This window comes from Diceros bicornis, chromosome 11, assembly GCF_020826845.1.
Source record: "Diceros bicornis minor isolate mBicDic1 chromosome 11, mDicBic1.mat.cur, whole genome shotgun sequence".
NCBI classification, from domain to species: Eukaryota; Metazoa; Chordata; class Mammalia; order Perissodactyla; family Rhinocerotidae; genus Diceros; species Diceros bicornis.
The window spans coordinates 65,702,868-65,931,609 of record NC_080750.1 but is presented as its reverse complement, the minus strand read 5'-3'; the positions used below and the strand labels follow the sequence as shown (position 1 = coordinate 65,931,609).

General features: G+C 40.5%; 2 protein-coding genes across 7 annotated transcripts; one reads left to right on the top strand and one right to left on the bottom strand.

Annotated features, from left to right (window-relative positions):
- Nucleotides 1–29,948: 29,948 nt before the first annotated feature.
- On the bottom strand, nt 29,949–85,195 carry NUGGC (nuclear GTPase, germinal center associated). Of its 6 annotated transcripts, none has more exons than XM_058550441.1 (21): nt 83,318–85,195; nt 81,102–81,165; nt 79,715–79,780; nt 74,016–74,103; nt 71,084–71,188; nt 70,368–70,476; nt 69,352–69,574; nt 68,604–68,834; nt 65,553–65,762; nt 59,199–59,374; nt 57,744–57,762; nt 57,368–57,457; nt 51,788–51,893; nt 50,446–50,579; nt 46,420–46,584; nt 39,986–40,143; nt 38,336–38,474; nt 37,045–37,153; nt 36,269–36,405; nt 33,429–33,519; nt 29,949–30,193 (listed from the first exon to the last, which is right to left on the bottom strand). In XM_058550441.1, exons 4-21 carry the CDS (start codon nt 74,056–74,058, stop codon nt 30,054–30,056), a joined length of 2,385 nt encoding a protein of 794 aa, XP_058406424.1. In that variant the 5' UTR covers nt 74,059–74,103; nt 79,715–79,780; nt 81,102–81,165; nt 83,318–85,195; the 3' UTR covers nt 29,949–30,053. The 6 variants fall into 6 exon arrangements, with proteins under 6 accessions (XP_058406424.1, XP_058406420.1, XP_058406421.1 ...); XM_058550437.1 differs by lacking the exon at nt 79,715–79,780 and having other exon boundaries at nt 83,318–83,409; nt 84,784–85,195; XM_058550438.1 differs by lacking the exon at nt 79,715–79,780 and having other exon boundaries at nt 83,318–83,409; nt 85,109–85,188.
- Nucleotides 85,196–85,334: 139 nt separating this feature from the next.
- ELP3 (elongator acetyltransferase complex subunit 3) lies at nt 85,335–187,601 on the top strand. Its single transcript, XM_058550435.1, has 15 exons — nt 85,335–85,426; nt 88,559–88,658; nt 91,387–91,525; nt 98,492–98,562; nt 99,619–99,682; nt 101,695–101,763; nt 104,296–104,450; nt 120,200–120,361; nt 123,045–123,171; nt 135,041–135,234; nt 154,368–154,458; nt 156,938–157,003; nt 158,583–158,810; nt 159,747–159,828; nt 186,064–187,601. Exons 1-15 carry the CDS (start codon nt 85,408–85,410, stop codon nt 186,138–186,140), a joined length of 1,644 nt encoding a protein of 547 aa, XP_058406418.1. The 5' UTR covers nt 85,335–85,407; the 3' UTR covers nt 186,141–187,601.
- Nucleotides 187,602–228,742: the final 41,141 nt, after the last annotated feature.

Below are 228,742 nucleotides of genomic sequence, written 5' to 3'. Positions count from 1 at the left end.
CCTCAGTGATTGGGAAGGCCAAGGCCCTTTGGATCTTTCTGATCGTGGGACCCGTCCCCTTCCTTTCAACAGCTCTCCATGGAGCTGCAGCCCTTAGCTAGGGGGCGCCGAGGGCCGTGCTGGGTGGGGCCTGGAGGAGCCGACTCTCTTGACCCAAACAGAGCCATTTGTTTGGCTGGAGTCCTGGGCACGTCAGAGAGACTTGGGCTTCTGCTCTGTGTTAGAAATGAGGGAAACTAGATATAAAGCAGGGTATGGAGACCATCAGCCAACACAGCTAAGATCAGAACTGCTCCCAAACCCAACCAGGCTGGCATGGTCAGAAGGAGCTGAGTTCAGTGGGACCATAACAGGGATTCACCTCCCACAGGAGCCTGAGGAGCAGGTGGCCTCTGTGGTGTGCCCCAGACACTAAGACCTGGACAGCCTTAGACCAGGGGAGGGCCCTGGTGTCTGCATGGCCTCCTAAGGCTGGCTCACTGGGGCATTGGGCCTACCCCGTGGTGTTCCAGGAATATACCCATTGACTTGGGAAAATGCTACGCTATTTGAAGTGAACCAGCCCTGTCTACACTAGTATGTACAACATGATCCCATTTCGGAATATATACACATGTTCTGCGTATGTGATGGGAAAGACTATATTCGGAGATGTTCCGGGTTGCTGCGGGTGAGTCGTGTATTTGAGGACTCTGGTAGGGATTTTTGTGCTTCTTTTTATTTGCTGGATTTTCTATGATTCATTTGCATTCTTTGTGTAACAAGAAAAATCCATTTTTTGAGCCAAATGACAAAGAATTTATTGACATAAAATACTTGATATTCTTTTTCTCAGATATATGCTCAGTGATTTTACAAATTACTCTCTACTTTCAGCTCGGTTCCAGCCACTAGTTTAGCTTGACCTTCGGTTCTGATGCTCTTGGGCTATCTGGATAATGAACCAAAAAATCCACTTTCAAAAAGTGAATTCTTTGGAAGCTAAAAGCCCCTGGGAGGATGGATGGGTCTCAGGCCCAGAGCACTGAGCCAGGGGTCTACAACCTGGGAGGAGATGACAGGGGCCTGGTAGGTGGCAGTGCGGGAACAACGTCCACTGATTGCAGGGAGCTCCTTTTCAGAGGCAGGGTGGGAAAGAGGCATTGGCACTGTTTCAATAAATAGGGATAACAAAGGAGGAGGCTGGTCGCACGGCTCTGCCAGCAGAGCAAACATAAATCTCTATTTTCATGACTTGACTTTTGACCTCCAGAGACCTCTGACTTCAGGGCTGAGACAAGGCCAGCACAGACCAGTTGCCGTACAACTGTCCTTCCGATGGCCCCAGAGGGACAGATAGGGGCTTCTGCTCTTGTCTCTTCAAGTAATGAGATGCCACATCCCTGCACACGTGTGCCCACATGCACGCACACACACACGCATGCACGCACATTCAGGGTGCTCCCATCTCTGCAGGCCTTTCCTCCAGCCTGTGGGGGGTGGTGCAGCAGGAGCCCACAGCTCTGCCAGGATCTCTCCCCACAACCCAGGGGTCACTGGAGCCCTGAGACAGCTCCCCCCAGCTTCTCTGTGCTGCAGTCGTGTCCAGTTTGCTAGTCTCCCAATACCCACCCTCCATCCAAGCCCTCCACGCAGGAAGGGCCTCTAGGTGGGGCCCCGAGCAGATCCACTGCTGCTAAGCTGCAGGGGACCCTCCCCTGTTTCAGGAGCACTGTGTGCACCACCCCTCCCTCTGGCCTCCATCCTGGGGAGCTGCAAAGCAGGAGGCCAATGTCTCTTCTGCCTGTAATAACCCTTTCTCTGCCAAAGGCAACAGGCACTGCTGCCCAGAGGTCGTGTAGAGCCCAACAGGGTGCTGCCGGGCTGGGAGAGGAGGTGTGGAGACAGGCTTGGGCCAGGTTAGCCCCTTCATTTCCCCTTCCGCCTCTGCTGATGAGCTCCTGGACCAGAGCTGGAATGCACGGCTTGTTATCTAGAATGTGTCTGTAGGGCCATCTCTCCTCTGCCCCTCCCCACCCCTCAGCTGGTCATGCAGGAGCCTTGGGGAGCCTGTTGGGAAGAGGGGCTGGGGCCAAGCAGGAGGCCAGATGTGAGTGAGATGAGATTGGAAATGCTCAGCCAACTCCGCTGTTTGTTACTTGGGAATGAAACCTAAGAGTGTTCTGTCTGCCCCAGGTTTTATTTTGGGTTGTTTTTCTTTCCTGGGGAATGGGGACAGGAATTTGGACCCTTCCATCATTCGTCTCATAGCCTCTGGGGCCAAGTTTGTGCTCCCAGGCAGGGCACAACTAACTGCCCAGTGTGGTGACAGCAGAGCAAACCCCTTGCGTGTGCCCAGGAGTTACAGACCGTTTGCATCCGGGATGTCTCTGCCCTCCCAGGAGCACTGTGAGGGGGTCAGGCCAACCGAGGCCCAGTAAGGCCAGAATCAATGGATGTCAGAGAGGGGCGAGGCACCCAGAAAGCCTTCCTGCCCAGGCAATGGCTCAGCCATGAAGCTGCTCTGCCCAGGAAGCGTGTATCCACCCCTTTTGGTGGCCACCTTTAGGGTCTGAGGTTAGGCAGTGAAGAGGGCCAGGTGAAGTCCCTGGGGCCAAGGAGAGGCTCTGAGAGCTTGAAGGGAGGGGACCAGGGCCACAGAAACACAGGCAGGGCATGGATGCCAAAGTGACCTGTGGATGAAGCCCAAGGAGCAAGGACTTGGTTGTTTCACGTCAAAGAGTGAAGCCTTCTTCCCCCAGGGAGAGGACACTTTACTGGCCTTTTAGGAGTGTCTTAATGACGTCTTGTAGAGCTGAAGCCATCAGCCAGCCTTAGCCCCACCCCAGGTGGCTCCGTGCAGGCCTGTGGGGTGTGGAGGGCTCAGAGGACATGGGGTCCCGCCCTGCTCCACTGCATGTTACTCAGAAACTTGGCCCCATCAGCTGAGCTTGTTGAGCCTCAGGTCATGCTCTCTACGACGGGGAGAAGCACACCTGCTAGCCACTCGGTTACTGTGAGCCTCATGTGGGACAGTGCACGTGGAAGGGCTTTACCCACAAGGCCACACAGGGAGGGGGTGGCCGAGTCTGGTGAGAACCAGTCTCCCCTCCCTCCCTCGCAGCATCTTCTGATCCTGCCACGCAGCCAGGTAGGCGAGGTCTCCAGGTTCTGAGGCCTCCTTCTTGCCTAGCCAGTCCCAGAAGCAACGCTATTTGGAGCTCCCTTTGCAAAAGACATTCATGAATGCAGACCAGAGCTGACATCCGGACCCTGACTCTCGAAGTCCCCCTCCTGGCAGCAGAAGGACTTGATCGACCCCTCCTGCCTGGAGCGGCACGAGCCTCACTTGTTGCTGCAAAGCTGCTATCTCTGGGTTCCAGCATCTAACTCTGCAGGGCCCACAGCTTTTCTGCAGATTGCCTGGTTTTAAACTCATCAGAACCGGGCAAAAATCAGCACGCAGGAGGCCCTCTCCAGAGAGAGACTCACTCAGTAGGTTTTCAGCCCTTTCCTCCTCTGACTGGACTTAGTTAACTTAAATCATAACCCCAAGCTGGAGAGGTGCGGCTGTTTATAGATAAGCTCTCTCTTCATGTGGTCCACCACCAGGCACACATGTGCACACACACACATGCACACACAGACTCTGCACATGTAGAGGGACTGCCACCTGTACCATGTGCTCCCCAAACAGGCTCTTGAGCTGTGACACGGGCCAGGCAGAGTTGCCACTAAGGCAATGGCTTCCCCTGGCACCCCACACGCAGGCTCTCACTCACCGGCCCAGGCAGCGGACACCTGGGACCCTCCCACCTGCTCCACCTCCCGAGGATGCCCCAACGCAGTGCCCTGCTCCACCCGCCACATCTCGCTGTCCTCCAGCTGCCTTTGGGACACCATGCCCAGATGCTAGGACAAAGTTAGTGGCAAGACTCACCTCGTGCCCCGCTGAGGCTGCAGAGCCTGTCCTCTCAGTTTCTGGCATTCGCCATGGTGGCCGGAGAGCTGGCTGCTGCCACCACACTGAGACCCAGGCAGCCCCTCGGAGCTTGTCCCCACAGCCAGCCAAATCCAGACGGAGTCATAGAAAGAGGCTGCAGGGGTGCCAGAGACTTGTCTCAGGGGTCACTTCTCCAGGAGGACCAGGTCAGGAGGCAAGACTCAACCTTGTGCCTGAGAGAGGGCCTGTGGCCAGGGAGTCCCTGTCTTGGTGCCTCGCCGCGGTCAGCGGTCAGCCACAGGCCGTGCTCGGGAGATGTTCTGTGGAGGCCCCAGCAGCTCTGCTAGGTGCTGACTGAGACGTGCACTGCAGCTGCTCTGGCCGCCAGCCTTTATAAAGTTCTTGGAGCAACTGCCGCGGCACCCCTGGGGTCTGGAACACGTCCTCCCTCTGGTGGCCAATCTCAGCATTACAGCCCCACGCGGGAACGCCGGCTCGGTCCAGAGCAGCGAAGTCAACCTTGGTCTTGGGCCTCCACATGCCTATTCTGAAGGCCCTGCTCAAAATACTTTTTAGAAAGCTTCTAGGCAAATGGCAGCTAGACCTGGCTTTCGAGCCGTGCAAGAAGTCTCGTAAACTTATTTATAGGATAGAATTGGCATTGCTCAATTCATTCACCAAACTTGGCTTAGAATTACTTTACGTGTTTCCCTGAAGTCACATCCATCCCGCAAAGGACACAGATTGGCCACACTGGGATATTCAGAAGAGTGCTCTGTGAGTGCTGAAGGAACACCCCAAAGTCAGGCTCCACGCAGCTCAGCAACAAAGCCAGCGTTTACGGAGCACTGATCCTGCACAAGGGCAGGGGACAGGAGGGAGTGAGGTGAGCCCGCAGCCCTCGGGGGGCTGCCATCCAGGGGGAGAGGTGGGCTCGGGCACAAATAACTGTAACCTAAGCAGGACCGATTACATTTAAAAAAGGAGATCTAACCAAAACATCAAGGGAGTAATTACGTTCAGATTGGAGGTGGTGGGGGAAGGCATCAGGGAAATTCCAAAAATAGTTTGAGCCTTGATGGCACTGTCGCTTTACATGCACGGCACCCCAAGGACGGCGCTCTGAAAGTGGCATTCATGAATACGCTCCCGTTTGTTGATGAAAAATTCAGCCTCAGTCCTTGAGGGTCAGACCTCTTACATGAGAACAGGTTGCCAAGGCTCGGCTCTCCCCACAGTGCAGCCGCCAACCCACAGCCTGGTCAGAACTGTCTTAGTCATTTTCAGTGACGGTGCCTCCCTACCATTCCTGGGAGGCAGCTCGAATACTCCGCATTACAGAGGGGAAAACAGGAATTATACAATAATGATAGGAGGAGTGGAGGGGAAGGAGGAGAAGAAGGGGAGATGGGGAGGAGAGGGAGGAGGGGAAGGGGAGGTTGAGGAAGAGAGTCAAGAAGTGGAGGAGAAAACACTTTATAGGAGATGCTGTGTGCTCAGCAATTCCTAGTGCTTTTCACATATTAACTCATTTAACACTGACAACAACCCTGTGAGCTAGGTACTGTTATTAATCCCACTGTATAGAGACAGAGGAGCCGAGTAACTTGTCCTAGGTCTGTGAGAGGCAGAGCTCGAGTCCACCCTGGGCAGTTTGGCTGCAGAGTTTGTGCCCCTAGGCTGCCTCTCATGAAAAAGTGTTTCTTAGTCATCCGCCAATTCACCAACATCCTTAGGAATGTAATCTTGAAAACAGCCAGAAATGTGCTCAAGATGTTATGTCCGGGGACCTTCGTTGCAGAGATGTGTATATTGGCAAGAAATGTAGTGTTTTAGTGAGACCCTGGTGAGGTCCCACTTTCCCTAAAACAAAGAGCATTTTTCAACAGTCCGTCTCTGGTGTGGCCCTACCCACAGGGGAAGGGAGGGAGGGGACCCAAATGCAGCCCAGGCAACCACTGATAGCTAATGACACAGACACGGAAGGGTCTAGTTTTCTGCACCCGAGACCCATGAGTAGGCACAGAACCCTTAAACTGTAAAACTGTAGGGGAACGAAGCTTACCCTTTTAAAGCCAGCAGCTTCAGGCAAGGGGATTTTTTTTCTCCCTTTTGTTTCTGGTTTACTTTGCTTCTTCTAATGAGAAGATTTGTCCATATTGTTGCACGCAGCAGTAGTTCATTCCTTGTTTTTATCTTTTTGCCGAGTAGTAGTCCATTAAATTCATGGACCACGATTTGTTTATCCATTCTCCTATTGATGGGCACTTAGGCTGTTTCCAGTCTTTGTCTATTACGAATAAAGCTGCCCAAACAGGCAAGGGGACATTTGACAGTGAAGTACAGGAAAGACCTGGAGGCCAGGTGTTCAGATGATACCTTCTTGTCACCTAAAATCAGAATGGTTCAAAAAATGGTTTGCTTCCACTCAATCGCAGAAGGCATTTGTAATAGGCATTTTCCCCCGGACAGTGTATGAAGCTCTGACAGCACTGAAGGAGAGCTGAACAGACTTCTGAAGCAGCTGCACCTGCGGATACAGAAGGCAGTGAGGCACGTGAGAACATAATCGACGTGCTCCAGGGCTTCCTGCTTTCTTTGAATGATTTCATTTGATTGTCCCATCAGCTCTCTAGGGCAGAGGTGGGGAGGGAGTTATCATCTTCAGTTTCCATATGGAGAAACCGAGCAACACTGAAACTGAAGGTCACGATGCTGGGCTCTTAGACACAACATCCACAACTCTCTTCTACCTCCAGAGCGTCTACATCTGGGGGATTCCTTCCATACATTCAGTTATTCATTCAACAAACGTCTGTTGTGTACCCTCATGTAACATATTCCAAATGTTTGCAAACATGAAGTAGACCCAGCCTCCATCCTTCAGCATCTCGGTCTGGGGGAGAGAAGGCACGAGAGTGAGAATCACAGCCCAGCACCCCACAAGGGGCTCCTCACAGCTGCAGGCGCTGCTTCTGTTGGATAAATCTCAAACCTTCATCCTCAGGCCTGCCTTTATTTTTCTTTCCCCCAAAAGGAATCTAAAAAACTCTAAGAAGCTTAACATAGCTCAGGAAAATTGACAAATCATAATCGTCCAACTTGTACATTCTTCACAAACTGAATAGACTTGTGAAACCAGCACCTGGGTCAGGAGCAGAACATTCCAGCACCTCAGAAGCCCCCCTTGTGCCCCTTGCAGTCACTAATCCCCCCAACCCAGGGAACCATGATCCCATACTCCATCACAGAGATGGTTTTGCCTGTTCTTGAACTTCATATAAATGTGTGTCTGGCTTCAACACCATATTTGTGAGATTATTGGTGTATTTAGCAGTAGTCCGTTCATCCTCGTTGATGTGAGTATTCCATCGTGTGAATATATCACAACCAATTTGTCCTTTCTACTCTTGACAGCCAGTTTCCACTTTTGACTATTATAAATAGTACCGCTGTGAACATTCTCGCGCATGTCTCCTGGTGAACAGGGGTGCATTTCTCTTGGGTCTGTACCCTGGGGGGGACTTGCTGGGTCACAGGGGGCATGGTGTTCCACTTCAGCAGATATTGCCCAAGAATTTTCCAAAGTGGTTGCACCATTTGCCCTCCCTCCCACAGTGTGTGAGTTCCAGGCACTCCGCGTCCCCGCCTGTGCTAGTAATGTCTATCTTTTCCATTCTGTCCATTCTGGTGGGTATCTACAGTCATCATCCTGTGGTTTTAATTTTTATTTCCCTAGTGACGCATAAAGTCAAGCTCCTTTAACTATGCTTATTTGGTCTGATTTTTTTTCTTTTTAGGTGAACTCTGAGACTGTAATTCCAGCTGTCCACACATCTCCAATTACACCAGCAGGTCCCTGCCTGGGATTTGCACGGACTCTTCCGTCTGCCTGCAGTGGTTCCCCAGATATTTGCAAGGCTGGCCCTTCTGCCTCCTTCCAATCTTTTCTCAAATGTCACCTTCTCAGAGGAGCTGACCTTAACGATCCTGTTTAAAACCGCTATCTGCCCCCACCACTCCTGAGCCTCCTTCCCCTGCCCCACTTTTTCTTTCCTTTTGTTTCATTGCCCCAATTGACTTTAACTTACTACATAATTCACTATGCTTGCCAGTGACTATTAATGTATTGTTTATGCTTGTAGAACATTAGCTCCGTGAAGGCAGCTGACTCATGCATCCCAAACACCTAGAACAGTGCCTGGCACACAGTATGTGCTCAATTAATATTTGCTGCATGAAGATCTGGAGAAAGTGTGGTCTAGGCACAGGGAACAAGCAGGTTCGAAGACCCCAGTATGGAAACAAAGTGGATGTGCTGGAGGGACAGAAAGGAGGCAGTGAGGCTGGGGCACAGAGAACGCAGTGCACCAGGGGATGAGGCAGAGGAGGGGCAGACTGGATTCATTCTGAGCCCAGCGAGAAAGGTCGCTGCTCCACTCATGTATCTCCCTCTCTTCCCAGGGAGCACAAAGATCGCAAATTCTATCTTTAGAATTTTTTTTTTTTACATGTCTTCACTATATGCTATTTGCTGTATATAAACAACATATATATGAATTTTCTATTCCTTTTTAATTTAAAATAATCTTTAAATTAAAAAATTTTTAATTGTGCTTAAATACACATAACATAAAATATATCATCTTAACGATTTTTAAGTGTTCCGTAGTGTTAAGTTATATTCGCATTGCTGTGCAACCATCACCACCATCCATCTCCAGAACTCTTCTCATCTTGCAAAACTGAAACTCTGTCCTCATTAAAGACTAACTCCCCTTCCTCCCATGCCCCGTCCCTGGAAACCCTTGTTCTACTTTCTGTCTCTATGAATTTGACTAACTGGGTACCTTGCTGTTTCTTTCTTTGTAGCCTGCTCTACAAAAAATATATTTTTATTAATTTTTATCTTTAGCATTTCCTTTTTTGTTAGTTTTTAACCTGTTTCATGTGGAATACAAATATTTCAAAAACAATTCTTGTGCATGTTCATAGACCAGTGTTTATATTTTTCTGTTGATTTTCAGCTTTGTAGGAATACCCTGGAAAAAGTATGTAATCTCTCAAAACCAAGAATTTGGATTTACTGTTTTTAAAAAGTTAACTATTGTTTAATAATTTAATTTCATCAATTCAGGTCTTGTTCAGGAGATAGTTTTGGTAAAAAGTAATTATTGTACACATGAAAGGATAGAGGAATTTAGCTTTTGTGGTTTTATAAAATTTTGTTTGATCAATAATATAAATGCTTTATGCTTTGTCATCTTATTGTTTATTTCAAAGCACCCGACTGATCTTAACTGAAATCCCTCAACCCCTCATAGCCTGCTCCCCCTGCCCATAGGAGCTAAATGTGAGGGAAGGGGCACGGATCTGAGGACAGGGGCTTCCGAATGGGAAGGTCCAGGCGTCTGGGAGAGACTATGCCTGATCCGCTTCAAGTCATTCCCAGTGGTTTTTATTTCCTCCTTTATAACTGTCTGTATCCCACCCCCCCCAATAATTATGTATACTGTATTAGTTCAAAAAAATACAATAACCTTTTAAAAAGACACTGTAGGGCTGAGTTAGGGACAAAGCCACAGATTTATGGTGTCGAGTCCTGGACTTTAATCTGACCATTCGTAGGGGCATGTCCTTAGGCAAAATCATGAAACTTCTCGGTCTCAGTATTCTCCATAACCCCATATCACAGGGCAGTTTCCAGGATCGGATGCGATAAGGCAGTGACCGTGAGCCCACTAGTTTCATGAGATGTCCGTAGGAGTCTCTTGAAAAAGGAGTCTCTGGTCAGAGCAAAAGTGTCCCTTTATTGCAGGACTTATCAGAGCCTTATATGTGTGTGTGTGAGGAAGATCGGCCCTGAGCTAACATCTGCCAATCCTCCTCTTTTTTTGCTGAGGAAGACTGGCCCTCAGCTAACGTCCATGCCCATCTTCCTCCACTTTATATGGGACGCCGCCACAGCATGGCTTGACAAGCGGTACGTCAGTGCGCGCCGAGGATCCAAATCAGCAAACCCTGGGCCACTGCAGCGGAGCGTGCGCACTTAACCACTTGCGCCACCAGGCTGGCCCCCTCATCAGAGCCTTTAAGATGCTATTGAGTCGGGGGCTGGCGGGCTGGCCCTGTGGCGTAGCAGTTAAGTGCATGTGCTCCGCTGCTGGCGGCCCCGGTTCAGATCCCCGGTGCGCATCGATGCACTGTTTGGCAAGCGATGCTGTGGCAGCCTCCCACATAAAGTGGAGGAAGATGGGCACAAATGTTAGGCCAGGACTGGTCTTCCTCAGAAAAAAAAAGAGGAGGATTGGCGTGGATGTTAGCTCAGGGCTGATCTTCCTCACAAAAAATAAATAAATAAATAAGATGCTATTGAGCATGGTGACTTTCCAAGAGGAGGACATAGTATTAAGATTTCTCCATTCTTGATTAAACACAGAGAACAGGGCTAGTGTTCCATGGGACACACTGAAGGAAATTCTGAGCTAAGGTAGTAAAAAGATTTGTTTATAATTTAAACAAAAACAAATTTTAGAAAAATGTAAGGCTTGTTCCTCTGAGTGCCAAGTAACAGATGTCTTCTACTATTAGAGTGTGAGGAGAAGCCATTCATTCTGAGAGGACAGTAAGACAATCCTGCCTGTCACCTTCCTGAGGGAGGGACCACAGCCCCCTTGTCACTGTCTCCCCATCCTGCAGCACAGCCCCATAAATGCCAGTGAGCTGATGCCTAAAGCGCGGCGTCACTTCCACGCTCAAGGCCCATGGCTGCCCCCTGCCACCGGCTCACCCTCTCCGTCCTGTTTTCTTCCACCTTGACCCCCACACCCCTTTCTTTCTCAGCACTCAGCCAGTCCCTTCTTGCCCTTCCCCACCCACACCCTCCTACTGAGACTGTGCCCACTGCCCGCCCTCCTCCACAGCCTCCCAGACTTTCCAACGCAGCTCCCCATTGGAGACCAGCCCAAGCCTTGTCCTTGCCTGAAGCCCTCTCCACTGACTGCCCTCCTCTTCTCCTGATGGCCATTGTGCTCAGGGGCCACTCCACCTGTTTGGGTGCCCGAACAAGCTGCTTTCAGTTGCTCTGAGCTCACTGAGGTCGGGATTCATGTGCTACACTCTTGTGTGCCCCCTCCAGCATCTAGCCCAGTGATGGGCCCAGAGCAGGTGACAGATCAATATTACTAATTAGTGACCTGGACAGTAGGTTTCAGAGAGCCTTGTGGAGAGAAGACTGGACTCCAAGCCAGGACGCCCAACCTTTACTCCCAGCTGTGCCCTCCCAGGTGCTGTGGGCGTGGGCAAGGCACCAAACCTCTTCAAACCTTCGTTTCCTCATCTGTAAAACTGGGTTACTACTTCCTGGCCTTCCCATCTCAAAGGTTCTTACAAGGGAGAGATGTTGAAAACTCAAAGCACTCACAAATGTTAGCCATTGTTATTATTTTTCAGAGCTGACAGCCCCTGACAGATGGAGTACTAACAGTGATGTGGTTCTTTCTCTAGTGTCCAGCTGCTGACAGCTGGCACTGGGTCCAAGAAGTGGGAGCAAGAGCCTCTGCCTTGTGGAGTTCCCTGCTCCTCATCCATCATGGAATCCGCCCAGCCATCTGCTTCGTCTCCTTGTGCTCAGCTCATTTTCATTCGTTTCCCGGAAGGTGTGGGGATGATGGACTACATGAGGCAGCACAGGTTTTCTGACACGGGTCCAGGGCTGTAGGCAGTAAAGGCGATAAGCCCCCTCCCCACCAGGAGCACAGCCCAGAGACTCAAGATTAGGGCTTGCCCGGACCTCCTTCTATTGTCAAACTCAATGACCCAGGGTACCCGAAATGAGTCACATAGTGAGGGGCTCCACAGGAATCTTTCTCGGAGCTGAGATGATGTAAACTGTGTTTGGAAATTGGATGATGAAGTAATTTTAATTGAGCAATTTGTAATTGGTAGCCAAACATGTTTATTCAAGTGAATCATAAGAAACTTCTCAAAACAGGGTGAGATTTGGGCCAAAACTCAGAAGAAGAGATTTTGTGGGATAAATGTAAAACAGACAGCAATGTTGGAAAAAATTCATCTGCCCACGTGCAGGATATGGGCTACCAGGCTCTTCAGGGGCATGTAAGAAAAAAGCCTAAGATTTTAGATGACTTTGAGGTTGATGTAAGTCAGCAAGAGTTGAGAGAAACACCTATTTCAAAACTTAGGCTGCATTAATGGAGACATGGTGAGCAGGAAAATGGAGATGACAGAGCTCCTGCAGCCTGCATCAATGAGCTCACACCTGGTGAAGTACATCCAGTTCTAGGTGCTTCTGATTGACCTTAGAAGTGTGCCCCTGGGGTTGACCAGGGTGATGAAGGGTCCAGAAACCAACAGGAAAGAGCAGTGTTTAGCCCAGAGCAGAAACCACTCAGGGAGACGTGATTTCTGTTTGCAGATGTATTAATGGCTGTTGTGGGGAACAGTGTCAGGTTTTCATTAAACTCTCCTAGAGAGAGAGGCAGACTCCCACTTGACATGTAGAAGCTCTCATTCACAGTCGAGCTGTCCGGATCTGGGTGTCTCTGCTGAAGACTGAGAGTTCCCCGCACTTGCCTTGTTTCATCAGATCCCAGGCAATCTGTGCCGGACAGAAGTACCACAGAGGGTCTCCCACACCAGGTGACTGGGCGCACCCAGTGACCTCTGATAGCTCTCCAGTCTAAGAGGGCCTTACACGAAAATTTCCTCCACCTCCATAAAAAGTAACCTACGATTGATTTCGCTGCTTAGATTGCTTTGGTTGGGGGAGAGAAAGAACATTCCATGCATGCCTTTAATATTAAGAACTAAGAAAGGAAACATTATATTCAATAAATATAATAGGTAATAATAATAAAGCTATTTTGGCTACATATTATGCCAGAAAGAGAGAAAAGGAGAAAAAAGAAAAAAAGATGAAGAGAAATTGGGAAAGAATGATGGAGGAAAACAAGGCAAATAAATGAAAAAAGGGAGAGGGAGGAAAAGAGTGAAGGAATCAGAGAATAGAAAACGATAGAATATTTTTCTTTCTTTCTCTTCCTTCCTGAAGCACGGTACATATCATGGCTAGTGCAAAATGGAGGTGTTCTTTTTTTTATTTAGATTTTACATTTATCAAAGATTGCATGCATTTAATAATCTTTTAAAATAATCAAATAATTCTACAGGCTTATTACAAAAGCAACATCTCCCTAACCTCTCAGACCCATTTCCTAATTCCCGTAGGCACCCGCTTTCAACCCTGAAACTGTTACTTTTTATATTTATTTCCACATTTCTAAATAACACAGTTATACTATTTCTTGATTTGTTTGGTTTTTTGTTTCATGCATTGTCCATTCCCACTATGGGAAAAAGAGTTAGCTTTCTTTATTCTCTCTCCCACCCCAGGCACTCCTTCCTCTGTCCCCCTAATACAGCTATTTCGTACTTTTGTTCAGATCATTTTTCAGTTTACTTTATTATGACTATACAAATACTGTTCACAGCCAAGCCATGCAATATATTTTCTTCTACAACATTTTGTTTTCCCTGAAGTTAATAATTATCTTATTTTTCTGTTTGTGTAGTTTTCTATTTATCTATCTAATTCTTCTCCAATCTCCCCCACCCTCCACACTATTTGCATCCACCTCCTCTAGATATAGACAAATACATCAGCTAGTCTACTAATTTACATTTCTGTAGGTATCTCCCCTACACTTTCTGGTCTGCTTTGTGCTGGACCAATTGTTCTCTCCACCTATTTTCTGGCTATTACCCAGAGATTGTCCTCCGCCTCACTCCCGGAGCTTGTCCTTGATTCTATCTTGGGTTGGAGCCTCTGCTTTCTTACTATCCTGCCTTACTCTTTCTTAATTTACTTCCTTGTTTTGGTGGAGCACATTTATGGTGGAATACATTTATGGAGACCTTGCATGTCTGAAAATACCTTTATTTTCCCTCACCCTTGACCAATAGTTTGTCTGAGTATAAAATTCTAGGTCAAGATATTTTCTCCTCCAAATTTTGAAGGCATTCTACCGGCATCCTCTAGCTTCCAATATTATGAAGTCCAAAACCATTCTTATTCCTGACCTTCATATATGACCACCTTCTTTTCCTCTCCAGAAGTGTTTGAAATTTTCTCTGTCCCCAGTGTTTTGAAATTTTACAAAGACGAGTGTTGGTGTGAGTCAGGTCTTACCCATTGTCCTGGGCACCCATTGAGACCTTTCAATCTGGAATCTCAGGTTCTTTATTTCTGGGAAATTTTCTTGAATTCTTCCCTTCATAATTTCCTTCTCTTTCCCTCCTCTCTTTTCTTTTTCACAAACTCTTGTAATTCAGATGTTGGACTTCCTGGACAAGTTCTCTGGTTTTCCTAGCTTTTCTCTCCCAGCTTCCATCTTTTCGTTTTTTTGTCCTACTTTTGGGGACATTTCCTCGAATTTATCTTTCAAATTTTCTTTTCAATTTAAAAAAAAATTTTGCTGGTATATTTGTTAATTTCCAGAGGCTTCTGTGATAATTTTTTCATTGTAACACTTTCTTCATATATCTTCATACATTCTCCCTAAGATATTAGGGAGATATCTTCATATATCTCCCTAAAGATACTAATGATAGCCTTGTAAAAATATTTTCTTCTCCCTGCAATTGTCTCTTTTTCCTCTTGTTGCTGTTCGTGCCATCGAGTTGATTCCAACTCCTAGCAACCCTGTGTACAGCAGAGCAGAACCTTGCCCGGTCTTTTGGCGCCATCTTCTCACCTTCTGGCGCTCTATCAGACAATGCTCCATGGCTATTCATAGAGTTTTCATGGCCAAATTTTTCGGAAGTGGGTGGCCAGGTCCTTCTTCTTAGTTTATCTTAGTTTGGAAGCTCTGCTGAAACCTGTCCGCATGGGTGACCCTGCTGGTATTTGAAATACCAGTGGCATAGCCCTCAGCATCACAGCAACATGCAGCCGCCACAGCATGACAGCCAACAGATGGGTGGTGTGCTTCCTTGACTGGGAAATGAACCCAGGCCACAGTGATGAGAGTACTGAATCTTAAACACTAGACCACCAGGACTGCCTCTGTTTTCTCTAAGTTGCTTATATTCTATTTGTTTTGGTCTTCATCTTTTACATGAGAGACTTTCCTCTAAAGACTTTAGAGAAAAGTCTTATGCAGTTGACTTGTAAACTCCTCGTATTTAAGAGTGGAGGACTGAAAAAGCTATTTGAAAGCTCTGTGGATGTGGGTGGGCCAAGTCAGAGTTTCACTGTAGGGTGATCTGGATGGGCTGTTTTACTAGGGAACCCCCAATGTTTGTCTTTAAGATTTTTTTCTTGTTGTTTGATCATTTTCAGCCCTCCGCTTGGAGAGTCTCAGACTGGCAGCCAGTGTTCTGGCAGCTGAAGGGAAAAAGAGGGTTGGGAAGAAAGTCTCAGTGTCCTGTATGTGCACTTAACTTGTTTGCAATATGATTTCAGTTATGACATAACCAGGCTTGATGTCCCTCAGTCTAGAAACCCTCCAGAGGCCAGCCTACAGTTTTCTGTTGGGGTAGGGAAGGAACAGGAGTGTGGAGTCAGAGAGGCTAGCTGGGAGTTGAAATCCTTTAGTAAGTAGATTCTCAGCCAATCATCCATCTTCAACCCAGTTCAAGTGGTACCTGGTGCTGTCAGTTCCTGAGACTTTGGGGAGTTTTCTGGTGTGTACCAGTTACTGTTGCTGGGTAACAAACCATCTCAAAACTTCATGGCATGAAACAAAAACCATTTTAGTAGGTTCATGGAGTCCATGAATTAGGAATGTGGACAGGCTAGGCAAGGATGGCTTTTTTCTACTCTACAATGTTTGGGGCCTGAGTTCGGCAAATTCAAACGGCTAGAGGTAACTCAAATGGCTGAAGACTGAAACAGTTGGGGCTGGAGATCTACTTCCGAGATGGTTTCCTCATCACTTACCCGGTACTTGGGCTGCAATGACATGAATGCTGGACTCAACTGGAACTGTCTACTGGAGCAATTACACATGGTCTCTTCATGTGGTTTGGGTCTCTCACAGGATGATGGCTGGTATCTGAGAGGGAACATCCCGAGACCAAGTGTTCCAAGAGAACCAGGCGGAGGCTGCATGGCCTTTTATGAACTCTCTTCAGAAATCGTACATCACTTCAGCATCACTTCTGCTGTACTTTATTGATTGAGGAAGTCACAAGCCCTTCCAGATTAAAAGAGAGGATGTGTCTCTTATTGGGAAGAGTGTCAAAGAATTTGGGGGCTATGTTTTAAAACCACCACATTAGGTTTCAAACTAGATTGTTCCTCAGCCTCTCTGCTTTCCCCACTCCCAACTTAGGGTTCAATTTTCTTGAATCTTGCAAGTCAGTTATCACTAATTTTTCTGCTTTTCAGCTTCTAGAATTTTGTTGCTGTTCTCTTGTCTCCCATTCTCTTTGGCTTGGCTTGTGGCCAAAAACAACAGAAAACCCCCACAAAATCCTTTTAAAAATGTTTTAGTGGAGTTCTGAAGGCAGAGGAGATAAATGTTTGTATTCAATCTGCCATATTTAACCAAAGTCCAATTTATTTAATCATTAAAAATTATTTGCACATATAATTTTACACTAATTCATTAATGTGATTGTATTATCCATGATTGTTTTAGCCAATTTTTAAAATATTTGTCAGTCTACATACAGCTTTGTATCTAGACCCTTCGTCATCCTGGTCACCCTTCTCTGGACAGCCTATTCTTTCTCAAAGAGCCTGTTGAGAGGGACCACCTGACACTGAACCCAGGTCTGTGGGTATATAGCCGGTATATATATAGACTATAGACAAGTGCCTACTTACTCTGGACGCAATTCTTTCCTGTTGTAGCCTGAGACCAAATGACATTTCTTAACTGCCCTTCCACACTGTTGACCAAGTCACGCAGACCACCCTTACACATGGGCTGCTATTAAGCCAGGTTTTCTCCATCTCGTTCTTGTGCAGTTGATTTCTAGACTCTGAGTGGGAGTCTACTTTACATTTATTCCCAGTTATATTCGTCTTGTTTATTTCAGTTCATCACCCCAGCCAATTGAGATCTTTTGAATTTTTATTCTGTCTTCCATAGTATCACTTAATCCTAGTTTTGTGTCATTTACAAATCTGATGAGCTTGCCATCTGCCAGACCCAAGCCATTGATAATATATCGAAAAGCCCAGGACTGAAGCTCTGGGCAACTCCACCGGCTCTCTCTCCCTAAGATGACATTGATCCACTGGACAACTACGCTTAGCCCTTATCACTCAACATGTGTCTACTTGGCATTCAGCCCGTATCTCTCCACCATGACCACAGGAATGTCAGGAGTCTTTTGGCTTCTCTCTGTCTATGGAAATTATTTTAAAATATAATATACTAATAGAAGATTTGAGGTATGGTTAGGCTAACAGATTGAGCCTTGAACACTGAGCCATTGAAAAGATAGTTTGTTCCTCATAGTTCCCAAGAGGAAGGTGCATGCCACACCACGGGGAGGGCCACATGGAAGCAACAGAGGGTCAGGAGGCAGAGGAAGTGAGGGGAAACCGTGGGCAAGAGCCTTTATTGTTATTTCCTCAGGAAGGAACCAGGGAAATCGGGCAAGCAGGTTTAGAAGTGGCTAGTCTAAATAATTTCAGTGGGCTCTGGGGCATAGGGGCTGTCCTTAGCTGTCTGGCACCTGGCCCTGGGGTGATTAGAGCAGGTGGATAGTGGCCTGAAGTGTGAGAAAGATAAAGGAGGTGGCTGGGGTGTGGGCTCTGGATTGGTTTGTTTGCATATGAAAAGCACACTCACTGGAGGGCAAGTTATCTCTAGGAATTAGATAACCCTAGGGTGGGGGAGGGGGCGGAGAGGGGGTCAGTCCCTCCAGGGTCAGCAAGGCCCCAGATGTCAAAGCATCAGAATATAGAAAATAAAAGATGTGATTAATACACAAATATAGTGTGTCAATACACACACACAGTGGGCTAACGTGGATTCAAAGTGAGTCTGTGGGCAGTCGCAGAGAAGTCCTGCCTCGGGGCTCACGACACTACACGTCTGCTCTTTCTCTGCCCCAAATATTTTCTCTTTCACCTTCCTCATCCAAAAGAAGAAAAGTGTCAGAATAATCTGGCCACTATTTCCACAGACCATTCCTATGGTTCCTCTCTGCTGATAGCTTTGGAGGCTCCACTGGGAGGCAGCGGAGGTTCAGCGTACAGGGAGTGGCCAACACTGGATCCTTCCCGTGTCCCTCAGCATGCTCCTTGGAAAGTGTGTGCACATCTGTGTGTCCTTCTCAAGATAGATCCGTTCCTAGATCAGTAGTTTTCCCCTTCCCCAATTCCTAGTGAAATTTTATGCATGGAAATGTCAAATCCATGTTAAAGGTGGTGAGTCAGAATCAAGAATGGCTGGGATTAAACATCTGCTCCCTAAGATCCACTAGGATGAGCTCTCAGCAAGGGTGAGTGAGCATTCTTGCTGTAGGTCGCCTCTCCTCGTCTCTGGCTTGAGTACATCTGGTCTCTATCCAGCACGTACTGGCTGCCTGCCACGCACATGCCACTGTGCCCCTCGTAGAGCGGACCACCTCCACCAGGATTTTAGCACATGTGAGGAACAGGCTCGTGAATCTCACTGTCTTTCTCTGGAAACTCTTCCAGTCCTTTGAATGAGTAGAGGAAAGCTGCTGAGGACTCAGACTAAAGGCAGATGGCACAACTCTTCTGCTCTGGTGTCTCCACGTCCCTACGTGTCACCAGATGAAGCCAGCACACCAGCAGGCGCCATATCTGTGTGAGCATAGTTGACTCCCCATTTGGTCACATTCCTTGGGTCACTGTCCACTGCCACGGTAGACAGAAAGTGAAAGCCCCTCCAGCCTCAGCTCCCTCCCTGCCCCTCCTCAGAGCCTGCATTCCTAGCAGGCGTGTCTGGGATTGAAGATCCAACAAAAGGGATTCTGCGGTCCCTTCCAACCCTTATGCCCTCTGACTGTGGGTTTTGATTGAAAGATCCCTCCTTCAGAAGCCATCCTCCCTGGGAGCAAGGCCTATTTTCTTGTTTTCTCCTTCGAGGGGTCCTTTCCCCAGCCTTACCCCCTGAAGCTGCTCATACACTGAGCCTGTTCCACTGCATGACTGATCTTCAGGCTGGGCGGCAGTATCTCCAGAGGCCACAGGCACTTTGCCAAGGGGTTGAAGCCCAAGCATCCAGATGCTGACAAGCCAAGCCCCCATGCTTGGCCTTTCTGAGCACTGGTGGCTTCCCGGGCCCCTTTGGTGCTGAAATTCGGGTATTCTGTTCAGCACATTCAAGCATGCAGTCTCATATTACCAGCACAGCTTGGCACACGTTCAAAGCACTGTGCAGTTGCACCCAAGCTTCCCGTTCCAGGCACCAGGCCCTCTTATGCCTAACATTTTCTGATGGAGAGGGGAAAGCACTTCTCAGGGAGTCGGGGGACCTGCCGTTAGTTGGAGGAATAGTAATCCTTCAAGTACACAGCAATTCTCTTAAAGATTGCCAATGTATTCTACACGGGAAGAAACTCTTGAGGGAACTCAAGAGTTAAAGGAATAAACAGAGATAGAAGAGTTTGCCTCGTAACCCCCAGGCTGCTCCACTGCACAGGTCCGGGGGCACCACTCACATTGTATTCGCTGGGAGTTGCACCCCCTGCAGTTGTGCAGGGCTGCTGCCTGCTGTTTCCTTCCTATTTCTTCATCCATTCCCATTGTCATTTGGGACACAACTCCCTACCCTTTGGCAAACTTCAAGTTAGTCTTTTAGACTATGAGTGCCAGAAGGGACCTTTGTGTTCAGTGACACACTCTTCCCTCATTCTGGAGGTGAGGAGGCTGTGGCCCGAAGAGGCGGAATAACCTGTGTGGTCATCCCGGGCAGAAGAGGCAGGACCTGTAGCCAGGGCTCTTCACCTTCTCTTTACCTTTGCTCCCCAGAAAGTGGTCCGTAGACCAGCAGCACGAGCAGATGTGGGAGCCTGATGCAAGGGCAGCATCTCCAGCTCCAACCCCAGACCTGCTGAGTCAGAGCCTGCCTTGGAACAAGACTCCCTGCTGACTTGCGTAGACATGAGAGTTCAGAGCACTGACATTCCCACACCCAAGGAGAAATAATGGAGGCCTCTAAATGTGTTCTTGTTTTCAGAATAACCCAAATTTCCCCCACTCTGAAAGGGGAAATATTGATGAGGTTGTATGGGGAGGAGGAGGAGGGACTAAGATGTGTGCCTTTTCAGAATCGACTCATCTGGAGAAATTTACCCTTCCAGGTAGACAGCCTCGGAGGAGACATCCATTATCAAAATAATATACATTGAACAGTCTCAGTAAGATGTAAAGAAATACATGCCTAAACACAACCCTTAATTGTCATCAATTACTGCTACCTAATGTTGGCTCCGCCCAATCTGGGCTTGAGGGGGAATATTTAACTCACCCTGAACTCTTTCTAAGACACAGATAGTTTCAAAGTTTCAACAATTCTACTAGGTTTTTAAAGACTTCTTTCTACTACAGGTCTTGATTTCAGAGAGAGAGAGAGAGAGAATAAGAATCAATTGTCTTGGACTTTCTCTCCCAGGCAGCAGTCATCAGCTCTCTTCCCACCAGCTGTATCAAATCTGTCTTTTCCTCCACAGTGATATAAAAAAACAAAGATCATGGTCACATAACTTGTCCCCTTTCCAGCATCAAGAACCCACATATTTCTCCGGAGGAAAAAAATAAATGAAAGAATTTCTATGTAGACTATGCAGCCAGATTTTAAAACAGAGATTTAAAGTGGTTTTTCTCACAGAGGCTATCTAGAACACAGCCTTATCTAGATTTCATGGATCATCATCAATTTTCTCTTTGTCCCTAATCAGATTAAACTGTGTGGTTTGGAGAGGGGTTATATACTGAGTTATGACATGGTATTTAGATTGAAGAAAACCAGCATGAATTCATACTCTTCTGGGTAATTCAATTGGGATGGGGAGAAATGCAAAAGAAACAAAAGAACTGGAAGTCAATTGATAACACTGGTTGCACATGGTATAATGCTTTCAGAGAACGTGAGGGCACTCCTCTCAATTGTCTCCATCATATGGAAATGCTGATGTTGTTGTATTTTGATAATAACATCTTATTTATCCAGGATTGTCAGGTAATGAAGTGTTCCATGAACAACACATTCCCTTATGTCGTTTAGCACAGAAAAGCTTTTTTTATTTCTGCAATTTGGATTGTGCACATTCTAAGAAAATTATCATATCCCTGCTTTCTTAAACAGAGCTTATTGGCTATATTTTAATATTTTTAATGAGTCAGAGTCACTATTTATGACTCTTGTAATGTAACTGCGGCAGTGTACAGGTGGCATCTCCCAAAGAAGAGACCTGGGGATAAGAAAGAAGCTACTTGAAGTTGGCAGTGTCCGTCTGAGATGGGCTAACAGAGCCCGTCTCAGCGCAAGCGGTGGCTTTAGTGATATCTGCCCGGGACAGGACAGCATAGAGATGCCTTCGCACAATCATGCCGAGAATCAGAGTCCAAGAATAAGCTCTCCTCATATGAGACGAGATAGTGTGGCTTCTAACATAATAATAAGAATAATTGCTTTGGAGAAATGTGCTTGCTTGCAGCTAATTTGCAAGGCCACATTCTTGCTGGTGGAGAGGTAAAGTTGTGGAATTAGGATCCATTCCTCCCCACTTGAGAATTTCAGGTTTTGACAAACCTAGGCAGAGAAGCATCTCCATCGCTTTCTGGCCAAAGCCTGAGCTCTAGAGTTTTCCAATGAATGGTGAAAAAGGGCGGAGTTCCCAAAGTAGGGTGCGTGGGGCCTGGAGGGGGCTGTTGGAGAAGGGAGGTAAGGAGGAGAAAGGATGTGAGGAGCAGAAACAGAGGGAGGTCAGGAGAGAGGGAGCCTCTGGAGGTCTCAGCCTGGAAGTTTCCTCTCCTTAGTAGCAAAGGCCATGCCTCTCGTGCTCCCACTGCTGTGCTCCGAGATCCTCCTGGCCCTTCAGTAGTTCAGCTGATCTGGAGGGGCAGGGGAAGCTTGAGAAAGGAAAGTACCTCCCTCCTGATGCCCACAGGCTGAAATGGAGATAAGGGTCACCTGCCTTCTCTCCCCTCCTCCACCACATTGTAAAAGTCTGTTTGGCAGTACCACCTCTGGTCACCAGCAACCATGGGCAGTGCCACCCCTGGTCACCGGCAGCCCCGGGCAGGCAACATTCCAGGCCCAAGAGACTGGAGGCTTATTCCTGGTTCTCCTCAACCTCCCTGCCCTAGACACTCACCCCCATAGGCTAGTAAGAATCACTCTGCAGGACAGAAAATGAGGACATGCTTCTACAGGGTTAGACTTGTATCAGTTTTTAGTGTCTAGTGTCCTCCCTCATTGTCAAGCGGTCAGCAGTAAATTCCAACTTTTTTCATTAAAAAGGATGAGGCACTTATGTGGTTGTTTTTAGCCAAAGATGTATATTCTAAACCTAATCATGAAAAGATATCAGACAAGCCCAAATTTTATAAAACAGCTGGCCTGTATTCCTCAAAAATGTCTGAGGTTAAAGGAATCAAAGAGATGTGATGGCTAAATGGCATACATGCTCCCGGGCTGGATGCTGTACTGAAAAGGGTGCTCTACAGGCTAAAACTGGGCCACTGGGGAAATTTGCATGTAGACTGTGGATAAGATGACAGCATTGTATCGATGTTGAATTTCCTAAATTTGATCATTGTACTGGGGTAATGTGAGAGAATATACTTGTTTTTATGGAATACACTAAAATATTAAGGGGTAAAGGGATGAGACATATGCAACCTACTTTGAAATAGATAAGAAAAAGTATGCACAAGCGTGTACACATACACACACATGAAGAATGATACAGCAAATGAAGTAAAATAGTAGCAATTTGATACAGGTAACAGGAGTTCTTGTATTATTACCGCAACTTTTCTGTAAGTTGAAAATTCTTTCAAAGTAAAAAGAAAAATGTCGAAAAGAAAGTGATGGGGAACTCCAAAAGAAAAGATCATGAAAGGACAATTCAAATAGAAGAAACTCAAATAAACACAAAAAACGTTTCAACATTGGTAACAACCCAAGCAGTACAAGAGGGAAATGTTAAAAATCTGACCCTGTTAACCCACTGCAGTAAATGATAATATCCATTTTTGGTAAAAAAAATAAAAATCAATGTCACAGGAATTCTCATTTCTGCTAGTAAGTGGACAGTGTTCTTAGAAAAAAATTTAAATTTTAAAATGCTTTTATAATCAGATCCTGTAATAGAATTCTTAAAAGTTTATCCTAAAGAAAAAAATCAGAGATAGGGACAGAGATTTCTATATAAGAATATTCTCTATGATATTATTTACAATGAAGAAAAACAGCACTATCTAAATGTCCAACAACAGGATAATGATAAAATAAACGATAGTACATCTATACATTAGAATATTGTGCAGGCGTTGAAAGTTGTGTTTTCAAAAACTATTGTTTTCCCCGCCCACCTCACGGTCTGCTGAGCCACGTACCTTCTCCCCTGGTCTCCTCTAAAATCGAGGCCTGCCCTGAACCCCAGTCTTGCTGTCTCTGATGGTAGTATCCTGCCTAACTCTAGCCAGTCTCCTCTTTTCCTGAGCAGATAGATCTGCTGTGACTTATAACCCATGATAGAGCCTGTAGGCTACACTAAGGCACACAAGGAAAGTCTCTTGCTCCCGATATTAACTTCCTGAACCAGCTCTTGTTCCTGAATCTCCTGCATTCCTCTTGAGTCTACCCTTGGTATGTAAGCTTTTCCTTTCTTTCTGGCATCAGTTCTGACCTTTTCTTGTGGATTCATGTTAGTATCAGCCTGATGCCTCTTACCAAGACACAAAACTCTGTCCCAGCGTCCTCCCCATTTGTTACTCTGCCAAGGTGGGTGCCTTCCTGACAGACAGCTCTTCGTTACATTCTTCAGGCAGTTAACAAACAGCCCCACTGCCAGTGCCAGCTGTGATGAACCTTCTAAGATTCGGCTGGAGTTAACTCCATGGCTCCTGATAGCAATGAGGTAATTTCATTTGGGCAAAACTAAGATTTAGAGGCGAGAGATATAAATCCAACAAGATGTTGGTCCACAGCCCTCACTTGGCCTACAGGTTCTTTAGAAGTATGTTGTTTACTTTCCAAGTATTTGGAGATTTTCCATATTTCTTTCTGTTATTGATTTCTAATTTAATTCCACTTTGGTCAGAGAATAAAGTCTGTTTAATTTCACTACTTTTAAATTTATTGAGATTTGTTTTGTGGCTCGGGATATGGTCTATCTTGGTAAATGTTCCAAGTACAATGGAAATAAATGTGTACTCTGATGCTGTTGAGTAGGGAGTTCTACAAATATCAATTTGTAAAGTTGGTTGATATGTTGTTCACGTCTTCTACATCCTTTCTGAGTTTCTCTACTTGTTCTATCAATTATCGAGAGGGGGTGCTGAAACTTCCAACTATAGTTGTGGATTTGGCTGTTTCTCCTTTGAGCTCTATCAGCTTCTGCTTCATGTATTTTGAAACTTTGTTATTAGGTGCATAACTAGGATCGTTATGTCCTCTTGATGATTAACCACTTTATCACTATGCAACAACCCTCTTTATCCCTGGAAATATTCCTTACTCTGAAATTTACTTTGTATAATATTAATACAGCCAGTCTTCATTTAGGTTAGGATTTGTTAAGTATATATTTTCCATATACACTTTCTTTTACTTTTAACCTACTTGTGTCTTTATATTTAAAGTGGAGTTCTTATGGACAATATATAGTTGGGTCTTGCTTTATAAAACCTAATCTAATAATCTCTGCCTTTTAATTAGTGTTTTAGACTATTTACATTTAATGTGATTATTTATATGGTTGGGTTTAAATATACCATCTGGCTATTTTCTATTTTACCTTCTGTTATTTGTTCCTTTTTTCCTCTTTTCCTGCCTGTTTAGGATTGAGTATTTTTAATATTCCATTTTATCCCCTTTAGTGGCTAATTAGATATATCTCTCTTTTGTGTTTCTAGTGTTTGCTCTAGGGTTTATAGCATACATCTTTAACTTATCACACTCTACCTTCAAGTAATATAATTTCAAGTAATTTCACTTTATGAATATTTACAACAATATACTTCCATTTCTCCCCTCCTGGCCTTTGTGCTATTGTCATACATTTTACTTTTACATGTTATAATGCTTTGCTATTGTTTTTGTTTTAAACAATTTTTAAGTATTTTAAAGATATTAAAGAAAAATCAGAAAACGTTTTTTATATTTGCCCACATATTCACTATTTCCAGTGTTCTTCATTTCTTTATGAAGACCCAGATTTCCATCTGGTACAATTATACTTCTGATTGAAAGCCTTTAACATTTCTTGTGGTACTAGTCTTCTGGTAATTCATTCTGTCAGCTTTTGTATGTCCGGAAAAGTCTATATCACCTCACTTTTGAAAAATGTTTTTGCTGGGTATGGAATTCTAGGTTAACAGTTTTGTTTTGTTTTTTTCAGTTCTTTAAAGAAATCACTCCACTGTCTTCTGGATTGCATTGTTTCTGATGAGAAGACTGCTGTCATTTTATCTTTATTGCTCTGTGTGAACTATTCTCCTCTTCTGGCTGGTTTTAAGATTTTCTCTTTATCACTGGTTTTCAGCAGTTTGATTATGATGTGGCTTGGTGTGATTTTCCCATGTTTCTTGTGCTTGGGACTCACTGAGCATCTTGGATCTCTAGGTTTATAGTTTTTATCAAGTTTGAAAAATTCTTAGCCATTATGCTTTTAAATATTTTTTCTGTGTCTCCATCTCTCTCCTATACTTCTGTGATTTCTGTAACACACATTTTAGGCTGCTTTATGATGTCCCACAGTTCGCTGATACTCTATTCATTTTTTTTCCCCAGTATTTTCCCTCTCTGTGTTTTATTTTGGTTATATTCTATTGCTCTGTGTTCAGGTTCACTAGTCTTTTCTCTTTTTTTCATCTTTACTGAAGTATAACTGACAAATTATAAGATGTTTAAAGTGTACAATGTGATGATTTGATATATGTATACATTGTGAAAAGATTTCCCCCCATCAAGTTAACTAACTGATACATCCATCATCTCACATATTAACCTTTTCTTAAAAAAAAAAAACTAGGGGCCGGCCCCATGGCATAGTGGTTAAGTTCAGTGCGCTCCACTTCGGTGGCCCAGGTTCGTGGGTTTGGACCCTGGGTGTGGACCTACACCACTTGTCAGCCATGCTGTGGCTGCAACCCACATATAAAACAGAGGAAGATTGGCACAGATGTTAGCTCAGGGCTAATCTTCCTCAAGCAAAAAAGAGGAAGATTGGCAACAGATGTTAGCTCAGGGTGACTCTTCCTCAAAAAAAAAAAAATTAAAACAAACAAAAACTACTCTTTTCTTTTACAGCATCTATTCTGCTGTTAATCCTATCTGAATATTTAATTTTTTTAATCTCTGGAAGTTCTATTTGGGTCTTTTTTATTTTTTCCATTTCTCTCCTCATTGCGTTCTATGCTTTATCCTGTCTTCTTGAGCATTTGGAATAAATTTAAAATAGCCATTTTAATATCCTTGTCTACTAATTCTGTCAACTGTATCATTTCTGGGTCTGCTTCTCTTGATTTTTCTCATTATGGGTCATATTTCCCTGCTTTTTTGTATGCCTGGTAATTTTTGTTTTGATGCCATACATTGTGAATTTTCCATTGTTGGGTGCTGGGATCTTTTATTCCTTTCAATGTTTTTATGTTTTGTTCTGGAATGCAGTTAAGTTAGCTGGAAATAGTTTTATCCTTCTGAAGCCAGTTTTTAAATTTTAGTCTAGGACTATTCTGGCCCCACTACTAAGGTAATATACTTCTGTGGACTCTACTTCATGCCCTATGTGTAAGAAGGTCTTTCTATTCTGGCTACTCCTAGCTTGATGTGAGATTTGGGGATTTTTCTGCCTGCTCCTTTCCAGTGGTTCTTTCTTGGTAGCTGCATGTGCTAATCAGTACTCAGTTAAACATTCGAGAGGGACCTGCTTCATCTCTCTGGAGATTTCTCTCTGTATAGTATAGCTCTCTTCTCCACAGCACTCCATCCTGTTAATTCTGTCCACCCTGGACTCCCCAAACTCTGAACTCTGTCTCCTTAACTCAGGGAAACCACCAGGCTCTGTTGGGGTTCCTGCTCCCTGTATTCTGGCCTGGAAACTCTATCTAGGCAGCGGGATGGGGCAATTGTAGGGCTCACCTAGTTTGTCTCTCTTTTTTCAGGGACCATTGTCCTACACTGACAATTTTCCCATACCTGAAAACTGTCGTTTCATAAATTTTGTTTGGTTTTTTAGTGGCTTAAGGCCAGAGGGTTAATCTGGTCCATGTTACTCTGTCATGGCTGGAAATGGAAGTTTTCCCCATTCCTCACTTGAAATACAAAAAGTAAAACTATGCAAACTGCAATAGAATTGGGTAGGTTTAGAAGTTTAAAATGAAAAGGAAGCACTGAGACCCAGCTACAGGGATGAATCCTTTTTTATCTCACTTAGGCAAAAAACATTAAAACAAGAAGAGAAGGATTTAAAATCCTAGAATTTCAAAGCAGCAAAACACTTTTTAAATCATCCAGTTCACCTCCCACATTTGGTATATGAGGAAATGAAATCTTAGACATGTTAAGGAGTTGTCAAAGGTCACATTAATACTGGGAAGAGGTTGGATTAGAACCCAAGTTTCCCAATAAACAAGCCATTAAACCATGTTACTTCTATTCTGCCCCCAAGTAACAACCATTTATCAAGTATTGTGTGTCAATACTTTGTAAGCATTATTTTAAACTTCCTGATGGACCCTAGTAGTTTCAAGACAGGTTCTACTGTTATCAGCATTTTACAGATAGATAAGCTGAAGCGCAGGGAGCTTAAATGATTTCTCTAAACAGTGGTTCTCAAAGTGCGTTCCTTGAAACATTTCAGGGGTCTGCTAGGCCAAACTATTTTTATAATATTAAAATGCTGTTTGCTTTTTTCTTTTTACCGTGCTGATCCTTGCACTAAAGGTTTAAAAGCCAAGGTGGGTAAAACCACTTGTACCTTAGCGTGAATCAAGGTAGTGGCACCAAACTATTCTAGTAACTATTGTATTTCTCACTATCCTGCGCTTGCAGTTAAAAAAATAAGCCAGTTTAACTTAAGAATGTTAATGAAACAGTATAAGTTATTAAGTCTATTAATTATTGACCCTTAAGTAGATGCCATTTTATTATTTTGTGCGACAGAAAGGGAAGCACACTTAAAGCACTTCTACTGCCTTAAGAAAAAGCACTTGCATGATTCAATTTTGAGTTGAACTTGACAATGTTTTCATGCAATATCATTTTTACTTGAAATAACAATTGACAAACTACGGTTAATCATACTCGGTTATATGGTGGACATTTTCTCAAAAATGAACAAAATAAACCTACCACTTCAAAGAAAACAATAGTATTTGTTGCTAACGATGAGAGGAGCTTTGAGGAAAGAATTTGGAATTTTATAAAACTTGTATCCTCCACTGTGAGCTTGACAGCTTCCCAACAATGCAAGACTTCCCTGATGAAGTTGGTGGAGATATCAACAAATAAAATTTTTTGGTATTAAATAATGAAATATGTCAAAATTTAGAATATTTGCTTGACTCTGTGAACAAATATTTTCAAAATGACCAATACCTGATGCCACAAAATCATGCATTGGTAAAAGACACATTCAAAGTATGAGATAGAAACACATTGTAATGTAACAGACCACGAAAAAAGTTCCCCACTGTGGTTTCAGATTCCACACTGCAACTAACCTTTAAGAAACTACCACTTTCAAGATGGTAGTACCAAAGAAGAATATCCAGAAATTATTTGAAAAGGCTACTAAAATACTCTGCTGTTTCCAACTCTACATCTGTATGAGATTGTATTTTCTTCATGTATATCAACCAAAAAGACATATTATGACAGACTGAATGCAGAAACAGAGAAGAAAATCTAGCTGTCTTCTATTAAGCCAGAGAATAAAGAGATTTGTAAAAGTGTAAAATAAGGTCACTCTTCTTACTAAATTTTTTAAGTAGTTTTTCCATAAAAATATAATTTGTGTGTTAACATGTAATGGGGTTATTGTTGTTATTTTTAAATGACTTAGTAAATAATTACTTAAAAATTTTCTCAGTTTTAATTTTGAATACAGGAAATATCAAGAGATATAACCTATGTAAACAACAGCTCTTTAGGGTCCTCTATAATTTTTTTTTTTTTGTGAGGAAGATCAGCCCTGAGCTAACATCCATGCCAATCCTCCTCTTTTTGCTCAGGAAGACTGGCCCTGGGCTAACATCTGTGCCCATCTTCCTCCACTTTATATGGGACGCCGCCAGAGCACGGCCCAACAAGTGTTGTATCTGTGCGCACCCGGGATCCGAACCAGGGCTGCCAGCAGCAGAGCGCACGCACTTAATCGCTACACCAGGGGTCCGGCCCGCAGGGTCCTCTATAATTTTTAAGAGTGCAGGGTCCTGAGATCAAAATGTTAGAGAAGCATTGATCTTAAATAATCCTCCTGAGAAGTGGTAAAGCCACGTCTCTTGTCTGTCTGGCTCTCAAACTCATATTGTTTCCACGGCACAATGTTACCTCCTTACCCAAAAGTCTCACCAGTATTAAAAAGGGAAATAGAATTGGATCCCTAATGCTTTCTTTTGCAATGGTTTTTCTTTCCATAATATTTAAGTTTTTCAATGTTTACATATTTTTCTTTGGTGAAGCACGAGTGTCTTGTTCCTAAAGCTTTAGAAGTCTGTTAGGGATTCAAGATGACTATTTTTGGCTATAGAATAAAAATGAAATGATGTTGCTCAGCAATCAGCTTATGCCAGAAGTAATAATAATATATTGAATTTTATATTGTATATAAAGCCGAAACAGTTGGAAGATGTTCTTTATTAGATTTTTTTAAAAGAAGTAATTCTAATTATTTGGCTCCAGGCTTGTTTTTCATCCCTTTAGTGTTAAAGCCCCAAGAATTAAATCTATGTTTTAGGAGGGCCAACTTTGCTGGGGGACACCCTTAGGAGGAAATCTTGCATGCCCCTCCGCAGCACTGCGTTCTCAGCAACCTCCCTCAGGCTTCTGCGCAGCTGTCCCATCTCCTTGTATTCACTTTTGACATCTACAGAAGAGCAGAAAGCATGCATCAAGAGTTAGAGTCCGTTTCAGAAGGGTCCCCAGAAAACAAACCTCCTGAGAATCCTATTATGACCTGTGTCACCTGTCCCAGAATACGAGATCTAGAAGAGAGATCAGAGAGTCCAATCGATTTGTTTTATAAATAACCTGATAAAACTAGGCATTCTTTCTCTTACCTTAAGGCTCATCTCAGCATAGGAGCCACTCTCAAAATGAACACAAAACTACACATAAAAAAGGTTCTGGGAAATCACTGGGTCTTTACTAAGGCCTCACAAGCACTCAGTGGAGGGATACAAAGCACACCACACAATAAATCTCCCCTAAGTCTTCTCCAGGCATCTCTCTCCTTCCCCTGATCTTTCTCCTCCCAGCAGTCCCCATTCGAAGTGAATTTGCTCTGTTTTGGCATCTCAGGTTTTCATACCATGATCTGCAATCAAATTATATCATTGTGAGGGTTAATTGTATGTGTCAACTTGTATGGGCTGCAGTGCACAGATATTTGGTCAAACATTATTCTGGATGTTTCTGTGAGTGTATTTTTGGATGAGATTTACATTTAAATTGATGGACCTTGAGTAAAGCAGATTGCCTGACACAATGTGGGTGGGCCTCATCTAATCAGTTGAAGGGCTGACTAGACCAAAAGGTTGGTCTCCCCCAAGCAAGAGGGAATTCTCCAGCAGACTGCTTTCAGACTTCATCTGTAACATCCTCTCTTCCTGGTTTTACAGCAGATTACTTTTGGACTTGAACTGCAACTGTTTCCTGAGTCTCCAGCCTCCTGGCCTCCCCCTTCAGATTTTGGACTCACCAAGCCTCCATAATCACATGGGCCAATTCCTTAAAATAAACCTCTTTATACATATATACACATACACTCGATTTGTTCTGTTTCTCTGGAGAACCCTGACAAATGCAGTCCTCTTTAAAGGGACACCTCAGACCGACCTTGGGCTTGGCCCTGGCATTGCTCCTGAATGCCCCTCCAATCCCCCTGGGCTCTGCACACCCCATGTTATGGCTCAGACTCACCCACCCTGAGCCTGGTCAGCAATGGGACTCATGACCAAGAAGGGAGTTAGAACCTCGAGTCTACTTGTCTTGCTCCTGAGTCTGGAAGGTGTCCCTCTCCTCGCCGCCTCTTAAACCCTATCTATCCTTCCAGTCTCCACTCCAGGACCCAGCTTACATGAAGCTTCTCCAACGTCCCAGCCCTGAATAACCACTGTCTTCTGAACTGCTGGACTAACAGTCTGGTGCCCGAGTGCGTCCCCTCCCTCAGGTTTTTGTTTAAATGTCACATTCCCAGTGAGACCTTCTCTGACCACCTTGTCCCCTACTCCCAGCCCTCCCTCTCCCCTTTCTCTGCTTTATTTTTCTCCGTAACATTTATCACCGTTCGGCATGCCACACATTTTCTTTATTATTCTGCTCATTGTCTGCCTTCTGCCCGCTGGGCTGTAAGCTCCGTGAAGGCAGAGATTTTTGTCTGCATCAGTCACTGCTGTATCAACACCAAGAACACTGCCGGCACTAGGAGATGGTTATAACTACTTGTGGAATGAATGCATACTATCCGCCACTGTGATTTACATTCTTACCCGTCGTGTTGTACCAACTAGGTAAGACTTTGCAGGGGCTATTTTAGATCTCTTTGGCACCTGGCACAGTACTCCCCACATGGTGTATATTTGCTGCTGATGGTGAAGAAAAGGAAATGGTCTTAAATTATGGCAGGAGCAATTTACATCAGACTCAGGGGAACATTTTCTGTGTGCGAGACCTGGACACGGAAGACCTTTCGGGAGTAGGAGTTCTTGAAAGAAGACACAATTGGATAACTATAATCTTAAAACAGTTCCTCTGGAGGCCTAGACAGAAAGTCACGAGAGAGCCCAATAAATTACAGTCTGAGGGTGTCATCTCCTTCCTGAGAGACCATTAGGAACAGGTTAGACGTCTAGCTACCCAGCCAGAGATGGGGACGATGATGCTTTGCAGAGAGAGAGAAGTGCAGGACAGACATTCAGAAGCAGCAATCATGGCTTTTACTTTGGAAATAGCTCTGACCACATCCGCTTGGACATAATGACACACAGCAATGGCATCAGACCTATTTTTTTTCCAGCAGGCAACTGTGCACATAGTTTAAAATTTAAAGGCACAAAATATACAGAGTGCAAAGCAAGTCTCCCTGTCCTCCAGCTTCACAGCTCCCCTCCTTGGAGGCAACCAGGATGACCAGTTTCTCATGTATCCCATGGGGATTTTTATGCATATACATATGTATTTCCTTTTTTCCTCTCACAAATGGCAATATATTACACACAGTTCTTCACTTTACTTTTTTCCATTTTACAATATATTTCAGATTGTTCCATACCACTACTATATATAAAGTCATTTTATTCTTTTTAACAACTGCATGGTCCTCTACTCGTTGTGTACCTAAGTTAACATAACCAGTGCCCTTCCAATAGACATTTGAGTTGTTTCAGTCCTCCACTAGTTGTGCACGTAAGTTAACCTAACCAGTGCTCTATTGATAGATATTTGAGTTGTTCCAATGTTTGACATCATAAACAGTGCTGTCCTGAAGGACCTTGTCCACAGGCCATTCTGCTCCAAAAGATATGTGCATTTTTAATTTTGTTAGAAATTGCTCAATTGCTTTTTGCACCAGTTTACTCTCCAGTTTATACCAGAGGGCTCGGTGGAGCCCATGGCATGAAAGGGACAGGGCACACACAGCTGGTGTTGCATCCCCAGGCTCCTGGTGGATGAAGAGAAACTTCCTCCACCACCACCAGAAAATGAGGCTTTTCATGAGAAGGTATCAACTTTAAAAGAATAAGTTTATGGAGACAGCAGGGCAGAGTTATGGACTTGAGTTTGTCACTTTCCAGCTCTGGATCCTTGGGCACATCATCTAATCTGAGTCTCTGTTTCTGCATCTGCAAAACAGAGCAGTAACATCTGCCTCCGAGGGCTGAAGTGAGAATTCGATGAGATGCTGTGCACAAAGCCTGAGGACAATGCTTGGTCTCCACGGGGTGCTCAGCAAAGGGTGGGAAAGTCATAATCGTCATCATCATCTCCATTCCTTGCCCTGAAAATTCTTCCTAACCTAATTTCCTTAAATCCAGTAAAGAGCAACCACAGCTAGGGGTGTCTGCAAGATCACCCTTTATACACAGGTTTTATGTATTTACCTGCAAGCTCCTTGTAGAGACCATCCCCCTGGGATGAAGCAAGGGTCAGCATGGTGGCAATACTGCCCTTTACCTTCTCCGTGATTCCATTCTGCACAAAAAAGGATGGTCATTCTGTTAGGATGGCACAGCCCAAGGGAAAAGGAATCTTATGAAAGGGACCCCACACAATCCCCCAAGCAGAGAGTGTACAGACTGGGGTTGCCAAAATCAAAGCCAGGTCCAAGGGGGGACACTTTAGAGAACACCGAAGGGCGAGGAGTCATCAGGGCAATGTTTCTGTGGGATCCCACCTGCCTCAGCATCTCCTTTCCTGCCCATCAAGACTCACGGGGGATTGCACCTCTGGTGCTGACTGACTGAGTCAGGAACTAATGGAGGCCTGGGGAGAGAAGAGGAGCCACAGAGATGGAAGAAGAGGACAAGCCTGTCACTACACCACTATGCTATCACACAGTCAGTCACTGGATGAACGTTTACTGCGTGCCTGCTTTGTGCAACATGCCATACTTGACATACCTGATTCTTCCACCCAACGGCCTGAGAAATGTCTTCTTGCTACTCTCAGTCCTTCTATCAACAAAAACCACGTTCCCTCTTCTAACCACCTCTTGTCTCCCTTTGAAAATTACCTGACTCTTTCCTCTAAACTGACAGAACCCAGTCTTGAACCTGGATCTCCAGACTCCAGGTCTTACGCTTTTTTCTTCAATACAGCAGGCCAAGAACCCTAAGCTTTAGTCTCAGCTCTAGCTGTGAGGCTTGAGCTAGTACCTTAGGCACCCTGGCTCTCAGCTTCCTTGTCCGCAAGATCAGGGAAGGGAACGCTCTGACATCTTGCCCAGTTTCAACTTCCTACATTTCTGTCATTTAAGATACATTTGTACATTCTCAATGTACTAATCATTTTTTAGTGGAATTGTTTTCTTGGGTACCTTAAGGGCCGATTTTTATATACTCAATGGGGATTGGCTGCTGTAGAGTTTGGCCAATTTTCTGCATGTCTTTGTGGATTGTGATAACGTGTTAAATGACAGAAACTCAGCTGCTACTGGTAAATGAGATACATCTTAGCCTATTCCAAGAGAAATTACATCCTTCATATTGTGGAGAAAGGTATTTTCCAAAACTGCCATGGTGGGAGGAGGGGAGATTGAGTGGAAGCAGGCTGGAAATGCTTCAGGAAGTAGGTTGGTCCAGAGGTGGACTGAAATAGCAAATAGCCAGGTTCCTCAGGAGGTCAGGAGAGGGCCAGCTAAGCCTGGATTGAAGCAGAATAACTTGGAAACTCACATGGCCAGGGAGGGGCCAACAGTGGCTTGGATTAAAACAAAGAATTTATATTACTTGGAGAGGGTGCAAGCCAGAGACCCAGAGCTGAGACAAGATGGTCCAAGTGTACTTGACAGAAGCACTTTAGTCCAAGGAAACCATTAGAAACTTCCAAATACAGTCACACATCGCTTAACGACAGGGATACATTCCGAGAAATGTGTCATTAGGCAATTTTGTCATTGTGCAAACATCATAGAGCGTAGCACTTACACAAACCTAGATAGTATAGCCTACTATACACCTAGGCTATGCAGTACTAATCTCATGGGACCACTATCATATATGCAGTCTGTCATTGACAGAAACCTTGTTATGTGGTGCATAACTGCAGATAGAATAGAACCTAATCTATGCTAGGTATCATAACTGACAGACCTCTAACAGTTTATTGACATTTATTTATTGATATTTTATGTAGACTAGACATTTCTTTCATTAAAAAAACCTGTCCTGAGGGGCCAGCCTGGTGGCGCAGCAGTTAAGTGTGCGTGCTCTGCTTTGGCGGCCCGGGGTTCACAGGTTCAGATCCTGGGCGTGCACTGACGCACCACTCATCAAGCCACGCTGTGGCAGCATCCCATATAAAGTAGAGGAAGATGGGCACAGATGTTAGCTCAAGGCCAATCTTCCTCAGCAAAAAAGAGGAGGATTGGCATCGGATGTTAGCTCAGGGCTGATCTTCCTCACCAAAAAAAAAAAACCTGTCCTAAGATTATGCCGCTGTTGGAGATGCTGGAGCCAGGTTACCTGGTCCCAAATCCTAGCTCTGCAACTAACTAGCTCTGTGGCCTGTTGATACACCTCTCTCTTGCTTCAGTGCATGTGTGTGTGAGGGTGTGTGTGTGAGGAAGACTGGTCCTGAGGTAACATGCATTGCCAACCTTCCTCTCCATTTGTTGAGGAAGATTAGCCCTGAACTAACATCTGTGCCCATCTTCCTCTATTTTGTATGTGGGACGCTGCCACAGCATGGCTTGATAAGCGGTGTGTAGGTCCGTGCCCGGGGTCCGAACCTACGAACCCCAGGCTGCTGAAGTGGAGAGCACAAACTTAACCACTACGCCACCAGGCCAGCCCACTTGCTTCAGTTTTTTATCTGTAAAATGAGAATAATAATAGTACCTACCTCACAGACTTGCTGGGGATTAAATGAGCTGATGTATGTAAAGAGCTTAGGACCCCATCTAGATATTACAGTTGTTAGTCTATCAATTACTTATTAAAGAGAAAGATGCAGGAGAGAGCCAGAGGGGCTGCATTTTTGAAGTCATAGCCCCAGTGGGGAGCCCAGCACCAGCATGCATGGTGGCAGTGAAGGAAGAACGCTAAGTGCCAGCTGCCTCCTCTCCCGGCGTCGTGGGCAATGGTTGGGCCCACTTTGCAGAAGGCATCTGGCTCTATCTGGGCCCAAATGACTACTAGTTCTTTCCATCTTCTGTACCCGCTTCCTCTACTCCCCCAGGAGCCTCTTCAGGACTGGAATTCAGACTATGGATGTGGAATACCTTCAGCTGCTGAAATTGGTGCTGCATCCTTTCTTGAGCCCTTTCAAACATGCCCTCGGCCACCTGCTGGTCCACCCCTCTTCTGATGACATCTTTCATTCTCTCACACGCTTTTTTGCCGGTGATCTGAGCTGCCTCTGGCAAAAATGATAGCCACAGTCACACCACAGCAACGACTTGCTTAGAAATCTTTAGCATCAGAAGGACAAGCAAACAAACAAAATACATACATGCACACATATGTATATATGTACATACACACACACTTACATTATTCATATATGTAGCACCATTTTCCATACAGTGGAAATAGTTTTATAATAACATGATACAAAAAAATTAACACTCTCGATATTTAGATAACTATCACTCAGAAAATCTAATGAGTGAATTAAGCAGAAGCTTACAAAATTCCACTCCCCACCCCAAGAAAAAACAATGGGAGCTAGAAAGTGAGTTTACAAATACTTCAGGAAAATAAGAATGCAAATTGGATAATGGATGTTATAGTTTAATTAGCTGAGATGCAGCATGGAGAGGAGAAGCAAGGTGTCTAGATAAAGGGTGGACAGAAGGAACTGGAAACACACAGATAAAAGTGGCTCATGAATTACCTCTCCCCATAACTTTGCAATTATTTGGTTTTCAATGTAAGAGTGTCTTGGGGACTTAGGGTGCAGGAAGACAAATACTTTGAGGGGAGAGCAGCAGAAAAGGATGCTAGAGGAGCTAACAGAGAGACCCTAGAGGAAGGGAATGTTGCCCTCCAGACCCACCTTCATAACAGGGCTTCAGGTCGTTCTGAACAGAGGCAGTGAGAGACTCATAGATCCTCCTCTTCTTTCTGAGGATGTGTTCCTCCAGGCCTCCCAGGATGGCACTTATCTGAGAATCCACATTAACAAAAGGCCGTTTGTGACAATTCCTTCACAGAAGCAGGTCAGGTGTCCCAGTGTGGGGCCACCATTTCCCTCTGCCTTATAATTCTGGTTGGCTATTTACATGTTGTTTCCACAACTAGGCTGTGAGCTTCTCACAGGCAGGAACTATGCCTCAAGCATCTTTATATCCCAAAGTGCTTCGCACCATGCCTGGCACCTACAAACAACTTGGTAAGTATTTGCTGAGTTGAACTCAGGCACAGGCAAGGTGCTGGAACAGGCCCTCTTTGGGGGAGGGTGGAGGAGGCACAGGATATTTCTCTAGTGTTGCCATGTAATTTCAGCTGGGCCTGTGCTATGGACTGAATATCTGTGTCCCTTCAATATTCATATGTTAAAATCCTAACCCCTCAATGTGATGGCATTAGGAGGTGGGAAGTGATTAGCACCTGAGGAGGGAGCTCTCACGATTGGGATTACTCCCTATATAGAAGAGACCCCAGAGAGCTCCTTTGCCCCTTCCACCATGTGAGGTTACAGTGAAAAGATGGCCGTTCTCTGAACCAGGAAGTGGGCCCTCACCAGACATCAAATCTGCCCATGCTTTGATCTTGGACTTCCAGCCTCCAGAACTGCGAGAAATAAATTTCTGTTGTTTATAAGCCACACAGTTTATGGTATTTTGTTATAGCTGCCTGAACGGAATAACACAGCCTAGAAGAAAATGGGTCACAGACAAGAGTCTTGGGTACTCAAAACTAAAAAATCATCTGCAAAAAAATGACACTTCTTTAAGCTTCAATGCTTTGGATAATACTTCATAATATTGGCAAAAATGATAGAGAAGTTAGTTAAAATGTTACAAGTGGATTCAAATTTTTGTATATCCAAGGATTCCTTGAAGATTCTTCCTGGGAACTGAGTCTACCACCTCAGCATTCACTATCAGTTGCTTCACAGCGGAACAAAGCTTGCCTTGGTGTCCTGCACCTCAGTGGCAGTCTCAGGACCGCTCCTCTCTCCCCCACCCACTGTGTTTCGTATCTCACAGCGTCTGCTATGGGACACGCCCAGACCCTGCACACTCCAGGGGAACAAGAGGGGAGAGACAGGCAACCTCCAAAATCCTGTTGGGAAGAAAGCCACTCCCAACCTCCCTGCCCTCTTCACCTTATAAGGGTCTTACCTCTTGGATTAGGAAACTTTTTTTGCAGCTGTTGTATTTCCAGCCATTTTTTATCCCAATTTCTGTCATTTTCTCCTGTAGAGAGTGCTTAAAAGCATCTATGTGAGGCATCAAAGCTGAACCAGTGGGCTTTCCAGCTCTACAGGGGAAAGCAACGTAAAATGTTAAGAGACAACGTGGCTACTGTGGGGCTAAAAGAAAGAGGAAACTGGCTGGTATCCTTTTATTCATTTTTAAGAGAAAGGGGATGAGATCTAACAGTTATCAAATTCCTATAATGTGCCAGGCATTGTGCTGTGCCTGGCCCTTGAAATAAAAACCTATGAAATCAGTGCAATGATGCCCATTTTACAGAAAAGAAAACAGGTTCAGAGAAGATTGCTGACGTGTTCAAGGCCACACAGCTAGTAAGTTGCAGAGCCAGGCCTTGGACACTGATCTGTTTAACCTCAAAACTCAGTCTTTCCACTGCCAAGGTGTATCCACTTGGAAGAGTGGGACTTGAACTACATCTTAAAAGATGGGTGAGATTTAGGGAAGTGAAAAGAAGAAGGAGTTATTCCCCATGGGGACAACATAGGGAACATCCCAGGAGTAAGAAGCAGCAGGTTATAGAGAGGACATAGGCTTTAACTCCTAGCTCTCTGCTTATGAGCTGGGTGACACTGGGAAAGCTGTATGACGCCTCTGAAACTCAGTTGGTTCACTTGTAAAAAGACAGAAGCCACTTCAGAGGGTTATTGGGAGGATTCGATGAGATAATGCATGCAAAGAGCTTAGCACAGTTCCTGGTACATCTCAATTGCTCTTTGCAACCCTCCAGGCTGGCTAAAGCAGAGGGCTGACACTGGGCCACAGCGAGGGGCGAGATTGGAAAGGCCACTTGGAAGCAGGTGCAATGTCTTGAATTCCATTCTAAGAAATCTGGAGTTCACTCTACAGACTGTAACAAGGGTGGGGTGGGCGTGGGTGGAATGCCATGATCCTAAATGAGTTTAAAGGAAGATGGGGGTGGGAAGGGAGGCACTGAGTAAGAATCAAGCAAAGGTAGAATGGTTCAAGCAGCAGCAGGTGGTGGACCAGGTGAAATGCCAGAGGCAAAGGAGGGGGACTGGGGATGGGCTGCTGCACCAGGGATGAGGAGATTCTGTTTCTGTTAATGGAGAAAAGGATTGGAGGTCAAGGAAGGAGGGAAGGAGGGGGCACCCTGAAGGTCACACAGCTGGTAAGTGTATGAGCACGTGGTATGTCAAAAACAAACAGCCATCAGCCAGCCACTTCCCCTTCTTGAATTCAGGAAAATTTATGAAGGCTACATGTTTGCTTAACTCCACACTTTCCAACCAAAATACCCTGTCCTGGGCTCAGATCCATAAGAAAATTTATCCCCTACTGCATGTATGAGATATCTGAAAAATAATGGGAATCATAATATTAGTCTGAAAGCAACATTCAGGTCACCATGCGAAATTTTTAAGTAAACCAAACCAAGAAGGCTTTTGTGTTTTGCCAAAGACTAAGCTTTGCTCCTCAAGTTGCAAGCTACTCTTTACACTTCCAGATGCAAAGTACAGATTCTTAAAGATGAGACTCTGGCCCAACGTTCTTCAGATGTTTGTTCACAAAGGAGCAAGATGAAGGATCTTTTACCCAAAAATGCCTCCAAAAACAGGATCGATCTGGTCATAGATGGGCTGAGTGATGGCTTCATTCAGGTCTATTCTTGCGAGAGTCCTGGAGGCATAGATGCCATTTTTCAGGCAAACAGCTTTCAGAGTCTGGTGAAAACCCTGGTTTCCTCTACTCCTCTAGATAATTAAACAAAAAGTTAGTAAGAGTTAGCAGGCATTAACTAGGTCACAGGATCAGAAATGCATTGCCTTTGGCCAAAGGCTATTACTAAGAATCACGGGGAAGAGTAGAGACAACTTGATCTTTCAACATATTATTAAGCCGGACAGAGAGGACAGCAGTCACGACTCAAGTCAGCCGGGTACCCCTGCCCTGGGTTTCCAAAGCACCCGTGCTCACTTTGATCACAAGTCTTCTCATACAGTTTTGTATTTGTCTGTTTACTCATTAGGCTCCTATACTAGACCATCACCTTGTAGAGATCAGGCACAATGTCTTATTCATCTTGATGTCCTCACCATCTGGCAACAACATAAGTAGTGCTTGATAAATACTGTTAAATGAGCAATCATTAAATGAAAATGTGCTATGACCCTACTGTGAGTATATATTTCAGATTTTCCAAGTTGGTCCAAATTTTTATACTTTTTGTTAAATATCTAATGAAATATAATTGATTTGTATATCTTTGTAATATTTTTCCCACAGAAATAAATTAACAAATCAAAGGGAAAACATTATGAAGCTAGAGCTATAAGACACATTGATAAATTTCAGCCAGATAGTGAAACTTAGTAAAGAGAATAAAAGTACATTTGCACTGACCAAAACTTCAGTGGAGGTCTTTGTGATTATCAATCAATGATATATGTTTTAAGGGAATATGTTTCAAGTCAATGCCTGTGTAGCATGATACAAATGGCATCACACCATATATATATATTTTAATATTCTGTTCTTTTCAGTTAATATTATAACAATGAGCATTTCCTCAATTCATTGTAAATACTTTCAAAAAATTATTTCAATAACCACATAATATAATATCATATGGATGTATAATAATTCATTTTACTATTCTCTTATTATTAGACATTCAGGTTATTTTACTATGTTACATAATGATATGCTGTTAGTATATAAAGGTTAGCCCAATTCTGATCACAAAGGAAAGTTGCTTATCAAATAGGAACACCTTGGGTATGTCTGTAGTCACAGAGAAAGAAGCCATTAAAGAGGTGAGAGAGGGGACAATTCAGAGGATGAAGTCCTAGTGAAGGCCTGAAGGCCTCCTTCCTTTCACAAGCAAATGGTCTCACAGGAGTGGTCTCCACCTCATGCCTTCACATCTCAACACCCACTTATTCACATTTTGTGATCTGGGATCTTCCACCATCACATAGAAACAGTTCTCTCCAGGGTCACTTAGTTATCTATTGCTATGAAACAAATTACCCCACATTTAGTGGCTTCAAACAATAATAAACACTCATTATCTCTCACCAGTTCTACGGGTCAGGAAATCGAGTATGGCTTGTTGTTGTCTCACTGTTCACTGGATGGCCGGGCTGGCAGCCAAGGTTAAAAGGCAGATAAGTGCCACCCAGGGAAGAGACCAGTGAACGATTCAAGGTCGCTGAGAACAGACAACATGCACACCAGGCTCAAGCGGTACAGTGTTTACTTATAGGAAGAGGAGGAAAAAGTGTGCACAAGATCCAGCCCCTCGCCGTGCACGGGTCCCCGTGGCCAGCGGATCCACTCCACAGCTGACGCAGGTGACGTGGTGGCTCACATCCCACTTTGTGCTGCAGTAAGAAGGACCCGAGCCCTCCCCCACGGATCTGAAATACAGGAAACTCGGAGCTTGCCTGAGGCCTTTGACACCTGCACTAAGTAGAATAAAAAAGTATACACTGAGCATAAAACAGGGAAAGATACTCCCACACAAGACAATAAGCCCAGCACAGGCTGTGAGGGCTTTTATCTGTTGGTAAGACAGTGTTCCAGGCCCAAGGCCCATTCTTATGTGGCCAAGTAGGGGTCAAAACTGCATGCATGAGATGAACTTTCCCAGCAGCTAGCCAGATCTGGCTCAGGGCTTCTCTGTGAGGTTCCATCAGGTGTTGGTGGGGTTATGGTCACCTGAATGGAGCTGTAGGCTCTGTTTTCAAGGAGGCTCACTACAGGGCTGGCAAGGTGGTGCTGGCTATTGGTGACGGGCCTCGGCTCCTCTCCATGTGGCCTCTCCACACAGCTGCTCCACTTCACATGTGGAGGCTGGCCTCCCCCTGCGTGAGTGATCCAAGAGAGCAACGTGGAAGCTTCAGTGGCCCTTGATGACCTAGTCTCAGAAGCTACACACTGTTCCCTCTGCAGCACTCTACTGGCCCTCATTCAATGAGGGAGAGAATCCACAAGGACACGAATACCAGGAGGTGAAGCTCACTGAGGCCATCCTGGAGGCTGCCTACCACAGTCACCAATGAATACTCTCAATGGCCAAATAGCCTTTTCCTTACGCCAATTCTGCTTGACCTCTCAGGAGTATCTGATAACCTCCTTAACAAACTTTCCTGCCTTGGTTTTCTTATTGGAAAACAAGAAATTAAGCATTACACTAAAAATAAGCACAAGCAAATGAGCATTACACTATTTCCTCCTCCTACTACCTCCCAGACTACTCCTTCTCTGCCCCTCTCCCGGCTCCTCCTTGTTTTTCTTCTCCCTAAATGTGGCCTCTGTTTGAGGTAATGTCATTGTATTGCCCTTCTCTCTACTCCTTCTCAACACCATTCACTCCTATAGATCTGACTATCAATTTCTTGCAGGTGATGATCAAATCTAGACCTCCAGTGCCCCCTCTCTCTAGGGCTTGAGTCCCACATTTCCATCATGCTATTAGATATTCCACCTGGATTAAAAACTAAATACATACTCTCCGATACTGAACACATTACCCCCCCATTCCTTTTTTTAATTTATGAGGTCTCTCTTAGGTGCAGATCTTCCCAGAAGTCTTTGCCTCCTTGCTCTCCCACATCCCCCATACCAGAACTATTGACAATTCTGATTGAAACATCCTTCAAATTTGCTCTCCAAGCCATCTCTTCCTTTCCATTCCATCTGCTATGACCCTAGTTCAGAACCTCACTGTGTCTCACCTAATCTAAGAGACTCTCAATCAGACTCTCTGCCTCCACCTTTTCCCACTCTAGGAGCACATTAAGCTTCCCACAGCATAGCTCTGACGAAGCCATTCTCCTGCTCGAAACTTCACCAAATTCAAACCCTTTGACTTGGTCTAAAGTCCCCAATAAATTGACTGTCTCCAGCCTAATACCCCAGAACCCTGCTGTCTGTACTTTAACGTACAGGTAGACAGACTAACCCACATGCTGGCTCCCAAAAGTGTTTGTCCTTCCTCACCTGGAATGCCTACCCTTCCCCTCCATGCCTCTGCATGTGGAAATACTACTGATCTTTCAGGGCCAGACTCAAATATCACCCTCTGTAGAAGGGTTATTTGGTTGTCCTCTAATATACCCTGTGATTTCTTTCTCAACATCCACTCCTCACTTCTCCTGGCAATTACCAGCTGTCCCTTACCTAGTCCTGTTAGGCCTAAACTATTTGGGACAAGGCATTCTCTTGTTTCAGAGACTGGTTTAGAAATAGGCATGTGACTCATTGAGAGGCACAGAAATACCAAGGAAAGTTTGCTGGGGTTTCTAGGAGGAAGTTTCTTCACTCTTATGAGACACCTCCCAGAAATGACCATCCTCTTCCTCTAGGCCACTGGCTCTCAACCTGGAGCAATTTCGTCACTACTGAAGAGTAGAGGGTGCTACTGGCATCTAGTGGGTGGAGACCAGGGATGCTAAACATCCTACAATTCATAGGACAGCATCTCACAACAATTATCTGGCCCCAAATGTCAATAATGCTGAGGTTGACAAACCCTGCTCTAGAGTTTGCGCTGCAGAGATGTGAGTCCAAGGACAGCTACAGCCATTTTGTCACCACAAGGGAAGCAGCCTGAGAATGAAGCCCATACCTAGAGGAGAGCAAGGGGATTGCAGACACAGAGGGCCAGAGCCACTGCATTATGTTGATCCCCCCAGGCCCACTCTCCTCTGGATCTCAGTCACATGGGCCAATACATTTCCTCATGCTTCAGGCTGCCATGAGTTAGGGACTCTGATTTGCAGCCAAAAGATTCCAACCTGCCACAGCCCACGAGAATGCTCTCCCTCCTCTGAACACTTGGAGAATTTCTGGGCTCTCGTGTGGTCCTCACCACATGCGACCTTTTATTGTTCCATGCTATCTCGTCTCCTCTGCATGGAGACTGTACTTGGGTCTTCTTTCTATTCCCCTAAACCTAATAATAATAACAGTTGACCTTTATTACACTTTCTATGTGCTGAGTGCCTTGGTCAAGTTTGGGGCTATATCTTTACATGCAGTATTTCAACTAATCTTTACAACAACCCTATGACATAAGTACAATTGTCCTCATTTTACAGATGAGGAAACTGAGGCACAAAGGAGCTAAGTAACTTGTCCATGGTCACACAGCTGGTAGATGGGGAAACCGAGACTCAAACCAGAGCCCATGCCCTTCATCAGTGGGATATGCTGTTCCTAGCACCCACGCCTGTAGTCAATAGTCCTTGAAGAAACGAGTGAATGCACCAAACTTCACTACTCTTATGAGGATTTACAAATGTTAAACTATGTAACTGGTTGGTAATTACAAGTATCTACAATAGTTTTCAGAGCACAGTTTGGGAGATGCAACAGGCAAGTGTAGGGGTTGGACGTCCAGGCTCTGAAGCTGGACAGGCCTGGGGTAGATGTGGATCCCATGTGTGGCCATGGACAAGTTATTCAGCCTCTGGGAGGCTATAAAACTAAAATAACAATAAGAGCATTTACTACACAGAATTGTTGTGAGGATTCAATAAGTTAATGCACAGTATCTGGCACCAGAGTAAGCATTTCCTTCACGTTTGCTGAATGAATGAATGACTGAAATCATGCACACATGCTACATTCATGGATACTCAGCCACCGACCAGCTGTGCGGAAGGCACACTAGCTATCATTCTCCTATACCCAAACTCTAACAGTCCTCTCCAGTGACCCCGGATTCATTCCATTTCTTTACTCTCTTAGCTTTTAGTTCTTTTTGCATTTATTCTTTGTCCACACTAGAGGTATCTCCTACTCTCTTTCAGCCTAGTTGCAGCACATACTTACTAATCTAGATATCTAAACAAGCTCTTACAAAAACCACGCAGATAACAACACTCATAAGAGACCATACACTAGAAAGCTGGTATCATCTGTGTGTATGAAAAAGCCGACAAAAAGGTAGAGCTCCATTACACACCACCTTCTCACTGCTAACGTTCCAACTTTCCAACTCCTATTAAAAAGAAACACAACAACACACACTATGCACTACTCTCAGCGCTAGAGACTTCTGTATCGTCCTTGCCACACGAGCAGTGTTTTCCATCACCCCTTCTTCTCAACAGGTGTTATGGACTGAATTGTGTCTCTCCACATTCACAGGTTGAAGCACTGACCCGCAATGTGACTGTATTTGGAGACAGGACCTTTAAGGAGGTAATTAAGGTTAAATGGGGTCACAAGAGTGGGGCCCTAATCCAACAGGACTGGTGTCCCTATGAGAAAAGGAAGAGACACCAGGGATGCGCACACAGAGGAAAGGCCATGTGAAGACACAGTGGGAAGGTGGCCATCTACAAGCCAAGGAGAAACCAGCCTTGCAGCACCTTGATCTTGGACTTCCAGCCTCCAGAATTGTGAGAAATAAATGTCTGTTGTTTAAGCCCCCCAGTCTGTGGTATTTTGTTATAGCAGCCAGAGCAAACTAACACAACAGTCCTCCTTTTTTCACCCCTTAGCCTTAGACAAATACTGCCTTACACTTACATTTTCATCCCTCAGAAACCCGATATAACTAATTAAAATATAAAACAACAATTTGCATGCCAAGTAGAGGTTACAAGATGTTTTCTTATTGTGTAATCTAATTGATACTTACATCAACCCTATAAGATAGGTAGGGCAAGTATTTAGCACCCCCATTCTACAAAAGAAAAATCCACAGGCCTAAATGGGTGTAGGACCTTGCCCAGGGCTATACAATGGACGTTTGGTGGAGCTGCCACTCAAAATAAGACCCTCAGATCCTAAATCCCAGCTGTTTCTACTGAACCATGTACCCTTTCCTGGGTCCTCGCAATGCACAGTTCAACAATTTCCTCTATATGCTTTCCTACAGGCAATCTTCACTCTCTCCTATTCTTTTCTAGCTCTTTCTTTCCTTCAAAAGCAATGGGATCATGAAAAAAGAGCTTGGGGATTAGGTAGACTTCACCAAACATCATGGGTTTTCCCTGGAAAGGGTCACTCACCACCAAGCATGCCCCGAGGATCCGTCGATAGGAAGTCCTGGCATTTCTGACCCCTTCTTGCAGAGGCTGTGCTATGTGGGCAAAGCACTGGTCGATGGCCTTCTCCAGCAGCTGTATCCTCTCCTCCACAAATCTCCGCAGGCTACTCACATGCAAGTATTCATTCTAGGGACAAGGGCCAGAAGGAGCGTGAGGCCACCCCCTCCCTAAAGGCACTTTCTCCTCACTTGGCTTCCTTTAAGCTTGCCCACCAACACAAGATTTAGCTTGAGCTAAGCTCCCATGGTTGACTTCTCCTTAACATCCCAAAAAGGCACCCCTTGGTGCACAGACCTCCTTAAGTTTTATGGGATTGAAGAACAGAACAAATATATGCCTCCTGCAACTTATTTCAGGTGTATAATCCATAAGGCTATTTGGAGGAGTAACCATCCAAATAAAAACTCAGTTGTTATTAAAACAGATTTTTCCAACGACATCAGATTCGACAAACATTTAACAGCTTTGACTGTGCACAAGGCAGATTTCGAGGATAGTGTTTCCCAAACTTTAATGTCCATGCAAATCACTGGGAGAGTTTGTTCAAATCTGAGGGCCTGGGATTCTACATTTCTAGCCCCAGGTGATGCTGATCTTCTGGGCCCTGGATCACACTTTGAATAGCAAAGCTACAGGACCACAAAAAGAAAGATTTGGCCCCTTCTTCAAAGAATACAGGGAGGAAAATATCTATTTAAATAATATAAGGGGGTGACCACCAGTGGCAGCCTGGACCTCCAGGTTCCAAACTGGGAATTTGTGTCTGTTCCCTGTGTGAGAACCTTGGGGGACCACACAGTGCCTGTCTGAAGCAGATGGAAGCCACACACCTTAGCTCAGCACTTAAGGCCCTTGGTAGCCAGGACTCAACCAACTTCTCCAGCACCACAGCTCTGTTTGCCCGAAATGTCCTCCCACGCAGCTGCCCTGAACTTGCTACCATTCCTCAAATGTGTCATCCCTTTTGTGACTCCATGCAGCTGCACAAGCTGTTCCCAACTTCCCATCCTTCCAGACAAAGCTCAAAAGTCACTTCCCATGTGACGCTTTCCCAGACTCTCCAGGGCAGAGTTGGGCTCTCTTTCCTGCGTTCCTGTTGCATTTTGTACACCCCTGTGCACAGCATTCCTCCTGCTCTGCTATGTCTCTGTCATTCCACATCTCCTTCCCTGGACTAGGAACTTGCTGAAGGGACAGACTGTGTTATTCCTGTTTGTTTCTTCTGAGGCATGGCACAGAGAGTGCAGTCCATAAACATTTGTGGAGTGAATGAGTGGCATGGAGCAACTGCTAGATAATGTAGGTTTTTAAGTTCTAGTCCAAATTTGATGACAGAAATAGCTCTCAAATTGATGTGTGACCTTATATAGATGACAGCTTCTCTGGGTCTCAATTGCACCATCTTTGAAGTAAGTGAATGGGACTGAATGATCCTGAAAACAGCCTCAAACTCCCACACTCTGAATCTTAGAGTTGACGAGTTTTAGAGTTTGTGGAGACTATTCAGCCTTAGGAACACCCTTGGGATTTTCATAGTTTTCACTATTAAGAATTCCGGGGGCCAGCTCCATGGCGTAGTGGTTAAGTGCGCGCGTCCTGCTGCTGGCGGCCCAGGTTCAGATCCCAGGCGCACACCGACACACCGCTTGTCAGGCCATGCTGTGGTGGCGTCCCACATAAAGTGGAGGAAGATAGGCACGGATGTCAGCTCAGGGCCAGTCTTCCTTGGCAAAAAGAGGATGATTGGCATGGATGTTAGCTCAGGGCTGATCTTCCTCACAAAAAAGAAAAAAAAAATTAAGGACGAGATCCCTGTTCATTTAAAGTCACTAACTATCCAAACTCTAAATTTTTTGGTTTGAGTCACAATCTTAAAAAATGATCAATCACACACATTTTTAGGTTTGATTTTTCCAGAATGCAAAGGAACTGACAAAACTTTTGCCTTCCAACTTTCTATCAAAGAACTAAGACTGAGACCAATATCTAAGGCCAAGGAATTTTGAGGAAAGCTGCTGGCAACTCCCTCTAATAGGCTAGCACAGAAGTGCCAACCAGCCCCCTTCTCTGTGTTTTCTGTCGCCTGGAGTCTGGCTGCAAGGATGGGACTGAGCCCCCACACAGGCTGTACCTCCGCATCAGCAGAGGAGAGCATGTGGGGCAGGCATTCTAAGTTTGATTGCAAAATGCTTTGTCCTTGTGTTTGTAAAATAAACCAAATACACACAGCACCACGTCTGATTCATTTTCCATAAGCACTTCCAAAAGCAATCTTTTGCTGGGCAGAGAGGCAACTTTCAACCTTAAGAACTTTTTCGGCAAGTTAGAAGGTCAAACCCTTCCCCAGTATTTCAGAGGACAAAAGTCAAATTAGAAAATCTTAGATTTCAGGAGAGTTTTTTTTTTTTTTCTTACAGAACTAGACCAAAACAAGGCATAAGAAATATGATGAAAAGGACAGTGAATTTCACTCCATATGTCACTTTTACACAGAATTTCTTAAATGTGAACATTTGACCAAAACTGCATAGACCATCTACATTTGGCATTGCTTCCTTTTCACATGGAAGTCAGGTCCCACTGTCTGCCTCTCCTTGCCACTGGCTACCCCAGGTTCACTTTCCCACATTCTCAGGACCAGCCCGTTGAACTCTCATAGGGCCCTACTGGTGCACTTTCACTTTCTCTGCCCCTTCCCTGTTCTGCATAACAAGAAGTCAGACTTAGTTGTGCAAATCTGATGGGTGAAAGAAAGTGCGGAAATAAATAAACACCAACCAAATGAGAATACACAAAGCCTATTTATTCAGAGCTTGCTATAGCAAGGGAGTCAGCTACCATCACTTGCGTTTGGCAAAGACTCAAAGGCAGGCCGAGGGGTGGGTAGGCTTCACATATGCCCTGATGGGAGGCCACTGGCACAGGGAAGCCGCAGGAGAGCTAACTAAAAGTGGGGATCCTCTGTGATTCATTAGGATGCATATTTGGCTCTCTCTAGTTGGTCCTAAGTTGGAAGCAGGGATAAAGATTAGGGAAGCTGTCAGTCATTAACCAAGGTCTGGCCATTTGGGGCCAATCGTTACAGAGTTTAGCTTCTTGGATTGTTATTAGACTTAGCAGTCTGCCTTTCCATAAGTCTAACTGACAGCAGGCTGGCTTCCTGAGCTCTTATTGCACATAAGGGGCTGGTTTCCTAGGCAGGTTGCTGCAGGCTGTGGATCAGAGTTCTGTTTTTATATACGATTGTCCGTTATATATTCAGTCCCTCACAAGGAAGCAATGCAGTTGGTAATTGATTCCAGCAACAGAGTTTTCTCCAAAACTACCCCAAGCCTCTAATTTAGCAGCTTATACCTCTTATTTTAGGGTAAAAAAAAAAATCACCCATCAAAGGGATAAATTTGCCCACTACTATGAGAAAAGTAATTTTTAAGTGATCATTCAGAAGGCCTGCATTCTAGACTGTGAAGATAAATATCTAAACTCTTTGCTCAAAGTCCCTCCTAGTTTCTTTCCTCTTACGTTATTTCCCTATGCTGCTCTGAGTGTGAGATCCTGACAGCACCAGGGCATGAAGGAAATCCACAGAAAGACGAAACTTTTTTGGACTGTACACATAAACACGTCTCCGGAGGATAACCAAGAATCGTCTGTATTCCACTAGAAAGAAGTAAACAAACCACTCCTGCCATCACTTAAACACATTCCATCTTATTCAAGTCTCAGGAGAGGTGAAAGTAGCCACTATTTTTACATTTTCCCCTCAGCCTATCTATCCCAGGTAAAATATTCTTTTTTTTTTTTTTTAATCAAATGTCACAATTTTAAACCTCTAATTATCCTTTTGTCCTCTTTAGATTCTCTGAGGTTAGCATCTTTCTTTGATACGGAAAGAAAAAATACTGTAAGTTAATTTTCTGACTTGGTAAAAGGGAGTGTTCTGCCCAGGCTGGGAGGCAGAGCACATACAGACAGTGTCTTCCATACCGGCAGGTTTTCCGTGCAGCTGAAACTGTCTGTGAGGAGCAACAGGCCAAAGGCTTCAGTAACATACTTGGTCACCATCCTCCTCTTCTTGTCCAAGAGCCTTTTCCTGATATATTCTCTTAACTTGGGGATTTCTGGAATTCACAGGCAGCACAACCAATTTTAGAGTTCAAAATAAATAGAATTCATAAAAATTAGCAAATCAGGATGGCAGTCTGAATTAACTACAGTTGAGATGCTATGTGTGCCGGGTGCCCACTAAACCAACCTTTCCGGGGACATTTTTCCCAGCTCTAGGATCAACAGTAATGAACGGTAGATCAGCAATGATGAATATTAATTTTATTTAGCAGTATAAAACAAACTACATAGAAAAGTGCAGGCTGGTTAAAAAAATTGGCACTTCCCTTTGGATTGGTACTTACCTGAATAGTGGAACTGAAGGTGCTCACATTTCTAGAGTCTCAGCTCTTCAGTCTCCCTGGATTTTTCTATGTCAAATAACCCTTAATATCAAAATAGCTCATGCTTGATGTAGAAAGGGATAAGAACCTCTGACGAGTGGGATTCCAGATTAGAAACTTAAATTAGCCCTAACCCTTTGTTAGTCAGAAGAAACAGATGCCACCCTACTTATTTCCCATTATTGCTGTAAGTGGAAATTTTTCTATATTATTCCCTGCATATGCTATGCTGATTATTTCTTTTGTATCCTTGTTCAAGCAGTTCCTCCATTTCTGGAAACATTTCACACCTTCTGCTCCTTAATCTCCACTCACACTCATCCACGTCTAGTGAAATGCATGCACATTTTAAGCCATTTCAAGCTCAGATCCTGCCTCCTCACCAGTTTTCACCGAGTCCTCTAGTCACACAGATCTCTGCGCTCTCTGACCTTCTGTTGTACTTATGGCACCATTTAACTTAGCCTGTTTTTCACTTTGATTTTTGCACATTTAGCTACTCATGTAGGTTTTAAGTTCTATGAAGAAAGGGGCCACGTCTTCTACCTTTTCCTCCTCATGGACAAAGCACACAATAGATATACAGTAAGTACTTCTAATACCCATAGCTGGGTGAGTGAGGAATCTCAAGCCAAATACTAAAGAAATGAAAACCTGATCACTGACTTTCACCAACTCATGGTAAGATTTAGAGCAGAAAGGAATTGTGGTCTCAGGTACTACAACAACACAGAGAGAAAAACAAATATATTTGCTAATAGTTATAGAAACTGTGGTAAGCTAGAAGTATGGCACAGAACATTCTAGAGCAGAAAATTCAGAGCGCCAAGCTTAATCTTGAGAATTTTAGTCATTGAGATAAAAAAAATGTAAATTACCAGTTTCCTCCTCAGTGAGCAGAGCCTGCTGCCAGTACTCCTGGGCGCTGACCGTGTACACCAGATCTGAGGTATCCAGAACCTTGGAGTCGGCCGGCAGTTTTCTCTGCAGTGAAGGAGGCACACAGGGAACAGAACAACTCAAACATGGCAAAGGAAACAATGCAAGGCCCCACAAGAGCCTTCAGCAAACGTCAGCTCATTCACGTTCAGTTCTGCGAGAACTCCATAAGAACAGACAACATTCTGTATGTCAGATGTTCCCATCTGTTCCTGCCTCACAAGATCAGAAGTTGTGAGGAAACTGCCGCATAGATACCGTTCTCTTGGGAGTTAAAAATATCAGTTCTATGGGCCAGCCCGGTGGCGCAAGCAGTTAAATGCGTGCGCTCCGCTGTGGCGGCCCAGGGTTCGCTGGTTCGGATCCCAGGCGCACACTGACGCACCACTTGCCAAGCCATGGGCGACGTCCCATATAAAGTGGAGGAAGATGGGCATGGATGTTAGCCCAGGGCCAGTCTTCCTCAGCAAAAAGAGGAAGATTGGCAGATGTTAGCTCAGGGCCGATCCTCCTTAAAAAAATATATATATATATCAGTTCCAGAAGGAAATATGTAGAGAAAATAGTTCAAAAGTGTATTTAAATGTTCAGAGAGGGAAAAGTACCAGGACCGTTTTTGGAAAAAGAAGCACAACTCTGGCAAAGGCAGTGAAGGGCTGTAGCCAGCTCGTACAGCTCCTGTGAGTCGACTGCACGCAGCTCTTCCCAGCTCTGCCTGCGGTGACATCACATTGGTAGCTTGAAATTGGCAATGGTGGGAGTATTTATACCACGAGAATCTGCAAATGCTACAAATCAGGGCTTTTTCTTTTTTTTTTTAAACAGCTGATTGTTCAACATTTACCAGCACAACACAACAGACCACTGGGCAAAGGTCCCATGAAAGTTTCTCAGCTGGGTAGTTAATGAGCAATCATACACATTTAAAGGCAGAGTAATGTTTAAGCAAATGATAGTTTTAAATGTCAAAGAATTAAGAATCATGTGAGAAAACCTTTTTTTATGATTAGAAAAACATCACAGAGAAGTCACACTAGAACTATACATAAATATTGTTCCATAATCTTTCATTCTTTTCACTTAAAAGAGAAAAACCATAAAGCATGTGCATGTGTATGCACAGGTATTTTGGCGCGAAGAAAACAGTAAAGAGTTGTCAATTTCTTTCTGATGCAAAGGTATAAAAGCGCTGAGTGAGTAGTCCACTGGAAGAGGGGAGAGGCCACCCCTCCGACAAGTTGTAAACCCAGGTAGTTAAAGCTGGAATGGAGATGCCTGAGCAGCTTCCAGAAGCCCCACAAACTAGAGTCAAGGCTGAAACTGTATAAAGGATCTGCCAAGATTAACTTTTTTTTTCTTCTGATAGTGTTTTGACTCTAGGAAAAAAGTTTAGGGAAAGCTGAAACTATTTTCTACTAGGAGATAAACCTAACGCGGAATTAAATTTAAGTAGAGCTTTAAAACAGTTAAAAGAAAGGAGTATGCCTAGCTGTGTCTAGATGTTTGCATTATTTAAAATCTTGTTTTAAATTTTGTATATCTTTTCTAAAATTATTGAAAATTAGTTAACACATTGTTATTATAGTACAAAGAAATATTTTTATAGTGTCAATGAAGTGACTACAGTATGCTGGTTCCATATTAACATAAAAAAGAAATAGAAACAGTTATAGCTGGAAGGTAGGATCCAAAAGGTAAGCAGATACTCATTAAATTATCCCATAGAAAGATTAGTCACTGTTATAATTTGCACACATGGTTTGTTATGACAGTGTATAACACAATATGTTAAAGTTTGTAAGAAGTTATCGCATATGAGAGAGGAGAAAACCTGAAAGTTCACGATAGAAGGGATACTAGTTGGAAGCAGAATATAGTAAAGTTGGAGTTACACTGAAATCAGTAATACAAATCATGGCCTCATTTTTTTAAAAATCTGTCTTCTCTAGCGTTGTCATTAAAATGATTCTGCCGTGATATCATTCTGCCCACTTCTTTTACCTGGATGAAATAATTTGATATGTACCCCTAGCATCCTAAATTTTATTTCTAATATTATTCTCTGCTAAAAGAAACCCAAGTTTCTTTGAGAGTAGTAGGTCCATGTCGTGGGGCAGGGAAAAATGAAATGGCCCTGAGTATCTTGTTGTTGCCAGAGAGCAAAAATGTGTTTTAAAATGTCTGGGTACTGCTAAAAGAAACCAGCTTAAATTAAGGGCTCCTAGACTAAGATGAGAACTTGAACATCAAAAAGAACACAATAGGGGCCGGCCCGGTGGCGCAAGCGGTTAAGTGCGCGCGCTCCGCTGCGGCGGCCCGGGGTTCGCTGGTTCGGATCCCGGGCGCGCACCGACGCACTGCTTGGTAAGCCATGCTGTGGCGGCGTCCCATATAAAGTGGAGGAAGATAGGCACAGATGTTAGCCCAGGGCCGTCTTCCTCAGCAAAAAAAAAAAAAAAAAAAAGAGGAGGATTGGCGGATGTTAGCTCAGGGCTGATCTCCTCACAAAAAAAAAAAAAAAAAAAAAAAAGAACACAATAGTTCTGTGAAAAGCCATGAGTTCACTACGATCCTCAAACTGAGCAAAATAAGGTACTGAGAAATAATAAGAAATATATACACATATTTGTCTCTGCCCCAGTTCCTGACACAGGGCTCCTAAACCCCTTATAAAAGGGGTGCTAGGAGAATCTTTTGTTCTAACATTTAGTCTTTGACCCCAATTCCCAGCACAGAGCTCCTAAAACCATTGTATTTCCTAAGTGATAAGAACACTAGGAGCTTCTTTTGTTCTAATATTTGATCTTTGACCCTGGTACCTGACATAGGGTTCCTAAATCCCTTGGAATTTCCTGGATGATAGGAGTGTCTTTTTTTCCTAATGAGGTGACTCTGGATGGGCTCCTGGATCAGGGCTGGTCACCAGAAAGACCAAGCCATTAGAAGCTTGGAATTTTCAGCCCCATACCCCATTCTCCAGAGAGGGGAGACGGGCTGGAAATGGAGTTAATAATTGATCATGCCTACATGAGGAAGCCTCCACAAAAATCCCAACAGTATGGGGTTCAGAGAGCTTCCAGGTTGGTGAACACATCCACATACCAGGAGGGTGATGCACTCCAACACCACAGGGACAGAAGCTCGTGCACTCAGAACCCTCCCAGACCTCACCCTGTGTATCTCTCCATCTGGCTGTTCATCTGCATTCTCTATCATATCCTTTATTATATAATAAACTGCTAAACATAAGTAATTGTTTTGCTGAGTTCTGTGAGCAGTTCTAGCAAATAACAGAACCCAAGTGGAAGGAGGTCATGGGGACCTCCGATTTGTAGCCAAGTCAGACAGAAGTTGTGGGTAACCTGGGGACCTACTACTTGCAATTGGGATCTTAAGTAGGGGGCAGTCTCATGGGACTGAGTCCTTAACCTGTGGGATCTGATGCTATCTCCAGGTAGACAGTGCCTCATTGAGTTAAACTGTAGGACACGCAGCTGGTGTCACAGAGAATTGCTTGGTGTGAGAAAACCCCCACACATCTGGTATCAGAAGTGTTGTGAGTGTGGTAGTAGTGCGAGAGTAAAGGAGGGACACACAGGAGGAGGAGTGTAGGTTTTCTTACAGGTGTGCTAAAGCACAGGTAAAAGGCTGTATAATAACCAGCTCAAACAACATGCCAGAGAGCATCAGAACCCAGCTCTTTCACCTCCCACACACAATCAATCATCCAGACCTGTGGATCTGAACTCCCTAATATCTCCTGAATGCATGTCCTCTCCTCTATTCCTATAGTGACTGCATAATTCAGGCTCTTATCACTTCCACCTAGATTACAGAAAAAGCCTCTCAACATCTAATCTTCACTTGCCCCTCCCCCCACCATCCATTCTCCACACAGCTGAGAAAATAATCTTTCTAAAATGCATAGTATTTCCAAACTGAGACCTATAAATGTAGTCTCAGGGTCTGTAAATTTTATTACAATATTTTTTCTTAATTTTCATTTTTATAATTAAAAAATATATAGACATCTATATGAATGATTACCTTATAATCAACTTCTGCCTCATATTTTCTATTACTAACATTAAATTTGCTCCAATGAAGGCATGCAGTACAAGTAAAAGTTTCACAATAATTTAAGCTGAAATAAAGTGGTTGGAGAATTAAGGTATCACCTAGCCATCAGAGATGTAGGTACGCAGACTTCAAAAGAACTTGTACCACAACAGTCAGAACCATAGCCACCCTGCAAGCTGACATATCCTGGCCAGACCCTATCTCGTACACACCAATTTACCACATTTATTAGCAATAAATATAGTTGTGAATTGTGTTTTGAAGTATTTTATGTTTCTGCTTCCAGAAACAACACGATTAGGTACTCATAGAGCATATTTCTTTAATGCCAACAAGAACAATTAAAGAGAATAAGACCAGCTTAACTGAGTTATCGCCTCATTAAAACCAGCATTCAAGAATGGCTTGGTAAAAGACTTTGGCTTAAGTATGAGATCTGATTATTCTGAATTAGAAACAAAAGCTTTGAAATTTTCAATTCCACATTGTATATCAGACATTTTCTGCATCAATATAACTGAAGTCAAAATACAGGAAGCAATTAAATATAGAACTGGACATAAGGCCACATGTTTTTACTATTAAATCCAGCATTGAAGATTTGGTTTCAGCAAAACCATATCACCTATTGCATTATACTAACTATGATATAACACTTATGTTTTTTTTAATATTTTATCTTAAAATTGGTTTCAGTTTTACAGCTATATAAGACTATTGTAGTAAGGAATTTTATGTTGCACACATTTTAGTGACAGAATAATAAAAATAATTTAAGAAAACACCAAGATTCCCACAGAACAATTACTCAAGCTTGAAAAATAAAGCTTAGGCCTTATCTCCCAACACCCCTGCATACACCCTTTGCTGGGCCATTCAAAACTACTGGCATGTAGTTTACCAAAGATAGCAGGCTTTTGCAATCATGTTCTTTCCTCCGTCTCAAATGCCCTTCCTCCTACTTCTTCATCTTATTCAAGACTACTGGTTCTTCACAATTCTACTCAAGGTGAGGAGTCTTCCCTGAACCTCTCCCCAACACCGCCTCCCTGACTGCCAGTGTGACTTGGGCATCCTTCTTCGGTGTTCCCCCAGCACCCGATGCATTCCTCTAGTGAAGCACACCTTAAACTGTATGTGGATCCCTGATTTTAACTGTACATATGTCTCAGCAGACCATATGCCCATTCAATCCTTCTAACAATCACAGGAGATAGATGCTATTACTTCCCCATTTTACAGGTGAGAAAATGGAGGCTCAGAGAGGTACAGTCATTTGCCTAAGGTCACAAAGTTATTAATCAATAGGACTAAGTTAAGTAAAAACTGTCTACTCCAAATCTTTTGCCCTTGCTACTATGCAAGACCAAATAAACCTTTTTTTCTCAATATCTTTTGCTGAAAAGCAAAAGAATACATAGAGAAATCTGTTAACTCACCTTTAGTTTTTCCTTGAGAATTGTATTCCTCTGTAGTTTTATCATTTCATTTCTTTCTAAAACAGCCTCTCGCTGACTTTGAATAGCTTGCTAGATTGTGAAAAGAAATAAAAGCACAGCAAAGAGTCCAGGGTTACCAAGAGTGATGATGAAGTGATAAGACACATTTTTTCGGTCTTCATTTGGCCCAGACAAATGTGAATGTATTTGAATTATATAATATTAATTATAAAAAGTATTATTTAAAAATAACTAGTCCATGCATATGTCCAAACTCAAGATGTTTACATTAAATGTGTACAATTTTTTTGTATATCAATTATATCTCAATAGAGCTTAAAAAATAAAAAAATGAAAATAACTAGTCCATACTTACAGTTCTCACTTTTCTTTCCCTGAAATGAAAAATGTACAATGTTAAGTAAAATGTTACTTAACTCATTATGTGTCCTGGTAGTCTTTCAACTTTCCCTGAAAGCAGCGTATACTGTACTGTCATGCCTTTATGCCTTTGCATAAGCTCTTTCTTTGGTCCAAATGCTCTCTCTTCTGATCCACCTCCAGTGTCCATTTGAACAAAGTGTCTTTATTTCTCAATATTTTGTCGTCAGTGGAATTTTCTGTGACCTCACCCCCTGGCCCAGTCAAAATGCAACCCCCCTCTCTGGGTCCTATAGCACTTTGCTTGTCTCTCTCATATAACTTTTAACCCTCTTTTAAAACAGTGACCTCAGCCACTAGGCAGTATGCCCTCTGAATCTACAGCCCCCACCACCGTGTTCAATAAACTTTTAATAAGTTCGATTGCATTATGTTTAGTTTCAGAGTTGGCATTGGAAAGGGGGAGCTTGAGATACTAGTCTGCGGTAGGGGTTGGAGTGAAGGGAATCTGTAGGAAAAAAAAAAAATATGAAGCTGAAATTCTAACCTAGACTAGGGAAGCAAGAAGTTAGGGGGAAAAGCCTTAGCCTATTTCTTCACCCCAGAAGTTTTCTCTGCTTAGTGAATTCCTGGAGCCAGCAGACTCAAGTTTCAGTGGGAGTGGGGGAAATGGCAGAAGTGACAGGTGAAGAAGCTCTGGTCAGAGCAACAACAGTGTTACATCCCATGACCATACACACTGTGTACCCAGGACAGACCAGTTTATACCTGCTGCTCCTCTGTAAGGGTTAATAACACCCCATTTCACTTTCAAAGTCCCAATATGGAAGATATGCTATAGTCCTCCCAGTTACGGGGGTATTGGAGGTCTACAGGGAAATCAACATCTATTAACATCTATTAAGCTCTAAATGCTTACCTTTCATTATTTTTTGTTAGACTCTGACTCCGTAAGAATGCTTTTACTTTTAGCCAAAGTTCTAAAACTTTGAGAACCTTGCTCCAAATGGGTTTAAAAGCTTAGGAGTAGACAAACCTGAAACAGAATCTGACACTTCAAAGCTATATGGTGCCCGACAGGATCACAGCCAGTGCCTGCCAGCTGTGGGGCATCTAGGCTTTCCACATCTGTGGGGGTGGGTGGGCCCACCACACCGCACAACTCCAGGAGGTGCTCTTTGCCTTTCACACACGTGAGTGGCACCCCTGGAGCTGTGCAGAGGGCAGCCTGTAGGGTGTGAAGCAGCTACTCTGCAAGAGAGGCCACACGGTTCAGATTCCCAAGACAATCTACCCAAGCGTCCTGATGTCCCAGGAAGTCACCCAGACTCCTCTTTCATCCCCAACAGTTACTTTCCTAAGTTCACAATGCCCATGAGTCACAGCTCTGTCTTTAAGGTAGTGAGACCCATGGAGGAAAGCCCACATCCCGGCAAGCCCAGCACGGTACCTTAGATATTCCGGCAAGTGGAGTTTGTCGGTCTTGGTGACCACCAGGGCAACGTCCCTGCAGAAACCCCTCTGGCAGGCTTTGATGCTCTCATTCAGAAGGTTTTCATGGACTCTCCCTCCAGAAACTCTTTCAATGTCACTAATCACCCAGATCACTGAGCATTTATCAATGGTCTGTGAAACACGACCACAATGTTTCAGAACATAAATGGTGTCTCAATTGTAGAGGACATGATTCCTTAATCTATCACTTATGTCCTCCATGCTCTGCCCTCCAGCACTCCAGTCCCACCTCTCACCACTCCCCACCACACTCTCTATGCACCAGCCCTACTCAGCTGCTTACAGTTTCTCAGACGTAAGTTTCTCTTGCTCTTTTATCTCTCAGGGCCTTTGCACTTGCTGCAACCTCTGCTTGACCTCCATTTGCCTTTTGAGATGCTGCTAAGGGCCACCTGAGGACAGGTGGGCCGCCTCTCCTCCACATCCTACAGCACCTAGATTTATCTGCCATAGTACCAGTCAGACAGAGTTATTGTGCAGGGTAGGCACTCTGCATCCCCCTCCCCCCCACATTGTGAGGTACCAGATGGGAAGGGGCTGCATCTTTCAGCTTGGAATCCTTATCACCTCAAGCACAGTGCTTGGCCCATACTAGAGGCTTCATAGATGTTCGTGGCATAGTGATTGAAAGAATTCAAGAAATCAGACCTCTAGTCCCAGATCCATCAGCGGCTTGCTTTACCTCAGTTGTCTTCTGGGGAAAATTATTGTTTCTCCAGAAAGAGTTCTGGTCATGCACCTACCCCAAAGCTATCACCACAAGGCATCATTTTCATGTTTGCCTGCCCCTGCATATTCAGCACACTGCCACATGCGGCAGCAGGGAGCCAGAAACCATATGATTCAAGTTGCAAAGGTCAGTGAAAATGAAATTACAATTTATGATTAATATCATAAGTATTGCTTTAATATGTAACTTTAATGTGACAAGTAATCATATGTTGCCTTGTGACATTTCTCTTACTGTATTGTTTCACTTGTCTTATGTCTCCATATAAATGAAAAGCTGGTCCAACCCAGGGATTGAGTTTATTTGTGGTTCCTCAGAAAAGCACTTTGCACATAAAAGTGTGACAGTTTGTGACTTAATAATTAAATCATTACTTTACTTTATACCAATGGATCTTAACTAGTGGCGATTTTGTACCCGAGGACATTTGGCAATGTCTGGAGACATTTTTAATTGTTATGAGTCGGGGGGGCACATTAGTGGGTAGAGGCCAAGGATGCTGCTAAACGTCCTATAATGCCCAGGTCAGCACCCCACCCCAACAAAGAATTATCTGGCCCAAAATGTCAACAGTGCTGAGGCTGAGAAACCTTGTCCTAGAGCAGTGGGTTTCAAACTTGTTTTTAGCAGTGGAGCCTTTTTCAAATGAAATCTTGGAAAGAATTCCAATTGTCAACCTTGATTTTTAAACACAGAACTGTTTTAATTGAATTGGGGGTGGAGGGTTTGGAGCCCCCACCTGCTCAGTGGCCCCCACCCTCTGTCCATGAATCTCCTGGCTTCAAGGATCATTGTTTTAAAAGCACCAATCTCTACCATAGACAAACTTCGTTATTTTATAGAGAAGGTAATAGGCCCTAGGAGGCAAAGGACCAGTTTAAGACCACACAACTATGGGTCCTGAACCTCCACCCTATGCAGATAGACTCACATTTAGGTAGAAAAATAAAAACAATCGCTCCATTCCACCTCCCCAATTATAAACAGTTTAGGGCAGCTTTAAGCTATTCTGTCAGGTTGTGGGAGATGGTAAGATACCAGGCTGTGAGCTCCTCAAGGGCAGGGCCTCTTTCACCTGTGTATTCCCCATGGTCCTGGTAAACTACAGGTGCTTAATGAATGTTTCTTAACATGAGAAGAGGACTGGTTACAGTGATTAAATTTCAGGCCCTACATAAAGCTCCTGACTGCCAGGATTTGGTAAAGTTAGAGTCGTGGAAGACAGGAAAAAGCCTATCTATAAGACGAGAGTGACTGGACTTAGGAGGGGGTGGGATGACACCTCCGCCACCCCACCACCTTCCCTCTCCGTGATAAGAATGGGCCTCAGAGAGGTCAGGTGACAAGCCCAAAGTCTCACAACTTCTAGGTGGCAGAACAGAGACGTCTGAATTCCTGGCAGTTTTAGCCGAGGGAAGACCGAGCTGGCAGCTGGAGGGACAGGGGAGGGGGCATAAAGAGGGGAGTCTTGAGTAACTTCTTGTGAGAGGCTATCACAAAACCACAAGAATGCAGGGGAGCCGAGGCCAAGCAGAGCAGGCTTGGAACCAACCCTCTGCTTCAGCCCGACCTCCTCAGAGCGGGTGCTCGGAGCCAGATCTGCTGGCTCCTCTGTTCTGAGCAGCTTTTGATAAGCTGCCCAGCATATCTGAACTGGCAGCAACCAAGGCTCCATCCAGCGAGAGGTTGGCTGCCTCCCTAGGCTGTCGCTCCCTGGGCCCAGCGTGGGACTGGCCAAGACGGACGATTTCACTCCAAGAGCTGAGACCCTGCAGAAACAAAGGCTCTCTTGGCCAGGCCTGAGCACACTGACCAAGGGCACAGACACTGGGACTGCCTTCATCTTAAAGGAACTATTAGGGACTTCCTGGGGGTAAGACAGAGCCTCAGCTGGGAAGGTAGGAACATGACCTCTGGTTCAAATTCTGCCACTCAGTAGCTGTGTGGTGTTGGGCAAATTACCTCCCCTTTCTGAGCCTTCATTTCCTCATCTGTAAAGTCAAGGTGATACCGGCTCAAGACAAGGTTGACATGAGGGAAGCCATGTTGTAGAAAAGAACCCCTGCTGTAACTTTGAATGACCTCTGACTAACTAGCCCAGCTGGATACGCACCCTCCAGGAGATCTAACTGCTCCATAGATTTTATGACCCCTGCTTGTGCATGTACCTCCCAGCTGCGATAAGATGCTAACTTTGTTCTTTTGAGTTCCTTAGGAATGTGATGACCCCCGAACAGAGAATCTATGCTAATAGCCATCATCAATGAAAATTGAAAGATCTGGTGTGGCACTCCCAGTCTGTAAAACCAGAGGGTCAACACTCCTAACCCTCTCCCCTATAACCCACTGGCCAATATATCTGCTATAAGACTTTGTGCCCATTAAGATGTTTTTTTTTAGACATTAGTCACCCATTTTCCCTCTTGCTAGCAAGCCGTAATAAAAAAGTCCTTTTTCTCCTACCACCTTGCCTCTTGACTATTGGCATGTCTTGCGGTGAGCAGAAGGCCCCACATTTGGGACGTAACAAGGGCATAGGCTACATTATCTGCAAACCGTCACCCTGCACTAGATCTTGATTAGAAACCATAATCACAAAGCTCCCCCAGTCCACAGTCATTCATTCAGCACAAATCTGCGGAATTTGACATTGACATATAGCAGAAAATCAGTGGTTCTGAAGTGAATCCTGCAGCAGCTGTTGTACTGATAGTGATTGGCCCTCCCTCCCAGTTCCCCCAGCTCCAGTCCTGTGTCCCCATGTGTCCCCCCTGTGCTCCTAAGCTCCTTCTGCCTAAAGACGCGCTTTCTTTCTCTATCATGTGCCCCAGTCCCTCTTGCCCTTCAAGCTTCCCCAGGAAGTGTAGTATTAAAGCCCACCCCCAACTTTTCCAAGCTTGTCTTCTGCACCTCCTTCCTCTACATCCCCCACACCCTCTTCCCCCCAGCCTCCCAGGAAGACTCATCTTTCTCAAGCACGCAGCTCCCTCAGCCCTCTGGGTCTTTGCTAATGCTGTTCTCCGGCCCGGAATGGTGCTCACTGTCCCACTTCAGAAGGCGGTTGCCTTCTCTGCCTGGTGGAGGCTGACCTTAAGTGTCCTCTCTGAAGCCTCACCTGCCTCCAAAAGGAATTCACCTCTTAGTGCTCTCATTTGTAAGTAATACGGATCATTAATTAGTGTGACCAACTGACTCCTTTCTGGATTATGAGACTCCCAAGGGCAAGGACTATGTCTCTGTCCATCCAGGACCTACTACAAAATTGAGTAGATGCTCGGTGGGTGTTTGTTGAGGGTGTGGGAGACCAAAATTGGCCACCCTGAAATACATCTCTTTACCTTGATTATTTTCTCTGACGGACATGTGACCTCCCCCAAACTGCCTAAAGAATTTAACATAGAAGACCTGTTTCAGGAAGGAGCCTCTACCATATGATGGCTGTAATATAATGTAAAATAGATGTAACAATAGAAAAGGCACCAAGTCCATCTTATCAAAAATTCTCTTTCCCCAGCCACATTCTCTAGGTGGCCCTGAAAAGACCTGCCAGACAAACATTTACATTTATAAGGGAAATCTCTATTTGTAAAGGTCTCCTCCTCTCTGTATTAGGAAGAGGGGGGAATGACCTCATCTCTAGAAACATATCAATGTGGAAGGTGAGGACTTAAATCTGCATACTCTTGATTACTGTGATTTCTGTCTCCTTCCTGTCTCCCTCCCTACCCCCAACATCCTCCTTTGTCTTTAGCTGAAGATAGTATTTAAGATGAGAACCTCCGGCATTTTGCTGAGAAACTCAGTTTCCCTGGTTTCTCCCATGTATACATGTTATTAAACTTTGTTTGATTTTCTCCTGATAACCTGTCTTTTAATTATTTGGCCAGCCACAAGAACCTTAAGGGAAAGGGCGGAGGGGGATTCTCTCTCTTCCCCAACAAGGGAATGAGATCTCTTGTTGGAGGTAATTTCTATGTTTGAGTGTTCATAGCAATTTGTCCATCTCTTTCATCACTACCTGCCACGTATTTAGTCATTTGTATGTTTCATCTCTCCTATTAGACTCTAGGCCCCTTGTGGGAAGGCTCTGCTTCTCACTCAATATTGCTTTATTTTGCTCTCGGCTTTTCAGCTGTAAAGGTAATACATGTTCATGCAAAATACACAAACAATGCAGAGGTGTATGAGTAAAGAGTGGTAGTAAACACAGAAACTGCTGTTAACAGTGGGGTGTATATCCTTCCAGAAGGCAGGATCTTTTTGCTGTGCATTTACAAACATTACACACACACACACACAAGCTTCCTAACATTAGAGGTTATGTTCTGCATCTTTTCATTTAGTTCTGTTGGATCATGTAGGATATAGTAGGGGTTAAGAGCAGAGAGGCTCTCAAGCCATCTTGCCTGAGTTAAAATCCTCACTGTTATAATGGGCAACTTACTTTACCGAGAATAGTATCTAGCACAAAGAAAATGCTCAGTAAATGTCTGCTATTATTATTAGCTATAATCTTTTCATCCTCAGGGCTTAATACATTGTCTTACATATTATATGTGTTTGATGAATGAAAAGCAAATGAAGAGAGATAAACTCTTAAAAATACTTCAACCTCTAATCATTAGGTGCAGATCAGACTACCCTAATGCTTAACTCTCTGGCTGTAGACACATCCGGGGGTGCCTAGTCAGCTCATACCTCATTTACTGGGACTTGAACCCCTACCCAAGATTTTGGCTGGAGGGCTGGACTTTCACGTCAACCATCACCTTCAGACACAGCTGACTGCACTAGGGACGGATACTTGACCCAGTAAAAGTTAATCCATTAGCTGGGCAGTAATTGATCACATTTTCCTTCTTAGGAATTTGAACTAAAACATACAGAGACTATTGTCAGACAGCTGTAGGCAGATGAACTACAATGCCATTTAGAGACAGGCTAGGGTGATCATTTTCCACAACATGGATCTTAATGGCTAAGTAGAGAAAGCTAGGAGAGAAGCGGGACTCTGCAGAGAAACAGTTACAAGAGACCATGCAGAAGATGAGAGAGATAAGAGCTGCTTCCACCCTGATAGGTGGCCCTGAGGCCTGACTGTGTCCCACAAGATCCTTTGATATTCTTTTCATTGACCCCTCTTAATTTGGGATTGCTTTAGTGGGTTTCTGTTCCTTATAACCAAACACGGTAGCAGCCTCTTGGTTCCTTGGTGCTTGGCTGTTGGCTTCTCTGCTTTGTACCCAAATCTTGGCCTCCCTTTCCCACTCGGTGTTTATTTCCTCTGCTTTGTCTTAGGCCACTCTATTGCTGACCCTTCTCATATATCACATACTCTTATTCCAGCTACCAGGCCTACCTCATGATTCCTCCCTCCCCAATTTCTCTGGCCACTCATATCCTGCCATTACCCTGAGGCTTAGAACATAAGTAGTAGAAGAATTTAACTCCCAAGAGCTCATAAAGTCCCTTAAGCTGAAAGTGGAGCATTCTTTCTTGGTTTAGAAAGGGTGGAGGAGTTGAGGGGAGAGGGAACGAAGCCATAAGAAAGAGAATCACCTTTTTCCACATCTCATCTCTCTTGCTGTTGAAGTCGCCTGTGCCTGGAATATCCACCAGCACAACCCCTTCTGGAATCAGCTCTGATTTGGGAAGAGTCACTTCCACATGTTTGATCAAGGGCCAGATCTGTGTCTCAGCTGATTCTCCATCCCAGTCTCTCCTCTGAGTCCGGATGTAGGGGTCCAGCTTGACAGACAGCTCTCCTGCCTGAGGAAGGACAAAGTCACAAACCCCAGATTCTCCCTGCTCTTCTATCCTGGATTGGCTGTAATTCAGGTTCACTGAAGGTACACTGAGTAACGGTAAGAAGCAGCACTGGGCAATGGCCCCAGGAGGCCTGTAATATAGTCTGCAAGGGTCTAGACTCTGAGAGCCAGAAAGGATCCTGGAGATCAGGAAGTTTAAGCTCCTTAACTTACAGATGAAGAAACCAGAGCCAGTTAGAACGGGACTTCAGGAAAGTTACAGCTTTGCTGGAGAATAATCTTATCTTCTAAGTTCCATTTCAATTCTAAAATTAATGTAAGTAATATGCAATTCACTAAATTTTGGAGAGAGGGGATTTTTCTCACATGGCTACAGGGAACATTTTAATTACCAAAAAGTCCTGATTATAGGAAATTGATATGATATGGTGATCATATTATCCAAATTTAAAATTGGTCTGAAATTGATCTTTAAAAGGGTTTTTAAAATTTATTTTCCAAGTACAAAACATATCTTGAACAGTAGGCACTTCCAGGATGTTTTAATGATGGTGGGTAAGATGAGGAATGGTTCTCAGCATATTGCTCCAACCTAAACATATCTTGGGGCAATGACACATTCATGCCAGCAACTACGTATGGCAGTGAATCTCTATGGGGAAACTTCAGGGGACAGAAGATTTGGGATGTATGGTGGTCATTGTTAATAAATATCTATAAAACGGTCCTGAAAGAAAGATAAGAAAGTAAATTCTTGAGAGAGTTGAGACTAAATCAGAGGATTTGTTGCAATCTGGGTAGGGAACGACAGATTTCATCAGTTATAATCAAATAACAAGAAACTGTGAAAGAGGAGATGATAAAAGTTTTTAAAGACATTTTAATTAAAAAATAAAGTAGATATAATAAGGGGAACATAATAGAAAAAGCATGGGCTTGAAAAGTCCCTTTCTGTAAAAAGAGGGCTCAAGTCAATAAACTGGCTCAAGGCAAACCATTCTGGGAGGCAAACTCCAATTCCCTCATCCCAGTCTGGAATCCCTGACCTAATCTCGGAATCTGTGCCTTCACTCACTGAGATGGTAATTCTGTGCCCGTTTCAATGGGTAACTTTGTAACACTGGGAAGGAATATTTCTAAATACAGAGTAATGAAGAAATATAATATTAATACCTTCATGTAAGTTGTGTGTATTCGGATAAAGCACATAACCAGTTTTGGAATCATTGCGTTTCTTTGAACATGTTCAGTCTATGTTCTAGATATTAGAAATGTAATTATTTTTAATAGTACTATCCATTTAAATATACGAAATGGCTACTCCATGTGTTTGATTTCTTAGATATACAAGAGCTAAGTGCCTTGAAAGTTTTCATTCATTTGACTTCTAAGTGTGCCCGGTCAAGTATTTAAAATTTTTTGAGAGAATCGAACATATTAAATTTGAACTACAATATCAAAACTCTAAGGAGGGCTGGCCCCGTGGCTCAGCGGTTAAGTGCACGCGCTCCGCTACTGGTGGCCCGGGTTCGGACCCCGGGCGCGCACCAACGCACCGCTTCTCCGGCCATGCTGAGGCCGCGTCCCACATATAGCAACTAGAAGGATGTGCAACTATGACGTACAACTATCTACTGGGGCTTTGGGGAAAAAAAAAAAAGGAGGAGGATTGGCAATAGATGTTAGCTCGGAGCCGGTCTTCCTCAGCAAAAAGAGGAGGATTAGCACGGATGTTAGCTCAGGGCTGATCATCCTCATACACACACAAAAAAACAAAAAACTCTGAGGAAATTTGATTAACTATATAAGGAGGATTTGTTATGTTAAATATAGGAGAAAATTCAACATTAAATTTTAGAACAAGTGTAAGTAATTGTTCTTATTTTACACAAAAAATGCCAGATTTATAAATAGAATAATATTTTAAAGATCAATTTTAAGATACAAGAAAAACTAGGTTTTTAAATGTACAATTTTAATAAATTAGAAATTAGTTCCATAAGTATTTTGCTTTAATTTAAAATTTAAATTTCATTTAATAAGATGAATACTGATTAAAAAGTGAGGAGAACATTGTCCTACAAGTTGAATATCCAATATCCATCATGTCCTTCATCCATGCCAGCAGAATCCTGATTGTTTGTTTGTTTAGGGGTGGATGGAGATTGGTCTCAGTCAATCATGACACGTCTGCTTCTCGCTTTCTCTAGACTCCTGTCAGCTAGGAAAGGCTATGTGACTCAGTTCCGAACAAGAAAATCTACACAGAAATTTGTTGGGGGTGTTTCTGGGAAAGCTTTTACTTCCCATGAAAGGGGAGATGTGTTTGGTGTCACCTCTTGATCCATTTCTTCCTTCCATGAAGCTAGCTGTGAAGTCTAGCAATTCAATAGCAATCTATGACTATGAGGCAACAAATATGATGGAGGGCCAAGGGAACCAGAGAGATATTGATCTTGACATTGTTGACCCACTGAACCAACCCACAAACCCAACTGCCTCCAGACTTCTTATATGAGAAAATGAATAAATCCCTATTGGTTTAAGCCATTATAAGTTGGGATTTTTTAAAAAAAGTCATTTGCAGCCAAAAGCATTCTTAATTAATCCTCAAGTAACCATAAATAGTCTTTCCTGTGTACAAAAGCTCTCCCATTTGGACACTAAAAATTCCCATTTGACAGCCATAAATAATGAAAAATAACTTGGTCATGGATACTTCTAATTTCGGTATCATCTTATTTCCAATAAAAACACTGCACTTTGAGCAAACCCCCCAAATGGATTCAATTATTATACTTGAGACTCATGATAAAATAAAGAAAAAAAATTTTGAATCTACCTCTTCTGCCTTGAGGGTGATGATTCTGGAGGTGGGAATCTTTCCTTTGGGCTTTGCCCTTAGTAACTCCTCATAGTTCTTCTTTTCCGCCCCATTTCCATAAAGCATTTGTAGCTTCCAGATGGCTTCCTCCACTGCATCATCCCTGTCCCACTCATCCACCTCTTCTCTACTCAGCTCCTCTGTCCTGTGCAGGAGTTTAGTCAAGTTCTTCAGCTCCTCCTTCCACTCCTGCCAAGGCAGAACAGGGCCAAGCCCCTCACGACACAGATACAGAAAACAATGACAAAGGGAGGAAGCCACTGTCCCTGTGGTGGGCAAGAGGGCTGCATATTCAGGAAATCTAAAATCATCTAATCCAGTGAGGGATCATCTAATCCAATCCCCTTGTTTTGTTGATGAGGAAACAGGGACTCAAAGAGGGAAATGGCTTGCCCAAAATCCCATAACAAACTGTGACAGGACCCAGGCTAGAACCCCCATCTCACTCTATTCAAGTTTCTCATTCTGTACTGTGTTCTTTTCATTCAACAAAGGCATGAGCTATACTTACAAGGAATATAATCTCTAAGATTATATTAATCTCTAAGAGAGAGGGAAAAGGAAAGAAAGAAAAGGGAGGAAGGAAGGAAGAGAGGGAAAGAGGAAGGAAAGGAGGGAGAGAGGGAGGAAAAGAAGGAGAGAAGGAGGAAGGAAGGGAAGAAGGAAGGGAGGGAGGCAGGCAGGCAGGCAGGCAGGCGCCACTTACCTGGTCAGAGAGAAGGTGGATTTTGGCCTCATACTGCTCACAGCAGCCCGAGCTCACTTGTACAATACATGACGAACATATACTTTCTCCAGACACTGGTAGAAACATTTCTTGCTGGATGATGGCATTTATCAGGGAGCTCTTCCCAGCCCCAGTGCTTCCAAATAATCCAATGTAGATTGGGTCCAATGATGGTTTTTCAATCAAGGCAAGAAGCCTGTTTCTAGATCAGTTTTTAAATGCACATTGTCTTGGTCATCAAAGCATAGTGGGAAGAACACTAAGTTCTAATCCTAGGCAAGTCACTACATCTTTCTGAGTCTTGCTCTCTCCTTGGTCAAAGGGGAATATTAACCCCCATTTACTATACTGAATTGTCATGGGGATCAAATGAGATTATGCAAAAATACTTGGTAATGATAATTCTACACAAACTCTATAATGTCTATATAGATGTGAGGCATCTTTGCTTGTGTTCTATGAAAATTACATAGTCTTGACCCTAGAAATAAGACTTATGCAAAGGTAAAGTAATATTAGGAGGAACACAAAGTCTTATTGAGCAGAAGAAATTGCAGCCTCAGCATTACTCAAGTCCTTCAAGTTAGCTCAGCACAAGCAGTTGAGGGCACAGCTTAGAGTCACATAGTCTGGGTTGGATTCTGTGCCCTTTCACTTACCAACAGTGTGACTTTGGTCAATGCCTTGGCTTCTCTAAGCCTCAGTGTCTGTAAAATGGGGATGATTGACAAAAACAGCTCCTACTTTACGGGGATATTAGAACAATTAAATAAATTTCATATATGTAAAGTATTTAGCAGACTACCTGGCAACAGTGACAGTTAATGAATGGCAACTATCAGTAACACTAATAATGGTCCAGAGCTACAGAAATTTTCAGCCTTCTTTGCTTAGTTTCTAATTGGAAATTCCCTTTCGTTGTCAGAGAAAAGCACTACAATCACCCAAAGAAAGACATCGCCGTAAAATTTGAAGGTAGCTGTTATCAGACTCACATGAGATACTTGACTCCATTAGGAATGCTGTCATCCAGGAAGACAGACTGAATAAGTTTCTGATAAGTGTTGCTCAAAACCCTTCTGGTCCGTGACTCCAATTTTTCATCTGGAATCAATAGAGATGTATTACTTGGGATATACCTTGCAGGGATCAAGTACAAGTTCTCCACAGGAGGAATCTGCTCAATATTGCAGAGCAAGAAAAAAAGAAATGAAATGAAAAGCCAATTAAACAAGATAGCAAATTATCTGACACTAGAGATAATAGCTCATGGGAGATAGCAATCGCTAATTCTGAGAGCCTCCAAGGAGCCAGCCTGCTCTGAAACTCCGTGTAACAGAAGTCAGCATATGCTTTACCATGGGCTTTAGCCCTTCTAGATTCTTCTCTCTTGTGGTCATAAAGAGAAAAAAATGCAAGGACATCATATAAATACCCACTAAAGTACCAAACCAACCATTTTCACAGTCTTTCTAATCAGGAAGAGGCTATTTTTGATAACAACCCTCCTATCCAGAGACTCCTAGAGATAAATTGTCAAATTGCATATCTCTGCAGAGACTATGAGGCCTCCCTTTCTGGATCAGGTTCATTTGAAGATGTTTCGTCTTGCTTTAGACTTTAACCTTCTCTCCCTTTGAGCATTTTAACACATTTGGAAAAGAACAGAGCCATGTTAGAACAAGCTAGATAGCAATTTCATGACACTCACACTCCTTAAGAGCACTTTGTTCCACAGAGGGAAATGCTCGGAACCGCTGGTCTCGATCTGAACGTCTTCTTTTTTTCATTGGTTCTTTAAATAAATCATCATCAACTAGAGATAAATGAGAGGTTATTTATTAAAGGTCTTGGGGCACAGTATATTTCCCTGCCCTCTATCAATACACAAACCTGAAGAGTCTAAGAGGAGCCCCGCCAGCTCTGTATGCCTGTAAGCTCATTTCAGAAGCAGGCACTGTTGGGCCATTCCAGTCTGGTTTCTTCCCAGAGTCAGAGGACTTTTTGCATCTAGTTCCAAAATGCAGAGTCCAACATATCTCCCCAAATGAAAAGTTCCTGTTTGGAAATTCTTAGAAGCCAAAGTGGCTGGATATTCTTCACCAAATGCCAAGTTTTAGGAAATCAACCAACTGTGTAGAGAGAAACCCAAGATAAGGCTAAGTGTGGGTGAAGAAAGGCCTCTGGGAGGTCTTTCCAAAGTGGGAAAGAAATTGATCAAGAGCAGAATGCAGAAGAAAGAATGGCCCACATGACCAGGGAAAATCTCTTCTTATCCTTGAGCCTCAGTTTATTCATCTGTAAAATAAGAAAGCTGGCAAAAATATAAGTAACACAAGAGTTTTGAAGGGTACCCTACCAGATGGATGCCCTTCAGAGATTAAATTTGGGGAAATTTTTCCCCCTTCTTCACTGAGAGACATTATCAGCCGCTTCCTTACATAGGCAAGAATACAAATCTCTGAGAAGCAGATCTTTGTAGCTCTGCGAAGATTCATTCACTTTACTGGTTTCCTTTGGTTATGAAGTGAAGCGCTGGTAGGGTCCATAATCCTCAGGAAAGGGTATAACCAAAACATTGTGTTTTGGATGGATTTTAGAAAACAACCCCCAGTGGTATTCACCTGGTTAGAAAGGAGCAATAAGTGAGTCTTCAGGGTCAAGGTTATTGGAAATGGTCCTAACCCAGTGCTCCTAGGCTGGCTTGTGCCTTAGGAAATGGCTGTGAGGTGAACTGGAAGAAAAGTTGATCCCCAAGAGTCATAACACTCTAAGTTCATATAAGGGCATGAAGCCCCCAAACTGAGCATGACAGTAGGAAGTGACTTCCCTGAAGAACCACAGAGAAGGAGCTTCACTTGGGGACCCAAGATGACAGACCAAGCAGAAGGCCCAGCCTCCACACTGGGCTCCAGATATGGGTCTCCCAGACAATCCAGGTGGCCTTCCCTCTCTGTTCAGCCTTGGTCTTCCCCCACAAATTCTGCCGTGTTCTGGAGCCAGCTCACACCCCACAGAGTATTGCAGGGCAGAGGTATGCTGTTTGCCAAAGCTTGAATCTGTGCCACCTCATGCTCAGCAGTGACAGGGAGTTTAAAGAGCTTGTACTTCAGCCCCTTCTATCTCAGACCTTCTAACTTTACGATTGAGCTCAACTCAAAAAATTCATCCTGGCTAAGTTTCAGGACTGCATTAGAACTAAATAGCAAGTGGTTGCTGGCTCAGTGGCTGGAGAGGGAGAGGAAGACACAGAAAAGAAAAGAATATGTCACTCGGGCCCCTAGGCCAGCTACCCGCTGAAGAACACTTTAGTCTGTGTTACAAAAGGTGTCTCAGAATTCCAGGATGTTTCCACAACCTGTCTGTGGAAAGAAAGTAAACGGACATCAGGCCTTGACCTCATCTTTGTAACTCGGGAACTCTTTTGTGTAAACAATGTTTGCACAGCATCTTAGCCACATGTATAAAACAAGGGACAGGTCCACATATCCATGGCCTTTATTTCAACTTTATAAAGACTGGCAATTAATCTGATAAAAGATTGGAATCTTATTTCTCAACTAAAGCAAAGGCTAAGAAGTTAGATAAAACAGCAGGGTTTTAAACTTCTTCTTCAATTTCTAAAATGAAAAATCACCAGAAAGAAGAAAGTACTCCATCTTGGATTTATACCATTTAAGGGTAGTAGTTTCATACTAAATTGTAACTGGCATGAACTGGCCTGAACCTGGACTATATCTCTTATTATTCCCTGTAATTGCTCAAGCACTTCCTCACCTTTTCCAGCATTTTATACCGAATTACCTGAGGAGATAGCAGTTGGGATGGGTGGGGGCAATCCAAAGAAGTAAACCTTAGTCTACTGCTGCTGTTGCTTCTTGTTGCCACAAGGTGTCACTTTCGAAAACTGACCCCAAACAGCCTGACCCATGCAGGTTCATTGCTGATCCAGACCTGTGCCAGAGACTGCCAGGATCTTCCAAGCAAAACAACTCCACCCTTTCAGAGCTAAGCCCAACCAGGGGTGCCCCAAAGTTGCATTTCTTTCAGTTTGTGTGCCCAGCCATGCCTCAGATGGTAGCCACTACCCCACTGACCCAGAAACACTGCTTCCCTGGCCTCTACAGGGATTCATTCTCTGCGAGTGAGGACATTCTTCCTCTTCAGTTCTAAAAACACAAAGGATGCGATACACCCCGTTTTCTGCACCTAGGGGTTACTTCCCTGCATCTTCCTAAGGAGAATTCCCTACTTGGCTCCAGGGGTCCCCCATCCAGCCTTCTAGGGAGAAGGCCACCCTCGATGTCTCCAGTGTGATTCACCCTGCATTTCTCCTTCTAAGGAAAGCACCTGACATGATTCCAGGGGCCTGACCTTGTCCATTCAAGACAGGCTACCCGCAGAAAATCTAAGCCAGTTTTCTGGAAACTCATTTTTTAAGGGGAGGGGGCACAAATTTAATTGCTGGTCAGACAGTCGACTACATTATGAATAAGCTATTTTAGTTGTTGTTGAAATAATTTATTCACTATTAAAAAGTGTCATGAGAAAGCAGCTTCTGAATTCTTAACCCACTTGCCCTTGATTATATACTGGTAACTAGCTCCTATTTGCTTCATCAGAGGATCTTGTAGGGACATTACCTGGATGTGGCTCCTGACCCACAAAATCCTCAGTTTCTGCCATTTCCTGTTATGTAAACGCCTGCTTTTATCCACTTAGAGAATCAGCCTGAAAATACATACAAAGTACAAGGGTACGGGGGGCACAAACACAGGACACAGACACAGCAGAAATTGTAAATACAAAAAGCAAAAAACAAAAATAACATGTAAATTTGCTATGCTTTGTTTCCCCAACTAGATTCCAAGCTCCTAAAGGTCAACGATCATTCTAACTTATCTTTGAATCCCTCACAACACCTAGTACACTACGTGGTGATTTAAATATGACACAAATCAATGTTTGACCATTGATTTTCAACTACAGTTATATCTATAGAACTTTAAACTGATATGACCTGAGACTTTTAAGGCAAGTCACTCTGAAATGAGAATAAACCTCTAGTGACAAGAGCCATGAAGGTGAAGGCAGATGGCTTTGCTGCTTTGGGTGACATCAGTGCCCTACTCAGGTAAGCCTCAAACCCTTGTGCCAGTAATGTTTAGTGCCAGCAGGTCTCATCAAGAATCTGAGAGATGGATGGAAACTTTGATATTCCTAGGGTTTCCTGGAGTTGCTTTGGGGGTTACTGAGTGGGGAAAGAGACACGCAATAACTAGGTTCTCCGGATCTTCCTCATCACCCCACCCCCACTTCCACCAGGAAGACACCCCTACTGGGGCTATAGGCAGCAGCACAGCATGGGAATCTGCAGGGGAGGGAGAAGGAGAGGCACATCCAAAAGGAGAAGTGTCAGATCCAACCTGTCTTCAGTTCACCGGCAGACAGGGCTTAGGTACAGAGGGAAAACTGGACCCATAGAGGTTCAGAACAGAGGGCACTGCACAGATGGGACGGGGATATGCTATCCTGGAGCTTCTTTCTCCACATATCGAGGAGAATTTGAGGAACACAAGTGGGGAGCACCCGAAGTGCTTACTTTCCATGTCTAATGTTGCTATTTGGATTCTCAGCTGTGTAATTCAAAAGCAGAGAGTCACCAGCCCTTCTGAAATATGCAAAATTCCACCTGATCTGTCAAGCCCCACCAGACCCATAGGCCGTTAGTTAGGGAGACTATGCCTCATTTACATATTAACCCCAAATGAAAATCACAACTCATCAGTTGAAACAGCCTTGTACTCGAGTATAGTTTGGCTGGTGGATATTAACTGACGAAATGGTTTCTGTACTTGGTAGGTGTTGAATGAATGTGGTGTGAACCTCCACTATGTGCAAGGTCCTGAGCCTTAGGTAGAGTTCCTATCTTTCCATTCCTTATCTTGTGGCCCCCTCTCAGACCACCTCAGACTCCTTACAGATCTCCAAAGCAGGGTATCCTATTGAACTGCCATGCATTTTAGCACATGCTGTTCCTTCTGTGTGGAGTAACCTTCCCCTCTTCTTCCTGGTGAATTCCTACTCTTTCCTCAAGATCCTGTTTTAGCATTTCCTCTGTGAAACTGTGTCTTGATTCCCAATCATTTCCCCCTTGTGTCACTACTGCACCAAGCACACCTTTGTTACAACGCTTTCCACGCTTTGTTTATGTCTCTTCCTCCTTACTGAACCATGAGCTATTCAAGGTCACAGCTGCATTTGTTTCAATGTTGTATTTCTATCATGAAGTGCAATGACTGACAATAAATGCTGAATGAATGAATGAAATAATGGATGAGAAGCTTTTGGTGAAATTCTACACCAAAGGATGGTTAAAAACAAAATTTGTTTTTGATATGATTAGAGTCCTGCCTTAAGCAAAGAGTAGGAACAAATAGACAAGTATGCAAATGGAGCAGCATTAATAGTGAGGACTGAGCCACAGGAACTGGGAATGTTTAACGTGAGGAAAGGAAGACACAGCAAAGGCCAAAGATGGGGAGAGGACTGCCTAGTGGTCTTCAAAAACATGACCTTAGAGCTGCATATAAAAGAGGGACAGTGTGTGGTTTCTATGGTCCCAAGAAGGGAGAACTAGATCCACTAGGTGGAAAGTATAAGAAAGCACATTTTTGCTTAACATTCTCTAGTAGTCAGAGCTGTCCAAAATGGAATGAGCTCTCTTGGAAAGTAATGAATTTTCCACTATGAGAGGTGTTTGAACCTATACTGGTATGACCACCCAATAATGGCACTAGACTAGATGAATTTTAAGGTTTCTTCAAATCCCAAAACTCCATGTTCTTCCTTGAAATGTTCACCAGTAAAGCTGGTAGTGGAAGTGCTCTGTGAGGTCACTAAAATTCATGAGAGACACAAGCAATTCCTGGTTTGAAATGCTGAGTTGGAAACACTAAACCACATCAAAATCTAGCTGAGTTAGGAGAAAAAAGGGTAGATGAGCTATAAGGTGCTCAAGTATATAGTAACGCCCATAAATAAGTTCAGATACAGAATTAGGAATTACCCCTAGGAAAGCCATCTGTTGTTTTCTGAAGACAGCTGCTCAATGAGCCATAGTCACACAAAATGTTAGATATCATATCACTGGAACACTGGAAACAAAACAAAATGTATGATCCTACCAGTGGACAAATCCACTGTAGACCTCCAAGACAACTTGTATTCCGTGTCAAATTCTAGGAAGAAATAGAGAAGCCAGATGAAGTCCAAAAGCACTAAGAAACTGACAAGTGTTACCACCATTCGAATACAGATTAAGGCCCTTCACTCTGAGAGGTAAGTGGATTTAGAGCAGAAGCAGACATGTTCACCAAATTCTAGGATGTGGGCAGTGGTTTGGGCTTCCTTCAGGGTCACAGGAACTTCAGTTCGTCTGACTTCACTTATTAAATCAACAGTACACAATGGCCAGCAATGGCTGTTAGCATGTAGCTATCCAGGGTTGGATTGTCTTTAGCTGCATGCAGTGGAGACACAAAACCATGAGCCTCCCACTGCAGCAGCAACTTTGGTGCCAGTACACAAGTAATTTGTGACCCCCAACTGAAATGTGGAGAAATTGGAAATTATTTGAGTTGCAGTTGTAGGGAATTGGGCTTCAAATTCCTTCTGTCAATGTTGAAAGACTGACAGGAAGGGATCATTTGATTGGCAAACTAGGGCACTGGAAAATGGAAGGGGATCATTTGATTGGCAAACTAGGGCACTGGAAAATGGAAGGGGATCATTTGATTGGCAAACTAGGGCACTGGAAAATGGAAGGGGATCATTTGATTGGCAAACTAGGGCACTGGAAAATGGAAGGGGATCATTTGATTGGCAAACTAGGGCACTGGAAAATGGAAGGGGATCATTTGCAAAAAGGCTGAGGAGGCAGAATGAAATAAATGCCGAGCACTTAAAAAGGAAAATCTATAAAACAAAATACATCAATTAATAGGGAGAGTAGTATGGTATAGACACTCAGTATATAGTCACTGACTTGACCTGAAGGATGCAATGGAAAGGGCATTAAGCTAGAAATCAGGTATGGAAGATTCCAGTTCTGACTTTGCCACCAGTCAAAGGAGCTGTGGGACTTCAGACAAGTCATTTTATCTCTCTGGGCCTTGTTTTTCTCATCTATAAATGAAAGATTGAACTAGTCCTTAAAGTGAAAATGTTTTTGGATTTAATTGGGAGCCAAAGGATTAAAGTTCCTATTTTGAATGTTACCTGTCGTTGAAACCAAGACTGTACCAATGATTAGGGCTCCTGTGTAACCAAAAGTAGCACAATTGAGGTTACTGTAGTCTCAGGTTCATTTTGTTTTAAGGAGCAAACGACCCACAGGTGCATAGTTCTTCCTCAAATTATGTTGGGGTCCACTTTCCCCCAAAGAGAGGCAGTAATGATGGTACATTTTGTGAAAATTTGGTGTCTGGGGAGAAGCAATTGAAAACAGCCCAAATGTATTGCTCATGCAGGCAAGGTTTTCACGTGTGGTTTATCTCACTTGTATTTCAACTGTGTGGTTGGCACTTAAGTTTTGCTTTTAGTACTTATTTACATTCATGTGCATTGAGCCTAAGAATAGCATCTTTTAAATTAGACTCTCTGCATATTTAGCTAGATATGGGAAGGTTGCACAGAACCAGTTTCCTGTTAAATAATTGTGACTTTTGACAGTTATTCTTGCTTCTCTCACTCTCTCTTTCTTCTGTTTGTTTGTTTATTGCCTTTTTTCTTAAAATAACACAACAGAGGTGATTCAAATGCAATAGTCATTCCTACACTAGAACAGCTTCATAGAGTGGAAGCAAGTAAAGAATGCTGTGGAGCCCCTTCTTCTATAGACATGAACACCAAAGCCCAGGGAGGTCACACAGTGATTCCAAGTTCACACAGTGATTCCAAGCTCAGTGTTCCCTTCATTCCACCAAGCAGCCTCTAAGGGGTACTGTCTAAACAAAGCCTCTGGAGGTTAAGAGTAGGAGAGGGGAGAGAACAGTGCCACAAACGAGGGGCTCCCTCAAATGCATGACAAAGGCATTTGGGGAATGAAGGCTGTTGAGTATGAGGGAGAATCGCAAGTTGATAAAATTACACCTAGGGACTCACATTGAAGCTACTGCCTGAAAATTCTGCAACACCCTCAGAAGTAAGACAAGCCAGACAGAGTGTGTGTGTTGTGGGTGAGCATGTGAGAGGGAGACTGAGTAGTACACTTTCACTGCATTCGTCTGTGTCTGATGCAGAACTGAATGTCTTTATTAAGAACTACAAATGTCCTCTTCTCTTCCCCTAGCTCTTCTCCTTTACCAGAATCTCATCTCACCCTACCTTGCTTCACATCATTAACCCTTCCCAACATTATTCTTGTTTTCCTTTCATTCCTGCCCTGACCCCCACCCCAAGGTAGCACTCATAGGAAAAAATCAAAATGCTTAAAGTAGCAAAGTTCCTATAAGGGGCATTTTGATCATTAACTTTGGTTTATTCTCTACTTTTGATAAATGTGGGAAGTGCTTGGTACATAGTAAGCACTGAATAAATATTTGTTAATGAATGAAGTGTATCTTTCAAATCTATCTTAGATCGTGAGATTAATAATGGCAGGAATTATATTCATTCATTCAACAAATATTTACTGAGTGTCTGCTATGTACCAGGCACTGTTCTAGGTGTTGGGGATACATCAGGAACAAAATGGGGGTGGGGGGGTGGGGAGGGTGTCTGCTTGCACAGGGCAGACTGTGAATGGTGTAGTGGAAATTACTCAGGATTTGGAGTCAGACTGCCTGGTTTTTGGATCCTGCTCCAGTACCTCAACGCAACACGGAACAAATCACCTAACGTCTCTGAGCCTCAGCTTATCCACATATAAAACGAGAATGTAAAAACGCTTATATCGGGAGTTAATTGTGAGGATTAAATGTAATATTGCATGCAAAGTTGCTCTACAGGCACTTCAGCATCTGTACAAATATTATTTATTTTCAGAATATTTGGTGAACACAGTTAAATTAGAAATCAGTACTATTCACCCGGGGCAAGTCTATTTAGTTTTGGGGGTACACATGCCACTTTAACTGATAAACTGACTCCCATTCTTGTCTCTGTTGATCAATCACCTTGACAGCTCTATCTCATCTTCCGTCAAGAGTCCTTGGTAAAGTCTCCTCCCCTCCCACAGGGAGGTGGGCTGAAGTATGAAATAAGAAGGAGATTCTTAATAAAATGATGGAATGTTGATGACATTTAGGATTTATTTCCTTTCTTTTTAAGTTTTAAGTACCTTTGGTGTTGGTAACATTTCCTAACCACCGTATTAGACATTGCACTGCTCTTCCAGACTAGATACCTGCCAAAGGAGCAATTTAAACACATTAGCTAGAAGTAAAAGTGAAACAAGGGCCTTCAAACCCCCAAAGGAAAAGAGTTATGTTTTCAGCATTAACACATGTGTGCAACATTAGAAGCACAGCCACCAGAGGTAGATATAATAAACGAGGTATTGGGATGACATGATTTTCTCCGTCCTTCTCCCTCAGGTGAATAGGTAAGTAAAATAAGCAGATATTTTCATAACATACTCTATCAGATTCTAACGAAATGAATTTGAATCCTCTCATATTGCTCCCCCAAGCTCACCAAAGTTAATGAGGCATAAGATGACATCAATACGACCCCCAACTATGCCTGAAATAGCTGTTTTCTTTGGGGAGGAATGATTAGTGACTTGCCAACGATCACACTCTTAAGTAAAATTCAAACTAAACCCTGATTCTCCAGATTTCTAGTTCACTGGCCTTTACCCATAGCCTTAAAATTCACTTAAACAAGAAAGTAGAATACACTTTCTCTCAAGAAGTAATTTACTTTAAGAAAATCAAGAGAGGGAAAGAAACAAATCTTCCATATAGAAAAATTCCAAATAATTTATGTAGATAGTCCACCCTCAAGGAGAGAGAGCGTCACTTCCTACTCCATAAGTGTGGGCTTTGCAGAGCAACTTCCTCCCAAAGAGGACAGTATGGAAAGGAGGGGGAAAGAGCAACTTTGCAGTGGAGAAACCTGACAAACACGGCCTTAGCTGGGTGATCAAGGCCAACATCAACATCATAAACCATGTTGACAGTATGTAACTCTGACGTGATGTGATGAGGATGGCACTGTAATTCTGTGACCTTCCTCCCCTAAACCCATAACTCCAGTCTAATCATGAGAAAAACAAACAAATCTCAGAGGTGAATCCTACAGAATATCTAACGAGTACTCCTCAAAACCTAACCAGTACTCCTCAAATACCTGACGAGTACTATTCAAAACTGTCAAGGTCATCAAAAACAAGGAAAGTCTGAAAAACCGTCACAGGCAAGAGAAGCCTAAGTAGACATGACAATGCAATGCAGTATCCTAGATGGGATCCTAGGACAGAAAAGGACATTAGATAAAAACTAAGAAAATCTGAATAAAGCATAGCTTTTAGTTAATAATAATGTTACAAATATTGGTTCATTAATTGTAACAAATGTACCATACTAACGTAAGAGAGAAAACTGAGTGTGGCTTATATGAAGACTCTCTGTACTATCTTCTCAATTTTTCTGTAAATCTAAAGTCTATTTTTTCTTAAATCAACCATAAGTTACAGTATAAATAACACAAGAGAAACAACTTACCAGAGGTCACTCTTTCTGCTTTGGCTCCAGGAGTCCACAAAAGAGACGGTGGCAGTTTCTTTGCCTTGGTACAGATATGTGGAAACAGCTGAGTTATATAGCCCGTGGCCACAGTCACAAAGCCATGTTTACAAAAGCAGAAGCGAAACTGATTTGCCATCAGGGGGCTATTTATAACAATCTCCTCCCTCAGAAATTGATTTGTGCTATTTCCTCTTTCATTTACAGTTAACTTGTATGTGAACTGGGGATCTTACACCTTTCTCTGCCCTATGCCTACAAGCAGGCAGACATTGGTCATTTTTCCTCTCCAAATAGATTGCAGCATCCACCTGCAGCACCCTTTTTTTGAGGGTAAAAGTTATTCAGATGGATCTGACTTACTTCAGCAGATAGGAAAAATGCCCCAGTCCCAGAAGAGACAATGCACTGGTTCCCACACCCCCAAATACAAGACAACCAGGAGAGATGGATGATATGAGATGGTGAAAATAAGCTGATTCTTGATACAAAGTCTTGAAATTCACCCAAAATCAAACAACATTGAATTGTTTGATTGTAGAAATGAGTGTCATACGGTTTTAAATAACGCTTTCTGGAACTTAAATTTTACATCTGTTATTTAAAAAAAAAAAAACACATAAAAACAAATATTCTTAAAATGCTGTCCAGGAGAGAAGAAAGTAGAACCTACTCCACTTTGCTGCGTCTGACAACCTAAACAATCACATCAAGTGCAGGGAAAAAGCTATCTTTTAAATCTTCAGCTTCAAGTAGTGTTTTGACCTTGAAAGGCAGACTCAGTCATTACTAGGCTAACCCTCAGTAATTGTAGGTATGTTTTTAATCTAAAGTGGGGATTCACAAAGCAAAGAGGTCAGAAAGAATTGAAGATAAATACTTAGACTGTGGTCTTAAAAATTGCTTTGAACTTTTGGCAAGATGGTGTGCCTCATCCATAAAAAAACCATAAAAATACCAATACAAAGCTCAAAACAAAGAAAATCAATGTGAATACCATCATTAGTGTTGGATCTTCTACTTATCTCTCTGGGCAAAATCATACCTTATACTTATATTCATGTCACATGTGCTTAGCTCTCCCTCTACTGGCTGTTTCTTTACTTCAACAGTTAACTGTATTCTTAATCAGAGGTACTACTAAAGTACCTGGTAAGTAAAATTAATTTTGATCATTTTTAAAGCTGCCTGGGTTCTTTATGGTCCTTGACACTTGCTGTTGGATACCTGAATGCTAGGTCTGTTAGAAGTTTGGGCAAACCACCGGGCTGAATTTTCATTGAACTCACTGGAAACATTGAAGCAACTGAAAGAGAACTTCCACAGAGTCCCACCATCTTATCCAACCACCTATCAGAATCTTCACTCATGTGTTCTGCTTTCCAGCCTGTAAATAGATGAACTATTCATGTGTCCATCAAAAACTAATCCCTTCTCTTATGCACCAGATTCCATCCCCTCTCTCCAACTGCAGGATTAGGTAGAGTACTTTCCCCTCTTCTCTTAATTCATCAGATTTTCACTCTCCACTGGATTATTCCCATTGGCATACATACTTGCTGTTAATTATTCCATTTTAACAAACACTCCCTTTGACCCCAGTTTCCCTGCCAGCTACTACTCCATTTCTCTATACTTCTTTATAGCAAAACCCCTCAAAAGAGTTGTCTAAACTCATTGTCTCAAGTTTCTCTCCTCTCAATCTATTATAAACCTTCTCTAGTCAAGCCATCACTTCTACCATTCCATGAAACTGTTCTTGTCAAAGGCCCCAATGATCCTAGTCAATTTTCAACCCTCATCTTACTTGACCCATCAACAGCATTTGACCCAGTGGATCACTCCCTCCTCCTTAATAGATTTTCTTTTCTTGGCTTCCAGGTAAGCACACTGTCCTAGTTTTCTTCCTACCTCATCAGCCTCCTTTGCTGGTTACTCCTCTTCTCCCCACCCTGCTAATAACAGAATGCTCCAAAGCTTAGTCTTTGGTCTCTTCGCTTTCTTTTCCACATTCACCTTGTTTCATAGCTTTAAATTTCACCTATATGCCTATAACTCTCAATTGGTATCTCCAGCCCCAACATTTTTCATGTCTTACCACATCCCAAACACATGTCCAGATTGACCCCCTCAAAACCCCACTCCACCTACAGTTTTTTCCATTTCAGCTAACGGCAACTACATGGTTCCAGTACCTTGGTCCAAAAGCTTCAGTGTCATCCTTGATGTTGATGTCTGTCTTTCTCTCATATCCCAGATCTGATCTGTCAGGAAGTCTTATTGACATCTTCAAAACATATGCAGAATCTGAACACTTCTCACCATCTCCACTGCTTACTACCCTAACTCGAGTCATAATCATCTCTGGCCTTGTTCAGTGGTTCCCAAACTTTGCTGCACATTGGAATCACTCAAGGGTCTTTAAAAAATACTAATGCCTGGCTCCCACCCCTTGATATTTTGATTTAATTGGTATGCGATGTGACCTGAGCACTGGGATTTTTCACTACTCTGTAGGTGATTCTAAAGTGCATCAAAGTTTGGGAATCACCAGCATAGTTATGATATAGCCAACTAACTGATCTCCCAGCTTCTGTTCTTCATCCTCTACAATCTATTCTCAACACAGCAAATAGAGATATTTTAAAATTATAAATAAGATCATATCTCTGCTAAAAATTCTCCAGTGGCTCCCCAAATCACTTCGAGTAAAAGCCAAAAGCTTTATAATAGCCTATAAGGTCTTATATGAGCTGCACTGTCCCCCACCCCACCCCATCACTTCTTCAACCTCTAGTACACTTCCTCACTCACTGCTCCATTGGCACTGGCCTCCTTACTTTCCTTGAACACACCGGGCATCCTCTCACCCTAGGACGTTTGTATGAACTGTTCCCTCTACCTGAAATACTCTTCCCCCAGATATCTGCATATCAAATATTAACTCAAATATCACATTCCCAGTAAGGCCTACCCTAATCCCTATTTAAAATTTATGACTGTACTACCCACTTTGATCTTTCTCTTATGTGAGGTAAAAGAGTGACGAGGTGGATGATGGTGCCTTTAGATACAGAAGAGTGGGGAAAGAACAGATTTGGAGTAAAAATAGAATTCTGTTTTGGACATGCTAAGTTTGAGATGCATATTAGACACTCAGATCTAACAAGAGGTCAAATAGGGCAGAAGTTGGGGCTGGACTATAAAAATGGGAGCAGATAGATGGTATTTAAAGCTAGAGTACTCTGGGGATACCTTGGGAGAGACAAGGCTGAGAAGTGACCCCTGTTGTACACCAATATTTTGAGGTGAGGTAGACAAGTTCACACGAGACTGAGAAAAGTAGAAGAGAAACCAAGAGAGTGTGGAGGGTCTTATCATGAAAGACTCTCACGGAAGCCAACTTATGTCAGTTAGTACTAGGATCACAATAAGGGCAGATTACTACTGAATTTGGCCTGATGAAGTCACAAAACTTGACCAGGATAGTTTCAGTGTCGTTGTGGGGTCACAGTTACCTCAATTCTAGTGGGAAATAAGGAACTGGAAACAGCACGTTTTCCTGTCTTTATGTTAATGAGAGGGGTTCATAACTTCTGGTCCATGAACAAAAGAGATCACGGATGGGTCATCCCAAATCCTGCCTCCAAACTCTGCAAACCTCTGTGCGTGTGTGCGTGTTTCTGGAGAGACCTGATGGCTTTTCTGATGGCTATCGACGATACGTGCCATTCATCCGAGACCAAGGCGACCACTGGCGTCAAAGCCCGCATCTCAGATTGTTACTTGATTCCGCACGGTCTCTCCCAGGCTCTGAATTTAGCTTCCACCACACTAGCGGACTCGTCCTCACGCCTTCTCCCACTCACGTTCCCGCCTAGCCCCCCTGACGTGATGCACTCTGAGCTCCTATACCCTTGTACTCTCTCATTTAGGCTTCCTGCCGCAGCCTCTATACATAAGCTTTGTATGTACGGCTATACTACCTAGGTCGAGCTTCCTAATGCCCAGCTGCCGTTGCGTTCAGAGGCTCCCACGCTACAGCCCTTGAACCCCACACACCATCGCCTCCGCCGCAGCTTTTCCGCCCCGCCTCCTGCGGCTCCGCGCGCCGCCGCTGGGGGAGGGGTGGACCTTTGCGCGCGCCGTCTTCTGTGAACAGCTTTACGATACATTGGCCGTCATTTTACGGCAGGCCGGCGTTGCTTTGTGGCTGTCAACTCTCCCCGAGGTGCGAGTTGGTAGCTACACCTTCTGTGGAGACGGCTGCTAAGAAAGCGAAGAAATGAGGCAGAAGCGGAAAGGTGCGAAAGGGAGGGAGAGGAAGAGGGGGAATGGGGATGGTAGGGAAGCGGCGAACACCTGGGTGGTCAGACGCTGACCCACTTTTTCCGGCGGGAATCCGCTGTCTGGTCCAGTCGCCCCACCACCCGAGGTCAGCCTGTCTGTCGGCTCCAGCCCCCTGCCTTCTCGTTTTACCTATTGCGGTTTTTAAACCAACCTGCTCTTACCCTTCCACTTTGGCAGTTACTTGATGTCTTTTGCATAAATAGCAGGAAAAGCTTTATTCCAAGGTATGACGTTCAAGTAGCTAACGTGGTCGGTCGATTTAATGCGTTCTCGAACTCTTAGTTTGCTAGAATTTGTTTTAGGACACATTTCACGTGTGGGTTTTTTTTTTTTTTTTAAGTCCTAAGTTAAAAAAACAAAAAAGCAACTCTGAATTATTCTTGGATTCTGTGGAACACTTATGCAGTTATCCCCGTTTGTATTACCTCCTGAGTTAGAATGCAGAATTCCATCTTTAGTTTTTCAACAGGATGGAGTCAGATTTCAAGTATTTTCTCACAGGTTCTAATCTTATCTCTGGACTCATTTGAGCAGTGGGTCTAATAATAATAATGGTTATGATAGTAATAGCTACCATTTATTGAGCCTTTGCTATGAATTCTGAAATCGATATCATCTCCTTTTTACAGATGAAGAAGCTGAGGTTCAATGAGTTAAGTTGCTTTCCCAGCCCAAAATTATGCTTAGGAAGTGGAACTGGTTGGTCAGGCTGTCTCTATGAACCCCAAAAACATAAAATTAAAAATAAATCTGTCCTTAATCGCTATGCCTCTTGGCATCAACTGCAGTTTCTTGGAACAACAGCTCCAAGTGTCACTCAGTTGTCTGGTGGCATCAAACTCGACATGTCTCCAATTTGTCATCTTCTTCCTCTAACTTGCTCCTCCTCAGTCTGTCAGTCCAGACAGCTTTACACTTTTAATTTCATCACCAAGCCCTGTTAGTTCTTACTTAGAAATCATCTCTTGAAATAGTTTATTTCTTATCATTCTGGCCACCATTGTCCTAACCCACCTTCATCGATAACTAATATTTGAATAGTACTTTGGCTTTCATATACATTATTTCAGTTGATTCTTACAATGGTCTTATGAGGTGTGTATGTATTTCCCCAATTTTGCAGGCAAGGAAATAGGGGCTCAGAAGTCCTCGATCTTGGCATTATCATACAGCCGGTAGGAGTTGGGAGCTAGGAACAGGAGTCTATTGTCCAAGTTTTTTACTTTAAATCTTGTGAGGTTTTTTCCCACAATGTTGCCTTTCCAGAGCCTTTTACTTAGTATCCAGATGGTATGTATTCTTTTCACCTTCTGAATCATTTTTTGTATCCTCATTTTCTTTAGCGTATTTTGTATACTTATTTTCTTTAAACACTGCTTGCATCTTTTTACTCCCAAACTTGAGAATGTATAGTTCTCCACTGTCTATTGCATTCCATTTAAATCCCTTTGCTTAGTAGCCCGTGTACCCTGTACTTTATTCTTCATTGAGCTCTGTTAGAAAGCCTGTATTCTAGTTAGGCAACGCACCGTCATACAGAAATAGGTAATTCCTATACCTAAAATTGTTTCTTCTGGATTGCACTCTATTTTGCTTGTTCAAATCCTGCCTTTTCTTTAAAGACCCCTGTGCCATTTCCTCCATGAAGCCTTTTCTTACTAATTTACTTCTCCATTTAATTCTTGATACAGGTGGTTTTCAAATCTTTATTTTTATTGCCTGAGTCCCCTTTTCCCCTCCAAATAAATTCTTATTCAGACCCTTAGTATATAAATAGATAAAAGTCAAGCTGCTTTTTTGAAATGGAGAAAGAGACTCTCCTTTTCCTTCCTCCTTCTCTCCCCCTTCCTCGTCCTTTGCCATCATCAGCCCTACCTCTGTTACATGGCCCCTGGGGCGCCTCTGTAGAACTCTGAAGTGCTGAGTTACATGGTTTGGAAAGCATTTAGCCTTTAGTTGTAGAAGGACCTTTTTCTCTCTCAAAGTGTTTTGTATGTGTTTGCCTTGCCTCATTAAATTAGAGGCAGCTTGGTACAGTGAAAAAAGCATGGAAGTTGTGGAAAAAAGACCTGGATTTGAGTCTTAATTATGCCATTTACCATGGCATCTTAACTTGCTTTAATTTTTCACATCTGTAAAATGGGATAACAATACCTACCTTACAGTGTTGTTGTGAGGTTTCAAATGAAATAAAGTAAATAAAAGGGCTCCCTAACTGCTGGGGCTTTCTCATCTATGCTTCTCTCTGATGACTTCATTGTCTTTGCACACCAGCTTTCTCTACAGGCAGGAAGCATGCTTGCTAGCAGCTCCCAAACTGAAATCTCATAGCTTTTATCACTGGAGAGAGACTGGCATTTTTTGCCTTGAGGAAAAGAGCTCAGATTGGCCTGACTTGGATAGGTGGCCATCCTTGAACCAGTCAACAGTAATTGGGGGGATGGGGTCTTGTAAGAACATGTCACCTTTGCTGTTGCCTTTTAGATGAGAAGGGGAGCCTCAGTTGCCTGGAGAAGGTCGCGATGGTGGACAACTATACTATATCTTAGAGATGTATTAAGATCCTTAGACAATGTCCTTTGTATTACAATGTAGTATTACATTGCTTTATTATACTACTTCTGCAGATACCTAGATTTGAGTTTCAACTTCGCCCCCTGGTAGCATTTTTATGGGACAGGAAAATATTCCTGTTCTTTTTACCTTACTCTGTTGTGAGAGTCAGATGAAATAATGCATCTAAATGTAATTACAAATCTGGAGATAGAGGGAAGCTATTTTAACTACTTTGGTCCTTTCTTGTGTGATTAGGTTCTTTCTCCTGTTTGTCTCTACTCTTTCCTGTATCTGTCATTCTCATGGTGTATGTGCTTCTAAAGTGAGCTCTTCCCATATATAGGTGAAACCAGGTTTGTTTTAAATTAAAGATACAAAAGATATGATCAAGTTGTAAACAGTAGAGGTTTAGTGTCTTGTGAACTTGAGCTATTTATTTGGCATGGTTGGAATGATTTTGGAAGGAAAACCGCTAATATCTTTACTGAATAATTATGATTTTTTTATGTTGTTAAATATTATGTTTCCAGGAGATCTTAGCCCTGCTGAGCTAATGATGCTGACCATAGGAGATGTTATTAAACAACTAATTGAAGCCCACGAACAGGGGAAAGACATCGATCTAAATAAGTAAGTTGATCTATGAAAAAGAAGGCAATCTTGTTCTTAGGTGGTAGATCTCTTTTATGAAATTATCAAATACTGCTTGTTTTCTATCTCATGTTTTATTTTTTAGTTGAGAATTTAGCTTTCTGACCTGCCCTGTCACTCATTTATGGCAAAAAGTATCATAGCTTAATAATACTAATAGCTTCTAACACTTATTAGGTGCTTACTATATTCCACTAGTGTTAGTAGTGCATTATGTGCTCAGTTGATCCTCTCAAAAGCTGTATGAGATAGGTACTTATATCACCCTCATTTGACAGATGGGTAATCTGAGACAGAAAAAGGTTAAATAATTTGTCCAAGAGTAAATAACTAGTAATTGGCAGACCTGGGATTTGAAATTAGGTCGTCTGTCTCCAGAGCCCATGTTCTTACCTTCTGAGCTACATCCCTTCACATCCTTCTTCTCTTCCCTACTGTCTCAGAGGAAGCAGTAGCTCTCTCCCAGGAAAACCCTCCCTTTGGGGCCTTTGATCTAATCCAACCCTTCCCTACTTGAGAACCTCTTTGACATGTTCATCCACTTCTTCTCCACAGTCATGTTCAGCTTTAACTTTGCTACTCCCTCAAATGAGAGTGGTCTTTGATCTCTGCATCTATTTTTTTCACTATATAGTCACTATATACATCTGCTGTAATGAAAAGGTTCTCCCTACTTCCAGGTCAGCAATGATCTAATCACCATATGCATAACTTTTTTTTTAGACCCTGTTTTCTGTTACTTGAGATACTCCAGTGTTTTAGCCCTTCCTTGGAACATTGTGCTTAATAAACATTTGCTAAAGAAATTTTTAAATAACTATCCTTTTTTGTCTATGAATACATTATATTTACTGATTTTTCTACCATGTCTTTAGCAGGTTTTTTTCTGTCTTTGTTGGCTATACCCCTAATTATACCAATCTTTTATTTCTAGTGAACATTTGTACTTCTTGTATGTTTTTGTCATTCTCTTTAATTTATTACATCTAAAGCTAAAGCTTGCATCTTCCTTAAAACCAGTCCCTACTCAGATGTCCTCTTTGCTTAGTTGTGTTAACCTTCACTCAGGCTTAAAACTCTAGTGTCATCTTTGAATCTTTCCTTTAGGTCCAATTAGGGTCTAAATTTTGTCTACTCTTTCCTCATTACGCCTCTCACTTCCATTTCCACAACTAACTCCTATTCCATCCCTTTTTAACCTTAAGTCTAGACTACTGCAATAGTTTATGCTTTCAGTCCCTTTTAATCTTTTGCTAGATTAATTTTCCTTCTTTTCATGTTTTATCATGTCATTTCCCTGTGCGGGAACTTTCAGCTTGTCCCCAGTGCTTATGGAATTAAATGCAGATTTCTCAACCCATTATGTAAGACTTCTCGATCTGGCCTCAACTTACTTTTCCAACTTTTCAAACTTCTGTACCTTTATATTGAAAATCTTCTGCTTTCTGTCAAGTTGGTTTACCCATATTTCTTAAAATATGTCCATTCCTATTTTTGAGACTTCACATAAGCCAGCCTGTCTGTGCTCAGTGACGTCTTTCTGTTTTCATTGTCTTTCTGAAGCCTACTCTTTTTTTCTGTGCCTGTTTTCTGTGAATATCTCCTCAGCATACATTGAGTTCCTCTAGAACTCTGGAAGCATTCATTGTTATGTGTGTGTTTTATCACATATGTTTTTATCACTTACAAATGCTACACATGCATGCCTGTCTGCAAACGTAGAGCATGAAACGACTATGCCTTATACCTCCTGACATACCAAGTATTTAGGTTGTCTCTTGTACGTATGGGGTACTCAGTTAACATTTATAGAAAATTATACAAACACCTCACAATATTTCTAGGTGGATTAAAATGAGAAATTAAGATGACTATTAAGGTTTGGCTAGCAGCAAAGAAAAGGAAAGCTGGTAGAATTATAGAGAAAAGCAGGGAATTATCAGTTGAGGTAAAGAGTACTCCTGGGGGTTAGGGTTAGGGTTAAAATCAGGAAGGGATAAATGGGTCTTCTGCAGTGCTGATCATATTCTATTTTTTGGAGTGTGGTTACATGAGTGATTGCTTTATAATTGTTAAAGTGTATATATATTTTATGTTCTGCTCTTTATGTATATAATATTTTGTATTAGAAAAAGTTTTAAAACACTCTTAAAAATATATGCTTTATTTCCCATTTGGTTCTGCATAGCTTTCCTTTGAATTGTCTTTTTGTTTGTTTGTTTGGTCTAAGACAGTGGTTCACAACCAGGCATGATTTTTCCCCCACGAACATTTGGTGATGTTTGGAGACGTTTTTGATTGGTACAACAGTAAGAAGGGTGCCAGTGGGTAGAGGCCCATGATGCTGCTGAATAGTCCCCCACAGCAGAATTAATCTGATCCCTAATGCATTAGTGCTGAGATTGAGAAAAGGGTGAATCCTTTGAAGCTGGAGCACTGTTTTGCACGATGCCTACATTGTGTCACCGTCCTGGGCCCTTCCCTTTAGTCATCTAGTTTTCTTTGGTACTCCAGAGTGAGAAAAGGAAGTCATTCATTCATGAATTCTTCTATTTCTCTGATATTCACAGATATTAAAACCACGATTATCATCTGGTAAAAGGATAGGGAAGTGACAGGAGTTGATGATGTTATTCATAGGTCATCCTTTTGGTAGCTTGTCCTTGAAATAGTGTGATCTCGATAATGCTAGATGCTTTACTTTCAGGGTGAAAACCAGGACAGCTGCCAAATATGGTCTTTCAGCACAGCCTCGCCTGGTGGATATCATTGCTGCAGTCCCACCTCAGTATCGAAAGGTCTTGGTCCCCAAGTTAAAGGCAAAACCCATCAGAACTGCCAGTGGGGTGAGTGATTCAATTCATGAAATATTGATTGTGTATCTGTTCTGCCAGAAATCCCTGCCTCCTTTTAACACCAAGGTAGTGACGTGGAGGTGGGGGATTCGGACTAATAAAATCCATATATTATGATATGTGCTGGAGTGGAGACATGTGCAGAATGGTAGGAGGGCATACAGAGGAAAAAATTTGTTGTGCTTAAAGGAGTAAAGGATGTTTTGGTGTCTTTAAAAGTATAGATTGAGGCTTGACTATCACAATCTTAAGCTTGTATCTTTCAATATAATTGACACCTATAAAAGGTACTTTTAAAAGATAGTTAGTGGTGCAAAGCCATTCTGTATACAGTAATTGTGAAACGATTGACACAGTAGGGAGCACTCTGAGAGTCCAGAGGACAGAGATGTCCCTGCAGTAAAAAAGACTGGGGAAAGCCCAATAGAAAGCGTGGAGCTTGCTTGACATATGAATGGTGCTCACATAAGCAGAGAAGAGCAGGCTTGAAGAGTAATGTGAGCAAGGGCACAGAGCGCTAAGGCACAGAGGTGGAGATGATATAAGAGGTGTGGGTGTGCAGGGAACAGTGTACACCAGAATGGAGTTGATCATTCATTTGGGAAAGCCTTAGGGCGTGGTATTGAAGAGTTAGTTTGGGATCAGCTTGTAAAAGATCTTAAATGTCCCACAAAGAAGATGGACAGTAGGAAACTGTTAAAGATTTTTGAGAAAGGGAGTGATATGAACAAAACAGATTTTCAGAAAATTAATTTGGATACAAGACATAGGGTAGCTTGGAGACAAAAAGAACAGTTAGTATACTCTTGGTTTGACTGAGGTGTGAAGAGTTAAGATCCTGAATTAGGGTAGGGGCTCTAGGATAAAAAGGATGAATGTGAGAGATAGGGTTGGGACCCTGTTAAAACATGGTACCCAGAGTTGAATTCTGTGGTCCTGTTGTGATCTAAGAAGTTCAGTTTGTTATATGGTTGGGGATATTATACTTCTAGTAACTGCAGCTTGTGTTTCTTTATTTGGTGGTCATATCACTTGGATCATATTACATTTGTGGCTACTAAGACCCCAAAACTTTTATATACAATGTACCACCAATCCTGGTCTCTTCTCCTTTGTGCTTAAGTGTTTTTGTTTTGTTTCTTTGTACTTAGTGTAAAACGCTCTTTAAGAAAGACTAATAGGGGCTGGCCCGGTGGTGCAAGTGGTTAAGTGCGTCCGCTCCTCTGCGGCAGCCCGGGGTTCACCAGTTCGGATCCCGGGCGAGCACTGACGCACCGCTTGTCAACCCATGCTGTGGCTGCGTCCCATATAAAGTGGAGGAAGATGGGCATGGATGTTAGCCCAGGGCCAGTCTTTCTCAGCAAAAAAAAGAGGAGGATTGGCAGATGTTAGCTCAGGGCTGATCTTCCTCACACACACACAAAAAAATTAGTTAATTAAAAAAAAAAAAAGAAATACTAATAGTTCCAAACCCCTTGTTTCCTATTTTTCCCCCCAGAGCAACTACTTGTAACGCTTAGCTGATTTCTTAATGTTTCCATATCCCTAAATAACATGCTTTATAGATAAGTCTTGAATTTTTAGTTTTTAGCACCGTGTGTGAGCTTGCCACTATGGAAGACAAAGATTTAGCAACCTTTCAACCTGATCGATACACCTGGCTTCCATGACACCATTCTCTCTGCTCCTCCTCCTACCTCTGATCATTTCTTTTCTTTCTTTGCGGGCTACTCTTGTTCTGCTTGCTTCTAAAAATTGATTTCTGTTTTCTGTGGTCCTGGGCTCACTGTTTTTTAGTAGTGTACCTGCTTTCTTTGGTGATCTCATCCATTGATATTTTTAAGTATTGCCACATACTGACTCTGAGCTCCGACCTCTCCCCAAGCTTCAGGTTCGTGTCAAATTGCCTGTTATACATCTCTCCTTTGCCTGCCTGTAGATCCTCAAGTATAACAACCAAAACTAACCTCAAACTTGCTCGTTCATCTTTCATGTCCATCTTAGTTCATGGTGCTCCCATCTGCTGAGTCACCAAAAGATGTGAAGTGCATTGTCCATTTCTACCACCGCTGGTAGGAATATTTTGGCCTTTATTATTTCTTATTTAGGTTATTTCAGTCATTTCGTAAGCTATTAAAAATAGCAGAAGTATACAGCTGATTGTCATTCCTTATCTGCTATGTGTCCTAACCTCAATGCTTTTATTCCTGATGTTACTCTGGTGGTGATTTGTTTTTATTTTTTTATAGAGAAGTTTTAGGTTTACAGAAAAATTGAGCAGAAAGTACAGAGTCCCCATATACTTCCTTTCCTCCTCCCCAGGTTGCCCTATTATTAATACCTTGCATTGGTTTGGTACATTTGTTATAATTGATGAACCAATATTGCTACATTATTATTAATTGAAGCCTATAGCTTACATTAGGGTCACTCATAGTGTTGTACATGCTATGGGTTTTACCAAATGCATAATGTCATGTATCCACCATTACAGTACCAGATGGACTAGTTCACTGCCCTAAAACTCCACTACTCATCCTTTCCTCTGCTCTAAACCTCTGGCAACCACTGATCTATTTACTGTTTCCATAGTTTTGCCTTTTCCAGAATGTCATATAGTTGGAATCAAATAATATGTAGCCTTTTCAGATTGGCTTCTTTCACTTAGCATTGTGCATTTAAAGTTGCGCCATGTCTTTTTAGTGGCTTGATAGCTCTTTTTTTTTTTTTTTTTTTTGTGAGGAAGATCAGCCCTGAGCTAACATCCATGCTAATCCTCCTCTTTTTGCTGAGGAAGACCGGCTCTGAACTAACATCTATTGCCAATCCTCCTCTTCCCCCCCCCCCAAAGCCCCAGTAGATAGTTGTATGTCATAGTTGCATATCCTTCCAGTTGCTGTATGTGGGATGCGGCCTCAGCATGGCCAGAGAAGCAGTGCGTCGGTGCGTGCCTGGGATCCGAACCCAGGCCGCCAGTAGCAGAGCGCGCGCACTTAACCGCCAAGCCACGGGGCCGGCCCCGATAGCTCTTTTTTTTTTAAGCACTGAATAGTATCCCATCGTCTGAATGTACTCCAGTTTGTTTATCCATTCACCTATTGAAGGACATCTCAGTTGCTTCCAACTTTTGCTGGTTATGGACAAAGCTGCTATAAATATGCAAAGGTTTTTGTGTAAATATAAATTTTCAACTCATTTGGGTAAATACCTAGGAGCACGTTTGCTGGATCTTATGGTAAGAGTATGTGTAGCTTTGTAAGAAACTGCCAAACTGTCTTCCAAATAGGCTGTATCATTTTGCATTCCCACCAAAAATGAAGGAGAGTTCTGTTGCTCCACATCCTCGTCAGCATTTGGTGTTGTCAGTGTTCTGGATTTTGGCCATTCTAATAGGTGTGTAGTGGTATCTCGTTGTTTTAATTTGCAATTCCCAAGTGACATATGATATTGAGTATCTTTTCATATACTTATTTGATATTATTTCGTATGCTTATCTGTATATCTTCTTTGGTGAGGTGTCTGTTCAGATCTTTTGCCCTGTTCCTAATTGGGTTGTTTGTTTTTTTTTATTGTGGAGTTTTAAGAATTCTTTGTGTATTTAAGATACATGTCTTTTATCAGATATGTGTTTTGCAAATATTTTCTCCCAGTCTATGGCTTGTCTTTTCATTCTCTTTAACAGTATTTTGCTCAGAGCAGAACTTTCAAATTTTAGTGTAGTCCAACTTACCAATTTTTCTTTCACGTATCGTGCTTTTGGTGTTGTATCTAAAACTCATTGCAAAACCTAAGGTCACCTAGATTTTCTCCTGTGTGATCTTCTAGAAGTTTTATAGTTTTGCGTTTTACATTTAGGTCTATGATCCATTTTGAGTTTGTTTGTATTTGAGTTTTTGTTTGTTTTTTTGCTTAGAACACAATGATTGTTATTATTCTTAGTAGTATCACTATTAGTTATAACAGTAGCTACCATGCTGCCCACCTGTTACAGACTGGCCGCTGTGCTAGTATGTTTTCTAATTTAGTCCTCAAAACAGTTTTGAGGGGTCGGTAGTATTGTCCTCATTTTACAAAATAGGAAAATACACAATTAGGGGCAGAGAAAAAATTCAAACCTATATCTCTTTGGCTGACTCCAAATTCATTGCTTTTTCTACTTTATCACTAACTTTTGAAATGTATTCTACAAAAGTACAGGATTTCTTAGAAGTTTTTTAGGAGCTACTGTGGGGAGTAATAGGGAAGCCATGGGAGCAAGTCCCGTCTCTCCTTCACCAAGGGCTGTTGCTATCTCTTTTATAAATTGAGGTTTTGAGTAAAACGTTACTGAAAAGAAGAGTTCTGCTGCTCAAAAGATGATTGAAAACTACTACACATTGCTTCCCTGGCACCTACCTCCCCCTTCCTTCTCAGCTTGGTTAACTCTTGCTCAGCATGATTGTGAGCCTGCCCCCCCCCCGACCCCCTCCCGCCCAGGGAAGGCATCCCTCACTCCCCTGGTCAGGGCTAATTAATTGCCTTCTTTGAGCGTTCCTAGTATTTTCTGCATGCTTCTTACCGTGTAGTTCTGAAATAGCTTATTTCTGTATGTCTTCCTCCCCTACTAGGTAGTGTGATTTCAGAGGATAGAAGCAGTGCATTGATATTTTTGTAGTCTTGGGACCTGTCTGTTGTGTGTAGTTCAGAACCTGGCCCATATAGTAGGCCCTCAGTAAGAGATTGTTGAATTAGATTGACCTCATCAGTGGTTTGTATGGTTGTGTCTCATTTTAAATAAAAACATTTGTTTGAAAATCTAAGTTTTTAATTCAGATTTGCAAAATTATTTATTTTGGAGTTTCTCTAGATCACTATTGAATGATTTAAGTTAAACTTTAATAATTTTTATTATGAAAAATAGTTACAAACTTATAGAAAAGTTTAAAGTCCAGTACAAAGAACATTTTCCCCTGAACCATTTCAGAGTAAGTTGCAAAGCTGAGGCCTTTAAATACTTCAGTGTGTATTTCCTAAAAACAAGGACATTTTCTTACATCACCCCAATACAGCCATCAAAATCAGGAATTTAACACTGATACATTACTATCATCCAATCCTCAGACCTCTTTCAAGTATCACCAGCTGCTTCAATAATGACTTACAGGACCCAGTTCAGAATCAACATGTTGCATTTAGTTGTCATGTCCCTTTGGTCTAGACACTTTCTGTGTCTTTCCTTGACATCATTGCCTTAACACTTTTGAGGATTTCGGGCAAGTTATTTTACAGCATGTCCCTCAATTTGGCATAATTAGATGTTTCCTCATAATTAGATTCAGGTTATACATCTTTGGCCGGAATACCACAGAAGTGATACGGTGTTCTTACTGTATCCTGTCAAGTGGTGCATAGTTTCACTGATGTTCATTTTGATCAAGGTGATGCCTACCAGGCTTCTCCTCTGTAAAGTTATTCGTTTCTACTTTGTAATTAAGAAGTTTTGTGTGATGAAGTACTTTGAAACCTTGCAGGACATTTGGTCCTGTCCAAAACGTCCATGAGCACATTTGGTCCATGCCAGATGATTTTGGACAGGACCAAATATCAAGGACCTTTTGGCATGGACCCAGTGTCTCCATGGACGTTTTGGACAGGATCAAATATGACCACATATCTAGGACTTTTTGGTGTGGACCAAATGTCTAATGGCTGTTTTGGACAGGACCAAATCTGCTGATCCTTTGAAACTATGTAAATATCCTGTTCCTTATCAGACTTCCAGTTTACTCATTTATTTGTATGAATGGATTAATGGTTTCCTATTTGGTGGGTTATAATCTGTTACTATCATTATTTATTTTGATGCACAAATTATCCCATATTTGACTAAGGAGGCCTTTCAATCTGATTTCTGTGTCTTTTTAAAATGTCCCCATCATTCTTTGAGCAGTTTCTAGCTTTCTGTTATAATAAAATGTTCCCATCTCATCTTCTACTTTTTTTACCCCAGCCCTGGAATCAGCCATTTCTCCAAGGAGCCTTTTAGTAAAGAAGGGTATTTAGAAACCAAGATCTGATGCGCTCACTGCTATTAGGGTGTTGCTGCTCCCAGACCCTCTCAGTGGCCCAAGCTAGGACACATATATGTGTATAGACATACATACATGTGCACATATACATAATTTGCATCTATATTTATTTGTATATCAATCTGTATATATTGAAAACTATGAGTTCACAACAATGCCTTCATTTTCATCCAACCCGCAGAGTTCATTCTAGTTTTCTTCCTTGCCATATTTATAACTTTGTTCTCTGACAGTAAGAAACCTGGCTTACATTCACCTTAGTGTATACCCTTATTTGACCAACCACCCCTATATGTAACCAGTATTCTGTCTCCACCATCACCTCTCTTCTCAAGCAGATGCTCTTTTCACCCCACTTGGGCTCTGATAGACCCCATTCTGATAGAGAATGTTTTGTATACACTCTGTGAAGTCTAGCTCCTGGTTTGATAGTCTCTGCTCTAAATGTTGAGATCTAGTGTGTCCATAAGCAGTTTGAGTTAGGTTTATCTAAACCTAACAAAGGTTAGGTTTAGATAAAATTTTATAGAATTGCATAATTTTTTGTTATAGGCTGTTTTAGTAAAACAAATCAGAGTGAGCAAAAGAGAATAAGAATTACTGTGACTTTAAAAATTATCAATTCCTTATTTTGCACTTAATTTATTGTAAAACATAATACAGCCTAGTATATACAATGTGTATGTACATTTTTAAAGATTAATAACATTGAAAAGAGATCACCCTTATACCCATTGTTCAACTTAAATAATATGACATTACGAATACCTTTGAAGCCTCTTGTGTACCACTTTCTGCATTCCTCTCCCTCCTTCTGAGAGATAACCACTTTCCAGAATTTTGTATTAATTATTCCGTAATAACTTTTTTGTTAATCTTTCTTTTATAGATTGCTGTTGTGGCTGTGATGTGCAAACCCCACAGATGTCCACACATCAGCTTTACAGGAAATATATGTGTGTAAGTATGGTAATTTTGATAAGATGTGTGTATGTGTAGGTATTTTAATTGAACTAGTAAGTCCACTAGAGCCTTGATGGTGCATGCTGGTAATATTTACAACTTTGATTTAATAGATTCATGAGTTAGTTCTTTGAAACAAGCAACTGTTGATAGAATATTTCAGTGTTTTAAAAATGAATCATATAGGGGCCCAGTAGTGTAGTGGTTAAGGTCACGTGCTCCACTTTGGTGGCCCGGGCTCCTTGGGTTTGGATCTTGGGTGCAGACCTACACACCATGCCTCAAGCCATGCTGTGGCAGTGTCCCATATACAGTAGAGGAAGATGGGCACAGATGTTAGCCCAGGGCCAGTCTTCCTCAGCAAAAAAAGAGGAGGACTGGCAACGGATGTTAGCTCAGGGCTAATCTTCCTCACCAAAAAAAGAAAAAAAATGAATCATATAAAGATTTTAATTTGTTACAGTATATAATAAAAAAAATACAGGTTATAGAACTCAAAACAGTAAACATTCTATTAACTCGATAAATGAAACATAAAAATATGAGCTGTCTACATTCCAAATAGCAGAAATTTAGAATGAATTTGGATCAGAAAAGTATCAGAATGAAAAATTATCCTTATAAATAACCTTTAAACTTCTTAAATTTAGATAAATGAAAAAATTAGCAGAAGAATACGCATGTTCTAGGTAGGAAGATTAAACAGAAGAAAGATTTTCTAAAGTATAGTTACCAAGAGAGCACTGTGAGTATCAATCCAGACTTAGGACAACTTGGGTCCTGTTATTAGCCCCTAAAAGCTTAAACCTATAAAATAATAGTGACTGCAGTAGTCTGAAAATGACTGTAATAAAGTTCCTTTGTATGTTTATCTTGTTTACTTGTTAGTAGAAAATATATTATTTGCAGATACTGCAAAAATTGACTTTTCTGTTAGGATTTGAAAATGAAGCTTGTTTGGTATCAGGATTTTATGGAGACTGTAGATACTTGAACTTGACTGTTAAACTAAGTTTTGTATCTGACATCTTCATTCTTTTGTTGCATTGGCAGATACTGCCCTGGTGGACCTGATTCAGATTTTGAATATTCCACCCAGTCTTATACTGGATATGAGGTAAAGTAATGTGAGGTTGTCCTGAGGAAGTGTTACATCATGCTTTACCTATAGTGTGCTTTTATAAGTACTGGCTTTCTTAAAATTTTTATTTTTTGTGTTTTTCCTGATTACAAAAGTTGTTCCTTCATCACGTATTTGCTGAGTGTCTACATATATTGTTCTGGTCACTGGAGAAATACTTATGTAAGCATTTATTATTAATATATGTCAAATACTATTCTAAGTGATTTATGAATTTAAACCTTAAAGCAGCATTTTGAAGGTAGACATTATTATTATCCTGGTTTTATGGATAAGGAAACAGGCCTAGAAGGCTTAAACAGCCGGCCCAGAGACACACCGCTAATAAGTGACAGAGCCAGGTTTTGAATTCTGTGCTCCTCACTGCTACATTGTACTGCCTCTGCAGCAGTGAAAAAACAGATAAGGTCCCTGGTTTTGTGGAATTTACCTTCTAATAATGGGAAATAGACAATAAAGAAACAAACAAGAAAAGAATGCCAGTAAATGCTAAGCGGAGAAGTAAAATCAAGTAAAGTGTAGTACCTGGGTGGATACTTTAGGCATGGTGGTTAGGAAGGGGTTGTCTGAGTCCTGAATGACAAGAAGGAACATTTCAAGAGTGTCAGGAAAGAGCATTCCTAGCAGAGAGAATAGCTAGACCAAGGAGCTGTGGTAGGAGTGATGGTGGGGTGTTCTGGAGCGTAGTGGGTAAGGGGAAGAATGAGATTGGAGAGACAGATGGCATAGGGGTTTGTAAGCCAGGGCAAGGAGTTTGGCTTTTATTATAGGTGTCATGAGAAGCCATTAAGATTTAAAGCAGGGGAATGATATAATCCAAGTTAAGTTTTTAAAAGATCATTTGATGGCTCTGTGGGGAAAGGATTAGTGTGGGGGCAAGAGTGAAAGCAGGAGAACCGTGAGCAGGCTTTTGAAGCAGTCAGCCTCCTCAGAAGAGGTCAGCAGCCAGCAAACCAGGTGACTTTTCCTTATATATGGTTTTTCATTTTTTACCTGTTTTCCATAGTTCAGATTTTTAAAAATACAAAAGGAGTTATTCAGTGAAAAGGCTCCCTCTTATTCCCATCCCTTAGCCACCCCTTGCTGCTCCAGCACTGCCCCCAACAATCAGTATTCTCTCTTTCCTTATACATCCTTTAAAAATGCTACATGGATATATAAGCACATATATATTCTTTATCATACTTGTTTACACATATTAGTGTATCAAAACCTTGCACTTTGCCTTTTTCATTTAACAATATATCTTAGAGATCATTTTGTATCAGTATATTGTTTCATGGCTGTAGAATATTCCATTGTATAATAGCATAAAGTCTTTTTGTTAAGCCATTAGAAACTATGTTGTATTTAATGACCTTGTTTAAAGTTTAGTTTAACAAATAACTCTTTTAAATATGTATGCACAGCTATGTCTGTGAGTAGTATAACAATTTGGTGACCCTGGAGATTCTGTAAGTGTTTACACAAAGGTTAAGTATGATCCAAGGAGATGCCCTGCTGTTGAAATACTTCTGACAGTGGAGGTGGAGACTAGCCAGATGCTATTCAGGACATTATTTTGAACCCTGACGAGACAGAGAAAGGAAGAAAGGAGCACAAGAAAATTTTATTTATTTATTTTTTAAAATTTTTATTTCTTCAATTTTTTTTTTTGTGTGTGAGGAATATTAGCCCTGAGCTAACATCTGTTGCCAGTCCTCCTCTTTCTGCTGAGGAAGATTGACCCTGGACTAACATCCATGTGCATCTTCCTCTACTTTATATGTGAGATGCCTGCCACAGCATGGCTCGATAAGTGGTGCATAGATCTGTGCCCAGGATCCGAACGTGCAAACCCCAGGCCACCAAAGCAGTGTGTAAACCTAACCACTACACCACCGGGCCAGCCCCAAGAAAGTTTTATTTTTAATACAACTCTTTTGAAACTACTTTTTATTTTTACTTTAATGTGGGCATAACAGGATATTTTTGTCTTTTTTTCTTAGCCAACCTCCATGCGAGCTATCCGTGCTAGATATGACCCTTATCTACAGACAAGACACCGAATAGAACAGGTGGGTTTTAAAAAGCATTTTTAAATTAGATTTTCATGCTTAGTTAGGAGGTATTATTGTTTGATTTGAGTTGAACCTGAAATAAGAACTGAAAGAGTGTTTTTTCGCTTTGTAAGTTTTTAATATCCGTGGAGGGAGGGAGATCTTTTGCAATACCTTGCAAGATCAAAAACACTACTTCCTTGAGAGACTGTATTGTTTTCTTTAAGGGTTTCATATTCTCTAAGTCTTTCAATTTGTAGAAAGTCATTTATGATATGAAATTTATGGAATGTAGATATGTCGAAGTTCTTAGATAAGTCGAAGTTCTTAGATAATAGGTAGATGGATTCCATTTTAGCTTCCATAAGCCAGATAACTATTGTGACTGGTTTACGGGGGTGGGAATAGGGAAATAACTGCAAAGGAGTACAAGGAAGTCTTGGGAGTTGTGGAATTGTTCTATATTATGATTGTGGTGGTGGTTATACAACTCTAAACATTTATCAGAACTCATCCAATTATATATTTAAAGTTAATAGATTTTACTGTATGTAAATTATACCTCAATATAACTGATTAAAAACAGGTACCGTGGGGGCCGGCCCCGTGGCTTAGCGGTTACGTGCGCACGCTCCGCTCTGGCGGCCCGGGTTCGCATCCCGGGCGCGCACCGGCGCACCGCTTGTCAGGCCATGCTGAGGCCGTGTCCCATGTACAGCAACTAGAAGGATGTGCAACTATGACGTACAACTATCTACTGGGGCTTCGGGGGAAAAAAAGGAGGAGGATTGGCAATAGATGTTAGCTCAGGGCCAGTCTTCCTCAGCAAAAAGAGGAGGACTGGCATGGATGTTAGCTCAGGGCTGATCTTCCTCACAAAAAAAACCAAAAAAACAAAAAAACAGGTACTGTGTAAATGGCCTTTCTCTGTTCAAGAAGTCTGAACATTAATACAGATGTTCTTTTTTACAATTTTATTTTAAACTTGTTCAATTTAAAAAAATGTGAGTGCTCTCTATAGTTTTTACAGTAACATCTGGTAGGGCAACTACAAAATCTCAAATGGAAAGTAGTACATACCATAGTCAGTGAGTTGCTTCTGGGTTTATTTAACTAGCCTTATTAGTGAATACCAGCCAGTTCTAATTTCACTTCACTGTCACCCAAGCATATGTGGATCAGGATTGTCAGCTATAGGAGAGGACCCCACTTGGGTGGAGCCTGCATAGTTTAGAAAAGCACATTCTAAACCATTGCTTCTGTTTCTTTTTTAGCCATGATATTTAATTCATTTAACATGTTTCAGTAGAGTGTGGAATGTTTATGTTTACCAAAAAGGAACATGAGTTCTAAAAGATTTAGAAACAACCATAGAGCAGCGATTCTTTTCTTAACTATAAATGTGCTAGAGTACCTGAGTAACTTTTGCAAAACACCAGGTCTTTGCCTCTGGACATTCTGATTAAGTCTGGTTTAGAGTCCTGGCAAGATATTTTGAAAATGCTACCAGGATGATTTTGTTGTGTATCCCTTGTAAACAACCATGGATATAGAGTATTCTTTTAGTGTTGATATATATATATATATACACATCCTTACATATATATATTTGCATGTGTATGCATATACATGGCATGTATATGTGCACATGTATGTATAAATATGTGTAATACATAAAGATGTATGCATGTATAAACTGTTGCTTGCTATTTTCAGAAATAAGTATAAAAAAATGTTCCTTTTTGTCCGTGTTGAGTGTAGACATGCTTTACATAGTACATTAATTTGGGTTCATAATTTGGTAATCCACTTAACCCATTTTTTCTCAAGCCTAAGATATGGCAAGAAATTTAAATACCTAGTTTTAAAAATTAGAATCTTGGCTTATTGTAGTTGACAAAATGAAAGATCTGTACCATTCTGTCCCCTAGTATAGGAGACATCATATTTCATATTTTATCAGACTTTTATTTTCCTTTCTTTTTTTCCAGAAAGTAAGCTTGAGGTGCCACCTGTGCCCAGAATCTTCACAATTGATTTAAAACTTTAAAGTTTTAACTTAAAACTGCTTTCTTAAGTTTTCTTTCAAATCTAGTGTTATTTTTCTTCCATTTGCATCTAGTCCTGATTGTGTTGCATATAGTCATCTTCTTTGTCTCCAAGGCTTACCACAAAGTCTGGCATAAAATACATGATCAATAAATATTTGTTTATTAGGTTACATGTTGTATTGTTATATTTGCCTTTACTGCTTTCTAGTTTACATTCTGTGGGTTTTTAAATTACTACTTAACTCTGCGGGTATTGATGTCAAGCTTGTTTATTATTTTTAATTCTCACTCTCCCCAGTTATTTGAGCTATAATTATTTTTTTCTCTTTCAGATTCTGGAGTCTGTTTTTTAATCCACAATATTGCTGAATATGTTTAATTGCTTCTCATTTTTAAACTATACTGATTAAAACACTGCAAATTAAAATTCGAAATTTGCAATATCCTCTTAGAGTAATTTACTATATCTTTCTAATGCTGATGAATTTGTGTCTTTCAGTTAAAACAACTTGGTCACAGTGTGGATAAAGTGGAGTTTATTGTGATGGGTGGAACATTTATGGCCCTTCCAGAAGAATACAGAGACTATTTTATTCGAAATTTACATGATGCCTTATCAGGACATACCTCCAACAATATTTATGAGGCAGTCAAGTAAGAATTTTATCACACTCTCCAAAGTGGTTGTCAGTTATCCTCCCAGCAGCAGCCTGTGAGAGTTCCTTCTGCTCTACATCTACTTTCCTAGTTCTTTTTTGGGGATGGGAGGAATTTTGTTATTTTCATATTTTTGATGATTTGTAAGGTTAAATACATTTTTTTCTGGTTTTATTAAGATATAATTGACATGCAGCACTGTATAAGTTTGGTATACAGCATCATGATTTGACTTATATATATCGTGAAATGATTACCACAAAAAGTTTAGTTAGTTAACATCCATTATCTCGTATATTACTAGTTCTTATAGTTACTTCTGTTTTGTGGGAAAGGATTATTTTCATTGAAATAATCCTTTTTTAAAAAAAGTGAGTGTGGTTCATTGACATTAGTATTCTCAGAGAAAGAGTGATTTACAAAATCGCTGTGAAGATCTTTGCAGCCTTAGGCTGGTCTAAACCGCAGCTGTAGTTTTGATTGGGCTAGGTGAGTTTTCAGCCCACCCAAAAAGAGCACTGGAGGTACTCTTTATCTGAAACATTTAGCTGCTATAAAATCAACAAAACAAGTGACTATTATTTAATAAAGTGTTATTTATTAATAACTACTATTTAATAACTATTAAATAATTCTGTTTATGAAGGAGATCATTTATTCATTCCAAATTCTAGTTGGCAAAGCAGAAGAGAATTATGCATTCTTTTGATACCTCATGTTTCAATTTTTAGCAACAACAATACTAAAGTTTCATATATAGTTCAAAGATTTAAGAAGTGAAAGTCTTAGAATAATTTTTTTTTTTTCAAAAGTTTCAGGAACACCTAGCTAGTTCTTGTGTAGGGTACTATTCCCTCTTATTTACCGAATGTTTATTAAGGGCCCACCAGGTACTATGCACTGCTCTAGGCACTGGGCACAGCGTGGTGAACAGACAGATGTTGTCCTTGCCCTGTGGTGCTTACATTCTACTAGTTCAACAGATAAACAGTAAGTGTAATGATGGGGATAGACAGACTACTGTGATAGAGAATAAACAGAATTATTCTCTAGACAAAGTGGTGATATTTAAGCTGAGACCTGGAGTATAAGGAGGAGTTAGTCAGGCCAAGAGCAGAATAAATAAGACAAAGGCAATGAAATGGGGAAGAACTTGGGGTGTTCTAGGAACAGAGAGGAGGCCAATGTGGCTAGATTCCAGTGAACAAGGGAGAGAATGTTATGAGGTGAGCTTGAAGAATTAGGTTTGGGCCAGATTATGGATGCTTTTCAGGAGTTAACATTTTATTTGAAATGCAGTAAGAAGTAGATTAATGGTTTTAAGCAAGAGAGTGACATATTCAGGTTGATGAGTAAGAAGGTCTTTCTGACTATTGTCTGGCTAATGGATTAGAGGGATAAGAGAGTGAAAGTGGGAAACCAGATAGAAGACTGTTGTATCCATCCTAGTTCACATGAAGGTGGTGGCAGTAATGATGGAGAAGAGAGGATGGATTAGGGCTGTATTTTGTTGTTGCAACTGACAGGACTTTGGATTGGGTTGGGCATGAGAAAGAGGAAGAAATCAAGGATGACACCCAGGTTTTGGTTGTAGGAAATGGTTGCTGGGTAGTGCCATATACTGAGATAGAAAAGACAGAGGGAAGATTAGGTTTGTGGGAGAAAATCAAGAGTTTTGCTTTGGATATGTTAAGTTTGAAATGCCTGGGATACATTCAAGTGGAGATGTCAGGTAGGCTATGCAAAAGACATCTGGGCTGGCAATACAAAATTGAGGATTGTCAGCTCATAGGTGGTGTTCATAGCAAAGCAAATAGACAAGATCACCTAATGGGAGAGTTTCCCATCTCCAAGGTATACTACATGCAAAAGCAATTCTTAGAGCAAGTCTTACAGTATGATCCCATAGTTTTTGTGTGCATGCACATATAAGTATAAATACATAGAAGAGGTAGTAGAATGATGATCATCATAGGCATTAGAGCTAAGAAGGAAGGAACATGGGAAACGGGGGTAAAGGAGGATGTTTACATTTACTCTGTATACAGTGTACTGGGCGTTGTGATAAGTATTAATTCACTTATCACCTCCAGCCCCCATAAAAGTTTGCCACAAAGCTTTTCACAGTCTGCAGTTTGGGTCCCCTGGGTCATTTGAGCTAGGCCAGCTGAAGATCTGCATAATGAATTTTTAGGGTGCAGCTAGTTTGACATTTTTATCAATTGAAACTTTAATAATTTTGTTTTGTTTTTAATGTGAAGTTTTAGCTTTATTTTTGCAGAATATTCTAGTGCCTAAAGGTGTTTATAAGTTGTCTGTTGTTGGGGTGAAAATGGAGTTTGATATTACAACTAGCTAGCTTCAGATTACAAAATGTTTGTAGGAAAACCCTTTTGGAGAAGAAAGCCTCTTTCTGTAATGGACTAAGCAAAGCCAGCATTGTTTAGTTTCTGTTCTTGAATTTACCTCAAGAGGGCAACAAACACTTTGCTTTCAAATAAAAATGTGTATATGATTTGAGCCTTCGTTGCAACAAATCTCATGAGTGGTTCTTGGGAAGTAATAAAAGTGTAATCTGGGAGCCATAAAACCATCCATAAATGTTACACTGAATCCTGCCAACCCACACTTGACATGTTTTTCTCTTTTTTCCTGATCTCTATACTTTTATGAGATAACCTAGAAAAAGGCGATTTGTGGCATCTCGTGTGCTTTGTTGAGATAAATTTTTACTGACAACTCTGGTATTTGTGTTTTAGGGAAACTTTGTTTAATTTGAAGAAATAGTAGTCTGGTTTGTACCGTAGACTAGAGACATAGAAAACTATTGTCAAGTGTTAACGTCTTTGTGAAATAAAGAGCAGCCCAGAGATACTGTGTTGTGGACATAACATGTTTTTCTCAAAAGTTTTGGATGAGATATTTACCTTCTGCCCTCTGTTTTATCTTGCACAGAGGGTATTTGTGAAAACTGGTTGGGTTACCTGTGTGGCCCACCTCTCTCAGATATAAGGTGATGAACTGCGTGTTTATTTTACTAGTAGCTGATATTAGTACAACTACACAGATGTAATACTGACTTTCATTAGCTTAGCAGAGTTTTTTTTTAAAGGTTAATTTTAAATGAAGTTAAAAATTACATATTGTGACGGAGGAGTCAACAATGTTTAAGATTAAAAGTGTTTGTTCAAATTAAGGTCAAGTTCTACCATCAGCTTGAGTGTCCCTGCTTTGCGCGTGTGTCTAACCTGATTAAAGTTTTGCTTCTTTCTTAAAAGATTAAGAGTCAGAGTAAGGAAAAGCCCTAACAAGGTGAACCTGGTTATTATTTATGGCAAGTTAGTAGCAAGCAGTATATTATATCCTTGCAGATGGAAAAATTAGAAAGCTGATTGAACAGAGAGTTCAAGGACAAAGCAGGTATGGTTTCTGTGAAGGCTCATTAAATCAAGCAAAGTGATAATCACTCATTATTATCAGCTAGACTGAGACTCTGCAGTAGTCTCCAGAGAGCAACAATTACTGGTGACTGTCATCCTCTAAAAATCATAGCTCTGGAGATGAAAAGGACCGGCAATGGGATCTGAGTCACCCATTCACCAGAATGCAAATGTTGCCAAATAACTCAGAACAACCTTTTAAAATAGTTTTATTTTTTTAATCAGCCTTGCCCAGAAGCAGTTTTACATTCAATCTTTAATGCTCCTTGGCTGTTTTCATAAGATGCAATTTAAAAGGGTAGTTACCCATCAAGAAGTGGGTGAGTCATACCTTCTCCCTGTGGAATTTTTAATTCATTTCCGTTCCTCCCTCTTTTTTCCCCCCATCAGTGACTTGAAATCCTTCAACCGAGTCCTTATGTGTCTTGGGAAAGCTAGAGTGCTAGGTAATGCTGGGTACCAGGCCCAGAAGTCAGTTTCATAGACTTGCAGAGTTATAAAAAAAACAAAAGCAACCTAAGAAGACCTGAAAGTGACTATCTCCTGTTTTGCTGCCCTGGACCTTATTTCTGGCAGGCCTCAGAACCTCCCGCATTTCTGGGCTTCGGCTCTAATACTCCCCACCCCTCACGTTATATATTGACCACTTTTACTTCCTCCCGTGGTCAACCAGATTTTCATAGGTGGTAACCAGGATCCTTAACATTGTCAGTCCAACCTAGTTATCTAAAGAGATATTAGTTGTTTTTCTTCCAACATTTTATTTCAAACAAACAAAAATTGAAAGAATTTTCCAGTGAGCACTACATTCTTGTCACCTAGATTCTAGAGTACTTGCTTTATCACATACTTATCCAACTATCCATTCCTCTATCCATCCATCCCTCTTTTTTTTTTTGATGCATTTCAAAGTTGCAGACTTCAGTATACTTCTCCCCAAATGTGTCATCATGCACATCATTCATTAACTAGTTTACTGTTTGTGGTGTTTTCTTTTGAAGTAAGTTTACATACAAAGAAATGCACACATCTTGCGAGTATCATTTGATGAGTTCTAACAAATGCATATACCTGTGCAATAAAGCCCGATTAGGATATAGAACGTTACCATCATCCCAGAGAGTTTTCTCATGCCCCTTCCCAGTAAATCCTCACCTGCACCTCCCAGAGGCAGCTGGTGTTCTCATTTTACTCCCTTCCGTAGATTAGTTTCGCCTATGCTACAACTTCATATAAATGGAACCATGTAGCATGTATGGTTCATCTTTTGTGTAAGGCTTCTATCACTGAGCACATTTTGAGAGTCATCAATGTTGTTGGGTATTTCAGTAGTTGTTACCTTTTTAATGCTGAGTAGTGTTCCATTGTGCACGTAGACCACAGTTTGTTTATCTGTTCTCTTGATGGACACCAGGGCTGTTTCTAGTGTGTGGCTATTATGATAAAACTTCGATGAACATACTTGTACAAGTCTTTTTGTGACTATATGTATTTATTTCTCTTGGGTAATAACTGGAAGTAGAATTGCTACATCATGTGTTTAGTTTTATAATAGCCAGGCATATTTTCAAAGTAGTTGTACCATTTGTACTCTCACCAGTAATGTATGAGCGTTCAGTTGTTCCACATCCTCACCAACATATGGTGTTGTCAGTCTTTTTAATTTTAGCCATTCTAGTGGGTGTGTAATGGTATCTTGTTGTGGTTTTAATTTGCATTTTCCTGATGACTAATGATGTTGAACACTTTATTATGTGCTTATCCTTTCTGTATATATTTCCTTTGTGAAGTGTCTGTTAAAATCTTTTGCCCATTTTTTATTTGACTGTTATATATCCTGGATACCAGTCCTTTGTTAGATTTATATTTGGCAAATACGAAAACCCAGTCTGTGGCTTGACTATTCATTATGTTAATGATATCTTTGAGCAGAAGTTTTTTATTTTGATCAAGTCTAGTTTAACAGTTTTTTTGTTTCGTAGTTACTGCTTTTTGTATTGTCTCTAATAAACCTTTGCCTATTCCCAAGGCACGAAGATGTTCTCCTTTATTTTCTTCTAGTTATAGTTTTAGCTTTTATATTTAGCTTTCATATTTAGTCTTAGGATTCATCTTGAATGAGTGTTTTCAGTAGTGTGAGGTAGAAGTCGAGGTTTCTTTTTTCCCATATAGATATCTAATCATTTCAAAATTACTTGTTTAAAAACTTCCCTTTCCCATTTAGATTGTATTGGCACCTTTGTCAAAGATCAGTTGACTATATAAATGTGGGACTGGGCTCTCTTCTGTTCCATTGATCTATTTTTCAATCCTTATGCTAGTACAACACTGTCTTGATTACTGTAGCTTTATAGTATATGTTGAAATCAAGTTGTGTCAGTCTTCTAACCTTGTCATTGTTTTTCAGAATTGCTTTGGATATTCTAGGTCCTTTGCATTTCTATATAAAGTTTAGAATCAGCTTGTAAATTTCTCCTAAAAAATGTGATGGGGGCCGGCCCGGTTGTGTAGTGGTCAGGTTTGCGTCTTCTGCTTCAGCAGCCTGGGGTTCTCCAGTTCGGATCCTGGGTGCGAACCTACGCACTGCTCATCAAGCCATGAGGCAGCGTCCCACACAGAGCAACTAGAAGGATGTACAACTATGACATACAAGTATCTACTGGAGTTTTGGGGAGGAAAAAAGGAGGAAGACTGGCAACAGATGTTAGCTCAAGGCCAATCGTCCTCAAAAAAAAAAAAAGTATGATGGGGTTGGGATTTAGAACAATTTGGAGAAAATCGATAATTTAACAATATTGAGTCTTTCAGTCCGTGAACATATATCTCCTCATTTACTTAGGTCTTCTTTAATTTCTCTTAGCAGTCCTTAGTGTGGAGATTTTGTAGGCCTTTTATTAAATTTATTTCAAAATATTTTTGTTTGTTAATGCTATAGTAAATGAAATTAAAAAAAATTTATTTTCAAGTTGTTTGCAGCTAGTATCTAGATACACAGTTGATTTTTGTATATTCACCTTATATTGTATGACCTTACTAAATTCATTACTTAGTTTTAAAAGCTGTTTTTTTAAATCTGCTAGGATTTTCTTCCTAAACAATCATGTAATTTGCAAATACAATGAGTTTTAATTTTTCCTTTTGGATTTTGCATGCTTCTCTTTTTCTTGCCTCATTGCAATAGCTAGGACGTTCGGTACAGTGTTAAATAGACGTGGTGAGAGTGGGCCTCTTTATGTTATTCCCAATAATATAGGGAAAACATTTAATATTTCAATATTAAGCACGATGTTGCTTATGGGGTTTTTTGTAGATACCTTTATTAGATTGAAGAAGTTTGCTGACAGGTTTTATCATTAACTCATTTGTCTAATGATTTCTCTGCATCTATTTAAATCATCACATGATTTTCTTCCTTTATTCTGATAATATAGGTTACTTTGATTTTTTAGTGTTAAACTAACTTTGCATTCCTAGAATAAACCCAATATGGTCATAATGTATTATCCTTTTTATATATCACTGGATTCAACTTGTTAATGGAGGGTTTATGGAGGGTTTTGTATATATGTTTGTGAGGGGTAGTGATCTTTAATTTCCTTTTTTGTAATTTCTTTGTCAGGTTTTGGTGTTAGTGTTATGCTGGCCTCATAAAACAAGTTAGGAAGTGCTTCCTCCTCTGTTCTCTGAAAGAGTTCGTGTAAGATGAATGTTATTTCTTCCATAAGTGTTTGCTAAAACTCACCAGTAAACCTGTTCAAGCCTGGGGTTTTCTTTATGGGAGTGTTTTAGGTGATTAATTCAATTCCTTTAATAGATAAGGGATATTGAGATTTTCTGTTTCATCTGTGTCCATTTTGATGTTACATTTTTCAAGGAATTTGTCTATTTCATCCAAGTTGTCAAACTTTTTGGTATTAAGGTGTTCATAATATTCCCTTATTAGGCTTTTAATGTCAGTAGGATGTTAATGATCACCCTTCTTTCAATCCTGATATTGATCATCTGTGTTCTCTTTTTTCCTTGATTAGTCTAGTTAGAAGTTTATCAGGGGCTGGCCCCATGGTGTAGCTGTTAAATACGTGCGCTCTACTGCTGACGGCCCGGGTTCGGATCCCGGGCACGCACTGATGCACCGCTTGCCAGGCCATGCTGTGGTCGTGTCCCGTATAAAGTGGAGGAAGATGGGCATGGATGTTAGCCCAGGGCCAGTCTTCCTCAGCAAAAAAAAAACAGGAAGATTGGCGTGGATGTTAGCTCAGGGCTGATCTTCTGCACAAAAAAAACAAAAAGAAGTTTATCAACTTTGTTGGTGTTATGTCCTCTACTTCATTGATTTCTGCTTTTACTTTTGTTATTATCTTCTGCTTTCTTTGAGTTTACTTTGCTCTTCTTTTTCTGTGACTTAAGTATAGTATAGAAGCTTGGCCATGATTATAGACCTTTTTTTGTTCTACTGTTAAGTATTTAAAGCTTTAAGTTTTCCTCTAAGCACTGTTTTAGCTGAATCCCACAAGTTTTGATATGTTGTATTTTAATTATTATTCAATTCAAAATATTTCCTAAAATCTTTTATATTTTGACCCATGGATTATACAGAAATGGGTTAATCTCCAAATTTCCAAAAATATGGAGTTTTTCTTGATATCATATTGTTGTTGATTTCTAATTTAATTTCATTTTGGTCAGAGAGGGCCTATTCCATACGATTTCCGTTTTTTAAAGTTTTTTTTATTGTGACTTATTTTCTGGGCTGGCGTATACAGTCTCTATTGGTGAACATACTATGTATATTTGAAAGAATGTGTATTCTGCAATTACTGGATGTAATGTTATATCTGTTAAATCAAGATTGATTGATAGTGTTGTTCAGATGGTCTTTGTCTTTGTTTTTGGGGTTTTTTCTTTGGTTCTATCAGTTGCTAAGAAAGAGGGATACTAAAATCTCCAACTATAATAGAATAATTATCTATTTCTCCCTTTATTTATATTAGTTTTTACTTCATTTATTTTGAAGACCTGTTATTAAATGCATACACATTTATGATTGGTATGTTTTCCTGATGTATGAGCTTTTTTTTTTTTGATAAAGAAGATTAGCCCTGAGCTAACATCTGATGCCAATCCTCCTCTTTTTGCTGAGGAAGATTGACCCTGGGCTAACATCCGTGCCCATCTTCCTCTACTTTATATGGGACGCCACCACAGCGTGGCTTGACAGGCAGTGCGTCAGTGCACACCTGGGATCCAAACCTGCGAACCCCAGGCCACCGAAGTGGAGCGTGTGCACTTAACTGCTGTGCCACTGGGCTGGCCCTGTGTATGAGCTTTTTATCATTATGAAATTACCTTTTTATTGTTATGAAATGTCCTTTATCCCTGGGCTTGAAGTTTCCTTTATTTGATGTTGATTTAGCCATTACAGCCTTCGTGTGCTTACTGTTTGCCCTGTGTATTATCTTTTTCCATCCATTTACTTTCTACCCATATGTGTCTCTATATTGAAAGTGGATTTCTTGTAGACAGCAGTCTGCAGTAGTTGGGTCTTGTTTTTTTAATCCGTTTTTACAATGTCTGCCTTTTAATTGGAATGTTTAATCTAACATTTAATGTAATTATTGATATGATTGTATTTGCATATATCAGTTTAGTCACCCCCTCACTTTGGTTTTCGGTAGCCAAGAATAATAGTTTTAATGAATACTGTTATTGTTTAATTCTGTATAATGCATTTTTTTCTATATTTTTTAATAGGGATTATCTTCTTAAGAGGGAGTATCCCCTTATCTAGCACAAATAGGGATTATCTTCTTAAGAGGGAGGATCCTCATATCTAGCACCTTAAGGTTAGAAGGTACTTAGTAAATATTGTTAAGTGAATGCAATGGAAAGAACTTTGCATTAAGAATCGGGAGACTTAGGTTGCAGACTTATTTCTGTTGTTATCTTACATTATTACCTGGTTTAAGCCACTTACTTGTTCTATGTTTTAGTTTCCTCATCTATAAAAATGAGTAGGTGGAACTAGATTATCTCTGAAATTACTTCTTTCTGTGACATTCTGTGGTTAAGATTTCTATTGGAATGAGAATTTTTATCTGAAAGATCTATTTGCTAGTTATTTTTCATCTAGCAGTCACTTTCTGACAGTGACAACTTTTCTATAATACATTTATGTATATAGCCCTTAAATTAGAATGTAAATATAATATTAAAAGAATGTGTAATAACTGTAATTTTTTTCTATTAATAGTGCATTGCTGTTGGTTCTTCAGCTATCTGACTAGGAGTATAAAATGATAACATTCTTGTCAGCTATTGAAGGAATCAAATGTTATGAGTTGTTTTTGTATACCTTAAACTTTGTCAACTAGCATGCTAGGGAGCAAGAGTCCCTGATTAGTCTCTAAGCTACAATGTTACCAGGTTAGTTTTTTATAGGTAGTACTCATTTAAAAATCATAATTCTGTTCCTCTCCGTTTCCTCAGTTTGTGTTGAGCAGAACCTTATTATTTTGTAGACTCTTTTGACATAACTACCAATATCCAGGAAGCAAACTTGACCACCATCTCAAAAAAAAAAAAAAAGGAAAAAGTTATTTTTATTTATTTATTTATTTATTTTTATTTTTTAATTTTTTTCCCCCAAAACCCCAGTAGATAGTTGTATGTCATAGTTGCACATCCTTCTAGTTGCTGCACGTGGGATGGGGCCTCAGCATGGCCAGAGAAGCGGTGCGTCGGTGCGCGACGGGATCCGAACCCGGGCCACCAGCAGCGGAGTGCGCGCATTTAACCGCTAAGCCATGGGGCCAGCCCAGAAAAAGTTATTTTTAAATCCTCAAACAAACCAACATCCAATGCAATCATTCTTATGTCTAGAATATCACTAGCACAACATTGTACAGAACATGAAATTTTATTGAGATATTTTCCAGATATGACCATAGCCAAAAAAAGAATGTGTTCTGTGGTGCTGATACTGAGGAATTACACCAATAACCCCAGATGTTATTTGGCAATTCACATAAGTCTTTGGCTGTCCAAAGAAGTTTTTAAATTCTGCATACTCATTTGGGACTGTCAATGCAGAAGAGAGTTTGTACATCATGACTAATGAAAATTAAGATTTCATCTATGTACTATTATTATTTACTTTGAAGTTTGGTTTGAGCAGATTGAGTTTGAGGTAGAGGGGTGTCCATGTAGGAAAGTTTCCATAAGCCTTTCTGAGTTTAGAGCTCTAGTGAGATTTCTTTCCTGCAAGACCTAAAGTAAGGCACATCCAACTTCATTAATAACAGAAATTTTAAAAGAGGACTGCAGCAGGTTAATAGTAATGAGAAGTGTTCTTTGATGCCACAGCTTTCTGGGAGTGAATCAAAAAACAGTTTACAGAAGATAATAAAGAAATTTTAACATCAGTATGCTGTCCTCCTTCAGTGTCCCCATGGTTGGGGCCCTTAGGTGCAAGGAGACAGTAAATAATAATAGATATAACTTTTATAGGTCACTTTCTTCTAGAAATTAAAAGCATGCTTCCCAAGAAATAACCTGTATTCATTTATATTCCTGCCACTTCTAGCTCTTTGTTCTTACGTGGTTCTTGGTTTTATCTGTGTGTCTTATACCTGCAGCTAGGTTGTTAAGCATCTCTGGGATAAGAACTGTTGTATTTTTGCTTTCTGTAAAATACCTGGCCTAGTGCTAGGCACCTTCTAGGGTTGACTGCAAGAGAAAAGATAACCAGTAGAATTATCTAGAGGCTACTGTGGAATGAAGAGAGACCTCTTCTGTCCTCAGTTATGCCTAATTCATTTATTTATTCTTCATATTTGTATTTTTTTATATTGAAGGAGAGTTTTTAGTGCTGAAACCCTTACCTCTAAACATATTCAAGCCTACTGCCTTCCAGGAACTTCCTGTCTAGCTAGACATATCCGCAAATAATAAGGAGAACTCTACAGACAGTCCCCAACTTACGATGGTTTGACTTATGATTTTTCGACTCTACAATAGGGTAAAGCAATACGCATTCAATAGAAACTATACTTCGAATTTTGAATTTTCATCTTTTCCTGGGCTAGTGATAGGCGATACTGTCCTCTCTTGTGATGCGGGCGCTGGCGTTGAGCCGCAGCTCTCAGTCAGCCACACGACCACAGGGTGAACAGCTGATACACTTAGAACCGTTCTGTACCCAGACAGCCATTCTGTTTGCCACTTTCACTACAGTATTCAGTAAATTACGTGAGATATTCAGCACTTTGTTATAAAATAGGCTTTGTGTTAGATGATTTTGCCCAACAGTAGGCTAATGTAAGTGTTCTGAGCACCTTTAAGGTAGGCTAGGCTAAGCTGTGATGTTTAATAATTAGGTGTATTACAGTCATGTGTCAAATAACGATGGGGATTCATTTTGAGAAATGCATCGTTAGGTGATTTTGTCCTCGTGTGAACATCATAGATTGTGCTTAAACAAACCTAGATGATATAGCCTACTACATACCTAGGCTATGTGGTACTAATCTTAGGAGACCACCATCGTATATGCAGTTCACCATTAACCAAAATGTCGTTATGCGGCGCATGTCTATAAATACATTTTCAACTTATGGTTTTTTCAACTTACGATGGGTTTATTGGCAGGTAACTGCATCGAAGTTGAGGAAGATCTCTATTCATAGTATGGGCAAGGTACTTTGGGAATGGGAGCACAGAGTTACTAAGAGGCATTGGGAAGATGTCATGGGAAGAGAACTGTATTTGAGCTTTGTTTTGAAGGCTGGGTGGCAGTTGGGTTTTTTTGCTTTTGAATTCCCAGGTTATTGTCTCATCCTCCCTCCCTTGTAAAAAAAACGCTGTCAACATAAGTTATTGGCTTAAGTTATGCTTTACAGAGAATATTAGCATCTTTTATAGTTGGTGCCACTCCTACGGCATACAAAAAAGTGTCAGATTCAACATAACCCCACACTGGTGGGGTTCAGCCTTGTTTAAGATGACTTTGTCATACTACAAAAAGAGCATTGGAATTGGAATCAGAACACCTGGGTACAAGTCCTAACTTTGCTTCTTATTAGCTTATGAGCAGGGTTGGAAAATGTTTGGTACATTTCCTAGATGCCCAAGAACTTAAGAAGTCTACGACCCTCCTGAAAGATATGGGAGTCAAACTAGGTACTAAAGGAGAGCCGTACTATTGCATGGCTATCTAAATGATTTGGAGGATTATAGCAGGACATAAACTGTCAGCTCAGATATTTTGTTTAGATTAGTTAAAAGCCTGTATGCACATATTTGCATGTTAAAGAACAATCATATTGATATCTTTACATCTCTGTTAAATGAAGAGGCAAGATTCAGTGATATGTAGGACTACGTATAGCATTAACAAAAAAATTCTAGTAAGAGTACAGTGATCTTATAGGAAAGATGACCTTATACTCTGTTCTTTAGGAAGATACTCCATTGTTTTTGTCATTCAAATTTGATAAGAATTTCTGCTTAATTCCTTTTCAGATGAAAATACAATTCTGAAAAGAAGATAGTGGTAAAAGCCTTTTGTAAATATAAAATATTGGCTTTTAAAAACTTGAATTATTTTTTGTTCCTCCATTTGTGCTCCTCCAAATAGAAATGACTTTTCCTGTCAGAAGAAAGACATTTTTGAAATGTAGTTAAATTATTGTTTGAGAATATGGTTTGCCCCTATAGTATATTCTCACTACTTGTGAAGAGACCTTATCATCCTTGCAAGCAGCTTCCTCTATATGTCTTGGTTGGACCTTTGATCATCTATGCAATAGAAAGATTAGCTAGTAATTTTCTGTTTCCTTCAGACAAATTCCCATTTGTGCAATTGCCTACCCTCTAGTTTTTTGCCAATGATGCAAGGTACTATTGTGCTTCCGAGCTTGCTAACTTAATGGCATCCTTTTAAGAAATACTGTAGGCTTTATAAAAATATCAATTAATAGGGAGGTTTCTGATACAATTTTGGAATGCCTGATTCTAAGATGTTCTCACTTTCTTTTTTTGTTGTTGTTGTTGTGGGAAAGATCAGCCCTGAGCTAACATCCATGCCAATCCTCCTTTTTTTGCCGAGGAAGACTGGCCCTGAGCTAACATGCGTGCCCATCTTCCTCCACTTTTATGTGGGACGCCACCACAGTATGGCCTGATAAGCGGTGCATTGGTACGCGCCCGGCTCCAAACCCGGGCTGCCAACAGCGGAGCACTCGCGCTTAACCGCTACACCACGGGGCCGGCCCCCTGTTCTCACTTTCTTAAATGTACTCATTTAGAGTTTCCTGCTTTTTGTTTTTTTAATTAACCTTCATGTAATTTGCTTTCTCCATAATGTATGAATGGTTTTTTTGTTGTTGTTGTTGTTTTTGAGGAAGATTAGCCCTGAGCTATCATCTGTTGCCAATCCTCCTCTTTTTTGCTGAGGAAGATTGGCCCTGGGCTAACATCTTGCCCATCATCCTCTACTTTAAATGGGACGCCACCACAGCATGGCTTGATAAGCAGACCGTAGGTCCACGCCTGGGATCCGAACCTGTGAACCCTGGGCCACCAAAGCGGAGCCCGTGAACTTAACCATTACGCCACCAGGCCGGCCCCTGTGAGTGTTTGTTTTAATTTAAAAAATAGTGGTTTTCCCCAAACACAATAATTGATATTTGAAGAAGGTAAGTTATGTTTATCATATGGCATTATGCATGCCTTGGTACCACCTATTTGAGAGGTGTGGGACTTGCTGATTCGATTGTTTCAGAGAGGCCAAATCATTTAGTATCTGTCTTAGCCAAGATTTGATAAGATCTGAGCTCTTTTTCTGTCTTAAGATTCATCTTTTAGTAACTTTGGACTAGTTATTTGCTTTTAGTCTTGTTGGCTTAGGTAATCCTGTATATAATCTTATGGAATATAGTAATACATAGCGCAAAAGAGTTTGAATGTCTAAAATAAAAGACTTCAGAATTAGTCCTCCAGTTCAGTGATTCTTAACTTTCTGAATAATTATTATTAGCATTAACATTAAATAAGTCAGTTTTTATGGACAATGAATGAAGGCATGAACCTAAAGGAGTTGTTACGAAACTATGGAAATTTTATGATTTTTACTTTTCAAGAAAGAGCTATGAACTTCTTTGGAAAGAAGGAAATTAAATGGCAAAAAAAGGCTTCCCTCCCTCACCCTCCCCAAAGAACTGATAAAGTTGTGGAAGGATGCACCGAGAAGAATTGTTGGGTTCTAGGATGTTACAGAAGTTGGAAAGGAGAGAAATATGATGTCCCATGCTGAATTGTCTAAGCAGTGTGACAAAATGAAGTACAGAGCAAGGATTTTGACATCAGATGGACCCAACTTGAAATCCTGCCTTGGATTTTATGAGATCTGTACCCTTGGACAAAGTATTTAATCTCTTTGAACATCAGTTCCTTCATCTGTAAAATGGAGATAATGAGACGTGCTTCATGGAGCTGATGGGAGCATTCAGTATGTATGGAGTGTATAGCACAGTGCTTGGCCACAATGGCCTCTAGAAACATTATTTCCTATCCTCTCACATCAGCAGCCCCCTCAGCAAGTCATCTTTACTTCTCTGGATTTTTGGCCGGCCTTAAGGCATCAAGATTCAAACAGCTTGACTCTAAAGTGGTACTCACTACTCTGATAACCTAGTTTTAGTGAAAGAGAAAAATGATTCCTAATTTTGTAAATGATTGCTAAAATTAATAGGCTTGGCAGAAAGACGTTTGTGTATGTAGAAGACATTTTATCTAAATTATTCCTATGATCATTATACATACCATCTCCCCTTCTTTTTCTTTTATTTAACATGACTCTAAAATATGGAATGGGAAATAAATAATGCAGATGGTTTCCACTTATGTGAAAAATTGTTGCTAGGAATTGAAAAATAGGATTTTCACAGTTGAAATCACTGCTTTCAAAGAGATTATGGTTGCAGCATACTGCAGGAGAATAATAATGATGATGATGATGATAACATTACTGTAGTGTTTACTAGTTCAGTCACGTCAGTCCTATGAGGTATAGGTACTGTTACCTTCAATTTGCAGATAAAGAAATCGAAGCACAGGGAGGTTAATAGCATTCCTGTTTGTATACTTAGGAAATAGCATAGCCAGGATTTGAACTCACACAGTCTGGCTCCAGGGCCGTGATCTTAACCACTGTCTTGTACTGGGAGGACTAAGAGAAGATAATCCTTTAAATGGGAGCAAATGTCTGAAAGCTGTAGCAGATTGTTTACTTTTAGCTTTGCTCTACAGGTATTCTGAGAGAAGCCTCACAAAGTGTATCGGAATTACTATTGAGACCAGACCAGATTATTGCATGAAGCGGCATTTAAGTGACATGTTGACCTATGGCTGCACAAGGCTGGAGATTGGGGTGCAGAGTGTCTATGAAGATGTGGCCAGAGATACCAACAGGTAAGATGATGGCAAATGAAGGCAAGCATAAGCCTTCTTCTACTCCCACCAATTTTATCTACGTTCATACCCATCCTTTCCCTTTCTTGTGAGTCTCAGAGAAAGAGGTATCAGTATTCCTCCTTTTCAGAGTCATTCTTCTACCTATCCTGTTAGTTCCATCCCCTCTTTCCTTGAGTTTTAGTCATTCTCTACTGGCCCTTTTCCAGTAGCCTATAAACATGCTCATATCTCTTCCTATTCTTGTCATTAACAGCCTTTCCCATATGAAAAACAGGAGGCAGGACTCAAGGTCAGTAGTTTAAAGCAGGAGAGAAGACTAAGGAGAATGGGAGCAAAGAAAAGGGTTTGAACAAGAAGGAAGTCAGGATGAAATTTAAGAGATTGGTTTTAATGAAGCAGATGCTAATTGGCGAGGAAGTTTGCTTAGGGAAAGAGAAGTGTTGCTTAGGCAGTGAGTATAAACTTGAGAAATTTAAGAGTGTGAGGAAAGAAAGAAAGGTCAATAGAGCCATATGAAGTTCTCTTTCCTCTAGAAATATATCGTTGAGTTGAGGAGAAAAGATACACATGAAAGATTTAGCTGTTTAAGGAAATTTATGATTAATTGGTAAATTAGTGAAAAATAAGAGATTTCAGCAGTTCATTAGGTGGCAGAATTCATTCACCTAGAATGGTAAAGGCCGGCCTCATCGAGTAGGTATGTGTTGAGTTGGGCATTAATGTCTATTTTATTTTAATAGGGTTTGGGTAGACATGATGGGGGTTGTACTAGGAGAAGGAAGTAAAGAGGAACTAGGGAAACAGACACTGGTCAACATCTTAGAAACAACCAAGAAGAATGCCAGGTTAAGGAGGGTGGAATCTTTCCTTTAGGTAATAGAGGTCTATTGAATATTTTTGAGCACAGGGAAGAATCTGATGGATATCAGGTTTGAGAAAGATTAACCTGAATTGAGTGCATTCATGTATGGGAAAATTTGAACCAAGGAACACTGCTTGGACTGCTGCAGTAATCAAGGGCTGTGCTAGAGAGGTACCTGTGGAGATGGAAAGAGTCTCTTGAAGGTCAGGAAAGCTTTCTGAAGAAAATGACATCTAAGCTGAGACTTACAGGAAGAATTGAGTTAGTCAGGAGGGGAAGAGGAAGATTGTTTCAGGAAGAAAGAAGAGTATAAGCAAACTCCTAAAGATGGGAGCACATGGCACATTGAGGGAATTCGAAGTAGTTAAGTTTGATGAGAGTACAGAATGTGAGGTAGAAGAGTGGTAGGAGGTAAGGCTGAAAAGGTAAACAGAGGGGCCAAATTATGAGGAGCCCTAGAAGTCAGCTCAGGGAATGTGGGCTTTAATCCAAGGACAAGCTGTAAGCTAAGTTGTGATATGAGCATATCTGCGTTTTAGAAAGGTCACTTTATGGGGATCACAGTGTGGGAATGGATCAAGAAGAGCAAGCTAGAAGGAAGACCAGTTAAGAGGCAGTTGCAATAATTTAAACAAGACATGATGTCCTGAAAAGAAATGAATGACCGTGTTTGGTGACTTAGTAGAAATGAGGATAAGAGAGAATGGAAAATGGAGGAGGCTTAGAGGGAAGATGAGTTTCATTTTGGATATACTGAGTTTTAGATACTTGTGGAACAACCAGTTGACGGTTTGCTTTAGAGCAAAGCTGTCCAACAGAATGTTCTGCAATGACTGAAAAGTTCTATACCTGCACTGTCCAATATGTTAGCACAACTCAGAACTTTATTGTTCATTTTAATTAATTTAAATATAAACTTGAATAACCACACGTGCCTACAGACTATAGTGCAATGCAATTTTAGGGTATTGGATATTTGGGAGTGGTGTCAGGAGAGAGGCCTAGCCTGGTCATATAAACTGGGAAGTCATTAGCAAAAAGAGATTAGAAATTGAAACCATGGAAATGACTGAGAACATCCAGGGAGAATGGGATGGAGTCCATGGTTTGTAGGATTTTGTTGTGGTGAATGGGAACGTCTTGGTGGTTCAGGGATTAACATAGGGCTTCAGGGCTTAGTTATTCCTCTGGCGGCTCCCACACGGTTCGTAGGGCTTGCTTCCTACTTGGATGTGGCACTAGAATGTTAAGATGATTATCCAGCTGGCCCCAAATGATTCTGCCTTGTCACTAAATCGTTCTCTCTTCTCGCTTTTTTAAGGACCCTCCAGCTCACCAGAGTGAAATCTATTTTGTATATAGGTGTCACTCTTCCTTTCTCTCTATCTCCAAATAATTTCAAAAGATTTTTAAAGGAAAAGAGCATAACAAGATGCTGCTTCTGCTTAGATTTGAGCTTATTATTCTTGTTTTAGACTTAGATATTTACATTAGTAAACTTGTTTTGGCTGATGATGCTAAACCAAATAATTTTAGTATACATTAACTCTTGTTACTCCAGTCAGTTACTGTCAGAACTTTGAGTAGCTGCATAAGGGAATTTCTGAGAAATATCTTGGAAGTAAAATTATTTACTTCCAGGCCTTCTCAGGGTTGGAGATATAAAAATGACTTTCTGAGATTTCTTTTTCCCCAGCCATATTATTCTTCATTGTGGAACTACTGTTACATGTCTCAGAGATTGTTTTTCTTCTGTTCCTTGTGTTAAGTTTGTTCCCCATTTATTTGTGTAACAGGTGGTGAATTTTCTTTCCTTAGGGGCCACACCGTGAAGGCAGTATGTGAGTCATTTCACCTGGCCAAGGATTCTGGTTTCAAAGTTGTGGCTCATATGATGCCTGATCTGCCAAATGTGGGACTAGAGAGAGACATTGAGCAGTTTACAGTAAGTGTTACCTTAAACCAGGCTAGTTTAGAATGCCTCTGCATGCCACTTCTACCCTCTCTGCTCTTTTTGATTATTTACTGTTAATTTTTCCCCATTATTATTGGATTCCCCAATACATCCTCATGATAGAATAGTAGAAACACAGTAGACAAAGAGGAGTCACAGCTCCAACACCAAATAAAACCCTAACATTTTAGTATACTCCTTTCCAGGTCTTTTTATGCTTGGGCTTTTTTGGAGGATGAAGTGGGTTATACATATATACACACAGACAAACTTACACTTACATATACGATAGATAATTATTTTAATAGCTTTTTCACTTAACATTATAACAGTATTTATCCATCTTACGGCCTGGTATCTGTTAAAATGTTAACATATTTAAATGTCTGCTTAATTTCCATTGAATAAGTATGCCATACTTTGCTCAACCACTTCCAAATTTTTAAAAATTGAAGATATTACCAGTTTTTCATATTGTAAATAGCACTGCAGGTAGACAATTTTATGCCTATAACTTTTTGTAGTATTTAGGATTATTTCTTTAGGATAAATTCCCTGGAGCAGAATTATCAGGTAAATGTATACACACTTGAAGAATCTTATCATATTACTTAGTTGCTTTTCAGAGGGTTCTAACAATTTACACTCATTTTAAGAGGGTTATCTTTTTCCCAAAATAATTCTCTTCTGCTATTTATGTACTTTTTTATATATGTGCATATAATATTTTTATCTTTGCTGATTTGATAAAAGTGTGCCATTTCAACTTGCATTTTGTGATTCTGGTAATATATTTTTCAAGTTTGTATTCAGTAATTATAATTCTTGCATCTTTTTGGAATTGTATGTTTTTGTCCTGACCAATTATTCTATTGGATATGGATATTTTTAATATTAATCTATATGAACTTTCTAGGTGAGGACATGATGGATTCATTGTTTTTTATATTTGTTACAAATATTTTCTCCAACCTATCTTTGGCCTTTTACTTTTGTTTCTCTTGTCAGATCTGCCCTCCCTCCCTCCTTCCCTCCCTTCTTCTCTCCCTCCTTCCTTCCTCCCTCCCTTCCTCCCTCTCTCCCTCCTTCCCTTTATACCTGACTCTGGGGTTTGGTTTTGTTTAGTCTATTACATTTTGGCTTGATCCATGTTAGCTTTGTCTTGGGAAATGACACTGGTCAAAACTTTTTATTCAGATTCTCAGCTAGGGAAAGTGTCTTAGGGATATCCTTTTAGAGAAAAGGATGAAAATATTTATCAAGTTATTTCATCCACAAAAATACTTTTATTTTACTCTGTTTAGAAAAATGGAATTCACCATGCCTTATTTGTGATGTTAATAATTCTTTCTTTCGTTTTAAAAAGTTTATTATTATTTTTTAAGCCAGTGAGTTACAACTGAAGGCCTGTTTATAAGATAGCATTAATTCACAGATGTCCCTGTTACTAATTCCCCCATATTGGCTGTGTAATAGATTTTGAGTCTTATATCCTCCTCTCAGTAGTTCATAGCCAGGTACTCAGACTCCCAGCCTAAAAGGCACCTGAAACATACTTTTCTTTAGCATAGCTTCTGAGTGGACCAGTGGTATACCCAGAATTCATAACTTTAATTGCCCTTGGAAAAAATATGTCATGTTTCAAGTAATAGCAAATAGCTGAGTCTCACTATTTATTTTCCATAGTGTCTTCAAAATAAAAGAATAGTTTAATAATAATATTGCAAAGACAACCCTTTGTGTAAACAGATTTATCTGCTTGTTTGTATTCTTTTCAGAGAAACCCACAGGGAATATGAGCAGACCATATGCCTTTTCTAACTGCATCCCAGCAAATATATAAAAAAATAGAGTTAAAATGAGAAATCTGATTTCTCTCTGGAGAAAAATTCTGTGCAAAATTAACTTATAAATTACCTTAAAATAAATAATGTCTACAAATCAATAAGAAAAAGGTAGGCACCCCAATAGGAGAATGGGTAAAAAAACTTGAACAAACACTTCACAAATATGATATTCAAATAGCCAATAAACCTATTTCAGAGTTCTCAAAGTCAATAATCTTCAAAGAAATGAAATTTAAAACTACAGTGCATTACTACTGTCTGCTCACTAGAATAGCTAAGAATAGCTAAAATGAAAAAAGACAATATCAAGTGTTGGTAAGAGTATGGAGCAACTGGAAATCTCATTTACTGCTAGCAGGAGTGTGAATTGGTACCATCATGTTAGAAAACTGTTTGACGTATCTGCTAAAGGTGAACATATGCATACCCCATGACTCAGCAGTTCTACTCCTAGATGTGTACTCAACAGAAATGCACACGTATATTTACCAGAAGACACAGTCACAAATTACTGTTGGTGGTATCAGAGTGGAAACAACCCAAATGTCCATTAACAGTAGAATGCATAAGTAAATTATGATGTAGTCATATGATGAAATACTATAAAATAATAAGAATAAATTAATTACAACTTCGTGCAACAACATGGCTGATTCTATCCAACATAACCTTGAGCAAAGGAAACCAGATCCAAAAGATTACCTAACATATAATTCTATTAATATGAAGTTCAAGAACTTAAGTTGGAATTGTAACTAGAAACAGACATGAGGTGGGCTTCTGAGGTTTTGTTAATGTTCTTTTTCTTGATTTGAGTGTCTGAGTACTGGTTACATGATTTGTAAAAATCTGGCAAGATGTACACTTACGATTTGTATACTTTTCTGTATCTAAGATATATTTCAATAAAAAGCTTACTTAACTATTAAAACTAGTTTTTGTTTAGGAAATCTCATTTGGGCGTGTTTGGAATTCACAACCTTTTCCTGAATTAGGAGACAGTATATTTTACACTTTAAAAACTTTTTTCCCTTTATTTTATTCTCATATCATTAGCAACCCACAGATATATTTCCCTCAACGTGTTTTGTTCCATAGGAAGGGTTGCTAAATCAGGGGTCTGCTCATATAATTGCAAAAGATAGCCTTGCCTGGCATGGATCCATAAAGCTGCTACCCAGCCCACTAAGATGTTACAGCCATTTCTTTGGGGTTGTGTGCCTATGTGTGTTAGTTATAAATAGGCTTAGATCTCACACCTTGTTGTTTAGGTCAGTTCTGGGTCACTAAGTGCATAACTGTTCATTTGTATCTGTTCATTGCAAATTCACACTCTTATCTAATGGTAGGAACTTGTAGCTGTGTGTGATAAATAGTGTTTACTTATATTTTCCAGGAGCTCAGATTTATTTTTGAAATGAAGTTTTTTTTTTTCTTATAAAGCCGAAAGTCTTTGTTGTGCTGGGGAATGTTTAACATCTTAGGAATTTATCCTACAAGCATTAACTTCACCCTTTCCACTTATCCTCAGATAGGACTTATTTATTACTCAAAATAACTTTTAGTTGTTTTGGTGTTTTATTCTTTTAAAAACTAGACTGCTCCTGAATATCCAAGCTCAGGTTGCTGAAAATGCTTGAAGGATGTCTGTTTCTCTCGAGGAAATATTTATCTCCAGAATCTCCTATCAGTAACTAGAAATCTTTCAAAGGCCATTAATATTTTGGCACCCTTTTGACACTCAGAAGTTCTTTTTTTTCCTACTGCACTGTTTTTCCCAAAAGCCATTGTGATTAAGTTACGGTTTGCAGGGATGATTAGAAGCATTTGTTGTTGTTATTTATTTGTTTGTTTTTAATGTAAAGGCTTGTTACTTAAGGTAGTGTCATAGAATGCAGGTCAGTATAGAATTAGGTCAGAAAAGACCATCTGTTGTAGCCTCCTCAGGTGAGGCAACAAGGCCCGACGAGGTTAAGCACCTTTCCATTGCACCTTTCCGTGTTTCCTTTCTAGGCAAAGGAAAATCTGTTTTACTATCAATGACTGTGCGTGACCTGAAAGATGTTGAAATTCAGGTCAAGTTGGATCTTACAGAAATAAAACTTTAAACCTCATTCTGTTTTTAGTTATTTTTTATTTGTATCAAAGTAATACATGCATATTTTTAAAGTAAAAATGTACTATAAGGCCTACAAAGAAAAAAAGCGATACCCTTCCTTCCTCTTCCTTAGTGTAGCCATATCATTTTACAAATGTTCCAGTGTCTCTGCTTTAATCTCTCATTCATTCCTCAAATCAGCTACAGTTTGGCTTCTACCCTTCACTGAAACTCTTCTCTCAAATGTTATAAAATACTTCCTAGTCTACAAATCCAAAGGATACTTCTCTGCTGTCATTTTATTCATTCTTAGCATTTGTTATTGTTAAAGACTATCTCCATTTTGAAATTCTCATCTCCCTGGCTGTTGTGACTCTACTGCCTCCTGGTTCTCTTCTTATTTCTAGGACTATTTCTTTTCTGCTCAGGTTTTTTTTTCTCCCCACCACTTAAATGTGGATTCTGTCTTTTGCTGTCTTCTCCATGCTTGCCTTTCTTCATTGTAGTAACTCTACCACTTACCCCTCAGTGACTCATTTTCTCTCCAACCTTAAGCCTTAGGCTCCTAAGATCAATTACTTAATACTCGTCAGCTAGCACCAGATGTCTTACATGTACTTCAAACTTAATACGTCCAATATGTACCCATTTATCCTTTCCCCCAGTGGTCTCCTCCTCTTATATTTCCTGTCATACTTGGTGGCCCCATCATCCACGTAATCTCCCAAGCCAGAAATTTAGGAATCATTCAGGAGGAAGTAGAGCATATTTGGACTCTGGGACCAGGCTGCGCCTAGTTTGAATCCTGGTCCCACCACTTAGTAGCAAATTGTTTGACTGCTTTGTTCCTCAGTTTCCTCATCTCTAAAATGAGGCTAATTATAATATCTACGTGTTATGAAGATTAGCTGAAATAGTACATGCAACACACTTAGAAAAATGCCTAGCGCATAATGAGTGCTCAATAAATCTTTGCTGCTGCTGCTGTTACTATTCCCTCATACCCTTACTCTAATCCAGCAGGAAGTCCTGTCAGTTACTTCCTCTGAATGTCTTTCAAAGCTGTCACCTCCTCTTCATCCCCACGGCCACAACTTTAGTTCATGCTTTTGTCACCTCCTCTGCACAAACAGCTTCTTTTTTTCTTTTTTTTTTATCTTACCATTGTCTTCATTTATTTTTTTTTTAATTTTTTGTTTATTGCAGTAACATTGGTTTATAACATTGTATAAATTTCAGGTGTACATCATTATACTTCCATTTCTGCATAGATTACATCATGTTCACCACCCAAATACTAATTACAACCCATCACCACACACTTGTGCTGAATTATCCTTTTCACCCTCCCCACTCCCCCATTCCCCTCTGGTAACCACCAATCCAATCTATGTCTCTATGTGTTTGTTTGTTGTTGTTATTATCTACTACTTAATGAAGGAAATCATACGGTATTTGACCTTCTCCCTCTGACTTATTTCACTTTGCATAATACCCTCGATGTCCATCCATGTTGTCACAAATGGCTAGATTTCATCGTTTCTTATGACTGAGTAGTAGTCCATTGTGTATATATACCACATCTTCTTTATCCATTCGTCCCTTGATGGGCACATAGGTTGCTTCCAAGTATTGGCTGTTGTGAATAATGCTGCAGTGAACACAGGGGTGCATGTATCTTTATGCATTGGTGTTTTCAAGTTCTTTGGATAAATACCCAGCAGTGGAATAGCTGGGTCATATGGTAGTTCCATCCTTGATTTTTTGAGGAATCTCCATACTGTTTTCCATAGTGGCTGCACCAGTTTGCACTCCCATCAGCAGTGTAGGAGAGTTCCCTTCTCTCCACATCCTCTCCAACACATGTTGTTTCCTGTCTTGTTAATTATAGCTATTCTGATGGGCGTGAGGTGATATCTCATTGTAGTTTTGATTTGCATTTGCCTGATAGTTAATGATGTTGAACATCTTTTCATGTGCCTGTTGGCCATCTGTATATCTTCTTTGGAGAAGTGTCTGTTCAGGTCTTTTGCCCATTTTTTAATTGGGTTGTTAGTTTTTTTGTTGTTGAGATGCATGAGTTCTTTATATATTTTGGAGATTAAGCCCTTATCAGAGGTATGGTTTGCAAATATCTTCTCCCAATTGTTAGGTTGTCTTTTCGTTTTGTTGATGGTTTCCTTTGCTGTGCAGAAGCTTTTTAGTTTGATGTAGTCCCATTTGTTTATTTTTTCTATTGTTTCTCTTGCCCGGTCAGACATGGTGCTTGAAAAGATGTTGCTAAGACCGATGTCGAAGAGTGTACTGCCTATGTTTTCTTCTAGAAGTTTCATAGTTTCAGGTCTTACATTCAAGTCTTGAATCCATTTGGAGTTAATTTTTGTGTATGGTGTAAGGTAAGGGTCTACTTTCATTTTTTTTGCATGTGGCTATCCAGTTTTCCCAACACCATTTGTTGAAGAGACTTTCTTTTCTCCGTTGTATGTTTTTGGCTCCTTTGTCAAAGATTAGCTGTCCATAGATGTGTGGGTTTATTTCTGGGCTTTCGATTCTATTCCATTGATCTGTGTGTCTGTTTTTGTGCCAGTACCATGCTGTTTTGGTTACTATGGCTTTGTAGTATATTTTGAAATCAGGGAGTGTGATCCCTCCAGCTTTCTTCTTTTTTCTCAGGATTCCTTTATTTATTCGAGGTCTTTTGTGGTTCTATATAAATTTTAGGGTTCTTTGTTCTGTTTCTGTGAAAAATGTTGTTGGAACTTTGATAGGGATTGCATTGAATCTATAGATTGCTTTAGGAAGTATGGACACCTTAGCTATGTTAATTCTTCCAATCCAAGAGCACAGAATATCTTTCCATTTCTTTGTGTCTTCTTCAATTTCTTTCAGCAATGTTTTATAGTTTTCGGTGTACAGATCTTTCACCACTTTGGTTAAGTTTATTCCTAGGTATTTTATTCTTTTTGTTGCAATTGTAAATGGGATGGTATTCTTAATTTCTCTTTCTGCTACTTCGTTGTTAGTTTATAGAAATGCAACTGATTTTTGTACGTTGATTTTGTATCCTGCAACTTTACCATATTCGTTTATTACTTCTAAAAGTTTTCTGGTGGATTCTTTAGGGTTTTCTGTATATAAAATCATGTCATCTGCACATAGTGACAGTTTCACTTCTTCCTTTCCAATTTGGATCCCTTTTATTTCTTTTTCTTGCCTGATTGCTCTGGCTAGGACTTCCAGTGCTATGTTAAATAGGAGTGGTGACAGTGGGCATCCTTGTCTGGTTCCTGTTCTTAGAGGGATAGTTTTCAGTTTTTCACCATTGAGGATGATATTAGCTGTGGATTTGTCATATATGGCCTTTATTATGTTGAGGTACTTTCCTTCTATCCCCATTTTATTCAGAGTTTTTATCTGATCTGAAATGGATGCTGTATCTTGTCAAATGCTTTCTCTGCATCTATTGAAATGATCATGTGATTTTTATTCTTCATTTTATTAACGTGGTGTATTACATTGATTGATTTGCGAATGTTGAACCATCCCTACATACCTGGAATAAATCCCACTTTATCATAGTGTATAATCTTTTTAATGTATTGTTGTATGCGATTTGCTAGTTTTTTGTTGATGATTTTTGCATCGATGTTCATCAGTGATATTGGCCTGTAGTTTTCTTTTTTTGTGTTGTCCTTGTCTGGTTTTGGTATCAGGGTAATGTTGGCTTCTTGCAATGAGTTAGAGAGCTTCCCCCCCTGCTCAATTTTTTGGAAGAGTTTGATAAGGATAGGTATTCTTTGAATGTCTTCTTTGAATGTTGGGTGGAATTCACCAGGGAAGCCGTCTGGTCCTGGACTTTTATTTTGGGGGGAGGTTTTTGATTACTGTTTCGATCTCCTTACTGGTGATTGGTCTATTAAATTCTCTACTTCTTCTTGATCCAGTTTTGGAAGGTTGTATGATTCTAGGAATTTATCCATTTCTTTTTTTCTTTATTGAAGTCATACTTGTTTATAACATTGTGAAATTTCATTTGTACATTATTATTTGTCAGTCAACATATATATATGTGCCCCTTTACCCCTTTCGCCCACCCACCAACCCCCTTTCCCTCTGGTAACCAGTAATCTAAACAGCTTCTTAACTGACTTGGCTGCCACCAGCTGGGTGCCCTTCTAATCTGTCGTTCACATTGCCACCAAAATGATGTTTGTTAATAACTTTTATAAGATAAAGTTAATTTAAATAATTAAAATCATCATCAAATAATATTTGAAAATCCAGTATGTCCTAAAGGAGTCATATCAAAACAGAGGTCCTTGCCACTTTCAGTTGTTATAGCTGGGGGTTTTTTCCTGGTATTTACCTCTGTATTTCTTACTGCTATTCTTGGATTGCTTTTTCCTGACTATCAGTTTTAGATAGATTCTCTTGTTTTACTGTTATGGTAATTGAAGAGTTAATTCTTTTATGTTCTCCTCTCATTCTTCCAATGTTGTTATATCACTATTTTATTTAAATTAGTAGTCACTGTTTACATTATAGTTTTTATATAAATTATTATTCACATGGAGTCAAGTATATACTAACATTCTTTTCTTGAATGATCTTTTGTTTCTTCTAGAGTTAACAATTGTCTTATTTTTTTAGTTGCTTAGTTCGCTATGTACCTGTAACTTTCAGATGTACCTCTCAATGTTAAAGCCTCTCTTTCAGTGGCCTACCTTATCAGATATTCTATCAGTTCCTTTTTATGGCTAGAAACGTAACTCGTGGCGGTCCTATCTTCTATGTCTAAAGTGGGCTGACAGTTCTCTGTGCCTAGTTCACTGGTGTTCTCCTTGGGAGCTTCTTTTCACCACTCCTGGATTGAATCTTTTGTTTTCTAGATCCCAAGTTAATGCCTTTTGGTGGTATATTCCTTTACTAAAGCACATTCTCTAGCAGTTTCCTAAGAAAGGATTCATCGTGGGAAGTACGCCTTTTGCACGCTCAAAAATGTCTCTATTCTACCATCACACTTACAGAATTCTATAAAATTATTTTCCTTCAGATTTTTTTTAAGGTATTGCACCATTGTCTTGTAGTTTTTAGCACTGCCTTTGAGGAGCATAATATTGTTCTTATTCCTAATCCTATGTTCCTTGTTCCTTAATCCTATAATATATATAACCTGGTTTTTTTTCCACTCTGGAATATTTTAGGAAATTCTCTTTATCTCATTTATTGTGAAATTTCACAATGGTGCATCTTGGCCAGAGTCTTTTTAATTAATTGTGTTAGATATTGAAGGACCCTGTCATCTGGGAAATTTTCTTACGCTACTGGATAATTTTTTCCATTTTATTTTCTATAGTCTCTTTCTAAACCTTCTATTAAGCAAATATTGGATCTCCCAGGTTGATCATCTAATATTCTTATCTTTTCTGTTTTTCATCTGTCTTTTTTTTCTGCTTTCTTATTATTTTCTCACCTTTATCTTCCAACCTTTCTATTAAATGTTTTATTCTTGTTATAGTTTTAATTTCCAAGAGTTCTTTCTTATATTATGGTTGTTCAGTTTTCTCTAGCATTCTCTTCTTGTTTTATGAATGTAATATATCTTTTCTTATCCTTCTGAAGGAATTAATTATAGTTGGGTTTTTTTGTTTTCATTTTCCTTTATTCAATGCCTCTGTTTCCTCCAAGTTCCTTTTTTCTTTTTGTTTTGGTCTGCCCTTCATAGTCTAGGCTTTCCCCAGGTTTCTGGTGATCATTAGCCAAATGGTCATACTTTAAAAGTGAGGGACGGAAAAACAAGATTGCAAACTCTGTGTGGCTAGCTGCTGGTGTGCCTCACTGAAGGATGCTCATGTAATAAGCTCTCCTTTCTTTAAGGGATTCCCAGATGTCAGTATCTTGAGCTCTTATTTTGAGCCATTTGATTAATCCAGAGACGAACTCTCCAACTTCCTGCTTGGGAGTGGGTGGTGTGTGTAGGTCACAGGAAATTGACTGCTGGCGTCCGAGGAGGAGGGCATGGAGTCCACCAGCCAATGTGCTAGCTTTCACTTAATCTTCCTGTTTTCAACCTTGATCTTCACAGGCCTTCCTTTGTACCTGGTATCTCAGAGTCTAGTGGCTTTCCAGTTTCTCCAGAGAACAAACATGTAGCTGGCCGCCTGTAGGAAGAGTTAAAGAATGAGAGATAAACCCCTCCGTGTACAGACTTTGATCCAGTGCTCTCTTCCTTCCTGCCCAGTTCCTGGTACTTCTGATCCATGAGCCTTTCTGGGACTTGGGTGGGCCTGAGATGGCCTTTCATTGGTATCCCTTTTTGCAGTTTTCTTCACTTGCAAAGTCATTTACCAATCTTCCATCTATTTTCTGTCTTCAAAACATTTATTGCCGTCACTTGTCCCCCTCCTATCTCCTCTGATGTTCTCTTTGCTCTTCTGAGTTTGTACTTTTTAAAAAATTATTTCTTGTTATTTTAGTATGGTTTTGGAGGGAACAGAAATAAACACATTTTAATTCTCCATGTTTAACCAGAAATCTAGAACCAATTCCATCTGTCATCATTCTTATAAAAGGAGTATATCAGCCCATATGTCTCCTAAATTTATTATACAAGTACCAGAAGTACTTTTCTGAAATCCTGTGTTCCAGTATGGATTCAGACTAGGTAGAGAATGACTTGCATACATGCTCTTTGTGGATGGCTGCAGAATATTTATTAAAGACCTGATGAATCTTTAATATGTAAATGTTACAGGGAAAATTACATATAATTACAGAGGAATATCCCTAAGACCAAATGGTGCACAAAGAGTACAGCATTTAAAAATATGATAGAAATCAGTGAGAGAGATTGAAAAGTCTATAGTTACATTTCTTTGAAAAGAAAATTAAACAGTGGAAAGCTCTGCAAGAATAATGTAGCACAAGATAAAAAGCATTTTTACAGTTCACAAGATATAGTACTGTTGGCCGTATAGATACTAATGCCAGGGTGGGAGTGAGAAGAAACTATATGAGTCCACCTTCATTCCTCCATCACATGTCATGCAAAATCAAGATAAGAGCAAATTAGCAGTGCAAAGTCATGGAAAGGAGAACCCGTGGTGTCTCCTTGCTACACCCCAAATAAAGAAGTAAGGCAGCCAGCTGGGATGATATAGTACAGGAAATGACTATGTCAAAGTAGATGAATTAGATATATTGCTCAGTGTCCAGATAACAAATGGACAGTGTGTATCCCGGGTTAGGAATGGTGCCAGTTGGCCTGAGGACAAAATGGTCCTATCCAAAGATGGGCGTAGTTTTCATATAGTAAACGTTTTAGGTTTTACAGGCCAAATGGTAATCTCTGTCACAACTTCTTAAAAGTTTAAACAATTAAATATATATTATTATTAAATGGGAGGATACAGCCTAGGGATGAAGGCAGACATTGAGTAAATTGTCAGTATGATGATATTAAGAAAGCAGTAATATAAAATTCAATAGGATTTTTTTCTTTGAGTGAGGCAACTTGTATTTGAAGGTCAGGAAGGCCTCTCTGAAGAATTGGCAGTCAAGCTGAGACCTGAAGATTAGCCAGATGAAGAAAAGTTGATCAAGTTTCCAAGCAGAGGAAATTGCCTTTGCAAAGGCAGAAAGGCTAGGTGGTAAGGGTGACATTTGATGAGATTGCAGCAACAGACAGGGGCTGGATTAGCTAGGGCTTTGTAACCCAGCACACACGTGCTTTGCTCCAGTGAGACTGTAAAAACAAGTTTCTGTTCTCTCTGCATCCCCTCCCTTGATGGAGGAAAGGAAAGGCAGTCTAAGCACCAAGTAGTTGTGTGAGAGAAGCTGGCTCAGGATTGAAACTTCACCATAAGTAATCTCTACATAAGTAATGGAGAAGTAATTTTCTGTTCTGTATTCACAGGAGTTTTTTGAGAACCCTGCTTTTCGTCCTGATGGTTTGAAACTCTACCCTACCCTGGTGATTCGTGGAACTGGGCTTTATGAGCTGTGGAAATCAGGAAGATATAAGAGTTACTCTCCTAGTGACCTGATCGAATTGGTGGCTCGGATCCTTGCTCTTGTGCCTCCTTGGACTCGAGTGTACCGAGTGCAGAGGTAGTGTATCTTTTATGCTAGAAATAATCAGTGACTAGTCTATCTGTTTACAATTTCTAATGAGAATAGTCTGATTTCATATTGAGGGCTTTGATTTTTTTTAATTAAAAGTGGGACAGCTGGAATTCTGTCTGTAAATAGAGAGGAATGGAAATGAAAAGATAGCATGTCCAAGCCACTTTGCCAGTATCATTTTTATTCATGTATTTATTTCTCCATTCATTCGTGAGCCAGGAAATGGAGTGATGATGGTAAATAGGCATGGTACTTTGTTCCAGGAGCTTATGATCCTAGATCAGGATTTCCTTTTCCAGGTCTACTTCAATCTAGATACAGTAGTGAGTATGGGAGGAGAAAGTGGAGCCATGTGTCCTACTGTTCTAGAGCCTCTGAAGAAAAAAGGAAGAGTAGCAACAATCATTCTTTATAGATATTAATGTGAATGTGGAGAAAGAGTGACATATTCCTAATAGCATGAAGGAAATCATCCTAACCATGTTTTTCCTAGGAGAGAGAAACCAAGATCTCATTTGCAATCCTGGGCCTTTTATTTATTTATTTTTTTTACTAGAAACATAATATAACATTGAAGAAAATTTTTAAAAGCCAAAAAGTTACCTGTCTATCTACAACCCTAACAAAGCAATTCCTGTATTTGCTGGACATTAAGGCACATTCCCACCACTCTGCCAAAAACTGCCCAGAATCCAGGATTACAAATACAAGGCCAAAATGTGACTAGCAAATGCATGTATAATAAACTGCTGTGACTACTACTCCACTGAGCACAAAAATTGTGTTACTAATATAAAACAATGAATACTGAAAACAAGCAGAATTATCAACTAAATGAAAATTATCAAGGATATAAAATAATGAATTTGCTTAAAAGTTGAAGGATGTTTACACCGTACTCCTGCCACAACATATTGATTTCTTAAATTTTTTAAATTACAGTTGTCCCTTGGTGTCCACAGGGTATTGGTTCCCGGACCCTCGCAGATACCAAACTCCGAGGATGCTCAAGTCCCTTATATAAATGGCGTAGTATTTGCATAAATCTACACACATCCTCCTGTATACTTTAAATCATATCTAAATTACTTATAATACCTAATACAGCGTAAATGCTGTGTAAATAGTTGTTATACTCTATTGTTTAGGGAATAGTGACAAGAAAAAAAAAGTCTGTACCTTTCAGTACAGGCGCAACCATCGTAGGCCTTTTTAATTGGCAGTTGATTGACTCTATGGATGCGGAACCTACAGATATGGAGGGCTGACTGTATTGGCCCAACTTAAGGCTCTAAATTGCCTATATGATCTCTGTTTTTTAAAATACGCTTAAAAATACTAAGGAGATATTGAATAGAAAATTTAGCTGTCTAGAATTGTTTGCATTGTCCTTCCCCTTCTTTTTCAACCCTTCTGGAACAATCTAGTCCAAAAACCATTAGAAGATGCTGGACAATGCAGGCATCCATGCGGGAGAAGTAGGGAGCCACAGGGCCCAGAGCAGGGTGAGAAGGGTGTTCTTGTGGAGGAGGCAGTGGTGTGGTGCAGGCTGTTATAGCCCGAATGTGATAAAAAGGGCATTCTCGCAGAAGGCTGATCTGGCACAGGATGTCAGAGCTGAGCAGGGTGGGGAGGATGTCTCTGAGGGCGTGTAGAGAGGAGGACAGCAACAAAAGATTGGTTACTTGCAGGGGGTTGATGTAATAAGTAGATAATATTAAGGATAATGGGAGCTAGGTTCTTTGTTATCTGAGAAGGGAATTACAAATGTGAAAAAGGAGAAAATTAGAATGTACCCTGTGGGGGCTGGCCTGGTGGCATAGCGGTTAAGTTCGCACACTTGACTTTGATGGCCTGGGGTTCACAGGTTCGGATCCCGGGCATGGACCTACACACTGCTCATCTAGCCATGCTGTGGCAGCGTCCCACATAGAAAATAGGGGAAGATTAGCACAGATGTTAGCTCAGGGCCAATCTTCCTCACCAAAAAAAAGAATGTACCATGTGGTGTTTTGGAATAGGAGATATTGGTGTGAACTCATGGTTTTCAACATATAGGTAGATATAGAAATAATTGTAAATGTAGTAAATAATAAATATAATGTGTGTGTCCTTTTCACTGTGCCTTTTTTTTTTTTTTTACATTTTTGTGCTGTTTGTTGTTGATTTCACTGTTTAAACTGGCCCTTAAGCATAGTACTAAAGTTTTGTGTAGTATTTCTAAGAGCAAGAAGGCTATAATGTGCCTTATGGAGAAGATACATGTGTTAAATAAGCTTCATTGAGGCTTGAGTTATAGCACTGTTGCCGGTGAGTTCAGTGTTAATGAATCAACAATATGTATAAAAGGTGTCCTTAAACAGAAGCACGTGTAAAACAAGGTTATGTATTGATTGGTTGATGAAAATGTTGTGACCAGAGGCTCACAGGAACCTAACACTGTATTTCCTTTAGGGGCAATTTTTTAATATTCACTAATTCAGATTGTACATATTGAAAACACAGCATACTTCTATGTTACTCAACCAAAACTCCGTAATCTGAATTTAATCATGAGGAAACATCAGACAAACCCAAATTGAGGAACATTCTATAAAAATAACTGGTCTGTAATCTTAAAAAGTATGAGGATCAAGGAAAGGTTTCCATTTTGAAAGGACAAAAGAGACGTGATAACTAAATACAATACAAGTTTCTGACTGGATCCTTCGGCTAGCAAGGACATTATTGCGACACTGGTAAAGCTGGAATGGAGCCTAGGATGAGACAATAGTAAAGCAGCAATGTTAATTTCCTGGTTTAGATGGTTGTGTTATGGTTATGTTAGAGAATGTCCATGTTGTAGGAAATAGTTCAAATATTCTGGGGCTGTTGGGACATCTTGTTCCCAATTTACTTTCAGATAGTTCAGGAAATAGTTATTGGTACTGCACTTGGGACTTTTCTCTAACTTTGAGATTATTTCAAGAAATTTAAATTAATACAATAGAAAACAAAGATGTAATAAGTAGTATTAACAAAGACAAAAGAAAAAGATCATTTGTGTTTAACTGACTTGGGAACACAGAGCAGTGAAGATGCTACTTCCCAGCAGCAGAGCATGGCAACAAATATCACTGTTGTGTTGGTCTCAACCCATTGATAGTGATGCTGTCAGCTAGGAGGCACTCACCTGGCCCCTATTACTGCTAGTGAGCCCCTGACACATTTCCCCCATGGGGGCCAATGTTGTGGCTGGACCGGCCCTTAGGCTTCTTATCGTGATTGCAGAATGCACTTCAGCAAAAACTATCAGGGAAGTTTGAGGAACAAGATTTATTACTCACAGGTCTTGGAGTAATAAGCCCAAGGGGCACACAGTGAGGGGGAGGGGAGTGGGAGCATGAACCTAGGGTTCTACCCTTATTAGGATCTGAAGGTGGAGTGTCTAGGGTTTTGTGGGTTCATTCTTTATTGGCTAATTTAAAGCATAAGAATGCGAATTAGGGTGTAGGAAAGGAGAAATAGGGTCACTCAAAGGGTCAGTTATCTAGGTCACCAGGGCTTTCTCAAAGAGGAAACTTCATGGGTGGGCAGCCTAATTCCTTATCTGGTTGTTTTGCTAGTAGCTGTGTCATACAGCTGGCAATATGTTTATTCAGGATGGATGTCTTTTGAAATGGGTTCCTCAGCAATCAAAAAAGTAATGTCAAGCACTTATACTACAATCAGAAGGCTTAATGTCAGGTGCTTACACTACAGGGCAACCAGAGAACAGTGAAGATTATATTTCCCAGCAGCAGAGCATGGCAACAAATATCACAGAATAGACAGAAATTTTACAGCCATAGACACCATAGTTTTCTTACCCAAAGTGACAAGGTATAGATCACACAGGCCATCAGATAAAGAATTTGCATTCTCCCCCTTCATTTTCAGCTTTAAATTTCTTATTGCTGTAACCAGTGAATCAAAAGCAACAGAGACATTGCTATAATATTAAAAGCTTAATTTTATGGACTTTGTGAAATATCACTGTGAGACATTATCCTGGCCTATCACCAACTGAGAAAATAAAACCTTCGAGAAAACAAGAGCAGCAAATATAATCTCTGTAAGAAAATTGTAAAGGGGTCATGCCAGGAAGAATTAAGAACATGTATATTATACAACCTAAAGGTTGTATGAAGAGAAAGGCATGATATTGTGGATATCCAACATGAGGCTGATTAAAGAAACTTCCCTGTTCTCAGTTCTCCTATCATGACCCCATTCCAGCTCTCGCTGGAGAATTGGCCAATGGAAGAGTCCTCCAGCTCTAATTCCAGGAGGCCAAACTGTCAGTTATATTTCTCTATTGTTACCGCACCAGGTCCGTTTTTGCCCGCCGCCCAGAAAGCCAATCTCTGAGACAACGACGAGATTGCAGAGAGAGAGAGAGTTTAATCACAAGGCAGCCAAGTGAGGAAAATGGGACAACAAGTCTCAAATCCGCCTCCCCGAAAATAGGTACTCAGGGGTGTTGATGGAGAAGGGGGCAAAGTGGTCTGAAATGATTGGAGGTGAGGAGAGATGAGGTAATTGATGATCTGCGCAAGCGCAAGCGTAGTCAGGCTTCATGTCTCTTCATAGGACCACGTGTTCACAGAATGGCAGCATTAGCATACCCTGAGGGTGGAGTTCCAACGTCTTGCCGTCAAAAGGGCCCAGTTGATGGGTTGGTGGTCTCAGTCCGGCCTGAAGTGGGCAAGGGGTTCAGTTCCTGAAAAAAAAGAGCTCAAACACCCATTACCACGGTAACCCAGGCTCCAGAGAGACATCAGATATAGGAACCTAGTGGGAGTCAGATGGCATATTGCCCAAACAGCACAGTTAACAATGAGTAAGTTTATCATGCAGATTTAAGTCCTCACCTTCCATTCTGATAAGTTTCTAGGTAAGGCCATCCCCCCCTTCTTCGTGGTACAGGGAAGAAGATACATTTACAAATGGAGATTTTCTTTACAAATGTAAATGTCTCCTCTAAAGGGTAACCAGAACTAAGAATGGGCTTAGCACGACCCACCCAGGTACCCGGAGATGTCTATGGTAATGGCCTTTTCTGGGGGCAGGCCTCCCATCCCAAACTCCTTTGGTCAGTTAGTGAGGATAGGGGTCAAAATGTCATTCAGGTGGAGACATATGTTGAGTTCGCAAATTCCAATCCACCGTAGTTACTAGCTGCTTCATCATCAATGGCTGTTTGCCGGTTTCACTATCAGTACATCATTTAAAGGGTTTATGTGGGACAAGGGCTTTATGTGGATGTAGGCTTAAGATTTTGAAGTGACACTCTATTACTTTATAAATGTGTGGGTGAATTAAAACTTAATGGAACACTGTAAAACAAGAGGTAAAATCTCTCTAAAAATGCGGAATTAGTAATGTCCTCAGTGAGTCTGAGGACAGTTTGATGATAGTGATGACTCAGTTCCTAACATGGTAAATGCCTTTGGTGGAGAGAGTTGTCTAAAGTCTAGCTGTGATGTCTGATTTCATGCTTTGAGACTGATAATTTACTTAACTTTGAATGTGATTGTTTTCTAGGTTTTTTAGTATAAAGATTAAAATCTTTAGGGTATTTTCAATTTTATTTTATTTTTTTATGTTTTTAGTGTAGCTATGATATTGTTATAGAAGTTTCCATTAGAATTCTGTTTTTTTTATGTAGCTTACTGTGGACTCATAATATTGAGTCAAGCATATGTTTTTCTATAAGCATGGGCAGAATTCCTACAAATATTTTATGTTACTTTGTTTTGCATTGAATACTACTCAACTATTACTGTGGCTACCTGCATGGGAATTCATTCAAATTTATTATATTTTGATACTTGTTTTTTACCCATTTTTATTTACATATTTTCTTTGTATATACTGCATTAAATGATTCAAATTTATTTTATATTGACTTGCTTTTTGTTATCAATAATCACTGAAATTCTAGACTAGGCTTTTGCAGTGCTGAGGTATAGGTGTGATGTGTTTCTGCTGTGTACCACCATTCATTGCTCCTAGTACATTTCTTTTTGATCGTGTGATTTTATAGTTTTTTCCAACAGAGTTTATAGACTATTACTAATTATCCAGAACTTTTATTTTCTTCTTAATTTCCAGCCGTATAGTACTATATTTACATGAACAAAATAATATTTTCTCTATAAAGCTGCTTTAAAATCCCTTTCAATATATGTATTAATAACAGGGTTACGTTATTTTTACAAAACTTTCTTTGTATAATTGGGATGCAATTTACACAGCAGTACATTTTATACACTGGCAAATACGCTGTTTGCATTTTTGCATTATGTTTCTTGGTAAAAACTTAGAATAATCTTCACTTCTAATTTTAATGGCAGCATAGTAGTCTAGCATTTTAATTTGTCTTATTCAGTAAACTATTCCCTAATGTTGTACATTTAGATTGCTTCCATGTTTCTTTTTTTTTTTAATCATTATCCTGGTCTCCGCTACAGCTAAAATCCACGTACAGAGAACTTTTTACTTCTGTTGAAGTAATCTCTTGGAGTAGTATAATCTAGGAGAAAGATTACTCCTGATAAGGATCTAAGCATCTTTATTATTATTATTATTATTATTATTATTAATATACTTTCTGGAACAAGGAGAATATAAATGAAGGTTATAGTTTTTTCTATGTATATTGATATGGTTTTCCGAAGGGATTATGTTACTGCACAAAGGGCACGATCTGCTCACTGCAAGATAAAAGCCAGTCGTAAAGAGGCAAGATGGTGGCAGAGAAAGGGCATTTTATTACAGCTTGCTAGCAAGAGGGAAGATGGCTGACTAATGTCCAAAAGAACCATCTTCAGGGGGCACAAAATCTTACAGCAGTTATATAGGCTGGTGGGTTATAGGGGAGGGAGTTAGGAGTGTTGACCATCTGGTGTTACAGACTGGGAGTCACCACACCAGATCTTTCAGTTTTCATGGATGATGGCTATCAGCGTAGACTCTGTGTTCTGGGGTCATCACATTCGTAAGGAACTCAAAAGGACCAAGTTATCATCTTATCGAAGCTGGGAGGTACATGCACAAGCAGGGGTCGTAAGTCCACAGAGCAGTTAGATCTCCTGAAGGGTGCATATCCAGCTGGGTTAGTTAGTCAGAGGTCATTCCAAGTTATAATAGGGTTTCTTTTCTACAATATGGCTTCCCTTAGGTCAATCTTGTCTTGAGCTGGTATCAATTACACCAATTTAGAGTAAATAGATACTGGTTTTATCACTCCATAGAAATGGATGCTTCTATTTTTTATTTTATTTACCTAGGGGTATTAATTTGCATTTTCCTAGTTATTAGTGAGGATTAACATTTTTTCCATGTAACTGATTATTATTTGTGTTTCTTCTTATATCAGTTGTGTGTTTATATATAATTTGCCATTCATGGAATTTGGATTGTAAAGGAGATGGTGCTTTTTAATGAGATAGCTCAAAAAAACTTCATAAATTTTGCGTTTACCTGTCAGAGCCTTTTGAATTATCTCCTCTTTCTTGGACAGATAAGACTAGGGAACCAAAAAGGCATGTCCATGTTCACATCATAGTACACAACACTTAATAACAATTTGATAGCTATGTTCTGGTAAAACAGCTTCGGGTCTCTGCTTTAAAACTTTATATTCCATTTACTGGTGTTATATATATATATTTTTTTAATTTTTTGTTTATTGCAGTAACATTGGTTTATAACATTGTATAAATTTCAGGTGTACATCATTATACTTCTATTTCTGCATAGATTACATCATGTTCACCACACAAATACTAATTACAACCCATCACTACACACATGTGCCAAATTATCCCTTTTGCCCTCCTCCCTCCCCCCTTCCCCTCTGGAAACCACCAATCCAATCTCCGTCTCTGTGTGTTTGTTTATCGTTGTTGTTATCTACTACTTAATGAAGGAAATCATACGGTATTTGACCTTCTCCCTCTGACTTATTTCACTTTGCATAATACCCTCAATGTCCATCCATGTTGTCTCAAATGGCTGGATTTCATCGTTTCTTATGGCTGAGAAGTATTCCATTGTGTATATATACCACATCTTCTTTATCCATTCATCCCTTGACGAGCACTTAGGTTGCTTCCAAGTCTTGGCTATTGTGAATAACGCTGCAATGAACACAGGGCTGCATGTATCTTTTCGCATTGGTGTTTTCAAGTTCTTTGGATAAATACCCAGCAGTGGAATAGCTGGGTCATATGGTAGTTCTATCCTTGATTTTTTGTGGAATCTCCATACTGTTTTCCATAGTGGCTGCACCAGTTTGCACTCCCACCAGCAGTGTAGGAGAGTTCCCTTCTCTCCACATCCTCTCCAACACATGTTGTTTCCTGTCTTGTTAATTATAGCCATTCTGATGGGCGTGAGGTGATATCTCATTGTAGTTTTGATTTGCATTTCCCTGATAGTTAATGATGTTGAACATCTTTTCATGTGCCTGTTGGCCGTCTGTATATCTTCTTTGGAGAAATGTCTGTTCAGGTCTTTTGCCCATTTTTTAATTGAGTTGTTAGTTTTTATGTTGTTGAGATGCATCAGTTCTTTGTATATTTTGGAGATTAAGCCCTTATCAGAGGTATGGTTTGCAAATATCTTCTCCCAATTGTTAGGTTGTCTTTTCGTTTTGTTGATGGTTTCCTTTGCTGTGCAGAAGCTTTTTAGTTTGATGTGGTCCCATTTGTTTATTTTTTCTATTGTTTCTCTTGCCCGGTCAGACATGGTGCTTGAAAAGATGTTGCTAAGACCGATGTCGAAGAGTGTACTGCCTATGTTTTCTTCTAGAAGTTTCATAGTTTCAGGTCTTACATTCAAGTCTTGAATCCATTTGGAGTTAATTTTTGTGTATGGTGTAAGGTAAGGGTCTACTTTCATTTTTTTGCATGTGGCTGTCCAGTTTTCCCAACACTTTTGTTGAAGAGACTTTCTTTTCTCCATTGTATGTTCTCCACTCCTTTGTCAAAGATTAGCTGTCCATGGATGTGTGGGTTTATTTCTGGGCTTTCGATTCTATTCCATTGATCTGTGTGTCTGTTTTTGTGCCAGTACCATGCTGTTTTGGTTACTATGGCTTTGTAGTATATTTTGAAATCAGGGAGTGTGATCCCTCCAGCTTTCTTCTTTTCTCTCAGGATTCCTTTACTTATTCGGGATCTTTTGTTGTTCCAAATAAAATTTGGGATTCTTTGTTCTATTTCTGTGAAAAATGTTGTTGGAACTTTGATAGGGATTGCATTGAATCTATAGATTTCTTTAGGAAGTATGGACATCTTAACTATGTTAATTCTTCCAATCCAAGAGCACGGAATATCTTTCCATTTCTTTGTGTCTTCTTCAATTTCTTTCAGCAATGTTTTATAGTTTTCCGTGTACAGATCTCTCACCACTTTGGTTAAGTTTATTCCTAGGTATTTTATTCTTTTTGTTGCAATTGTAAATGGGATGGTATTCTTAATTTCTGTTTCTGCTCCTTTGTTGTTAGTGTATAGAAACGCTACTGATTTTTGTATGTTGATTTTGTATCCCACAACTTTACCATATTCGTTTATTACTTCTAAAAGTTTTCTGGTGGATTCTTTAGGGTTTTCTATATATAAAATCATGTCATCTGCACATAGTGACAGTTTCACTTCTTCCTTTCCAATTTGGATCCCTTTTATTTCTTTTTCTTGCCTGATTGCTCTGGCTAGGACTTCCAGTGCTATGTTAAATAGGAGTGGTGAAAGTGGGCATCCTTGTCTGGTTCCTGTTCTTAGAGGGATAGGTTTCAGTTTTTCACCATTGAGGATGATATTAGCTGTGGGTTTGTCATATATGGCCTTTATTATGTTGAGGTACTTTCCTTCTATACCCATTTTATTCAGTTTTTATCATAAATGGATGCTGTATCTTGTCAAATGCTTTCTCTGCATCTATTGAGACGACCATGTGATTTTTATTCTTCATTTTATTCGTGTGGTGTATCATGTTGATTGATTTTCAAATGTTGAACCATCCCTGCATCCCTGGAATGAATCCCCTCTGATGATGGTGTATGATCTTTTTAATGTATTATTGTATGTGATTTGCTAGTATTTTGTTGATGATTTTTGCATCGATGTTCATCAGTGATATTGGCCTGTAATTTTCTTTTTTTCTGTTGTCCTTATCTGGTTTTGGTATCAGGGTAATGTCGGCTTCGTAAAATGAGTTAGGGAGCTTCCTCCCCTCCTCAATTTTTTGGAAGAATTTGAGAAGGATAGGTTATTAAGTCTTCTTTGAATGTTGGGTAGAATTCACCAGGGAAGCCATCTGGTCCTGGACTTTTATTTTTGGGGAGGTTTTTGACTACTGTTTCAATCTCCTTACTGGTGATTGGTCTATTCAAATTCTCTATTTCTTCTTGATCCAGTTTTGGAAGGTTGTATGATTCTAAGAATTTATCTATTTCTTCCGGGTAGTCGAATTTGTTGGCATATAGCTTTTCATAGTATTCTCTTATAATCTTCTGTATTTCTGAGGTGTCCGTTGTAATTTCTCCTCTTTGATTTCTGATTTTACTTATTTCAGCCTTCTCTCTTTTTTTCTTGGTGAGTCTAGCTAAAGGTTTGTCAATTTTGTTTATCTTTTCAAAGAACCAGCTCTTGGTTTTATTAATTTTTTCTATTTTTTTTTAGTCTCTATTTCATTTATTTCTGCTCTGATTTTTATTGTTTCCCTTCTGCTGATTTGGGGCTTTGTTTGTTCTTCTTTTTCCGCTTCCTTTAGGTGCATTGTTAGATTGTTTATTTAAAATTTTTCTTGTTTGTTGAGATAGACCTGTATTACTATAAACTTCCCTCTTAGAACTGCTTTTGCTGTATCCCATAAATTCTGGCATGTCGTATTTTCATTTGTCTCCAGGTATTTTTTGATTTCTCCCTTGATTTCTTCATTGACCCAATCATTCTACGGTAGCATTTTGTTTAATCTCCACATATTTATGGCTTTTCTGATTTTCTTCCTATAGTTGATTTCTAGTTTCATACCATTGTGGTCAGAAAAGATGCTTGATATTATTTCAGTCTTCTTAAATTTATGGAGACTTGTTTTGTGGCCTAATATGTGATCAGTCCTGGAGAGTGTTCCATGTGCATTTGAAAAGAATGTGTATTCTTTGGTTTTTGGATGGAATGTTCTGTATATATCTACTAGGTCCGTGTGTTCTAGTGTGTCATTTAGGGTCACTGTTTCCTTATTGATCTTCTATTTGGAGATCTATCTGTTGGTGTAAATGGAGTGTTAAAGTCCCCTACTTTTATTGTGTTACTGTCTATTTCTCTTTTTGTGTCTGTTAATAATTGCTTTGTATATTTAGGTGCTCCTACATTGGGTGCATAGATATTTACAAGTGTTGTATCCTCTTGTTGGGTTGTTCCCTTGATCATTATGTAATGCCCTTCCTTGTCTTTTTTTACAGTTTTTATTTTAAAGTCTATTGTGTCTGATATGAGTATTGCTATCCTAGCTTTCTTTTCGTTCCCATTTGCATGGAGTATATTTTTCCATCCCTTCACTTTCAGTTTGTGAGTGTCTTTAGGTCTGAAGTGTGTCTCTTGTATGCAGCATATATGTGGGTCTTGTTTTTTTATCCTATCAGCCACCCTATGTCTTTTAATTGGAACATTTAGTCCATTGACATTTAAAGTAGCTATTGATAAATATGTACTTACTGCCATTTTTTAACTTTTTTTTCTCAGTGTTTTAGTAGTTGTTCTCTGTTCCTTTCTTCTTCCCTTGCTCTCTTCCCTTGTGGTTTGATGGCTTTCTTTAGTATTGTGTTTGGGTTCCTTTCTCTTAGTTTTTTGTGTATTTATTATAGGTTTCTCGTTTGTGATTACCCTGGGGTCCATAAACAGTAACCTACGTTTATAGGAATCTGTATTAAGTTGATGGTCTCTCTAGTTTGACCTCTGTCTGAAAGCTCTACTCTTTAACTCCCCTTCTCCCACATTTTATGTTTTTGGTGTACACTTGTCTTTTTTTAATACTATATTTTGCTAATAGATTACTTGATATTTTTTAATTGGTCATTTCCCCACCCCACCCCCCTTTTTTTCTTAACTAATTTACACTTCTAATTTTTTTTTTTAATTTTATTTATTTATTTTTTCCCCCAAAGCCCCAGTAGATAGTTGTATGTCATAGCTGCACATCCTTCTAGTTGCTGTATGTGGGACGCGGCTTCAGCATGGCCAGAGAAGAGGTGCGTCGATGCGCGCCCAGGATCCGAACCCGGGCTGCCAGCAGCGCACTTAACCGCTAAGCCACGGGGCCGGCCCTACGCTTCTAATTTTATGACAGTTGAGTCAATAACATTTTACTGGGTGTTGTTATGAAGCAGCATCCTAATAGATGATTCTGTATTGCAGCCCTAATGGGTGCAGTCAGTGATTAAATGTAAAATTTTGTCCAGACACATGATGGAGTCACAGTAAACTGCTGCTGCCTGCAGCCTATTTGACAGCTGTCTGCCTTCATGTGATATTTAAATCACTGTGAAGCATTAGAATGGGAATACCAATTTGCAACCAAAACATGCTTCTGAAGTGTGAGAAACTTCAGACCAAAAAAGTTCTAGACATCACTTTGAAAGGTTTTTGATGAGCAAATTGCAAATATTAGCACCTCTAAGCTTAGCACCTCTAAGCTTGAAATGCTACCTGTTGAAATAGAAAAGTGAGTATTCTTGAATGTAATTTCTCTTCAAGCCAAGATAGTGAAACTAGATTGAAACAAGTTGAGAAGCCTAAAAATAATTTTAACTCCTATCTAGATGGATGTAGCAAGTTCAGATGGTCAGTAATCTTACCTGAGTTTTGAACTCCTAGAAGACTGTAGCAGTGTCTGTTTATCTTTATATATTCCAGATTGCTTAATACACTACTTTGCACACAGAAGATGCTCAGCGTATATAGAATTATTTCCTTTCATTTTCAGTGAAAAAGACTTTATCACTGAAAATGGAGATTGCCACCTTTCTCTTCCTCAATGAGGAAAAACTCCCATCTGGTATACTCCAGGCATGTCACTGCCAAAGACCGTTAAAGCCATGTTGCATTTTTGTAGTGACAGACATAAATTTAAGGACATCTGTGAACTGTCAGCAGCATTATAAAGCCCTGTGTTACCAGGTCCTCACTGACTTGAGTTTTGTGGTAATCAGGGCCAGCTTCAGGGTCATGTGACCTGCCCGGTCTCATAAGGCCTTGCACTTGGCTTAATGCTCTGCTCTCACCATCTTTGAATTATTAATATTTTTAACAAGAGGCCCCCTGTTCTTATTTTGCACTGGGCCTCACAAATTATTAGCCAGCTCTGCTAGTAATTCTTTCTTTCTGTCATATAGTTGTCCCTAACAACACTACATGATAAAATCTATTTCTTAGAGAGTTAACTTCTATTGAAAATTTTAGTGTCTTTTAAAAGTACTGGTTCATTATTAGAAATATTTGTAGGGCCGGCCCCGTGGCTTAGCGGTTAAGTGCACGCGCTCCGCTACTGGCGGCCCGGGTTTGGATCCCGGGCACGCACCAACACACCGCTTCTCCGGCCATGCTGAGGCCGAGTCCCACATACAGCAACTAGAAAGATGTGCAACTACGACATACAACTATCTACTGGGGCTTTGGGGGGAAAAAAAACAAGGAGGAGGATTGGCAATAGATGTTAGCTCAGAGCCGGTCTTCCTCAGCAAAAAGAAGAGGATTAGCATGGATGTTAGCTCAGGGCTGATCTTCCTCAAAAAAAAAGAAAAAGAAATGTTTGTAGCACCCATCTTCTTTTCCTTTCCCATCACCTGTGGAGGCAGTGCCACGGAGGCTTTGACAGCGGTGTGCCTGGCATCTGAGGAAATGGAGGGCAAGCGTAGGGAGTACAGAGGTGGCCGCTAGAATAGTTGGGAGATTGGTTACATTGAGCAAATAAGTTACTTGATTTAGCAAATGAGTAACTATACTACAGATAAGAGAGCCGGATTTCTCACTATCTGAAGGGATTTACGAACATTGAAAGGTAGAAAGCTGAAAAGAACACTAAGGCATTAGATTAGAATTGTGATTATCAGCATGAACTCATGGTTTTTTCATTTGTATTTAGAAATAGGTATATGTTTATATGTACCCCCGGAGATATCGCAGGTTCACTTCCAGACCACAGCAGTAAAGTGAGTCACACACATTTCTTGCGAGTCACACACATTTTTTGGTTTCCCAGTACATATAAAAGTTATTTTTATTCTATACTGTAGAGTTAAGTGTGCAATAGCATTGTGTCTAAAAAAATAATGTGCATACCTTACTTTAAAAATACTTCATTGCTAAAAAATGCAACCATCATCTGAGCCTTCAGTGAGTGAAAATGTTTTTGCTGATGGAGGGTCTTACCTCAGTGTTGATGGGTGCTGACTGATCCTGGTGGTGGTTGCTAAAGGCTGGGGTGGCTGTGGCAGTTTCTTAAAATAAGACAACAGTGAAGTTTGCTTCACCGATTGACTCTTCCTTTCACGAACAATTTCTTTGTAGTATGTGATACTGTTTAACAGCATTTTACCCACAGTAGAACTTCTTTCAAAATTGGAGTCAGTCCTGTCAAACCCTGCCACTGCTTTATCAACTAAATTTATGTAATATTCTCAATCCTTCATTGTCATTTCAGCAATCTTCACATCTTCAGCAGGAGTAGATTCCATCTTAAGAAACCACTTTCATTGCTCATCCATAAAAAGCAACTCCTCATCTGTTAAAGTTTTATTATGAGATGGCAGCAATTCAGTCACATCTCTGGGCTCCAGTTCTAATTCTAGTTCTCTTGCTATTTCCACCACAGTTGGAGTTGCTTCCTCCACTGAAGTCTTGGACCCCTCAAAGTCATCTGTGAGGATCAGAATCAACTTCTTCCAAACTCCTGTTAATGTTGATATTTTGACCTCTTCCCATAAATCATGAATGTTCTTAATGGCATCTAGAATGGTGACTCCTTTCCAGAAGGTCTTCAGTTTGCTTTGCCAGGTCCATCAGAGGACTCACTATGGCAGCTAGGCTTTATGAAGTCTACTTCTTGAATAGTAAGACTTGAACGTTGAAATTACTCCTTGATCCATAGGCTGCAGAACGGATGTTGTGTTAGGCAGGAAAACAACATTAATCTTGTTATACATCTCCATCAGAGCTCTTGGGTGACCAGGTGCACTGTCAGTGAGCAGTAACCTTTTGAAAGGAATCTTTTTCTAAGCAGTAGGTCTCAATAGTGGGCTTAAAATATTTGGTAAACCATGCTGGAAACAGATGTGCTGTCATCCAGGCTTTGTTGTTCTATTTGTAGAGCATAGGCAGAGTAGATTTGGCATAATTCTTAAGGGTCCTAGGATTTTCGGAATGGAAAATGAACTTTGGCTTCAACTTAAAGTCACCAGCTGCATTAGCTGCTAACAGGAGAGTCAGCCTGTCCTTTGAAGCTTTGAAGCCGGACATTGACTTCTCCTCTCTAGTGATGAAAGCCCTAGATGGCATGTTCTTCCAATATAAGGCTATTTTGTCTACATCTGTTGTTTAGTGTAGCCACCTTTATTAATTATCTTAGCTAGATCTTCTAGATAACTTGCTGCAGCTTCTACATCAGCACTTGCTCCTTCACCTTGCACTCTTATGTTATAGAGATGGCTTCTTTCCTTAAACCTCATGAACCAGACTTCTGGTAGCTTCAGACTTTTCTTCTACAGCTTCCTCACCTCTCTCAGCCTTCATAGAATTGAAGAGAGTCAGCGCCTTGCTCTGGATCAGGCTTTGGCTTAAGAGAATTTTGTGGCTGGTTTGATCTTCTGTCCAGACCACTGAAACTTTCTTTGTGTCAGCAACAAGGCTATTTCGCTTTCTTATTCATGTGTTCACTGGAGTAGCACTTTTAATTTCCTTCAAGAGTTTTTCCTTTGCATTCACAACTTGGCTAACTGTTTGGCACAAGAGGCCTAGCTTTTGAGCTGTCTCAGCTTTCAACATGCCTTCCTCACTAAGCCATTGTAGGGTTATTAATTGGCCTAATTTCAGTATTGTGGTGTGTCAGAGGATAGGGAGGCCTGAGGAGAGAGAGAGAGACAGGGGAACGGCTAGTCAGTGGAGAAGTCAGAACAGACACATTTATCAATTAAGTTCACTGTCTTATATGGGTGCAGTTTGTGGTGCCCCAAAACAATTACAATAGTAATATCAATGATCACGGATCACCATAACAAATATAAAAATAATGAAAAAGTTTCAAGTATTGTGAGAATTACCAAAATGTGACACAGAAACACAAAGTGAGTAAATGTTGGAAAAATGGTGGCAATAGACTTGATGCAGGGTTGCCGCAAACCTTCAATTTGTAAAATATGTAGTATCTGTGAAATGCAATAAAGCAAAGTGCAATAAAACAAGGTATGCCTGTACATATGTGTATATACATACATAAATTTCTTAATTGTGTATACTGACAAGGTCTAGAGGCAATGACACCTCAGCAGTAATGAGCACAGTAAGTGCTCACATTTTGATTTCTAAATATCACTCTCCACTGAAAGGAATCAAGGCTGCTTGGAAAAATGGCCAGTCCCAGAGCTGTGACAGCAAATGTACAGGATAAACCTGGAACATGTTGTTGTTCCAGAAAGTAAGGAAGTATTCCAAGAATGATTGGGACATGTCAAAAGGACCCAGAAGCCAGCCTGAATGCACGCCCATTTGAAAATGGTTATGGGGAAAGAGATACAGACAGGAGTCATTGGTGGATGCTAGACTGGTAGTTAGAGGGTTAGTGAGGAACATGATATTGGCGTGATTGTTTCAGCTCTAATACTGTAAACAAGTATCCTTTTTGCATTCTATTTGATAACACATTTTTTGCATTTTCTACTTTTTCTTGATTTTGATGTTTAAAATCGCCCCCAAATGTAGTGCTGAGGTGCTGTCTATCTAGTGTTCCTGAGCACAAGAAGACTGTGATGTGCCTTGTGAAGAAAAGAAATGTGTTAGATAAGATAAATGTGTTAATGAATCAATTATGTGTTAAATAAAGTGTCTTTAAACAGAAACATACATAAAACAGGTTATATATTGATTAGTTGAAGAAAATGTGACTAAAGGCTCGCAGGAATTATATATTGATTAGTTGAAGAAAATGTGACTAAAGGCTCTCAGGAACCTAACCCTGCGTGTTCCCTAGAGCAATGCCTCAGTGTTTCTAATTCAGCACGTTTATAGAATGTAACTGCCATGAATAACAAGAATAGAATGTATCTGTCATATAATGGACACTAACAGTGGTTGCCATTGATTTTATCAGATTAATTTCATATCCTGTAACAATATTTTAAATTTTAAGTTGTGAAAGTATGTACGTATATTTGTGAGTTATTTATAAAATATTTTGGGGTATAAAAGGCATTTAGAAGACTTTAACATTGGCTTATATAGTATGAAACAGTAAAATACTTAAAATAGTGTATTTGCACATTTCCTTGTTAAAATAAACCATACTTTTTACTTCACTAGCCTTCATTCAGTTTCATCTGATTACGAATTTAAAATGTATTTGATTTTAAGCAATTATAGGGCCTGACCCCATGGCGTAGTGGTTAAGTTTGGTGCGCTCTGCTTTGGCGGCCCAGGTTCACGGGTTTGGATCCCAGGCATGGACCTACACCACTCATCAGCCATGCTGTGGTGGCATCCCACATATAAAGTACAGGAAGATTGGCATAAATGTTAGCTCAGGGCTAATCTTCCTCAAGGAAAAAATGAGGAAGATTGGCAACAGATGTTAGCTCAGGGCGAATCTTCCTTAGGGAAAAAAAAAAGAAATTACTGTTGCAAAGATAGAAAGTTAATTTATTTTAGTGAAAACTACAAATAAACCATATCTATTTACTAATCACTCTAAAATATGTTTTTTTATGTCACTCTCACTTTAAACTCACTGTCTTAAAGAATTTTGGCTTATCCTTGCTTTATAGTGTCTTGATGGAAACTCTACTGGCTTCCAGAGCCTAATAGACTTATTGTATATAGCTTTTAATGCTAATTGATTGCCTTATGATACTTTTGAATAAGGAATATCTATTAGAATCAAATGGATGAATTAGCTAATTGTAGTTACTTAACATTTGGAGGGATAAGTAAAAAGAGAGGGCAGAGAGTCAAGTTGATTCAGAAGGAAAAATGAGAAGAAAAGATACATGGCATATTCTTCAAGTCTGTCTTCTAATCAGCCAAATATTAGACAAAACAAATTGAGGACTTGTCTTTGAATAGAAAGCAGATGTACTGAGCATATTCTTATTTTATATTTTTTTAAACTATTTTATCTTTAGACCTGATTTTTGTCTAGAACAGGGTGTTGGGGGCTACTAAAATAGAACTGATAACTTCAACTTTTGTTTGAAGTCTCCTTGATCCCTGGCACTTTACACTATATTAATGCCAGGAAATAAATTTTGTCTCCTCTCATCTTTAGGCAAGCTGTTATTCTTCTAATACAGAGTCATTTCTAATTTAGATTTTTGGGAAACAGGGAAAAAATTTATCCTTTGGGACTAGTTGTTAGCTAAGCCAGGATTTTGAGCTTCCTGGTTACTTGTCATTCAGGAACTGTATAGGAAAGTGTTCGTAAGCTGTAAATCAGTGCATTAATAATAATTCTTATTTCTCCTCTTTAAACAAATTGGATTTTGTAAAAAAGTTTTATTTCTTATTTTGTTTAGTACAAATGTCTCTTCAGCCAAAAGTGATTACTAATGGTTATCAGATATTTGTTTTGTACTTTAAAGTGATTTTTGTCAGCTGTTTCTCACAGAAACCTTGAGTGGTAGGTGAAAATCATAATTTCATTGATGGGAAAACTGAGGGATACAGAAGCTGTGAGTCTTGCTTCCTGGTTAGAACATTCAGCCTCTGCTTTTCTGGTCTGCTTTGTAGGTTTTTGTTTTTGTTTGTTTCTTTTTTTTTTTTCATCCCTACCTTACTGCTGTAGAGAATGATTTATATTTTGCGACAGCTGATGTTTTTCTCCTACAGAGATATTCCAATGCCCTTAGTCAGCTCAGGAGTAGAACATGGTAATTTGAGAGAGCTGGCATTTGCAAGAATGAAAGACCTTGGAATACAGGTAAGAGTTTGACCCTGACTCTTGAGATCAAAGTAATCTGAAACAAAACAAAGGTTTGATACTATCACAGTTACAAACTTATGAATTCGGTCAAAAAGCTTTTATATATTGAAGGCATTCTTACGGTATGTGTTGAAGTTGAAGCTAGTGGTTGCAAAGGCTGCATGCTATCCCTTATACCTCTTCTGCTTTCTTCTAAAAGAGTGTAGGTTTGTCAGCTTAGTAGTTGTTTTTTCTACCTACTCAATTGGCAACTATGTGCTCAACTTCCTTTTTTAAAACATTTTTTCTTTGAAAGTATTGGGTGTTCACTTCTTGACTAGTATGTTATAGAAGAATATGAGGATATGATGTTTGAAGAAACAAGGATTACGTGCGTGAAATAATTACCAAACAATGCTATTGCCCACATATACCGGTCTTCCTTGCCCTACCCCACCCCCAAGTATTCAGTAACTTTTTTATTTTACTAAGCACCTCCTTTCTGCTGATCCCAGAAGTACAAAGAGCCCAGGAATCTGCAATTTAAGTCTCTGTAGGTGATTCTTGAATCATGATAAGGTTTGAAATGCAGTGCCCTAGAAACTACTTTTTAGAGCTACTGAAGAGAAAAGGCCAGAAGTGGTGTCAAGGCCTGAGCATTGATTCCTGGTCTCTGCCTTCAAAGATTCTGATACGCTAGGTCTGGGATGGAGCTGTGAGATGTTCTCATGCACAATACAAACATAGACAACTACACTTTGGAAGACTTCATTTTGAGGACTGCATGTTGTGTTTGGGGACTTACCCAAGACATTTTATTCTCTCAGTCAAATTATTATGGAAAAAATTTTCCAGAAAATTGTTTGTCCAAAGGAGAGTTTGTGAACATTAGTGGCTTATTCTACCAAAAAAAAAATTTTTAGTTCTAGAAAAACAGCAAATTTATTTACACTAATTAATAGCACCAAACAAGATTGTATGCCTGCTCTGCTTCCCAGTCTCCAGCTCTCTTTGTTCTCCAACTCCCCTCTCCTCTGAGAATACCACCGCCAAAGTGACTGACCTGATCTGGTTATCCCAATAACCTCAGCATCCAGCTGTCATCTTTAACCCTATACCCCTCATAAAGCTTGATAACCTCTCTTCAAGTAAACTGGGATTGAGTCTGAAGACTGGAATTCAGTCATAGCCAAAAGACATCTCATTTACACAGGCAGTGTCTTACCGGAAAATAAGCACACATCAGTCTCTGCCTTTAAAAAAGCATCCTCCTCACCAAAAAAAGAAAAAAGAAACAACATGCAAGGGTTCATTAAGAGCATATAAATGTAGTAAATTCACATGCAAGCTACTATATAGAACTGCTGTAGTTAAAAGGTAACATCTAAATGTAATAGATGTGTAATTACAGAGACCTGTGATCCTTGTTTGCTATATTATTTTTGAGTTCATGGTATCCACATGAACAAAGCATTATTATCTGGTGCTGGTTCTGCCATGGAAATTGCTTTGTTTTTATAGAACTAAATAATGAGCTCTTATTTTTCTTATGAAATTCTATACATATATAGCAGTCCTTCGTAAATATAGTATTAGTAGTATAGCTTGCATGACATCATCAAATTTCCTAGGGTGATCTTTTCTCACTAGTGGAAAATGTTAGAATTCTGAAAATAATTTTTCTGGTTTATTCTATAGGGAAAACTATACATAGGACATATAATGGAATACTGTAAGGATTTTGTAATTATAAATGTCGGGCTATGTACCATGCCCACTGGGTTGTGGAATAGAAGTGAGAGTTGCATCACATACGCTTGGCCTTGCAGACCAAGCATTGCATCCATATCATCTGCAAGCAGCTTTATGCCTCCCAGGGACACTCAGAGAGCCATTTGTAACTGTGGTTCAGATTGTATAATAAATGCCTTTAGGTTCCTTCTTTCCTTTCTTCTTCCTTCTTCCCATCCTTTCTTTTACAGTGCCCTTCTCTGCAAAAAAAAGCAGTCTTCAGCATCCCTCTTTTTGACATTTCTAAAGTGATATAAATATGGTGATGCTAAAAATGTTAATTGCCATAAAATGGGGAAGATTTTTAAAAATTTGGAATTTGCTCTTTACTTTACTATTTACATACTTTTGTATTGCACTTTCAGATACAGTGATATCCCCTGAGTAAAAACTATTTTCAGATTTTAGGACATATGTTCTTTACTTCCAATATTATATTATATATTGATCTCTTTTGAATTCCAAACTTATTTTAAAAGCAATACTGTACTCATTTCATACATTTCCATTCCTTTTTCTCTTATCCTCAGATTTATTAAAGATGGCTTCATTTTTACGTTCAGTTCTTCTGTCTCAATATAAATTATGTCCAAACTTCGAGCCCAGGTTTTGGTGGAGAGGCTTCAATAAAAATTGAAGTTTTATATTTGCCCCCTCCCCTACTTTTCTTTTCTTTTCTTTTCTTTTTTTTTTTTCTTTTTGGCAGTGTCGAGATGTGAGAACTAGAGAAGTTGGAATCCAGGAAATTCATCACAAAGTACGGCCCTATCAGGTTAGTTTCTTCATTTTATAGAGAGCTTGGATCCTGTTTGTAAATCTTTGTCAAGCCTGGACCTACACCTTCTTACCAACGGGACTGAACTCTAGAAGTTAATGAGTAAACTAAGAGCAAAGAGTAATTGAGGATCAGATACAGATGTCAAGCCAGGAAAGCCAAATATGAGGGTGGCTGAATTCTAAAAGAGCCAGGTGAAGAAAACCAAGTCTGAACTTCATTCAAGATCAGCACTGTCCAATAGAACTTTCTGCAGTGTTTGAAATGTTCTATAATCTGTGCCATCCAATGTGATATCAGTCACCAGTCACATGTGACTATTAAGCGCTTGAAAGGTGGCTAGTGCAATTGAGGAACTGGGTTTTTAATTTTATTTAATTTTAATGAATTCAAATGTAAATAGCAACATGTGACTAGTGGCTATCTTCAGGGAGAGCTGGATGTGATCCACTTATCTCTCTGTCCAACTGTTAAATTATTGCCCCTTGGTCATACTTAAATGAACAGATCAGCCCTTATCCACAGGGGTTTCACAAAACTTAAGCCTAATGCCTGAAGACATTCATTGTAATGAATTAACTTCTCTCCTATGTATCTATAATGTCTAACCAGGTGCCAAACTTTTTGTGGGGTTTAGCTCTCTTAATGGAACCCTAGAATAGATGATATCTGCATTAGTATTTCTGTTCCTTTGTTTCATTGACATTTTTCACATTTGGGACCTTTTGAGGGGAAAAAGTAGACCCAAGCACAGTTAATCATTTTTTCAGATTCTTATACAATCCAGTTATTTAGCAAACATTAAGTTAAGAAGAAATATTTAAGTATTAGTCTGAATTGTTCACCTCACTCTGGGTACAGACTGCCCATTTTCGGAATATATCTGGGTGTGACCATGCCCACGTATGTAGGTTTCTCTGTGTTAATGCCAAGTACAAGGGCCACATGAACAATGAGTTGAAGAGTCAAAAGCCTATGTAGATTGCTACCACAAAAGCTACTCTTGGTGATTGAATTTTCTTTAACATTTTAATCTTGTAACTAGGCATAATATTTTAAAGGCCCCTATGGGATACCATACTTTCTTAAAATCCCATCAAGGAACAAGTGACTAATAGCATATTTTTTCTCCTCCAAAAACAGGTTTTAGAGGAGGAGGTAAGGACTAGAAAATGAAACCATTGTGCACCTGACAGTTTTGGGGCTCACAGGTGCTCCCAAGAGCTACATGTGTGATATAATGTGTGATTTTACTTTAGAGGTTCTTCATAGAGGATCAAAGATTTAAATACATGGAAGCATTTACTGAGCCAGATCTCTGTTAGGATCTCAAGGTTAATGAAGTTCAGATATTTATGAAATTATAAAATTGTTTTCTTTTTATAAAAGTCCATGAATAAGGCACAAACTCTTACTTAATCAGTGATATTTGAGAGTAGACAAGTAAAGAGAAACATAATTCATGATTATTCATTCTTTATCCCTAATTGTGGATATTAGCTTAAATAAATACATATAATTGTACAAATGAACTTTGTTCTCTAAAAAAATTTTTGTGTGGTCATTTATTAAACAGGTTGAATTGGTAAGGAGAGATTATGTTGCAAATGGTGGCTGGGAAACATTCTTGTCATATGAAGACCCAGATCAAGACATTTTGATTGGCCTCCTGCGATTACGAAAGTGTTCAGAGGAAACCTTCCGTTTTGAATTGGTTGGAGGTGTTTCTATAGTCCGAGAGCTGCATGTGTATGGAAGTGTAGTCCCTGTAAGCAGTCGGGACCCTACTAAATTTCAGCATCAGGTATCCTGTATTCCATTTCTGTTTGATTCTAGGAGGAAAAGAAAAAAGGAATGGGGCGAGGGGGCGGGGGAGGGCAGAGGAAGAGAGAGAGAAGGAGGAAAGGGGAAAGGGAAGTATAGAAACAGAGGAACCAATATTTTAGTTATTCAGAGATGTTTTCTCTCCAAATTGCACCCTTTTGGGTGTGAGAGGGGAGGAGGGAGAGACAAATTGAGACTCAGTCAAGTGGAATATAATGTTAGATTGAACCACATGAAATTGCCATTTTTGAAAGTCAGAAATGGTCCAATACTTGCAATTTCGTATAATTCAACTATTATAGTATCAAAGGAGATGATAATGTGAAAGCACTTATGAAATATTAAAGCACTTCATAAATGCAAGCTATAGGATGTATAATGGAATAGTATTCCACTCCCCCTTAACAACCTAAATAGATAAATAACTCATGTTTTTAAATTTCGGGAAAATGGGTTAAAACCACTAATGGTGGCTATAGCGTCAACTCTAAACCCCAAAATTGGTGATTTAAGAATATTGCCTGGTTTCAGAGCCTTTTAGAAATTGGAGGGGTGACTAATAAATACAAGATTAGATGCCCCAGACTTCCATCACCTGGAGATTGCCTAGAATTTGTTTTAAAAGAGACAGAAGTTGAGAGGCAATTACCCCCTTGCTGTGACTAGATTACATCATGCGCAAAATACCTTTTGATGGCTTTTGTTGCCAAGTTATTCCTTTTTTACTGGTCTGCTACAGTGTGCTTTTGGCGTAATTGAATGGTTTCTCTTTCCTTCCTCCCATGAATGGGTTTTTGTTACTCTTACTTTAACAGATTTTTAGCAACTACTAAATGTTACCCTTCTTGTTTTATGGACCCCTCTTAATGACTTCTTTCCTTCTGAATTCCCCAACCCTCTCCATTGCTCGTTAAAGGGATTTGGCATGCTGCTGATGGAGGAAGCAGAAAGAATTGCTAGAGAAGAACATGGATCTGGGAAAATAGCTGTTATATCAGGTAATTGGGAGAGGGCAAAGTTCATGATTCATTCACATGTTTAACTTGGTACCACGTTAAAACTACCCTAGGCCTTTCTTGCCCCTATTTATGATGATTATGTTCAAAATTGGGCAGAACCGAACAGTGAAAGACTTGTGCTCAAACACCAAGAAAATTCCTCTAAGCAGTTTGGTGGAATAGAGCTTTCAGAAGCCCTCCAGCTCTGAGGGGCAAGACCAATAATCTGTATCGTGTCTTCCTCAATGTCTGTCACACTAGTTATCGGGATCAACTCCTCTTGTGCTTTGTGCCCAGTTACTCTGTCTGGGAAAATGAAATTTGATGATATGGATCCAAGAAAAACATAAACTAATGTGGAGATGATCAGTATTTGTGTTCAGAAAATTAAAATAGAACCTCACTTGCCAGTATAAGATGTTTAAAGGCAGAGTTCCTTGCTCCTTACATGTTGTTCTCAATGACTTTGCTCTTGGAGAACAGCTTTCCCCTGTTTGGAAGCTTCCCCATACCTTATCTAGGACATGAGATAATTGGGGATGTGGGCATGAAAAGAAAATTCTAGTATGAGTGGAACAAGAAATAATGTATACACCCTTTCACTCCTGCTCTTTAGTATTGTATCCTTACAAAAATTGCTATTCCCAATAAGAAGCTAACATGGTGAAAGCCATGATCAAAATTTAGGTTTGTTTTCCCATTAGACTACTGCATTCTTAAAGGCAGATTATTTTCTCCTTAGAAAATAATCTTTTCTGAAAATGAAAGTTGAAATAAGATTTTTTTTTCAAAAAATCGGTAAATTGTTGCCAATCAATAAATCAGTACCCTTGCTCAGGTTTTAATGATTATAATTATGCAAATGTAATGACCCAGGCTTACTCAATCATTTAATCTGGCTATGGCTTTGGCCTTATCCAGATTCATAAAGCATTTCTTAACATGGCTAGCTTTATATATTTTTCTCTATTATCTTTAGTCCCACTAAAGAAGAGGGAACTAAATGAGGCTCGCCTGATTGGTACTGATATTTGTAACAAAAAATGTTTACCTCTCAATTGTTTAACCTGTGGTTGACCAGAAGTCAGCCTTTCCTGGTACCAGGAAGGGGCCAGACTGACTTGGAACTCATTCTACACATGTATCTGTGGAGGGTTGAGATCACCTGAAATTACAGTGTGCTCTTTTGCCAGAGCACTGTCAGTGTTTTCAGTACAGTACTTCTCAAGCCTTAATGTGCTTGTGAATCACCTGGAGATCTTGTTAAAATGCAGATTCTGACTCATTAGGTCTGGGGTGGGGCCTGAGAGTCTACATTTCTAACCTGCTTTCAGTGATACCTATTCTGATTGCCTTCAGACCACACTTGCAGTGGCAAGATTTTAGTATTCTCTTCAAAATCAAGGTAAGGATACTTGCTGTGACCCTGGCAGGGCCCGCACTCCCAAAGTCTGACATGCTATCACGTGATTTTCTGGTGTCTGGGAAACTAATCAATTGTAAAACTGAAGAGCATCAGTATTCTATCACTTCTCCAGATTATTTCATTTGCCTTCATGATATCTGTCTCTTTTTAGAAATGTTACATGCAGAGAGGGGCCCCTCACTTGCCTGAGGTCACATTCAGTTGCCCAGAAGAGCCTCGGTTTCTGCTTTTTATGAGCAGAATGTCTTTCTATGTGGAAATCAGCATTTGTCTTCTTTCTAGCTTTTTATCATAATCTAAATAATGGCTCAATTTCAAATCATCTGCTTGTAGATTTTTTTAAAATAACAAGAAGAAACTTGCTGAAAATAACAGGAAAGAACCTTTCTCCTTTTCAGCTGCTACAATAGGACTACTAGATTTCTGTACCGGGAGTTTCTTTTGGCCAGTGGGTTTCTATAGGAGCAGCTCTAGAATGCCTCCTTGGAACTAAAGTGAGTTCCGTGAGAGGAAGGAAGTGAAGCATTACTTCCTGCCACTGTGGTCTATAAGCCCCACCATTGCTTTCTGTTGGGGAAACCACGTAGGGCCTTGACTTTCTGTTTGACTCAAGATCTGGTCACCCTTCAAATGAAAAAGCCAAGAACATTTACTCTGCATATGATGCATTTTATTTCTCTAATTTAGTAATATATTACTATTCTATTTAAGTTTCTGAATCAGACACCTGAGAGGTCCATTATTCAGAACTTTGAGGAGGGCAGATTTAAAGTGTTTATTATTATAACGTGTTTTTTATGTTTTTTTTCCTTCCATGTTTGTTCCTTTTGACTTTGGTCTCTCTGCTTTGAATACAATGATGTGTGTGTGTGTTTTAATTGGTTTTTGTAAAAAGTGAAACATACTCTCCATAAACTGGTCCTTAGAATGAAAATCTCTTTGTGATAGTACTGGTATTTGTGTGCTGCATTTATTCACAATACTCTATTAGATGTGATATGTAAGAAGAGACACGGCGGGGAAGGGTTTGGATTCCATTCCTGTGTTGACAGTAGCTCTCCTTGTGATCTCAGATAATTTTACTTGATCTCCATGAACCTTTATTTCCTTACTGAAAACAAGTGGGCTAGGTTATCTTTTATAGTTCTAACAGTCTAGAATTCTGCCCCTTAGTATCTTAATTTCTTTTAGTTTTCACTGTGACCAATTGTGTTTTACTGATTACATTTTAAGTAGATTCTTATCTGAAACCATATTAGGATACCCTTTAATTTCATCACTAATTGATTTCAGTCTCATTGTAGGTTGGGTATTTGATGATAAAAATGATGATAAAGTTTCCCATAGTTAGCTAATCTTATCCATGATTTGTGGATGCATATTAACTTCAATCACAACTGGTGGTACTTGGAGACCTTTTTCTTTTTGACCTTGTCGTTGATTTGTAAATTCATCCTTGTCCTAGGCTTTTGTGAAACTCGTACACAGTGGTGGCCTAGATATTCTGTCCTAGCATAACTAGTTGCTTGAGTAAGGGAGGGACAGATCATTTATCATTCTGGTTGCTGTGACTTGAGAGTAATGCATTTACGTAGAATTTTTTTTTAATTACATTCTGATTTATGATGACTTCTCTTCATCTTGCCAGAAGATTTTTCTCTGTTACTCGGATTTATAATCTTTGATTCTGCCTCCAGACAATATTATTATCTACACAGTAGATCTGATTTGAATCACTAGTCAGAAAGACTCCATGGAGTCTATTTTTTCCTATTAAAAAAATTGTTTTTTATCTATGTTACTTCAATATATTTTATTTATAGAAGGTACTACTATCCAATTAAAACATTTAAATATGAAAAACCAAAGAGAATATATCTTTTTAAAAAGTTTAACTTTACAGCTACATGAGAAAACTGAAAACTTCCTTGTTTATCAGAGTCAAATGAAGCACTTTCTTAGAGAGGTTTTTAGTTTATTCACTCTCTTTTTTTAAGTATATATAATTGTCTTAGTAAGTAAACTATGTGTTTTACAGTTAACCATCAACACTAAATTAAACAAAGCAAAAATGAAATATTTAGCTTATCAACATCAAAATCACTTAAGTATCTTGAGTATCTCCTATGTGCAAGGGACCAGAGCTGAGAGTGCAGATAGCGGAAGTATGAGATGCTGCCCTGCCTTTCCCTGCCTTTGAGGGATGTTCATATTGGGCTGGACAGCCAACTCAGTCTTCACCCCACAGATTGTCCTTAACTGCAGAGGAAGACAAGTTTTTCCCTCTACTTACACTATTTCTCAACTCAGGATTAATTGCTTCAGAGTAAGAAAATAATCTTTTTCTACATATAAAAATGGGTAAGTCAGCAATATAAGAACAACCAGTTTATAAAATGTGTAGGCGGGAAATAACAGTTAATTGCTGCTAAATATGTAAGCTGTTGATTAGTCCCTATTAAGTACAAGTGCTTTAGTATCTCGAATCAACTTACTTATGTAGCTTCTGTCAACACATGTCTGAGATTAACAAATCGTTATCTACTTAAAAGCCATGAAGTTGATCTACTTGGATGATCAACACTCTTTCCTTTAAAAATGTTAAGATGAAGCAGTTTTTTCCCTTCCCTCTCTTATGGTGTAAAGTGCAAGAGATTATAATGTAGAATCTAACCGCAACATTTGAAATGCCATCACTAATAATCACCATGGAAACCAGAGATCTCTGATGTCACACTGCCCGTACCATTTCCAAAAGGGCAAATGTGACTGTCAATAGCCACTATTTAAAAGCCACTTAATACCCCCAACAGAATGATTTTTTTTTCTTTTGGCAATTTTGGCTAGGTATCAGATCCAATCATGTTACTGTTTCTGTTTGCCAAGCTAATTGCTATGCATGGAGATGAACAGCTACTCCCCAAGCTCCCCCCACTACCTTCGTCATAAGCAGTATTCTATTTGTGTTCTTTCAAGTAGAAAATTAATATGGCCGTTGGCCAAGAATTGTACAAGACTGATAAATCACACAGTGTTGGTGAGAAATGAGGAAAATGTCTGAGTGGTTGATGACAGAAATCACTGAATCAGAGACTGATAGCCATTTTGTTTAAACCTATTAAAAAAGGACAGCAGAGGGGAGGGGAGAGGTGCTTGAATATAGGCTGAGTAAACAGTCACTGTGGAGATGAGATCATTCTAAATCATGGTGCTCAGAGTTATATGACTCTAAAGCCATGTCTACAATCCCTACTAGTGAAAAAAATCAATGTGCCTGTGCCTTACATAGTCCAGTATGGCTTCCTAGGACTAAAATTAATGGTCTTGTACCCCAGAACCACTGATTAATAAAATGATATTGGGCAGAAAATAACAGTTATTTTGTTTCATTAAACTACAAATGGCTGAGATTTACTTACTGGACCCCAGAAACTTCACCTGTGTTCCAGACTGCAACACATCTCCCTCCGTTTTAGGTGAAGGTAGTTTTATTCTTTGCATTATAATGTAGTTGAAAAGAAGGGTACATTTGTAACTAGATCTGTCTGGTAATGGACTCAGAATCCTTACCAAATGCCTAGAAAAGCTTTTCCTCATTTTGGCTTATCTATTTGCTGCTAATGGACACAGGAAGCCTGCTGCATGCAAACCAGTTTGTGCCACGTTGTGCATATGTTAATATAGGACTTCTCAGAAAGGAAGGGAAAAGATTGTTTGCTCTTTTATACTTTCTATTTCATCCCTTTACGTAATTTATCTTTTAATAAATTACCCCCTAATTAAATGCGCATTGTTAGGGTTCTATATATTCCTCTATTTCTTCCACATGAACAAGGATCATACATATTTCTTTTTTTGGTGCATGTTCCAACAGGATTATGTTGTTGTGGTGGTTAATATCTTTCTTTTTAAAGAGAATAGATACAACATAAAATATTGCTTTACTACAAGAACTTTATTAATTTTGGCATCATTATTAATCAGACTAGCATTGATGACATAGAGTACTATTTTGCTACGTAACAAATTAGCTAAATGTTTGCTAAACTAGCAATTAGGTGTCTGTATTGCAACTGGACTGTGAAGGCATTGTTGCAAAGCTCCTCTCAGGACTTATTATTCCCTGACTTGATTTTTACTCATTTGTACGTGAATCAGGTACCAGTTCATAGTACGCTGCATATCAAGTGCATTAGACCCATTGCACACTTGGCATCACATGACTGTATTAATTATGGCACGTTTTTCAAATATTCCTGAATAGGCCACTGCTGAGTTTCCACTGTTTGGATTCTTTGGGCAACTGAATTTTTGGTCACATTTCCTAGGCAGAAGCTAGTGATACTGGTAGACAGTGGCTTATTGGCACTTGAGGAACAGCATTTGGTGAGTGCTGTTGCTCTTCCCAGGTCCATGCTCTTGAGTCTTGTGTCTCAGACACGTGCACATTAAAGTCTTGGAGGATAGCCTTACTAATGTTGACACATTTAAATTTGTAGACTTTTCCTCCCCGTTCTTGATCTTCTTAGTTTATGGATATTAGGATTGATGGTTATACAATTCTCCTTGGGAAGAGGAATAGTGTTATATCATGTGGTTCCAAATAATATTCCTGAGAGGCCTGGGAGCTTTGATATAAATGACTGCCTTTATTGTAAAGTTAGACACTTCACAGGCTTTTTTCTGAGGAAGGAAATCTTCCCCGAAGTGGTCTAGCCTACACTGTTCATCATCTGCTGTCTGTTATAGTTTGTTGCAATGTTAACTCCTTATCAATGTAACATTCATATGATTACTACTGTTCTTTTCTCTAAATATTTTACATTGCTATAATCCATTCAATTTGATAAAGCTTTTCTCTTTTAGATCTGTTAGAGGCAGGGATTTGGCAGATTCTTCCCTTTTAGGTGAACAGATAACTAAATAATGCTGGAAAATATTGATGCTGCCTTCCTTAGCAGCAACCAAGATACTGGTTTTATAGAGCCTTTTACTTTGGGCATTTCTAGTTTCAGCAGGACATACACAGGGAATTTCTTATTCTTTGGTCAGTCTAACTTAAGCTCTGACCAAACACATTTCCAAGACTTGACCTGGTGGATTTAGGGTTTTAGATTGTGGCCGTGGGATAATGTTTCCTTGTGCACCTCATCCTCTACCTACCTAAGCATCTAGTCCAGTTCGTCCACCATTTATGAATGAATCACTGATGTTCAGTATACCAGTCCAGAAGCCCCAGATCTATACTCTAGGTGATCTGTTACCTCTTACTGCAAATCTTACTAATTAGTGTTTGTTTTGGTTATTTATTCCTGTGTAACACACCACCCCAAAATTTAGTGGCTTTAAAACAACCATTTTATTTGCCCAGTGATTCTGTGGGTCAGAAATTCAGCAGGGCATAGAGAGGATGGCTCATCTCTGTTCCACAATGTCTAGGGCCTCGGCTGGAGTGGCTTGAATGGCTGGCAGCTGGCTGGAGTGGCTTGTCTGACATCTCACTTTTAGCTGATAGCGGGTCCTTGGTTGAGACTGTCAACATGAGCACCTTGGTTCTCATAGCATGAAGGCTGGCTTCTAAGAGGAAGGAAGCAAAGGCCTGGGCTTGGAAGTCTCAGAACATCTCATATTCATTATCTATTGCTGTATAATAAATTACCACAAAACTTAGTGGCTGAAAACAACAAGCAGTTATCTCACAGTTTCTGTAGGTCAGGAATCTATAAGTGACTTAGCTGGGTGCCTGTGGCTCTGTATCTCATAAAGCTGCATTCAAGGTGTCAGCCAGGGCTGTAATCATTTCAAGATTCAGTTGAGGTTGAAGGATCCACTTCCAAGTTCACTGTGTGGTTTTTGGCAGGCTTCAGTTCTTCACAGGCCATTGGTCTTAGGTCCACACTTTCTCACCATGCCACATGAGCCTCTTTGTAGGGCTGCTCATCACATGGCAGCTTGCCTCGCCCGGCAGAATGATCACAGAGACAGAGAACCCCTTTGAAATGGAAGCCATAGTCTTTATAACCTAGTCTCAGCAGAGAGTCAACGAGTCCCTCCTGGCCTTAAGGGGAAGGCATTACATGAGACTGTGAATACTAATAGACAGTGAACTTCAGGGGTCATCTTAGAGACTGGGTACCACAATGTGACTTCTGCCCCCATTCTGTTGCTTGAAGAAGTCATTCGGCCAGCCCAAACTTAAAGGGAAAGGAAATAAATTCCACTTCTCGAAGAGAGAGGATCTGGTGGTGTCCATCTTTGGATACTAATAGAATACATTTTCATTAACTTGCAGTTAATAGGCATCCAGTCCCTTTCTACAGGAAACTTCATTTAGCCTTCTCCCAGGAAGGACTGTCTTTGGGCATACCTAGCTTTAAGGATTCTTGTCCCAATCCCAATATCATATTTTCATATAGCCAATCATGGCAACACAATTACACCTAACCGTGCTAAGCAGAGTTTGGCAAGCCCCATAAGAAGCACCTGCCTCTGAACTTTTGTCTGCCATTTCTCTTCCATGAGGACATTCCTCTCCTTCCGTTACAAGCCTATCTAAATGTCTGATGCTTTAGGTCTATGATAATGGCCATTTATATCTTCCTTCTAGGTTATGGAATATAGAAAGACCATCTTTGGACTGAGGGTACATGGTTTCCCACTGGAGATATCTTACCCTAATCTGCATCCTTTCCCCCCACAAACACTTGAAGATAGTTAATGAACCTTAAAGTCTTTTTTTTTTCCCCGTTTGGGGAGGTTCTAAATGCTATATAACATAAAATCTTCCATTATAACCATTTTTAAGTATACAATTCAGGGCCATTAGTTACATTCACAATGTTGTGCAACCATCACGAGTATTTCCAAGACATTTTCATGACCCCAAACAGAAACTCTGTACTCATTAAGCAATAATTCCCAATTCCCCATCTCTCTAGCCTTTGGTAACCTCTAATCTACTTTCTGTCTCTCTGAAGTCAAATCATACATTATGTGTCCTTTTGTGTCTGGCTTATTTCACTTAGCATGTCATCAAGGTTCATCCATGCTATAATATGTATCAGATTTTGCTTCCTTTTTAAGGCTGAATAATATTCTTTTGTGTATACACACACACACACACATTTGGGTTATTCCTATCTTTTGGCTATTGTGAATAATGTTGCTATGACATTGGTTTCCAAATAATTATTCAAGTCCCTGCTTTCAGTTTCTCTGTGTATATACCCAGAAGTGGAGTTGCTGGATCAAATGGTAATTCGGTTTAACTTTCTGAGGAATTGCCAAACTGTTTTTTTGTTTGTTTGGTTTTTATTTATTTATTTATTTATTTGTGAGGAAGATCAGCCCTGAGCTAACATCCATGCCAATCCTCCTCTTTTTGCTGAGGAAGACCGGCCCTAGGCTAACATCTATTGCCAATCCTCCTCCTTTTTTTCCCTTTTTCTCCCCAAAGCCCCAGTAGATAGTTGTATGTCATAGTTGCACATCCTTCTAGTTTCTGTATGTGGGACACGGCCTCAGCATGGCCAGACAAGCGGTGTGTCCGTGTGCATCTGGTGCGCGCCCAGGATCCGAACCCGGGCCATCAGTAGCAGAGCACGCGCACTTAACTGCTAAGCCACGGGGCCAGCCCCCAAACTGTTTTCAATAGGGGCTGCATCGTTTTATAGTCCCATCAACAGTGCAGAAGGGTTCCAGTTTTTCCACATCCTTGCCAACACTTGTTATTTTCCTGTTTTTTTTTTTTAATAGCCATCCTAGTGGGTGTGAAGTGATGTTTTCTTAGGGTTTTAACTTATAATTCCTTGAGGACTGATGATGTTGAATATCTTTTCATGTGCTTATTTGTCATTTGCGTATCTTCTTTAGAAAAAATGTCTATTCAAGTCCTTTGCTCATTTTTTAATTGGGTTGTTTGTTTTGTTGTTGTTGTTGTAGGAATTCTTTATGATTTCTGGATACTAGACCCTTATAAGATCTGTGATTTGCAAATATTTTCTCCCATATGTATTCATAAAACATAGTGTCTTTAGTTTTCTTTGTGGTGTCTTTCTTTGTCTGGCTTCGGTATCAAGGTATTGCTAGCTTTTTTGGATGAGTTAGGAAATGTCCCTCCTCTTCAGTTTTTTGGAAGCATTTGAGAAGGATTGGTGTAATTATCTAAACGTTTGGGAGAAATCACGAGTAAAGCTATCTGGTCCTCGGCTTTTCTTTGTTGGGAGGTTTTTAATTACTGATATCTCCTTACTTGTTATAGGACTGTATAGAATTTCTGTTTCTTCTTGAGTCAGTTTTTGTAGTTTGTGTTTCTATGAATTTGTCCATTTCAACTAGGTTATCCAATGTGTTGGTGTACATACACATTCATATTGTTGTTCACAATTTCTCTTATAGTCCTTTTTATTTGTCAAGTCAGTAGTAATGTCTCTTCTTTCATTTCTAATTTTAGTGATTTGAGTCTTTTTTTCTTTGTACTTTTTTTCATACTTTGTATGATTTCAATCTTTTTACATTTATTAAGACTTGTTTTATGGCCTGATATATGATCTAACCTGGAGAATGCTACTTGTCCATTGTGGAAAATGTGTATTCTGCTGTTTTTGGTGATGTGTTCTGTATATGTCTGTTAGATCTAAGTGGTTTAAAGTGTTGGTCAAGTCCTCTCTTTCGTTATTAATCTTCTGTCTGATTTTTCTATCCACTATTGAAAATGAGTATTGAAGTCTCCAACCCTTATTGTAGAACTATCTGTTTCTCCCTTCAATTCTGTCCATTTTTGCTTCATTTTTTGGGGGGCTCTGTTGTTAGGTTTATATATGTTTATAATTAATAAACCTTAATGAATTGAACCTTTTATCAATATATAATGTCCTTTGTCTCTTGTAAACTTTTTTGACTTAAAATGTGTTTTGTTTGATAATAATATATCCATCCCAGCTCTCTTTTAGTTACTAGTTGTTTTCTTAGTGATTACCTTGGGGATTACAGTTAAAAAATTTATAACAACCTAGTTTGAATAATACCAATTTAGTTTTAATAGTATGCATCTGCTCCTATACATCTCTGTCTCTCTTTTACATTGTTATTGTCACATATTGCATCTTTAGACATGTGTGTCGATTAACATAAATTATAATGATTGTTTTATGAATTTGCCTTTTAAATTATATAGGAAAAAAGAGGAGTTACAAACCAAAAGTACAGTAATACTGGCTTTTATATTTACGTATGTAGTTACCTTTACCAGTGTTTTTTATTTATTCATTCATATGGCTTTGAGTCTGATGTCCTTTCAGTTCAGCCTGAAGGATTCTTGTAGGGTAGGTCGAGTGGTAACAAACTTCCTTAGCTTTGTTTATCTGGAAATGTCTTAATTTCTCCTTTATCCTTGAGAGATACTTTTGCCAGATATAGAATTCTTGTTTGATAGTTTTTTTCTTTCAGCACTTTAAATGTCTTCACACTGCCTTCTGACCTCCATGGTTTCTGATACCAGCTGTTAATCTAATTGAGGATCCCTCATGTGTGATGAGTCACTTCTGTCTTGCTGCTTTCAAGATTCTCTCTCTCTTTAGCTTTTGGCAATTTGACTATAATGTGCCTCGGTATGAATCTCTCTGAGTTTATCCTGCTTGGAATTTGTTGAGCTTCTTAGAAGTGTAGATTCATGTCTTTCATCCAGTTTGGAAAGTTTTTGGCCATTATTTTTGTTTCTTCCCTTTATTGCTCTCCTCTCCCTCTGAGACTCCTATGATATGTCTGTTGGTATGCTTGATGGTGTCCCTCAGGTCCCTTCGGTTCTGTTCATTTTTCCTCATTCTTTTTTCCTTCTGCTCCTTAGACTGGATAAATTCAATTTCATTATCTTTGAGTTCACTGATTCTGTTTTCTCCCTGTTCAAATCTTCCATTGAACCCCTCTAGTAAATTTTTTAATTTTAGCTATTGTACGATTCAGCTCTAGTATTTCTATTTGGTTTCTTTTTATAATTTCTGTCTCTTTATTGACATTCCTTCTTTGTTCATACAGTATTCTGATTTCCTTTAGTTCTTTTTCTTTTTCTTTTAATTGAAATTATATTTGACATATAACATTGTGTAAGTTTAAGGTGTACAACATGTTGATTTGATACATTTATGTGTTGCAATATGATTGCTGTTGTAGCATTGCTAACACCTCTAACACATCACAAATATATCATTTCTTCTTTGCGGTGGGAATAAGTAAGATCTAGTCTCTTAGCAAATTTGATGTTTATAATACAATATTGTCATCTGTAATCACTATACTGTGCATTAAATCTCCAGGATTTATTTCTCTACAAGTTGCAAGTTTGTAGTCTTAAATACCATCTCTCCTATACCCCCACCCCCTAGCCCCTGGAAACCACCATTCTAGTCTGTTTTTAGGAGTTCAGCTTTTTTAGATTTCACATATAAGTGATGCTATACAGTATTTGTCTTTCTCTTGCTGACTTATATCACTTAGTATAATGTCCTCTTGGTCCATCCATGTTGTTGCAAATGGCGAGATTTCCTTATTTCTCCTGGCTGAGTAATGTTCCATTGTATATATATCTACCACAACTTCTTTATCCATTCATCCACTGACAGACACTTAGATTGTTTCCATATCTAAGCTATTATGAATAAAGGTGCAATAAACATGGGAGTGCATATATCTCTTCAATATCCTGTTTTCATTTCCTTTGGATAGATACCCAGAATTGGAATTGCTGTATCATATGGTAGTTCTATTTTTAATTTTTTGAGGAACCTCCATACGGTTTTCCATAGTGGCCGCTCCAATCTACATTCCCACCAACAGTGCTCAAAGTTTCCCTTTTCTCCACATCCTCTCCAACACATGTTATCATCACTTGTCTTCTTGGGGAAGGCCATTCTAACAGGTGTGAGGTGATAGCTCATTGTGGTTTTGATTTGCATTTCCCTGATGACTAGTGATGCTAAGCACCTTTTCATATACCTGTTGGCCATTTGAATGTCTTCTTTGTAAAAATGTCTGTTTAGTTCCTCTGCCCATTTTTTAATCAGATTGTTTTTTTGTTATTGAGTTGTACGAGTTCTTTATACATTTTGGATATTAACTCCTTATCTAGTGTATGGTTTGCAGATATTTTCTCCCATTTCTGTAGGTTGCCTTTTCATTTTGTTGATTATTTATTTTGCTATACAGACGCTTTTTAGTTTGATGTAGTCCCACTTGTTGATTTTTGCTTTTGTTATTTGTGCTCCTGTAGTTCTTTGTCCATGGTTTCCTTTAGCTCCTTGAGCATGTTTAATACAGTTGACTTTGCCTACTGATTCCAGTGTCTAGGCTTCCTCAGGCATAGTTTCCGTCAAATTCTTATTTGCCTGTTTTTTGTATGCTTTGCAATTTTTTGCTGAGAACTGCACATTTGAGTAGATTCTCTCCCTCCTCAGGGATTGCTCTTGAGGGCTGCAGTCATCCAGTTGTATAGTGACTTTTCCAAACTATTTTTGCAAAGTCAGTATTTTTTGTTGTGTGTGGTCACTAAAATTTCTGTTCTGTCATCTCTGCAATCAGCCTGTGACCTGACAAGGATTTCCCCAAATGTCTGGATCTTTAAAAAAGGAGGGGATGGTGTATGTCTCTTCAAATCTTACAATAGACACCCCGGGGAATCCAGCACAGCAAGGAGGGGCCAAAGCAAAGGCAAGAATCTGCGCTAGTCCCTCCAGGAACCTCCAAATGAAACAGTGCACAGCCTCAAATTTTTGGAGGACAAGGGCTTACTGCCCACCCTGGCTCCAGCTAGCCGCTCTAGGAATGGGGGATGGGAGGTGGTTCACATCTGCTGCTCTCTTACCAAAGTTCTCCGCCTCTCCCTTTATCAGGCACTCCCCTGGTTGCTGTAAGCATCTTTTCAGGTTCTAGTGTCCCAAAAGAGTTGGTTCTGATTGCTTTTTCCAGCTTAATGGTTGTTTCAGTGGAGGTACTGATCTCTGGAGTTTCCTACTCTACCATTTTCTTTCTTAAAGTCTATTTTTTAAAAGACTATAAATAGAAGGGATCCCTCTTCCTACCAGCTTATAGTTGGCACAGTCTTTAACTTCTGCAGAGACACACTAATGATTTGGGACATGAGCAACGTAGTGAGAAGGATCTGTGACATAACAAACATTCTGTGCTGGCGGGAACAGAGCCACTCCATTTTTGAATTAGATGATTCTGACCCCTCACATGTCAGACTCCCTGTGACGAAAAAACCTTTCTAAGATCTGCGAGATAACCCACCAGCATCATCCTACTCTAAGTTACCACAGTAGCTTCTATTTAGATTCTCTCTACTTGCTTTATAAGTTACCTACTTTTACTTTTTGTTCATTTTTACTTTATTATTATCTTGGTATAGGCATTTCAGAATGGATAGTGGAAGCTTTAGGCTGCTGGGTAGCAGGTTGGATCTTATACCTCTCCTGAGATAGTCTCTGTGTCTTCCAAGGTGTTGGAGAATAATGTATTAATGTGCTGTATAATGACTTGAAATAGCTACTTTGAAGAGCTAAGATTACACATGGGTAACCTTGTAAGATATATATATATATATATATCTTGATCAAATATTTACTGAGTATGTACTAGGAGCCTGGAGGTTAAACAGTTTTATCTCCTGGAATTTTCAAGGAAAGAAAAACTCTGGCCTAATAATTTAGACATTTCATGTCTGAAGTAGGAAAATAAATTAGAAATGTAGAGGTGCACTCCTGTTCTTTGACACTACCTTTGTTCAGACACGAAGCTGTCCTTCATCCTTAGTTATATATATATTTATATATATATATATATATTTTTTTTTTTTTTTTTAACAGAGTAGGAAAAAATTCTGTTTCAAAGATTTAGGCCATTGAGTTAATTGGTTCATTTTCAAACATTCAGAAGAAAAACCTTTCCCCAACTCTCATATCAGTGTGCATTGTTGAAGAGTGAAATATTGCCCTCTTACTAAGAGATCAATGAGATATAATAAAGTCTCATTTCAGTAGCAAATGAATGAAACTGATGAATCCATTTGCCTTGTATTAATGCTGCTAGGCATATATCAAGTACTCAATAGTTGATTAACTGAACCCAAAAGTAATTAAGACACAGTTTCTTTAATTTCTTTTTATTTCACTGATTTTTTTTATTAAATGATCATGAATTATCATCTCAATTTTTTGCATCTAATCAGAAAAATCAGAGGTTTAAGTTTCAAAGGATAGATTTAGCATATTTTTTTCTCTCTTCAAGTTTGGCTTTAGGAATGTGATGTGGACTCAATTTTAATTTGGTCCAACACATAACTAAGGATGAAGGACAGCTTCGTGTCTGAACAAAGGTAGTGTCAAAGAACAGGAGTGCACCTCCACATTTCTAATTTATTTTCCTACTTCAGACATGAAAATGTCTAAATTATTAGGCCAGAGTTTTTCTTTCCTTGAAGAATTCCAGGAGATAAAACTGTTTAACCTCCAGGCTCCTAGGACATACTCAGTAAATATTTGATCAATTAAACTTCTTTAATTATTTCTTCTCTATTAAATCGCATTAGTAATTTCATGTTTTTTCTTTGCCCAGTTGGAATCACTAAACCCAAGAAGTTCATTATATGTTAAACAATGAATTGTTTAACCAATGCCTGTGTAATCCCCACTTAGGTCAAAAACATAGCCAGCATCCAAGATGTGCCCCCTGTTGACCCTTCCCAATCGTCCCCTCCCCACTCTTTGCCTTCTTCCTTCTCCCCAGTAGCCTAACTTTTTTGGTATTTTCTTCCATGTTTTTCTTATTTTCCACTACCTAATTATGAATCCTCTTGACTATATAATTTAGTTTTGTTGTTTTTGATGTTAGCTAAGTGGGATCATTTTAGTGTATTTTTGTTGTTGTTCTGACTACTTTTGTGCGACATTGTGTGTGAGATTGAGTCACGTTGCCTGTGACTGTGTTCATTCATTTTCATTGATATGTAGGATTCCATTATGCAAATATCTCACAATTGATCTGTTTTACTCTTGCTGGGTATTTGGTAGTTTCTAGTTTGGGCTTGTGAATATTCTTGTATATTTTCCCTGGGACCCATAAACACACATTTCTGTGAAATCTATACCTAGGAGTGGCATTGCCTAATTATAAGAATTACATATGTTCACCTGTAAGAGTCTGCAAAGTGGTTTTCTAAAGTGCTACCAATTTTCAGTCCCACCAGGAATGTACAAGAGTTTAAGTTGGTCAGTATGATGAGTATGTAGTGAGTATTTCTTTGTAGTTTTAATTTACATTCCCTGATTACTATTGAAGTTGTATTGGCCATTTAGATATCCTCTTTTCTGAAGTTTCTGTATGTGTGATATATTTTTTTTTAAATTCATAAGATATTATCATTGCTATTATTGTTGTTGTTACATACAGTCAGTATTCATTTAGATTTAGTAGTATATGTACCACTTCCTTTGCTCTTCAATCCTTGCTGCATCTGTAAGGTAGTTTCTTCATTTTCATTGATATATAGGATTCCATGATGTGGATATATCACAATTTATCTGTTTTACTATTGATGGGTATTTGGGTAATTTGCAACTACTGTTTTCTTTGTGCCTAAAGAATTTATTTTAGCAATAATCTCCAAGTAACAAATTATTCATTTTCATTATATGAAATGTCTTTATTTTGCTTCATTCTTGAAGGAAGTTTTCACTGAGTATAGAATTCTGGGTTTGTATTTTTTTCCTTTTAGCACCTTGAAGCTGTCTTTCCACTGTCTTCTGGCTTTTAATGATGCAGTTAAAAAGTCAGATGTCTGCCTTTGAGGATATTCCTCTGGCTGCTTTAATGATTTTTTTTTAATATCATCTTTGTTTTTAGACTGTCTGTTTTCTCCAGTTTCACTACAATGTTTCTAGGTCTGGATTTCCTCTGCTTGGGCTTGCTTATTAGGCTTCATGGGGCTTAATTGGTGAGTTGATTTTTTTTTTTAATTAGTTCTGAGTAATTTTCAGCCTCTGACTCATATATTGACTCTATCCCATTCTCTCCCCCATTCTTCCTGGGACTCCAATTAAACATGTTAGACCTACTCATTGTATCCATTGTGTCTCAAACCCACCCCCGCTTCTGCCCCCCTGCATTATTTTGTTTCTCCATGCTTCATTGTTGATAGTTTTCTTTTGGCTTACTTGACTAATTCAGTCTAATCTACTGCTAAACTCATCCATTGATGCCTTAGTCCTTATTTTATTTTTCAATTCTCTGATTTCTGGTATCTTTTTCAATTCTGTTATATCATGTTATAGTTTCCTAATGCTTTTAAACATTCTTAAATTCAGCTTCTATCTCCATGAACACAGTAAGCATAGCTCTTCTACAGTCTGTATCAATGATTTCAAATCTGGAGTCCCTGCAGTCTCTTGTTTCTTATTATAGTGTCTTGTCTCAAAGTGTACCTCATTGCTTTTTATTATTTGCTGAGCATTTTATGAGAGAATTTGCTTTCAGGAATACTTCAAGACCTAGATGATGTTAGCTTCCTCCAAGGAGGATCTCTGTTTCCTTTTGCCAGGCCTCTGAAAGCACTAGTTATCCAGGAATAAGGCTTGACGTTTATCTAGGTCATCTAGATGACGCCCCCTTCCCCACCCCACCCACCCCCACCAGCAGTCCCTCCCCCTGCTTCAAAGTGGAGCCCTGAGAGAACAGTCCCGGATGGAGGTTGTTAGGCTGGGGTCTGTGCCTTTGCCAGGCTCTGAGTTCAGAGCTCTTGTTCTTCCCCCTCCTTGCGTCTGGGAAGCAACTCTGCCTTCCGTTGCTCCTCCCCCTCCCACAGCGTGGGCCACAGCCCTTTGTTGAGGAGAGTGAGGTGAGGAGTGTCACAGCCGGTTCTTGGCTTCTGGTGGCCACAGGATTCCTACCCAGTCCCACCTGTCTCCCGCCGGCCTTTGTCGTTCTCAGCTGCCCTTCCTGGACTGGTAAATGCTACTAGTAGAGGCAGAAAAGCCTCTACTCCTTTCTTGATGCTCACATTTTCTTATTCTCTGCCTGATATTCAATAACTGCTGGGCCTTTGATTTTTTTTGTTTAGTGGAAGCATTTTAAATTTTGTCCAAATTTTTAAATTATCCCCAACTGGAAAGTTGATCCTAATCATTTAGTCTGCCATAATCAAGCCTGAAGTCACCTTCTTTTCTTTAAGCTTAAATACTCCTGACTTGTCTGCCCTTCCTCTAGGATCTATTTCCCATCATTGTTCTTTGTTGCATTTTTCCTCGCAAACTCCATATTGTGTTTCTCTTTGTTTTAAAAAGGGTGACCACAGTTTATCAAGTGGTTGCTAAAAAGTATCCCCCCTTCCCAATAGTTCTTACATTTGTAAGCCATATCTGTTTACACAGGTTTTTATAGCCTGCCTATGTTATCAGACCCTTTTATATGACTTATTCTTCTGTTTCTCACCAAGCCCTGGTAGTGAAAATGGAAATAAGGTCACCATGTTTGTTTTGTCTAGTGATTTATCAAACAAAGGACACTGAAAAACTGGAGGTAAGGTGATCAAAACAAGTCAAATGTCCTTTCTGTACTGTGCTGTTACCAGAGCAGATGATGTTTATAGCCAGAATGGGTGAAGCAGAGTCAGAGATTACCCATAACACAGGCGCCATAGCTCATTAGAAATACTCTGTGAGCCATGGAGTCAAGCATGCTGGGTCTGAGTTATGGTTCTCCTTCCTAGCTGTGTGACCTTGACTTATGACCCCTTCTGAAACTCACATTCCTCATAGGGTAATAATTCTAATCTTGTTAGGTTTTAAATTAAGTTGGTGTGTGTCCAGCTTCTAGCATGCAATGCCTGGCGTGTATTTAAGTGCTCAGAAATGTGTCTTCCTCCTCTAGCTTTATACTTTATAGTCAACCAACTATAAAGTTGTTGCTTCTTTTGTTGGTTGTTTTGAGATGGAGTTAGAATCACAAGCTGGGTCAAATTTAGGTTCATTTCCTGCTCCTAACTTATTTTCTCTTTTAAAGGGAAATGTGTTTATTTTCCGTGTCCTAGGCCTTTACATGGTGATGGATTTACTCCCTTAGAAAGAAAGGGCTGGAGTAATGTGGAGAAGCAAAGAGTTGTCTTACAGCCCCTTCAGGTATCACATTGACTAGTTTACTCTTTTTGTGTACTTCCTCCTCCTATGTTTTCTAAAATAGAATCAGAGTAGAATTTAACTAAACAGCTAGGTTTGTTCCATTTTCATCTTTGATTAATCTTTTTAAGGTTTTGTGATTCCTCCCCCCCATTTTTATTAAAGAGCATCGAGCAACCCATAATTAACCTGCTCCTATAGCCAGCAGCGAGGCAGTTGGCATGTACATTTTATGTGATTGCCTTTCTTTCCTCAAATATTAGAGTAAGGAAAACTGTGTCTTAAGCTAAATGGTACACATCTTTCAAAGATGGGGAGAGGGGATCAGAAAGCAGAAGGCTTTTTTGTCCGTTGTGAAGGGCTTGAGGCTTGAAGGCATTTGGTACAGAAAAAAGATCAGAGAAGTGCTTGTAGCCCCTGGTCTCCCCAGGTTGGAGGTTCATTGGAGCAATAAGCCGGGGATCATGGTGGGGAGAGGGAAAGGGGGCTTTCCCTCCAAGTGCTGACCAGCTCTCTGCTGCTCTCATCTGTCTGGAGTGAACAGTGTCCTCTGCCTTAATTTAACACTCTGCCCTGGGGCTGCATTCTATCTGAAGTACCTGCAGCTAACACGTCACCTATCATGTTAATAACTTAATTTTTAATATCTAAAGTTTATGCACATACACAAAAGCTTATTTTATTCTCCCAAAGAGTATGCGTCCTAGGGCAGAGGTGTAGGCCAGTGAGGTAAACAGAGAGGCTGGTCACTAAAGCCAAGTCTCAGAGTATCACTCTAGGCATGTCTCAAGGTATTCTTTTTTCACCTTATCTCATTTCATCATCATCACAGCTGGTAACGTGGGGAAGATAAAAATATTTATCCTGCCTCCAAAGGTAGGAAAGAGGCCCTTGTGATATAGGTAAATTCTGGCTGTGGGTTAGGTAACTTGGAGGATCCAACAAAGTAAGCATTTGGACCACCCCACTTCTCCTCGTCCTTAATGCTCTACTAACAACTGTCAGCTCTATAATAGGGCACCCTGGGGACTGCTGCATATATAAATCCCCAACCCGGGCATTTAGCAGAATCACACGCAGCTGATCGGATGGAGAACTCAGTTACTTGTACAGCCCGCTGCGTCTCTCCTCAAGGGCAGGAGCAGTGTTATGCTGGGCCTGTGAGACAGCCTGCCCACGTCAGTCCAGGAGGTTGGCTGACGTCAGCTGTGAAATGTAATTGCTTTTTCTTGGCTGGCTAACAAAAGGAAAGTTACTGTGACGAGGACTGTCTAGGAGCCCTACTAAACTTGGAGAGGAGAGCAGAGTGTGGCCTTCACCCAGCCCTGGTGACAACGTGTTCCCATCTAAGCTGGCTAAGAATACTAATACTTTTGCCAGCCTATTCTGCAGATTATAGAAACTGGAGGAAATCTTTCTTGCATGAAACAAGAGGCACAAAGAAAGACAAATGGGTAATATTTTTGTTTAGTTGTTTAAGTAAGAAAAGGTTGGAGTCCAGGCTGGCTAGAGGTCAAACTTCTTTCCCCAAAATACTTAACGCGTCCCAGAGGGTCCAGAAGTAGACTTTCCATCTCAGTGCTATTGCATGTTATTGAAAAGAAGGACAGGAGCTCAAAAATAGACCTTTCCTTCAAAAAGGCACATAGCAAAGCCTGGGTGCCTCTCCTCAAGCGCTTAGTTTCTAGGGCCCATCCCCTGTATAACAGCAAAAGTAGAGAGCCCCAGGAGCCTGTGTGCGCCGTTGGAATCATTACTGAGGAATGCCGAGTTGTACCCCCATAAAGCTGTTCTTTTAACAGGCAAGCTTAGGAAACCAGGGCACTCAAGACCGTTGATCTCTGCAGTTATCCAAGGGCTGTTTAGTCCTGTGTGGTTGTAAGGAAGTGCTGCTCTCTCACCTCTGCAGCTATTGATAGTGGACAGACGTAGGTTGCGGCATGTTTTGAAGTAAAGCACTTTGACTAGCTGCACATCTTCAGTCTGGTAATTACTAGTAAAGAAGATTACCATCATCTTTGTTTAAAAGAGGAGAATTAAGTGAGCTGAGCAGAACCAAAAGGAGACATTAAATATATTTTCTGACTTCACATAAGCAGAAAGCTGGAAGCATTAGAATTCTGATAGATAAATTGATAATTGTTGAAGCTGGGTAATGGGTATATGGAGGTCAGATATACTATCACCTCTTCTTTTGTGTATTTAAAATTCTCCATGGAATTGTTTTAAGTCCATGGAAAATGACATCTGTTTTGTAAAATTAGAGTGAAAGTATAAGAAGCCAGAAATATTTCTGAAAAATATAGGGGAAGTTTTTATTAGATAGAGATAATGGTATAAATCAGAAAGCTACCTCTACATTTTTAGCTAACAAGGTAGGAAATTTGTAACTAAATTAAGAAGCCCTGCCCTTTATCCCTTTACATTGAGTCATTCCCACTACCTGGCACCTAATATACAGCCAGTTCTTTTTTTCTTTGTAGGTGCACAACATAACAATAACTGAATACTGTACAATAAATCTGCAAGCAGTTATTGCATATTGATCATATGTCCGACACTGTACTAAGCCCTAATGACAGAAGTCATTGACTTCAAGGAGCTTACATTCTAGGAGGTAAGATAGACGTGCAGGTGAAATAAAGCACAGCATGGTTACTAAAGCAATAGAACATCTAGCATGGAGAGAGGGGGTTATGAATTCCAGCTTCTTTGTGGACAGGGGAAGTGTGTGCAGAGGTCTCCTGGTGGTGGTGGTGTCTGAGTTGGGGGTTCAAGGATGAATGGGCATGTACTGTGCTGAGGGGCAGCACTGAAGGGGCAGCAGCAAAGCCAACATGTGGACTAGTGAAATTATACCTGGTGTGGTAATCCTGGACTGTAAGTAGTAAGGTCAGTTTTGGCAGGAACTAAAGCTGAAGAGATAAACCAGAGACTTGGCCTGAAAGACTTTGTATATCAGGCTGCGGAATTTGAGCTTTATCTTAGAACACACCATTAGCAATTTTAAATAGGAGAGTGGCATGGTCAGAATTACCACTCCGGATTATGATTTTAAATGGTGACTTGACCTCATGTGTTTATCTCTTCCTGTCCTCAAGCTTACATGTTATTTATAATATTTTCAGTTACAAGTAACAGAAAACTCAATTCAAAATGGCTTAAACTCAACATGGATGAACCTTGGAGGTATTATGCCTCCAAGTGAAATAAGCCAATCACAAAAGGACAAATACTGTGTGATTCCCACTTACATGAACTACCTAGAGTAAGCAAACTCACAGAGACAAAGTAGAATGGTGGTTGCTAGGGACAGGGGGAAGGGGGAGTAGGTTGCTATTATTAAATGGATACGGGGTTTTGCAAGATGAAACAAGTTCTGGACATGGGTAGTGTTGAGAGTTGCACAACAATGTGAATGTACCTAATACCACTGTCTCCATTTTCCCACTCTGCCATTCTCCACACATCTCTGCTTTGTCCTCAGCCAACTCCCCTTGCAAGACTACTACCCCAGTCAGAAATTACTTTCCAAAACAATATCCAAGAAAAGAGACCATCTTTCTCTGTGTCTTTTTTCAAGAGCAAGAAAGGCCTCCAAAATCACATATTACTCAGGATCTCCACTTGAATGTCTATAGCCATTTTATCTGCAGCATGGCCAAAACCGAGCTCTTGTTTTCCCCCTACACTCCTTCTTCTCACCATCTTTCTGGTCTCAGTAAATAGGAACTCCTTCCTCCAGACCTTTCCTTACGCAGACCAAAAACCTTAGAGTCATCTTAGACCCCTCTGTTTATGTCACACCCTACATCAATCAACAAATTCTTTTGACTCTGCCTTAAAATTAAATGTTTCCAGATTCCAGCTGCTTTTCACCACTGTGACTCTGCTTTGAGCCACCACCATCTCTTGTGTAGATTATTACAAGAGCTTCTTAACTGGTCTCCCTATTTCTGCCCTTGATCATTTATTCATTGAACAAATATTTATTGAGTACTTAATAATGTGCCAGGCATTGCTCTGGGTACCAGCAGTTCTGCAGTGAACAGACAGATGAAAATCCCTGCCCTCCTGGAGCTTTCATTCTGTTCTCAAAACAGCAGGCAGAGTGATCTCTTTCAGATATGTCAATCATGGCACTCCTTTGGTCAAAACCCTTAGATTCACCTGCCCATGCTAGTAGTCTCTATGTGTAACTGAAGATGAGGAAAAGTCAGGTTTGAATTTTGAAGTGCCTGTGCCTCTACTGAATGCTGTTGTGTCACACAGCATAGTTCAGTTTGAATGTGGATTTTAAAGTGGGAGAAAGGGAGGTGGAAAAATAGTTTCTAGCAAGTAGGATTCTAGAAATGGAAAGTACTGCACTGAATGACTTCAGAGGCATCTGTATACTACAGTGATGGCTCTGGTAATGGTTTCTTAACCACCTGCCTCTCATCCTACCCCTGCTACCTTATTTCACTGAATTCTTTGGACAAATTGAGTTCTCAAAACACATTGAAATATCTATTAAATAAATGTGCCCCCTCTTGAGATTTTTTTTCAATTGAGATATATATGCAATAAAGTACACCATTTTAAGTTGTACCACTTGATTAATTTTTCCATGTGTATGTTCCCATGTAACTACTAACCCAGATCAAGGTATAACATTTTCAGTACTCCAGAAGACCCCCTTGTTCCCTCTCTCAGTCCACATCTTCCAAATGTAACCAGTATTTTGACTTCTATCACCATAAAATTTGTTTTGCCTGTGTGTGAACTTTGTGTTGATGTACTCTTTTATATCTTATTTCTTTCATGGAAAATTAGTTCTGTGAGAGTCATTCTTGTTGTTGCAGATAGCTATAGTTCCTTCTTTTTTCATTGCTGTATAGTATTCCATTGTGTGAAAATACTACAACTTATCCATTCGGTTGATAGATACTTGGGTTATTTCCTGTTTGGGATATTATGACTAACATGTCTTTTGTTGGATGTAAGCAATTTTTTCCCCCACTCAGGAGTGTAATTTCTGGGTCATAGGATATGCTTATGGATATAGTGACTTTAGGAGATAGTGCAAACAACAAAATGGTTGTACCCCTCTGAGAGTTTTGAGATGTCTTCCTGTATTCAGTGAGTCTGAACTGCTGCCTGATCCATTATTTGTTCTTCATGTTTTTGTCTTCCCTTTGCTGTACCCCAAGCCACAGTGTTGAACAAAAGTAATGATTAGAACACAAAGACAAGGTGAAATTGTGCAAGATGGAATATCAGTAATCTTGGGATTAAAAGGGAAATTCTCCAGTGACCTGATACAGTTCTGTTACCTCCATCACATCAGTTTCATTTCCATTTTCTTAATACTTGAGAAATTTTGAAGGTGGTAGGAAACAAAACATTGGTGGGAAATTTTCTTCCTAAATAGCAAATGTTTGGGCTAAAGAATTAGGCTGGACTTGGAAGAGCTAACAGTTATTTGATTTCATGCACAATACTGATCACTAGGAATACAAAGTGATGAACAAGATAGAGCTTATGCTGTGTAGGGAGCAGACCAGTGATCGTAGTCCACCATGGGGAGACCGGGGCGGGGGGCCGAAGCACTGTAAAGAAAAACTCTATTGTTTTCATTTACATCACACACAGTACTCTCTGAATACTACAGCACTACTGACACCAGATGTGTGGGTTTTCCACACATCAAGCAATTCTGCAACACCAGCTGGGGGTGTTGCAGAATTAAGCTATGGTTTAGCTTAATTCTGACACTATCTCCAGGGACTCCAAAGGTTAAGGGCTCAGTTCCCCAAGACTGGCCCCACTTCAGATGCCAATCACAAGTCCAGGTTGTTACCTGTGCTTCTGAGCAACAGGCTATAAATCAGAGGTTCCCACCTTCTTGGGTTTGATGAATTTGCTAGAGGGAACAGCATGAGCAAAGCCTGGAAGCTAGAGAAAGAGCTAAACACACCCAGGGAAAAATTAAAACTTCACTGAGGCTGAAGCATAGTGTTTAAGGGGAGAGCAGTAGCAAGAGATGAAGCTAGAATTGAGATGAAGCTAGAATTATAATCGGGAAGCAGATCATGAAAAACTTGAAAATGACAACAGTCAATGTTTCTGAGGAATTGGCCCTTTCCAGACGCTGGGCTAATCACATGTCGTGGACTATCTCATTTCATACTCAACATCCTTAAACATGAGTACATTACTGTTGTTGTTACGTGCCATCAACTCAGCTCTGACTCCTGGCGACCTTGTGAATGAGTGATGTCCACAATGTCCTGACCTCAGCAGCCCTACTCAGCTCCTGTAGACTCAGGCCTATGGCTTCCTTTATGGAGTCAACCCATCTCATATTTGGTCTTCCTCTGTTCCTGCTGCCTTCTACTTTTTCCAGCATTATTGTCTTTTCCAAAGAATCCTGCTGTCACGTGATGTGCCCACAGGAGGACAGCCTCAATTTTATCATTTTTGCCTCCACCAATAGTTCAGGCTTAATTTGCTCTAGGACTCACTTGTTCATCTTTCTGGCAGTCCAGGGTATTTGTAGAGCTCTCCTCCAACACCATATTTCAAATGAACCAATTTTTTTCCTGTCAGCCTTCTTCACTGTCCAGCTCTCACACCCGTACATAGTAATTGGGAATACGAGGGTGTGGCTAATCTTGGCCTTGTTCTCTAATGACACTTCCTTACACTTGATGATCTTTCCTAATTCCTTCATTGCTGCCCTATTACAGAAGATAAAATGGAGGTTCAGGGAAATTAAGTAATTGGCCCAGGCCACAGACCTATAAAATGGCAGGTCTAGGTCTTAAACTCATGTGTAACGGGTCAAAAGCCCATTGTCTTAATCACTCCTATGGATACTACCCTATCCTCCTATGAGCTCAGCTTCTTACATTTGATTGTGTTTTATTTTAGAGGTAATATTTAGGATAGTGTTCTCAAACTTAATATATAGATTCCTTTTAAAGAAAAAAAAAATTCGTGGACCTTTAGTATTGACTTAAATCAGCTACTGTTCCTTAAAGGTTGCAAACATAAAACTGGTCTAAACTCCTGGTGCTTATACTGCGCATATAACAAGATAAATATACCAATTAATACAAACAAAACTAATAAAATGCAAATTAACATTAATGTGACTGATGGTGATATTTTGCTGAAATTGTCGCTCACGGTGAGTGAGTGTGGCACTGACGCTAAAGCGCAGGTTCTTTCTTCCTTCAGCATGCCTTTGCTGCCCGTGGCTCTCTGGAGATCCCCTGTTCCTGCACCTCTTCTCTCTTTCAAACTTCCAGGAAACTGTAGTACTGTTGGTCTTCACTGGGAGTGTAGACGGCTCACCCATTAAATCCCCCTCTTTGCATTCAGCTGTGACACCTGAAGCAGTGCTGCATGATGCCAGCAGGCTTGTAAATACACAGGCTCTGAAGTGCAGAGTTTCTATATTTTAATGCAGCTGGAATTCAAAGAAATGAAACTGTTGCAAACTTATTAAAATAGGATTCCATCTTGACTGGAATTTGGTCTGTGAATGAGAGTGGGAGAGGGAAGGTGTATGGCTCAGAGGGGAGCCTCTGCTGGCTTTTGAGGGTTACTAAAGTTTTGCTTAGTAGAGGCTCTTCTTACTTTTGTTTTTCTGCTTCTTCACAGGGGTCGGCACCAGGAATTATTACAGAAAGATTGGTTACAGATTACAAGGCCCGTACATGGTAAAGACACTAAAATAACAGCCACACTAGTCCACCTTGGTGTAGTATCCTCCCTGGCGAAAAAGAAAGATTCATGATATCTTGAATACTCAGCAGAGAGGCTGAGCAAAGCAAATGGACCTCCCCTGTCCCCCTGGCAAGGAGCTTCACTCTCTTCCTGCAGCTGTGGAGACTGGAAACTGCTTTTAGGACCAGGCCAGGCATCTGCTGACCAAGCCTGCAGAGCCTCTGGTGCTCAGAGCTCCCGTGCTGCCCTCTCCTGTGTGTTGTCAAGAAGTCTTATCAGTTTGTGAGGTTTAAGTCATGTATCCAATTTCTAAATTCTCCCTGAGGCTTGCTTTGACTCAGACAAAAGCAAATTAATCAACTCATTTGGACACTATAATTCATGAAATAAAACTAGCTGTTGTCATTTGAGGAGTAAACTTAGGAGTAGGTTATTTATAATATACTATAGGGACAAAAAGTTCAGGTTGGAACATATGAGAACTATCAGACTTTGATCCCTGGCCTTTAACTACATATGCATTCCTGCACCAGAAAATGAGTTTTTGTTTTCATGGAAATCATTTTGTTTCCTGTGCCAATGTATGAAATAACAGTGTGACGGGGAGAGAGGAATTGAGGTTTTAGGTTTGTGTTTCAAGCTTGAAACCAGCCTTCTCCATTCAGGAGTCTACTATCTACAATGGGCCATTACACACATCCTTTGTTTCACATTTTCTATTGTCTGTGCTTCCCACACTTGACAACTGCGAAACAACGTGAGCAGCACTCATGCCGGGAGAAGCGTTTGGCTTCCCCTTTTGTGTGTCCTGAGCAGGCAGAGTCTGACATGCACGGGTCTGAGGTTGTGTGGCCCGAAGTCAAGATTCGCTTCTTGAACAGAAGCTGTTCCCTGCATTTTAATTCTTTAAGATGGATTTTGGTTTGTTTTAAAGGGAGAAAGGTAAAGAGTTCAACTCATATATGAAAGCAAAGAAATGGAAAACAGGCCCAAATCTAAAAATAGGAAAAAGATTGGCTTTTTCAAAGGTTCATCTTATAGAACTGCCTCTTTGTAACTTCTGGGTAATCTACTAAGGAGAGGGTCAGTTCTTACCCCTGCGCCCCTTGGCTTCTGTGGCATTTTACAAAGGTTTATTAAATGGAATTGATTCCCCTCAAAGCTTTGAAAAATAAATGCTTCAACATACAAAGAAGAATCATGTAAGGTTTTTACTCTCCCTGTAAATGCAGTGACATTTGCCATGAATTTACAGCTGTGGGTTTCCCGTCTGTGGCGCTTTATCTCCTCCTGGGTACTATTTGCCATTTCATTAAACTGCCACCAGGCAGATGGCATTGGCTGGTTTGTGGGCTCACTGGGGAACTACACAGGCTTTCCATGAGTACAGTTTAGGGAATTCAGCTACTTCTCAATTATGCTTGTTTTCCCTATAAAAATGAAACTATTAAACTAATAAAGCATACACCATACTGGCTGTTAGCGCAAGTGATTGGAGAGAGAGTTGAGTGTGTGCTGCTCCCTGACTGCTGGCCCAGGCTTGCCTCTTCCTGCACCGTGACCTTGACTTACACAAGAGTTTCTGGGCCTCCATTTTCCCATCTGTTCTGTCTACCTACATGGATCAAAACATGTAATGTACGAACCTGTCCTTTGTAAAATTGTAAAAAGGCATTCACATGTAAGGTTTACTTGAAAAGATAATTTAGAGCAAGATTTTAAAACAAAATTGCCTCGGAACTTGCACATTTCTAATGCCTCTCAGTCATTTTTTATCTGTATTTTCATCTCAGAGCTGAGAATACCTCCTTTTTGGCTCATCCTCAGCCTTTCTTGGAGTGAGTCTCGTAGCCTTGTGCTAAGCTGTGGAACCTTTAAAGTGTCACCAGTGGGGCAGAGCTCTTGCAGCCTTTCTGCCACTAGAAGCCTCAGCTTCTCTCCTGACTGCAAGGACTTTGCCTGGTGTCCGTGGTACTTGGCGCCTCCGTGGCCTGGCCGGCCTGGCCCTCCAGAGGTGTGTGCTCTTCAGTCCAACCGGCTGCCTCGTAAGAAAGATCAGCTGGCGTGATCCTGCCAGCCTCAACACGAAACCTTAAAGCAACAGCTTGTGTTTCTGATCTGTATTGAACAACTCCTTAGCAACTGCCTCAAACCCACTCAGATAGCTCTGCTTTTAGTTCAGCTTTTTGTTAAATCACCTGGAGAGTTATAAAAAAAAAAAAAAAGCCATATCAAAAACAGACTGAAATCTATTTGAATAGAAAATGAGATTTTAAAAATACGTTATCACCAAGTAAAAGGGCCTGGTAAAAGCTCATTTCTCAAACTTGGGAACGAATGGACCCCTTTTAAAGGAAAAAATTCCTGCTGACCCAAAAGAATACTGAAAAGTACAACTTAAAAACCAAAGCCTGCTCTATGTAAACATCTTTCAAATTGCAAATTTTCATTTCCAGAGGTTTTTGTGGGTTTTTTAAAGATTATCATCTAATTGAATTCACAGAATTTTGTTCTTAACTCACAGACCTCCTGAATTTGTGAAAGAGCTCAAGGTCTAGGTTCTGAAAACCTGGGTTCCTCCATTAACTCTGAAGCTTTGAGTAAGTCCCCTCACCTTTCTGACCTACACTTCCCCATTTGTAACGTGAGATAAAGAGCCATCTCTCAGGGTTAGCCCAAGGATCAGATGTGGTCACATTTGAGAGATATTGCATAAACCACGGCATCCTCTATATAGACAGTTGTTACACTAATGAAGTGGCTTCTTGACAGATGTATGACCTTGGGCAACTAAACTCTGCCTCAGCAAGTTTCTTGTCTGTAAAATGGAAATGATAATAGTACCTCCCTCATGCAGTGAGGATTAAATGAGCTCATGTATGTAAGGTTCTTAGAACAGGACCTGTGGAACATAAAACATACTAGAAATACTAGCTGTTATTACTAATGTCTAACAAGTGCAGTATTTGGCCCATGTTAACGGGGGAGTTTCTTATCAGTTGGCAGTAGAATCTGATTTTTTGCTAGAAGCCAATGTCAGAAGAATAGATTCTCTGCTTCTCTGAGGCCTTCTCTTCTCCCATCCTCTAGTTGGTCCTTCTATTTCATTCACGTAAGTCTGAGGTTACAAATTGTCAAATCCATGCTTTGAGGGACAAGAGACAGACTCTGCAACAGCAAAAAAGCATTTTAAGATATCACTGTAATTCTGGGGGCTTCCCAGAAAGTAGTCCAGTATCAATATGGGTTGCCAATCTCCCCTGTGTGCACTGGCAGCTGTGTCCACTTAGGGAGTCCCTCTGAGGGAGTCTGGCAGCCTTTCGGGGTGGGGAGGAGGGGTGGTGCCACATTTCTATATGTTAGAGTTGTATGTGCAAGCAATATATTTGTGTTTCATTCTGTGAAGGCAGTTTCAAAAACTAAGTTACAGATTTTTTTAAGAAACTGATTTTAACATAGACAAATAGTCAAATACACGCCCGTAAGAAGTAGCAAACCAGCTGCTTTTCTACATCCAAATGTGCAGGCTTATCTCCTGCCTCTGTTTCTTCACGTGCCTGGAGTACCCTTCGTTCCACCTGGAAAACTCCTCCTCCTCCTCCTTCCAGGGAAGGAGCTGCCACCTGCTGCACCGTGTGCTGGGCTCTGCGTTAGCTGCCTCACGCTCTCCATCTGGGTTATCCTCACTGGAGCCCTGAAGGTCAACTCTCGTCTCCCCCAGTTAACAAATCAGGACGCGGGCTGGTATCTTTATCTCTGAGCCTGAAGTCACAGACAGGGCCACCATGTTGCCCAGTTCCAGTCAGTACCATTCCTACAGTGTCCACAGATTGCATACACTAATATGAAAAGTGCCGGCCAGCGGCCCAGCACGGCAGCCCTGATCTCAGCTACTAAGTGGATTTAGGATTCAAACCCAAGTCAGGGACATAGCCTCCTTCACTCCCCGCCACCCACGTTTCCCTTTTTAGGGGGGAAAAAGTGTTCAATCAGCTTATGTTTAAAGAGGATGCTAACAAGTACTGAGCCACAAGTCTGTGCTTTCATGTTATTGTTTGATCCTCACTACAAACAGCCTGTGAGGAGAGTCCGGTCGTCATCCCAATCTTTACAGTCGCAGCTAGTGGAAGTGAATGATTTTGTCAAGAGAATGCAAAGCAAAGGGAGAGTCTGCTCTTTTTATTTAAACGAATATAGCTTTTCTTGGTTCTAAAAATTACATATGCTCATTATAACAAAGTGAAACAGAAAAGCACTAAATAATGTGAAATCCCACCATCAGAGACAACCGTGGTAAGCACCGTGATGAACGTCCTTCTGCCCATCTCTCCCTGCACATGTACACACACACACAATCAGTTTTACATAAACCGGTCATGCTGTGCATGTTCCTTTGTAACCGCTTTACTGGACAGAATGTGGTGTGAACATCTTCCCATGTCAATACACGTGGATCTACTTCATCCTTTTTAATGACTACATATCTGATAATCCATTGTGTGCAGAGGCCATAGTTTTTTTAACCAGGTCTTTCATATCTTATCTTCTTTTATATTCTCATTGTCACGATAGTTAGAATCGTGTATTAAGAATGGGGCTGCACACATTCATTGACTCAATACTAAGATTTTCTTCTTTAAATTTTTTTCTACAAGCATCCACTCATCCACAGCAAGCTTCTGTCTCTCTCTCTCTAGTTCTTTTACCCCCAAGTCTTTCAATCCTTAATTCATAACCCACCTTCCAGGAGGTGGGGGAGCAGCAAACCTGTCTGAGGCTTGGCCTTTCTCATTCAGAAGGCAGCAGCACATTGATTGTGAACAAGTCCCATCATGCAAATGCCGGTTCACTGAAAGGCACTGGAGTGTGAACTGCTTTTATTGAGGTCAGAGGTGATCGCACCTTACCTTTTCTCCCCTGAGGGAAGTTAACTGCCTCAAGTCAGATTCCTGTGCCAGCTGAAGCACTGCAGAGAATGTTATCCTCTTGTCTCGGCCGACTTTGTCAGCGAGGTTAGCAAATGTGAGCACCAAGAAGACAACCATACCTGCTGTCCCAGTCAGCGCAGGTGGGGAAGGGCTCGGCACTTGGACCCCTAAGGAAGAGCAGGCCTGACATTCAGCTGCCTGGATTTAAGGCTTGCTTCCACTTCTGGCTAGTTTTGCAAGAACTAGCGTCTTGGACCACTGCACGTCTAGGGTTTTGGGGCAGCAGGCAAAGGATCATTTACATCTGCCTGAAGGAAAGGAAAGGAACTCTGGGAAAAGGGAGGAGGAAAGAAGTAGTATCTGTTGAGCAGAGAGTCCTGTTATCGCCCTCACAACAATCCTCTGAGGCAGGAATTACAGTCTCTCCATTTTACAAATGAGAAATCAAGGTTCAAAATAGTTAAGTAAACTAACCAAGGCCACAAAGTTAGTAAGTGAAGAACTGAGTATAAAGGCAACAAATTGACATTCACAAACTTGCAAAGATTCAAGGACTCTAATACCTATGACCTGAGGTGGCTCCAGAATTTCTAAAACAAAGAGTTTCGGGCTGGCAATTAGGTTGGAAAAGGATTCTTTTGAAGCTACATGTGCCTAGCAGACACTGTTTGCCCTACACCCCACCTACCTCAGGCCACTTCTTGGCACCACTGCTAATGAGCTCTTCTTTGAAAAACTACTTGATGAAGAAATACAGCCAAGAGATACATCCAAATTGGGAATAGGAACAATATGGAAAAAAAGAACCAGCACGAAGTAATCAGTCTATTTAAATAGAGAATTGAAACTAACTCTTGAAGTTACTGTTGTAGAAATGAGAGGAAGCATCTGGGTTAAAATGGAGGATTGAATAAACACATCTAGTTTTGCTCCCACCCAAACCTCACATAAGACTAAAGGGGATCAAAAAATAAAATAAATCCACAATGACAGGAAGAACAAAAGACAAAAGTGATAAGATTTTGGAGGTTATAAAGCAGAGGGATGGTAGTAACTCAGCAGTTGAGACTGGGCAGTGGAGAAAGTTCACAGCCAATATGATTTATACTCAGAAACTTCAAAAGCCACAGGAACTGACAGCAGCATACACTGGAGAGGACGAGAAGAGGCCAAAATAAGGAGGACTGATGAAAGTTGTTCAACAGCTGTTAAGTCCCCATACCCATTCCTTCCATTAAGCAGATGCCCTGTTCTCACCTCAGCAATAGTTTGGAGGTTTATTCTCTGAAGAGGGTCAACCAGGATCTTTGGATGAAAGAACTCCTGACAAAGTTGAAGGTCAGCATAATATAACTGAGAACAGGATGATTAAGTAAATCCATGCATAATAAATAGTGAGTACTCAGACTTCCAACTGTCTTCCCCAACTCAGTTTTCAGAATGCTGGCAGCTAGACCTTTTTCCTACAGGCCAGAAATTGAAAGGCTCTTTTGGAGAATCTAACCAGCCCTAGAGGAAAGACCTAAAGATACTGTCATATAGAGTTTCTCAAGAAACAATCCAGATGGCTGCTCCACAGCAAAATCAGTAAGCCCCATTGTTATGGACTCAATGTTTTTGTCCCTGCAAAATTCATATATTGAAGCCCCACCCCTGCAATGTGACTGTATTTGGAGATAGGCCCAAAAAGATGGTAAAGTTAAGTGAGATCATAAGGGTGGAGCCTTGATCCAACAATATTAGTGTCCTTATAAGATGAGATACAGAGGAGAGTAACATTACTAAGCTAGTGACATAGGTCCCTCCTGGCTTTGCTCTCCCTCACAAAAAGAACAATTAACAACTATTCATGGACAAGACACCACTGAGGAGAATCGTAGAACATGAGGGTGAGGCTGTAGCACCCCGCTCCCCTCTGCACCACAGAGACCAAGACAGATGGCATATGAAGGGGTAAGAGGAGCAGCCACACGCTGACTGCATTGCCCCTCCCCCTGCCAATGCAGCACCACGCCAAGAGGTCACACCTGAGCCTACAGTTCCTCCAGTGGGAAAAAGCCTAGGTGGACATCCAGCTCCCCCAGTGTTGTGGGTCACTTTGTGGGAGCCCCCACTCTGATCTTGCCCCATGGAGACTGCAGGAGAATCTGTGGGACTTGACCACTGGGAATCTGTTTTTTGTTGTTGTTTTTTTTGTAGACGTACGTGTGTGTGTGTGTGTGTGTGTGTGTGAGAGAGAGAGGAAGATCAGCCCTGAGCTAACATCCATGCTAATCCTCCTCTTTTTGCTGAGGAAGACTGGCTCTGAGCTAACATCTATTGCCAATTCTCCTCCTTTTTTTACCCCAAAGCCCCAGTAGATAGTTGTATGTCATAGTTGCACATCCTTATGTGGGATGCGGCCTCAGCATGGCCGGAGAACCGGTGCATCGGTGCGTGCCCGGGATCCGAACCCAGGCCGCCAGCAGCGGAGCGTGCACACTTAACTGCTAAGCCACAGGGCCGGCCCCGACCACTGGGAATCTGATTGTGATGGAGAGGGGTGAGGGGCTTGCAACAACCAGCACTTGGATCTTGGCAGACCAACTTCCTACCTGCATTGCCCAAGTAGTAGTCCCAACCACCACAGCTGCTTTGCTCATCTGCAGAGTCAAGATGGTAGCATAGTCTAACTGGGGAACTCAGCAGGATGCAGGTCTGCCTGATCTGGATCCTCAAATGAAGAGCTTTTTCAGCTCTGGAGCTTGGTCTGCCCCTGCCCAGGTAAGGGAGCTGAGTTATAGCCGCATCACTGCTGAGTGTAGCCCTTTCCCGGCACAGAAAGCCTAATCAGGAACACCTGGAAGCTGCATAGCCCAGCAATACTCAAGCAGAGGGTACAGCAGGCAAAGCTGATCATCCATAGAGCAAAGCCAGTGGCACCATTTGGCCAGGGAATTTGGGTCTTGAGTCAATACCACAAACAAAGAGCCTTGCCTGGCTTGGAGGGTTCCCCTGCTTTGCCCAGGCAGGAGAGCTAATTCATAGTCCCATTCATTGCTGAATGTAGCTCCCAGACTCTCCCGACCAGAAAGCCAGAGGCTGCTTGGAGCTGGCCTTCTCATCTCATCCTGACAGGGGAGCTGAGTCACAGCCCAGTCCACTGCTAAGTATATCTCCCAGCCCTGCCAGACCAGACAGCCTGGCAAAAACCCCTGGAAGCTGTGTAGCCCAGCAATGTTCAAGCAGAGAGTATGGCAGGCAGAGCTGATTGTCCACAGAGCAAAGCCAGTGACACCATTCAGCCAGAAAACTTGGGGCATGGGTCAGCTTGAGTCAAGACCATAAACAGCCTTGTCAGCTTTGGTGCTGGTCCTCCCACTGTGCCCAGGCAGGGCAACTAATTTGTAGCCCTGCCTATTGCCGAATACAGCCTTCTAGCCTACCAGAGAACCAAACCAGAGCACATGGGATGCTACATACCCCATCCAACTGCCCTGCTTATCGAGGCACTTGAACAGAGAACACAGCCTGTGGCTTTCCCCATCTGCAGAGCATAACCCATGACCCCAGCTGGCCAGATAATTCAGGGCACAATCCTGCCTGATTTGGGTTCCCAATGAGCTATGCAGGCCCTGAGGCCTGTCCTGCTGCCCTGCCAGGGCAGAGAAGCTAATTCATAGCCTCACCTACTGCTGAATATAGTACCCAGTCCTGACCATCTAGTAAGCCTAGCCAGAGAACCTAGGTAACTGCAGAGCTCATTCTACAGCCTCGTTTGGGCAGAGAACCAATCCACCAGTCCCATCTAACTGTTCTTAACCAGAGAGCAACACACCCACCTCCAACCTCAGAGCTCAGGTAGCGGCCTCTCCCAAAAATATACCCTGTTAGCAACCTCCCCCCTGCCCAAGGATGTTACCAGCAGACATGTCCAGAAACCCAAAGTAAGCTGACTGGTGAAGAACTGTCTCTGCCAAGGGGAACCTGTCAAATCTGAAAGAAGAGATTGCTTACTCAAATGTGCAGATACAAATATAAGGAATCAAGGATTATGAAATATCAGGTAAACATGACACCATCAAAGGAAACTAATAAAGCCCCAATAACTGACCATAAAGAAACAGAGATCAATGAGCTGTCAAATGAAGAATTCAGAATAATCCTCTTATTCAAGTTTAGTGAACTATAAAAACACACAGACAACCAAATGAAGTTAGGAAAACAATGCATGGACAAAATGAAAAGTTAAACAAAGAAATAGAAACCATAAAAAAAAAAAAAAAGAAAGAAATCCTAGAGTGAAAAATGCAAAAACTCAGCTCAAGAATTCAATAGAGAGCTTCAAAAACAGACTATACCATGCAGAAGAAAGAATCAATGACATAGAAGACAAGTCATTTGAAATTATCCAGAGGAGCAGAAGGAAAAAGAGAATGAGAAAGAGTGAAGAAAGCCTACAGGACTTATGGGACACAAGCAAAAGAAACAATATCCACATTATGGGAATCCCAGAAGGAGAAGAGAAAAAGAAATGGACAGAAAGTATATTTAAAGCAATAATGGCCAAAAACTTCACCAATCTGAGAAGAGAAATGGACATCCAGATGCACGAGGCCCAAAAGACCTCAAATAGGTTGAACCCAAATAGGGCCACACTAACACATATTATAATTAAATTGTCAAAAGTCAAAGACAAAGAAAGACTTTTGAAAGTAGCAAGAGAAAAGAGAGAAGTTACATATAAGGGAACCCTCATAAGAGTATCAGTGGATTTCTCAACAGAAACTTTTCAGGCCAGGAGAGAAGGGGATGACATATTCAAAATATTGAAAGAAAAAAACTGTCAAAGAATTCTATACCTGGCAAGGCTGTCCTTTAGAAATGAAGGTGAAATAAAGACTTTCTCAAACAAACAAAAGCTGAGAGAGTTCATCACCACTAGACTTGCCTTACAAGAAATGCCCAAGGGAGTTCTCTGAGTGGAAGTAAAAGGATGCTAATTAATATCATAAAAACATAAGAAGGTAGAGTAAAACTCACTGGTAATAGTAAATATAAGTCAAAGTCAGATTCTGTAATATAGTAATGGTGGCACATAATTCACTTAAACCTCTAGTTTAAAAGTTAAAACAAATGTAGTAAGAATAACTGTAACTATAATAATCTGTTATTGGTTACACAATATAAAACATGTAAACCGTAACATCAATTACCTAAATTGTGAAGGAGTGGAGAAGTCAAACTGTAAAATTTAGGAATGCTATTGAAGTTAAGTTTTTATCAATTTAAAATAGGATGTTATAATTTTTTTCTTTTTTTGGTGAGGAAGATCAGCCCTATGCTAACATCTGCCAATCCTCCTCTTTTTTTGCTGAGGAAGACTGGCCCTGGGCTAACATCAGTGCCCATCTGCCCCCACTTTATATGGGACGCCACCACAGCATGGCTTGCCAAGCGGTGTGTCGGTGTGTGCCTGGGATCCGAACCAGCGAACCCTGGGCTGCCACAGCAGAGCACATGCACTTAACCGCTTGCGCCACCAGGCCGGCCCTAGGGTGTTATAATTTTAAGATATTTTATGTAAGCCTCATTGTAACCACAAGGGGAAAACCTATAGAAATTACACAAAAGGACATGATAAAGAAGTCAAAGCATACTGATACCAAAAGACATCAAAATACAAAAAAAGACAACAGGATAAGAAACAAGGAACAATGGATCTACAAAACAGCCAGAAAACAATTAATAAAATGGCAATAGTAAGTCCTTACCTATCAATAATTACTTTAAACATCAATGGATTAAATTTTCCAATCAAAAGACAAAGAATGGCTGAATGGATCAAAAAACAAACAAGATCCAGTGATATGTTGCCTACGAGAGACTCACTTTAGCCTTAAAGACACACATAGACTGAGAGTGAAGGGACGGAAAAAGATATTTCAAGCAAATGGTAACCCCAAAAAAGCATGGGTGGCTATACTCATATCAGATGAAATAGACTTTAAAGATGGTAAAAAGAGACAAAGAAGGTCATTATATAGTGATCAAGGAGTCAATCCATCAAGAAGATACAACATTTATAAATATTTATGCACCCTCCATAGAAGCACCTAAATATATAAAGCAAAACCTAACAGGTCTAAAAGGAGAATTAGACATCAATACAATAATAGTTGGAGACCTTAATACCCCACTCTCAACAATGAATAGATCATCCAGACAGAGACTCAATAACGAAATAGTGTATTTGAACAACACTATAAACCAAATGGACCTAACAGTCATATACAGAACACTCTATTTGACAACAGCAGAATATACATTCTTCTCAAGCACACATGGAACATTTTCTAGGATAGACCATATATTAGGCCACAAAACAAGTTTAAGCAAATTCAAGCAAATTCAAATTTAAGATTGGTATTGAAATCATACCAAGTGTCTTCTCTGAACTCAATGGTATGAAACTAGAAATCAATAACAGAAAGAAAACTGGAAAATACATGGAAATTAAACAACACTCTCCTGAACAACCAACGGATCAAAGAAAAAATTAAAGGGGAAATAAAAAAGTATTTTGAGACAAACAAAAATGGAAAAACAACATACCAGAACTTATGGGATGTAGCAAAAGCAGTTCTAAGAGGAACGTTCAGAGCAATAAACACCTACATTTAGAAACAAGAAACATCTCAAATAAACAACTTAATTCTACATCTCAAGGAACTAGATAAAGAGGAACAAACTGAGCCGAAAGTTAGCAGCAGGAAGGAAATGATCAAGATTAGAGCAGAGAAATAAATGAAATAGAGAACAGGAAAACAATAGAAAAAATTAACAAAACTAAAAGTTGGTTCTTTGAAAAGATAAACAAAATTGACAAACCTTTAGCTAAACTAACCAAGAAAAAAAGAGAAAGGACTCAAATCAACAAAATTATAAATGAAAAAGGAGATGTTACAACTAATACCACAGAAATACAAAGGATCATAAAAGGCTACTATGAACAACTATACACCAACAAACTGAACAACCTAGAAGAAATGAAAAAATTCTTAGAAACATACAACCTACCAAGACTGAATCAGGAAGAAATAGAAAATCTGAACAGACCAATTACTAGTAAGATTGAAACAGTAATCAAAAATCTCCCAATGAAGCAAAGGCCAGGACCAAATGGCTTTACTGGTGAATTTTACCAAACACTAAAAGAAGAGTTAATGCCAATTCTTCTCAAACTCTTCCAAAAAATTGAAGAGAGAACACTCTTAAACTCATTTTATGAAGCCAGCATTACCCTGATACCAAAGCCAGAAAAGCATACTACTAGAAAACTACAGGCCAATACCCCTGATGAATATAGATGAATTCTCAATAAAATACTAGCAAACTGAACTCAGCAGCACATTAAAAGGATCATTCACTATGATCAAGTGGGATTTATCCCTGGGATGCAGGCATAGTTCAACATACGCAAATCAATCAATGTGATACATCACATTAATAGAATGAAATAAAAATCATATGATCATCTCTATAGACACAGAAAAAGCATTTGACAAAATTTAACATCTCTTGGGGCCGGTCTGGTGGTGTAGCAGTTAAGTTCATGCATTCTGCTTCAGCGGCCCGAGGTTCACAGCTTCAGATCCCAGGCATGGACCAATGCACTGCTTATCAAGCCATGCTGTGGCGGCATCCCATATAAAGTAGAGGAAGATGGACATAGATGTTAGCCCAGGGCCAATCTTCCTTAGCAAAAAGAAGAGGATTGGCATCGGCTGTTAGCTCAAGATGAATCTTCCTCACACACACAAAAACATTTAACATCTGTTCATGATAAAAACTCATAATAATTAGGTACAGAAGGAACATACCTCAAAATAATAAAGGCCATATATGAGAAGCCCACAGCTAACATCATACACAACAGTGAAAGGTTGAAAGCTTTTCCTGTAAGATCAGGAACAACACATGGGTGTCCAACCTCACCACTCCTATTCAACATAGTACTGGGAGTCCTAGCCTGAACAATCAGGCAGGAAGAAGAAATAAAAGTCATCAGAATTGGAAAAGAAAAAGTAAAATTGTCTCTATTTGCATGTGACATGATTGTATATATAGAAAATCCTAAAGATTCCAAAAACTGGTAGATATAATCAGTGAATTCAGTAAACCTGCAGGATACAAAATTAACATACAAAAAATCAGTAGCATTTCTACACTAACAACAAATTATCTGAAAAACAATAAAGTAAACCATCCCATTTACAATAGCATCAAAAACAATAAAATAGTTAGGAATAAATTTAACAAAGGAGGTGAAAGATCTCTACACTGAAAACTACAAGACATTGAAGAAAGAAACTGAAGAAAATACAAATAAATGGAAAAGTATCCTGTGTTCATGGATTGGAAGAATTAATATTGTTAAAATATCCGTACTACCCAAAACCATCTATAGATTCCATGCAATCCTTATCAAGACTCCAAGGGCATTTTTTACAGAAGTAGAAAAAACATTCCTAAAACTTATATGGAACCACAAAAGACCCCGAATAGCCAAAGCAATCCTGGAAAAAGAATAAAAGTGGGAGGCATAACACGCCCTGATTTTAAGCTATGCTATACAGCTGTAGTAATTAAAACAGTATGGTACTGGCATAAAAACAGACACATAGACAAATGGAACAGAATCGACAACCCAGAAATAAACCCATACATATATGGTCAACTAATATTTGACAAGGATGCCAAGAATACTCAATGGAGAAAAGATAGTCTCTTCAATAAATGGTGCTAGGAAAATTAGATATTCACAGGTAAAAAAAAAAAAATGAAACTAGACCCCTATCTTAACACCACTCACAAAAACTAACCCAGAATGAATGAAAGACTTAAAGGTAAGACGAGAAACCATTAAACTCCTAGAAGAAAACAGGAAAAAATCTTTACATGGGTCTTGGCAATGAGTTTTTGGATATGACACCTAAAGCACAGCAACAAAATCAAAAATAAACAAATGGGACTACATCAAACTAAAAAGCTTCTGCACAGCAAAAAAAAAAAAAAGATCAACAAAGTGAAAAAACAACATATGGAAGGAGAAAAAATATTACAAACAATACATCTGATAAGAGGTTAATATCCAAAATATATAAAGAACTCATACAACTCAACAGCAAATAAACAAAGAATCCAATTTAAAAATAGGCAAAGGACCTAAATAGACATTTGTCCAAGGAAGATATATGAATGGCCAACAGGTACATTAAAAAGTGCTCAATATCACTAATGATTAGGGAAATGCAAATCAAAACCAAAATGAGATATCACCTCACACCTGTTAGAATGGCCATCATCAAAAAGACAAGAGATAACAAATGCTGGTGAGGTTGTGGATAAAAGGGAATATTTATGCACTGTTGGTGGGGTTGTAAACTGGTACCGCCACTCTGCAAAACAGCATGGAGGTGCCTCAAAAAATTAAAAATAAAACTACCATATGATTCAACAGTCCACTTCTGGGAATATAGCTGCAGGAAATGAAAACACTATGTCAAAGAAATATCTGCACCCCCATGTTCACAGCATCATTATTTACAATAGCCAAAACATGAAAACAACATAAACATCCATCAACAGATAAATGGATAAAGAAGTTGTGATATGTATATACAATGGAATATTATTCAGCCATAAAAAGAAGGAAATCTTGCCATTTGTAACAACATAATGGACCTTGAAGGCATATGCTAAATGAAATAAGTCCGATAGAGAAAGACAAATACTGTATGATCTCACTTATATGTGGAATTGTAAAAAAAAAAAAAGAGAGAGAGAGAGAGAAAACCAAACTCATAGAAAAAGAGATCATATTTGTGGTTAGCAGAAGTAGGGGATGGGAAGACAGGGAATTGGATGAAGGTGTTCAAAAGGTAGAAATTTCCAATTATAAGGCAAATAAGTACTAGGAATATAATGTACAACATGATGACTGTGGTTAACACTGCTATATGGTATATATGAAAGCTGTTAAGAGAGTAGATTCTAAGAGTTCTCATCGCAAGGAAAAAAAATATTTTTTTCTTTTTTTCTTTTTGGTATCTATTGAGATAATGGATGTTAATTAAACTTATTGTGGCAATAATTTCACAATATATGTAAGTAAAATCATTATGCTGTACATCTTAAACTTACACAGTGCTATATGTCAATTACATGTCAATAAAACTGGGGAAAAAAAGAAGAGACAACAGAGAACTCACTCTTTCTCTCTCCACCATGTTGAGGACACAGCAAAAAGGCAGCCATCTGCAAGCCAGAAAGAGAGTCCTCACCAGGAAACAAACCCTGCCAGAACCTTGATCTTGGACTTCCTGGCCTCCAGAACTGTGAGAAAATAAATTTCTGTTGTTTAAGCCACCTAGTCTGTGGTAATTTGTTACAGCAGCCCAGGCAAATTAGATACCCACTGTACACCCAGAACTTCCTATCACCTTTTTAGCTCCTCTCCCCTCTTTTTTTATTTTTTATTTTTCTTTTAGTGAGGAAGATCAGCCCTGAGCTAACATCCGTGCTAATCCTCCTCTTTTTGCTGAGGAACACCGGCTCTGAGCTAACATCTATTGCCAATCCTGCTCCTTTTTCCCCCCCCCAAAGCCCCAGCAGATAGTTGTATGTCATAGTTGCACATCCTTCTAGTTGCTGTATGTGGGACACGGCCCCAGCATGGCCGGAGAAGCAGTGCGTCGGTGCACGCCCGAGATCCGAACCCGGGTCGCCAGCAGTGGAGCACGCGCACTTAACCGCTAAGCCACGGGGCCGGCCCGCTCCCCTCCCCTCTTAATCATGAGAAGACAGCCAAGAATTATTAGATTTCTGAGGAAAACCTCCATCATGGAAGACAGGAGAAACAAACAGGAGAAAATGACTTGGAGAAAACAGATACATTGGAGAAAGGACTCCAAAAATCATTAATAGCCTCAAGGAGATAAGAGATGATATCACATCCATGAAATAACAAAATGCTGTGTGTATATTCACAAAGGTAAATGAAAACACTAAGAAAGAAAGAAACATGGAGCTAAAATTAAAAGCTCAGAAAATTGGAAGACCATCCATGAAGTCTAACAACTAAATAATAGGAGTTATAGAGTGATGAAATAGCAAAAGAGAGAAGGGACTCTGTTAAAAAAAAAAAAAAAAAAAAACATTTAAGATATTTTCCCAGAGAGTGACATAAGCAACATGGTGGAGTGAGCTGTTCCCTTTATCTCTCACTCTTTGAACTACAACTAAATGGACATTCATTGATCTATGAAAGGTACCCACACAGCACAACAGGATGCCTGAGAGACCCACGAGAGACCCACACAGCTATACATCTGAAGGTGGATGGACTGGGCCTCTGTGAAGTAGTGGAGATAGGTGGGCACTCCCCAACCTTTCCCTGGCATGCACACGAACGATTTCCCAGCCGGGAGCACCCCTAGAGCCACTGTGGTCCCACAAGTGGGAATGCACCTTAGCACAACTGTAACAGGCGGCAGAGGCAGCCCTGAGCATGCAAACACTTTCCTGCTGGCAGGAGAGCCCACCATGCCACTGCAGTGCCAACGAGTGGCCCAGGCTCAGACCCTACAAAAAAGCTCTGGCCACCGAGCACAGCAGTCAGCACGACCGTAAGAAGAGGTAGCAGCAGATCTATGAGCATATGAGAATGTTTTCTCAGCTGGTGGGAGCACCTGTAGTACCGCTGCAGCCCCATAAATGGGAATGTGCCTCGGCACGACTGTAAGAAGAGGTGGCAGCATCCCTGAGCCCACCCACGAACACTTTCCCAACCAGTGGGACTACCCACTGTACCCCCACAACTTCCAGCAGATGGGGTGGGATCAAAAACACAGCTCCTGCTTCCCCCCAGCAGTAGCAAGTGGAATCTGTGACCTGTGACCTGCAACCAATACTACCACAAATGCACTAGTAAGGATTAGTTCATCAAGCACTGTGAGAAACTACAGCAACAATTCAGAGCAGAAGGAAAATGACAAATCTCCAGAATCCAACCCTGAAGTCACAGAAATTTACAATCTAAATGACAGAGAATTCAAAGTAGCTGTCAAAGAAACTCAATGAGTTACAAGAAAACTCAGAAAGACAGTTCAATGATCTCAGGAATCAAATTAATGAGAAGAAGAAATACTTTACCAAAGACATTGAAACAACAAAAAAAAAACAAGCAGAAATTTTGGATATGAAGAACACAAATAATGAGATAAAAAATCATCTAGAATCCTTAAAAAATAGAGCTCACGTTATGGAGGAAAGAATTAGTGATTTAGAGGATAGAAATATAGAAATAGTTCAGGTGGAGGAGGAGAGAGAACTAAGACTGAAAAAAATGAGGGTATACTTTGAGAAATATATGACTCAATTAGGAAAAGCAACATAAAGATTATAGGTATTCCAGAGGGAGAAGAGGGGGAGAAAGGAGCAGAGAACTTGTTCAAAGATATAATAGCTGAGAACTTCCCAAACCTGGGGAAGGAACTGGACTTACAAATGCATGAAGCCAATAGAACTGCTAATTACATCAATGCTAAAAGACCTTCTCCAAGGAGTATAATAGTAAAACTGGCAAAAGAAAAAATATTAAGGGAAGGAACGCAGAAGAAAATAACCTACAAAGGAACCCCTATCAGGCATTTAGCAGATTTCTCAGCAGAAACCTTACAGGCTAGGAGAGAATGGAATGATATATTCAAAATAATGAAAGACAAAAACTTTCAGCCAAGAATACCCTATCCAGCAAAACTATCCTTCACATACGATGGAGAAATAAAAGCTTTCCCTTTATAAAAGATAAACAAAAGCTGAGGGAGTTCATCACCACTAGACTTCCCCAGCAAGAAGTGATCAAGTATGCCCCCGTACCTGAAACAAAAAGGAAAAGATCTACAAAGCTTTGAGCAAGAAGTTAAATAGACAGACAAAAATCAGAAAATTGCAGCTCTCTTTCAGAACAGGGTAGAAAATACTTAATTATATCTTAAAAGATAAAGGGAAGGAAAGCATCAAAAGTAACTATAAACACTGCAACTTAGTCACAAACGCATAACACAAAACAGAATAATTTGTGACAACAATAACTCAGACAGGGAAGAGGAAAGGGATGGAACCTGCTTAGGTTAATGGAGATAAGAGGCTATCAGAAAATGGACTATCTCATCTACAAGATCTTTCATATAAACCTCAGGGTAACCACTAAACAAAAAATCAGAGCAGAGCCATAATTCATCAATAAAGAGAAAACTGATAAAACCACCAACAAAAACCACCAAAATGAAATGGCAGTGAGAAATACAAAGGAAGAGAAACAATGGAAATACAGAACAACCAGAAAACAAGAGATAAAATGGCAGTATTAAGCTATCATGTATCAATAATCACTCTAAATGTAAATGGATTGAATTCTCCAATCAAAAGACACAGAGTAGCTGGATGGATTATAAAGCAAGACTCAACAATATGCTGCCTCTAGGAAACACATCTCAGCTCTAAAGACAAATATAGGCTCAGAGTGAAGGGATGGAAGACAATACTCCAAGCAAGTGGCAAACAAAAGACAGGAGGTGTTGCCATACTTATATCAGACAAAGTAGACTTCAAGATAAAAAAGACAATGAGAGACAAAGAGGGGCAGTATATAATGATAAAAGGGAATTTCCACCAACATAATACTTATGAATGTATGTGCATCTAACATAGGAGCACCAAAGTATATAAAGCAACTATTAGCAGACCTAAAGGGAAAAATTAACAGCAACACAATATTAGTAGGGGACTTCAACACCCCACTTACATCAATGGATAGATCATCCAGACAGAAAGTCAACAAGGAAATAGTGGATTTAAATGAAATACTTGAGCAGATAGACTTAATAAATATATAGAGAGCATTCCATCCCAAAACAGCAGAATACACATTCTTCTCAAGTGCACATGGAACATTCTCAAAGATAGACCATATGTTGGGAAATTTAAGAATACTGAAATCATATTAAGCATCTTTTCTGACCACAATGCTATGAAACTAGAAATCAATCAACCACAAGAAAAAAGCTGGGAAAGTCACAAACATGTGGACACTAAACAACACACTACTGAACAACAATTGGCTCAATGAAGAAATCAAAGGAGAAATAAAAAATACCTGGAGACAAATGAAAATGAAAACACAACATCCCAACTCTTATGGGATGCAGCAAAAGCAGTCCTAGGAGGGAAATTTGTAGCAATACAGGCCCACCTCAACGAACAAGAAAAATCTCAAAACCTAACAGAACTAGAAAAAGAAGAACAAACAAAGCCCAAAGTCAGCAGAAGGAGGGAAATAAAAAAAATTAGAGCAGAAATAAATGAAATAGAGACTAAAAAAACAGTAGAAAGGATCAATAAAACTAAGAGCTGGTTCTTTGAGAAGATAAACAAAATTGACAAACCCTTAGCCAGACTCACTAAGAAAAAAAGAGAAGGCTCAAATACATAAAATTAGAAATGAAGGAGGAGAAATTACAATGGATACCGTAGAAATACAAAGGATTATAAGAGAATACTATGAAAAACTATGTGCCCACAAATTGGGTAACCTAGAAATGGATAAATTATTAGACTCATACAACCTCCCATAACTGAATAAATAAGAAATAGAGAATCTGAATAGACCCATCACAAATAAAGAAATAAAAACAGTAATCAGAAACCTCCCAAAAAAACAAAAGTCCTGGACCAGATAGCTTCTCTGGAGAATTCTATCAAAATTCAAAGAAGATTTAATACCTGTTCTTCTCAAACTATTCCAAAAACTTGAAGAATATGGAATGATTCCTAACTCACTCTATGAAGCCAACATTAGCCTGATACCAAAACCAGACAAGGACAACACAATGAAGGAAAATTACAGGCCAATATCACTAATGAACATAGATGCAAAAATCCCCAACAAAATATTGGTAAATGGAATACAGCAATACTTTAAAAGGATCATATACCATGATCAAGTGGGATTTATACCAGAGACCCAGGGGTGGTTCAACATCCACAAATCAATCAATGTGATATACCACATTAATAAAATGAGGTATAAAAAACACATGATCATCTCAATAGATGCAGAGAAAGCATTTGACCAGATCCAACATCCATTTATGATTAAAACTCTCAATAAAATGGTTATAGAAGGAAAGTACCTCAACATAATAATGGCCATATATGACAAACCGACAGCCAACATCATACTTAATGGTGAAAAATTAAAAGCCATCCCTCTGAGGACAGGAACAAGACAATGGTGCCCACTCTCACCACTCCTATTCAACATAGTACTGGAGGTTTTGGCCAGAGCAATTAGGCAAGAAAAAGAAATAAAAGGAATCAAAATTGGAAAGGAAGAAATGAAACCCTCACTGTTTGCAGACAGCATGATTCTATGTATAGAAAACACTAAAGAAGTCACCAGAAAACTATTAGAAATAATCAACTACAGCAGAGTTGCAGGGTACAAAATCAACTTAGAAAATCAGTGGCATTTCTGTACACTAATAACAAACTAGCAGAAAGAGAAGTCAAGAATACAATCCCATTTACAGTTGCAACAAAAAAGCATAAAATATCTAGGAATAAATTTAACCAAAGAGGTGAAAGATCTATACACTGAAAACTATAAGACATTACTGAAAGAAATTGAAGGAGACATAAAGGAATGGTAAAATAGTCTATGCTCGTGGATTGGAGGAATAAACATAGTTAAAATGTCCATGGGTCAGCCCGGTGGCTTAGCGGTTAAGTGCGCGCACCGCTACTGGCGGCCCGGGTTCGGATCCCGGGCGAACACCGACACACCGTTGCTCCGGCCATACTGAGGCCGCGTCCCACATACAGCAACTAGAAGGATGTGCGACTATGACATACAACTATCTACTGGAGCTTTGGGGAAGGAAAAAAGGAGGAGGATTGGCAATAGATGTTAGCTCAGAGCCGGTCTTCCTCAGCAAAAAAGAGGAGGATTAGCACTGATGTTAGCTCAGGGCTGATCTCTCTCACAAAAAAAAAAAAAAAAAAAAGTCCATATTACCTAAAGCAATCTACAGATTCAATGCAATCCCAATCACAATCCCAATGACATTCTTCACGGAGATAGAACAAAGAATCCTAAAATTTATATGGAACAACAAAAGATCTTTATTTTTTTTTTTTAATTTTTTTTATTGCAGTAACATTGGTTTATAACATTGTATAAATTTCAGGTGTACATCATTATACTTCTATTTCTGCATAGATTACATCATGTTCACGACCCAAATGCTAATTACAACCCATCACCACACACATGTGCCAAATTATCCCTTTTGCCCTCCTCCCTCCCCCATTCCCCTCTGGTAACCACCAATCCAATCTATGTGTCTATGTGTTTGTTTATTGTTGTTATCTACTACTACTTAATGAAGGAAATCATACGGTATTTGACCTTCTCCCTCTGACTTATTTCACTTTGCATAATACCCTCAGTGTCCATCCATGTTGTCACAAATGGCTGGATTTCGTCGTTTCTTATGGCTGAGTAGTATTCCATTGTGTATATATACCACAGCTTCTTTATCCATTCGTCCCTCGATGGGCACTTAGGTTGCTTCCAAGTCTTGGCTATTGTGAATAACGCTGCAATGAACACAGGGCTGCATGTATCTTTACGCATTGGTGTTTTCGAGTTCTTTGAATAAATACCCAGCAGTGGAATAGCTGAATCATATGGTAGTTCTATCCTTGATTTTTTGAGGAATCTCCATACTGTTTTCCATAGTGGCTGCACCAGTTTGCACTCCGACCAGCAGTGTATGAGAGTTCCCTTCTCTCCACATCCTCTCCAACACATGTTGTTTCCTGTCTTGTTAATTATAGCCATTCTGATGGGCGTGAGGTGATATCTCATTGTAGTTTTGATTTGCATTTCCATGATAGTTAATGATTTGGAACATCTTTTCGTGTGCCTGTTGGCCATCTGTATATCTTCTTTGGAGAAATGTCTGTTCAGGTCTTTTGCCCATTTTTTAATTGAGTTGTTAGTTTTTTTGTTGTTGAGATGTATGTGTTCTTTATATATTTCAGAGATTAACCTCTTATCACATGTATGGTTTGCAAATATCTTCTCCCAATTGTTAGGTTGTCTTTTCGTTTTGTTGATGGTTTCCTTTGCTGTGCAGAAGCTTTTTAGTTTGATGTAGTCCCATTTGTTTATTTTTTCTATTGTTTCTCTTGCCCGGTCAGACATGGTGCTTGAAAATATGTTGCTAAGACCGATGTCGAAGAGTGTACTGCCTATGTTTTCTTCTAGAAGTTTCATAGTTTCAGGTCTTACATTCAAGTCTTGAATCCATTTGGAGTTAATTTTTGTGTATGGTGTAAGGTAAGGGTCTACTTTCATTTTTTTGCATGTGGCTATCCAGTTTTCCCAACACCATTTGTTGAAGAGATTTTCTTTTCTCCATTGTGTGTTCTTGGCTCCTTTGTCAAACATTAGCTGTCTGTAGATGTGTGGGTTTATTTCTGGGCTTTCGATTCTATTCCATTGATCTGTGTGTCTGTTTTTGTGCCAGTACCATGCTGTTTTGGTTACTATAGCTTTGTAGTATATTTTGAAATCAGGGAGTATGATCCCTCCAGCTTTGTTCTTTTTTCTCAGGATTGCTTTAGCTATTCGAGGTCTTTTGTTGTTCCATAGAAATTTTAGGATTCTTTGTTCTATTTCTGTGAAAAATGTTGTTGGAACTTTGATAGGGATTGCATTGAATCTATAGATTTCTTTAGGAAGTATGGACATCTTAACTATGTTAATTCTTCCAATCCAAGAGCACGGAATATCTTTCCATTTCTTTGTGTCTTCTTCAATTTCTTTCAGCAATGTTTTATAGTTTTCGGTGTACAGCTCTTTCACCTCTTTGGTTAAGTTTATTCCTAGGTATTTTATTCTTTTTGTTGCAATTGTAAATGGGATTGTATTCTTAATTTCTCTTTCTGCTGCTTTGTTGTTAGTGTATAGAAATGCAACTGATTTTTGTATGTTGATTTTGTATCCTGCAACTTTACCATATTCGTTTATTACTTCTAAAAGTTTTCTGGTGGATTCTTTAGGGTTTTCTATATATAAAATCATGTCATCTGCACATAGTGACAGTTTCACTTCTTCCTTTCCAATTTGGATCCCTTTTATTTCTTTTTCTTGCCTGATTGCTCTGGCTAGGACTTCCAGTACTATGTTAAATAGGAGTGGTGACAGTGGGCATCCTTGTCTGGTTCCTGTTCTTAGAGGGATAGGTTTCAGTTTTTCACCATTGAGGATGATATTAGCTGTGAGTTTGTCATATATGGCCTTTATTATGCTGAGGTACTTTCCTTCTATACCCATTTTATTCAGAGGTTTTATCATAAATGGATGCTGTATCTTGTCAAATGCTTTCTCTGCATCTATTGAGATGATCATGTGATTTTTATTCTTCATTTTATTCATGTGGTGTATCATGTTGATTGAGTTTCAAATGTTGAACCATCCCTGCATCCCTGGAATGAATCCCTCTGATGATGGTGTATAATCTTTTTAATGTATTGTTGTATGCGATTTGCTAGTATTTTGTTGAGGATTTTTGCATAGATGTTCATCAGTGATATTGGCCTGTAATTTTCTTTTTTTGTGTGTTGTCCTTGTCTGGTTTTGGTATCAGGGTAATGTCGGCTTCGTAAAATGAGTTAGGGAGCTTCTCCCCCTCTTCAATTTTTTGGAAGAGTTTGAGAAGGATAGGTATTAAGTCTTCTTTGAATGTTTGGTAGAATCCATCAGGGAAACCATCTGGTCCTGGAATTTTATTCTTGAGGAGGTTTTTGATTACTGTTTCAATCTCCTTACTGGGGATTCTGGTGATTGGTCTATTCAAATTCTCTACTTCTTCTTGATCCAGTTTTGGAAGGTTGTATGATTCTAAGAATTTATCCATTTCTTCCAGATTGTCGAATTGGTTGGCATATAGCTTTTCATAGTATTCTCTTATAATCTTTTGTATTTCTGAGGTGTCTGTTGTAATTTCTCCTCTTTCATTTCTGATTTTATTTATTTGTGCCTTCTCTCTTTCTTTCTCGGTGTGTCTAGCTAAAGGTTTGTCAATTTTGTTTATCTTTTCAAAGAACCAGCTCTTGGTTTTATTAATTTTTTCTATTGTTTTTTTAGTCTCTATTTCATTTATTTCTGCTCTGATTTTTATTATTTGCCATCTTCTACTGATTTTTGGATTGGTTTGTTCTTCTTGTTCCAGTTCCTTTAGGTGCATTGTTAGATTGTTTATTTGAGATTTTTCTTGTTTGTTGAGATAGGCCTGTATTGCTATAAACTTCCCTCTTAGAACCGCTTTTGCTGTATCCCGTAAATTCTGGCATGTCATATTTTCATTTTCATTTGTCTCTAGGTATTTTTTTTATTTCTTCTTTGATTTCTTCGTTGACCCAAAATGCTTCAGTAGCATTTTGTTTAATCTCCACGTATTTGTGGCTTTTCTGATTTTCTTCCTATAGTCGATTTCCAGTTTCATACCGTTGTGGTCAGAAAAGATGCTTGATATTATTTCAATCTTCTTAAATTTATGGAGACTTGTTTTGTGGCCTAATATGTGAGCAATCCTGGAGAATGTTCCATGTGCATTTGAAAAGTACGTCTATTCTTCGGTTTTTGGATGGAATGCTCTGTATATATCTACTAGGTCCAGCTGTTCTAGTGTGTCATTTAAGGCCAATGTTTCCTTATTGATCTTCTGTTTGGATGATCTATCCATTGGTGTAAGTGGAGTGTTAAAGTCCCCTACTATTATTGTGTTACTGTCTATTTCTCTTTTTATGTCTGTTAATAACTGATTTATATACTTAGGTGCACCTACATTGGGTGTGTAGATATTTACAAGTGTTATACCCTCTTGTTGGATTGTTCCCTTGATCACTATGTAATGCCCTTGTCTCTTTCTACAGTTTTTGTTTTAAAGTCTATTTTGTCTGATGTGAGTATTGCTACCCCAGCTTTCTTTCATTGCCATTTGCATGGAGTATCTCTTTCCATCCCTTCACTTTCAGTTTGTGAGTGTCTTTAGGTCTGAAATGTGTCTCTTGTATGCAGCATATATATGGGTCTTGTTGTTTTATCCAATCAGCCACCCTATGCCTTTTAATTGGAGGATTTCATCCATTGACGTTTAAAGTAGCTATTGGTAAGTATGTACTTACTGCCATTTTTTAACTTTTTTTTTTCTCTATGTTTTAGTAGTCCTTCTCTGTTCCTTTCTCCTTCTATACAGAATTGATGGTCTCTTTAGTTTGACCTCTGTCTGAAAGCTCTACTCTTTAACTCCCCTCCTCCCTCCTATTATGTTTTTGATATCATATCTAACCTCTTTTTTGTACGTTTGTATCCATTACCCTCTTATCGTGGAAATAGATAATTTTTCCTATTTGTGGTCTTCTCTTTTCCCCTTAAATCAGTCCCTTTAACATTTCTTGTAGCACTGGTTTCTTGGTGACAAACTCCTTTAATTTTTGCTTGTCTGGGAAATTTTTGATCTCTCCTCCCATTTTGAATGATCACCTTGCTGGATAGAGTATTCTTGGCTGTAAGTTTTTTCCTTTTAGCACTTTAAATATATCGTGCCACTCTCTTCTAGCCTGTAAGGTTTCTGCTGAGAAGTCAGCTGATAGCCTTATGGGGTTTCCTTTGTATGTAACTTGTCTTTCTCTTGCAGCTTTTAGGATTCTCTCTTTATCTTTAATTCTGGACATTTTGATTATGATGTGTCTTCGTAGGGGCCTCTTTGGGTTTATCTTGTTTGGTGCTCTCTGTGCTTCCTATACCTGGATGTCTGTTTCCTTCCTTAGGTTAGGGAAGTTTTCATCTATTATTTCTTGAAATAGATTCTCTGCCCCTTTGTCTCGCTCTTCTCCTTCCAGGACACCTGTAACATGGATGTTAGTGTGCTTGATCTTGTCCCAGAGGTCCCTTAGACTGTCCTCACTCTTTTTAATTCTTTTCTCTTTTACCTGTTCAGCTTGGGTAATTTCTTCTAGTCTTTCGTCCAGCTCACAGATCTGTTCTTCTGTATCCTCTACTCTGCTTTTGAGTCCCTCTAGTGAATTTTTCATTTCCAGTATTGTATTCTTCATTTCTGATTGGTTCTTTTTTATATCTTCCATTTCTTTGTTGCCATTCTCACTAAGTTCATCTATTCTTCTCCCCAGATCAGTGAGCATCCTTAATACTCCTTATTTGAACTCTCTGTCGGGTAGGTTGCTCATTTCTGTTTCACTTAGTTCCTTTTCTGGGGTTTTGTCCTGTTCCCTTGCTTGGAATGTATTCCTTTGCCTCCTCATTTTGCCTCTTTCCCTGTGTTTGTGTCTACGTATTAGGTAGGTCAGCTATGTCTCCTGTTCTTGGATAGGTGACCTTATATAAGTGATGGCTTAGGAGGCCTGCTGTGTGCTTCCCTCAGTTCTCAATGTTCCAGGGGTGACCCCTATGTGGGCTACGTGTGTCCTTCTGTTGTGGCCTGTTTGCTCTCCCTATAGGCGTCCAGGGAGGCCGAGTTATGCTCCTGGCCAGCTGTTGTAATGCTCAGCTGCTTGTAGTTGTTGTGGGCCCTTCAGTCTCTTTATCGGGTGTGGGGAGCCCCAGCACAGTTGGTTGCAAGTTCTAATACCACATTTGTGTTGCAGTATTTCTTTTAAGTGAGTAGGTCCCCAGCGTGGCAGGTTGTTATGCTCAGGGGCTTACAATTGCTATAAGCCTCCAGCCTTTAGGTTTCCTGTCAGCTCTCTGAGGATTGCAGCTGGGTGGGGCTGGCCTCAGGCACAGGAACACCCAATTGTTTCAGGCTTTGGAAGGTGGGGCAAACCTCCTATGTGGGTCTTTGAGAAGCACAAGTCTTCTGCAGCTGACAAGCCCTGCCACCCATAGGTCCACACACACAGTCAACACAGTCCTGCCCCATGTGCGCGCCCCGACCTCCTGAAGTGGACCCAGTCTCTCCACGGCGGGAGCCCCACACACTCCACACTGCCCCACAATCTCCACCTGCTCCTTGTGCACACCCTGCCCCACTGAAGTGGGCTCCATTGCCAGGCTGCAGAGAATCCAGTCACCAATCTATGCAGGCCCACAAGTTGCCTGAGAGCTTGCTGTTGGGTGGGGCCAGTCTCTAGGGTGGGCTGCCTGCCCTGGCTGAGCTGAATTAAATCGGTGCTCTAGTGGGTGGGGCAGACCTGGGCTAGCAGGCCCCAGGGAGAACGCCAATGGCGTCTGTGTCAGCACGCCCACACCAGGCCACAACAATGGCCGCCGCCAATGTCCCCGTCCCTGGAGAGGTCTCACCTCTCACCGAGATGCACTCAGGGCCTATCAGGTGAGTCTCTTTTCACCAAAGCACTGTGCACCTTTCTTTCTGGTGATTTTAGATTGCTTTCTGAAATGGGTGAGTTTGTGTGTGGACCCTTTAGGAGCCGGTTTTAAAGTCTTTGTTAACCAGCTTTTCTGGGGGTACTCCCCAATGTTTTAGTAGCAGGCAAAGTCAGATATTATGCCACTCGTCTCGATTGTACTGGGTCCACAAAATGCCCACAGTGGGGGCACTCCCTGGCTCAGGGCCACACTCCTCCAGGGAGGGCTGCATACCTTTGGGCTGCTCCCCGGCGGCCGTGAGGCGCTGTGGCTTGTGAAGGCGGCGTTTTTTCTCTCCAGAAGGGAATTTCTGCCACTTCCACCTCAATTAGGATTGTCCTTTGTTGCAGGAGTTCCTCTTATCAGTTTTCAGTTTTGTCTCAGGGGTAATTTTTCCATGAGTAGTTGTAAATTGGCTGTGTCCCGGGAGGAGGTGAGTTCAGAGTCTGCTTATGCAGCCGTCTTAACTTCCAATCTCACAAAAGATCTTTAATAGCCAAAACAATCCTGAAAATAAAGAAGAAAGCTGGAGACATCATAATCCCTGACTTCAAAATATACTACAAAGCTATAGTAATCAAAACAGCATAGTACTGGCACAAAAACAGACACACAGATCAATGGAACGGAATTGAAAGCCCAGAAATAAAACCACACATCCATGCCAGCTAATCTTCAACAAAGGAGCCAAGAACATACAGCGGAGAAAGCAAAATCTCTTCAATAAATAGTGTTGGGAAAACCAGACAGCCACATGCAAAAGAATGCAAGTAGACCATTATCTTACACCATACACAAAAATTAACTCAAAATGGATTAAAGACTTGAATGTAAGACCTGAAACCATAAAACTCCTAGAAGAAAATGTAGGCAGTACACTCTTTGACATTGGTCCTAGCAGCATGTTTTTGAATACCATGTCTACTCAGGCAAGGGAAACAAAAGAAAAAATAAACAACTGGGACTACATCAGACTAAAAATCTTCTGCAATGCAAAGGAAACCATGAACAAAATGAAAAGACAACCCACCAACTTGGAGAAAATATTTGCAAATCACATATCCAACAAGGGGTTAATTTCCAAAATATGTAAAGATCTCACGCAACTCAACAACACAAAAACAGAAAACCTGATCAAAAAATGGGCAGAGGATATGAACAGACGTTTTTCCAAAGAAGATATACCGATGGCCAGCAGGCACATGAAAAGATGCTCAACGTCACTAATTATTAGGGAAATGCAAATCAAAACTACAATGAGGGCCAGCCCCATGGCTTAGCGGTTAAGTGCACGTGCTCCGCTGCTGGCAGTCTAGGTTCGGATCCCGGGCACGCACCGACACACTGCTTCTCCAGCCACGCTGAGGCCACGTCCCACATACAGCAACTAGAAGGATGTGCAACTTTGACGTACAATTATGTACTGGGGCTTTGGGGAAAAAAAAAAGGGGAGGAGGATTGGCAATAGATGTTAGCTCAGAGCCTGTATTCCTCAGCAAAAAGAGGAGGATTAGCATGGATGTTAGCTCAGGGCTGATCTTCCTCACACACACACAAAAAAACTACAATGAGATATCACTTTACACCTGTCAGAATGGCTATAATTAACAAGACAACAAATAACAAATGTTGGAGAGGATGTGGAGAAAAGGGAACCCCCATACACTGCTGGTGGGAATGCAAACTAGTGCAGCCACTATAGCAAAAAAAGTATGGAGATGCCTCAAACATTGAAAAATAGAGATACTATATGATCCAGCTGTCCCACTCCTGGGTATTTATCCAAAGAACTTGAAATCAACAATTCAAAGAGATCTATGCACCCCTATGTTCACTGAAGCATTATTAACAATAGCCAATACATGGAAGCAACCCAAGTGCCCATCAGCTGAATGGATAAAGAAGATGTGGTATATATAACAATGGAATACTACTCGGCCATAAAAAAGGACAAAATTGTCCCATGTGCAACAACGTGGATGGACCTTGAGTGTATGATGTTAACTGAAATAAGCCAGACAGAGAAAGACAAATACTGCATGCTTTCACTCATATGTGGAAGATAAACAAACATATGGATAAAGAGAACAGATTAGTGAACAGATTACCAGAGGGAAGGGGGGCTGGAGGGTGGGCAAAAGAGGTAAAGGGGCACATATGTATGGTGATGGATAAAAATTAGACCACAGGTGGTGCGCACAACGCAATCTATATAGAAATTGATAAATAATAATGTACTCCTGAAATTATACAATGTTATAAACCATTATGATCTCAAAAAAATAATTGAAAAAATCAAAACAAACAAAAAGATATTTTCCCAAATCTGAAGGATATGAATATCCATACTGAAGTGGAATTGTGATTTTCAAGTGTGACTATTTACAAACAGACCCATACCAAAGTACAGAACTGTGATATTTCAGAACACTGGAGAGCAAAGAAGATCCACAAGTTTTGATGGGGCTGTGGAACAAGTTTTATACACACACACACACACACACACACACACACATACATAAAGGGTCAGGAATCAAAATGGCTTTGGACTTCTCAACAGCAACATGAAAAGCAAGATAGAAAGGAAGCAATGCCTTAAAAATTCTGAAGGGAAAAATTTCCAAATTCTATTCTTAGCCAAATTTTCGACTAGGTGTAAGGCTAGAAGAAAGGCATTTTCAGATATTTAAGTTCTCAAAAAATTTACTTCCCATGTAGTCCTTCTCAAGAAGCTACTGAGGATGTGCTCTACCAAAGCAACGGAATAAACCCCAGAAAGAAGATGCCATTAGAGACAAGATAAAGGATTTCCAACATACGAGAGAGGAGACAGGAATCCTGCAGATGATGGCGAAGGGAGATTCCTAGAATGATGGTTGTACCCAGGGCAGAGGGGCACGAATCCAGATTACAGCAGGATGACTCAAGATACAGACGTGTTGAGGAACGTCACCCTCAAACCCACGCTGTAGTTGTACCCTCTTTGTAACTGAGGCCAGAATGCCCATGTGAACCTGTTCCAAACTCTCATCTGTAGTGAGCTTATCCTTGCCACGTGCTGATAAAGTTTGTGCTCACCCCTTCATGCTCTGCTCCCCAAATCCTCTGAAGTCAACCATGATGGGATTAGGAGCAGAAAACAGAGCAGCCTCGAGTCTGTGGCCATGTTTCTGCCAGACATCCAGTACCTGTCCCAGACTACAGTCCTGCCAGACACTGACTATGGGATTCCTATATTTCAAAGATTTGCTCATAAGCCTACCAATGACTTCTCCAGAAGAGGCACCTGTGAAGTCTCAGGGTAGCGGAAGCCAGACTGTGGAGAGTCTCTGCTCAGCTTATCTTCTCCTGGGAGCCTTCCTCTCACAGCAACAAATTGCCCTGTCCTTACACAGCTGCGTAAAGCTATAAAAATACATACATAGAGACAGGCAGACAGACAGACAGACAGATGTAAGGGATGATCAGCACAAAGTCAGAGATGGGGAGATAGGGAATCGTGATTGGGAAGGTACCTACAAGGGTAATCTAAAGTTGTGATAAGGTAAGAACATGTATTTATTTTATTCCTATGCATACTTTATATATATTTTATACACTCTAAAATATGATACATTTCCCAGTTATTAAAATGGTTTAAAAAGAAAAGAACAATTATATAATGTAAGAGATTTATAATATGATCATAATGGACTGGGACAGAAGGTCAACTATGAATACAAATTAAGAAGTAGAAGGAACAAAGGAAGGAAGATGTAAACAGGAGTGCACCGATTTCCCCATATTCCATAGCAAAAATCAATAGATTCAGCTTCATTTTTTAACTTGATAAATGAAGAAATAGAGGTTAAAGTTATAATGGTCATTAACAGAAAAACTAAGAACAATCTATAACCTTCCAATTTGCAAGAAAAATGGCAGGGGAGGAGAGTATGAAAAAGACTGAAGCCTCTGGAAAGCAAGACTGAAGATGAGGCCAGGAGACTTGAGATGTACATCAACTTTTCTGCACTATTTTATTTTACTTGATTTTTCTTTGGAAAATAGAATTGTTAAAAAAGTAAAGCAATAAAGGAAAATTGCAAGGAAGTATTAAAGACAAACAAAACAAAAAGATAACAGCATTAAGACCAAGCATACACTTGTAATTTTAACATATGTAAATGGAACAAACTCACATTAGGTCAAATAATAAAGTCCAACTATACGTTGAATATGACATATTTAAGATAAGGTGGCTCAGAGAGATGGAAATTAACAGGTATCTAACCTGTTGTATTTAACCCATGATCCATTAAACATTAACCAAAAAAAAAAGCTGGGATTATGTTAATATAAGACAAAGCTGAATTTGAGGCAAAAAGTACTAAACACACAAAAGAAAATTTTATCATGAGAGACCTGATGATCCACAATGAGGTCATATCTCTCATCAATCATTATGTACCACATAACAGTGTCAAATGTAGAAATGGTTAAAGTATAATTTTCAAAAACATAAAAATCCTGACTCTCAGGCAAATGTAAGAAGAATATGTGTCAAAAATTTCATTTACCTAATTAATTAATGAGGGAACCAGAAAGATATTAAAACCAGTCAAAAGACCATTTGAGAAGCTAGATATGTACATATTGTTAATTTAACAGATTATGGGTTAGATACAAAACTGGTTAATGTCCAATAGGGCCATAAACTGTAACCTTTGGAGTTATCCATTCCTCTGGACAGAAATGATTTCCATCTCTGCCTGACAACTATCTTCAAGGTAACCTCTGCCCTTAGGGACTTGTAAAATTCCTAGTAGATAGAGTCAAGCCCAGCATTGCACTGAAAGAGCATCTGGTAATCTCTTGCCTATTTCCAAGTTTCAGATAACTTTTCCAGCAAAAGCACAAAAAGCCGGATATGCAAAGAGAAATTAACAAAATGCAATAGCAATGGGAGACTAATTCACCTCGGTCAGAGTAAAACCAAATAATTTTTTTAAAAAAAGTAAGTAAAAACATAGGACAGGGGCTACAATCTCAAATGCCTGCAGGGGCCAAGGGATTAACATAAATAAATGAAGTAGGTTTAAAAACAGATCAACAACCAAAAGTACAATAAATTAATGTGTAAGTACATGCTTCAAGCAGGATGTGATGATATTCTCTTCCTGTTATCACAGAATTTTGGCTGAAGTCCCCAAGCTGAAGATGATAGTGACAAGGACCTCCACTTCTACAGAGAGCTGGGATTTAATGAACTCTAGGGGTTTAATTAAACTCTAGCAGAACCAATAACCCAGTAAACTAGAACAGAACCAATCTAGCTGGACACCCCCAGCCTAAAAAGAGAAGACTGAAATGGGAAAGGAGAATTATTTGAAGGGCATTCAGGGGAGGAGAGGAGGGAGCAGGGGCCTCTCGCAAGCCAACTGACGGGTCTCCAAGAGAAACACTAAACAAGGTGGGAATGCCTGGGAAAGGGGAGCCTGAGGTTTCCCTCCAGTTATAAATCTAATGGGCTGATCTTGGTAAGACCACCAGGGTGTACACAGTGAGAGAGGGTTTGGGGAGAAACTGAGTCAGGAGATACGTGTGAACATGGAGCCTGGCGCCTGCCTCTGAAGGAGAATTCTCAAGCCGGAAGCCAAATGGAACAGCTGGGACAGCAGGGTGAGGAGAGGGGACAGAAATGAGTACCAGTACAAGAATGGACGCAACCCCGTGAAGCCAGTGCACCCAGGGAACACAGCCTGTTTGAGACATCTTGAAGTTTCTCCTCCCAAGAGGGGTGTCCGCAGCAATGAAGGGACTCAGCAGAAAGAGACTGTCAGTCTGTGTTACAAATACCATAGACTGGGTGGCTCATAAACAATAGAAATTACTCACTGTTCTAGAAGCTGGGAAGTCCAAGATCAAGGCACCAGCAGACTTGGTGTCTGGTGAAAGACCGCTTCCTGGTTCGTAGATAGCCATCTTCTCACTGTGTCCTCACATGGCAGAAGGGGCAAGGGAGCTCTCTGGGGCCTTTTTTATAAGGGCACTAATTCCATTCATGAGGGCTCCACCCACATGACCTAATCACCTCCCAAAGGCCCCACCTCCTAATACCATCACATTGTGGGGGTAGGATTTCAACATATGAATTTGAGGGGGGACACAAACATTCAGACCACAGCAGAGACTATAGACGCAGATGGGGCAGGGCAGTCGGGTGAGGAGAGAATCCACCAGATAGCTAGAAGCAGTGCTGCACAGAAGTCCTTGCAAAGGTGTTTCCAGAACCCAGAAATGCACCTCATGCATTTAGAGTAAAGAAGTGCCAGGTGGCCTTACTGTAGCACCTCCTGTCACATAATGCTTCACCCCTTTCCTCTATGCTCCCTGCCCTCCTCACACCTTTAAGGAGCCTGCAGCTGGAGGAGGTAGAGAGAGTGACAGAGCAAGATGGAACAAGAGTGAGAGGACACCCCAGGCCCCTTCCTCACAGCAAGGGAGGGGACGAGTCTGGAACTGGGCGTGACATGGCAGTGCTGACTTAGCCTGGCTTGGACTCAAATGCTGGCAAAGGAGACTGCTCTCCCAGTTAAAACAGGGAAACCACAAATCTGTCTGAGATGTCGCTGGGGCCAGGGAAAGAGATTGATGGAATCATGTGAAGGCAATGGTAGTAAAAAAACATAATAAAGCTGTGTCCTGACAGTGCCAGCTGAGCTGTCCCCTATAATAAAAGGTAAAATGGAAGTTCCAGCAGAGCTCCTGAGAAGGGAGACATCCAAGGGAGGTTCCAGACTCAGCAGGAGCTGTTCAGACTGATCTTAAACTTCTCATCCAGATCAGGAGTGTAAAAAGTCCGATTGGCGGGGGGGGCCGTGGTGCAAGCGGTTAAGTGCGTGCGCTCCGCTGCGGTGGGCTGGGGTTCGCCGGTTCGGATCCCGGGCGCACACCGATGCACCGCTTGGCAAGCCACGCTGTGGCAGCGTCCCATATAAAGTGGAGGAAAATGGGCATGAATGTTAGCTCAGAGCCAGTCTTCCTCAGCAAAAAAACAGGAGGATTGGCAGATGTTAGCACAGTGCTAAAAAAAAAAAATATTGGCCATTAAGAGATTCTGGAAAAGAATTCTTTAGAGAGAGACTCAACCCTTTCCTCAAAGAGGGGAGGTGGAGGGGTGCCCCTCGCCTGAATTAGGCTTCAACAGTATCTCCTCTAGGGAAATCTGGAAGGTTCTGACAGCCCCTCTAGGGGAAGTGAGAGGAATGAGAGTGAGAAGGGAGACCAGGGAGGGACACTCCTGGGATTCTTGTGGACACAGGTATGTGAGTGTTTCCAGGGACCAGAGGTGAGCCACGCAGGGAGGAAGCCAGCGTGGAGTGTCCAGGGCTTGTCCAAACGGCTTCCTAGACGAGCAAATAGTCTCAGCCAGGAGAAACTGAAAGTATCCCCAGATTCCAAAGGCTACAGAAGGAGCAAGTGGCCAACCAGCACAGAGATGCATGACCTTCTGCCCCACAGGTCCATCGAAACCTCTGCCAGCCCAGAGAGCACAAAGCCAGCTTAGGGCAGACCCATCCTATTAAAAACTCCTCCCACCCTGACTTGTCGCTGGCCCCAGCCCTTCATCCTGCAGGGAGTGGCGAGGAGGCGCTGACACCCCACTGTAGCAGGCCCCCACTGGGGAGAAGGCCGAGGTCACATCTTTGAAGTGTTTTTTGGATGTTATGTGGGATGGGACGTTCTAATTGTTGAAGTGAGATTGTGTTGAGGGGCTCAAAGAAAAGGAAGGACATCTTTCACCTAGGAGAGGTCATAAAGGTCATGGGAGGCCCCTGTGAAGCTCTCATCAGCTGGGCTCCTTCAAGATGGTAATAACATTCTAACCACACTCCATCCACTCTGCCCATTCAGTTAGCGTGGACAACACTAGATTTCTATTTTAAATTGAAAACCAAAAAAATTGAATAATAAATATCTAACTACCTTTCTGTTTTAATAATTCATCCTTTCATTTGAAAAGAGACACTTGTTTTCTGTACCGAGATGTTAATGCTAGGTATGGAATCTGACGTCACTGTGTAACTAGAAAATTCAGCCTCGAATCCTTAGGCTGGGTTATAAAATGGGTAAAATCATTTTTAACCACAGAAAAGTTGAGAATGAAATGAAATTCATACTATCAATACTTGGGGGTTAGGGTTAGAGATAAGCTGTGTATTTGGTGTGTAAAGTGTCATTTTTCAGAGAATGTGAAATTGTTGACTATTTGACAGATCAGCTTGTGATACCAATTTAAAATGTGCAGTTGATTTTTAGATTAGACATGATTTTAAGTTGACAAGTGTGGGAGAATTTGACTAAATTTGTGAACAATGTCAGAATATTTAAGAAAACTTGAGTTTGCTCTATTTAAATTTTTTATGTATTAAATTTATAAGAATTTTTTAAATTACTTGGGAAGGTTTTGCTTATTGAGGTCATAAATTGCCCAGTCAGGCTTTTGAAGTCTATAAAAAGAAAACCAAGTATATTGAATTTATACGAATTCATGCATGCAATTTAAAACATTTAAGGCCATTTCATTAACAGAGTTGACAATAGGAGTGATTTTGAAGATTCATGATAAACTGCGCGCCAAGGATGGAGAAGTGCAGGGGTCACAGCATGTTCTCACAGTCTGTCCTCTCATTCCTTACTCTTATCCCTCACGGGCTCTGGAAGTCACACAGCAAGGTTAGCTACCTTGACAAAGTCAGCATTCTAGAACTGTCCGATGATGATCAGTTAACAGCATTCATTTATTACCAAGAAGTGACTATAGCGGGAAAATCTATAGACCTCTAGGGGAGGGCACTTGGTGAGAGGAATCCAGAAAGCCTACACAGAGAGTCATAGAGGATGCACAAGAGTTTGCCACAAGAGCAAGGATGCAGAGAGAATTCCAGGCTGAGAGAATCTCACCAGCCTTCGTAGAGAAGCCAGAGAGAGCAGAGTGCTCCAGAGGCAGCTGGATCCTGGTAGGAGGGTGGGCCCAGCCTTCAAAGGTAGAAAGACCAGTTTTAGAGAGAAATAGGCTGAACAAGGGTGAAGGAGAGAAAACATCTGAGAACTCAAAATGCAGCAGCAAATCAACAGAAAGGAGGGGGGAGGTACACAGAGCTGAAAACGCAGTGTCCTTAACCCCAATTTACTCAGGCACAATGGCACCAGTGTTTTATAATTGTGTCTAAGTAGAGAACCACAAATGAGCAGGGCCTGGGGGCTGGCTCACCTGCTGCCGCCGTCCAGGCTGTGAGCTGCCCAGGCCTGGAGACCACGCCTCCCCCGCGTCTGTGTTCCCAGAGCCTGGAGCCCATTGCGTTCTCCTGCTGTGGGATTATGAAGACTTTTGGAAAGAAGCTGCGAGTCCTCAGCTCAGTGGATTCTGGACAATCAAAAGTGGTGTTTCTCTCTTAAATCTTTATGCACCTGTCTTGCCAAACACAAAAAATAACCAAAGCCGCTTTACATTTTCTAGCTTGCTTTTAATATTGTAAGTCAGGAAGCTTTTATTTTAAATGTTTTTATGAAAAAGTTTTCTATGCTTTAAAATGTCAACATTGATCTCCTACTTTAAACTCCAGGGGCCTTTTTCCTGGTGTTTTTCCCCTGGCCCCCAGGATTATGATGACCTTTCCCGCCTTCCTTGGGCTTCTGTGACGTTATACATTATACAACTGAACGTCCCCCTGCCCCCTCCTCCTCCTCCCACCCCCTTTCTACATGGACAACGCATCCACGCTAATCTAAGATGCACCGTGAATCTATTAGTGACAATCACATCCCCTCCTCGTGAGCTCCAGTCACCCATCTCCAATTGCATCCTTGACATTTCTACGTAATGGCCCACTGTCACCTCAAAGTCATCTAAAATTAAACTTGACCCCCTCCATCCCCACAAAAGAGCTGCCCTGTCTGACTCCCAGTTCTGTTAATGGCTTCAACATCCTCCCAACTACCCAAACTCTAAGTCTGCAGTCATTTTTAGGTTTGCTCTCTTCCCTGCCTCCCCCCACCCAACCTTCACCACCCCCCTCGCTGTGTATGTAGTCAATTACTGTATTCTTCCCTCAGATTTCTCTGGCATGCACCTGAATTTTCACTGCCCTGACCACTTTTTAGGTTCATATTACCACTGTTCCTCCTAACGGATCTACCTGCCTCCATTTTCTGTCTCCTTTAATCTGATCTATCAGATTAGTTTTACCAGAACAATGGTGAAAACAACAGCCAACATTTATTAAGCACTGACTATGAGCTGGTTTCTGTTCTAAGGTCTTTACATACATCCATTCATTCAATACTCACAGCAATCCTCATTTTGTTATTCTGCTTTTACAGATGTGAAAAGTTGAGGCACAGAGAGGTTAAGGAGCTTGCCCAAGAACACACAGCCAGATGTCTGGAGCAGTAGGATGATATAGGGGCCCCCCATTGTCTACAGGATATAGCCCGACTACGTCCCCCACAGAGTGGCCCCCATCTCGTTCTCTCTGCTCTGCTGTACTCGTGTAGGCGAGGCTCTTGCCTTTGTCTTGGCTAGACACGCCTGGTGTTTTTCCTCTCCTGCCCTCCCAGGTCCTCCCCCATCCTCTCTGGCCTCCTGTCCCGTTCTCACAGACACAGCTCCACCAGCCCTCCTTTCATCCCCCATCGGGGCATCCTTAGCTCGCCGTGGTCTCTGCTGCCTCTGGACACTGCTGCTATTGTCAATGCCACTCCTTCGCACTGTGGTGGCGCCAATGGTATCTCATCTTTTGGGGTGTATGTGCCCAAGTAGGGCGTTGGCACAGCTGACTTGACGGGGCCATTTTGGCAGGGAAGATATTTTGAGGTGGCAAGATCCAGTCATAGCTAAATATAAATGCACCATTGTTTTTGCTTTTTGATGTTTATTTTATTGTATTTCATTTTTAGTTACCAAGAAATATTATAACAGACATCCTTAACCCTCATCATTTCCCTGTCCCTCAACCTCTCCCTGAGCCCGGCTGGTGCTCACGGATGGAGTCGGGGGTCTGGGGTGCACATGACTTGGTCTTTTTTTCCTTAGCTACTTTCATTTTTTCACTAGGATATGCAAGCCCATGGTACAAAATTCCAAAGGTACAAAGGGTCTATCATGAAAAAAAGTCTCCTTTACTACCCTGTCATCAGCTACACACCCTTTTCCAAGAACAGCCACTCATCTTTTCAGAGATATTCAGTACATGTGCAAACATATCAATATATATACTTGATATTTTTGAAGAAGAAAGTTCAATTATTTGTTTTTTGACATTGTGATTATCAAGACACGGCTATTAAAAAATTATCCTGATGTTGGAGGAACTGGTGTTTAATGGGGGTAGAGTTTCAGAATTGTAAAAAGAAAAAGTTCTAGACATCTGTTGCACAACAATGTGAATATACTTAATACACTATACACTTAATGGTTAATGGTAAATTTAATGTTAAGTGTTTTTCACCATAATTTAAAAAAATGGTCCTGATGTCAAAATGGTGGCATTGATATGTCATGCATCTCCCCTCCTTCTGCTCCCCTCTTCCCCAATGCCAGAGCTGGTCCAGTGTCTGGGCTCAGAGCAGACGTTCAATTATCTGGTTTGGTCGGGGGGGGGGGGGGGGGGGGGGGGGGGGGGGATATGACTCAGCGAAAACCCCAGCAAGGGAGGGAACCCAGCGAGGAGTAGAGTAGGAGGAGGGGGCAGGAGAGGAGAGAGATGAAGGAATAAACCCAGGAGAGAAGTAGATACGGAGAAAAGTTGAAGTGATGCAGAAACGTGAATTCCAATGCTCGCTGGTGCTCACCGCCCGGTCCAGCCATGCACTGACAAGCCAGGACAGCGCACAGCTGGGGAGGCCTCAAGACACTTTCTGTGGGTATCTCACTCATTCAAGCCCCGCCTCCTGAGGGAAGGGGCCCCGCTCGGCCCACTTTCACTACGGTCTGTTCACTTTGCAGAACTGGGTTCTTCTTGGCTTACCAAGCGCCATTGTTACACCGTCCTCACCAACCCTTTGAGAAAATTGCTTCTGTGATGACTCACAGAGAAAGAGCCATAAAGCACTGAATCACCGCTGCCCCTCCCGCCTTGCTCCGTAGCTTCTGCTTTGTGTTTACCCCTCCAGAGACAATTTAGGATCTGTTTCTGTGCTTTTAGCCCCATACACCGCTGCCACTGCCGGCTAAACCGAAATCAGCAGTAACATTTTCCCCAACTCATTGTGTACCTGAGACTGGCTGCCACTGATAAATTCCCTGCTTTGCCTGGCTACTAACCAAGTTGAAAAAGAAAAGAAAATCAGATCAACAAGAGAACATATCTGTGCTTGGCTGAGGCCCACCCGCTTCTAAATGATAAGCAAGAAGTTCATGCCCCTGACTGAGACTCTGAAAAAAACCTTTCTCTTTGTGTTTGAAAATTGTTTAAGAATTATTTTGAATGATGTAACTTTGAAAAGGCCCACACAGAAGGGAAATGAAACACTCCTTTAAAACATATGATTTTTTTTCCTAAAAAATGCCCAGCCATCCACATGCAAAAAAAAAAAAAAAAAGAATCTAGACACAGAACTTACATCCTTCCCAAAAATTAACTCAAAATGGATCAGTGACCTAAATGCAAAACTACAAAACTCCTGGAAGATAACATCGGAGAAATCCTAGATGACTTTGGGTATGCGATGACTTTTTGGATTCAACACCAAAGGCACAATCCATGAAAGAAAGAATTGATAAGCTAAAATTCATTAAAATTAAAAACTTCTGCTCTGGGAAAAACACTAACAAGAGAATGAGAAGATAAGCCACAGACTGGGAGAAAATATTTGCAAAAGACACATCTGATAAAAGACTGTTACCCAAAATATACCAAGAACTCTTAGTACTCAACAATAAAACAAACAACCTAGTTAGGAAAGGGGCAAAAGATCTGAACAGACACCTCAGCAAAGAAGATATACAGATGGCAAATAAGCACATGAGAGGATACTCCACATCATATGTCAATCGGGAATTGCAAATTAAAACAAATTACCACTACGTACCTATTAGAATGGCCAAAATCCAGAACACTGACAACACCAAATGCTGGTGACGATGTGGGCAACAGGATCTCTCATTCATTGCTGGAGGGAACGCAAAATGGTACAGTCACTTTGGAAGACAGTTTGGTAGTTTTTACAAAACTAAACATACTGTTACTGTACAATCCAGTAATCGTGCTCCTGGGTATTTACCCAAAGGAGTTGAAAACATACGTCCACACAAAACCTGCACACGGACATTTATAGCAGCTTTATTCATAAGTGTCAAACTTAGAAGCAACCCAGATGCCCTTCAGCAGGTGACTAGATAAATAAACTGGGGTACATCCTGACAATGCATTGTTATTCAGCACTACAAAGAAATGAAAAGATGTGGAAGAATCTTGAATGTACTACATCACTAAGTGAAAGAAGCCAATCTGAAAAGGTTACACACTGTGTGATGCCAACTATATGGTGTTCTGGAAAAGGCAAAACTATGGAGACAGGAAAAAGATCAGTGGTTGCCAGAGGTTGGGGGGAGGGAGGGATGAATAGGGAGAGCACAGAGGATTTTAGGGCAGTGAAATTATTCTGATGATACTGTAATAAGGGATACATGTCATCATACATTTGTCCAAACCCATAGAATGGACAACACCAAGAGTGAACCCTAATGTACACTATGGACCTTAGATGTTAACTGTGTGTCAACATAGGTTCATCAGTTGTAACCAAGGTACCATTCTGGTGAGGGATGTTGGTAGTGGAGAAGGCTGTGTGTGTGTGGAGTAGAGGGTACATGGGAACTGTGTACTTTCTGCTCAGTTTTGTTATGTACCTAAAACTGCACTAAAAAATAAAGTCTATTAAAATAAATCATAAGGGGAAAGATTTTAAGAATAAATGAATACTCCAGGTCATGTGAGAAAAAAATGCAAATCCCTACAATAAAGGACCGCATGAATGACCGCACGAATCCCTCAAGCCCGGCGGCGCGGTGTTTCCCACACACATCAGGCCCTTCCTTGGACCTGTTAGAATGCGTGTGGTCTGCCCCTGCCCTTTTAAAACAAACTATCAAAGTGTGGCTCGGTAATTTTTTTTGAAAAATTGGTTTTCTCCTTATATTTTTCCCTTTTTCTTTCCCACTCTAATAGGCTCCATTCTAAGTCTCAGGCTGTAGACCTTTTTTTTTTTTTTTGGTGAGGAAGATTGGCCCTGAGCTAATATCCATTGCCAAGCTTCCTCTTTTTGCTTGAGGAAGATGGTCCCTAAGCTAACATCTGTGCCAGTCTTCCTCTATTTTGTACATGGGATGCCACCACAGCATGGCTTGATGAGCGGTGCGTAGGTCCACGTCCGGGATCCAAACCAGCAAACCCAGGCTGCCAAAGTGGAGCCTACGAACTTAACCACTAGGCCACCAGGCCGGCCCCAGGATGTAAACTTTTATCACCAGTTCTTTGGTTGAATTAAGTGGACCGGCCAGACAGAGAAAGACAACAGAAGCTGGAACCCAGAAGGAATTAGATGCTGTGCATGAGAAGTCTCCATGCAAGGCCGGTCGGTTGCTCATGTCTCCATAGCCCCCCAGGACCAGTGGTCAGAGCACTGGACAGGGTCAGAAAAGGATTATTCACATAATCAAAGGCATTATTCTCATAAAGCAAGTGAAGAGAACAGGCACGGCCAGTAAGGATTAAAAAAGGATCTGGCTAGCAATTTGTGAAGATCTATGCATGTGAATAACTAAAACATGCATAGAGTCAAACTTGTTTGCATGTATATGTATGCATCTTAGGTTATATATCAATTATTCACACAGTGCACATAGGTATGCACTTGTAGGCACAATATGTATACTGAAAAGATCAGAAAAAGTTCTCTTGATTATGTACCTTCAGCCAAAATGCAAAAAACAATATTTCCAGTTTTCATCGTTATCATCATATTAATATTAACAAGAAAATTTATCACAACGTAATGCAAGCTGTTATGTTTCTCGGATAACAGGTTGTGCATTAATACACAGCTTTTTGTTGTTTTGTTTTCTTAAAGTATTCTGTTGTTACTTCTTTTAAAATTATAAGAAGAGTTCCACATCAATAATTATCCTGAATTTTTAAAATCC

Excerpts from the sequence above, each read along its gene's own strand:
- NUGGC (XM_058550441.1), bottom strand. The coding sequence starts at position 74,058 with ATGGCAGAAACTGAGGATTTTGTGGGTCAGGAGCCACATCCAG. Across the intron at positions 65,763-68,603 it reads TCACCCTCAAGGCAGAAGAG|GCAGGAGAGCTGTCTGTCAA; the intron begins GTAGATTCAAAA and ends GTCCTTCCTCAG. Across the intron at positions 33,520-36,268 it reads ACCAATTTCAGCAGCTGAAG|AATGGAATCACGGAGAAGGT; the intron begins GTATTCCACATC and ends TTTTTTGTGCAG.
- ELP3 (XM_058550435.1), top strand. Across the intron at positions 104,451-120,199 it reads AATATTTATGAGGCAGTCAA|GTATTCTGAGAGAAGCCTCA; the intron begins GTAAGAATTTTA and ends TTTGCTCTACAG. Across the intron at positions 123,172-135,040 it reads GAGACATTGAGCAGTTTACA|GAGTTTTTTGAGAACCCTGC; the intron begins GTAAGTGTTACC and ends CTGTATTCACAG.